At 42.5% G+C, this 279,260-nt stretch overlaps 6 protein-coding genes across 7 annotated transcripts; 3 read left to right on the top strand and 3 right to left on the bottom strand.

The window, feature by feature from the left end:
* The first annotated feature begins 14,688 nt into the window (after positions 1-14,688).
* On the top strand, positions 14,689-29,060 carry lrrc38b (leucine rich repeat containing 38b). Its single transcript, XM_041959807.1, has 2 exons — positions 14,689-15,905; positions 28,813-29,060. The coding sequence occupies exons 1-2, from the start codon at positions 15,278-15,280 to the stop codon at positions 29,058-29,060; spliced, it is 876 nt and encodes a 291-aa protein (XP_041815741.1). The 5' UTR covers positions 14,689-15,277.
* Positions 29,061-60,123: 31,063 nt separating this feature from the next.
* dhrs3b (dehydrogenase/reductase (SDR family) member 3b) lies at positions 60,124-67,955 on the bottom strand. The gene is made up of 6 exons (XM_041962145.1): positions 67,178-67,955; positions 62,860-63,003; positions 62,426-62,545; positions 61,771-62,009; positions 60,698-60,823; positions 60,124-60,598 (listed from the first exon to the last, which is right to left on the bottom strand). The coding sequence occupies exons 1-6, from the start codon at positions 67,370-67,372 to the stop codon at positions 60,514-60,516; spliced, it is 909 nt and encodes a 302-aa protein (XP_041818079.1). The 5' UTR covers positions 67,373-67,955; the 3' UTR covers positions 60,124-60,513.
* A 1,537-nt stretch (positions 67,956-69,492) lies between these two features.
* aadacl4 (arylacetamide deacetylase-like 4) lies at positions 69,493-72,930 on the top strand. The gene is made up of 4 exons (XM_041959898.1): positions 69,493-70,616; positions 71,013-71,238; positions 71,953-72,016; positions 72,123-72,930. Exons 1-4 carry the CDS (start codon positions 70,440-70,442, stop codon positions 72,904-72,906), a joined length of 1,251 nt encoding a protein of 416 aa, XP_041815832.1. The 5' UTR covers positions 69,493-70,439; the 3' UTR covers positions 72,907-72,930.
* A 480-nt stretch (positions 72,931-73,410) lies between these two features.
* c2h1orf158 (chromosome 2 C1orf158 homolog) lies at positions 73,411-76,141 on the top strand. The gene is made up of 4 exons (XM_041959913.1): positions 73,411-73,528; positions 73,984-74,094; positions 74,444-74,618; positions 74,896-76,141. Exons 1-4 carry the CDS (start codon positions 73,418-73,420, stop codon positions 75,204-75,206), a joined length of 708 nt encoding a protein of 235 aa, XP_041815847.1. The 5' UTR covers positions 73,411-73,417; the 3' UTR covers positions 75,207-76,141.
* On the bottom strand, positions 76,064-79,545 carry klhdc7a (kelch domain containing 7A). Its single transcript, XM_041959886.1, has one exon. The coding sequence runs from the start codon at positions 79,416-79,418 to the stop codon at positions 77,118-77,120; it is 2,301 nt and encodes a 766-aa protein (XP_041815820.1). The 5' UTR covers positions 79,419-79,545; the 3' UTR covers positions 76,064-77,117.
* A 3,615-nt stretch (positions 79,546-83,160) lies between these two features.
* igsf21a (immunoglobin superfamily, member 21a) lies at positions 83,161-259,511 on the bottom strand. Of its 2 annotated transcripts, none has more exons than XM_041960606.1 (10): positions 259,373-259,511; positions 207,637-207,749; positions 158,181-158,302; positions 148,088-148,206; positions 114,371-114,486; positions 102,632-103,112; positions 96,290-96,390; positions 91,367-91,559; positions 87,879-87,917; positions 83,161-83,484 (listed from the first exon to the last, which is right to left on the bottom strand). In XM_041960606.1, the coding sequence occupies exons 1-10, from the start codon at positions 259,509-259,511 to the stop codon at positions 83,408-83,410; spliced, it is 1,500 nt and encodes a 499-aa protein (XP_041816540.1). In that variant the 3' UTR covers positions 83,161-83,407. The 2 variants fall into 2 exon arrangements, with proteins under 2 accessions (XP_041816540.1, XP_041816547.1); XM_041960613.1 differs by having other exon boundaries at positions 96,305-96,390.
* Between the last annotated feature and the right edge of the window lie 19,749 nt (positions 259,512-279,260).

Raw genomic sequence — 279,260 nt, 5'->3', positions numbered from 1 at the left:
TGAAAAGTAAATTTCTCCATTGTGAGATTAATAAAGTTTTATCTAATCTAATCTAATCTAATCAAATGACAGTAAATATGTAGTTTTGAACCAGTCCCACTGCAAGAAAATCAGTGTTTTAGTCACATATTACAAAAAGTCTTTCTGTATCTGCTGCTCTGATTTAAAAGATTTCAGAACTTTTAAACTCTAATTCCACATGCTATGGTGTTAGCACTCTCTCTCATCACCGCAACACGCTTCCTCTTGACGTCTGTGACAAAGCATGAATTTACCCAATGTTTTTGACATTTTCAGCACTCGCTCGCTGGCTTCTGTCGTTTCGGTTAACGTCATCACCTGAAGCAAAAGTTTTCATCGTCTGACAGCAATCAGAGGGTTGTCCCGAGTGGCAGCGACCTCTAGTGTTCAAACTAGGAAATACAATGACCGGGCTTGCTAGGAGTTGTTCAAGACGACAGTGACACCTGAACAGGATGTGCAGTGTACATACAGAGCAGATTATTCGAAATATGCTCAAGTCATCATTAAAATTCACCACGGCCCTTTTTAAAGGCGGGCAGTGGGCTGCAGTTGGCCAGCAGACCGTGGTTTGGCCACCCCAGCTGTACTGTACGCTCACACACATTCACAAGCTGATCTCTCACTTAAATATATGAATCACTGCTCTCAATGAAAATCCCTGGTTGTATTTCGTCCCATCAGTCAAAGCAGATCTATTTTTGCATGTGCCTGAACCCCGGGGACTTCTGCCGTCACTGAGTGCACCAAATGTGTGACATTTTCACAATGGGCTCTCTGCAGTGTTATGTGGCCAGTCTAGGGAGGATTTCAGACCCACTTTCCCAGCAGATCCTCAGTAAAACTGCTGAACCTCGTGCTGAGCCACTCTCTACGCACCGACGTGAAAGGTTACCGTTCTCTCTAACAGAGATATTCTGAGCTTTCAAACGATTTAACCAGCAGACCGTTTTCAAAATGCATGTCCGTCCTGCACAGATTTAGCTCTCTCAGCTGTTTCCGTACTGTAACACACACAAAGCGGCATTTCCAGCTGCACTAGTTCACACACACAAAAATATAATCTATTTTTTGTGTGAATAAACACTCAATAAACAATAAATCCTCATACCTAAAGGAAGAAATAGGTTCTATGTCCGGAAACGACCCCTGTGTTTGAGTGTTTGGCTGCTCTGACAGAGACCAGCCCAGTTGCCATAGTTACATGTCGGCATTTTACACAAGATATGTTCAATTTATGTGTTTCATACGTGTCATATCAACATTTCTACAATACGCATCAAAGTGACGTAGTTCACATTAATGGCAAATGTTTATGAGCTGAGGAGGAGGAGGGGGTGGTGGTGGTGTGACAGCCAGGTGAGACGGATACCAAACAGCAGACCCTACCCCTAACCTCAACCCCCAACCCTACCCCTGATTCTTCCTTACACATAACCAAGTGGTTGTTTGTGTCTAAACTCAACCAGACCTCAACCATGAGATGACTGCCAAGCAGCCGAGCACTGTTCTAGCTGTGTTTGTTGCAACAAAACTGCGTTTTTTTAAGCCAAAATGTGATGATTTCCTAATCCTGACAGAGTGGAACTTGTGCCTTAACCTAACCAGACCTTAACCACATCATTGTCATGACATAGAACTGAAAACTGAAAAGTTTAACTGTATCCATGGTTTGCAGAAATTTCATTATTTATTCTGGTGATCAGGACACAAGAGGTTTAGGCAAATAAATGTCCATGGTAAAGATTAGGAAAAGGTTGAACGTAAACATCTTAAAGGTTAAGTCTGGTTAATGTCAACAAATTTAATGAAAAGACCAAAACCTCTGTGGCACAATGGAGCTCCAGGTATTAAAAACAAACTAATTTCACCATTTCACGCTGTCGAACTGACGTGAACACTCACAAGAGCATCAAGTGTGTATCAGTCCGCAGCTGAAAATAGTCCCTAACAAATTCTGTATTTACTCCTGTTTAACAGCGTTATCTTAAAACTACAGTGCTTTTTAAAGTGAAACTATATGCAGAAGCTGTGATGTGTTGGGACTTCCAGTCCTCCAAAGTCTATCCCAAATTTAGATGAACATGTTGGCTTTATGGCTACAAATATCAAACCTGCAGCCAGAAACTTGGGCGTAATGTTTGACTGCCATCCATATCATCCCGGTTGGATCGTTGTATTTCACCGGTTAAGCCAAAAAGCAAACTGACACCTTCAGCTGGTACGAAACGCAGCTGCTCGGCTTTTATCAAACACTAGAAGACATTGTCGTGTTGTTGGTTCGTTTAATTTTTGTACTCTTTCAATTGTATGATTTTATTTTCCTCATCACAGTCCTGAAATGTTAAATCCTTGTTTAACCATGTAAAGCAGTTTGTACCTTTGTTTTGAAAAGTGCTATATCAATAAAATGTATGATCATTATTATTATTGTTATTGTTATTGTAAGTCTTTAAGCCACAGACAGGCTGGGTAAGTCAGACTTTTGGTCTTTTCACAGGATTCGCTGACATTTAGAAGCCTGTTTGTTTTTCTCATGGGGTCACACAGTTCACAAGCTTGTTGCTTGCAAGGAAAAGTCAATGGACCTTACACCTACAGGGATAAAATATATATGAATAAATGAATAAGACAGTGAGAGAGTTTCAATGATGCATATTTTCCAGAAAAACAAATCATTTGTATGAAACAAATGGGGAAAAAAAGGATTATTCATGACCGATGACACAGAAGCTGCAGTTTATTGATTTATTTTTCCTTGAAGTTGATTTTACATTATTTTTACATAGTTTATCCGATCACGTTTGAGCAGCCACATGAACACAGTGCTCATGTAATATAAAACTTTACTGTAATTTGCTGATGACTCTCAGAACGTCATTGTGAGTGATTTAGTTTAGCTTGATTTAATTTGTCTGCTGTTGTAATGGCTCGATATAGAGAACGATGTACGAACAGGAAGTCTGGATGGATGTAAGACAAATGAATTAAATGCATTTCTTTTAAATCAGTCGCATTAGTGAGAAAAAAAGAGGGCTTTGTTGTATGTTCTGTGCTTGTTTGTTCTTGCTAATGCCTGTACTCCTGTAGAAAGTGCTGTCTGCATGAGGCTGGAAGGCCCGAGCCTTGCGATAAAGTGCAGTAGTCTTTTTCGTTTCTAGTCAGAGTCACTTGAGAAGCAGATGTTGTCTTAATCTCAGCCTCGTGGGTCCATCTGTGCCTCCTGTGGTATTGTCTGCCGTCATGAGCAGCACTTACATTTCTTTCTCTTTTTTTTATTTGTCTCTAACATGCTCAGAGTAGCCAGACCGAGGGCAAAGGCAGAGACTTCACTTGGAAAGCCAGTCACATTGCCCTTTCCACTAGCACCGTTCCACACAGCCCGGGGGCCGCTGGGTGTAAGAGGCTGTCCTTGGTTTCTACTGTGTGTGTGTGTGTGTGTGTGTGTGTGTCCCTGTGAGACGAGTGTGCACAGAGACAAAGACAATGAATGACTGATGATACTGTGACACGGCAGCTTGGTCACTCATCTCCGTGCCCCAAAATGAAAGGGATTGCACCAGTGATAAATAAGATTAGATGAGGCTGAGGGGAGCGTGTGTGGGTGGCGGGTTTCCAAACGCGGGTTTCGATCGCATCGTACCAAACGTAATTTTCAGTGTGATGAAGATTCATGCCGACTGCTAATATCTCGGCGACTGAGGTCTAACTACATTTGAATGGTACGTTGATTTACGATGAAACCCAACCAGGATTTATCGTTTTTTTATTGAAGTTTTCACGTTGAGTTTGTCAAATGAACTAAAGTTCGCCCATGTTGCCCTCTGATGAGTCACTTTCCCCCGGCAGAGCTGCTTTGTACAAATACTTTGTGATGTTTTATACTGTTTTGCATCCAGTTGACAACAGTTTATGGATTTAAAGTCATTATGTGTAGAATCTAAATGTCCATACTGGTTACCATCAAGTAGTGTTTTTTAAAAAAAACACTGCGACAGTGTAATGTGCACTAAATTCAACACATGGTAGCTTTTTAGCCATGCTAACCCTGTGAGGGAAGGTCAGTCTGGATGGATTGCCGTGAAAAGTTGCACAAAATGTTCCAAGACACATGGAGGTGGTGCAGACATTTATGTTTCCGTCACAATGAAATGCCTCTCTGGCGCCACCTTCAGGTTGAGAGTTCCATCCATTTTATGCAGGTTTGCGAGCAAACACTCGCAAGACTAATGCCGTTCCCATCATCCTCAGCTGCACTTTGCTGGAAATTGTCTCTGTGAGCATGTTAGCATGCTAGTGTTAGCATTTACCTCGAGGTACTGCTATGCAGATCCACTAGCTCTGCTTAGCTTTGATTGCATACATATTGTTTGCCGAAAAAGTGATATATTTTACAGCTTAACCCTGACCCTGCTTAACCCCTAACATTAACGCTAGCATTGACCTTAATTTATAGGTTAAGAAAGATTTACAAACTGATGAGAATCTTGAAGTGTAAGTCTGTATCTGTGGGTAAATCAATTCCGGTTTTCCAAATCAAAGCCGGTGGGAATGACTTGCTAGGCTGCCGCCATCAACCATGACATGGCAGAAAATGTTCATCCAGAGCTGCGGACGCCATACAGATGGCAGCTAAATCTGGTGGCGAGAGAATTACACGAATTCAGGCATCCGAGGGCATAGTTAAACCCTGATCGCCACATAAACACTTCCCTCAATAGCACAGCTGAGAGAGAGCAGTGGAGCTCCTCGGCCACATGAGCGTAATCCAAACCCTCCACGAGATCAGCGGACCATCTCATTTGCCCTGGCAGTTGGCAAGGCTGGGGAGGTGTGTGTCGGCAGTTGACAAGTCAGGGGAGAGTCCTGGGTTGACAGGGCACACTCCTCGTCAAGTGGCACACAACGTGAGCGGGAAAGCGCAAATTTGTGCTTTCGTGTTTTTGCTTTCTGTTCTATGGAGCCACGTTCAGGATTCCATCTCTCTGCAGATCTCTCATTCCCAGTCCTTTATTTTCACATGCACTCTTCTGAATTTCACCCTCTCTCCGTTTCTCTGCCTTGTTTACTCTTCTTCTCACCTGCTTTTTTCTCATGCTGGGAGATGACACAGTTAGGAGGCCATGCTTAATCAGAGCTCATCCTCGGGGGGAAAGGATGGAGCTACTTGGTTTACATCACACTATGTCGATTTCTGAAGTGCTAGCCTCGCTCCGAAACAGCCGGCTGGCCAAGAATGAGGGATCGAGGCCTTTTGATGGATTGATGGAGAGCAATAAGGCATCATGTGCGCTGCCAAGGTTGGGTTCAATTAACTTTCCGCAGATTTCATTATGAAAACAGCTTGCAATTTATACTGTAGTCACTCCTCACAATAAGAAAAAAAGATTTATAGTGCTTGAATTGTACAAGTTGAATAAGTACAAGTGAAATTCATGCAGCTTGCCTGTGCAAAGGCATCGACAGGGAGCCATGTTCTTAGATGAAGACTTTAAATGTGAATTCTTAAAGCTCCTCTCGTGTCCCAAATCACCACACTTCACTGATAACTGACAGTGGACTGGGAGTCTCTGTGTGGTTTTGTGTACGCCTGTGCATGTATGCACGTCATCCCCCTGTGCTGTTGCTCGAGGGTGTTTACAGCTGTCTTTCAATCCAGTGCACAGAGCTTTGATTCAGTTTGTGAGGCTTCAGTCATGGTTCTGTTCCCCCCTGATGCACAGAAACCACAGACAGCTGACAGGGACACAGCGGCCTAGGCAACAATGGCCACTGACAGCTTAAATAACACAGTGCCATTTCATAACATCCCTGTGAACAGGCACAAAAGGCACACACTGAAACAGCTGGTTCTCAAGGTGTGGGCTGGGGACCCACAGGGGTCATTAAACAGGCTCTGCAGGGTCTCCAGCAAAATGAGCAAGTTTTGGGATTGTTATTGATGTAGAATAAAACACTTCAGGGAAAACATGGGAAATAAAAGATAGCCTGTGGAGGGTTTTCTGTTGTAAACATCATTCAGGCTTACCAAATGTGTTGGATCGACTTCCATCCTCATAAAAAATCTGCAAAGCCGATTTGCAATACTTAAACCAAACACTAAATTAAATAATGATTTGAACTTTATCATTATCATTTACATCCATGATTGCATGCTAGGAATCTTCTTCTGTGCCTCAGCTGGTGCCATCGCTCTGTCTCTTGACATGTTGTGTGAACCAATAGCACGAAACCATCAGCAGAAATGTGAGTCGCATTGCCACAAGATCCTTCATGCTCCATAGTGGTCAAAAACTCCACTCATAAAGTAGACAGCGCTATAATTCAACACTAAATCAACAGCGTATTGGAATAAAATCACATCAAATGGGGGCTTGTGGCTGAAATGAGAGTCTACTTCTGTGAAGTTTAGCATGGTTTTACATTTTTAGAAGCTTTTGTGGGATGTAGCATACCATGAAATCTAGATTTGTTTTATTCTAGTGGCCATAAAACACTGTAAAGTAAATATTTCATAGCTGTTATAGTTTACACAGCCATGCTGCCGTGTTTTATGTGTGACCATCACCTCTATTTTTTGATGTTTTTAATGGCCCAGAAGCTCCCAGCTGTCAGGCTCTTGAAATATTGTGGACAGATCACACAGTGGATGTCGATGTTTTGTGCTTTGGACTTTGGGACAAACGCGGAGTGACATCGGACGTGATGTCAAGTGAAGGGAACATTGTTTTTGTACCTGTGCTCCCTCAGCTGCAGCTGTTTGTGAATGACTGCTCAAAGGACTTTTTTCTTTTGGGTCAACATTTCTTTTTTAAAGTTCTAAACTTTCTTTGACTACTAACTGTGCACTTGAGCACATATGAACACCGGAGGCAGAGCTTTACCGTGGGACATTAGGGCATCTGCTGCTTCACCGCCTCTCTGCAGATAATCGCTTCTATCTGAATAAGGGAATCACTTGACATGTGGCTCTGATGGATGTCACTCATATGCTGTACGGTGGCACCATATGAACCGAAGCCTGATTCCTCTTCCTGAAGGGGAATGAGATCATGCCACACTTAAGTTTAAAATATTACACATCAGACAGCAAAAATGTCAAAGTGTATCCGGCGGTCATTTGCAGCAAACAGCCGACGGTGCTCCGGCTTGAAAGTGGGAAGCGACAAGATGAAGCAGATGGTGAGCGACGCATATTCTCATTAAAGGTATCAGAAATGGTAGTGGAGAGCACATCCACCTTCTTAATGCCCACTTAGTCTGATGCACAACCATCCTTTAATCCTTCTAATAACAGCCTTAACAACCAACCACTTTGAAATGGCACTTTTGCCTTCACTGACGTAATTTTCATGTAGTTCTAATAACGATGTGGTTTGATTAAAATTCTTCAAAAATACACATAAATTATTGTTGCATATAGATTTGAACTCATATTGGCCCGGTGGATGAAATAAAATGTCGACCTTACAGGAATTAAGAAGTGCTTTGGGATCGTAGCGGGTTAGCATCGCAGCATCGATTATCCTCCTGATTCTGAAAAGGCTTTCACTTGCCCAGAGTGTCAGGTCATGGAAAATGTGCCCATAATGAACTGAGATACCCCCACACAGTCTCCATGTGGCCGGAGGCTCATGTAACCTTGAAAAGCTGATATTAAAGACTGCATGTCAGCAGTGTTTTGCACAGTGGCTGTGTAATCTAAGTGGACAGAGTGTTTTTATTGTCGGCCTGTGCAGGAAGTAACACTACCCGGTGAGTGTGGACCATTGTGGGCTTTGACTACACTCAGAGAGCTCCTAAAACAATAATAACTCTGACTCACTCTCACTCACCTCCAGCTGGTAAAATTGGCAAAAGAAGGAACCTTCCCACAGCTCTGAGAAAGCCAGTTAGTCATGCAGTAGTGATACCAATACTGTCGATTTTGCACAATCGTAAACAGAGCTAAAACACAGCTATGTGGGTGACAGAGAGCCACATCTGAGGACGTGAAATACCGTGTAAGGTGCTACTTTGCCAAATTGTTCTCAAGTGTTCTGCCCTTTCCTGTAATGCTCGTAAGTGTAGGGCATGAGAAGGTTGTGAGAGTTAAAGTCCGTCCCTGAAGTGGAAAATACTGTGTTAAGTTACAGAAGACCGTGTGGCGCTGCTGTAGCGATGTGGCCACGGAGATCGTCCTGAGCCGTCTCTTCCACTGGCGCCCTTGGCTGAGAACATGCCTGTCCCCCGCCCCACTTCCTGCGCTGGCGCAGGGGCAAGAGGCCCAGAATCCCAAATGTCAGCGGTCGGCTTAAGAGATGACAGCTGCCGCCGCATCTTGAATGTCCACCGCCACATTTCGAGAAGTGTTGAAAAGGACGAAGTGACATTTGCAGCGGGGTCCTCTTAACATCCTCTTGTCTCCTCGCTCTGTGTTTCCACCGTGCCGCCCCTTGTTTCCTGCCCTGCTGTGACCATGAATCTACGTAGGATACTAGCCTGCTTACCAGGCCAAACATCATGCTGCGTTTGACATTCATCATTTATTGATGGGCTGTTCTTTAATTGCAGCGGGAGAGTGCTTAGCTTCTCTGCTCTCACGCTGGCTAATCCATGGGGAAGGCCCTCCTACTGAGGGCCCACATTTACTTAGCGCGCTGGGAGCACCACTGTTGACTTATAATGGTTGTGACACACAAAAAATAACCTGCAGGGCTGTTTTTTTTCTCCTCTTTTCATTTTGTTAGCATTTCACTCTGCTTACTCTTCTTGCATTCTTACTGTGAGCTGAGACGGTGGGTTGGTCGGGGGCAGAAATTAAATAATTCACCGCTGAGTCGAAGTGAGACTCTTAACCTGAGACTCTTGACCTGTAATGATCAACTATAGGGATGTGTGGTGGGATGTGTAATCCCAGTTAAAGTTAAAGTGCTAAATTCTATTCATCCACATGTGTTATGCAATTAAAATGAACTTTTCACTCATCAAAAGTCCTGCGAGGATTAGTTCTCCGAACCCTGCCTTGTAAACCTAAACTAATCCTTCCACGTGTTTCTTCCTGCAGCCACGGTGCTCTTTCTCTCATTTACGACCACAAACACCGGCCTATCCCCTTTCTCATCTAATCCGTATCTGGCGTGGGATTAATTTGCCTCCATATGCAGCTGCAGTTTGACAGTTGGTTAATTGTGGCTGCAAGAGGACAGGGATTGAACTGTGATGCTCACCGCTCCGTATGAAAAATGGCACATGTATGTACAGAATGTGCATGGGTGCAATTTATCTTCAACGCTAATACATGGAAGTGTGAGGAAGTAAACAAGTCGCCATTAGTGTAACGGCATATTGCTTGCAAATCTGTAAAGCTCTACTGTATGTAAAGGTTTTAAAGCAGCTTTATCCAAGAAATACAGCAAGTCGAGTCTGTAGGAACAGCTGTGTGTCGAGTGCAGGCAGGGAATTGCTGTTTGAAGAACAGTTATATAGAAAGTGCTCCCAGCACACACAAGTTTCTGCTATTTAAAGATGTGTTGGATGGTGTATCTACAGACAGGAAACCTGGGGAGAAAGAGAAGATTAACATGTAGCAAAGGTCCTTCGCTGAAGTTGATACAGGGACAGTGTGATTATATTGAACTCATCTAAGACCAAAACTCCCTTAAAGATAAATTGACTGTTTTAAACCAAAGTCAGCCAAGCACTGATGCTTGGATGCACAATAACCATCAAACAGCAAGAAATGCTAACTAAGTAAAATGCAAATCATCTTGATTTTTCTTGTGAATGTTTTGAGATGTTTCTTAATGATTGCAACGTCGAGCATGTTGTAAGTTGAAGTAATCAATCGTGCAGCAGAGTCTCGCTTCCTTGATCGTACGCTGACCCAGATGACAACCTGAGGACACATTAGGAGGGTAAACCTGGACTGATGCTGCGTCTCCACTGACAAGGTCACTAAATCCTCCCGCAGCGGCTCGGTCCCCCCTCATGTCACATTTAGACCACTTACAACGCTGCAGTTACGTGTCATTACTGCAAAGACTAGAAAATCAATTTGTGCAAGCAGCTGTTGAGAAAGCAATAGTCTGCCCGACCCTGTCGTGGATCACTGCCACTCGATATCAAGTAGTTTTTCTCAGCCTTTCAAGGTTAGTAGAGAACAAACTGAAGAAAACAGGAGATTTTTTTTTGTTTTCCCACCTCTGGTCACTCAATATATTCATTCATTTTTTAGGTCATTAATTGACATCATATGGATTAAACTGTGCCACATTTAGCCAAGTGGCTAATTTCCCTGATCTGGTTAATGTAAACAAACAAACAGCACTGCCACAGCAGGATAAGGCCAATTACCACAATAATTATAACGAGCATACAAATCCTCCGTGATACCACAACATGTCCGTAAACCTCGTGTAGATTTGAGCCATAGTAAAATTGTGAGCTGTGTCCCAGGTGAAAGCCAGTGGAAATCAACATTAATGAGGCGTATATAGTTTTAACAGCCACCATGATCAGGCACGCATGGAAGCACACTGGACTGGCACTTTGAGAAAGATACAGAAAACAAAGTCAAAGCCATTGGGCGACTGGCCGAAAAGAAAAAAAGCTCTGCATATCAATATTCAAAGAGAGCACTGAAACAATAAAATCTGCTTTCAAGTAATGACCTTTTTTTGTCACTAACGGTCGTTTGTTCAGGCAGATAATGAACTATGTTTATGTTCGGCACCAAAACAGGAAGAAGTCTGACGTTTTATTATCCTGCTGAGAGAAGTCACAGGATGCTGGTGAATGTTTGACTTTCTCATTTTAAACATGCATATTTGTGGGATTTGGTCAGAAAGGTTGCCCAAGCTCAACTGCACCCTTTGCTAATGTATATCAGAAAATGCTCCCATGGTGGCTGGAGAAGCTTTTGGTTGCATGGCGAAGGTTTCCACCTCCGCTGCCGCTCCTTTTCTCAGACTCGAGCCTTCTCGACAGGACTGAAACAGGTGTTAGAGGTGAACTTTCTTTTCCTTTAAACACTTCGGGGGAAGAGGATTCTCCAATCAGGTCAGCTACAGACCCCCAATGTTGTGTGTGTGTGTGGGCCCACTTGCTGCATAAACAACTACAGCGAGGTATTTTGTGTACGCCAGAGATTCACTTTCAAGGTAATTTAGGTTAATTGTTTGCGTTTTAGCTAGCTGGTGTACAAAATGAAGTGGGAGGAGTAATTTTGAGTATTAAAGGAAAAATTACAAATTATTTATTTTTCTGTTTTCTTATTGCTAAAGTCACATATATTTAATTTCTTTTACTTTGCTAATGTCTCTATGTGTATATGTATTTTTGCTTTTACTGGGATCTAATTTGTATTATTTGTGTATTTTGGTAACAAGTCAGCACTAAGCCACCAGTAAAGTTTACATAATGTTTTCTGTGGTCAGTTATTTAAAAGAGGATGTTTTTATAGGTGAATAAGCCTGAGTTGAAGTTAAGTAGTTATTAAACAGGTACCCTTTATGGTGGCTGACCTGAAGATACGAACCTAAAAGCCATCAGCCATCATTTTACACCTGGTTCTATGTTATCTGTTTCTGGATATGTATTCATGGGTCTTTGCATTCAAAGCCGGTATTAAAATACATTTTATTGCACAGTCCTGTATTTTACACAGTTTCAGTTGTGCATTTTAAGTCATCAATCACCGCAAATGCTGCACAAATACACGACTAATGGGAATTAAAACCAAGCAATGCCAAAATAAGAATTAATGAGAGCTAAACTTGAGTGATTGTAAATGCAGCTCTAATATGCCTGGATGACAAACTAGCCAGCTGACTAAAAGGTCTACTGTCCTCATGCAAACACATTTCAGGGCCTTTTTATGTGGACAAATTGCTGTCAAGAGACTTTCAGGATCACATTTGGGGATTGGACATCTGCATGACTACCCTGAGCCACAGAGTGGCCATTATATCTGCCAGTGGCGGTGCTCTAGTTGCATTTCAATGTGAACCATCTCCATTTTAAGTATCTCTAAGTCCATTTCATCTGAGCTGCTTAGCAAGTAATCAGCCGACAGAGACGGGGCAGAGGAAATGTGTTGTCTTGTTTAATATGCACCTTTGCCAAGAAAAGCTTTTCCTGTCGTTACTTCCTTGCAGCTGCGAGTTAAAAATACAACAATGGAAAAAAACTCTGACTGAATGACTAATATTAGTTCAAGCATTAGTCACGTAGCAAGATCAACAATAAACTGAGCAAATGAATCTCACCGATGCACATACTGCCCCTTATCTCATTCAGGAGTCAATTATTAGGGAAATAATGATCTGCATCTACACTGATTTAAAGCCATTTGGCTCACACCTGAGCAGGCCTTTATCCGGTGCCCAAAAGTCGCCTCAGAGGCAGAACAGGTGTGATAAAACAGTCTTTACGAGGTCTGCCAGGCAGCAGTGACGGATGAGAAAGCCGTGAGAGCAGGCAAACACATCAGGGGTAATGGGGAGATGTAATGGTTGTTAGAGCAGGTACAGACAGGGAGAACACGACAAAGAGCAGCGCATGGAGGCAACATATTCCTGCACGACTGTCCTCTGCAGATATTGAGGGGTGATTGTGAAAAAAAAAAACAGCCATTGTGACTGAGGCAGATAGAGACGTTCATCTTATAAACATGTTTAGCAAATTCTAACATTATACCATCAACTCGTACTTTACTCTATCATCACATAAGGGTTCTGGGAAAACAAATGCAAATACTTTAACCTCCCTAATTAGCATTTATAAGTACTAAGTGCACATTTAACGGATAATAAGGACGTTTAAAGCATTCAGTAATGTAAAGTGTTTGCCCACTATAGATGAAGACATTTTTTAAAACACTGCTGCTTATGGACACATAGCGTGCTATAAGCCATTTATTAAATATTTATGTGCTGCTTTTACATAAAGTTTTACAAACAACAACAAAAACACAGCACTGCTGCAAATATGCTCACATCTCTGCTGCAGCACCAGCGGCATGAGGGCTGGCAGAATCTGAAGTGGGCCATAACAGTTATGAATTGTGTGTTATCCAGTGAGAGGCTCTCGTTCACAGGAGCACATCATGAAGTTTTCTCTGTTGTTCTCTTTTCGCTGTAGGAAACTGCACGAAAAGCGTTTCTTTTTAGCAAAAACACCAAAACCGTCCACACATATGGAAGCATTGTATGCTCAACTGAAAGGGCCACTTAATTGTATTATCATAGTATGATGTGAAGCAGAAATGTGTTTGCGGGAAACAGCTGAAGCCGGCGCAGCCTTTAGTGTTTTCCAGCTAATATATGCTGACTGTGATCAAAATCTCCTTTTCTGATGAAAGAGCTGCTCTGTTCCCCGCGGCACAAAGTCAACATCAGTGGTGGAGCTGCAGACTCATCTGACTTCGGCGGACGCCTGGAGCAGGGGGTGGTATTATTAGATTACCTGTGATGAAGTGACTTAGATGTTATTGCCAACTGCCTGTTTGTTATGAGGTGCAGGTGTGTGCCTGGTCAACTGCATCCGTGCGTGCGTGTGTGTGCGCGCTCGTGAATATGTGTGTAAACTTTATTAACGTTTTACATTTACTTCTTAGGAACACGCAATTACCGTCCATGACGACGCTGCTTTCACGCTGCCCTCGTCTTCGCAGGTCTAAATCGCCGTCCCCCTGCGACTACCTTGGTCTAATTGCATTTACCTGTTGAAGCAAATCCCATTTGGGAAATTCAGCACACATTCTGAATGAATCGTCTTCTCTCCGTTATGGTTTCGGACTGATGGCTCCTCTGGTTTCCTCAATTTGAGGTTTTGAAAATACATAAATGGAGAGAAAAATCAATTAATACAAAGATCATAGCATTGCAGGCATAAAATAAAGAAGTGCATTTGCAAGGATAAAGGCTAATGCTGTATATTAACAGGTGTCAGTTATCCATTTGTAGACACAACTGATGAAGATTCTCCAAAGGTCAGGCTATTCTCTAAAACTGCAACCAAGTGAGGCTCATGGTCAAAGCAGCAGCTTGTTATTATGAGAGGATTACAAAGGAGATGAAAAGATTACATACACTCTAAATGTATGGAAGGAAAGGAGGATGTAAAATTTCTTAAAATAAAAACAGCTGTTTGAGGACATCCAGCTGAATATACTTTAAAAATAAAGCGACGGCATCATAAATAAACGTCCTCTTTATTTCAGATTTTTCCAGATACAACTGATCGTCATTTCTTCCCACTATAGGAAGTGACATCACATGTTGACAGCATGGTTCAGGCACGCCTCCCTGGAAATAAGGAGAGGGGAGAGGGCATGAGAGAGACCGTGGTAGATTCGGAGGCAGACATTGGATTGGCATGGCTGTGTGCAGCTCAGCGCTGCCGTCTACGTGCGTGAGGCTGCCGCCTGGACGTTTGGATTCTCTCTGCACTGCAACGCAGCCTTGATCCGGAGCTGGACGCCGCGACGCCGAGCCTCGCTGTGTTTTTCACAGCATGTTGCAGGGCAGTGGGAGATAGACAGGGAATAATAAAGGGGGGTGGGGGGGTGGGGGCAACCTTACCACACACTTGAGCGATGGTCCGTGAGCTTCTGTCTCTCTCGTTTCACACCGTGAGGCTTTTCCACGCAGGGACCCGGGACTAATGGAGGGATGCAATGATGTTACTCTTTGCTTGTCATGCTTGAATCACAGCTTCATGCATCCTTTTGTGTCAGAGACCTTATTGTCTTTGTCTGTCACTGCCGCCAGATCAACTGTGGGGTAGCGTGGCGGACAGAGCTCCCTCCTCAGCCCCCCTCTCCCTCGTCTGTGCCCCCGGCTTCTCATCACTCCCGGCTCGCTCGTGTCTATTTACCTCTCTTAAGCTACCCTCCCCTCGCTGTTGAGCTCCGTCTTTCTCGCTCTCCCGCTCCCCGCCGCTTACTATCTCCCTCTCTTCGCTCCTTCAGAGCAGGCGGTCTGCTGCTCTGTGCATGCAGCTTGCTACATGATCTCCTGGAAACCGGTTTTCGCCGCTGCTCCGCCACCTCGCAGTTCCTCAGCCCCTCCAGATTCCCGTCTCTACCGCGGCAGGATGTTCTTTCACGAGGGCTGATCCCCGTCCGCCCCCTTTCACTTTCCCCTTTCCCTCCCTTGTCCTGATCTCCCGCCCTCTGACCCTCACCCTCTTGTTCTCTACCCCCCACCCACCCACTCCTGTTTGCCCTCATCCTGAGCCTCTTTCCCCCATAATTCATTTCACCCCCTTGACCATGTTGCCATGTGTCTGCTGGCTCCAACTTATCCTCATCTTGCTGTCCTCTGTCTTATGGACCCGGGGGGAAAATTGCCCAGCAACCTGCCTGTGCCCAGATCCTCACACTGTGGACTGCAGCGGCCGCGGGCTGACCCGTCTACCCGATGAGATCCCCCTGGATGTGCGCAGGCTTTTGCTGGCCGACAACTGGATACCCCGCATCCCCTCGGACTTCCTGGTTCTGTACAGTGACTTGGTCTACCTGGACCTCCGGAACAACTCCCTCTCCCACATAGAACCGGGGACTCTCAGCACCACTTCCAGGCTGGTCTTCCTGGACCTGGGCAGCAACAATCTGACTGAGATCCCCAAGGGGACGTTCGGGGAGTCCCGGAGCCTGATCAAACTGCGGCTGGGCAACAACCCGTACCTGAGCATGGTGAACGAGGAGGCTTTCCTGGGCCTCACCTCTCTGAGAGAACTGGAACTGGAGCGTAACGCGCTGTCCACCCTAAAGGTGGGGGCGCTGAGTCAGTTGCCCTCCCTGCGGGTGGTGAGGCTGGAGGGCAACCCCTGGGTGTGCAACTGCAACTTTGCCAACCTGTTCACATGGCTGACGGAGAACAGTCACAAGCTTCCAAACGGTAAGTAGCAACACCAGAAGCGTTTGCTCTCCATGTGTTTGACCCAAATAAAGCGTATCTGAGCTCAACATACAACAGTATCATGGCTAATCCACTGCCATAACACTGCTCTGGTCTATTTATGTTTTCCCTGTAGGAGAGGGAACCCTCCTCCCTCTCCCTTGTTCTAATTTTATCCCTTTCTTCCTCCACTCCCATCGCCTATAATGTGTGAGACTGAGCATGTAACACAACACAATGGCTCTTGTTTGGAAGTGAAAAACTACGAGGACGCTTTGTTTCTCATTTCCAAATTCAAATTAAGACGCCAACTCAAAATGCAGCGTCGTCCAGCGTGGAGAAAGAACAGAAACATACTGAGAATTTCATCTTGCAGTTTCTCTGGTTCCAAATTTCACCGTGCATATAAACTGAATTGACCTCTATCCTGCGTGGACGTCGAATCGATCAGTTTTGCTGCTTATATTTATATAATATTTATGTAATACTTGCCATTTGGTGGACACTGTAATTCAGCAATATTATCAATGATTTTTTTCCCCCCACCACCAGTGAAAATCAAACCCCTTCTCCTGTTCCTGTGCTTATCGCTCTAGCCATGTGAATTTTTAGGCCAGTACTATAGAGTCTGTCTGCCACTGTGATTCAGCCTGGGGGATTGAGTTAGATAACAGAGTTTGGAGTTTTGGTGTATTTGAGCGTGCAAGGCAGTCTGAATGTGTGCATGCATATCTGAGAAACAGCACAAGACAAAGGGGATCACCGTGTCTCTTTTGAAGCGTTTCATTGTGGGTAATATCTGCTTACAAGGAGCTGATTGGTCTCAACGTCCAGAGCTGCTGGATTCTCGGTTCTAGGTTGCGAAACACGTCCTGGATGAAACACAAACCCTCACAGTTGATCAGATCTGGGCAAATATTAACTCTCAAGTGAAAGATCTAGAGCACCTATCAAGGCCTAGACAAATCATCTTAATTATGTTTTGTTCAGAAGGAACCATACATGTTTTAGTTAGCCATGTGTATATTACTCCTGACAAAGGACACAGACAACAGTTATCTCTTCAGTGCGAGCCAGCACGTGGGAGCCGAGGAGGCAAAAATAAACAGATCTGCCATTTCATGACTGGCAACTCGTGCTGTTATCATATTCACACCAGAGTGTAGATTTGACACATTACATGATTTTGTCCACGCGTGTTCGGGGTGTATTTGAAAAAGTCTTTAAATGAAGCACATGTTCAGATGCAGGGTGTTATGCATACAGGTGTAGAGAGAGTGGGAGCATTTATTTCTGTCACTGTTCTGAGGTTGTTCGGGGTGTGAGACGTTAACCTGTTTATAAAAAGAACAGGTTTTTTTTTTATCTGAGGAAGGACTATAGGCATCAGATATGAAAAACAGAGCTGGCAACTGACGAAACCTCATGAAACGTAACCATGAAAGCCTCTACATGTGGTTATTGTGATGTTTTTTAATGTTGTAATTATGCAAACAACTTCATAACAAATACAATCATTTTTCTATTTCCAAATGAGAATGAAAGACCAGCTCAAATTCCACTTGTGACCTGGCAAAAGCTTCAACTCAGCTCCCCTAAAAAACTGTGCGGCTGTTGCAAACTGCTGACAACTCACAAAAGCACACTCCTTGTATACATTTAGGCCACGGTGTACTCTGCTATTGATGCTGCTTTCGCTTTCCTCGCCGGTCTTCCTGCATTCGCCCCAAAAACAGACAAGTTTGGACCTGTGGGGAAGCAAAGTTGATAAACTGGCCATAAAAAAACCCTAATTCCCGCTTGAAAGAGGCAGCAAATGCATTAATCACAGGTTCTAAGTGTCGTCAACTGCAAGGCATAATGAATTGCATTAGTAGAGCTGGCCAGGCAGACATCAACAACAAAGAAGGAGTCAAAGGCCCGGCCAAGCTGCTGGCATGGCTGCCAACTGGCCCCTGTGTATACACACACACTCAAATTGAGTTAGTAAAGCGTATCTCACATCATATGCAGCTCTTACATCCCCATCAGTGAGTGTTTGCTTTATGACCCCGGGGACGAGTCCACCAGCTTACAGAGATCACACACACATGCGTGCTTATTTATATGGGAAGCGTAAAGTGGTCTGCATCATGTATTATTTTCTTTTCAGCCTATAAAAGGTGTCTGGGCTTTGGAATGTGAATAATGCTGAAGGACTGAAGGACTCGTTTTTCTGCAAAGGATAATTCTCGACAGTTGAAAGTTGAAGGGACTATTTTTCATCGTCTCCTCTAAGGGGACGCAAATTAGTTCTGTAACAGGTCAGAAAGGACAAAAAGACTCTCCACTGAACTGAAAATATCCTCGGAGACACTCCTCTCGTCGCCCTCTGTGTATAATTTGTAGAAGAGTGGCTTTATTTTTCATACTGTAAGACCTCAAAGTGCAGCGCGACTGGCAAATACTCTTGAAAAGTGCATGTTTTGCTTATATTTGTAGCGATACAACATGCTAATCCCCCGCAATCTGTCACCACCAGCAGAAGTTTATACTGATTTACTGAGTTTTACACCAGATTATCAAAATCTAAGAAGTTTTAACCACACAAACCCTGAACTGCCAGTTTTCCCAAATAGATGCTCCACTGCTATGAGCTTCGGTGCTGCAGGAAAACATTCAGACTTTTGAGCACACAGTAGCACAGAGGATTATAGTGGGCTGGATTTACAAACATGGCCATTCCACACATGCAGACATCTACTGCCAGACCTAATTAACATAATGACTGAGCTCTCCATCACGGAAAAATGCGATGACCTATTCCCTGGAACGCTGTGTTGGAAGTGGCTGCACGATAACAGATGGACACTCATTAGTGAATGGGGTTGACTTGATAAGCTTTTCAATATGTATCAATTGGAACAACCGTCATCGGTGTGGGTGTTTCAGCTTAATATCTCATTCATCATCGAGGAAAATCAATTACAGAGGCAGAAATGACTCTTTAAATTGGACATCAGTGTGCTTTTTCCATCCGTGTCTGCGTTGCATCCTCACGTCTGTTTCACCATACAACAAATCTGTTTGGATTTAAGGTGAGCTTGGCCTCTCTTAAAACCAGGAGCTGCACTGATGTTCAAAAGACATAAAGGTTAAAGCCTCTACACATGTTCCCTGCATCCAGATTCCACTCTACACGCTCATTCTGATGCTTATTCTGTGTGCAGTGCGTTCAAACTGACAAAATACATGAGTGAGGGGTTTTAGTTACACTGCTGTTGAAAGAACGGCAGCAAGTGCAGAAAAAGTGTGAACAATGGTGAGAAGCTCCAGAAACTATTTAGAAAACAAGCATCAAATCTTTGCAGTAGTGGCACTGTTTGATTGATGTCAGTCAGCCCACATCCTTTATCATTTCCTGTTTGTACACAACACATTAATTTTCTCTATATTATCTGCAAGAAAGGTTTGTTAGTATAAAAGAACGTCCTGTAAATCTTATCATGCAGAGTGGATTTGGGACACCCTAACACAGGGGCACGTTTGCTCTTTCAAGCTGTTGTTTTTACCTTTAAAATCTGGGTAAAGTTCAGGAGTTGGGAATCAGCTCATCAGCTAAAAGTAGGTGTGTCTGTAGATTCCTCAGTAGCGTTAATTAGGCTGATGGCTGCGCGCGGTTTATTGATTGAACATCAGCAGTCACTACTTTCAGAAAACGTCAACGATCCGAATCTTAAACTAATCTTAAGCATTGTTCATGAAACATGACAAAACTGTCTTGCTGTTTTAGAAGTCAGATATCTGCGGTTCGCTCTGTGACGGCCTGCATAATGCAGCAGCCCGTGCTGTAAACCCAATTCCCATTCCATTTTTCACATCCTGATTTCCCCTGTGCTTTCAAGTTCACAAAGCAGCACACTTTTTTTGTTTGCATAACTTTGATTACTGCAGGTCAGCATGATGAGTGGGTGGAAGATTTTTTAAAATTCTGGGGGGGTTTTTGGGATAGAAAAAAAAAACAGATCTCCTTCCACACGGCTGTGTTTTGTCTCCTACGTGCAGCATTCAGCCAAGTGTTCATTCTGAGCTGCAAACAATCGGACAGGCGTGCATGGAACTGGCCGCATCTGTTGTTTTTTGGTGCCGTTTGTTTCAGCCACCAATCAGGTTCTTAAATGTTTTAACGGAGGGGTGAGTGTAAACATGATCCACCACTGTCTCCAGTGCTCTTGGGTTAAGGATGAACAAAGGCCATGTATAATTCAGAGTGACACAGTTCTACGGCACATTGGCCAGGGTAATTGGAGCCAGAGCTGCCTACAGGGCAGGAGAGGCCAACTCCCATGAGAGACTGAGGCTGAAGCCCTTTCGTGGCTTTGCTATCAACACTAGTCATGACCTGAACAGTTTCACTGCAAAGTAGCAGTTCATGTGACAGGGTCAACGTCTGAATTTTCCTTCGCAGCCGATCAAGTTGCTCCCAAGAGACCCGTTACCCGGCCGCACAAGCAGCTCCGAAGCCACTGACCGGCACTACATAGCACGCACATGATGCCATACCGCCCCACATGGCGTGACTTGCTATCTTTACAACCCCTGGATGTGTGATGAGAAAATATCTACTCCATTAACACAGGCTGACAGCTTCTTTTATCTTGGCCTAATTTCATGTTTATTTAAAGTTGGGATGTGAGAGGGAGAGGGGGTGCTGGCGAGAGAGCGCAGGGTGTGAAAAGGTGGACAGAATTACAGAGTGCGATGGCATCAGCTGCTGCTCGCACAGGAACGGAGAGGGATAATCTGCCAGTGTCAGAAATAAAAGGTGAAAAGCCAAAAGCTTTATTTCACCTGCAGCGTGCAGCATCGAGGATGATGGATACTTCCCTGTCTGCCCGTGTATGGTCGAGTGCGGAGCACGAATTGCTAAGAGCTGCATATTTAGCAGTTTTGGATCATAATGAACAGCGGCAGAAGACAAACTGCTTTTTATTACGACGAAAAAGCGAAAAGACGTCGACCAGTATTCATAGTATTCCCGTCTGAGCGATCTTCTCTTGTATTTGGGAATTGGCTAATTTCTGTGTCTGAATTTGTGCTTTTGTGATGAGACGTTTTGAATGTGGCACAGTGATGTCAGCGAGTCTCCATGCAGAAGGAATCCCCTCACGAATGATTCACCCTCACCCCACTGTCGCATGAATGCTTGTCATTTTGTGCATTCATAGCACACATTCTACACACTCTCCAACTCCCACTCTTCTTCTACGAATCCTCACCGTTTTTCCTCCAGGTTTCCCTCCGACTCTTCCTGTGATCACAACTGAATAATTCTGCAATTATGTCTGCCTGGTTCTTTTCACATCTATTGAGTATTGGACTTGAGAGGCACATCCATCTCATTTAATAAAGTAGAGAGGGGACCGTTTTGTGAGTCATTATCGCAACTGGATTATTTAGGCGGACTGTCTAGACGCCAGTGGTTTGGGAACGGGACTTTAGCATGAACGCCAACTCCTGCAGGAGTCTGCAGACGTAGATTGTGGCGATCTTGCCTTCGCTAGTGGTGCAGAGATCAATCTGGACAGACAGTGTGGTGTTGAGGGAGGGGGGGGGGGAACAAGCCTCCAATATCAGTCTGTCACAGCTAGGTAGATCAATCACAGCTGAGATAGCCTATCCCCTATCCCCTCGACTGGCTGTAATCCTAAATGTAATCCATCAACTGTCCGCGCCAGGAATGTAACATAGCTGTGTGGCCCGACAGCTGATAGCGTAATGGCATGATTTGTGTTAGGTTATTGTATGGTAGCCTCTTCAGCCATGCTTTTTGGGGCTATAGCTGTGTTTGGGATCATGTATGAACTCCAGAACTGTGTCACATTACTTATTCCCAAAGCTGATATTGACCGTAGCTTTCATTAAAAATGGCTTCTCGATTAGTCACCTCGTCCACTGAGATACTTGCTACAGATACTTGAACAAATAAAGTTACTGATATGAGCACCAAACCAAGATTTTCTCTCCCGCTCCCACTTATACTGTAGTTATATTGTGTACTGTCTTTATATTACTATGTCTCTTTTAATCTTGCTTGCTTTTAAGATAGTTCTGTATCATGTCAATCTACATAAAAATTCAAATCTTCATAAAAATGTTGGGAACACCTGCACTGGGTATGAAAAGATAACTCCAAAACCAGAATTTGTTTGAGAAAATGTACATTTTAGCAAGCTACGCTAGCAACTGTTATCAGTCATCGTACATTTTTTGCATTAGCTGCTTTAGATTGGTATTTTCTGAATCCTACAGCTAGCTCATGCTGAGTTCAATTTAGAATGCAAATAAATGCTCAGCAACATTAAATCTAATAAGGCAGCAAATATAAAGAGAATAAAAGGGGCCTCAAAACCGAGCCCTGTGGGACACCACAAGACGGTGGAGACATAAAGTCTACGACAGAGATGGTGAAAGTTCTGTCAGTGAGACAGGATTAAAACCAGTCTAGTTCTGTGACTGATATGGCCAGCCAATCACGTAACCTCTCGATCATGACACAACACAGATTAATCACCCTCATTAGAGGACATCAGAATATCATTAGAAAAGCTGTTTCCATGCTGTTTCCAGAACCCTGACTGAAACTTATCATTAAGACTCTCCAATGCACCAGTGGCTTGATTGGCCATAACCTTCCAAAAAATTTCTGACAAGAATGAATGTTTAGATATAGGGCTGTCGTTCTTGGCCAAAGCAGGGTGAGTAGTGAAACCAGATGCCAGCAAACAGAGAATAGCTCCTTTTTTAATCAGCTGAATTGATTTTAACCTCATAACAGATTTTGCTGCAGTTATATTGCCACTGGTTTGTTGACAGTCTGGTCCTTGGCTAAGTGGATTAGTGTCAGAAATTTCATGAGAACTTGGCATAAGCTTTCTCAAACCTGCTGGAGTTTTTAAGCTGTAGTGGGTTCGATTTTTGTTTGACATAAAGCAGCTCATAGCAAATTAGCGCTTCCATGGCAGACTCAGGTTTCAGTTTCGTGCATCTCTAATCTGAGGTCACATTGACGAGCACCGCATTTACACATGGTATTGAAACAAGGTATGTATCCGGATACCCGGATACCAAACCCTATTGTCTTGCCTCTATGTTTACATCCGGGATTTTTAACGTGTTCTCGTTATCACTGGGATCAGATCTGTCCCACCACAACAAAAAATCAGCCCCAGACTCCCTTTAAAAAACACACAATTTTGTAAGTTGGCTGGCGTGTAGGCTACTCTGCGACAAGATAAATGATAGGCTTGTTAACAGCAGATCAGCTGCACAGATAAGTGCAAGGCACACCGTCACACACGGTTATTTCTCACTGTATATCATTCATTTTCCACCCGTATTGCTGTCATTTTTCATGCAGTTCTGTTGGCTAAGGCATCTTTTGGTGTTTTAATGGTGCAGAATAGACATATAATTTAAAGTCCTTTAAATTAAACAACAATCTGCATTATATGTAAGATAAAAAACAAGATCTGAACACAGTACGAGCCAGAATATAGTCCGGCAGATTCTGATTACAGAGCATTTACAGCTTGCATTTACTTGCATTTTTCCTTATCCGGATAACACGTCTGGAGACAGATTGCATTCTTCTACCAGATGTAAATGAGGTCTCAGCCTGGATGTCCTCTGTCAGTGAAAGATTTTTGTCACACACAAGCTTGTAATGCTGACAAACTGTAATCATGGTGCTTGTTCCAGAAGATTCCACTTTTGGCCAAATACCACAGCTGTTCAGTAATTATCCCCCTTCTTCATACAGTGCAATAAATCTGCATGCCCTATTGTGTAATTTCAGTTCTTAATTGCGACAGTGTAGCTCCAGTGGAAAGCTATTACAGTATCTCTCCTTGCAAATCTTGTGTGTTTTGTTGTAGTACACACAGAGTTTGTATTTTATTAAAATAAATGACAAATATATGAATATATACATTTCAGCCACCTAAAGTGTAGCTGTTGGTATTGCGTTGTGTGCTCATATATCTAGACTGATATGAAATTTGTGTTACGATTGACAATAAAAAGATTTGAACCTTGTTTCTCTGTCTGACTGAGGCACTTGGTGCATGTGATTTGGTTGTTGTTGTTGTTATGAGCTGCAATTTTTGTATGAAAGATGCTACAAATAAAGTTCATTATATTATTATTATTACAATGAATGCACACAGAAGGTTTCACAAATGTATTTTTTTTATATAGAACTGACTCTCCACATAAATGCATTTCTTATGCACATGCAAATATTTCTTGTTTTAAATAATTGTGGTATATGTTTTTAGAAGGATTTGCAATTTCTATCAAAAACATATTTGGATGTTGTTACATCCAAGCAAGCTGCCTTTTGGGAACTTCACTGCATTTATGTGAATGCTTGCTAAGTAACTAGCTAACATGTTAGCGTTATATACTGCTCATAGGCAACCTATAGGATCATCTATTAGCTGGTCAGCTAATGCAGTCATAACTTAAACATATTTAATCATGCATGACAGGAGAGTTATCGCTTAGCTGTGGAGAGCAGCTACTGTGGAGAGAGTCATTTATATATGAATCCAGAAATACATACAGTTTGTGAATCCTTCAGCGTGCATTCATTAATGTTGAGGCTGATATGACTCCATAGCCCATCACTGGCCTGTTCTCCAGCTCTGCTTTTATCACACTAAATGTGATAATCCCATAACTCCTGCAGAGGCCATGTGTTCACCAGGATAATTTCACTCTGAGATGTTTTTAATCAGGCATCTAAGGACAGACAAGACCAGACAAAACTGTCCCAAAGGCAAAGGCCAAGTCTCTGAGGTGGTGGGCTACTTTGCCATGCAATAAGTGCACCATGAATATAAATATGATCCATTTATCTCAGGCACAAACAGACAGGACAGGCGGTCCAATATATTGGATTTTCAGATGCATTCAGAGCTTTCTTTGTCCACAGTAAGATGTGTGGCGATGACGCTAGAGGTGAAGTTTGTGTTATTTATTTAAACTGCTGTTGAACCGTTAATTACAACAAGGTCAGTGCATCCTGTCTGCGTCTGCCTGTTTTTGAATACTCTGTTTGTACGTTCTATTCCTTTCTCTACGCCTCATGATTCATCTTTTAACAGTCAGACATTTATTGGAAGGGATTTTATTTTGTATGAAATCAAAAGTACATGGCTGGGGTTGTTTTGTGGCAACCGTTAGATTAAATCATAGGTCCAGCCACTGCCATTGAAAAAACACTGTAAGAGAATTTGGAAATGATACAATAAAACAAACAAACAAACAAAAAAAACGTTTTCCATAAAAGCCCTGCTGAGTTAAACTGTCATTTGGGAACTGAAGTGGTGCTTTTAGCGTGAGCCATGCAGCTCGTTATGCAACACAATTCTTAGAATATTAGATTTAAAACAAAACAAATATTTTGAGCTTATTGCTCCGACAGATGACATGAAGCATCTCTAAATGTATTGTGCATTAGTTTGTGAGGCCAGAGGCCAGCAGGTCAGTGCTTACTCTTCAGTCACTCACTTCCACACTCATCGCGGGCGCTTCGTCTGGACCCCTTGGCGTCACTTTTGAAGGCACTGGGTCCCCCTGTAGCATCATTTTTCAACATGCAGTGTAGTCTGATGGACTTCAATAGACAGCCCGTTCTTACTACAAAATGATGTAGCATGAAGAGACCATAGCATAAAAGTCCACCTTCGGAGGAGGCTGGGTGGTTAGATGGGTCAAGCACAGGACTTTCACCCAGTATTTGTTTGCCAAGCGAGACCAAATATGAAGCTGAATTCTTCTGTAACTCCAGTAACGTACATAACATAAAGTATGTGAGTAATGTGATGAGTTGAGAGTGAGAATGTGTTCCTTCAGTATTCTTGCATGTTACTCAGACTGAGCAGTTTTCTCACATGCACGAGGCAACGAATTTGTTTTGATCTCCGGTTCCCACAACATACGGCAGACATGCCTCAGAATGAATCATGCCAGGAACCAGTGTGCTCTTCTCTGGCTCCACCGGGATTGTTGATATTGGCCCCTAATCACTTTGGAGCCTCATTCTTGATGCTGGGTTTGCTTCTGACTCACTTCATCTGATCCTGATCCAAGGCTACTTGAGTTTTCTGTGGAGCTTGTCCAGCTTGCACTTGTGCTACGGTTCTTGCAGGCCTGGTTGTGGCCTGTGTCTATGCTGTGATGGGAGCGATGCCAGCCATTTCTAAAAAAGAACACTAATTAGGTTGAAACAAGTTACATGCAGTAATGAGGTGTGAATTATACTTAGACTTGATGACATTTTCATGTAGGAACAATAACATTTAAAGGGTAAGACTGGTGGTATTCTTTTTTTTTCTTATTGAAAGGAGCAAAACATTGCAACATTGACCCAACCCCACATACACTATCCTGATGCTGTGAATGCTGTAGGGTGCTAAGTGTGTATTCATTCACAGCTGAAAATAGACCCCCGACGAATGCACAGCTGGCTTTAATTGAACTATTTGTATGTTTGAAAATTAAAGCCATTGGTCAGATGATTTGATTGTGTTAAAGGGAAATGTGTACAATGGCCCCCCAGTGACCAACACCATCCATCCATTCATTGCAGTAATTACTGTCAAAGCTTTTTGTCACACGGACCTTATTTAGAGATGCAAGACTGCAATATAGGCAGAACCTTTTGCTACTAATATTAAATACTTTTTACAGGTTAAAAAACAAAAACATGCATTTAATGTACAACCAAAACAAACTAAAGTTTGTTTGTTTGCCTGTAAGCTTGATGTGTGTGTGTATGTGTGTATATCTCGTGTCCTCTACTAATTGAATGTTAAAGGAAATGTGAGAAACTGTATCTTGTATGAAGGGATTAGCGTCACTAAGTTTTATCATGCTCTTAAAGAGTTCAGTTACAAACCTAATTAGGACTGTAGAGTCAATCGGAGGAGAATTGAAACCAATTCCATGTCATCACTAATCCATTATTTCTTTTTCCATTGTCACTTAATACGTCTGAAGCTGTTCAAGCTATTTACTTTACAAGTATTTGGACATTTACATATGTGACAGATTGAATAAGGAGTATTTTCCTTTATCTGTTATAAATACATAGCATATTTTATAGTTGACTTTGTGTTGAATTGGACTGTCAGCCATAACTATTTTATTTTGTTAATATGAAGTTCATGCATTTTATTGTGAAATCCCATAGGAAATATTCACTGTTTTATAAGAGGTGCATTGTGGGTGATCAGAAATAAAATGGAAGTGTGTACAACGTCGTGTGGCAGTCGTTGACCCTTTACACATACACAGGCTCATTGTTGCTTCGAATTTTGTACTTCAGTTTTATTATCGACTTTGCTACAAATCTAAGGTCAGACATTAAATCCTGGGTTAATTCAGAATTAAAGCAGCTTGATGAATGAACATGATTGCAGCCAATCACAAGAGAAGCTTTTGCATCTGTATTCTAACAACCGACTTTCAGGCAAAGAACCAGAATTGATGTACTGCCAAGTGTGTGCATTTGCATGTGCAGTATCGGTGGAAAGTAGCCACCCACATCGCAGGGCTTCATCTCTACCCACCTGAGCATGCATCCACATCAATGTGTCTAGTTTTTCATACAGTACATTGTCAGTATGAAGGTAGCTACTGGCTGTATGGATTGTTTGCAGTGGTATGTCAATTATGAAGTATGTATCATCCACTGATAAGATGGTAAAGTTGTCGGTGAAACAAGTTGAATAAATGAGCATGTGAACGTGAGCATCCTCTACTGTAGCTTCAGTGGGACAGTGTTCAACATATACACTGACATTGATACAAACTGACCCTAATGATCCAGTGCCGTTCTCATTTGTAATCAGGAGCTGGAGAAGAAGACTCACCCTTGAGAGCCGCAGTCCCTGTCCTCTTCCATTTAAAAGATGTCTGAACAATAAACTACGTGAAAGTGACAGAGCCACAGAGAGCGGCGCTCGCTGATTTATCATGCTATCTGGAGATGAGCTTGGTCAAGGTGCCCACGTCTCAGACGGTGCCCTTTACCGATGCATCAGTGAGTTTTTCAGATGTGACCAGGAAGTCGTATTTAATGAGGAAGTATATTCTTAGAGGTTTGCCTTGTGCAGCTGGCAGCTGAAATTAAAATGATTTAAATGGATGTTTATTACATTCTCCAAACCGAAGTACAAAAGACCCAAACAAATTTGTCTTGTTGTCAGAGGCGCAGAGATGGGCTGAAATCCAGAGCAGCTTCCACTGCACTGCAGACGCCACAGGACAAGCAAAGCCTCTCTAACAGCGCAAATGAATAATTTTAAATGTTCTGTACAGTATATAGTAGATATATAGTTAACAGTAGACAATAGTATCACTGTGCTTCACAGTTTCTTAGTATTTCGACTTTGTTCCCACGCTGAACCCGCGGTCCTGTGGGTGGGTGTACTGTATAAACAGTACAACTTCAACTCATAAGTGAAGACTGCTGATTGACCTCACAGTTATTAAATCAGCTGAAAAAATAATGCACCGCTCTCTTGAATTCAGATCTTTTGCAGCACTATCTGAATTAAATATTTGCGTAGAAGCAGGGCACCTCGACCTGTGATAACTTTAGGTGTGAGCTGGTCTTATTCACAGATCTGCATCACCATTAGTTTAAGATCTTCAGAATCAATTAAATAACGAATAAGTTTCATTTGTACGGTGTGTATCCTGCGCAGTACTGAGGCAGAGCTGTTCTGTCTGCTTGTTCTTCTCTCTGCCAAGTGCATACATTTGTCTAAATGTCCATAAATATGACATTGATCAGTGCAACTCTGGTCCAGTAGTCTAGTAAATCCGTCTAATCTTATTTCCTGTTTCAATGCAGGGGTGGAAGGCATGGAGTGCTCCCTCCCCATGGACGGCAGACGTGTATCCCTGACCCAGCTCTCAAAGGACAGCTTCCGTGAGTGCCAGGCCACCCTGACTCTAACAGACCTGCTCATCATCATTTTCTCTGGCATCTCAGTCTCTGTGGTGGCCATCATGACAAGCTTCTTCCTGGCTTCAACTGTTCACTGCTTCCAGCGCTGGAGCAAAGGCACCAAAGGGGATGATGAGGAGAGTGAGGAGTGAGGGGGATGTACTTTTAAGGGCCTGCGAGGTCCTGGCACTTCAAACAATGAGAGGACACCGCGGACAGTGTGCGCTACATGTGTACAAGTTTCACGCTGCTTCCTCCCAGGTGAATACCCAGGACTGTTCAACGGTAGGATCTAACCCCGGTACGGTCGCAGTTGTTTCCTTTGCACATGGACATCTGAATGATGGTAACGAAGGACATTCCCAAGGAATGAGCCAAAGTCCGATAAAAATTAGCGAGTGCCCTGCTCCGCTCGCAAAATGATGTTATAGAGCTTGTATTTTGGGCTGTGCGGGAGCCTGTAGTCATCTGTTAAGGCTACTGGCTCTTGGCTATGCTATAGGCCTGCACAAATAAAGCGAGGTTAACACCTTAATAATGAGTGAGAAAAAAATAGATTAAAAAAAAAGAGGTGTTGCTGCAGCGCTGTCATGTTCGTCTTAGACAAGCCGATAAATTCTCAACCTGCTATCACTTTGGACATGCGACTCTGGTCTGAAACCTGCAAAGTGACATTAAAGTTGCTGCAGACTTTTAGGTGATTTCACCGGGGCTTTATCTGTGTAGGGGGGAATACTTGATCCCATTGAGAAAAAGGATGTCATACTGACCAGTGACCTCAGTATCTAACTGCCTATAACATGATATGCTGGCATATCCTGCCATTTACCGTGTCGTTTTCGGACAGCCTCACTCAATAACATTCAAAAGTGGTTCACACGCGCCGGAGAACGCAAACACTGGTGTTTCTTCTGCATGTAAAATTAGACAGAGGTGTCAGTCGGAGGGGAAGGATCTGGACAATGGCGATATGTTATGTAGCTGACGTAGGCTGTGAGAGTTTCCAGTGGGTCTACACATCCTTTCAGAAGTATATTTATCATATAATCACAAACTTATGTACAAAAGAAAACATTGTACAGTCAAACAAACATAAATCAAGAGGATGTACTGTACTGTATGTACCTTAGATTGATACCTGTGAACTGTGTAGAATGATATAGGAAGATAATAACAGTATAATCTTGAAAATTATGGGAAATACGGTATTAAAATAGAGTCTATGTAGAACTATTGTGTCAAATAACGCACTTTATATGGTGAACCTAATTTTGGCAAGCCCCTAATTACACTATGTAGACGGATTTTGTCTTCATCTGCCAAAGATTAGGTTTAGCTGATGGAGAGATTGCGGGTAAGGACTCAGTCGTGTATGACGTGTTATTTAGTGAGGTAGGGGTAGCTCCTTAACAGAAGGCAGCGCTATAGCCAAATCACACTCTGTATACACACACTGTACTCAGTGGAACATTTATGGTCTCCAAAGATTCACATTTTCTCCCAGTCTGCCTATGACTGAACCAGCTGTCTTACTTTGCTTCACACACGGCAGTCTTTAACCTCTATTTTACTTCAGAACGAAGAGTTATTTACTGTATGAGGGTGGTGGGCCAGAGGTTGGTCTCTTGAGGTATATAAATAGATGACTTTTGATGGATATATCATGGACTCTTCTTCTGCTTTTACTAAAGATCTTCCAGTATCTTGTAGTAAAGCTGCTGGTTTGATCTCTTGGGAAAGTCTCATATTAAAACTACTGTATCAACAGCATCTGCATTCACAAGAGTGGCAGCGCAGTACAGTCTAAATGAAATAAAGCAGTGCCCTCAGTACTATGGGTTTCTGTTTGTTATTTGCATCCTGTATAGTTAAATCATCCTAAATTTGGAATGCTCAAAGCTGGACCGTTTGTATTATTTTTTTTTGTGCTCCCAAAGCTAAGGTATGTTGCATTGCTTCTCACATTCTTGTACGGCATGAATAATTCAGCGAAATTGAGATATGAAGCAGAAAGAATGTCAAGCCTCTTAATGCGAAGAAGCAGAGGATAGAAAAAGAGCCGTGAGCAAATAGAGTCATCGTTTCACCGTGGTTAACAAAAGATAAAAAGGAATTCCAAAAGCCTACGTCCCGTTAGAACAAGTCACGACCCTGAACGTGCGGCGTCGTGAGGCACATTTTGCAGAAATGACAAGAAGTAAATGTGGCCTTATTTGTTTTCGTTGCTTTTCATTAGCATCAGTAAAAGCACAAAGATCTCACAGGAAACTGAAGCGATTCGAGCAGACTCTTTTAAAGGATGTGTCACATCAGCCTGCATTGTCAAAGTGTGTTTTCATTCATGTGTATTGTCACACTCCGTCCTGTAAATGCAACATCCTCATAAACGGTGTAAAGTTTGACAACATCTACAACAGCCAATTTACCTTTCTCTTAACCCCTCCCCTGAAAAGCAACTGACCAATCATAGCTTAGTAACTGTAACTCGGTGCTTCAGCAGGCCGGTCAAGCTTTGGATTTCTCTGTGTTGACGCAGCATGCATGGAGCTGTGAGAAAAGGACGCCATCTTTTTTGTAACCTTCCAAAAACCAAAAACACATGCGCAAACATGTGAGGAATGGATTGGACTTTGTCTTTATCTACTTTAACGCTCTAAGCTGCAAACGTTAGCATGTCCGGCTGACTAGCTTACTACCTATAATGCCTCCAGCCAAACTTGCGTTAGATACACTACAATATGCCAAACTTATTCCTCATATCCTGAATTAACTTTCTCTGGTTTTAAACAGGAACAAATCTGACTCCTGTACTGCTTTCCAAATATGTTTTTCCATAGTTAGCAATTCAAGGTTAGAACGAATGATTTTTTAATGACGTTATTTTTAATACCATGCTGTGGAGCTAACTAGCCGTACAATGAAATACACTTGTATGTGTATTTCATTGTGTATTTCATGCAGCTCCCTTGTGTATTTCATGCAGCTCCCTTGTGCAAGCTACATGTTGTTAACATGGACATGTAGCTTTAGCCTAGTTCTTAGCATTATGTCATGTGGGCAGTTATCAAGTACATATTAAAGACCCTTTCACAGGTTCCTCCTTTTGTGTCAGCTGGAGACTTTTCAACAATTTGAGCTTTAGCGTTAGCTCACATTAGCACGCCACACTGCTGCTCATTATTTTAGCGGACAAAAACCACCATTGTCTGCTAAAAATGAGAGGCCTGCTTTCGTTTAATTCTGCGAGGAATCGAAGACCCTGTGTTTCAAAAATGACTGCGAAATTTGCCGATAAATATACCACCTTTGTCACTGTTAGCTAAAAAATGTGCAGTGCGAGCTTGACAGGCGTAGCAACAGTAACTAAGGAGGGCTTAGCAAAGTGTCGATGCTAACATCGGATTAAGTGCAAGTAAGGGGAATACCACTGAATTTCATATCTGGAGACTGCCATTCTTATTTCTTATGACAGTTTGGTCAATATTAATGAACAACACCTTTTATTCCTCATATTCCTTGTAGCCAGAGTGAAGGTGGAGGGGACATATAGGAACTCAGCTCCCAGCAAAAGAATTAAAGCATTTTGATGTTGTCCAGAAGGCAATTATTGGCACAGAGGAAGAGCAGGTTCTCATGTTCAGAATACAGAAATAAAGCTTAATTAAATGGATTAATTAGCATGAGAACCGATGAGAAAATGCTTTCCTAACTGATATCTGAAGGCGCAGACCTGAGTCAAGACATGAGAGGGAGAGTTTTTATACATATCATTATCATTTCCAACTACTGTGTAGTTACTGTATATTAACAAATTATTATGTTAGCTTAGCTGTTAGCTTGAAGCCTATGTTAGCATGACAATTTCCTTTCTCTTACTCATTTTATTAAGTAACAAATATCAGCACATTAGAGCATGCACTGTTGAGTTACCTACAGTATAAAGTTCAGATTCATGTCTATTTTTCTATTCAACCTTTCAGAATGAAGCATTTATTTACTCTTGTCAGTCCCCAAAGTAATTTTCTGGCATTGCGCACCCTGGAAAGCAGAGACACTGGTGGCTGCTTTCGCACAGTTTGTCTTGACATTGCTTAAAATACCAAAATCCGTGTTATGTTTTGTCAGATAAATGTCAGAATGGCTCAAATCTAAATTAAGTGACGGAGAAGAGTGTGACGTTGTTGCTGCAGCTGAATGCATTTCCAAATGTCAAACAGACACTGTCAAACAGACCGTATGTGTAGCTGTATATTGATGTTTGGTTAAAAAAAAAGAAGAAAACACTAAATAAAATCCTTTTTTTCTGTCCTCTGGTCTGCATTTGTTAAGATTTTATATGTCAGTGTGTAAATACAGATAAAAAGCAGGATGATCATTTATTATTAATGCAATAAATGTCAGTAATTGGTAATAGTTTCATTAAATCAAGCATTGCAGTGACTGGAACAACACTGGAAATGTGACAAAGCGATATCTACTGCAAAGTGTTAATAATGACAATAGGAATGGTTAATCTCTCCTCCTCATCCCCAGGAGTTGACAGATTTTGTCTTGTCACAGCAGAAAATGAGAGAGGCTCACACGCTTCAGTGTGTTATTTCACACAACACTGTTATCACGCTGCAGGTATGCAAATGGTTGCACTATTTTTGGAAAGGGTGTTAGAGAAATTAGAGACTTGAAAAAAAAATCAAATACCATCCGCTTACATAACAACTATCCAGCCTGTTCATGCACGATCTCATTCAGAGCTGTGTGCATTTGGACAATCTGCAATAAATCAGACAAAAATGAATTGACATGCAATCCCATCGCAGCACATAATTTTTTTTTTTGTTCTTGGCTGCCTCCATTGCTTTTTTTTTTTTTTTTTTGCAGTGTCAAGGTCTTTAGCTCATATGAGGTGCTGCACAGAGGAGTTTCTTCTTTGGTTGTCAGAGGTCGGTACTTCTTTCTTTCATCCCTTCATTTCATTTCTCCACATTTTTCTCAGCACGGTCCTTTGTCTTGAACTGCCGTTAGGAGATCTAAGATGATAGCATGCTCCTCTATAGAAGTCTGATGTAAAAGAATGACAGCATGAAACCAAACCTCACCCTCAGGGTATGCTATGATGGCTCGAAAGAAAGCGGAGACATGGCACACACAGAACAATGAGCAAAGAATCACTTACGGAGATATTTGCAATTCCAAACAGGAATATTGGACGGGGAATAGCATGCAACAGACTCGCACATACTACGCTAGTGCACCACTGAAAAGAGGCCTGTGAGGGTGGTGGTCGTGATGAGGATTCTCCTGCAACCATTTACCTCATTTGGTTGTCATGGCTACACAGCCGGAGGCCCGAGCTCTTGGACGCCGAGGCGGGAACAGGGAGAGGGAGGGATGCTGGGAAGCATGGCCCTCAGTGTGGCTGCCTCGCCTCTCTTTCCATGCGTCAACTAACTGGACCTGGCATTTAAAAAGAAGAAAAAAATAATGTCCATAGCACTGAAGCTCCCTGTGAACCAATCTGTGACTCTTACACCCACCCCCTCCTCCCTCCCTTTGATTTGTCTGTTATAAGGCATTGTGGTAGGTCAGATTAGGATGTCCATCATAACATCCACATCATCATTGGAGTTTAATGTAGTCCATGTATTGCCATGAAACAGGGGAGGGTCGTCAGTTTGTGTTGAGCTGCTGTGACGCAACAGTGTGTCTGTCACAAGTCTGATGGGTTCATTATGGCTGCATCTCAGTCAAAACACCTCCTTATGCTAGTATATATTTTGATCAATTATAACAATCTCTGAAGAATAAACCCCCAAAAATGAATTCCTCCAATTACTTTTTGCCATAAAATGGGGTGAATTTGCACCATATGTCAGACATTGAGCAGTGGTCATCAGGTAGCAATTTGATGAATAAAATAGGTGAACTGTGTTGAGGAAAAGATGCCTTCATTTATTTATTTAGTTCCCGACTGTCTCTTGTTACCGTCTCTTCCTGACCTACAAAGACAGGAAGCGAGCAGGACAGAGCGGGAGGTAAGCCAACCCTCAGAGAGGAAGCTCTGAATGAGTAATGGCCTGCTGGTTTACAGTGGGATTAGGGTTTGGGGAGGAGTGGGCCGTACGGGGGTCGGGTTGCGGAGTTCAAAAGGAGCCGCACCTGATGCTTCTCTCTGTCTGTGATACTGACATGCAGGACGGTCTCTGAGTTCACAGGAGTGGAGATTTTGTGGAGGCGTCGGCGTGACGTGAACAAATGGAGATGGTTTCTCACTTCTTCTCGCAATTTTAGTCTTTTCTATTCTTTTTCTCATGAAATACTCACTTATCATGATTCATTCTTGGCTTTCGATGCATTAACCATCGCTGGCTGGTTGATATTAAAGAAGCACTCTAGAGATTTACTATTGCACCAATTTGAGGACTCACAAGGGGCAGATAAAAATAAAGAATGGCCAAAATCGCAGCAGATATTCTGACTTTAATCCCCTGATGACGCCATTGGGGTTATTTTTTCAAACATTAGAAATCACCATCTTGAGCAACACTAGACATACAACTGTTTTCACAGGCTGAGTGGTGCTACTCTTGACGAACGAACTGAACATCATGCATAAAATCACTGGAGTGCCTCTTTAACATCCAGCTCCATTAAAGCCACTACTGGGATGTGTAGAATATGAAAACCATACCGGCTCAATAGCAGAACAAAAATATATATTGAGGCTGCACAATGCTGCTATATTTAGCCATGTAGGAATGATTCTAAGTCACCTGATTTCATTATTCTAACTGGTCAAAATGACCAAAATATGTCAATAAATATCCCTGATTTTGACTGAATAATTACAAATGTGCAACTGCAGAATGCGCAACCTTTGTTTCATCTTCATCCGTGTGCCTACATCGATGCAAGAGAACTCCACAGAGGAATGAAAACGTGCATTTGCCACCGCCTGGTCACAATGTTTGGCAGCAGCATTGAAATATCATTCAAAGCGGGAGAGGGCGAGAGGTGAATCGGGGACACCGCAGCCGTGGGCAGCCATGAGCATCAATGCATGCTCCTGGCAAACTGCTCACCCACTGCACCAGAACACAGGCTGGCAGGCTGGCGGAGGCACTTATCCTCAAATTGTGTTCCTTATGTACAGAAAAGAAAAAGCACATACATGTGCAGATGGACGTTGAAATACCCATTATGAAATCTCTCTTGTACATCGCTCACGTGGCACCACGGTTCAGGTCACGCCTGAGTTAACAAGAGCCCACGGGGGCCGCGTCCTCATCTGATCTGTTATTTACGATGATTTATGTCATATCACTTGGGGATAAAAGCATTTGTATCCAGTTTCAGTCCCCGTAGTGGGCAGAGATGGATGTCAGACATCACGATCGATATAGAAAGTCGTGTCAATTTAACAGCATAAAACACGATTAGATGCTGTATATTGCAGCCCATCCCTCGCACACACATTTAATAAACCGCAACATAAAAGCATCACAGCAGATGTTTATTTTATTTACGCTGGTGCTGTAAATATAATTCATTTAGTTTCAAAGGGACATAAATTGCAACAAAGGCAAGTATTTCATGTACTCATCTATGACAAAAATTATTATTATATATATATATAGAAGTGAATTCAGCAATGGGCAATATTTAAATCAATACATAAACACAAGTTTAGTAATAGCTCAGCACATATGTGCCTAAACGATAAAAGAAGCGTTTACTGTGATCACCCAGTGAGGAGTCTGATCCCCCTGTGATTGATGTGTGTTGAACTGGAGAAATTAATCCGGCACAGCAAACACATTAAAGATGAATGAGGGGAGAGCGAGCTGCTAGCAACACAGCGGCAGGAGGAGATGGATCTCAGCATCGCTTATACTGACTTACTCGAGGTCAAGAAATACTGCATTCATCAAATTCTGGGCCAAATGCTAAGTTTGTATGAAGCCACGCTGCTAAGCCAGGGAACGCACATGCAGCCGTGACCTGCGGTTGAGTTATGGCATCAGGAAACAGAGGAGGAAGTGGCGAAAATTCAATAACTGTTTAGCAAAATCCAGACGCGTCGTCGCCAACTATTTGTCATGTTCTTGTTCATCCTGGACAGGAACCACAAAGGCACCCGTGAACATCATGATTCACGAGCATTCAAAACACACTTGCTGTACAATTGTAATATATCACCAAAGTGTTGGAAATATACTTGAAATAAAATGAACTTAAAGTACACTTGAATGAAGCATGCTGATACAAAGGACTTGAAAATAAATATATTTCTCACAAGTAAACTTTATTATTATCAAAAGTATTTCTAATTTAGTTCATTTAAGCACAATTTATAATACATTTACAGTAAAGTACACTTTTTATTAGTATTTTTTTAAGTATATATCAAACATACTTTAAATTAAGCACAAAAAGTAAAAGTATACAACAAAGTACACTACTTTCTGACCTCGGAAGTGTCTCATCACTTAGATTTGTCCTCACATACTTGGCCAATAAATCCGATTCTGATTCTGGAAAAGACTATTGCGAGCCGAGCCGAGCCGAGCCGAGCCACTGATGAACCTCGGAGCTTCAAACTGTGTCATCAAAGCCAAACAGTAATATTCTTCTTGCCTTGGCTGACAACTTTTGACAAATAATTCTGCTCTTTCAATTCCAGTGTCAACAGTTGATGAAAGGTACGTCGGTTGAATACGTCAAAGTGTGATTGAATGTGACAGCTGAAGAGAAAAAACTAAGAAACTATGTATATAAATCATAGAGAGAACACCTTAATTTAAGGATATTCTATAAATAAATATAGGCTTCCATATGTCCTAGTTAGAGTTTGAAGATGGATTAGATTTAGGCAAGAGCAAGGTGCTGGAAAGTAAATGGAACAAAAGAATATTTTAGACAGGCCACATTTGTTGTACTCTGCGCTTCACTCAGTGGAACATGTATACTTCCCCTTCACAACATCATAAACGTCAAGGCACAGCCGTGACAGTGCTCAAACATACAGTCTATAGCGTTTTCCATACTGCGATGACAGGGCCGGCCGCCACGATAAATCACTTACCACGGGATGAATTGTTGCTGATGGATAAGAAGATAAATCCCTCATCCTTCAAAGTTTCCTGCAGGCCCGGGAGCTCATGCACAATGCAGCTAAAGGATAGAGGAAAAAAAAAACAGTTAGATGTAGCCACCTGGAAAAGGTCAGCCTTGTTTGTTCCCCTTCACTACGTCCTCGTGTCCGGAACAATTAATACAGGCGCGGGGAGGGGGCATGTGGGTGGAGGATGGGCAAGGCGATAAACTCAAGGACTTCCATTAGGATGTCCAAATGTTTCTGTAACGTGACGGTGATAAAATGGACGTGATGATGCAGATAAATAGCTTAATCCATAACTGGCTAAGCAGCATCTGGCAATATATTCCTGAAGATGTCAAAACAGCCTGCGACCAATTGGCAGTTTATATATCAAAGACATGAATCACTCGAGTGTGACAGTCGACGTCCCAGCTGGGTCGACTGGCTGTACATTCATCCTGCAGGGGGAGTTAAAAGGGTGTTAAGCTGACATGTATGGATAATTACACACTTACTTTTCAATAGTTAATTATAACCATGAGAGCCTCTCCTGTCAATGAACTGACAAGAGAGGCCCTTCCTCTCTTCCTCACAGCACAGAAATAATGGCTGGCCAATCAGAGCGCCTGTTCCTGCCCTGTGGGTTTAGTGCACCTCGTGTGGGTTTTCCCCACAACATTAAATATTCACAGCAACAGTCAAAAAGCACTGGTATTGATGACGAGTTGATTTCTGAGGCTTGATTGACAGTGACATGGAAACACGTTGGTGCACAAAGATATGTGATGTCACCTTTTTTCCAACTTCAAACCAGGAAGAGTAAAGGACAGGACAAAAAACAAAAATACAGTGAGGCTGAATGTGAAGTACGTGAGTGTGTTCATGCTAAACTTAAAGGTTTCATAAGATAAGAAATTTGGGCTTTACAGCAGCATTGAAAAGCAGTGAGAAGAAAAAAAATAGCAGCAGAGGTAGAGGACATTCACAAAAAACCAAATACAAAATAAAAAGTTGACTATATATGTACATATTATACAAGCAAAATGAAATTTGACTATATAAAAGAAAAATAAAATATGAGGAAAAAATATATAATAGGAAATATGTAAAAACTATGTATTGCCCCAGTAGTTGTGGAAAAAAACAATGTAAGTTGCCTTCCGATTAAAAACAACAATAAATAGTGTTACTACTATTGCACAGAAACAAGATTATTATATATAGCAGATTATGTTTTGCCAGCTGCTGTTAAGGTCCAGAATGAAACGTCAAGCTCAACTTTAAGACAACATGGATGAGAAGTCACGGAGGTGCTCAGCATCATGGAGAAGTGTGAACATCTGCGCAACATCTGCTCGCTGACAACTGAGCACACTGCTGCTGATGATGACCACGAGACCCGGTCAAAAGCTCCTGAACAATCCAGCAAATGGCACTTTGTTAACTGCTGTCTCAAAGGTGAAGAGAAATTGTGATTAAAATCGGGGGAAAAGTCAGAATTTTTAAATACTTTTCAACAGCATCAGTTGTTGATTATAATTAACCACTGAAAAATTACACACACACACACTCCAGACTCATAAAAATCAACAATGTCTGAAAGTAAATACAGTTGATGTGCTTTTGTGACATTATTTTTATGTAACTTTCGTCAGTCTGACCTTTAATTTTTAGACTCAACATCATTAGGATTTACTGAAGTGTTTCACATATAAAAAGTAGCAAAACACTTGATTCTAGATTAGTTTAACCTCCATCGCATCCCTGATTGCGACACTGATATATTAAGACTATAAAGCTGGATGGGCTGCTAAATCCTTGCTGCACTCTGTGTCGTGTCAGAGATGGAGACCGTATACAGAGGGGATAAAAAGGAGGAGCAGGAGGAGGGGCAGGCAGGGGTCCAGATGTGGAGGTCTGCCCATCTCATAGAGGGCTGGAGCAGAGCAGATGGTACTCTGTGCCATCACAGGCATGGTTGAGATTAGTTGATGTGAGAGGGGGCACAGGACTGATGGAGGGGGGGGGGGGGCACTGAGGGAAGTCCACATCTGTTTGGATTATTTAAGCAGGGAGGAAGCCGCGAGGACCGCGGGGGGGAGACCGAGCGTCTCTCACAGGAGCAGACGAAAATAACAAAACATCTCGTCATCGACACGCGGGAACAAGTGAGCTGCGGCTAACATGTAGCTCAGGTTGTGAGGTGGCGTGTTTTTGTAATCCTGCACTGAAGCCGATGGATTCAAAGCGTTTAGATACAGACTTATTTAAAAAGAAAGAAAGGAAAAAGGGTGTCCTGGGAATAAGGCTGCAGACAAAGCCAATGATAGCACAACCTGTGTGACTCATGCTGACTCATTTACCCAAACTAAAGGAAAGATGCTGTGCCAAATGTTAGCTTCCAGGTTCACGGCCTTTTCCCTTCCACACTTTTATTTAAGGAAAGATTTTGGCTCGGGGCAATCGCTCAGCTAATTGTGACCAGTTAATATGAGAGTCAGCGATCGCTGCCAGTTATCCTAAAGCAGAGAGGACATGATGTCCTCCAGGAGCAGACAGGTTGTCACTACGCACAAAGGCTGCTGTTTATGGCTGCGAGTCAGAGTTGAATTGACGTGATGCACAATTTCTGCTGTTGTAATCATAAAATACTTCAAGCACTTCCCTGTGAAAGACACCAGGGGGTGTTAATCATTCTTTTTTAATGATAAATGTAAATGATTGAGTTGGAAATTTGAATATTGTCCACTTAAAAAGGAGCAGACAGAATTATTTTCAACCCCTCTCAGTGCTGCCCCGAGTCTCACCATCTTTCTCCACTTTTTCCTCCAAAATTTCATCGTCCACCCTTCTCATGATGATGTCGCGTAATGCTTATTCCATCATTCATGCATGTGCCGTGTGGTGTGCATGCACAAGTGCGCAGCAGAGCCCCAGCCCTCAGCCTCGCTGGCCTTTAATCCAGACTCAGCTCTGCTAATTAGAGAATAAATCTGAATGTCGTGTTCCTTGTGAGCACACGGGCTTTTAATTAGAATACAATGACAGTCAGAGACTGACCGAGTTTCATTCAGTCACTGGATATTCTGCTGCGCAGAAGTGACACAATGCTGTGGCTGCTGTGGGAAGACACTCTGTTAAGATCCTTTCATGTAAATGTTCTGGGAACGTTAAAATGGGACAACAATCGTCACCTGAGAGGGTTCGCTAATGATTTCATCTTGCAGAGAAACTGATCCTGCCAGTGCAGTGCTACATGATTGCCGAGTTACTCAGATTCACTCGGCTGATGAGACGCATATGCTTGACCTTGAAGAACAAAACAAATCACTCAATGGACCTCAGTGAAACAGCTATAATAAATGTTGTGTCTGAGAGCTCGGGCGGGAGATCTTCGGGAGGAATGGCTTCTGCGCTGCTCGATCAACAGGGAGGACTCTTTGTCAAAAGTTGTTAAATCCAAAGCCTGTGTGCGGCACTGTGTGCAACACGGAGGCCAGCCACTGACTCAACTGAAGTGGTTGTCAAAACACATCATAATTATCATCTGACAAACTATAAAACTGCATTCACAACCAGCAGAGCAAGGGAAGTTTTTATGACTGCGGCTTGTTTTCATATAAATCTAAATGAGCACAATCGTATAAACCATTAAAACTAATTGAAGTCACTGTTGTTTTGTCCTTTTCGACACGTCTGCACGTTTAACTTTTACACCCAGCACATTAATAATAGTGCAAACTGCACACAGCTCAAACGACCGTGATGAAGACCGTGTTTAAAGGTGAGTCATCCTAAACAAGACACAATGATGTGTTGACAGCGAGAGAGCCTCTGCGCAGACACTGCAGTAATACAGCTTCTAATCGGAAAATCGTCTTGCTGAAAGGTTAACGACAGATAACAATCATGGAAGGTTAAGTTGCCAACTGGGCAACTGGACCCATCAGCTGCAGAAAAACAGCGACTCGTGTGCTGTGACAGGTTGCCAAAGCATGTTCATAACAGAGAAATGATTAGAGTCCTGAATTAATTATCACCTACAGCAGCATCATTACACATTTATGTGCCATAACTGCGCAGCACGTTTCATAAGAGAGAGTCTGCATGCAGCCATGTTTAAACTGTAATGATGTAACTGTGTCATGGATGTGTCACGGCCAATCAAATTTTCATGTCAGGTGTTTCACATTAATAGGTAAACAGGTTGAGTCGGTTTTACACAATGTATCCTGCAAATATCATACTGCAGTACACAAAACACAGTGAATCACATTGTCACTCTTATAAAGTTACAAATAGAAACTGTTTTTTTTTTGTTGTTGTTGTTGTTTTCCAGCATTATTTCATACCCTACAGAAAACACTAGAAACATCTGGTTCATGATTATTTCAGAAGGGGAGTGATGCTCTGCTTCTGTTGTGTTTTTGTACCATAATTCCATTCAAATTAGTTATTAGTGCATTAAAACTTGTGTCAAAAAGCCACTGATAGATAACTAGTGATAAACAACACACATATTTATTAACCTCGGTAAAAGTACTGACAGAAATAGAAAGTTCAGTTAGAATTCAAACATGATACATGAGTATATTAAAGATTTTGGATGCTAACTTATGGCTGCATGACTCAGATGAGATGTTTTGTCTGACGGACCTTTTTTCTCAAATTCACTCTAATAATGTTACATAATTAGAAATTAAGCTGAATGTGTCAACGATACAACCGTGATAATTTGTTACCTCACACCTGCATTTGAACAGCTCATAATATCAACTCATCACTGCCACTCTGATATCTGCTAATGCTCAGGGTAATCATCTGTTTAATAATCAAAAAGTGTTATTAATTAATATTGTTCCACCATGATTAATGGAGTGAGTCAGTCAAGGACTGCCATCTAGTGATGGACTTGCGTCATTGCACCTGGCCTGCAACAGAAGCACAATGTTCTTTGTGTATTAAACACAACATGCCACAGGCAAACTGAGGGTTATTTATCTGATTCCTAATTCTAAAAGCAGAATTACAAAAAACGTTGTTGCTAGAGGCCCGAGGAAGAATGTGTTCACCATTAACAAATGCATGTATATCTGCATGTTAGAATACTCAAAGGTCTTCCATTAAGGCCTGTGTTTTTGCTGTAATCCTAACAGATGGTGCCTTTAATAACTTACTTTCGCCACATCTTTTGAATATTTCGTGTCTCGCTGTAACTGAAAAAAAGCCTTCTTAATAAAAAATGGTAAAATAAATAGAATGTAAGACAAAGGCAAGTCTCAAAGTCACTGTTACGCTCCTTAAAAGCTATTTTTGTTGGACCTCTGCTTACCAAAGGAAAGGCTGTTTTACTGTTTATGTAAGGACGAGGTTACTGTGGTTCAAGCAGGCTGGAGAATTGTGTAAGATATTGTAGTTTTTTTTTAAAGTGGTTGCGAGTCCTTCAGGTCACCAGCAGAGGTCAGCAATTACTTACTGTCCATAAAAGGTCAAGATGTTTCGACGTAGACATAATAGCCTCTGGGAACGGTGGTAGCTCCCATTCAGGAGCTCGTGCTAAATGAAGTCGGCTAAACTACAGTCTGAAAATGAAAAGGGAAGTAAGAGCATTATTTCTCATTTATCTCACACAAAGGAGAAGAAAAAGAAGCCCTTTTTTGGCTGTTTTCTAAGAAAATAGCATTAAAAAAAACATTTTCTTCCTGCTTTGGAAGCATTTCAGTACTTTGTATTTTTGTCTTGCTTTTTTTGGGAAAACTTGCAAAGTGGAAAATGATAATGAATGCTGTAATATGCTGCAAATCATTCATCTAAACAACCCCAAATAAACACTTGCACATCTGCTTGGGTCTGAGCAGTTTTTTCTTGTCTGCTTCTACCATCAGAACATCAACAAAGTCATGAAGTCTGCTGTCAGAGAAGACGGTAATCCTTTTCTGTCTTCAATGTGCCCTTTAACTTTGCTGAGATCCAGCTGAGATTAAAGTATTATCCCTTTCCATCAACTCATGTTAGATCTGTGATTTATCCTTCCTTATGCCCGGACAACCTTGGAGTAAGCAGGTTTGGAAAGGTTACTCTCATTTTTTTTATTTTTTCAGGGGCCGGGATCACAAATGACTTTTTACTCCTCATATGTAATAGTTACATAATTCACAAGAACACATAATTGGTGTAATTATGTTTGATTTTAACAGTGCTTTTACCATCAATTAACAGCTTTTACAGATTTCCATGTGCACAATTCAGACTTTAAAACCATAAACCGCAGTAATTTTACATTCCTAGCATTTTCTAAGTAGTAAAATACTACTTTAATTTTGCTTGCAGACTGCACTTCCTTTTGTACATTAAGATTATTTATTGTCCACTCTATTGACAAACACAAAGGATCACTATGTCATTCAAACATCATATTTTTTGACTACAAACTGTAAAACTGCAAAAACTGCCGAAGCAGTTCTGTTAATATTCATTATTATGGACAAACCTGCTCTTAAAGTAAGAAGCCAGAGGGATGAGACTGAGCTCCTCCATAAAAACTAAATTGGAAAGAAGATTATAAAAGTATCTGTGGGAGCACACAACGACAGCAAGAGGTTTTTAAGGCGGCCTATAAGGATACATTTTCCTGTTCACTGGTGCGAACAATTGTAGAGTAAAATTCATTTCGATATAAAAGCTCAAATATGCTGTGAGTCCATAAAAACTGTCTCCCAGCTATTGTTAATGGAGCGGTGCTATATTTTACATCTCGGTGACAGCTCAATCACATGCCTGTGTCTTCTTCTTCTTTGGTTTCTGTCTTTGAATAGAAGTCACACATCTTCACAAATGGACTGTGTTTGAAACCAAAGTGTGATGTATGATGGATCTTCAGAGTGAATGATGTCTCGCTTTCATAAATCAGAAGCTGCAGAGAGTCAAGTAGAGTTAAAGGGGATTTTCCAAAAAGGCCCCCCAAAACAATACTATAATACTATAAAACAATAAATTAAAACATTAAATCGTCTCCCACAAATGTGTAACTATGTGACTGAACCACATGGGGGTGCAAAGGCATCATTTAGTAATTAAGCGGAGGCAGCAGAGGGTGCAATCAGTCAGCATGCAGGGTGGTGCTGTTCTCATTCAGATGCTTTTGTTTACCTCCCTGTGATCTGATCCTGACTGTTAAACACGGGCTGATTTGCATCAAATTTAATCTCGCAAAATAGTGAATCCAAGGTAAAAACACACTTTCAGGCTCACGCTCGCCAACATTTTCAAGAGGAAAAAACGACAAGACCCGGCCAAGAAATTAGCTTTCCTTGTTAAAATTCCTTACCATAGCGTTTAATAGAAATCCAATTTTCGGGGGGACATTTTAATACCTATAAATCCATCGGGCCCCCTCACTGGTATCATAAATGGTGGACAACTAAGGTGAGGATATTGAGTGTTATGGACTTTATTATGCAAAATTCATGGGGGAAGGCTTGCCAATGCCTCTGGAGCCCTGTCTGTCTTTAAGCCTTTATAGTACCAGCGCTGATGTCTGGTTCTGTGCCAGCCGCCTGCTCTGAGCTCAGAGCTCACAGAGGCTCAGGCTGAGTGGAAAAGTCCGCTGCTTTTAGTGCCTGAGCAGCACTGAAGAGTTCAGAGTCAGAAGGAAAGGACTTAAGTTCTTGCATACAATAACTGCAAATGACTTCATCTCGGTGACATTGACTCAAACTGGGTGACTCAATGACTTGCAGCGGCTCATGGAGCTCCTACAAATGGCGAAAAAGAGCAAGGACATATATATCTTATCTCCTGCCGTCATAAACTTAGCAGATTTAAGAGCAGATTCCCTATCTAAACAAACTGGAAGTAGATTCTGTGTGTTAAAGTGCAAACAGACAACTTTTCCCCCAAGTGTTTCCAAGTGGTTTGCTGTTGGCGCCGCCGTCGCAGAGCTACACTACCAAAAACACTGGGTACACTGGATTTTTTTTTTTCAAAATTTCCATAAAGAAATGATGAAAACTACTTTTGAAATAAGAGAGAAGAAAGAAGCATGATCACTGAAGAGGCAAAGTGAAATTGTCATAACTTAATATGGAGTAATAACAGTTTGAGTATTGCTTCGTGCAAGCAAGTAACTAGAGCAGGGGTACAGGGGGGAGTGGAAGAAAATATAAGGAGAAAAGGCATGAGTTCATTCATTCGTTTAGTCTATAACGTACAGATAGAAGTGGTGCCAGCCGGACTGGATCGCACCCGCTGTCAGATAATGTTGCACAGTGAAAGCGAGCTTATAGGGAACTAATCTAAAAACCGTGGTTTTTATGGTGTCGTTATTCTAAAGCCAGTGCAAAGAAGTAGCTGTCGGTTCATATTGTAGCAGGAAAGTACGAGCAGGGATGAGGTACATTTGATAAAAAAAGAAGTCATCCTCGGTCTTATCTATGGTGCGTTCTGCGATCATTACAACATCTTCTGAAACAATCTGCTGATGATGTAACATCAGTCATCTGTATCTCGCTTTTACGTAATTTTACAGTTGTGTTGTTTTCAAAGACACTAACTTTACACTGCACATATAGAAGTATTCAAATTCTTTACCTCTGTGAAAGAAAATACCATAATAAAATAGTCTTTTAGACATTTTGCTTAAAGGTACAATGTGTAAGAATTAGCCACCTGCCTATTTCACTCCAAACCAATAGGGGGCAGCATATCACCAGAGTAACGACTAACTGCTGATCACTACACTCTTTGCCGTAGCTATCTCTGGCTGTAGTCGCTAGCTGCCATTAGTTTGCTAGCTAGTTAGCCATGACTGAGTGAACAGAACTGGGCTCCCAGTGAAGAAGATGATGATTGCCATGACAGTGGAAAGACAAGATGGTGTTTGGTGAGTTTCTGCTGAGTTTGAATGAAGTGCGTTTTACGATGAGCTAACTTCAAATCAAATCAAATCAAACTTGGCCATGAAGCTCATCTTGGTTTGGTAAACGAGAGAAACTTGAATTCAAAAGGTGCACGGTTGTATTTTGATTGATGTAAGAATGTTTCTTTTCTTGACATTTTGTGAGTTTATTTTGTTTATTTATCAGACTAAAAAAGCTAAAAGTGTGAAATGTAGCAAACCTGCTGCTCGCATACATCAGAAACTTCAGGGTGCTAAAATATCAGACTATCACACTTTCGAGACAGGAGGCAGGGGCTAGCAGGTTAGCGTGCTAACTTCAGTAGCTATCTCTGCAACACAATACATTGTCGTCTTTGACATGATGTTAAAATATTTACTTCTTCGCATTCTGTTGATAATGTTAGCTAATTTTTTGAAAGTTTAAACTGAAATTCTGGCCATATCTTACATATTGCACCACTAAAGCTCCATTTGTTATTAGCATATTTTAGCGCATTGTTTTAGTTTTCTTGCCAGCTAACTCTGCTCTATTCAGCCTTTCCAGCAGTAGCAGCTGGCAGTTTGAAGCTCTGATAAACCCACTGTACACGACCTACAAGCTGGTGAATATAGCCGTTAGCAGCTAAAGAGCCACAGCAATTAGGTGGGAAACAAAACAGAACTAAACTTGCTAGCGTTGCATTGTGGTGGCTGGATGGGCAAATATAACTGCAAATATAATGTGGAGCATAGTTATTAATAGTAAAATATAATTTTACTTTTGACGTTTTTCTCAATTTTTAGAGCTTTATGTTGTTTATTAAATTAATGAATCATCATTGCTGATGCATAAACAACATTTTGATGTTGCAGCAGTTTGAGGTGTAACTGATACTAATTTGAAGTACATTATGTCATCGTCTGCCGTTTAATCTATGACAATGCATCATACTTTATCATATGTCCAAGATGATGCTATGATTTGTCAAGTCTAACAGCTGCAAGGCAACTAGCAACAGTTAAAAATGTAGTGGAGTAATTTAAGAAATATCAATTATAGTAAAAGTATTAGTACACCAAAATATATGTATATGCAATACGTACTTGTGTACTTAAAGTGATAAAAGTGACTTTCTTTCTTTGTAGCTCGAAGAAACACAAACACCTACAGACATGATAAGAGCACAATAAACTCTCCCAACACATTCGGATGGCAGGTGTAAAGAGGAGGAAGCATCTAAAGGGGCCATAAACATGAAAGACCTTTCCTCTTCGTGAGAGGAGTAAGAAGAGTTAACTAGGTGACTCTGTGAGATGGGGGTGTTGATGGTGTTGGTGGGGGAGGAAGGGAGGACGGGAAGCAGGAAGGGATGGGGGTGGGTGGTGGTGGGGGGCTGGGGGCGGGGGGGTGATACTCCTCTGGAAAATGTATTGGTCTAGTTGGAAAAACAGGTCCAAAAAAAAAAAAGGAAGAAAAAAGAAGGAGAGAGGAGCAGGAAAATTTAGGGGTGAGGGGAACCGGAGCTTTGGCCTGTGGATGAACCCATCGGGGACTTTGCTTGGTGGGGTCATTCCAAGTTCAGGTCTTTCCCTCGCTGACTCTGCGAGAGCGGAGGAGCTGTCCATGGCTGAAGGGGCCTGCTCTTGACGGCCTCCAGCCCCTGCTGCGAGCCCCCCAGGGGCCCTGTAACACAAACCCATTTCCAGCAGGAGTTCTGTGGGCTGTGTGGGGAACGAGGGCATGCCCTGGGTAAACGCAGGTCATTCTGGGGGTGGGAGGGTGAGGAGGGCCACCTTCACCAATAAATATTTTCCTGACAGTCAGATGAAGGTTTGTTTTTAAAGCTCTCATCCCTGTGTGTCTTTGCAAAGGCTCATATTACTATTCACTGGACACAGAAACAGCTCTGCAATGTGAAAACGAGCCTGTGTGGTCACACAGAGAAAACACTCCGTCGGTGAAAGTGAAATCGAGTAACAGAAGAGAAATTGAAAGCAGTTTATTTTTCCATTCCCATAAATTTACCATGAAAAGGCCTTTATTGCTCATTCGGCCCTTGTCGGCTTCACGACTGTTCATGAGCGAGCTTCAAATAACACAAGTACCAGGTGGATGTGCTAACCATACGGATGGAGCAGGAGCTTTTATAAAGGCTTTTGAAAAAGACAAATGAGAGACAATCTATCATTCGACACTCACAGACCAAACAGCAAGTCAGGGGTGGCCAACTAATCAGGCAGTTTGCACAGGCAGCACAGCATGGGTCCTTTGAGTGGATAAGTGGTGCCTCCCATAATGTCAAGAGTAAATCCTGTACCAGGGGTTAGGGAGAGGTTGGCAGGGAGTTAATGAGATGACTGGTGGGGTGATCAGCAATGAGAGGTTTGAGGACCTATGACACGGCACAAGACACACATTGATAGAGATGGAATACTTTCTAGATTTATGAAGTGTTTGTTTATTGCCTATCACATCAGGTGGCCGCGAGGACATACGAGGCAAACTGCGGCCTGACAGGAACAGCGCGCCTGTTTTCACTCTGCACGCTGACATTTTATTTTGAAGCTATTTTTAATGACAGATCTCGCCTTTTCACTCCTCTTACTGCACTAAACTGCCATTTTCGACTACAAGCCCAGAATAGTAAGTCATGGGTCAGCATGTGCAAAATACTGAAATACATACACGCTGAATCATCAGATTTCCTGGGCTACATGACCAAAATCACTCAGGGCTATGTTGAAATTGCCTGTGACTCATTGACAGCGGAAAAACCACTGTAATGTTATCCAGAGCAGATCAAGTCAACATCTAGACTTCTGTTCTTTGCTTGGAGACGAATAACAACCACTGCGACTCACTCACAATGACTAATGATGCATTGTTTTTTTTTTTACATTTTTGTTGACAAGAGTGAATGAAAACATCCTGTTATTTTATAGTAACACACTGATAATCTTCATCTGACTAATAATGGATCATGCCTCCATTGTATTTACTTATTTTTGCTAGAGAAACAGCTAAGGGAACTTTTCATACCAGTTCTGCAATATTCTGAAACTTGCATTATGTTTCACTCAGACTGGAAAATATCCACAGAGATAAGGAGACCGGATTTAATATATAATAACTTGAAGACCAACCTTCAAACACAGAGTCAACAACAACTACAACAAAACTTATAACCATACAGGGAGAGAGAAAGGAGAACCTATGTTAGCCATGAAACTCAAAAAAAACATGAAAAGTGCTTCCTGGAGCCGGTGTCTGGTTTGTCCCTTCTGGGCTACCGTAGAAACATGGTGGTGCAACATGGCCGACTCTGTGGTGGATATGAAGAGCTCATTCTAAGGTAAGAAAAACACAAAGATTCTTATTTTCAGGTGATTAGACACGAATGAAAACATACTTAAGAATATTATATTTAATTTCTGCCGGTTGATGCCCCGAAATCTAACACACTGTTCCTTTAACATCATGTGAATAGCCCATAACACAATCCATAATATATGTGTACATAAAAAACTTAATCTAAGAAGTAAAAGCCGATGAATAAATGTAGTGGAGTAAAAGGTGCAATATTATATAGAAGTAAAATGTAGTGTAAAATGGAAAAACTCAAGTACAAATAATTCAAAACTGTGCTTAAATGCAGTGCTCGAGCACTTTTAAAAATGTTCTGTACTCTTGGCCACTGAATTCAGTTAGTCATGAGCAAAAATATGACAAAATACACAAGTTTTTTGTCATCTGCAGTGTTTTATTTCCTTTAAATTCTCGAGAACCCATCTGAATTAATCTTGTTGTCCTGAAACCTGCCGCCTCTGTGTAAAGGAACATTTTGTTATCCACAAAAAGAACTCGCCCCACAAGCCTGATAAGGATGCTCCAGTGTCTGGGATTTAAAGACAGTTTGTCTCCATTGGCAGGTCTGCAGGACCCGTCTCTCCGAGATGCCAGCAGACAGTTTCTGTCTTGTTGACAACAGCGTGATAGAAATAGAGAGAGAAGGGAAAGCAGGAGGGGTTGTGAAAAAACACAGCGTGAAGGGAGAGATTGAGAAAAGTTGAGAGGAGAGGGAGGGTAGAGTAGAGAGGTGAAGGAGGGTGCAGGGGGAACAGAGAGGGGATGAGGGGAGAAGGGTTGGGAGAGAGGTGGGAGTGGGAGGAGGGGGTGGCTGTGCGTGAGTAGAGGACCTCCCTGTGAACTGTGCAGTCGCGAGCCGGGTCATTGGGGCGAGGTTGTCAGAGCGTGCCTGAAACAGTACACCCAGGGGTTCAGCCAGAGTTCACACACTCAGTGTGCAAGATCCATGTCCCTCAGTCAGCGCTCGCCAGCCGTACACCAGCACATACACAGCAACACGGAAACTCATGCGCATATCACACACGCATGCACGAAGACAGGATCAAAAGCAACAACAAGCAAACACAGACGCACTCGCGAAACCTACAGGATGTTTAAAATATAATCAATCTCGTCGGGCCGGGCGAAATGGGAATTTGCACATGTGAGCAAACAGTGAGGGTGTCGCACGCCGCCTCTACATGCACGGTGACATGTTGTTTTCATATCAGTGCGAGCGAAGTTTGTCCACAGGAGACGTGCGCAAAATAAACCCGCAGAGGGAAAAGTGAAAAGGCTCGCCTCCCGGTGCAAACACATTTAGTGAGCCGCTGAGACGGTAACTGATAGTGTCCATAGCCGGGAACGACACCGGCAACAGCACCAGTAACGTTGTAACACAGTGAGAAAGATTTTATTTAATTCCAGTCAGTGTGGTTTAAATAGGAGAGGCCACTAAGCCAGAATCCCCTCTGTGTGACTGAGCTCTTTGTGGGAAAGCTGTCTGCTTTACTCCCATTGAAGACTGGTTGGCCCATTGTCAAACCCAGAGCTTGACCTGGTGTTGAACCCAATTGTCAAACTTGCAGTGTAGTGTGGGACCTTGGTGGGGGAGGAGAGGCACCAGAGTGTGGTTTAGCTGACTGAGGCAAGTGTTTGTCATCTCTTGGTCCCTGAAAGAGTTCTGCACAATGATTTCATATGCCTCAGCTAATGTAGTAAAAATCTGTGAAAAGTGGAATTTCCCGTCAAAGCCTCTTTTTTTTTTTTCCTCTATAATGAATGTGGTGATTTAGGCCTAACATACAGTATGTTCTCACATTTCATCGAAGCCCCTCCAGTCATGTGGTGACCACCCCAATCTCTCTCTCTCCCAATTCTCACGCTGGGGATAACTCAGTCTTGTGTGTCACATGAGGATTTGACAGACAGGCCCAGCTGTGGCAGTCAGGCGCCAGAGCACCACGCCCTCCGAGTCCAAGGCAGACAAGGCCCAAACTCAGAACAATTCAGTCTTTGTGGATCTACTGGAAACCATCAACTGCATCCAAATGACCGTAAGCTGTAGATACAAGCCAGATGTTGGAATTCCTCGGCTCAGTTCAATCTCAGTCCAGTCTGGCTCATCCAAGCCCGGCAGCAGAGCAGTGGCAGGAAGGGGGTGGGTAGTTCTGATCATTCTGTTATATGAAACCCGGTGTGATCGAACAGGAGACGACCATTTCAGCGCCCGCTCGCCATCTACGGTAGAACTGTCTAACGGAGAGATTTTTTAGTCAGAAAACAGGCCGCTGTGCGGTTTTCACCGTTTTGATGAAATGCTTCACAAAGAACCAAAGTCGTGTCTCATGAAGGCAGCTGTGTTGCACATTACTCTATGTATAATCCCTTCTTTCAACCAAATTACCCCCAGATGCCCCCATCTAGATTAGTTATACTTTATGGAATGAGTTAAGAAAGCATTAAACCTATTTCAAGTGCTCCGCCACTCGAAGCTCGCCTGAAAAAATAACTGCTTGTCTGTGCGAGTTAGATAACTCCTTATGCAAAACAAGCGCTCCAACCACCAGATAGAATAGTCGAAGCCATGCATGGCGCTCCTTTTCCCAAACTATTTCCATCCTCATTTCAAGAGCAGCCTATCGTGTAATCAGGATCTCCAAGAGGCCGCGATATTATCTCGTAAGGTCTTCAGTGCCTGGTCCGGCTCTGACATGCTCGCAGCGATCTGGTGGGAGACTCATTTGTCCTTTTGCAGGCTAATTGCAGCAGGCTGTGCGACCACCCCCCGCATTCCCGGCCAACCTTTCACCTCCGAGGTGTTGAGCAGCCAATTACTCTTCTTGGCTCCTGTGTGAAGGGTACAAACACAAACTGGCGGTTCCTCTCCCTCGCCATCGCTCATTTCTCTCTCTTTCCTCGACTTCATCGCACTTGGACAAAGCGCAAGTGCAACATAAACATCAGTAGCGTGTCCTGTGTAGGAGGACGGCTGCTGCGTCTCTGCCTCCCACCATCCCTTCCCTCCCTTTCACCTGAACTTTGAGTGGATGTTTTTGTTAAAGATGTTTCAGTCGCAGTTTATAGTCAGTCAGCTGTGAGAGAAAAATGCGCCCGGGGAGAAGTCACACAGTAATGTGATCACTCTGATTTTCAGTCACTTGCAGATGCCTGTGTTTTTCACTCATGCCACCCTGAGATGCAGATATGAAAGCTGCACACGTGGAAAAACGTCTACAAAAACGGCATAACGAGGCACCCGTATGTGCACGACCTCTGGCGAAGGCGCGTGCTCCCCTTTAACAAAGCTAACAACGAGGGGAGAAGTGTTCTCCTGAGATGTGGAGGTTCTGAGTGCGATTTTCGCTCAAGCACATAACGAAGCCTCATGCTGACTCAATCGTTTAGAAAAGCGCGTTTCGGCTCTCCTGCGAGGCTTGATAACCCACATCCTCTCTTCAAAACCCTCAGTAACAGCTCTCCAGAGGGATGCTTTCATCCTGACGCAAACTATGTGTTTGGTCTGTTTCCATTTAGCTAAGTTCAGGTGTAGTTCACAGAGGCCGCCAACTCTGGTCATGTGACTTGCATGCAGGCTGCGGGCTTGGGAGGCCTTTTTTTTTTTTTGGGTGTAATATATCCCTGTGATAGATCAAGAGCTTCTGTGCCAAGAGAACTCTTAAAGAGGATCTTAACTGTGAGCTATTTTGCGTAAGCCAAGAAAATATTCTTGCTATTTCATCTATTTTTATTCCTGTCAGTCTTATCAGTGTGTCTGTGGTTCAGGAAGAGTCATCTCATGTCTCCCTTTGTCACGGTGAGAGCAATGGCATCTTGTAAAGGTTGTATAACCTTATCTGGTCTGGATTTCAGATGAGGGCGCTGAGAGGACTGTGCCCTCCATCTGACCCACATCTGATTCACCTTGAGCAAGGCAGGCTGCTGGCAGCACACACCGAGCCACAGAGTTTGCTCGTGCTGCGACACTGTTGCGTAATCTTTGAGGAAGCTGCTCTGTAATAAATAAATCTGGCTGAGGCGGTCCATCTGGGAACAACATTTTTCTGCAGAGATCTCCTGACGTGATGCCTAGTGGGCTTTATAAATATCCTGAGCCCATCCGCGCCATGTGAACTGTGTTTCACCCTCCCACACCCTTCCCCTTTGAGTGTTTGCCTTCTGCTCGCGGTGAAAAGCAGGCTTTACTTTGCTTTGTTTGTCCCTCAGCACTTACCTCCCACTTTCTCCCTGTTAACTGTCAGCGTTCAAAAGCAGAACACTGGAAACCACATGTGAAACAGAACTCTCTCGGCTTCACAATGTAGGTGAATGACCCGGAGGGATGTTTTTATGTCATGTGGCAGTTCGGGGAGATCAGGACTGCGACTTCTCTCCTTTTGAAATAAACAGGACCGAAGCTACACACGTGTGACATTTTTCATTTCAAAATTGCAAGCTGCCATATCGGCGATACCGAGCGAGCTCCTCCAGTGGTGCCACGCCGCTCGTAGCTCGTAGCTCTGGTCTGGTGTTGTTCCTAATCATATCTGTTGGCTTGATACGATATTCCAGAAAGAAACCTTAATGAACACCAGACGATAGCAGAGACAGATTTCTCTGTGCTGCTCCATAACCTCTTGCCCGCAAAGATCACCATATAGATATTCTGTGCCTCTCTGCTCGCCGTGGAGAAAGGACTGTGTAGATATGGCTGGCAGCCAGTGATGAATAGAATTTATGGAGAGTTATGCCCCAACTACCAAGTGTTTGACCTTGTGTTGTAGAACTACAGCCTCATCCACCTAATGCATATGCATGATGCATCTTCCTGTAAAGGCTGCATTCTTTCTGGCTGAAGTGATTGAATATTTCATGGCGGCATGAAACAAGCTGAGGAAGTTATTTGCTCCAAAACTATCTCTGCCATGTTTCTTTGTTTTATTTGCTGCCCACAACTACAGAAGTCCCACATAGTTTCTGCAAACAGAGACACTCATGCAACCTTAATTCCATTTAACATGTCCCTCTGAGTCTAATGTCTCATGCAATTTACTCATGTATTAATGGTGTGCAGCTACTTCCCTAAATTGTTCTACTGTCTATTGTGTGTGTGTGTGTGTGCGCGGGTGTTTTTGAGGACTGACACCCTCTGAGCTTGCTGCTCCCTTTGACCTTTAACACCACAGTGTATAATAACTCTTACAGTTTGACAGGTCAACTGAGGCGTCACGACTCGCCCCTTGCTGTGGGTTAGGCCCGAGCCTTTTTATCATACTACCTACCCTGTGATGGATGAACCCAGCAACAAACTGGCGAGGGGGCTAACAGCGTTGTTCAGGGAAAGCGGATAAGGCTTTGTAACAAATAACACCTCGCTGAACTCCGCTCCACTACCTTCTCGTTGCCCCTGGCTTCAGGCTCATTCAGCTATTTGCTTCAGGCGGCGTCTGCTCGTCCACGAAGCACGCAGACTTATGGAGCTTATTACAGGTGCTAGTCCACTGCTCACAAAGCCAGTTTGTGATGGCGCTTGTCTTGGGTGTGTCAGTGCAAAGAAAGAGGATATTTATTTAGAGCCTTCGTGCAAATGTGACAAATTCTGCATCATGGCTGGCTCCAGAGCTGACAGAAATGATGATGCCTTTAAAGGACAGTAGCAGACAAATGTTTTCTATGTTTTACAGATATCAAATGAATACAAAGGGAAAATTGATACGAAGTGTTTTGGAAATGCATTTATCACGTGCAGCAGAGCCATATTAAGCTTCAAAGTCACAGTGAACCATCTGCCAGGAAACTGGGAGGCACAGGATCTGTAAGTGTATGTGATGTGAATAACGACAGAATCCTGCACTGGCTGAGCTTTTACATGCGTTCAGCATCACTGCACAACAAGCCAAATGGACTCCAGATCCAGGCGCCTATAATATATTTAATGGATCATTGGAGGCCCGACTTTCCAAGCCCCTGTGTTGGGATTACAAATGCTTGGACGGCATATAGGAAAAACACACTCAGGCTTGTTGCTCTCTTTCAAAGTATAGAAGAGGGAACTTCTGGGGTGTTCAATAACAAAGGTGCAGTGAGGGGTAATGATGACTAATAAGCATTTAAGATAAACGTGCATGAAATTGTTTGTGGTCAGTATCAAAGGCGCTGATTCAATTCACTGCACAGTCTTTTCAAATTAACCACACCGAAAGAAAGAAAAACAAAGCTAGACTTCTAATCACTTGCACAGAACAATCCTAAATAAATATCCAGCAGAGACACCTGGGAATGTGGTCACAGCGGAGACGTTACACTCTCCGATTCCTCCCCGTGCGACCGAACCTTAAGTCCTCTGCTTCCACCTGCGCCTGGTCAGTCATCCTGGAGCTGAGCGCCTTCAGCAGGAAAAAGGCTTTCCAAACCCCCTTTGATTTATTCAGTATTTGGCTAACCTTGCTCTGAACCTGCCTCATGAGATTTCCAACCATTTTGGCCCTCCTCTTCCAGCGTACGTGAACTACATGCCTCCCCGACCTAGTTCCATCCCAACATGCTTCTTCTCCCACTGCTTTCGCAACAGCCCACTCCGAGAATGAGAAACAGGCCCTTGAAGGAGGCTCGGGTTCACTCTCGGCTGAGCCCGTCAGCCCTCCCCACCCAGCGTGGGTCACCTACTGATCACAATGTGCGGCCCTATCGTGAGTGCACAGGAGGGCATTTATGGTTCGCTGGGATTCAAATGAATGTTTATGAGGCTTGTCTGGCAGCCAAAGGGCAGGCACCATCCCAGCTTTTACAGCCACTCTCAAGGGTTCGCTTTTGGTTGTGTGTGCTTGCTTTGACTTGTGCTGAGATATGGGGTGTCTCTGTGTGTGTCTGGATCTGTGATCTCCATATCCCCTCATGCGTTTATTGCTAGGGTTTGAAGTATTACTCTCTAGGCAGTGAGGTTAAAGTTCTCTGTGTATGTACTCTGTGTGTGTTTGCTTTACAGAACAGAGTTCACTTGCCTTTCAATTTGACACATTTTACTTCTGCTCCTTCAGTGTTGGTGGCTTCAAACTCTTTTAGCAGAGAATCTGCATTTATTGGCACGCTGCGCGTACGACACGTCAGGAGTATCGGCTTCATGATTAACCTCACAGCGAGGGAGAAAGCCGCGTGGCCCATGGATAAGCACAAATTTGTGCTCCGTTGCATTTTCAGCGAACATTGCTCTTTGCTCTGATCTAAATATACTAGTTGCAGTCTCAGGAGGAACAATCAGAGCATCTCAGCAAGCAAACAGAAGGAATGCAAGCATGGAGTCCGTTTCAGGTGCGCAGATAAAGAGCTGCTGCGTGTGTTCTCGTGGCGAGTCGGCACATTAATCAAACCGTTTAATGCGTGAAAGCAAGCCGAGATCAACTGCTGTTTCATGTGGTTTAAAATAGAGTGGTGAGAGTTAAAGTATAGACAGATGATCATCTTACCAAGTGCAATATAGCACACAGCTGCAGCATTAGAGGCTGTGGTGATTCTGAAGGGTGCAGGGACATCGTTTCATCCTCCTTCAGCTGAAATGTTCTTCACGTCCAGACTTACAGCTGTAATTGATTTGTATATTTTCCTAATTCAAGCATGGACAGTCTATACAAAGCGATTTAGTTTCTTTTTAAAAAAAAATCCAACGCAGGCTCCACGCAAGGTTAAAAAAGGGTTGCATGTGTGGTATTTTTATTTTACCACAGCCCGTTCTTTCATTGTGATAAACCTCAGTGTGGTCACATTCTAGCCTCATCTCATTAAACATTAATGAGCTCTGATTCACTGTCTACCATCTGTGATGTGAAAGAGAGCACAAACCCTCCTTAACCAGATTAGCTATTTTACTGTGGCTCATGATCCCTGGTGGCATTGTGTATTTGTGGAGCAGTATAACCTGAACTTTGTATTCCGCTGCCATTTAGGTTCGCTGCTGATCTCTCTTGGTCTTGATTTGTCAGAAGGGCCTTCATGCATTGCACAGGTGATCATTCTGAAAAGGGCAGCCGTCACACACAACAGCAAAGGCAACAGCTTCTTCATGTCTGGCAACTATCGACATTTGGAGAAAACTAGGCGGTGCACACAGTGCGTGTCTAATCGGTCTTGTTGTGTAACAGAGGCAGAAAACAAAATAAGATTTTGTTGAAGTGTCTCAGGTCTGTCTACTGCATTAACCTGAACCCAAGTTCAAGCAGTCCTTGACAAATGAGCACATACACACCACAACAGCAGGGCACCAAAATAAAGGACAGGCACCATTACCCAAAGGTATGAAAGGTACTGACCTGTGCAACACTGATCAATGCAATAACCTTCAAAAAGTCTAACTCATTGAATCAGCAGTGTGGGCCAAACTCTGTGGAACAAAGGCTACGTTTCTGACCACCTGGAAACAGCTGCAGAAACACGCTCTTGGCTCAGGAGTGGACGTTGTGAACACATATTTTTTTTAAAGCTTGATTTCTGTATGTATTTTCCTTAAAAACAATTTCAGTTAACATGTCTAAAACATTGCACCTCTATCAAATTATGAGTGGAGTGGAAAGGAGTCAGGGTAGCGTCCCAGACAAGGACACAGTTAAGTGAGCATGGTGCTTTCTCACTTAAAGGAATAGTTCAACATTTTGGGGCAATAGTCTTATTTTGACCTATCTTGCCAAGAGATGAGCAGATTAACACCAGTCACAAGATTTGTTCACTTTTGGACAAAGCCAGGCTAGCTGTCTCCCACTTCTTTCAAGTCTTTATGCTAAGCTAGGCTAATGGCTGCTGGCTGTAACTTCATATTTATTGCATGGACATGAGCGTGGCATCGATATTCTCCTCTAATTCTGGGGAAGACAGCAAAAAAGCACATTTCCCAAAATGTAAAACTCTTCCTTTAATCCACTAAGTACTGTTACAGGGTTTCATTCAGTTTACATAAGACAAAATCACAGATCAGTTTCTCCTCTTTGGGTGAAGTTGCTCATCAGTGTTACATCAGAGGCTCCTTGCAGATTTCCCACAGGGACAGACCATTGTTCCATTTCAGCTTTAAGTTCCAAGTTTTCTGAACAGTCTTTGGTAATTATGCTACCAAGCTTGGCTCTTCCCAATTTTACGACATGCTTTCTCTAGTTCTTAAATAATATCCTCAATCACAAGGTAATTATGAGACTCTGGCATTGAAAAATCTCACCCATTGTGAATTTCCGCGGCTCCCTTCCTGTTTTGCTCTAAAGTCTTGGAACATGCTCAAATTCATATGCAATAAAGTGAAAGAGGCTCCATTTTTTTCTGGAATATCAGCCTCTGGGGTTTCGCTAATGCAAATCACATTTGTATGATCTACTGTGTTCTACGTGTCGCAGTTGCAGACACTGACTGATTGAAGATTATATGAGAATGAGCCAAGCTAACAAACCCAAACTTGACAGATTATCGTCTTACCAGACAATAAAACGACTTTCTCAGAAGTTTACTTTTAACTTTAAAGTACTGCAGGCCTTAAGATGGCTGCTGTCCTTTCAGGGCTCAATAATACAACAGTCTCTCTGCCCGTCCATGCTCACTCAACATTGGTTTCGACCACTCTGCTCGTGTGACGAGGAGGTCCTGACCGACTTGTTTTGAGTTCATTACATTTATGGAGAATTACACCATCCCCCTGCACCGTTTTCTGACAGCAGAGAACAAACAATAACACACATTCCCCCCCAAGCGTGTTTTACGTTTTGACAACATCGTCTGTCACAGTCACTGATCTCATGCTTGGAATAAATCAAAGGTGTTATCACACTGCCATGGGAGTCAAAACCCAGACACAAAACAATGTGTACCTCCCAAGTGTTCACTTTTTCTATTTTCATCATGCACAAAGAAACACGGTGCGTCTCTAAAACTCCATTTTATTATCTTGTTTTGATTCAAAGACACATTAAAAGGAGAATAAAAAAGACGTGTAAAAACAGACTAAAACAAGTGTCACAAAAAACTCCCAGAATAACTACTGGTACAGAGCTACGCATGGCTTCTGTTCAAAGTGAGAATGGCAGTCAGTTCTCCATACTATACATAAACGCACACACATACAAATGGGACCAGGGTGAATCCTGCAGTTTGTCAATTAATTCTACCTGCAGAAGCAACCACCTTCATGTCCGCTAAGTGTCTGTCTTCACACTATCATGGGGCCTCCTCCACTTCCAGATGCCTTAAGGTCCATATTCCCTTCATTAAACCGCAGAGCTGCTGAGGTCGCTCTCACGTTGTGTGCAGCCGAGTTCATGTCCTCCCTTTGAACGTGTTCATGCAGGTATAACTCCCAGAAAACTTGTGGATTTCTTCAAGTGCAACTTGTGGCATGAAGCTAAAAAGTGCATAAAGACCACAAAGAATGTTAAGCACGAAACGTTTACGGTGATGAAAACAAGACAGAACAAATGTCAGGTCAAATTAGATTTTTTACCTTTTTAGAAAGACAAGGGCATGCATAGTCCAGGGCAGGTAGAGGAAGGCCTTGTCAGCTCTGACTGCATCCACGGTCCTCTGGGCAACAACCTCAGGTTTGAGAGGTGGAAAGAGCTGGGGAAACCTGCAAAAGAAAAGATAAAATGAGGATCATTCTGATGAAATGAAGAATGAGTTTTCAAGATGAATCCACAGCTCAAAACAAGTATTTTGAAATCACAGTACAAAGAAGGTCTGCTTTAGCTAGCTTGATGTGCTTTTTTATGGCAGCGTAGCGACAAATTTTAGATAAACTGTTGGTGTGAGCTGCCAAACGGTACATTAAATGTTTGACATTTCCAAAAGTTATTACACAACAATGTGAAAGGCTGGGTTTCACAGATGCAAAGCACCTTAAACAGTTCAGCATTATCAAAGATTAAAGCATCAAAGTTCAGTCATCTGCACAGGTCTCAACACAGCCACCAGGGGGCAGACGGACTGAGAATCAATGAGTTGCTTAATGAATTTAGGATTTCCTTTTTTAGGTGATTAAGGTGCTGCCATTTTTGACCAAAGTGTTGAGGAGCGACCTGAGCAAGACTACTCTTCATCCTAACAAAACTGCGAAGAGCTGGAGGTCTGCGCAGAGTCATAAACTCACACTTCAGAGGTTCCACGCATTGTGACCGTCTTTTATTAGGGTTTACTAGGGAGTAGCTCATTAAGTCAGGGGGTCGACACAGTTTGGGAACCAAAAATATGCAACGCCTTGCTAGAATCTGTCCTCTAGATATCTTGACTATTTAAATATAGCATAGTTCACAGCAATCCATCCAATAGTTGTAGATGTTTCGCTCCAAACTACAAATGTCAACCTCATAGTAGCAAAAAAGGAAAAGTCAGGGGACCCCTGCTGGAAGTACGATTCATCCTGCGGGGACCATGAATGTCCAAAATATGGAAATCCATCAAAAAATTGTTAAGATATTTTAGTCTGGACTGACTGAGCTCAGAAGTGGTACTGCACCCCCAGAACCACTTCGCCAGCATGGCTAAAACTAAAAACCGATTCCACATATCTTTACATACCTGACTCTCATGCCCTGGAACATCTCTGTGTTGGTGTGGAAGGGAAGCACAGTGGTGCAGCCAACGCCAGGACAGTCCAGCAGGCCCAGCGTCAGACTCTCCATGAAGGCCAGCGACGAGGCCTTGGAGGTGCAGTAGTCTATGGCCCCAGGGATGGGCGACTGGGACAGGATGGAGTTTATGCACACGACGTGGCCGTGCTGCAGCTCCAGCATCCGAGGCAGGAAGGCCTTTGTGGTCTGAGATGAGCAAAGACAAAAGGGCGAATGAAGGGCCACAGTAAGTACAAGGTGGAAACAGTCGGGCAAAAAGGAGAATAGACAAGACAAACAGGCCCACAGTGTCACCACGGGATTTTCATTTAGTTGATAATTGCATTTCTGCCTGCATATGACAAAGTCTTTTGATCTCCATTCAAAATAGAAATGCCATGAGTTTCAAAACCCCTCTGATGTTGCAGGGGCTGAGAGGCAATTTGGAAATACCCTACTTAACCTGCCATAATAGCAGTCATGATTGACAAGTCTGGGGGTGCCTACTGTAAATACTGCCATGCTATAATCAAAATATGAAAACGATAAGGATAATCTGCTCGGGAGGAATTCCCCGACTTCTGCATGCAAACTGCCTGTGCTTTAATTTCTGCAAGTCTTACCCAAAACTGTCCCATGGTGTTGATGTGTTGGGATTTCAGAAGGGCGTCGTCGTCGCTGTCCATCAGACTTTTGCCGTGGACAACAGCTGCATTGTTCACTAATATCGTAACGTCTCCGACCTGAGATTAAAAAGCACAACAAAAAGGAAAGAAAACGGTCAAAAGATCTTGTGTGTTTTTCTCTCCTCTTCCATGAGATGACACAGTTGTGCTGCACCAGAGCTGTCAGCAAAATTCCCCGCTCTTATTCGGATATTTCAGATGAAGTGTAATCTATACGCCAGATGGGAGAGAGAGCAGCTCAGAGCCAATATACATATGCATAAGAGACAGATATGCATCACAGAGAAATATTTCATGAAGTGTCTCACTGAGTGCAAATGAAATTTCTTTCTGCACAGCTAGAGATGTCTGGAAGTATTAAGCTGGTGTACCTTTTCTCTAACCACCTTGGCTTGCTTGTAAACTTCCTCCCGATTGGCCACATCACACAGGAAGTAATGGCACTCTGTTCCTGAGAGGGAGATTTCTTCAGCCGTTTCTTTGAGGCACTTCTCTGTTCGGCCCCACAAGATCACCTGGCACGAAAATAACATTTTTAAAAAAGGTTAGGAGCAAACGGGGAAAAGTTCTGCACGGAAATTGTGCCGAGATCAGAAGCAAATCAAGTGAACTGTTGCTTATAAGTGGAACAAAAAAGGCTTGTTTTTACAGTCAGTCATCAACAAAACATTACGTATGTTTTGCGCAATTTTTCTGGCAGTGAGACCTGGCGTAACTGTGGAGATCTTTGAGCCGCAATGTTCTTTTCATTCAGAGAACAGAGAGGCCATTTTCACTCCAACAAATAGTTTTCGAGCAAGATTAAAGGCTGGGGGGCTGCTGTGTGAATGAACTGTCTCTTCATCCACCCGGAGACTAAATGAAGGCCGGTCATTTGAGCAGGGAACATGGGGTTGGATGGAGGTGGGGGACTAGTGATTGGGCAATTAGATCTGTCAGTCTTTGGGGTCAGGGAAAGGTAATGAAATCAGGGGGTGAGCCCTCCTCATCTCTCAAACACAAATTCTCAAAGAGATTACACGGCCTGTTGGGCAGATGAGCCCCGTCATTTCTGGTCAGGGAGTCTGAAAACAGTGCGTGTGTGAAGTGCTGAGGACGCCAGTGTGGGATTTGGCCGGTCGCCCGTGACCAAGGTTAATATTTGAGCGAAAAGTCTACTGGAAAGTGATCTTGTGTATGTGAGAGACAGAAAGACTGCGTGTGTGTATGCATACACACACGCACACACAAATGAGAGCGTGTCTCTTGCCACATGCGAGGCTTCCACGACTATACATGATCTCACGTCGTCTTTCGCATGCACCGAACCCGTCATCTCGCCGAAACGGGACACTTTCAGGCTGTGCCAGTCTTTTAAAATTTACTCAGCATTTATCTGGAGCCAAACATAGCATACCGGCGATGACGGGCGCGTTGATTTGCACAACCACAACCCATAAAAAACACCAAATTACTGCGCTGCTACTGCTTTAATGCACGTCAATAACTGTCTGATAGCAACAGTGTCAGAAGCGAATCAAACTGAGGAGCACTGACACTTTAAAAGCTCCGGGGACGTCAAAGATTACAGTCTGGAATGTTTTCTTTATTTCTTTATCAGATCCACGGCAGTAAGGGTTTGGCTTCCTCTGAGCGGGCCCTTGTTTGAGTTGCTTTTGATTGGGTTTCTTGTTTGCTTCATTTGCAAGCCCATTTGAGCAATCAGCGAAGGCAGACAGGTCTTGATAAATAACTGAAAGCTTTTAATAGGATTTGAGCCTTACAAACAAAGCTGACAGCTCTCATTAAAAGTCAGCACTCAAACCGTGCCCTCCTGTTAAAATGCTATTTAATTCATTAGTTTATCACCCGTCACAACATACAGGACCCTCAGAACAAACAAGCGCTGGCCAAATTGCATCTGGATTGAAACAGTGAGGAAACAGGTTTTAATTGGCCTTGCACGAGCCCCCTTCGCTCTCAGTGATAAACCAGTAATTGTTCTAACCAGGCATGCCTAACAAGACTTAACATCAACACAAGGCTGTGAGTAAAAGCTCTCCGATCGACAAATTAATTCTGCAAAGCTTGACACGGGATCTTGAGAGGGAGCGCGGATGCCACTCAATACCGGCTGTGGTGTACGTCTCCGTGTCCCCGGTAGCTCCAGCTGAATTACAGTGATACTCTATCTCCCAGGTCTGAATGTATGGGTGGGTATGAACCCTCCTTTTCACACCCATTGTATGGGCCAGCAGAGAGGCGGCACACAGAGGGGGCAGCAGGAGTTCAGGAGGCAGTCGCCTGCCGCTGTCTAATTACTGCGGAGACAGCAAGGTCAGTTGCAGGGCAATACCCAGCTGGGAGCGGTGTGCTTCCCGCCTCCAGCACAACACACACACACACACACACACACACACAAACCTGTTGTCAGTGCATCGGTTTGGTTCATCTGCCTTGCAGCGATCTCTTTATGTAATGCTAACAACCACATTAAAATCGATGTTTTCTGAAAACACTTTCTTCTCGAGCTGTTGTCATGGCACTGAAATGAGCTTTGAAGAAATACGCCGTTTCAAGTTGTCAAATATTTTCTGGAATTGTTCTGAAAGACCTCTCGCAGAGCTCTGAACTTGGATGCCGTTTGTGAAAATACTTCGGTCTGGTTTATTGTTTCAGAGCTTCGTTCTGCAATGCCCCCCCCCCCCCAAACAGCACACAAGAAGACCTGGCTCCCCTCCTGAGTCCCCGGCTCTCCATCTCGCCGGATTCTTTCATCAGCGCTGTAGTTAGTCTTCCTCACACCGTGAAAACACCAAAGCCGAGGAGAGGGAAAAGGAAATTCCGGCTGCCAATCACAAAGGGGCTCAAACAGGGGTGAGCAGGAGTTCGTAGGGGTTAGCCCTATTCATAATTACCGTCCTATTTCCCTTTAGCATCTCTTTGGGCAGGGAGTAATTGTCATACACATTACCACAGGTGTTGTTTTCAAAGCCTTCACACCTTGACAATGGGGTGCTGAAAACCATGGTGACATCCTTTGTTGTGCAGCTGCAAAGTAAAGCTTTTAAAACCCACCGGTTTCTTCTTGCTCGTCCCCCAAGGAGACGGCATTGAAAGACAGAGGGAGGCAGTTAGTGTTTCATTGAGCTTTTAGCAATGTTTTCCAGCTACGAAAGCTGCGCCTTAAGACAGCATCCAAGACGAGCCCATGTCACACATGTAGAGATAATTACAACCCGCAGCTTTCAGCTGGGCTGCTCGCTGCTTTCTACCAGGGAAATTACCATCGTTGTCTTCCCCGTGTAATGACGACTCCCATCTGAGGTGATCAAAAATAGAGCCGCTCCGTATTAACACATTACCGCTAAAAGGACACCGGCGGCTCATCAGGCACTCAGCTGTGTAATGTTCACCCACCGGATTGGCAGACAAAAGTGTAGCTAGAGATGATGATGATGGGAACAGAGGCTGACCCGCAGTGATGAGGAACCGTGTACGCAGCCACTGGAGCATTTCAGGCCCGAGTGACGGCTCCTTGTTAGGGGGGTGAGGGATGGTGAGGGTGGGGAGGGGTGGGAGGGTGCGCTGTGTTGATGGGTGGGGTGATTCTGCGAAATGGGCAGGACCGGATGCGTTACTTTTTTTAAACAAGATTTCCTGCAATTTCCGGGTGTGCAGACTAGGTTTAGCTCTGAGAAACACTTTAAAATCGAAAGAACGTGTTACACTGATGATCCTGTTCTGGAGAGTGATCAAAACATGAATAACGGCATGCAAAATCATCTTAACATCCAGCTGGGAAAATTTAAGAGGAGTCACAACTTCAGTCTCATAGTAAATATTACTTTTCATCACACTTCGGACTGTAACGAGTCACAATTGCCACCTTTGTGTTAGACTAATCCAAAAAAATCTAATGTGCTGGGTTCATTTGGTTTTGCAACCCCTCCACAAAAGGCATCTCAAGTCCTCATGGTAAGCTTGAAAACAAAACCAAATCTGGCTTTTATTAAAAGCATTAAGGAGCCTTTTGCTGTGTTGTGATATGCTGGCAGATTTTACAACAGCGCCGAAAAAATGGCAAGAAACTGTAACAAGGTAATAGCCCGAATGCTGTTAGGTGGATGGCTGTGAAGAAGGTTCAGAGAGGCTTTGTGCACAGAAACCTCCACCCCCCTACTACACACACACACACACAAACACAGAGTCAATGCCTTCATCACAGCCTAAATCTTTGGATAATACACTTTCCGGACACGTCAGTCACACCAGAACCACCTCAGACCTCAGCAGAATGGATGTCAGCCCAACACCGCACTTAATCACATCAATCAGCCATAAAGGCTGCCCGGACCTGCCCTCTGCTTGACCCGCGTTGTTGTGCAATACTTGAAGCAAAATTGAGGGCAAAGTCTCCAGTCTCCCTGGACCAACTTAGGCTACTTAGAGGTTATGATCCCTGCTTTCCTCCAGCAGTGGAACAATCCACTTGGGGCAGGGTGGACAGGACTGACCGGGCTACCGGAAGGAGGGGAGGTGTGAGGGGATCCAGGCTGCCCGACTAACTACTGCTGCTGGTTTGGACACAAACGAAACTCGCAGCCTCGCCAAAGCAAAGTGCTTGCAAAATAACTTCGGTGATTAGCCAATGCATTTCTGCGGAAGGAGCTATGTGGGTGCAACAAGTCGCCTGTAGAGTGAGATTACCTTTCTGGCCCCCTGCTTGGCAAACTCTTTGGCCAGGTGACGCCCGATGCCTCGTCCCCCACCGGTGATCAATACCACCTCCTTGGTCAGATCCTTCCTTCTGCCTGGCAACAGCGAGAGCAAACTCGCCCTGATTATGTAGTAGAGCATCTGAACCGGGAAAAGAAACATACGACACGCGCTCTTCAACTCCATCTCGGGAAGTGCTCGCGCTCGCGCAGCCGACAAGTCTAACTTGTGTGTGTGTTGTTGTTGTTGTTTTTTTTTTTTTTACGCGCTGCAAGTTTACGTGCGCAACAGAATCTCCTCCAGCGGCGCAGAAACGGCGACTTGTGAGCTCCTGCAAGTTTAGCCGCATGCAAACAGTCTCATGTGCAGCCTCAGAAACTGCTGCATGGGTCGTCCACCGACGAGGGCAGGTTGAACAGGAAAGAGTGCGCGACTTCGAGGAGCTCTGACATGTCAGTCGACGGGCATCACGCTCTGGAAATGTGTGAGTGATCGGTCATTACGCCTGTCAGCCGCTGCCGGAGACGCAGAGACGTGAAACGCGAGTCCGGGCGACGCTCCGTGGTGCGCGCTACTGAAGCCGCTGGGCTTTGGTGCCGCGGTCCCGTCCTGCCTTATATATTAGCGCCTCTGTCCTGGCTTCGGTGCTTCCACCAGTCAAAGGACCTGGATGAACCTATAGGGGAGGTTTGTAAGGGCATTAATCCTGATTGACATGTTAAGTGGGGATGAATATTTTGCTCCAGTGCCCGTCTGCCCTGAGTGGTTGCGTACTCGCCTCTTCCCCACCCCCTTCATGTGCCTACAGCGGTGCTTCTCAATCTGTGGTCCGGGGCCCCCCAGTGGTCGCCCCACTGCGACCCAGGTGGGTGCCCCTTCTTGTTTGGGAAAGTTTAACTTCATTATTATTGAACTTGTGCTATGATGGTGCAATCACAGGTTTCAGTGCAAATCAAACAAACAAACCATTCTTACAGTGTGGGTGTCAGATGGGGGGGACTTGGTCAACACAAGAGCCCTAATCAGCTAATCCTCATTCCAGCCCCCCTATTAATTAAATGAAACAAACAAGCAAACAAATAATTCAATAAATAAACAGCTAAGCACTAACCAAACACACAGCTGAGAAACCTGACAACTGTTACCATAACACGAAGCCCCCAACTGAGCAGTGGTGCAGGAAGGATTCAGACCCTTTAAGTAGAAGTGCTGCACTTTAAGCATACTGTACTACAAGTAAAAAGCCCTACATAGTAAAAGTATGTATTATGAGTAAAGTTTACATCCAGCATCGAAAGTAAAAGTCGTTCTGCAGTAAAAAGGTCCGTTTTTGTATCAATGTCACTGCTGCATCAATGTGCATGTCCCATTTTACTGGTTTAGTTGTTTAAGTACTAACCAAGTTATATACAGCTGAGTAGTTTAATCTACAGCAATGCAGCACATTCTATAAAACCGTCTTATGTTTGTAGCGTGAAAACCATGTATCTTTAATCTACTTTCAGAATCACAAAATTTGGAGATATGTGGTTTTCACTGGACGGGAAGAGTATGAAAAATTGCAATCCGAAAAGTAGCCAGTAGCTAAAGCTGTCAGAAAGTACAGTATCTGCCTCTAACGTGTAGTGGAGTACAAATATGAGTTAGATGCATGAAAATAAAATACTCAAGTATCTTGAATTTGTACTAAAGTACCAATGCAAATACTTAATACTTAACACCATGCAAGAACTGGAAAGTAATTGATGTGGTTTCCTTTATATTGGACACTTTGGGTTTAAATTTCATACAGACAAGCACATCTGCTGATGTGCCCTTGAAGCACTTACTGCTTTCTGCAGCCACAGTGTTGTGATGCTGACAAACCTGCAAACACATCTGCAGACTCGGAGGACATGTGAAGTCAAGTCTGGGTGATTTGTTGCATCAGTAGCTACACATAATAAATTGGAGCAAATGCTGTTTTCAGTTTTATAAGCATGGCAGCGTTTATACCCCACTGAGTGAAGGTGCTTTTTCATTTGATGGTGTCCTACATTTGCACTGGTCTCCCATGTGCAGAACCACATCAGTTGTCTGAACCCAATTTGTTGTGGTAACAGTATTTTTGAAGCAGACTATATCTTTCTGTGTGTGACAGTGCAATTTGGGAAATAGGTCAGCCCAGTCTCAGAAGCTCGGCAGGGTGACAAACAGAAAACTGCATGAATACCTCCTAAACAAATCCTATGAATTCATGGGCCTCAGACAAGATCCCAGTCTGTGATTTTTGGCCCTGGCACTGTGATTTTTACTGGGTATCGCTGAATGCAGGGCTTTTTCAGCAACTGGGATGGGTTTAAAGAGCAGCCTCACAATGGTTGCTTTGTGCTGGGCTCAGCTACTTAGGGAAGGCAGAGAGGCTCTCGGGGGCTGCTAGAAACTCCAAGACAACAACACTCCAGATGCTGTCTTCATTTTGGGAATTTCTGAGATTTACAAAATGTGAACCCAAAGTCAAGTTGAACTGGGAGATCGTACCAAACTCTTCTCAGCTGAAATGAAACTGAATTTAAGTCGGATTTGGAGAAAAACAAGAACAAAGTCTAAAGATATGCATTACAGTGAGAGGTAAATGGGTTCAGGCTGCACTCACAATGCAAAAATGTAAATAGTGTATATTTCAGAAGGCGCTGTTTATTTATACTCATGCTATCACTGCCATCTACAGATCAGCACTGAAAGTTCAGATAGGGGTGTTTCTCAGTCAGCCCTCACTGGGGAGCATCTCTGAACATTTTCTTCCCTTAGACACCAGGCAATGAAAATGCCAGTCTGCGCCGAGTGCAGCTGTAAGCAACAGAGCTTTCCTCAATAGCACGGCCGGAAAAGAAAGCAAGAAAATACATAACAATCTTAAGATATCTGTGAAAATATTCCTCGTGATTGGAAGGCAACATAATAGGCACCGTGGAAGTGTGTAATTTAAAAACTGCTCTATTAGCATTAACAATATTTTGTGCAGTACTCCGCAGTAGTAGAACACCTTGGTTTCTTTGAGAAACATGTAATTACTTTAACTACAAAGCCATAAAAAATGTTGGAGAATATAATTTATTTTCCTGGGCAACAGGCAGCCAAACATGTCATTAAGTGAAACCAAGGTCAGAATGCATGGCACGTGGCTGTGGGAGGGCTGGCAGGTGGCTGGGAGCAGGTAGATAAAGCATCTACTGCTAATGACTTACCTTTAGCAGAGCAGAGTAGCAACACCATGGACATCAGCTCGGCAATTTTAATAATTGGCTTCGCTGCGCTTGTTGCAGCCTTCCTCCTTCTGGTAATTGGACTTGTGTACTCTGAGCTGATGAATTCAGAAATTCCTCGTGGGGTTGCAAATGGTGGGAAACTGCACGTGGTTCATGGCTTGTTTGTTGGCATAGCAATCGTGGTGAGTATCTATGTTCATGCTTATTATTTTGTGTTTTCCCCATGTTATTGTATTATTCTATGATTAACTTTTTAAATATTATTAGATTAACTAGATCATTTCCTGTAAAGAGTTTCTGCTTGTGCAAGATGAAAATTTTTTTTGGCCCTTGTCAGAGATGGCTGTCCTTTCTTTGTCCTCCAGCAACTGATAAAGCTCAGATCAGAGAAACTTTAGATAAGAAATCAAGTCTAACAAAGGTGGAAAAAAGGCAAGGTCATGTGTTCCCCTTCTTTGATGTTGTCATAGTAAATATGGTCTCTCACGCAGAATAACTTTCACTTTGACTTTACCCATCAAGAACATTTTTCTTTGTTTTTCACCACTCTCTCCCACCTGCGGTTCCTCTCCTTCAAGGGCCGGATCCTACATCGTCTGGGTATCTGTCATCAGGTCAGCTTCATCCGATGGTTTGTGGCCCGCTTTCTGACCCGCTTAAATCCAGTTCCTGCAGGCCTGCGAGTGAAGGACCTGGAGTTTTCTGAGGTGCCAGTGCGAGTCTATGAGCCCACCACGGTGTGTGACGGCTTGAGAAGAGGACTTGTTTATTTCCATGGAGGAGGATGGGTGTTGGGCGGTTTAGGTATACAAAGTCCAGATAATTTACTGAAGTCATAGTAGAAATAATGAATTGCATAAAATACTCAATTATGTGTGAAATTGCATTCAAAACTACAATGAGTAATTATTTGACTATATATATATATATATATATATAAGAGACATGCATTTTCAAATACACAACTGAGTTTGACTTAAGTGATGCAGTCAAACCTTAAATGCCTTCAGAAAACATTAATGACTTTATTTTGTTGTTAGGTCCTCTATTAAAGGACCTATCAATCAATTTGTGGCTATTTTTGTTTGATTTTGGTGCTTTTTGGTTTTAATATTCTGTATTTTAATGCTGCATCATGTCCTGTGGAGCTTAAGTCTGGTGACTTTATATACTGTTGGGCAGTTGGATCAGGTTTTTTTTAAATCCTCATATTTTTGAGCATTAAGTGCAAAACAACCTGCAACTAACAGGAAACAAGTAAGAAATAGAATATTTTCCTCTGAGACACAAAATTTAGAAATATGTCAGTGTAAACTTACATATAGTACCTTCGATCTTTGTATACAAGTAATCTAATTCATTTATTAGATAATATATTGTCTTAATACACAAATGGAGAAGAGTGTAGACAGAGAGAGACACAAAAGCTGGCATGTTGTGTCTGCAGTGCTCAGCTGCTTCTTATACAGTATCATCACATGTCTTTGCTAACTGTGACGTCATGCTAATCCTGAACAGATTCTGTTGATGAAGTCTGTCGGCACGTCGCCAAGGAGTCGGACACCACTGTGGTTTCTGTTGGGTACTTAAACTTTTTCCGCAGTGCAAGTAAAAAAAAAACTTATTCTGTCTACCACAGGGCCAGATTCAACATATTGTCCCTCCGTCTTCCCTCTCACCCCTCTTAGGTACCGATTAGCCCCCGAGCACAGGTACCCTGCCCAGCTGGACGATTGTGAGACAGCGACGTGTCACTTCCTGTCTGTGGCTGAGGCAGAGTTCAGCGTGGACTCTCGCAGAGTGGCAGTCGGAGGAGACAGCACTGGGGCTAACCTGGCAGCAGCACTGTGCCAAAGGCTGGCGAGGAGAGAGGATGGACATCTGCCGTCCCCGTGCTCTCAGGTCCTCATCTACCCGGCCCTGCAGATGGCAGATTTCAACCTACCCTCATACCAGCAAAATCACGCTGTGCCCATATTGTTTCGTGGCCGGATGGCGTTCTACTTCCTACAGTACCTCAATGGGGACATGTCTGTGTGCCAAGATGTGTTGGAAGGCAACCATGTCCCCACCGAGCTCAGGCCACGTTATAAGAAGTGGCTCTCCCCTTCCAATCTACCTCCTGAGTGCCTCACACGGGGTATCTGTGAGCACCCAGCCCCAGAATACGATGGAGAGGTGTATCACGCGATCAAAGCTGGCTTAGAACCCGAGGTGTCACCGTTACTGGCTGACGACGCCGTCATTCAGAAAACCCCACCCACCTTCCTTCTCACCTGTGAGTATGATGTCCTGAGGGATGATGGGATTCTTTACAGAAAGCGGCTGCTGGACTTGGAACGGGATGTCGCATGGCAACATGTAATGGAGGGATTTCATGGCATGATCAACTTTTTTAACCAGGGGTGGCTCACCTTTCCCTCTGCAGCGCAGGTTGTGGACAGTGTTGTTGACTATATGAAAACGCTCTAAGGCTCACGAGTAGGATCATACAATGTACTGTATTCCACCTTACCATCTTCTTTTACATTTCAATAAACAAAACTGGCCTCCAGTGGTAGAGCTTTCTTCCTCATTAAAAATATGGCGTTCACAGAGGGCAAAAAAACCTGCACACGAACCTATAAACAAAACCTGTTTTATTCCCAAAATGTAAAAGTAGCCCGAGGACACAAAGTCTGGAAACAATTTCTGGCACCATTCTTTTAATACAATATAGAGTATACTGCTAAAAGGTAAATGTCATGCCCTAGCCTTAAGGGATGTATTTCTTTTTTTAACACAGATGCAAGACATCTCTCATTTGCTTCCAGGATACTCTGCTTGCCTCCTCTTTCAGTGTTTGCTGTATCCATAGCAACAGAGCTCTTCTCTTTCCCCTCCGCTGCCTATGCCATTATAGAGCCAGGTGAAACCACCTACATGCTATCTGTTTGACTAGCTAACCATGTTCTAACACGGGCTCAGATCCCCCTGGTTAGGCATGAACCAAACAGGGACGACGCAGGATAAATGGGCCCAAACCGGCTGGAGAATAGAGCAGAGGTATTCAAGCAAAGTGCTGTTGGGCAACTGGGCGGAAGAAAGACTCCAGGTAGGACATCTGTCTGCTCATTGCCTATTCCGCTTTTATGCCGGTATCAAAATATGGTGTTCTTAAATTGAATGTGAGAACACGGGCTACCTATGTCTTTTCATGCTGCAGATCCAAAACATAATGGCTGCCTGCCAAGGGTTTTGTAGCACCTCAGTTGGTAGTCAAAATCCATAGCAAAGTGATTAGGCAGCCTCAGTTCAGCTACATCAGCACAGCCTCCTGGTGGGAGAGGCTGGAGCTGGAGACTAATTGCATTGACGTGAGGTTCGGCCACGGGCTGCTGCTTCAGGATCCGAGAGGAGAAATGACTTAAGAAATACTGTACAACAGCGCGGATCGATAGTGAAGTGTGAGCTTTGCTGATCCTTGCGCCGGGCTCGTTGCTCGAGCCCCTGTATATCTCCCCCCTCCTCGCCCCTCTTTGCCATGTCTGTTTATTCTGTCCGACACAGTTCACTCGGGAGCCAAAGACGGCCAACAGCACCAATCGTGTAGACTACCGGCCCCACTGGGACTTCAAGCCAGACGTCTTTGAGAGAAGATCTGCCCTGCTGAGAGCTGAGGTCAGCCTTTAACTGCTCATTCATGGCATTAGCACCAATTGAATGCCTGTCACAGCCTTGCAAGTCAGGGCTTTCTTCTCAAGATTGTGGCCACTTCTGCATAATATTGATGGCCGAGATAAAGGCTTGTGATAAAACTCTTTATGAAAGCAAGTTTCTGGTCAGACTCAGCAGTCGTGAAAAATGTGTGAAATAATCAGCCCTACTGGGCACTTAAAGGCTAGTTAGAGCAATTTGCTGCTGTCACATACTGAGCCTTTTGAAGATTATTGTGAAAGAATAGGTCATGCCCTCTATATCTCAATCCAGTGAAAGCCAATGCATACAGGCTATGTGTATTGTCTTCCAGGGGCTTCCATCCAAACTGCTATTTGCCCACCATGCCCCACCGTCCTCTCATTACTTGGTCACGCAGTATAAAGAGAGCTACGGGCAAAAGCACACGAATGCTTTGCCCACTCTGCGACCGTGGCATCCAGACAGCTTGACATGGCAGTTTGAGAGATCTGACCGGCCAATTACTGGTAAGACCACAGTTTAAAGTGCCGTGCCACCACTGCCTGAGGGTACAGATTATACATGGGAAGTGATATATTAAACAATGCAGGCAGTAGAGCTATGAGTGTCGAGCAAACATCAGCGCATTAAATTTTGTATAGGCAAAACACATCGGCAGTTGTGCTCATGAACAATTAAATCTGGGTGGCCTAGGACGCCTTTTATTGTTCCAAATCAGTCACCAGTGTAATTAATGGCTGCAGTAGCATGGCAGTTGACTTTCTCTTCTGTGTTCCTTTTCAGGCCTTCCAACCAACTTTGGCCCGCCGCGGTCCACAAAGCACCGTTTGGAAAAGCAGCAGTCACACCTCCCGTCACTGACTGCGTACAGGTCAGCATACCAGAGGCACCCTCTTAGTACCTTCTGCCAGAGCCGCTTTGCCAGGGCTTCACGCGCGCTCTCCAGCCACCTCCACGCAGCCAATCACAACAACAAGGACCTGGATCTGAGATGGCGCTCGCTGCCACAAGTCCCAGATCCTTGTCTCAGTCTACGTCCACGATCACAGCAGGCTCAGAGGCAACGCTGCGGCTCCTCACATGCCGGTTGTTAATTTAGGAGCTGTGATCAGCTTTGTGGTTCCTGTTTTTTTAATAGTCGGCCGCATGAATTTGTCAAAAATTGCAAAAAAAGCAAAATTTAACAGAGCAGACCGTTTGGGAAATCAAAAGGAACTTAAAAAATTAAACATGATTCTCATTACGTCGCTGTGAGGACTACTGTAAGTTTACTGTGCTTCTTCAGTGTTTATATATGGATATGTGTGTGTGTCTGTGTGCAAGAAGGAGAAAGGCGGGGGCTATAAATCATGTCCGCCCTTCCAGAGGATAATTATATGCAAATTCTCTCTTCCCTCTGTACAGTTAATATCTGCAACTCATAGAATGGGCTGCTAGCGTTACCCTAGATAACAGAAAAGAGAGCAAAAAAAAAGCGTCAACGCCTGAACTAACCTGGGCATTGAGGCAAACCGGAAGCTGTGAGTCATCCAAGGCAACGTCTAAAGGGACTTGTCTAACTCCCATTTCATTAGGTGTTTAGTTACGGTGATTCAAAGTGTTTAATTAGGAAGAATCAAAGATGCTTATGTTTGATGGTCAACCATCTGCGACTGCCTCCCTTTCCCCTGCCTGCCTGCTGCCTTCCAGTGCAGCTGAAGCCCTCTGCCTCACCCTCTGTTCGCTAGTTAGTCACTCTGCTGTGCTGCTGATGCCTGCATGTCACATGACGCCTCTGTGTTGTGGGAAGTCCGGAGCTGAACATGTCTTACCCAGAGCACTGCTGTGTTTGCCTTGTGAGCCACATGATGGTGCTATAGCAGCACGTCACTCTGTGGAACCTGTCAGTGAGTCTTTGAAGTCCTCAGCATTAAAGTCTGCACAGTGAAAGACTTGATTTTAAATGAGCAAACAATGAGGGATTTAATATTTGTATCTTTCTTATGCATATTTCCATTGTTAGTTTAATTGCACAACACTTAAAAAATAAACCATGTGTTAATATTGTTCATGTGTTATTCTATTAGTGGTTACTTTTGCACAAATACTGGAATAGACATTTGACTTAATACCATTAATTGTGGATTAATAAGCAGTGAATGACAAATTCATATATTTCTTTGATGTTTATGGAACAATAGACGACAAAACAAAGAGATTTAGTCGGTACAATGAGCAAAGAATCTGCTCAGTCAAGATTAAAACAAATGGCCACCAAAGGAGAGTGACTAGCATTATAAAAATAACTGCAAGTCAGAGTGTCGGAAGAGTTTCAGAAGTACAGACAAATTCTTTCAGAAGATCACCTATTTATATTGCATGACAAAGCCATTTAGTCCTGTCATATTTAAAGAGCAACTGTAGATAATTGCATTGTATCCAGGCCACTGTGTAAGTTATTTTTGTGCCCTACACACTGGAGCAGTGATACATTATCACTATATTGCCCAATCTCTGTAATACGTTAGAGCCGAATGAACTCATTTACTTTGAGGCTTATTTGTGAATTATCTTCAAAGCTGAAGAGGTTAAGCATCTGGAATGATATAAAACTAACTTAATGGCAGGAAGGAGTGGCAAATCAAAGAAGAGAACAATTTACATGGCAGCACATCCTGCGTAAATCTAAGCAAACAGTAGTTTGACTAACATTAAGAGTCTAATACGTTACATCTATTGCCAGGGACCAAGACAGGAGAAACACACATTTCTTTGTGTAATACCCAATCCAAAATAAATAAATAAAATAAAGTGGTTTAAGTAACAGAAGCTTTGTGGAAAGGTGATTTTAGTAACACCTCAAAGAAATGACAACAGCACTTCTTACAATTTCACAATAACATTTGAGGGTTGGGCTGGGCGAAGCAAAACCCGCTCAGTCAACCAAAAACTTGATGTAAAGCATGCTCCTGTAGCGATACTCCATCACCACCTAATCTTATCATCAATGGAAAACTGAGTCCACGCTACACACGGGTCTGCCGAGGCTTCTTATCAGGGAGTGAAAGGACAAAGGGGAAAAGTATGCCCTTCGCTGCAGAGAGGACACTCAAATTCTCATCTGTGAAAGCAGGGGAGATCTCATCAGCCTCAAACCTCATGGTGAACTGGCGGCTGACACAATAGATTGTGCCGTCCGTCGTGACACACTGGAAGGCAGGGCAGCGCAGAAGCCGCTTGGAGCTGCACTCGTACCACAGCCGAGCCACCGTATGGTAGCGGTACACGCTGACGCCCAGCACCGGGTTAACATCAAACCGATAGAGAAATCTCCCCACAGCAACCATATCTGCGGTTCTGTCTTTGCTGCCGACTAACAGACTTGGCCTCCAGGTGTTGGTTTTGGGGCTGTAACGCAGTAGGATATATCTAAGAGTTCCCCCGGAAACAAAAAGCTCTCCATTGCACACTGTGGCTTGATGTGCCACAGCAAATGTATCATTAGGCAGTGGAGCCACAAATGTCCATCTGTCCAATCGCGGGTCATAGCGCTCCACTGACGAAAGGCACTCCCCTCCGATGGCGTAGATGTAGCCCTCCAGAGCGGCCAGTTTGCAGCGGGGCCTGGCTTCATTCATAGGACTGATCTCCTTCCAAATGGATGTCAAAGGATTGTAGCAAAACACTCGCTTTGAGGGTGTCATCTCTCTGTCTGTGCCTTGGCAGCCCACAGCCACAAATAAGTAGTTATCCATTGTGCACATGGCACAGGCTTTAGAGATGACCTCCTGTGGGATCGGGCAGAGTGTATGCCAGACGTCTTTGTAGTCATCATAATAGTACACTGCACTGGATGTCCTCCTCTGCTCTGTCTCTGCTGTCTGCCCTCCTGTGTTCCTCGCCCAGTCTTGAGGGTCCATATCTGCCACCATGACAAACCGTCTCCCTCTCATTCTCTGTTTCTGGATTTGTTCCCGCTCGCCAGCCATTAGCCGCCCATAAAGGTTGGGGTCCCTGAGCACCTGGAGGTAGTTGTCTGACATGACTCCCAAGGCTGCTTGCTGCACAGAGGTCTGGCCATGTTTCTTGGCCAGGTATAGCGTCTCCAAACAGTTACCCAGATCAAGTTTACTCTTCAAGCTTTCCAAATCTGTGCTGTTGAGAGTTTTTGTTGGAGAGTGTAAAAATAGAGCCCCTGCTACACTTTCTAGGTCTGTCCCTTCCCTCACATTAAGCTCCTTGTTGTCTGTTGAGCTCAAGCTCATAGGGCGAACACAGACGGACTCATCGGTGGTTGAGGCCAGCGAGTGAGTCATTGGAGTCGAGGCTCTTGATGTCAGAAAGGAGATGGAAAGCTCAGACTGCTCAGCTGCAGACAGATAGCTCCCCTTGCGTAGGAGTACAGGCCTCACAGGGTCCCTCGGCCTGAGGCCTCCCAGCGAGGAAGGATCCTCGGCAGGGCTTTGTGGTAAAACCAGATCACGAATAATGATGGGGCTCAGGGTACAAGGAGATTCTGCGAGGCTGCTGCCGCGACTTCCAAACTCAGCTGGCTGTAACTCAGAGCTCCTCTCAAACTGACCTAGCACAGTATTTGAGTCCGTAATAGAGTGAGAGGAGGACTCAACATAATAATCATAAATTTTCCCGCGCACAATCTGGTCTCCTGTTCCTTCCAGCACCACGTTAGCATCCTCCACTTTGATCTCTGCCTTGGAGAGGAAGCTGGAGTAGGCCCCCTGGCGCTCAAAGTCCTGCCTTAACTCCCTGCCCACACCCACACTGCCCTCCAGCTTTTGCAAAAAGCAAGGGGAGCGGCGCCCTGTTGTACTGACCATCCCTCTCTCTGCTGGATGAGGAAGCTTCAAAGCAGATCCAAATGAAATATTACTGGTGGCAACCTTTGCTTGCTTCTGATGAGCGAGTATCTCGTCTTTCAAACTAACGTCTCGATCACTATATGGCAATCTACGTGCATCCTCGCTCTTTTCGGCTTGGGTCGGACGAGCGTCTGCTGGTATTTCCTTGGTGCTGTCAGACGTCAGGTCTTCGGGGGCTGAGTTTGTGTGCGAGGGTCTGGGTTGCTGGCCCCCATCATCGGTGTCATGTTTTGGTGAGTTTTGACGTAGCAGTGAAGTCTTGCAGTTTCGGCATTTTGCGCTTTCTGGCTCTTTGTTGTCTTCGATGCAGGCCTGAATTTTCTTCGCATCCCTGGAGCTGTAGAGCCTGTAGGCCCAAGAAACCAGCAGCACAGCAGCCACGGAGATACTCAGTTTCAACAGCAGCTGCATGTCGAACTGGACTCCCAGAAGCTCTGCAATGGGCATAGCTGTAGCGGTGATGGCGGGGACGACTGGTTGACTGGTCCTATTGAATGTTGTAGTCAATGCGTCTCAGCTGACGGTAGCATGCTGTCTGGTTTTCATTGTAAAAGAGCTGCTGTGATCTAATGACTGCGCCTCTTGTCTAAAGGATCAAGTGTAAGATGATCCTAGCAGAGGTACTATTTGCATCCCTGGTTCTGTAGAGGCGGGGCACTAGTCATGCACCACCTGTGGCAAGCAGACTCAGTACCCATACACAGAATATGTAAATACAATAGATCAATATTTGGTTATACAATCTGCTGACTCACCCAAGCTTTTCCAGCAACTATCCAAATGTTATCTAAGAACTAAGAAAACTTTCTGACTAAACTTTATTCGAGCTATGCTGTTGCATCTTTTGCTCTGTGTTTACATGAACGGGAGGGGGTTCAGGTCATGCTTTATTACGCCAATTTCTGAAAATGTCTGTAAAAATATTATGATAGATCACAGTCTTTAACTCAAGCACACGGTTAGAGCCGCAGGAGCAAAACATGGTTTGAATAAGGGGTGGAGAGTGATGATAGGTGACATTTATCAAATACTTAATAACCAGGATGCATCTGTTTGCACAGCCATGGCACAGATCAAAGGTCCTTTTCTGTGCTCGCGCAGGTGCTTAAATTACTTGCTCTTTAAAGAGGAGCTGAAGACTGCTGTCGAACAACAAAATGGCAGGCAGTCACTTGATATCATAAACACATAGAACTGTAAATAATACGGCAAACGGTCTGAAGAATTCCGGCTGGCAAGCAAAACCTGACAGCGTCATTCATTTCCATACACCATGCTGAGATGCAAACATACATCCTGTCACATGGGAGCCGTGTCCCTCAGTCGCCGCTGTCAGGCTGTCATTTGTGCTGCTGATAACACACTTGAGCGAGGCTGCGGTCAACAACAGAACACTTTATTGTAATAGCGCTCTGTGTAGCATTTTAAAGGTGCACCACATGGAGAGGCATATAGAGGGTGTGTCAGGTGTCCCAGCTGACATGGGCGCTGTTTGGTCATCCGATACCTGAGCCTGCAGATGACATAAAGGAAACCGGATTCTGCAAGCATGGCTGACTACTGAATAATTCACAGACGGGCCAGGGAGGCAGCTTCTTATCCTCACCATTGCTCCCAGCTCAGGTGAACTATCGAGAACACTGCCGAGAAAAAAAAAAACAAAAAACATGATTGTCAGCACTGTGCATTGTCGCACGGCGGCACTTTCACCTATTCTTGTACTGTGCATGACAGGTGTGCAACATGTGACTAAACAAGAACAGAAGGCACAAAGACATTTTTTTTGAACAGGTGTTTGCCGCTGTTTGCTGTAAAAGCTATGCAGTTTAGTGACGGGTGGTAGGCAGACGAGGGGTGAAGACACAAAAAGCAAAGCTTCACATCTTGTGACCATCACATTTTTTGACTCATCAATTTTTAAAGGAAATGAAAGAAAAAAATGAGGCAATGCAAACTTTATCCATAGGGGTCATTCAACCTTCTCACATATAAACCTAAAAAGCATTGACTCATTGTAGCAAACAACGGTGCACATAAAAGCCTGTTCTTGTTTTCACATTGATGTCCCTATAATTAAAGACAATTACCACTGAAGGGGACAATTAAATGCTTCACATCCAGGCCTAAAATAGGAAATTCTTGCTTTCTGGGCAACAGAAAATGTAATAATGTAAAACCACATATTGAAAAGGGTCATATTTATTGCCTGTTGGATATATATATTTTTTTTTTTTTGGTCTAGGACAGCTTTGAATAAATTTTATTAATTTTACCAAAGTTACATGATGTCTTCATACATACTATTAAACGGATGACATTTGTATTACACACATAAGCGCACACACGCACACCCACGCACAAAGTCATGATGTACTTCTTCTATTAGCATGATGATTATATAAATACAGCTTGCACATAGCCTAAGTGTTCAGAAATGGCGACGGACCTGTTTTGTCTCTCCTGAATGTGAAATGAGTGAAAAAAAGTGTCTCACAAGTGCCTCTTGAATAAAAATTAAAACTATAGCTGAGTTATAATGCTATACAGTGGGTGGACAAGGATTCATGCCCTTCACTTCCCTCACTGGAAAAAGAAAATTAATTCAAAGCGCATATGACTGTCAGTTAAAAATGTTTGTGCTATGCAGCTCTCATCTCCAGAATCCAGGAATATGGATTGTACTTTGGCAAGGTGAGCTGATATCCCAAACGGATAGGTCTACCCTTTCTATTTGACTAAGCTTTAAAAACTGCTCCTCTTCCCTCCCACCTGGTTTAAACCTTAATCCCTTAATACATGTTGTGTCCTTAGAATAGCTTAAATTGCAATTCTTGTGAAGTCCAAAAAATGCAGGATTACTCTGCATTAAGCTACTCTTCACTGCGTGAGAGAGCACAAGCTGCAAATGGTTAACAGCCATGCCAGAATCTCCTCCAAGTCACGCTGGGGTCAGTACAATCAGAAATCTGAAACAAAGTCACTTTTGGAGCTTGAATGAATGAAATGAGCCTATTTCTCTCGGCCTACGCAGCCCGTCCTTCAGATTTCCCTTATGCGGTGAGATTATCATAAAATTAGACTCCTGCAGCAACCCAGACGTGCAGGAGTGTGCAAAACGACCCGTCCCCAGCGTCGAAGAAGCAGGAAGATGCACATGTACTACAGAACATGTCAAACACAGTGTTACAAGTAAAGCCAAGGCTTGTAAGTTTTATCATCTCTCCATTTTAATACAGGTGAAATGAAACAAATGCAACAACCCTGTTTACACACGCTGCCTCAGGTGAGCACCTCCCTGGAATGGCGGCTAAAATGATCCTACTAGTACTGTAAATGTCTGGGTAAGAGTTACGTATTGTACACAATGTAGGTCACTTAAGATAGTATGTCACAAGTAAATAACTTGATTACAGGCCAGTGACAATGAGTTGCAGTGCTGTCAATTGCAACACACCAAAAGGAGAAAGAATCTTCAAACGTCACATGCACCACAACCCCAAAACAGCAGACATATGTTAGATAATTTTTTTTTACTCCTGTCCTTGGAGACCTGCCATATAGATATAAAAAGCCCAAATGAGAAACATAAAGGCTGTTAATGTGTCTGTCCTTCCAGCCAAGAATTAACTCTGAAAACAGTGTTGAATGAAGTACAAACGAAGGTGGAGAAGTGTAAAACTCCAACTATCTCCGCAACCATCCCTCACCATAACCCATATAACCTCTTTAATTATTTTCAATATTTACAATGATGTACACAAAATACACTCAAAAAGGAGATTTCTTTTTTTTCTAGTTTCTCAACGCATTTAAATCCTCTTGTACATTCCGAGCCATCAGAAAAAAGGAATATGTGTATATTAATAAAAAAAGAATGTTCTCTTGGAGCATCTGTGTTTGTTCCCCCGTGGTTTATCAGCTTGTTGCTAATCAGGTGCATCCCAGGACATGTAACAGACGGGTGTGGTGGATGCGGTGGCACAGCCTAAGCCAGTTCCACTCCTCTCATTTTCAGTCAACACCAATGACATTTTGACTCATCACAATAAAATCCCAATGCTTTTTTCTTTTCCGTTTCAAATCAACTGATTTTATTGATCAACAGGCAGACGTGGGACAAGAAACAAAAAAAAAAAAAAAAAGGTGTAGCTGGGCGGGGGCTATATAGGAGGTGGTTATTGTCATGTTCATCACGTTCTTCTTTTGATATCATTATCTTGGTTATTATTTTGTTACAAAAAACAGTGGCGCGCCATCCCGTGGTGGTACTGTTTCCTGATCGACTGACGCATGGAGGGCCTCTTGATGACTGGAGAAGGCTTGCAGGATTTTGTGGAAAGTGTGTGTGGATGTTGTGTAAGAAGGGCAGGTATGCGTGTGTGTGTGTGTGCGTGTGTGTGTGTGTGCGTGAGTGAGAGTGTCTCGGATGAGGGGTTTCACGTCAGTTCCACGGTCACTGTGAGGACGAGCGCCATCCACGTTAGTCCGAGCATGTCCATGCGGGAGGCTCCATCTACAAACACCGAAGAAACAACCAATCAGAGGGACACGCACTTCCTCTTTTATCAATCAGAAAAGTCACATTTTTGAAACAGTGCTTCAAGACATAAATCTTTACTTTTTAGGACTTTTATGACCTCTTTATGTAAACTTATGGAGCAGACAGAAGAGATGATTCAGATCTCAGAAAACTGCAGCTTGTTTGCTTGTAAGCATGAAAAGTGAGATGTGTTGTTTCTTGTAATTTATGTATGAACATGGCTTCGAAGCATGTCTTTGAATATTTGTAAGTTTTAAATGACTTTTTGATGAATTTGCTTGGCTTGTTGCAGGTTTTGTTTTTATTGTAATGTCTGGTTTGATGCGGCTGTTCCCTCAATCAGAGACAGTTTTCTCCTGCGTGAGACAATAAACCTGACTTTAATCACATGCAAAGAATGTGATTTGGAGTGACGCTACCTGCTACTTTTGATTGGCAGTTTTAAAGTAAACCACAATGTTTAGTCCGGGATAAGCTAAATGCTATTTCCATAGAAACCAGCGCTTGAAATGTACATTAAACCTAAATGCATGAATGTATTATATTCTCACTGTATGGTAAGTCATTATGATGAGCTGGTATTGTTCTGCAGTAGTACATGGTACTTAAAATCACATTTATTCTTGGACTAGAGGTGTGATGAGTTAATGGCAGTCATGCTAATGATAATGATGCCATTGAAACCTGTCTTTCTTTCAGTACTTTCATAATTAGAAAATCTCATTCTGTTCTTTAAAGTGCACAATAATGACATACAGGCAAGTCAGTTTTGGTTATGTAGACCAATATCACAAATTGCCTTAAGAGGCTTTAAAATCTTGAATATGACACCATCTATCCTTCGACCCTTGATTTGGAAAAGGGCAAACTCCCCAAAAAAAAATTTTAAAGGGGAAAAATTCGGGGAAAGCTGCACAGAATAAGTCAACATAGATGACAAAATTATTGATATAGATACTGGAGGACATTGAAGGCTGCATACGGTATAGAACCACTGCACCAGCGCCCAAAAGTGTCCCAACGTGGCCTTTGGTGCAACAAACACAAAGCTACTCTTTCTTGTCAAATATTTGAAGAGCCCTCAGATAAAAAATGAGATATGAGGAGTGAAGCCCTTATTTTATTTGATTTTTTTTCTGTTTTGGACTTGTTGTTCCAAGGCCCACAGCGGGGACTCTCGATTACAGAGGAGAGCTCAGCAGAGACAGCAGCTTTATACAGCCATTGCTTTCTGTAGCTCCCTCATGGACATCACACGGAGAGGACTGTGGAAGTGGAGCGGCCTCGGGAGGAAAGCTGTCTTGGACAGTGGGCGTGGCTCTGCTGACATAACCAACGGTTTGTTCAGATTGTGTCAAGATTGCGAATACGCCAACAATCGCAATGTGAACCTGAACGCATCGGGGTGTGGATATATTCAACGTTTGCTCTGGTTGCGGTTTGTCTTATCAGGTAGTTCAGTGAGTCTGGATGAGAGAATATTGTCTGGGACGCTGAGAAATTTTGATTTTTAACAATTGTTTGTCAGGATTGTTTGAATTAAACTGTCAAGGTTTCTTAATAGCTGCCTAATAATTGTAAATCTCCACAGAACGATATAATCTGACATTTACAGGGTATATTCCGCTGTGTTTAAACCATACAACATTAGACAATAAAAACTGGATCTTCTCAATAAGTATCTCGTTCTGTAATGGGCTCATCCAACCGTAAGATCATCATCTGAGGTCCCCTTCTAGTCTACAATCATAGATGCAAGTCAGCCAGCCATCTGTTTGCCTTCAGATTTTGGCTCAGATCTCAGTGCATTTCTGCCAACCTGAATTTGAACTGGGACCGATTTCTGTTGCATTGTGCTCTTTTTAATAAAGGATGACTTTGCCTCAGTTGTGCTGGACCTCAAATGCCATCTGAAAACATAACCTTATTTATTTCATTTTTTTTTTTTCATATGACTTCATGACTGTTTTGACTCCAGAGAAAGTTTAAGTTAAGTTAGCTGCCTTCACAAACCTATTTGATATTTCTGACTGTGGCTATGGCACATCTGTTTGTACTCCTTCCAGTCTGTTTCCAGTCTCTGATCTAACCTCTCTTCTAAAAGAGGATTTAAATTTGAGTTTTGCGTGGTACTGTGGAAAAAGACAGATGTAGCACGTCTGCCAAAAAAAAAAAAAAAAAAGGAAAACGCAGATTACTCCGTTTTAGCTCCTGGCACTTTATGATATTGTTGTTTTTGAGTCAATGAATGCCAAGTCCATCAGTTGAGACGTTGTTAGTTGTAATGAATTCTGCTTTACGACTGCATGACCGCGTCTCAGCCCTGATGCTGCGTCGCCCGCAATGAGGTAATAACCCCAAAGTTGTGACACCTTCAGCAGCCTCGGCTGACAAGCACAGTGCTGTGAGGCAGAGAACATGTCACATTTTTGTCCTCAGTTTTACTCATCTTTTAAATTCTGCTCATTGCCACACGGCGCGGCTTGACAAGTTGTCTGGGAGACTGGAATTCTGACAAAGATAAATGAACACAACCCCTCATGGGAAGCGTAGTTTTCTCGTCTGCCGCGGCCCTGACTGACTGACGAGGGTGGTCCCTTCCCCTCGCACCAGGCGAGGAGTCGGGTATTCAGCCATTAAGCGATCGGGCACGTGTGTGGTGACCTCTTGGGGCCGTGTTGTACACCAATTTGACTTGCATGCAAGGCATGTCTGCGCGTCCATGCTGACCTGATTCTGTCCTTGCTGTGACACACCTGCTCCAGCGCTTACCATAGCATTTGCATATTCAGATTTGCATCCCTAAGATACGACTAGCAGAGCCGAGAAAGGCAGGGGAAGAGAGGAGGGGTGGGGGCGAAACAAAGAGCAGAAGGAAGAGAGACTGAGAAATTGAGAGAGGGGAAAGAGGAGAGGCAAATAATGAGATGTTTTTAAAGCAGGAAACAGGAAAAGCGAGAGAAGGAGTGAAGCCCGTGTCAGACTACGAGACTGCTCACATCTCATGTGACGGGGGCAGCTCAGCTTAAAGACAGCGCCGCCCGCCATCTGCTCGGGAATCTGTTCACACTGTACGCAGGGACAAACATGGGTGTCGCACACGTGCATAAGGGATTATACACCATGCAATTATACCATTCAAATACATTTTCCACTTCATCAACGGCAGCTCACTGTAAAAAGGAGAACTATTACAATACAGGTGTTCTATTGATTCCTGCTTCATGCTACAGAAGTTGCAATTTACGTTGAGCGCACATGCTGAATTTTACATATTAACTTTCTTTCATTAATTTCTAATTAATGCATACTTGGACTGACCAATACATGCTGCCACATTCAGCTATTTTATAGCCGTTTGTCAAGCTTGGAGGAAATGAAGCTAAAGAGCTAATCTGCATGTTAAATGGTTCATTCAGTTTTTTTTTTACCCCTGTATCTACACTCTGATTGCTATTTCCATAGGTCACACTCTGATTTCAGCCTTAGCGAGTCTTTGTAGCCCATCTGAAAAGTCTCTAAACTCTAGCTGTTTAGCCAGAATTGAATCTTTTTACACTACAGCATAATCTGCCCTGACCATAAGGCCTGAGTGGCCGCAAATCTGCATCAAAATTGTGAGCTGGGCTGAAGAGGAAAAATGGGAAATCTAAATATGATGGAAGGCGGAGAGGCAGAATCAGCGAGGGAGAGGGAAATAAGGTGATGAAAAAGGGAAAAGCGCAACCAGAAATGGATGAAACGGGAAGACAGCGCGGCATTGGGAGACAGACAGCGAGTATGAGAAGTCAGAGGGGAGGAGAGGAAAGACAGAGAGGGAGATTGAAGTAGAAAGAGCGCGAGCGGCAGAAAAACGGGAGAGATGGAAAGGTTGTTGTCACAGCCCTGCGGCTTCTCCTGACAATCCCTCATCTTTACATATGATAATCTCACAAGCCGCAAATGAGCCACCACTGCACATATGAAACACCAATAATCTCACACTCAACCAAAAGTGACAGGCTTGGTTAGTCACTGGGAGAGGCTTGTTGCTCGCTGCTACTGAACATCGGCGAAGATTAATCCTGACTGAATCACTCACGCACGCCTGTCTGGGAAAATGCATTCAGGACGGAATGAGAAACATCCACTTGTCAATACTTTGAATGTTGAAAACCGCTGTCTGATCAGAGCCAGATTTCCACACACACTTTCTGACTGAACAGACAGCGGTGCCACATTATTATTATTATTATTATTATTTTTTTGTCATATTACAGACAGCGTCTGTGGAAATATGAGGATCAAGCGATTCAGCACGAGTCATGAGACAAAATTATTATGAAAACACAGTCAAAGATAGTCATTTCTGTGACTGAAATACTTACTGTTCTGATTCTGTGTGTTTTTCATCATGCTTGGATTTTCTGTGGGAAACAAAGAAAAAAGATCAACTGTGAGATGATCAAAAATCGTAGCTGTTACTGAGAGACTGAGTGAATGAAAGAGGGAGGTAATAAGAGGATAAAGAGCGTGACGAGAAGGAAGAGAGGAAGAGAAAAATTGCAATTTCTGACAGAGGTTGTGGCTTTCTAATGAAGCTGAACTCCAAAGTTCCTGAAGCACATGTTTAAATGGCACATCCCAAGAGAGAGAGAGAGACTGGGCCTGTTAATGGAACTGGGAAACGCAGAGCACTGCACCAGAACAACCCGGACACTCAGCAGCAGCGAGACCAGGCGACTACAGCTGTGGCCAGACTGTCTGGGAAAGAGGTCTGGAGAAATTGACTCCACCTTTAATAAGCAGTGCCAATGTCTACCCTGCATAATACACTGACAATGTGTTTTCAAAGTTCTCAGCGGGATAAAGTAATTGCAAAGGAAGAAGCAGAAGGGTTTGCAGAGTATTAGCAACAACCCTGAATTCCACTTTGTGAGCTATTTTTTGTCCCCGCACACTGTCGGAGCAGGTGGAAGCTACATATACAGCACAGTGTGGAACTTTTCTGGTCTCGCTGCAGCCACATTAACATAGCAGCTCCTCGGAGAGGCGCAGGGAAATTAGTGTGTCCACGTTGCTTGTGTTTGCCCGTCCCTGCAAGATTTGCATAAGCGTAGATATATGTGTGTTTCTGCATGTGTGTGCACTTTGTCGGCGGTGTGTGTGTGTGTGTGTCACTGCCCGGCTCTTCAGTGCTGACTCACTTCACAGTAATCTCAGGGGGTATTATCACTGAGGGTGGCTAAAGATGTACATCATCAAGACGTGAGCGCTGCTCGTCGTCAGTGGAGAGTCTCTATACCAAGCCGTCATTATACTCTATTATTCCTGATGATGTACATTGAACACTTTGCCAAGCGAGCAGAGCCCCCAAATACTTCTCTCTCTTCACCTCCGGCAGGGAGAGAAGTGTCTCATCTCAAGGCCACAGGGGACGGTGCCAAGGTCACTTAATCACCATTTACTTCCTCTAAGCGCGAGGGGAAGCAATCTACAAGGAGCAGGCAGACAGATGGGCCATACTAGGCACGTAGCCGATGACACCTGAGGGTGCATCAGGGTGTTAAATAGACATTAGTGCTCTTCCTAGCAAAACGCCTCCCAAGGTAACGCCTCCCTAAAGTGGCACTTTCCCCTTAATGTTGGTTCTTATTAGGCCCGCCCAGTAATTTGTACATTTGTGACATACTTTAAAACCCTGTTCACAGGAGTGTTTCAGGAAGCGCATTCAGACAAAATGATGGATACAATATTCTTTGTTTCAAACTCGATGAAGTACAAAAATGGTGTCGACCTGATTTAAGTTAATAGGGCACTTCAGGACTGAAGTGCGTGCATGCGCGAGCCACGCTGGCTCCTGCACTTTTCAGAAATCCTTCTCCAGTTTCCCTTACGTGACTTGACTTCTGTAGAGTACAAGTGTCAACAGCTCCAACAATGTAACATTGCTGTCTTTATCTATCTGCTGTATAGAAATGTCCTCCGGGCTTTCAAACATAGGTCTCTGTAACGTAAATGTTTCATAAAGGCTCCATGCAACATGACAGAGCCATTATGGCTCAAGCTGCAATGCTGGCACGGTATTTTACATCTGGTATGCGAGATGGATTGGTAGCACACACGAAGAAGAAGGGCTCTCACTTCTCACAAGGGCTGCATCAATGATGGATTTTAAAACTTGTTTTGTAGTTGAAGCCTTAATTAATGACCATTGTGAGTGTGAGGGAGGCTCAGCCACACTTTTCACTAGCGGAGACCCCCTAATACACTTCATTATCATAATTGTTAGCTAGGATAAAGAAATCTGCTGCCTAATTTATACAAAATATGTCTGCATATTTAGTGCTGTGTGTGTTGTGGCATCTGTGTTAATGTGAAGTCTTTCAAATCAGATCAAAATCGTGTGACTTTAATGGGAAATTGTCTGGAGGGCTCATTCAGACATGAGACCCGTACGTCAAACTGGCAGCACATTTAGGTAAAGTGCGCGTCTGAAAAGGGCTAAAGAAGCCAACACTCATTTAGCAACCCTGTCTACCAGAAATTGGGTTTATATGCAACTAATTTGCATTCACAATTACGTTGACAGACGTAATCGGTGCCTGGATTGTGTACAGAGTCAAGGTTTGTTTGAGTGAATGAAAAACTACAGGGAGTTGCAGGGAGGTCATCGGGGCAGCTGGTGGACGTATAAAGTGCAGGACTGTGACAACAGAATCCAGCGTTTGAGTCCAGACTGTGGTTCGGTTTGGCCTTCAAAGGCACTTTGGTTACGATTGGAGAAAGATCGTGAGTGCTGCTGACTTTTTTTTGTATTAAAACAAACCACAATCGTTCCCTAAAATTAACCAAGTGCTGCCAGTTAAACATAAGCATAAAAAAGATGCATAATGCTGGGTATGACGTTGCAAGATTTCCCATTTTAGCAGCAAACAAATGAAATTGGTTGTCAGTAGATCTACATTCAGTATTAACATTTTTGCACCTTACCAGGTACGTTCACAACATTCCCGCATTACGCATTCAATTTCCTTCAAAACACATTTGCTGTTGCTAATTAGCTGTAAATAAATGTGACTTCCAGGAGGCAGCACTCCGTTTAGCTACGTATAGCAGAACCTATTTGAATAAAACTTCCCTCATTGATGAAGCTCTCTGATGAAGCACAGAAGTGCAGATCCCAGTTCTTCCAAGAGTGTGGAGAGTAAACAGATCCAGAGGAGCACGGCACACAGATATAATAGAGCCTGTAAGCAATCCAGCTCCCACATCAACACCAGTAAATGAACAACTTCCAGATTCGGATGAACACGTTATACCTTAGTTTGGCCGTTGAACAAAGTGCTTTTCTAACACTGTCAACAACAAAGGTCCTTTGATTTCATCACGGGCCTTTGATGCCACTGTTGGCTGTTGGGGTTGAAGTGAGAGTAGCACAAGACAAGCCTCGAATGGAACAGCCAGTAAATCCCTGCTTGAGAATAGTCATCCTCACTAAGTGCTGCCTTAAAAAGAATGTGTTGTTGAGCCAATTACGGATACAATCTCTTATTAATCACACACTTAGCTGCATTAATGATTAATACCTAAAAGCGGCCACATGAATCTCTGAAGTATTTTTCAAAGATACTGTAGACACATGAAGTGAATTTTGTAGAATTATGTAATTTTCTGTGACATTCAACTGTGTAATTGTTTAAGTGTTCCAGACAATTCTTGTGGAGCCAAGTTGTACAGTAACAAAAAAAAAATGTTTCATATTCATCGTCTTCTAAATAATTAATCAAATTTAAATGTGATTTCAGTTCAGCTGCGAGTGTAGTAGCCACTGCAGAGCGGGGCCAAGGCGTGTTGCTGAGCGGAGCGTACATACCAAAGACTATGAGGCGAGTGTGCGTATCTGTGGAGCCCAGAGGATTCTGGGCCGTGCAGCGATACATGGAGCCGTTGAGCTCGGCCGGCACTCGCTCGAGGATCAGCTCCTTCCCCTCCCGCTCGGTGCTGCCATCCAGCAGGCGGCCCCCGACTCGTGTCCAGGTGAATAGGGGCTCGGGGAACACCTCGTTCTATCAACACCCGGCGCACACATGGGATGGAGAGGGGAAAAAAAGGGAGGAAAAAGAGCAGGAAAGAGAGGAAAGGAGGGGTGAGAGGGTGGTGCAGAGAAAGTCTGTGAGTCTCAGCCAAGAGATTAAGAGCAAAGGATACATGAATAATACAAGCTCCAATTTTTTTCCCTAATGCAATGGCAAGTTAACAACATGCATTAATAATCAACACTTCACTTTACAACAGTTTTTTATCCTCACATTTTGAGCCCTCCGGAGGATACTTCCCCGGTTTAAAAATATAACCCTCTATAAAGCAGCATTTCATTCATATCAGTGGGCTGACGGGTTCGTACATAATAAGGGGACACAGAGCGAGGGTGAACCTCGTGAATGATTCCACCTCTGAGGTATGAGGTTTTGCTTCTTCATCCTCCTTCTCACACCATAATCCCTCCATGACACATCCATCACTTTTGGGGACACTACATAAAATTACATTGATTTACTGGGGACTAACCCTAACCATAACCACTACTTGCCTTCCCAAGTTTCACCATACAATTTAATGATTTACATTATGGGGACTTGCATTTTGTACCCATAAGGAAGATGAGTCCCGACTATGTGATGTGGAAACAGATTTATGTCCCCACAACGTGAGTAATACATGGCCACACATACACACACACAAATTCCTACACTACCAACGGAGGACTATCATTCTACTGATCAAGTGAGGACCACTATTTCTAATCATAAAACAAAAGCTTTATTTATTTTTCACAATGTAATTGTTTGAATTTTCTCGTAAAAATTGCAACCCTGCTGATCATCCATCACAGAGGGGACCCATTATTTTTTTAATTGAACTTAATTCCTTGAATCAGAGGAAAAACCTTTCTGCTGTCTCTGGGTTTGTTATGAATCATGCTTGGACCAGAGTTTCTTGTGGTTGTTTGAGCATATTTAGAGCATCATTTTAAACTCATTCACAGTCAGATAAAAGATGCTGATTATTCTTCCCCTAATATGAACTAGTCATATTAGGGAACTTAAATGGATATTGCTCCATGCTCTCTAAGAGGGAGCCTGTGTCATTAAATGACACAAGCTAAGAGAGAACTCCTTTCATTCTGAGCCATTCTCATGTGGACCTTCTTTTCTATCAGTGTTAAAACCTTTAAAAACAAGGTTTTTGTGACTAAGACTTCAGCTTTATCGAGAATAAATGAACAGCACCAGCTTACATATTATTGACCATCCATCCCGGGATCCCTAATTTTAAATTCGGCGAATGCTTTTAAAATATATGCACATTCAATGTCATCAATCTTGAGAAAAACAGATGCTGAGCCACAGAAAAGCTGGTTAATAGTAGCTGATTTGCTAACTACTATTTCACAATTTATTTTCACATCATTTAAATACATGTAAGACAGATTAATTACCTAAATGTCAATATTCTAAGTGTTTCCTAACATACTTGCAGTTGCTTTACTGGCTTCTATCATAATAGGCTGTCACTGTGTTTGCACACTACACCCCTTCATGCAACAATGCCAACGCTGCTGGAGCCACTTTCCAAAAAATCTAAAAACTGGCTGCAGTTTTTGAGTGAGTAAGATTCAAGCTTTACAAGTTTGCAGCCATCCAGGTACCATGTACTGACTAGGTAACACTGGTCAGGGAACAGTTTTTTTTTTTAAACTATTTTAAAGGTATATAAGAAGTCTGATATTAAATGTGTTTTGAGTGATTACTAAATGAAAAGAACTGATCTTACTGCTGACCATTTTATTTTAAAGCCTTTTCTGATTTTAAATTTTAAAATACTTTTTATTCCTCTTACCTCGGGGTAGTCCTTCATTTTATGCTATGCTGACAAACAAACTAACAAGCCATAAACATAACCTCTTTAGTGGAGGTAAAAACCATGTTAAAGAGGCCTGTATCCTTCAGTATGCAGCCTGTTAAATAGCCTGAGTTACAATAATGCTGAGGTCGATGCTGAGCTTCATTGTTGGACAGGAATGTAAGTGCACACTCTAACACGTGCACACATGCTGTATACAGACATACAATATATCTTCCCTTCCTTCCATTTGATACACTTTTGGAATAAAAGCCCCTGGAACACATTTCAGCAGATCAGGCTTTCAGTGTAGAAAGGAATGTCCAGCACTCTATGTCAAAGGAAAGCCCTTCTCAACTGGGCATCAGAGGTACTTGACACATGACAAGAGGGGAAGAAGGATGTTTCTATTCCTGCAGAAATTTATGGTTCATTCAAGAGATTAGAGGTCTGACCTCAGTCGTGTTTTTAGAGATCAACAATATGAACTCATCTTTTGTGAACACACAGCGAATGAAGGTGTAAAATAAATGTCATAACTGTCTGTATTGGAAAAGAGGTGCATGAGCTCAGAATGAGCTATTTGACAAAATCGCAGATGTGGAGTGAATCAAAACAGAGCCAACAAATTCAGCTTGTGCAACATTACCTAAACACTGTTCATATCAGATAAGAGTGCATGAAGAAACAGCCGAAAATGAGTCAAGGCTGCAGTTTGCCTTTCTTTGTGGTTTTTCAAGCACTATCAGATGTCAACATCCCCCTCCAATGACTCAAAAAAGGGCACATTTTGGAATCCTTCCCCGAAGCGAGCAGTGTTGGTGCATTTTTTTTGTCACGCAACCAAGATCAAATCATATCGTTCTCACACGTCCAAACAAACCAGACACTTCAGAGTTCAGATAAACTGCTCTAAACATGTTCGGTGCAAAGCTGCTCTGAACAATTCAAAGCGACACGCTAAAACAGTGAAGACCCTCAACCTGCTGGTTTGTAATTGTTGTGACAAAGCTGGTGTGAATCGTCTAACCTTTCAAAATAAATGGGTTCCCCAAGGTCTGTGTTCAAGTCATGACAGAGGTTAAATGAGTCAGTAGATTGAGACCGGCTCTTGAGAAAAGGTCACATTAAGAAAAAAAAAAAAAACACTAAAAGGGTTTAAGTGAGACCTTCCTGTCACATAACCCCACAAGAGGCCTGTAGAGTCCAGACTAAAAAGGTCTGTGCACTGAGCTGCTGAAACCATCAACGTTCTATTTAGTCTCATGCACAAAGCAATGAAAAATGAATAGAAAGACCACACTGTAGGATGATCATCCATAATAAATTCCTAAAACAATAAACCTGAGGGGAAACTGGCATCTTATTTTATCAGAAAGGCGGGAGTCAAAATTATCTGTCTTGACACACAATCTTATCTACTTGTGAAACCCTAAAGCCTTGGTCACTGAAGGATAAGGGAAATTTGCTTTCTGATCAGTCTGCATGCGCCAATGCCCTCGCTGCCGAAGGGCCCAACTGGCTGTACGCCACAGTCAAGCCTGTTTATAATAACCAATTTTAACACTGTTCAAAGAAAAACTTTAGCAGATTCCCGAGGTCATCGAACAGACATGAGCACATGTGCAAATCTGTGCAGCCGATAGCTCGGTGCACTAAACCAAAAGCAATACAAAACATTCATTTTCCATGAAAATGTCTCAGAACGGTGGAATAAAACCAAACAACAAATCTGACTAATGATTCCTAGAAATTCCTCAAGCAGTGACCGAGATGCAACAAAGGCGATTTGTGCTGTGTGCCATTAACAGGTCCTATATCAGGATTAGACACATCCTCTTCACCTGACTGGCACCAGCTGGCTGGCTTCAATGTGTCATTCCTGTCAAAGAGATCAGGCCCATCCACGGGCCATTCACACCAGGGACATGGTGTTTTTTTGTCAGGGGATGACAGTGACACAAAGACAGTCTCTTTGCCGTTACCTTCTTGTGGAGTATGGAGCAGAAAGTCTGAAAGCAGCAAACACTACACAGCATGGTGGCCTGTTGGCTAAGACTGATAGACATGGACATCAGATACACTTCAGTCATTCATAAACAAATTCATCACTTTTAGTTTGTTCAGTTTTGAGTTTTATTGCCTCACACCCGGGCCACACCTCCTACCTCTACCTGTGCCTGACTGCTACATCGCCAGACTGCTGCAACTCGTCCACATGTGGTGTCCACACAGATGTGTTACTGCTGCAGTGTTGCTGCTGGCGGCTCTGTCTTTCTGCACTGAGTTTGCCTTTCATAATGGCCATCAATGACAGAATGTTTCATGTCATTTGTTAACAAATGAAAGGAGTCTATCCACAGAACAGCTGATGGGCTGTTAGTTTGAAATGGTTGAGTTAAATTTTTTTTTCACATCTTTGACATGTTCTACAGACAGAGATTGAAACTATAGTAAAAGTGTTGCTGGTATGATGTCAATATGACTCCCAACAGATCGTTTTACTGCCTATTTTTGCAGAGAACTTATAAGACATGGAACCTGTTAACATGGGTGCAAAAATGATATAATGATGATAAGGATCTGCGATGCACATACTGCTCAGGTGGGCTGGGTTTCCCAGGTGTGAAGCTTTACTGAGTACAAGCATGAATCGGCCATGAAATAGCAGTTTATTATATTTAGCATTTTGCAGCCTGTATACTTAAACCAAAATGTTAAAATGCAAATGAAAACTTTGACAAAATGAATATTTTGTCTGCACACTTGAAATGACTGAGGAAAAGATGTCTATGCCCAACAGAGCGGTCACTCCAGGATAAAACTAGACATGCACACATGGACACGTTTACACGAGACTGAAGTTTTTATTCTTAACGCCCCATGCACTTACCCCAGGCGATCCTACCTGGAATCCTTGCACAGTGATGCGCACTGTGTCCCCTACCTTTGCCCGAGTGGGGGACATCAAGAGTTTAGGACCCTTTGGAGCAGCTGAAAAGAGAAAGAAAGAGAAAAAAAAGACAAAGAGACAAAGGTCATCGTACTGAGCGTGGAGAGCAAATCTTGTCGGATACCTGTTTTGTCACAGAGGGAGAGAGACAAATACAATTTCCTGTCAATTAAGGTCACGGGGCGAGAGGCGAGGGACCTGCAGATTCTTTCATCCAAAGGACTGTGCTGGATTTATTCCCCCTTGGAGAGAAAAAGAACTAAATTGGGTAGATACTCATTACTAGAGGAGAATGGGAGTGCACCGGGTGGAGTGTGGAGGCAGTGAGATAAGGGACACTCAGAGAGCTAATTCCCTTGTCTTGGTGTGGACAGCAGCCCCCAGATGGCTTTCATTTGGACCCTCTAAAACAATGGGGCGCAAACAGAAAAGAGAGCAGGCAGATTGTAATATTCTGAGATTTTGAGGGCCCAGTGATTGTCCTGTGTATGAAACGTTGAGATAAAATGAGTGATCTGCATAAGGCCCATATAAGCAGGTTCTGCATGATTTGAGATGATTAACAATTCCCCTAAAGATAAGTGGTTCACACGCTGTGCAGTTCCATATGTTAGACAAATGGGCTGAGTGGAACATGCAACAAGACTCAAGCTAAGGGCATCCTATCAATTACGCCTGTACAAGTCCACCCCAGGAGTTCTTCAATTAATTTGGTTTGAACTCTCGATATAAATCACACTGGACGCTTGTTTTCATTGATGAGTTAAACCAAAGGATAAATAAATAAACAGACAAATGACCTCAGTATTTAGCTATTAATCTGGCAACAAACTGTCCACTGTGGCTAATGAAGCATGGTCTTTTCTTCGGCAGCCATTGACTACAAGCCCGCAGCAGACTAATGGATTAGGAGTTTCACTATCATATGTGTAAATAGGATTGAGCATGTGTCATTGCCCATATACATCACATCTAGGGATCCGCTTATGGAACAGGAACAAAAGCATCTGAATTGCACAGAATGGTCAGAGAGAATTCATGCAGTACAAAGGGGTGGAAGAGCAGATATTCATTAAGATTTCAGCAGCACTGGACAACTTGTTATTCTGCATAAACTGATTCATTTATCCAGAAAATCTGCATAGCGGTCCAAACTGGTGTAAAGTCTGAGAGGCAATCTTGGAATCATTGGCTTGTTTTTTCAAGATTACAGGAAAACATCCACATATTTATATTGGCAACCCAACGAAAGACAACATGCGAGCAGTTTGACATGGCTAAGTGTGAAGATGGATTGCATTTCGCAGGCTAGTTCTGGCATGAACGTGTCAAACACTATCTTTCCACCACCCACACACTAACGGAAGGGTATTTTTAAATACTCGTGTCATGGCGTCACATAGAGCTCGCAAGGCATATGGCTGGGGAAGATGATGGCTGATTTCTGGGATTTGCTCCAACAGTGACAGTTGGCGTCCTGCGTCACCACCTTTGATTAGGGCAGCATGCAGTGTGATGGACATGACGCAGCCTCACTCTGAGGGTGAGGGCCTCACAGGGGAAATGAGCCACGGTCCCGTGAGACCGTCACCTAAGACCCAACTTTCTCCGTTTGCAAGGCGGAACTGTTATCACTTGAGGAGGGCTCAGAGAATAAACATGCCCTGCAGAAAAACAACTGCGCACCCTGCATCAGGTGTGCTTTAATACCAAGCCAAGACATCAACAGGTCTACACAGCTGCACAACAGACTTAAGCAGTTGAAGGGAACCTGTCACATTAGCTGGGTGACTGGTTTCGCTGAAAAAGAAGCTGGAGAGGCATGAAAGCGAATTTAAAAAGCTTGACTGACTGCTGGATCGCGCTATCATGGTGAATCCGGCACTGTGTAATGTCTTTCACGGATAGACGAGGTGACCCAAAGCAGGGAGATAAGACAGATTGATGAATGCGGAACTGAGCTGGCAATGAACACAGACACAAACAACATACTAGGTACACATAACAAATGTAGATTTCCATGAGCAAACAGACACAGACATTTACATACAAATAACCATACACATATATGCATACAATCACCGCTGAAAGCACACACACAGACACACACCTGCGCACACACAGATCACAGCCACCTTCCTGAAACTGAGCATCTGCTCTTTGATTATCACGGTCTGGCAAGGCAATGACTGGGAGATGTGAGGAAGCCTGGATCTCTTCTCGCCACTGCACTGTGTATGAATCAAGAATTCCACCACTTGTCGAATGATGCTGAATAATAAACAACTCGGCTCATCTAAATCCAAAGAAACGCTTTTAATTATTAAGATGCAGCATGGTCATGAATGCAATCCAGGAGGAGTAGAATAGGCCGGCCTCGTGATCTCGTAGAGGTGTCGCACTTTTTTGGACCCCCAAGGCCACAAGCCAGCTTCGGGTCCATTTGCATGGCGAGCACGGAGTCATTCATGAATATTCATAAAGTGTAATGCAACACTGGTCAATTGTCAGACTGTCGCTCCATCTCATGTGGCAATATTAAATCTCTGAAAGATTTATTACTTATGGGCACTGCAAAGACCTCCTTTTCATTTCCTGACCAAACACACCTGAGAGAACCAAGTGTGTGTGTACAGTAAGACAGCTCCTGAGCACAATTATCCAGTTGTAGCTGCATAATATAAATGAATAGGGTTTGTCAGTGATGGGAATCCTGAGGTGAGCCGTTTTACACAGTCACATTCATTTAGAGATAAAAAAAAAAACAAAACTGCTGCATACTCTAAAAACCTGTGTTCCATTTTGTCTATTATATGAGCAAAATTAGATTTCTGTTATTATGACCTCTCACCTGAATCATAGCCCTGTCTCGCACAGCCAGACCTATCTCCACACAGCGTTTTAGTGCCGTGACAGCGCTGGAGAAAGGTTTGACTGAACCTATTATCATTCTGGTGTAGTAGGAGGGGGAAAAAAACCTCTGGCTTGTTACTTTAAACCAATCGTCTTGGACGGCAATAAGCGCAGGATGCAGCAATGGCTCCCTTGCAAAACAGGGGAGATTTCTGCCTTATTGCATGATGCAAACCTTCGCCAAAACCTTTAATTTTCAGCGTTTAGGTGGAGCTCGGATGTTGTCACGATGGAGACTTCACACAGACAGCGGAAGGGGAGGAGAATGCAGACTGAAATATTTCGACCAATGGCAGGCTTGTACCAACAGCCCACTTCCTGTGAGTCAGACTATCACAACCACATTACTTGTTTTATACCATTCCAAGCTGGATCAAGTCCCCAGCAGGTCTGTGAATGCTCTGAATTTCAAGTGTGCTCCAATTAGAATCAGCAAACGCACATTCTCCTTTCTTTAGGTGGTGGTGGGGGGGAAAAGAAATGTCTGGCGATGCTTCCGTCTCTTTAAAAGAACAAAGGTAGTGATAAATTAATGACTTCAAACATAGCGGAGAGGAAGGCTTGTCAAAATATTAGCGCCTTTGACATTTAGCAAGAGTTTCGCAGGGCCCGTTCCCCTCAGGGTGTGTCATCTGTTTTATCATCAACATGTGAAAGAGCTGTTAGAATCTTTATTGCAATACTTTGTCTGGAGAAGACAGCTCATGTCGTTATACCTTCAACATCACATGAAAGCTGCCGTCTGCATCTTGCATGTGATGTACTATGTTTCTTGCCACTTGGGGAATGACGGCGAGAGTTATTGCTTTTTAAAAGACGATTTTCTGGTGTGAGATTTTCCCATTTGAAGAAAGTATAAACACCAATTGCAAAAATTAGTTTTGAATAGGGGCCAAAATGTCTTTTTTAGCCACCGGATCCTGCTTAGATATGATTAAATGGTATAAAGGGTGAGGCAGGCTTAACATGAATAAAGACGAAAAAACAACAATAAATTGATTCCACTAATAAGTTGCATGTAAAACTATTAAAAAAAAAACATTAACAAGCCACACTGCTGCACTGGATGAATTAATCCTTTAACTTTGACTGCATCAGTCCCTCGCACACTGTCCTGCTGCCATAAATACTCACATCTGCATCAAATGTGTATTAATACGCGGCTGAAAATAGTCCCTAATGATGCATATGAGTAACGTTTGCTAAGAACTACAGCTGTTTTATGAGCATCCATAAAATGAAACTACAGTATGTGTTTACCAAAGCACCATTTTCTAAAGATGTATGTTTTCAGTAGGAGAAAAGCTTGGGGCTGCGCGACACAGACTTGCTACTGTTTTGATCTTTTCACGCCATTTATTGACAAAAAGAGACATATAGAATAACACCAGCCAAGTCCTTTCAGCTGTTCTGCACAACATGTTTTATCTAATAATACACTCCTCTTGTCAGAAAACTGATTCAAGAGGTACAACAGAAAGGAGTGTCCCTTCCTCACTAATTGAGACCCTGTAGATTCACCCTATTTACCCAGATATGTATATGGATTCTGGCAGGAAGTCGTCTTGGCACGCTAAACTGAAACTGAAATTAACCCAAAATCTACAAACTTTTCTTCTCAAGTAACAATCTGTGAGTGCACCATCAAAATAACGCTGGATTGAAGGAGAGCTCAAACTTCTGCAACAAGATTATCTTGTGTTCGGATCTAAGGAGACCTCTGTGTCAAATGATGTCAATGTAGCGGTTGGCGATACGACCCTAAAATAATGTCACAATATTTCAGGGGATTTCTGCAATAATAATATTCACGAATCTTCTCCATCTTGCCACAGATTTGGCGATGCTTTGATACAGTTTGTTTGCTTGGTTTATAACTCACAATAGCTGTTGAGCTCTCCTCGTACTCAACCGGGTGTTCTGCTTAAAGTGGTGAAATAAATTTGTTCTATTGCCTCCTTTGTTGTTACACTCTTCTTGCATTTCTTACATATTTTAGCGGTTTGTGGTCCATCAAACCTTTTTTGGAAGCAACTCCTCCACCATGGAGCCGGTAGCATTGTTCAGCATGAGCAACTCAGAATATTATCGTGATATCTATTTTTCTTATAACAAATTATTATAAAATTACAAGTCTAATTCACTTTTTCAATTTAATTTACTGTGCAGTATTGACTTATGAGCCGATTGTGTTTTGGATCATGTCTGTAAGTCTTCGCAGGTTTTCCTTCCTAACAATGGAGCACAGTTTAAGTGAGAAGCCTTTAAACCCCCACTTGTCACGTCTTAAACCTATTAAACACTTTCCATTTTTTGGATGATCATGACAGTTTCTATACATCGACTCAGAGTGACCACAGCCGCTCACCAGCATACAAAGAGGGACACTTTTAATTAGAGGAAAGGTGGTGATGTGAGATAAAACACCGACAGCGAGACACAACGCAGCAAGCAAACATGCGGCAGCCGCAATCTCCTCATTCAGAGTGTCTGTCTGCCTTCAACCACTGCGAGCATCTCACGGAAGATAATGTCTCTGTTTATCATGTCAGGATTGCGTGGCTTGTTTCCAGGAGGACCATGCCAATGTGTTGCCTTTGAAGTGTTAATTGGATGCGCTGGAAGCCATCTTTGTTTTTAGATTAAAAAAAAAAAAAAAATGAGAGAGTGTGTGCGTCTCTCTTGGATCACACGCCATTAAAACTTAATGCTAACTTTTCCCTTAAAGTATGACTCTTGTTTTCAGAATCTGGGATCTACATCACTACGCCTCCTGCTTTCATAGTTTGCAAATGAGAAAACACATTTCAGAAGTTACCCTTGTGTTAAAAAACTCAAGCTTCAGACTAAAGAGCTTCAGGGAGGAGCTCACTGAATTTTGAAGAAGGGCAGTATCTCTGAGATTGTCTTCCCAGTGATACAACATTGGTCAGTGTGTCTAAATTCTCATTTGACTCCTCTAATTCAGGCTGACTTTTTCAATAACGGTACTGAGTTAACTCAATCTAGCAACAGACAGCTCGATGAATTGCCCTGTCAGTCACTTGGAGTTTTGCATTCGCCGCTAAACTCGCAATCTGCTCAGCTGTAACACAATTAAGCGGCATCAAATGAAAATCAGCGTTGTTCTGAGTACATTTGCAAAGGAGACATAAGGGGGCCCAGTCGGCTTCCAAGCGCGGCAAGGGGATGCAAGGAGACATCAGGAGATTAAAAGCGAGAAGAAATGAGAAAAGGCTGCGTGCGTGGGTCTAGGTGGAGTGTTTTGAATGGAGTGGGAGGAGGAATAGAGGACAGATGAGGGAAAAAAAGGCGGTGGAGGAATGACAATAGCATGCAAAACAACAAGCTAGTCTGCATCCTCCTCACCTAGAGTGACCTCTGTCTGCATGGGCATGGACAGCGCTGGGTGCTTGACTTCGCAGCTGAACAGGGCGTCGTTGTCCAGCTGAGGGTTGAGGGTCCAGGTGAGTCGGGCCTGCACCACCACAGAGCCGTCGCTCTGGGGGAGGTGAGTGTGGCTGAAGTAGTATAGAGGGTCCGTGCTGTGGACCCAGCGGGGGAATTCCCGGCTCACCACCGTCTCCGGGATGACCTCCGTCGCCGGGCTGGGCTCGTGGGCCTGCTGGCCCTGAGTGTGGATGCGCTGGGGGCTCTCCGTGTACAGACGCGCCGCCCGCCCTTCGGGGTCCAGGAGGGAGAGGGAGCGCTGCAGTTTAGTGTCATCCAGGTCCCTGCTGATGAGCGGCCTGGCTCCTCTCACCCCCGCCGAGCCGCCTCCCTGCTCGCTGGTGGAGGCTTGAGTGTAGGAGATCACCTCGATCAGCTCACCATCGCGCTTGAAGTACACCTTAGACGGAACAAGGAGTATTAAAATAGAGCGAGAGGCAGGAGGAGGATTAAGAAGACATGTTTTACTGCACTGTTACTGAACTGAAAAAGCAACATTGTCATCATATACCTCACATAATTCAAATGGCAAATATATTAGCAAACAGTTTCCTCTTTACACGTCCAGCACAAGTGCCGTTTCTGGCCACCTGGTGAATGCTGGATTCACCCTTATTTTAGCTCTGTTTTAGGAAAATCTCTCTCTTCAGGAGCTAATTGCTCCACTATGTTCACCAGCCTGTCGCTAACTTTGTCTGTTTGCCTTTTGGTGCAGGGTAGGTAGCGTATGCTGGGTTTAATAGACCTTTTTTTTTTTTTTTTGCTGAAAATAGCTGGAAATGGGGTTGATGGAAGCAGCGAGAGTGAACCAAAACAGCAACGTTGTGGGCCGTAAACCAAAAACAATGAACTCAAAGACTCTAAAATGCTCCGTAGAGCTGTGGGGGGCCGCAGAGTTGGGTGATACGTCTTTGTTTTATCACTGGGAGTGACGTTTTTTTGTCCGTCTGCTATGTCAGTCCTGTAGTAGCACGCCACTGAGAGGGCTTTCCCGGGATATTACAGGAGTTTTCTTCCCCTTTCATGAGTCTATTAACATCTCTGGTTGCCATATCTCCTGACAGGGAATTTATGCTCCCATTTCAGCCCATAACCTCCAGATATTAGCATTGAAATAAGGTTGTATAGTCGCTGCCTGCAGCGTTGCTATTTTGCAAACAGATACGCTTTCTTTTTTATTGGGAAAAGAAAATTTAATCCAGAGCTCTTTTGGGGACCTTTGGTCATTTGATTTCAATTTGCCAAAGATCAAAGAGTCATTATTCATTCATTGTATCGTGTGTGGTTTTTGTGAGGGGGTGGCTGAAGTGCGCTTTGATATGGTGCCACCTCGAGGGCTGATGCCTTGAGTGGGTAAACAGCAATAATGAGTGTCAACAAGTAAGGATGAGGCCACGCTCCTGAGGAATAACTCCAAAAAACATTTTCATGTTCACAGAGTAGATAGAATCTACAATCCCTGCACCACAATGCAGCTTTACAATGCACGGCCCTTTCTATGGATCATCACTCATCTTTAAAGTGACGGTATGTTTCCTCAGCACGCCGACGCACAGGTCAGATCAACAGCATACACAACTGCTGACTTTGTATTCATGAATGAATAATGATGAAGGACAGTTACACAATATTTTCTTTTATCTGCGAAGTGAAACATCGTTCAGAGTTCCTTTACAAAAGAAGAGTTTCACTTTCACAAAGCCTGAGTGAGTTTCATTCAATTCCACCTTTATTCTAGCAGCTTCATTCGAAAACGCTGATGGATGGCGGCTGTCTGTGTGGGCCCCCTTGTTGATGAGGATATGTTTGCAAAGACAGATGCAACATCATTATATTACAAGCTGTGTTGCGCTGCCGGGGCTGTATCACAATATTTACAGCCAACTCTAAAAACTTTCTAATGCTTGCCACCGGAGCCGGCTTGTGCACATCCACACGGGGCTAGGTGACCTTGCTCAAAGGCGTTCAGCAATGCTGGTAGCTATAAGTACCATGGATGAAGAAAAATTAAACTTTAACCACTTGTCCTCCTAGCCAACCTGCGGCTCCTGCCTATGAGCCTTGAGCTGCTCTGTGGCCCCACCTACCTGCACCACACTCCCAGTGCAGAGGAAGGCTTCAAACAAACTCTTCTTTTAAACTTTAACTTTTTGTTCCCAAGCTAGTTTGTTCATTTCAGGATGTGATTGCAGAGGCTGATGCACTGCGGTCCTTATTATTCATTTCAATAGATTTCCATTAAACTTAATTAGATATTTCATCAGAGGAAGATCAGATTTGAATACTTAAAGTGGATGTTTTCTTCTTCCCGTCCAGTCTATCACATCTGATAATAAATTGCCCTTGTTGGAAAAATTCTGGAATCACTACAGTGCAAGCTGTTGTTAAAAAGATGACTAATGACTACATCTATGAGTACAACCTTTAATTTTTAATTAATGCACACACACATAAAAGATACTGCTATGAAAATTTGAAAAAGCTAGTGTAGCAAGGGGTCACTGCACACACACGTGCAAAGAAACATTATTACACTCCACCTTATTAGCGACGGGGCAGGTGAGGAGCAGGCTGTGTCAGGTATTCTTATCTGTGGAAGTCTGCCCATTGGAAAGACAATACACCGGAGCTCATACATGAGCTCATGCATCTACTTGTGAACATTTTGTAGTAAACAGTACTTGAGTATATGTATTGATTAAAGCCCTGCATTGCATATGAGGCTAATTTACTAATTAAGCGGCATTAACTGATTTTCCTCGGTTGAATTTTACCACGTGGGAACATTTTAGACTCATCACCTTTTATCTGCATTCACCTGATGTGCTCTGCAGAGCCAGAGCTTAAAATCCAATAGCGCAATGGGAAGTAGAAGCATCAACCTCACTTCCACAATGACCCCATTGCTTCTGCTTGCTGCTAACTCCTACAGCTACTAGACAACTTGCAAAGAGAAGGCGCTCTTTCACTGGGTATTAAAACACCTCATTAATTATCACAGCAGGTGGAGGGAGAGCAGCGTGGATTAGAACGATCCATGCACCTGTTCTGTAGCTTTTGTTGGACAAAATGGTGTGGGTACACAATAACACCTGTGCTGGCTATGGATCGGTATAATGGGGAATTAATTCGGTAAGCCTAAATAACTGATTTGTTTCTGTAAACATTAACAGACAAGCTAATTTACTGGCATAAAAGAATTATTGATTAAACATCTACACAACTTAACATAGTGCATAGAGCCATGTGCTGCGCGTGAGTCAGAAATAATACCTTTACAGAGGTCTTACCTCCTCCAGCAAAATATCAAGCATCGGTTTACCTATTCATAAGGATCCCACCATGACTAAATAGCTTCCATCGCCACCTGTCTGCTTGAAGCATAAGAAAAGGAATCTATCAATGTTTCATCAAAGACATGAATGAATGGGATAAGAGATATGTAGCTGCAGGGAGAGAGTGTAGTGTTATTTCTGTGTCATTATCCTGCAGTTCTGCTCCTTTTTCATTTCCCCTTTCATTACTAGGAAGCAGATCACATATGGATTTGGAAATACTGCAGACACAGATATAAATAGACATGCACAGAAATGTCGGAGGAGTTGAGTGAGCTCAGTCGTTTCAGATTGTAATTTCTAATGTTGTTTAGTGGATCTCCTGTTAGGTGAATGCCAATCAGCAGACTGCGTTGGCTTCAGCAGAACTCTGACTGTTGTTAGAAATTGGTTAAATGTGAGCGCTATAAAATGCTAATCTGCAAGACAACGTTCAATTAATGCCCTCAAAAATCATGACTCGGGATTAAACAATCCGTCTGAGTGGAATGCACTTCTGCAGGGCTAACGTTTGACAGTGTGAAATGTGCTTTGAAATGATTTTTGTTGGTGTTTCTGAACACACTGGAGAGCTTACAGCAGCGAGATAAGAGGGGCAGAGAGAGAGAGATGTGAGACAAAGGTCCCTCGCTGGACTACACGTCATGTGTCCGAACAAAACGAGCCGGCAGCACCCTGTGTGCCTGTAAATATCAATATGAATCAATCCACAGTTCATCTCAAAAACTAGGCACAATTAAGGCGACATCTGCCATCACTGTAAACTTGGTCTGTGTTCAGTTAAGACGCCTACCAATTTGCTAAAATCTCATTTCCCACATTTCCTTGTCTGACAGGCAGAGATAACAGAAAACGCATCACTTCTTTCACGTCTGCTCAAATGGGAAAGCAAACACTGATTAATTTTCCACAAGTGATTATAAAGCTGCCAAAATAACACTGAGGTTGTCTCACCCTGTGCTATACATCTCCAATAAATGGTTGCATTTACCAAAGTGACATGGGAACTTTTGTTTGGGCGCTGCTTCAGAAAAGTTACATGCCGTGTGATTATCCTGCACCAAAGAACATTCTTTTGAGTCGCACAGCAAGATAAATGGTTATTGACCAGCACGTTGTCATGCAATGGACCATGTTGTTCTAAGGTGGCTTGAAATATTACATTTGGATATTGAAATTTCCAAACAGGACGTTATAATATATACAAGTTTAGTTTAGCGAGCGTGCAGCAGAATGCTCAAAATGGCTATATTGTCTTTAATCAACACATTGGGGTGTAAGGTAATACATTTTGCTGCTGTAGGACTTGGAAAGTAGTGCTTGTTCTCATGTAAAAGGGGATTTTTGAGTGTTTTTGGCATTGCTGTTGTATTGTTCTCTTACAGACAGTGTTTCTGCACGGAATAAAGTGATTATCAATCACGCCTCTGTTATAAATCCCCGAACACTTCATAGTCCAATATGCGCAGACAATGAAACCAAACACAAACCACTTACTTCATTCTGAAATGAATTAGCACGGAATAAAAAGAGATGTAATTCTTAGCAGTAGCCCATGCACAATGGCATACGGCTGTGGTAAAATTAAGCTGGGATGGCGAGAGAGGGGTTTGTGCAGTTTTCCTGTGAATAGACAGGGATGAAAGCACCTGCAGTCTGCGCACTGCCAAGCTGCCCCCACCTCACCAACATTTCGAATCCAAAAACCTTTCTCAAAACGTAACAATCATGCATCGGTCCATACACACCTTTATGGTGCTGCAATTAATCACGGCGGTGTCAAAAGGACAAGGGGGTAATTTTCATGGTGACAGAATGATTCAATGAGAGAGCAGAGGCAAGAGAAAAGGGTAGAGAAAGAGGAGAGAGGCAGAGGGAAGGATCCTGGCCATGACTTAATCAGCTTTCCTTCTTATTATTAACTGTCATTATTTCTTCTTTTCAATCAGCGCTTGCTTGTGCTCTGAGGATGCTCTAATGAGTGGCACTGGGAAGCTATTATTGATATGTCACCAGCTTGCCTCAGTGACATCAGATGCCGACAGATCTCGAAACATAATACCAGACAATTTTAACACATGCACTCCATTATATTCAGCTATTCGGCAAGCTGCAGTCGGGGAATTTGGCGTGTTGGGTGTCTCCTAAAAGTGGTGGGAAGCGACAGCTTTTGAGAGCATGTGAACTTCAAGACACACGGTTCAAGTTATGATGCAATTCAAGTCAAGTGCGTGCAGCATGATTATGTGAAAATATGGTGAATCTGCTGTATGTTAAGGTAAACTTTATCATACTACTCTGCTAGGAACAAAGTAGTGTTACGTTTTCTGATGCAAGGATGCTGAGATGAAGCATAAGACACCTTATTATTTCAGTGACATCTGCAGAGGACAGGCATGTTTAAAGAATGCAGTCCATTATGCAGCTCTCAATATGACTGTATTCACGCCAGGGCCACAGGAAGTAAACACAGCAACAGACGCACTTTGTGGATGCTTTTGCACCATTAGCCAACACATACGACATTCACGATCGCCATAGGAGCACTTATAATCTTTCACATCAATCGAAGGTATTTGATTCATGCTAGGTAGCTAGCTAGCTATGTAGGGAGGTGATGACCCCATTCTAAAACAGCTGCCAGTGAGCAAACAGCAGACCTATCTGGATCTCTTACCAAATCAGAAATGTGCGCAGTGATTCAGTGATTCAGGCTACTGCTTTAATTAAATAGCAAGCTAATTTACTTTCACTCGTTACACATCTTCTTTTGTTAGGAAAGGAAAAACAATCAAAAATAGCCCACTAACCATTTCACATTACTGGCTGTGCACATTTGCATGTTAATTTTTTATTCAATCCTAATGTGACATTTGAAGAACCAATAAAAGGAACATAATGAGCCAGAGGAAGGATGAGCAGCAGCCTTTCTGGAACTGCTTTCAATATTAGCGTAGCTAACATGCAACAGTAGCAGAGCCGAATGAACTTTCAACACTTTCAAATGTCTAAACTGAGCCAGAATGAAGTGTCTGCTGGAAAGACGTAAAAGGATGTTGCATAGCAACAGGGGAAATCTTTTTTCTTTGTGGACCAAAGTGAATGTATGAACACAAACACAAAGCTTCTGTCTGTGTTTAGGACAAAAGAAAACGGTGTGTTAAATTATGTTTAAAGCACTCGAGGTTCTTCTATATGGTGAGATAAAGTCAAGGCTGTCGTGATCTACAATATTTCTGGTTGGAACGCAGCAGCGTTAAAATATGACTGTACAGCATGTTTAGATGTTCAGTACATAAAGTGTAGAGTAAGAGGCCACATCTGAAACATCTGTTCTGTCCATGAAGCTCAGATAGAGATGGCAAGTGAGTGTGAAGCAGCTGTGAGGGCCCTACAAGTAGGTTTTTCCTCCCTCTTCCACTCTCCCCCTCTCTTCCTCTAACACACACACACACACACACACACACACAATTTTGATGCTCATTACTACAAAGAAAAAAAATTATCAGCACTTATTTTTAAATATCAAAATACAAAAGGTAAAAAAAAGAAAAAAACATCAATTATGCGAAAATCTGAGGATAAAAATAACATTTGAGGCACAAAGTGTAGCTTCACTGTTGTTTTGTTTTAATTACTTGAAGGGATTCTGGCTGATCTGCAGCATAATCAGCGGCTCTTGTGCTCGCTACCCATTTTCCTCTTCACTGTCTATTAACAGCAGCCATGTTCAAAGCAGTGCTTGCCACGACAGGCACGACGGCAGGCTTAATCGATATTTTTTATATGTGTCTTTAGCATTTAGCAGCTATGCAAGCAGATATGTCCCTCAAGAGTTGGTGAAGACCAAAAACAGAGCTAAAAGAGAGCGATTAGATTCAGGTTCTCCAGGTGGCCAGTAGCACAAATGCTAACATTGCTCCGTATGAGTCTCAGTATTAATGAATGCACACGAACGGATTCACAAACTTATATTGGGATTTATGTATAAATGTCTCTTTTAATGCAAATATTTTTCACACAAAAATTTTGCGTTTTTTTATGTAAAACAAATCCACAGAAGGTTCATAAATGTATTTCTGATGCACACACAAACATTTCTTGTTTTAAATAAATGTAGTAGAAATCCACAAAAATATGCATTTAATAATAGTGTATATTTGGATGTTTAGGCACCAAAACTACTTAGTTAGGTTTAGGAAAAGTTTGTGGGTTAAAATAAATATGTTACTGTTATGTACGTGAAGTAACGGAAGAGTGTTATGTAACTCAAAATGGGTCATCGTTGACTTTTGGTTTCACACAGAACATGAACAGCTGTCTCGTACGTGAAAGTCCTGCATCTCTTTGAGCCGTCCATCCACACCATCTTCCTCCAAATGTGGACTTTCTTTCTCTGAACACTACTTTACCTCCTAAATTCAGTGACAGATTCCGTGTTTAAATCTAAAAGGTAATATGTCAACGTTGTGTTCACCATTTGTTTCTGCTGCCTCCAAGTGGCCTAAAAAATTATTGGAGGTTCTAAAATTAATTACGACTTTGCGTAAATTAATATTAGTTTCACTGTTCACTCAGTATCCCTTGTTAACCTCATTTTAATAAAGAAAGGATGAAGATGTGACTATTTACTGCTGCAGGGCTGAAAATACAGTAGATACTGAATTTGTTTTAAATCCATGCACATGTGTACATTTCACAATATTTATATTCGGCTTATTAAGGAATACATTCGTTACAGTCTTTTAAAAACTAAGGTGAAACACACTTCAAATACTACAGAATGGTCACATTCAGCAGCTGTTAACTGGTGGCTCCATAAATCTGGTCAGTCTCTTTGTAAGTTGCGAGCCACGACTGAGACCAGGCTTGCAATGATATGACATTGGAAATAGAGCTGACAACAGCTCATTTTGCAAGCAGCCCCGGGGCAGCAGCACCGACAAAGACTAAATGAGTTTCATCAAAAGGCAAAGGGAGCCGTTTGAAGTCGCAGTCACATAACTGGGCCAAAGCAGCAACATTCAAGCAAATACTTACAAACCTAATAATGAGGTTTTGTTATGCAGCATGACCACAGACAACGACATAAATAGAACAAATGGTCACAGTTTAAATGTGATGTTTGTGCTCGTTCTTCAAACTGAATGGGGATCAAGTTGACTGAACTATTATGTAGATGATATAATAATTAAGTTGTTTTTTTTTTTTTCAACCAGTTCATATCTTTGAAAGTAGCTATGAGTTTGACTTTGATTATCTTTTATTTTGATTACTGCTCAGCATGGCAAGCTTTGAGAAATCGTTTGACAAAATTTGACTTATAGTTAACTAACCATCAGAGCTAACCTGCTCGGAAGCAGCAGCAACAATTCAGACATACATAACATATATTTGAATATACCAAAAACAAACATGAAAGCAAGTTTACTCCCCAAAACACTAAACTTTTTCCATGCAATTTAGAAATATTTCCTTCTACTGACTAAGGACCACAGCGTGAGATCTTAAAGGAGATAAAAGAGAAGTTTGCAGGACTGGGGAGCACAGTCAGACTGTACTCCTAAAACCCATCCATGAGACCTGTCAGAGGTTGTTTACTGGGTTTTGATTTAGTCCAACAGCACGACAACTTTTGACAGGCCATGATCAACTCCCCACGGACGAAATGTAATTTTCCAAGTTAAAAGCCTTTTCTTTCTCGCTTTACTTGGATAGGGCAGACTTGACTTCATATCTTGCATCATTCCGGTGTAAACACTGAATCTGTGTGCCTGTGAGGCTAAAAGGCGACCCTGAAATGAGTTTCTGTCCAGGCACAAGGTGCATGATAATCTACACCAATAGTTTTTTTGGCTCGATGACTCGCAAATGTGATTTTAGCATGTCATTCCCATGCTATGAGAGCACCAGGAGCATGCTCACTCGTGGTGCGCACACACAGGTGTTTTCACTTAAACCGGCTGATTAAGCCTCTTCTCAGGACTGTGCGGGGGTGTACGAACAGTGCTTGACTAACATCTGCTGTTAGTGTTGTTTTATCTGCCGAGGTGGAGCAACTTATACCTTCATGAATATACATACGTTGTATGAAATACATCTTTATGTGAAGTTTGGTGACCTGAGCATATGATCAGCATATTTCCGCTTCAAACACAATGACTGAGAACACCTGTGTGGGTGTGCGGGACTTGGTGTTGTTTCTGTTCTCTGATAAAGCAGAATTGGTTCAAAAAGCCACTTTGGAAACAAAATGAGCCAATCTGAAGATGTCCTGTTGTTTCTGGATTCTTTCTCTTCCCCAAAGATTGCTTGTTTTAAAACAGATGTCAGGAGGCTGCTGGATCTCAATGGCGAACTGAGAAATGTATTGTGACAAAGGTTCACCACATCGGTTTCTTACATGTCTGATACAGGAACAACACACATTGCTCCTTACTTTTAACTAATCCACGCTTTTTGTCCATTACTGCCACTTTCACTGACTTTGCAGCTGTGTGTCAACAATAATTCCGGCTCAACAGCCTCCAACAAAAGGTTGACAACTTAATTTTCCTTTTTCATGCTCGAGGTTATATTGCTTTATCTTAGGATACAGCATATCACCTCTCATATACTGACAAGCTTATGTACACTGTAAAATTTGTAATACGTCTCTTTCACGGACTATTCCACATCCTATGCTGAAGATCTCTCAACTTGGTATTTTCTCTTTGCACCTTTTCCTTCACCACATCAGTTTCAGCACACCACTGTACCTGTCTTATTCTGCTACTTCCTGCAAATAATCTGCCTTTCATGACACTTGATGGAACCAATTGTTCACGTTCTTCTGAAGCTCATTCTTTCCTACATGGGTCATTTTCTTGGAATTTGTGTGAAGAATAGGGAGAAATGTGGGAGGTTTCCATTTAAGACTGCTCTTTACGATAAAAGGATGATTATTATATGAAACAATTTTCTCTTTCAGACTACACTCTACTTGAATTTCTTGAATTATAAAACTGCTGCATTGAAGTGACCATGAATTGCCTTTGCAGCATAAAGATTGTTTGCATTTGCAAGTCAGTATCAAAACCTGTCAACATATCTTATGCCAAAGCTTTTTTTTTTCTGCAATCTGCCAATACAATGGTGAACGGAGCAGCCAAGCTGTCTTTCAATTCTTCTTTTTATCGCAAGTCAACAATTTGGACCATTTGCTTGCCAAGTGACTGGCAAAGCCAATTATCAGCAATGTGACTTGGGCACTGACACAGAGGCGGTCTGGGCTTACTGACCAGCTGAAACCTTTGAGATCTCTTTTCCTTTTTTTTCCCTCTTCCTCTTTTTAAGTGTCGAAAAAAGGATCCAGCAGTGCTGAGCTTTAATGGCTTTAGGCTCCCTGTGAAATCACAACAGGGGGAGAACCTCACTCATCACACCATCAAACCAGGAAGTACCTGAGAGACGGAAATTATATTCACCTTGTATTCACCTCTCACTGGGCTCATAATTGCTAGAGATAGGTGTGCTCAGGGCCTGGAGTCCATTACCATACACCCATGGACGATGATTAATGACCCGATGGGAACAAACAGCGAGCGGCCGCTCTCAAACAGCGTCCGTAGGCTCATATGCCACCAAACACAGGAGCACGTGCTTTGGGTATTTTCAAGACCTTGTCCTGCACTTCAAAAAGTTGACAAAAAAAGTTGCATGTAGGCGTCACACTGAAATGTTCGCACGCTCGTATCTGCTGGATTTCACGCATGTGCACATTGGCGTGTTTCTGCATGTGTGTGCATGAGGGTGTACAGTAATAATTCTGTGTGCAATCATTACTATCATGTCACTGCGATTAGATTGATTGCCCTGAGCGTGACCATCAATAACACTAATGTGTCTGTTTCCTAAACCTGGTCTACCTTTTTTAATGACTACATTGCATGACTAAATTAGTGCAAGTAATCAATCACATGTCAATCTGTGATGAATGTAACAGCGGCAGTGGAGGCAGCTCCTTTAAATGACCAGGAATACGCTGTCTGTGTGTTTATGCGTGGCCCAGTTTGTGCAGAGCTTGTATCCACCGGCGCTTTCTAGCAAACAGCGCTGGATGTCTGTGGGATGCACTGAGATCAAGGAATGTGCTGTTGTCATGCAACTTTTAAAATTCTGTTTAAAGAGCCTTTTTGCTGGAAGTGGTCTATCATTAAAAAAAAAAATGGCAGCAACTTGCAACATTTTTGTCCTTCCCCTCTTTAAACAACAGGGATCCTTGTGTGATAAAGGCAGGTCCCCAGTGGACGAGCTGCATGGCGTATCTTCAACAGCAACTCACCGATGGGGCTGGTTTCCCTCCTTTCGCAGTGCAGACGAGAGTGAAATTCTGGGCTTGGTATCGACTGAATGGGGCCGGAGTGTTCTCTGCCACCACTGATATGTTGTTTGGAGGCGCTGTGGAGGACAGAGACAAACCATGTGAAACAATATCCCGAAACATTTGAGAGGCACAAAATGCAACCTCAGATATTCTTAAACTGCTAGAAAACACCCGCTTTCACTTGCTCCGTGCATTCCAGGAGTTATTTTGAGAGGAAATGTCTTCTTAGGGTTATACATGTAGGTGGAGACGACACCGACGGCGGAGCAAGAGCAAGGAAGCGAGCGCAGAGAAAGAGCATTGTGGCCAGATGTTTAAAATAAAATGGACTGAAACAAAGCTGCAGACTTGCTTTATCTCTCTGCTGCATCGTAAGAAAGCGCGGACCTGCTGAGAGAATCTCCACTTAAAATAGTAACCGAATGGTTGGGACAACGTGTTCAAAACTCCCCGGGGCTCATGTGAGTCGGATGTGGCTGATAAGGTAGAAAATCTCATACATATCATATCACTAACACCCCCTGTCTGAACATCTCGAGGGATTCCAGCAAGTATGTCATAGCAGTGTAAAGGGAAAACATGTGAGCAAGACTTCACAGCATTATAGAGGAGCGCTGGGAGGAGAAAGAGGTAATGAATGTAAATCTCCTACATCCCCGAAGAAATCAGCTGTTCAACATGCAGTGCTCTAGTCCTTGTATGGTGGCTTAAATATGAATACTTCATAGATGATATCGTGGCTGATTCGGGGAAATATCAACAAGCGGGTTTTAACTGATGACACTGCAGCAGATGATGGCCAGCTGCACAAGGACCACTTGAATTTTGATAAGGCCTGCTGAGCAGCAGAGGCACTTTCTACAGCATTTTCTAGAGCCTTTCATCTCTTCTACATGTCCCCTCTTCACAACGTCGGACTCCTCGTTTCCTCCAGAATATTTCAACCGGCCCAAGCTCGGAACAGAGTGAGAAGCGTTCACGAAATCTGTCGGTAGTTACGATTTCTCAATCCACGAGCCACGCTTTAACGGCAGGCGGGAGCTGTGGCTTTTTTTGTGTCCCTTTATGTGCGAATCCATCAAGCGGTTTTAAACAGGCATGCCGCAAAAAAAATTAATTGATTAAAGGTGGGGTGGGGGTTGGTAGGGATCTAGCTGCTGGCCGGGGTGTCTCTGTGTTTCCACACCTCTTAATTGCTTATTGATGGGACTCATATGGTAGTAAATTAACCTCAGAACACTCCATTAGCTTACTGACAAGCCTGTCTCAACCTGGCATATGATAAGCTGTCAGAGGTGTCTGTTCCTGACCAATCATCCTCAAGTGCTCGACACAGAAGCAGTGTCAAGTGCCTCTAGTACAGCGAAGTTGCTCCAGCATGCAGAGCGAATAAGCAGACAATGTATAAAAAAAAAAAAATCCAACTTTATAGATTTATAATAATGATTGCTCTATTCCATAAAACAGCATTATACTCTCCTTTGTAAAAGCTTGCAGTATAAGTCCGGTAAGTATATTCCTAAAACCATCGTGAAGTTTTTGCTCTGCAAAGCGCTTCGAGTGCTGCTGTGCTGTGCAGTTAAAAATTATGATTCATTTTCACAATATTAGCAGCTGTAAATACCGCGAGATCAAGGGAGTTCTGGGGCAATCTGCAGGGAGTTCTAACACACCAAACCACACACATTTCATTTAGACAGAGATAATCTCATGAAATTCCATTTTATTAGATTAAAAATAATTACTGTCAAATTGCAAGTTTCCACATGACTGATAAGTATTGATAATCCCCTGACGAGCACTGCTCCAAGTCAGTAGTTAGGAGATTCTTTGTTCAGTTTGAATAAAATCACTAAAACAACCTGAGCATCGATCACGGTGCTCTGTTGTTTTCTGCCCTGTGGGTGAGGGTCCATTTTATGGGAGTCAAAGCCAAAGACAGCAATAAGCCTTAGTGAAATATTTGACATGATTAAAACCAAGACCTTCTGCGCACGGCACACTATCTGCAAACACAACAACCCTGTATGAGATTAAGATGCTTGTCTGTGATGATGGACTCTAAGCCTTTCATACCTCATTTAATTGCAGCTCTCTCTTCGCCCACTTGTCAAAGGTTGAGCTCATTTTTTTCTTGTGTTTTTTTTTTTTTTATCTTGCAGTTCTTTGTTTTAAGCTGGTTGTTGGATTCATCCCAATCATTTAAAACCAGTGGATGAATAATTCTATTTCCTTCTCGAGGAGGTTACTGTTGACGCCGATATAGTGCTCGTGCACAACAGGGAGAGAAAAAATCCAAACACAAAAAAGCCACAAGTTTGCTAAACAATATGTAGAAGTCTTGAGGGGGAAAAAAAAGCATCAAAAGCAAAGAAACTTTTAGAAAAAATAAAAAATGTCAATATCTTTGACACTCTTCTTGAGGTTTCTTTAAAGACTCAAAAGACTCAAGTACGGATATAAAAATTCGAAATCCTCTCCGCACCACCTCTCCCTTTCCTTTACATAATGAAAACTGCACAGACACACAGTGTACAGAAAAGTATTTCTGCTCTGTGTGCTCGGCATTCTGATTTCCACAAAACTTTCTCTTTTTTCCTCAGGATTGATCGAAATCTTTTTGCCAATGTGTATTTTTAGGTTTGGGTCTCCAGAGAGGGGGAAAAAGCTTTTATATCACTTACCTCAGTAGGTCAAATTATGGTGATTTTCAGGTCTGCACTTTACTTTAAAGATTACATGAGCCGAGGGAGGGTTAGGTTGGGTTATTTGCCATTTTTTCCAAAGTTACTGAATAAAGCCACATGGAGCTATATTAAAGTTTGTCACCTGACAATAACACAATTTAGTCTAAAAGAGAAGAACCTGAAAGACCTCTTCCCTCCTCTGTTAAAGATATTCTGCATATGCTGCTGGCTTTGTTCCATTACATCATATAAACACTGATCCTAAAACTTAAAAGCAGGACACTGCAAATGTGTGCAGATGTGAGGCCTGCAGTCCCACGAGCCACTCTGTCTTTTTCCATTGTTCGCAGCACATTTGCACACCGCGGCATTAAGAGCAGCATTTACTTCCTTTTGTCCCTGGTAGCACTGCTATGCCAGTTACATCAATAACGATCTCTCCCTCTATCTCTCGTTTACCACCTCCTTCTTGTTATATATCCTCAAGCACCATTACCCTGCTATCTTTTCAACAAAAAAAAAGGAAAAACAAGAAAAACAAGAAAAAAAAACTGTAAATGGGACTGGTGAATGTGCAGAACAGGAGCATGTTTAATGCTCCCAAGAGACTGCTTTCCCTGGCCTCATAATTAAAGGATTTAGAGCTCTGGAGACAGCTGGACTCACAAGACACTCCCAACATCCCCTTGTACTAAGCACCCTGGCCTCGAGTTCACATCTCTGGGGGTTTATTTATAGTGGAGGATGGTTGTGTGTGTGTGTATGTGTGTGTGTGTGTGTGTGTGTGTGTGGAGAGGATGGCAAAAAAAAGAGGCACCAAGGTCATCCTTGGCGCACTTTCACTGACAGTAATTCAGTGATAAGTATTTGATGAAGCTGTACTTTTTTTTTTATTGCGAGCCCAGGGGTCCCAAAGTAATCAGTATGAATTTTGAATGTTTAACCAAGCTAAATGCTAAAGCTAAAAGTGCAAGGCATTTCACTTCTCAGCGTAAATTTATCGAAATCACTGGAGGATTACTTTCCTGAGAGATGGTTTCTCTGACAGCTGGGGCACCATGACAACAGGAGTTATAACATTTTCCACTTTGTTACGATATACATTATTTGGAAACTCTAAATGGCCGTAAGTATGGATGTGCTTGTCCGTGTTGTGTGTTAGCCTTGTGATAGACCGGTCATCTGTGCAAGGCGTACCCTGCCTCTCACCCAATGCATGCTGGGATAGTCTCCTAAATGACATCGTAGGTTTAGTTTCAAATGACCTGATGCCTCCAGGTGAACGCTGGCATACGGAAGCAGCAGCTAATCTTTGTCCCAAAATTAAACTGAAACTCAATTTAAATCACAGTCACAAAAGGAACATTAGTGCAATCATTTAGCGAAGGTTTTCAATTCCAGACAGCTCACGATTGCCTGTTTTTTGCTGCTTTTTCCTTTGTTTACTGCATATTAGCTCTTATGCATGACTTGTGCTTGAGTCACCGACCATCCTATGTGGATGCATGCCACTGAGTCGCAAAAGAACATTGGTTCTGAATGCTCCACTGCGGAGATGTGCTTTTAATAAAGCTTTCAAATGCTAGTTTCCAGCAACATTTGCAAGGATGGTAATTTATTTGGCTTCATTATCACAATTAAAAAGGCACGAGTGGATTGGAGCTCTCTGAAGCAGGTAGAGCGAATGTGGTTCAGGTATTCTGGATACATGGTTGTGTATCAAACCGCACTGAAAGTGGGCCTTGAGGTGACACAGTGTCATCAATATGCAAAACAATTTCATGTCTGGATTTGGAGAGGTTCTTTATAGTTGAAATTGGAAATAATAGCGCAGACAGAAAGAGGCGCAAGTGGGCCCCAAAGAACATCTGAAAAATATTTCCCTCCTCTTACTGCCCGAGTGACAATATCACACTGTGTCTCTGATATGCAGATCTGTAGCAACAGCCAGAGAGAGAATACAGATGGAGGGAGAGGAGAGGCTGGCGAACACCTTGCGTTCAGGTGATGCCGTGCTGTTTGCAAGCAGCAGAGCTATTCGTTAACCCTTTAGAGAGGCCTCTCTTTTTGAATTCCCCTCCACAGAAGGGTCGGAGTTCAGGGCCAGAGCAAAAGCAGCCTTCGTTAAGCTGCCAAGGATACAATTACTATCTCAGAGACACTTGTGCAGAGCAGATGATAATGCTAGCTGACACAGATGCTCGAACCTGTTTACTGCAGCTGAAGAACACTATACCATAACAGTCACTTCATCTTGTTTCACCCTGCGTGTCTGGCACCGGCATGTGATGTCCTGTTGTCCTTTTCCTTTTCTGGTTTTGTGCAACTCATTCAGTTGACTTTACGGCTCTCCAATGCCACCAAGACAAATCCGTGTACATTGAGCGTACTGTTCCATTAAGTGTGCAAAAGATGAGCAAACCTTTTCCAAAAGGGCACTGCATATTACTCAGCTGCTCTTAATGCGATTTGTAATTGGTCCTAAACACAAAGGCATTAGTAGGAGGTTAAACGTGAGGAGTGGAAACAGAAATGCCCATGCCACATTACTGCAAATTAAGCAACTGGAAATTCAAAATGTCAATTTAATTGACTCTTTCACCTAATATGCATCCCAGTGGAGTCGGGAGTGGAAGTTAATTGGTCCATTCCTGAGCCAGTCCTATGATCTCAACTTAACTTGTCGGCTTGAGGATGCGATTCTGGCATCCGAACATCAAAACAAAATTTACACTGCCAGCTCTTGGCAATGCACGCAACATATGACCCGATGCTGCTTTTTTTTTTTTTCCCCCTCCGAGGCGAAACTGCTCCGAACAGAGAGGTGTATGCAAATTCAGATTTCTGTACACACACATGCGTGAATCAGAGTCGGAAGTAATTGGTCGCGAGGGCGAGAAACGTATGTGCATTCCTGGCCGCGCTAAGCAGAGTGAAACATAAAACACTGCCAAAGTGCTTGTATCCCTTATTTTGAGAAGTCACACAGTTGGATGGGCTATGATTGTGGCAGTGGGGGAGATAGAAGGCAGCCTGAAAAACAATCAAAGTTAAGTCCTCTCGAGAGGGAAAAGAAAGACATGTTGAAATGAGCCCTGGCACGAGTCCCCAGTACCTAAGTCTGCTCCTTCTGAAAGCCTTTATTCCCCAGCATGAGCAGCACCACAAGATAAAAGACACTGAAATGCTTTTTAATCACTTTTCTATTGTGCTTTTAGCATTTGCATTTACACCCCACCCTGTTAATTTGCATGGGTTATTACTGTGCTGTCAGCTCACATCACGTCCTCCCGCCCCAGCCAAGCAGCCGGCGACCGCCGGCTGCAAAGAGAGGGAGGCTCTGGAGGCTGTCAGGAGGAGGAAGGGGATGAAACACGGAGACAAAAGCTTGTGTCACATTGAACAAGTTCCCCAGTTCCAAAGCCCATTAATCATATCGATGGTGTTGAAAACGCGGCGAGCACATACAACACACGCCTGTGCGCTCGGTTCCGTCTGTGTGTTTAAGAGAGCGGGAAATACGCTCAAGCATTCTTGTCTGTGGCAACATATGACTTCATTGCTGGTCTACCAGTGAGATACATGCACCACCCACGTACACTCACAGTGATATACAGTGCTATTCAGAGCCATCCACTTAAAAACATCTCAGAAGGTCATATAGCGTTCATTGAAAAATGGGGAAAACTACACACATGAAAAAAAAATCTTCCACGATCTGAAGAGAATGATTTGGTAGCTTAAGCACAATTGTGCTTTTTCCTGTCGCTCTGTGCCAATATGATAGGAAATATGTCATGGCTGTATATCGCTTCCCTCCCCAGGCTGCTGTTCTCTGAGGGCAAACCGGGCTTGGACTACAGCTTTGTGCCTTTAATGAGGACGAGGGGGACAGAGGAGAGGATTTTGCCAGCGCAGTTTGAAGGTTTGGTTGATACTCTGGACAAAAGGGAAAGCCTTATTTGTTGCCCAAATAACAGACAGTGGCAGATGGGACTTACTCCGTACCCAGCCTAACATCTATTATGCTGTGACTGGCACCCTCATCCCTAAAGTCCATTTTTTTGCCTAAGGGCAGGGGTTTAAGGTTGGCAACCTGTTACAATTTGGCCCTTTTACCTCCAGGCCTTTCCAACCTCACCCATCCCCCTTCTGGCAGCTTGGTAATTCACAAGTCATTGACATGGATGCACCTTTAAGGTCCCCGGCGCTCTGGGTGTCACAGACAAATTTCTTGTGGCTGTGAGGCCTAGTTGTGAGTTTTTTTTTTTCTTTTTCTTTTTATGACACCTAATTTACAGAGCAAGGGGGTAAAATGAGGCTGTAAAGTTATATGAGGCCAAAGAGAGCCACTTGAGGTGGTGAAGTATCCATCATTCAATTCTCAGTTCTGGCCCCAGACCATACGAACAATCCCCGAAGAAGTCTTTGAGAAAATCTACATCAAGTGCCTGCGGCCGGCCGGCCACAAGCTCCACAAATGTCGATATGGTATACACAGCATTCAGGGACGGGGAGGAGAATTCATATTTCAAGCTGACATGCAAGGGTGGTTGATGGGGCGGTTATGACCAAGACGAATGGGTGACCATGCATCAAGGGTTTCTCTTTTTAAAATGGGCAAAAAAATACAACAGAATAGCTTTCATTATCTCCACATATTTAACCTGCTCTTGACAGTTTGTGTTTATTTTAAGCAAGAAACTGGACGTTATCATCAGTTATCAGATCTTCAAATAGATGAATACTGTCTATTTTGTCCATCGTGGTGCCATATGGTAATACTAATGAAATATGATAACATCTTTAACCCTCTGAGCTCATTTTGAAGCCTCCTGTACTTTGATTGCACAGTTCAGAGATCCGCTTGTTGTTTTGGTGAAAATGCATCTGATTGAATGCGACAGCTGCATTTTTAGCGAGCGTGCTCATAAACCATATCTGAGGATACTCTCGCTGTTCACAAACAGTAACAAATACTAAAATTAACATCACTCAGGCAACCAGCACAAAAGCAATATTTTTTTCCCAGCTATTAAACACATCTCCAAGCCATCAGTCACTGACATGATATATCTATTTTAGACGCTATCATATGTCTCCTTTCTCTTGCTTCTTATCACAGACCTTCAAAATAAAATCTTCTTCTGTCTGGAATAAAGTGAACTGAATGATGAATATACATATATATGGCTACACATAACTGAATTAACATAAACCTATCCCGTGCAACAGTACAAAAACACTGTATTTTACTATCCATATCTTGTCTATCTTTTTCCATTGTGAAACTGAGCCATCCTTCACAAGGCAATATTATTTTTATACTCTTTTGTATATAATTTACATATATATAGTTGATTTTGTATCCTTTTAATTGTCTATTTATTCTTTTTCTACCTCCCCTTTTTATTCTTGCTGTCTGTAACAGCTAAATTTCCCGACCGTGGAATCAATGAAGTTTTATCTTATCTTATCTTATATAATCTTATCTTATCTTATCTGAATAAAGGAGCAGATTTTTAATAGAGATTTGTTTGTTTTTTTTATAAAAACACATAGCACACAGCAGCAGTGGTGGAAGAAGTACTCAGATCCTTTATTTGAGTAAAACTAGAAAAACCTTTAAATAAAGTGCGAGTCACACATTTTAAATGAGTTCAAATACAGAAGTATTATAAGCAAAATGTACTTATATTGTCAATAGTAAAAGTATTAATTATGCAGAATGTGAAACTGTTATATTCTTATAGAGTATTATATTATTCTGTTTTTACCACTAATAAATACATAAAAGAGCATTTTAATGTTGTTTGTCAATGTGGTGACAGTTTTAAATACTTTAGTGGTAAAGTACTGCATCATATCATGTAAGCATATCATATGTTTTGTATGTAAAAAGTAATTCATAAATTCAAAGTGTCGAGTGTTTTGTAACCGGGTCTAAGCATCACTGAGATTAAAAAAATCACTTTTTCAAGAGTCTTGGCCGAAACAGGAAGCAGAACAATTTTATGGCTGCAGTTATAAAACAAACATAAATATTTAGGATGAACAAATCAAAGAATGATAAAATATTTAAAAAAAACATCATCAACATACAAAACATCTGCAACCAGATGTCCTTTGGAATCACTGTAAATGAGTCCAGTGAAACCAAATTCAGGTCATTTTGCAGCTGACTCCAAGCAGAGGGAGCAACATGCTTGGGGACAGTAAGTTGGACTAATTCCTGGAAGCAAAGACAATAACGTTTTTGAAGGACGTCCATCTGCTGGTAAGATGGAAGCAGATCGAGGAAAGCCTTATAAATCAGATTAAGTCGGCGGGTGGACAAGGCAAGTCATCCAACCTTTCAAGCCTTTGCTCTTTGTATGCTCATACAAAGAGCAAAGGCTGGAAATGTGTAATGAATCTCTCAGCTCCACGCTGGACAGTATCCAGCGTTAGTAGGCATTGTGAAGGTGTATGCATGTATACAACATCGCTATAGTCCAGCACAGACGTAAAGGTGGCAGCAATCAGCCTCCTTTTGTCCTCAAAGGAAAAACGGAGACTTGTTTCTAAAAGAAAAACTCAATTGCAACCTCATTTTTTTGACTAGTTGCTGAATGTGAGGAAATAAATGAAGTGCAGTATATGGTATAGTGATTGCAGTACAAGTATAAAGTCTATATACTTAAGTAAAAGTAAAAGTATGTCAAAAATGCTGTATTTAAGTAAATGTATTCATTTACATTCCACCGCTGCAAAATGCTACTCATAATAGCCATTTATGATGAACCCAGCTTACAGGATTAATATCAGTGGATGTAAATGTTAATATAATATCTCGAGCTCGTCGAGTGCCATTCATTTGCGTGCTGAACCGCAGCCAGTTTGCCTTAAATTTGTGGGAAGTGTTACACGTGTGACAGCTGTTCTCAAGGTGAATGTGAGGAGACTTGACAATGAGTTGCTAAAGTTTGAATTTGAAGTGTAAAAATCTCTGTGAGCATGCTTAATTATTCAGGCTGCTTTGAACGGCAGGCGATCAGCACCAAACACTGCTGCCTCTCATACTTCCAGACACTTCCAGCACATTTCGAAGCACACACTGGAGGAGGCTGGAGGTTCGCGTGTACGTGAAATGCGTGTTTCTTATGTGCGTTTACATCTTGAGAACCTTCATTTAAGTGTTTATTTGATAAATTCAAGGTCAACTCAATTCAAGATGTCCTGACAACATGTTGTCATGGCATCAGAAGAGCTGCAGCAGCCTGCTGTATGGTGCGTTTATGCACACCCGCGTGTGTTTGAGACGGCGCTCAGTACCTTCCCTTAATGATAGGTTTGTGGAATTAAATGCTGCTACACAGTGAATTCTTAAAACAGACCTCAAAAAAAGCAATTTGACTGCTGCTGCTGCTGCATTGCTATGTTCTCAGTCTATCTCACAGCACACATAAGCTGCCAAATGGTTTATTTAAAGAATAAAAGAGAGTCATTGTGTTTGTGTTTCAGCTATCTTTGTTAAACATTTTTGGAAAGGGTATAAATTAGACTTTGGCTTTCTTGGTTATTATGACTTTCTCACTTTTGTCCTGCTTTATTTTCCCTAGCTTTAGCAGCCAACACTTACTTAACAAACTTAAACAAGCTCCATCTGGTCACGAAAACTTGTTGCATACTTTTTTATTTATAAAAAATGGCAAAAACAATGGTTTAAAAAGTTCCCAGGAGCCAAGCTGCCAATCACCCACAACTCAAATTATTGCATCTGTTTCATGTATAGATTAGACAGTCATGGTGATGGGCAATCTTGGGTGTTTCTTGCAGACAAATTATTAAGTTCCTTGCATTAAATTCTATACAAAGCATCATTTGTTGTAAATACTGAACTGCCAGTAACTTAAAACTGAAACTTGAACCTAAACCTAAACCTAAGATAAGATAAGATATAACTTTATTGATCCCACGCCTGGGAAATTGCTGTTACAGACAGCAGTAATAGCAAGAATAAAGAATAAAGAAGGAGACATCAATAAGAAATAAAGACATAAATAACAACTACTTATATATACGTACATTATATACAAAAAGTGCATACAGACTTCAGAAAGATGGCTAAGTGTCTCAGTGGAAATGTATTAATTGCACATGCTAGGATTTGGATAATAAAAACACAGTGATTTGTACTATTGCACAGGACATTTGCACAGCTGTAACGGATATTAGCTCATGAATTTGGCGACACAAAGCCTCTCTAGGCTTACCAGTTTTTCAGGCCTACATGTCTGAATGCCTTGTTCTGCCACCGCTAAGTATTATATTCGCTGTATTCTCTGTGCTGACCACAAGCAAAGACAGCTCAATATAAAAGGCTTTAAACCTGGGTCATTAGTTAGATAACGGCGAGCTCTTGTTTGAAAGAAATTTGATGAAGAAAGAAAAATGCAAAGCAGCTACCAAAATGCAGTGTGCTCTCCACAGCGTCAGTCCATTCCTCAGGGACATGGGAAGAATGGGATGTTTGAAGTGTGTAACTTCCCACATTAAAGGAATAAAAAGGTTTATCAAGTGTGAATAATGTCCCTTGTGTTGCATTTGATTGATGGGTTCTTTCTGGTGAGTAATCCACTCTGAGGAGAACGGGAACTTATAGCTGATGGCATGTTTCAACAATGTTCATTAAAATGTGCAGCACATTAAAGCTCTTAATGGGGCCGGACATTTCTTGCACAATCGTGACATATGCTGAATTGAGTGAGTACTATAGAACATAATGATGTATAGAGTTCCGCAGTAGACATGTGAAAGCTGTGATAATAATAACCCTTATGGCTGCACTCTGTTTCACATAAAAGGACATGGATTGTAACCTTGAATTTGTGACTCTTCACATATGTGTGGGAAAAATGGTTCTTGATGACTGAGGCTCGAAGTACAGCAAATTGCAGAATTATTGTTTGCTAGAATCAAGTCTCCACTCAAACATCATGCATTTGGGTTTTACAAGACTCAAAGCACAAAACAAAAAAATGATTCATTTGTTAGGAAGGCTACCAGATTCATGTCTTGAAGGTTTTATGTTGTAAACGCTCTATTTTAATCGTGCAAGCCTAACAACAACTGTAAAGCCGTAGTCTTGGGTGCACGGACTGTGTGGGCGTCTGCAAGTTCGCCTACGATTTTGGTTCATGAGCAGCAGCACAAAGTGCAAAAGGGCTGTCTGAAGCAGAGTGTAAACCGGAAGGTCTGGGGATTAATAAATGCTCCATCCTCCAGTCACATAATTGTCTCATCACTCTGAAACTGCTTGAGCCAATCTCAGAGAAGCAGTTCAACAGGTGGAAAAACGCCTCCACAGGAAAATCGTATCATTGCGGCACCACGTGAACACACAGCACCACAGGTCTGCAGCTGTGATAGAATGACCGCATCATGCTATTTCCCTTTCAGTTCTGCTGTAAGCGGTCACACCGTCTCATAAAATGTGACATTTGCACCGTTGTGCATGTCAAGAACAAAAGAGGAGACGTCACTTTCGCTGAAAAGGAAAGTTGGAAAGGAGGCAAAGACAGAGGGCTGATGAGGTGCTGTAATCCATCTCCTGCATAAACAACAGGGTTATAATTGACCGGTCTGATGTGTGTGGAATTGTATGGGGTTGCTCTGCGGCAGCCTGGCGTCATTTGCATGTGATTTAATGAAGGTAAACACAGTGAGTGGCATTTCTCAAATCAGAGGTTACAGATTTGTCAACATGTCTGTCCCTCAGACGGCTGCAGGGATTTAATGAACTGAAGGAGAAGCTTTCATCCGGTAAACATCAGCTGTGGATAAAACTGCAAGAATCACTCATGTTCATTTATAGATGAATGACCCCGCGGACAGAAGCCCCACCCTCGCTACATGTTCGGGTTTACCAGGTCTGTCTGGCAGTCTGGTCCAGCATCTGATCGGACTCACGGACATGCAGTGATCAGCTGACAGCTCTGCTCCTCTCTTCACCCGAGAGTCCACATGCAGTCGATCAATCAATTAATCAATCAATCAATCAATCAATCAACCAATCAGACTCTGTCTGTGAAGCACTTTTCATACGTAGCATTATAACACGCAGAGCTTTACACAATAAGAACACACACATTCCCTGCACGCCACCCCGATCCACGCACAAACATAATGAGACACTTCTAACTGAACTTACATAAAAGCTAATGAATAAGCTTGATAATAAAATAAAGCCACTATAAATAATGTGAGTAAAACCAGCAGTGTAAGGTGGGGCACTAAGAGGAAAATAAGGATGAAAATAATAAGAGAATAAAATACTAAAACAACTAAGAGGAGATATAATGAAGCAAAATCAGACATAAAAAGTAGGTTACGAAACAATAAAAAAAAATAAAAATAGAATGAAAAGGATAGACCAGGTAGTAAACAGATGAATAGAGGAAAGAGAAAGAAGTAAAATCAATAAGGCTAAATGAAAAGCCATCTTAAAAAGGTAGGTCTTAAGTTTGCTCTTAAAAATAGCAACACCGTCAGCTGCCCTCAGGTGTTCAGGGCGGCTGCTCCACAGACGAGGACCAGAGACATGAAAGGACCCTGAGGGTTTTGTTTGGACTTTTGGTATCACTTAAAGGCCCCCACAGAAGACCTGAGGGTACTAGAAGGCTCAAAAGCAAATCTGATAAATAGGTAGAACCAAGACCATTAAGAGCTTTACAAACCAGTAAAATCAGTTCTGAAGCAAGCAGGTAGCACCGCTGCACCAGTGCTGCACTGCGTTTGGAAATGTTATTACATTTAGTACATTATCACACACGCAGACTCTTATGCGCTGTTTAAAGTCTGTGAACACTCTGATCAATATTTATTACCTGCATCAGAAACATGACGTCATTTTTTGGGCCGAGTGTGGGTGAATTCTGCACAACGGAAAGTAATGTGGCGGCGCCTGAGGACAAAGCTCCTCCTCAGCTGCCTCGTTTGAACGAACCTCCCACCTGCGCAACGTGCGCTCTGCACCCGGCACCAAACCACCGCACACCTGTGGCTAAGCTACGGTCAGAGCGCTGCCTTCGCTGGTAGCCACGAAAAATCATTCGGCGTCCAACTCTGAGTGATGCTGTTCGCTCGTGTTGCCAGACCCTTATTATCACACGCCCACACACTGCCAATGAAGCACAGTCTTGTGAGAGTGTTAAAATCTTAATGAATAACACCTCAGATATATTCTAAAATTTAATTTCATTTGATCTTTGCTGTTACGGAAAATGTAATGAATGAAAGCAAGTTCTTTGGGACTTCAACTGCTTAAAGACCTCTTCAATCCAGTCTTCAATCCGGTCTGCCAATCGTTTCTTCAGTTTGTTTTAAGCAAATATGATATTTTGTGCCATGAAATACTATGACCACACCCGAGATTGCCTATATTCTGTTAGGTCCAATGAAGGAGGCATTCTTGGTGCACCTGTATTCTCCCAACTCCATTACCGTGGTGCATCTATCAATATTTACTGGCACCAGCAAATATTATGACTGACATTCACACTCCTCTTCAGAAAAAGATAAAATCCACAAACCAAAGTTGATTTAATTTCTCAGAGGACTAAGCCTCGCCAGTTGATCCAAGCACTTTCCTCCGCTTTGTCTTGTCATACAGCTGTTTTGTTTATCTTATCTTTTAGTTTGTTTGTCTGTGTCAGAGGCGATTACATGAAGCACGGCGACGATTCAAATCGGAAGCTCAAGATAAATACGCACTATTTACAGTGTATTATACTCAGGGAAGGTTTGGTGAAAATGATTTTGTCAAACAGTCCAAGATATGAATAATCGGTTTGCATCACTGGTTGAAAGTTGTTTTGTTTCCCTCGAAACAGAAAACAAAACTTCCTTTCACACCTGACAGTCAGATAATTAAAAACAAATATGATACATACAAGTTTAAGAAATAAATAGAGAAATGCATGAATGAACACATGAATCAGTCATAAACCCACATAAGGCCTCAGCATTTTCTACATGTAATACAAATGTAAATCCACCATTAGCATGGAAATGACATTTGATTACATCACGGTGACATATTACGTCTCCACTTCCTAAATATTCATGAATGCGCCGGTTCTGATTTTGGCCGTGGAAAATATTAGACTGAAGAAGGGGCTGAAAACATGCTTCATTTTCAAAATAAATTGAACTCTCGTGGCGCAGCAGCTCTTTTCAAACTGGAGGTGATGACTAACGTCCTGGTGGTCCCGGCCTTCCTCTGTGCCGTGAAGAAAAAAGTTTTAAACTTTCCACTTCTTAACTATTTATCTTTAATCATTTGTACTGTAAAGCTTATAAAACGCTTCCAATGGCCAGTAATGAATATGTTTCAACACCAAAGCGCATATCCTTTGCCATCTTTCACTAAACTGATGAACTGCTCGCTGCTCACATTTCTCATTTTTGTATTTTGACAATTGAATCTTTGAACACGGCAGTTCGGAGAATTTGTCATAACATCCCATGGCAGTTAATTCCGTCACATAGCTGCAGCCAAAAATCCCATTTTCTACTTGAGCTGCTTCACACTTCACAACGTTCTCAATTAAATCTGAAGCTTTTGCTTCAAGACATGGTGGGTTTTGTTTCAAGGATGCCTTTAATTGCTAAACTAGTTAGAAATTTCATTGACATTCTGAGGGTGATGGCAGTCATTGGATTGACCAGCACTGTAGCACAAAGATCAGGCTGAGAAATGTGTGGAGCACTTCTGAGGGTGATGGTGACGAAATAAAAGCCTTGTTAAGAGTCTGGGCATGCCCTGTTTTATGCCTGCATGGTCTGTCCATAATAATAGTACAATTCCATGTAATATTCCATTCAGCTATATACTGTGTAGTAAAAGCAGAGTAAAACGAGGACAAAAAAATGGGATGAACTATAAAGTCATGGTCTGGTGTTGGTGATTTATATGTTGTGGCCCTTGTTAAAGGCAGGTTAAGCAATTGTGCCATGCTGCACTACACCTGCCGCTTCAGATTCGCCATATAATGATCCAGTTCCCAATATTCCCCGGCAGGTAAAGACCTCTGCGGCGTTCCTCTCAATATGAGACACACAGAGACAGAACCGGGCGACGGCTGACCTCGTGCCTGCCGTACGCTGCGTTCAAGGGTCATGAATTCGCAATTTCATGTTTCCATATTAACTGCACATGTAGAGAGCCACTTCATCGCAGCGGCCGGCTGCCTGAGGTTTTGATTACGATTACTTTCCTCAAGGACCTCGCTAGTTTCCCTTACAGCACGCCATAATTAGGATGGCCAGATTGCTCTGGATCACCCTGGAAAATTCAATGACCAGCATCTGAACTACCTTATTTCAGGTTCTGAACTTGTTCTAATCATTCATGACGTAACTTCAAGGTGTATTCACACTTGGTTCGGGGGTTTTGAAGCCTGTCATCATCAATAATTTTTACACTCAATATCTCCAAGCTTAAGCAAACTGCAGTTTCCCAAGTTGCCAGGAGACGATATTAAATAAAAGACCACTGATATAAATCAACGGTAAATATTTTACACTTATGTTCATTAATGTAATGTCATGTAATCAGTTTTTTTCATACAAATAATGAATGGCACATCAGTGTTACATCTGTTCACTTTTCATTAGTGTGCTTGAGACAGGAATAACTAAATTTACTGCCATGACCTTGTTATGAAGAGAAATATGAAGAACACAATGTTCATTAGTGCAGCGAGCAAACAGTGTTTGTGCTGCTCCTCCATCCAGTCCAATCATCTGTAGACTAGACTCAATAAATACCTCCATCTTAGGGTCATTGTTGTTCTTTTTCTCTATTCATGGTTGTTCTTAATTTAGCATTTTCATCATTATTACAGTTTCCGGCAACAAAGCAACACAATGATTAAAACCGCAGAATAAAATAAGCCTTTACAAAATATAATCTTTGTGAGCATTATTTGTAAAATGTGTTCAAAAGCTTCTTTCTGAGTCTGGACAAGGTCAGCACCGCATATTGGAGACACTCCAATAAATGAAGGCCAGCATCAAAAACAGAATACTGGAGAATTTTAGCGGAGGCAAAAATCAGCTAAATGGTAATTTCATGCAGGGAGTGCCTGTACGCTGCATAAGCCTCAATATTCTGGATTTTTTTTTTTTTTTTTTTTTTTTGCCATCCCAAAACTACAGTGGAAGAAAGCAAGAAGCAGCACTTTCAATCAGTAGAATTTTGAATAATCTATGGTCCATGATTCTTTAATTAAACTGAGATGAGGAAACGTGTCTGCTGCTGACAAACTGATCCATATTTCCAGTTGGAGCTTTTAAATGAGCTGTTTTACATGTTAAAAACATGCACAGAAACGTTGCATTTAGCGAAAGCTCAGATTCCTGGTCACCTAGATGGGATTGTGGGGATTCTTGTTCAAACCGAACGGGAGTTTAAGAAGTCGGCAGTGATGTGAGCCAAATAATGCAAAAAAAAAAAAAAAAAAAAAAAGGTCTGCCATGGTACCACAACTGGCACTGCAACATCTCCACCATTCACCATTTTCTTGACAGATGTGCATACGGAAACCATTTTTATAATGTCTATGCCAGTGAAAAACTCACTGTTTTGTTAGTATTGAGGTGATTTATTTGCAAGTCAACTCAGTGCTGAGGAGGCACAACACTTTCCAAAGTCACTCGACCGCAGAACTGATGTACAAGCATCCATATCTGTTCTTTAGAGAAAACAAAATGACACTATTGTGATCATTGAAACTGCCAAATTACACAAGTGTCAACAGAAGAGTTGATTTACAATGACTGACACGCCGACCCATCGAACTATTGCCCATGGCTGCGACAGTGTAATTTGCATGATCAACTACAATTGACTGCTCAGTAATTTGGCATTTCACTTTTCTCCTCTCGTGTGGCATTGAACACACCGCGGCTAAAACACTGAAGGAGTCATGAACTGTTAACTTCAAGGGCAAATTGTTGCAAAAAGACTAATTCACTGGGCCCCCAAACGGTTGAGATTAGCGCTGTGCAAGCTCATATTTCTTTCAAGCTTGCAGTACTATCATGTTGAAGTCACATGTTTAACAATAGTCTGCGCATTGTTAATATGGCTCTTCAAAGAGCATCGACAATTCAAGGGCAAAGTTGTCAAAAAGATGAGAGTGATTATGGTTCCCCATTTGAATGAACTCAATTCAAACACATAAGGCATAAAAGTGGTGCTGAGCTCTCTCCGCGGGTTCAGACGTTCAAGCGTGACACACCTGTGGCCACAACCCAGGCGATGATGTCACGGAAGGTGTTTCCCATGAGCTGTCATATACACAGTAACCCGCTGACCATGCACAAGTCACTCAACCAAAGAAGCAGAATATTATGTGGCAAATACGTAAAAATCTAGCGTCGATATGAATGGCAAAATAGAAAATGTGATGTTTAAGATATTCACCATATATTCAGAAAGGATTCAGGAATGTGTTTTTCTACCGACTGAAAGCTCTCAAGAGAAGACAGCAAATGGATTGTTGCAATTTTACAAAACAATTGGCTTCCTGGTACCAGAGCTGGTATATGTGGTTGCCATTTTGTGTTCGAAGTAACATATTTTTAGGTAGAATCACGCCACGGACGTTTGTGGAAAACTCAGTGGTTCCATCATGATTGCCTTTTACTGTATGACGGAGTTTTATTTTGCTGACTTTAAAATTGGACCAGGTGTCAGCTTGCGTTCAGGCTTTGTTCATTGTGCTTCCTCTGTGGCAAACACTGCACATGACAGGAAACTCAATTTTTGGCTACATTCTCTGCCCATACGCCAACGAATGTTCGCTTCATTTTAGCATCTGCTGGCCTTTATTCTGAAGGAGGGTGGAGAAATTGTTCATTTATTCCATGGTAGCACAGCTCTCCTCAATCGTAGCAGCCGTAGAGACTTTGTTTTGGCTTTAAGGTGGGCTGAAACACATGCAAAAGAGATGTCAATACAGACTCCATGACCTAAATATGAACCCACAGTAAGCTGTGCAAGAGTGTGTTGATTTAAAATTGAAGCTTACTCTTCACTGGGTAAGAGGAGACGTTTCTGTGCTGACCCTCACGCAGTCATTTTAGGAGGGAAAAGGATCATTTTAGCTGAGTTAACAAATCTATTTGCCTTCATATCAGCCAAGCGAAAACACAAGAGCCAAACTCCTGAAAGACAGAGTCCAGCTATAATTGTAAGTCAGGTTGGGAGCCTGTTTCTGTTCCACGGCCATTCAGTCACAATAGGATAGAACAAGTGAGAATACGCTCCCAGGCAAAGTCACAGCCAGCAGCAGGAGCCAGCTGAAAGAGTCTTCATTATATGGTACAAGGAATCATTTATGGAGCACTGTTCAGGGGCAATCTGACAAACATATTGACTTTGGCACACATGAGGTTGCAGATATCTCTGCACCTACTTTCCATTATGGCATAATTTGATTTAGGCGGAGCGTCAGCTCAGGAGCAAGCTTTCGTTCTGGCACCTCATAAAATGTTGGATATGCATTTCAAGAGGATGTCTGCTTTCCATGTTCCACGAAAAAAAAAAAAAAAGATTATCAATGCAGCGCAGTGTGCATCCTGGAAATGTAAAGTATGATATACATTAAGTTTGCAGCATTTCACCGCTGCTCACATAATGTGATTATGAGAGAATCCTCGAGCATGCATTTTTCAAGAAATTGCCTCAACTGATTTTGCGTCGTCTCTGTCAGTCCGGCCGCTTCGGTGAAAAAAAAATCTGCCGGCTGGTTTGTTTGGGTTGAATGACATCTTTTCCACCATTCACGAGCCCACGTCAAGATTTTGTATCAGTTTCCAGCACAAATCCGCTTTTGGCCCATGGCCACTTCAACAATTTACTCTGTTACAGATCGAATTATCCAAGATCAGAACAGAGATTGAGGCTACCTCTAGATCTTAAATCTCTTCTAATTCCTTTGACGAAAAACAGCCCACATGCCATCAATCTGTAAGTCCATGATGGCAGCAATGTTGAGAAAACCCTTCATATTACCCTTAAGATAATACAGACCCAGTTTATGAACGCTCCTAGCAAGCCAGCTCCAAACATCCCTATTAATTTAAAGATTGCATCATTTAGCGATGGAGTCTGACTCCATCAGTAGACTCCAGGCTAACTGTCTCTGGCCTGGAGGTATATGCTACCTATAACAGGCCTGTGAGTTCACGTGTTACTGAGCTATCGGTAATTCAAGGTGAGTGTGAAGCGTCCATCTGTGTATGTGGTGAGAGTGAATCTGATAATTCGGTTTTGCAAAGCTTTTATCATTAAAGAGTAAAAATAATCGCTGGAGGAGTCTCTTTGCTTTCCTACTGCAGAGCACCTCTGTGACTCCTGCATGATCCTGATCTGGTCCATTTAGACTGGGAAATATACAACTCCACATTAACAGATGAAGTACATGGAATTTGTGGACTACTTAGCAATGTGTGACTGCAGCACTTATATGCAGAACACTGACTTGCACTCTTTATTCACCATCTGCAGTGTTGGCTGTTTCCTTGTATTTCTCCTTTATGAATGCTAAGAAATAAACTGAATGTCTAAAGCATCCATTAGCTTTCAAGTTAGAGTTCAAGTATTCAGCTGATGTTCAGTGAATACGGTCTTGTGGACAAAAGCGTGTAGTGAAATGCACATCAAACGCATCTGAATGCCGACCTGCCACAGATGTGCTTCTTTGTGGAAAAGCTGCTTTGCTTAGTAATATATTTTGCTTAATAAATGCTTTAAAGCTTGCTGAGGGTATCTGTTGTCACTGTCTCTAAAAATGTTAAATATTTTCAATTTTTAATTTAATTACAAACATTGCATACGTTAGTGCTAACCATATCCCAGATTATACCTTACATTTTTATTGATTTCCTTCAGGCAGCATTTGGATGCAGTTAATTTCACTGCAACTTAGAGACGCTCGAAACTAGCTTGCAGCTTCTGCAAGTTTATTTTCAGAGAATGTCTGAAAGCAGTGAGTGGGAGCTTGAAAAACATGACAACAAACAATATGAGTACAGTATGCTTTAAAAAATGGTTAGTATTAAAGGAGTTCTGTTCTGATACGGAACTACTGAGGCGTCACTGATGCGGGTGGTGGCTAGGCTGACGCACTAGATGTTACCTGAGGCTATTTGCTAACTACAGTGTGACTTACTGTGATCTGAAATAAAACGACTGTACTTCTGAGTCAATGGTGATCCATTTATTTTACGAGTCCAACATCAGGTTACGCACCGTAGTGACAAGTCGAAATCAAGAACAGTGAGCCAACATAGCGCTTAGCTTTGCCGTAGCGTAGCGTACCGGTGTACCAGTGTAGAGGTGTAGCGCGTAGCGGTCAAAACCCTTTGCCCTTCTGGGTAGGACGCCTGACCAACAACAGACAGTTCCTACCTAAATACCTGACGGAAGGTTAATTATTATGCGCCACCCAGTGTACAAAAAAAACAAATCAAACTCATAAAGAAACCATACATTTTGGCTCCTACAGTTAGCATGTAAAAAAAAAAAGTAAAACAATTTATGGAAGTTGCAGTGAATGGGCGGAAGTATGTAAACACTGCAGCCTCTAAGGCCTAAAGACAAGAAACTCAGCACAGCACAAAAGCCTCATCAAATACTCCAAAGAATCTCAGTTGCATAGAACTGATCAGGGCCAAGTCACAGATTGGTCTCTTCGTCCATGTGTTTCTACCAGTAGTACCCTGTGCTGTCCAATACCCCAGACAAACTACACCGTTTCTACACCTGTAAATGACGATAAATGTTTCTGGATTGCATTGACAAACAGCATATCTAATGTAATAGCTAAACACACTGCACCTCTTTTAAAAATATCTCTTACAATAGTCAACATAATTGACAGTATTAATATCACATTTCGCATCTATTAATGCTTTGAGAGTCGTACACTGAGCTTTATTTTATGCTGACGACATCCAGCTCTACGTAGCTTTTAATGTTGATGTTTATGGCCCCTTTTACTTATCTTAAAAATACATATTTGATACTGATGCAACCTGAAATTTCCTCAAAATGATCTATGACAGAGGTGAGGATCACTTTTATTGGCCCAATAGAGCAAAAAGAGAAACGGTGCCCACAGCTGACTGCATCATGTCAGCACATTTCACCACTGGCTTAAGCATTTGATTTGGATTGTAAGTTGCATGAAATGACATCCTGGGGGAAATAAAAAGATGCAGGAAAACATGTCCATTCTGTTTTTACAAGTGGGCTTTACGATTTGTAAGGAATTGCTTTCAGGTTTCCTCAAATTGTCTATAAATCAGTACTACTTATCCAGTATGCTGGTGCCAGAGCCTCAACTGTAGAAGAAAAGACCCCTCATCACCCTTGTTCTAAATTCTCTGCACTTGCTTCTTGCTACAACTCCAATTAGTCTTAGCATATATTTTCAAGACCCTGTTACTTTTGTCTATTAACATATGCGTGGACTTGCCCCTGACCATAGCATTGATATGCTGCCAAGATACAGTGTCTCTTCTGGGGAAGCTGCATTCTCCACTTACAGTCCTCCCTCTGGATCTGAGGACAGATCTGCTCTAACACCAGTGAGGGTTTTTAAAGTTTTTATCTTTAAGTCTTGTCTATTATTGCTACCCAGCATGCAGCAGATTAAGCACAAGTTCATAGTACTGTAGCATCGCAACACTTAAAAGAATCTACATATCAAATCAGACCCATTTCCCTCTGTCTTTTTCTTGGTGCAATGAAGCATTTTTAAGAACAGGTAGCCCTCTTTTCAGTGGTTGGGTATCTAATTTTAGATTTTAGATCTTTATGCAGCCTCACAGGCAACACCTGCCCACTGCAGCCCATGCCAGTGCCACATGTCATGCCACCAGGACTTCAAATTAACATTCGCCAACCTGCCAAATACGGGCTAAAAATTGGCAGGTGCTGTGTCAATTCTACTGGCCACTTTGGCAGGTGAGCTTTTTTGATCTTGTTGCCGGTATGAATAGCTTCACCAACACTGAGGCGTCGACTGCTGTGTCCTCTTGCTTGCTCTCTTTTTCAAAAGAAATATTACGGAAGAGACATTTTTTAATTGACTATTGATTTGCCTCCATTACATTCCTCCCTGGTGTGCTGTGACAGTGGCTGTGAGGTCTAGTGAGGTTGAGACAGCAGTCAATTAAGTCCACTTCTCCACTGCAATGGGAGCAGCTTTCTTGGAGCCGAAGCACACACTGCAGCAGCGTGGTAAATGTGGGAATAGAGATGGATTGCGTGGCTGCATTTCCATAAACAGTCTATCCTCTTTCTGGCAAAGCTGCTAGTGTATCAGCTATAAGGAAGCTGCACCTGTGATGCAGTCAACTGTGCTTTAGAGCTCATCACATAAGATAAAAAAAATCTAATTTACTTACATGTGGTCTGTATAAGATATATATATGATAGTTCTGGAGTTAAGGTGAAAGTAGCATGATAAAACAGCATGGAGTGAGCATATTTCCCTCATTCTGTTTTGGGATTTGGTAGCAGAAATTCAATCAATACGTACAAATATGTGACACATGAGAATATGCTAGCCATCCCTATATAAAATTCTCTGGTGATTCTATGGTTTCAACCTGAGGAAATGTTTGTGGAAAGTGCTCCCAGCGGTACAATTACTGCTACTGAAACAACAGGAAGTAGAAGAAGACGGAGAGAAAGAAAGCAGAGTTAACGAGAGTGTACCAATTAGTGGTTAATTCCTAAAAGCAGAATCATCAAGCTTTGGCTCTTCTAAAGCTGTCACATTTCACAGGCTTTCACTTTCGTTTCTATATTTATCAAAACCAGTTCTGTTTTCTGCCCTTTGAAATACCTGAATATGTAAGTTCCTCAACCTCAATTAAATTATTTTTAGAACGCTTTTGTAAATTAGCAATTAATCCAACAACGGCGTACTCTCGAGAATGAAGCGAGGTCTATTTGGGACAGATTTGCCCATGTACCTATGTAGGTTATAGGGTCTAATCCATTCATTAACACCTCCTGGTGTCTAGTACACTTGAGATTGAACATCTAAAAGCAACTTTGTCGTATTCCCCCAAAAACTTTATTCCAAACCTCTTACTCTCAGCAGGGCAACTCTAGATCAGACATTTTCACAATTAATACAGGCTACCCTAGCTGCCCTTAATTTGATGGATTTTGACAGGACAAAGTAAGGGTCCCAATATAATATGAATTTCCCATTTCAATTTTCCCTTCAGCTTTCCCTCCTCTGATTCCTATTCAAGTTTAAAAAATGGGCACACTGAGGAGAAATCCATTCGATCCATGCCCACGGGCTGCTTTCAGGGGCTCCTAAACCTGTATTTCTTCTTTCCCCATAAATTTATCGCCTGTCTCACAGTCCTTTGTGCAACAGCAAAGATGAGTGTCAAATCTCAAAGAGCTAAGACCACACTGAAAGGTACTAAGCAACACTTTTGGAAATATCTGCCACTTTCCACCCTCCCAGCGTGACACTGGAAAGATCAGCCACACTAACTGACACCCACCAACCTCAGCTGCACTGGAGGTGCTTGATGAGAATAAAAAAAACGATGTTTATTAATATTTCAAAGCACAAGTTTCTTCACATAATGATACAATCATGATAAAATCTTCCATACAGGCAGTTTAAAGTCAAGGCAGCGTGATTGTGAAAGACATGGGGGCAATCTAATAGACAGCACACAAGACAATTGGCAACAAACAGCCATCAGCAGACGTATTGTCTTTCAACGCTTTCAACCACGTTGTGTATTGAATTTGTCTTCCAAATAACATAAATGCAGCCTCTGTGAGAGGAGAATGTCATCATTATCTTTCCTTGTCAATATCTTATTGTGAAAGCCTAAAAGATCCCTTCTGGTGAGCGATGCATCAGGACAGTTTTAAGAGAGTTGACGTAATGAAACATTTTGATAGAGAGCACACAGGGGAGACAGAGTGGGCGCAAATGCTCACAGAAAATTCATCATAACAACAACGTTATGAGAGGAAAGCAAACAGGCTATAAATGACAGACAGGTGAGCTCACATCTATGCGTTTACTTGCAGTTACAAAAAAAAAATAAAATAAAATCTTCCCATCACATTGGGCCGAGCTAAAAATAAATCAAATCATATACTTACTCCACAGGGCTGGAATAATATTACAAACTAGGGAGCCATTCTGGCTCTTTTCATCCTGTCTGGCTCTTTTTAGTTGACCTTTTCCAAGTTCCAGATGCCTTTGGGTTAGTCTCTTGAGAAACGAATTAAATTTAAAATACAACACATAACCTCCTTAAGTGAATGAATCGATTCATTTACAGAGAAAAAGATAACGCTGCCTGACAAGTTTTGCCAAACTTGCTCAAAAAAAAAAAAAAAACCCTGTGAAGCCAGAAACTATTTTTAGGGGGATCACTTCGTAGGAAAGGAGACTTATCAAGCAAGGTGATATTGAGGTAAAAGGTAGAGAGACAAAGAGGTTTTCTCATCCTTTGGTACAATCAGCCGCGTGTCTCTGGGGAGGCGAAGCTGTTTCTCCTCTGTCGCCTCCTCAGTCAACCACGCTCAAAAGGAGGGACCTTGGTGGGGAGCAGAGCGCAGCGAGTGATGAAGACATCTTTAGTGAGGGGGAGTGAAGGGAATGAGGGAGCCTGCGCCACGAGGAACGAAGCCTCCACTTCACAGCACACAGAGAGCCACAAGCAGACATCAGGGGAGGCACTGTGTTCGATATCAGACGTGCACGTATCAGGATGAAGGAAGCAACGCTCCCCAAGAAAACAAGAAAGGGCGGCATTGTGAAAGACATCACAAGGTTATTTAAAAGTGATGGTTTAAAGACTCTCGGAACTATTTGAAGATGTGTACTTCTGTGTTTAAGAGTGGCGCTTTGAAAAAAAATGCTGATTTGCTGAAAGTTTCTTGTCAAAAACAGTGTCTCCATGTCACTGACAAATCTACAACTTTGTGTTTATGGATATAACAACCTTGACTTGACCATTGTTTGATGCGAGTTACTGACATCAGCTGGTGTTCCGATCTCCATCAGGCATGATGGGATGTATGGAAGAGAAACACTGCTCAGCACAGAGTGATGCTTGCATGGCGTCCTCCACTGTTGCTACTGTGCCATGATTGGGATTATGTATCTGGGGAGGGGCATTCCTAAATGATTAAAGCATGACAGGCAGGAGATGCTGTGTTTTACGGGGTGTCATAAACATCCCTCGATGTCATGCAGAGCAAAGCTGTATTCGTGCATTTCAGCAGTCTAGTATACTGAGCACAGCTCTAATTTGTGCTCTTTAACAATGGTGCCATATGGTGGTGGAAGCAGCGGGGTCTACTCAGGACGTCCCTACATCGGAAATGAGAAGCCAAACTTTTAATGCGCCTGCAGGGCCGCGTGCCATTAGGTGGAGGTAGTTAGGAGAGGACAAAAATGCATAATATGCTCACCTGCAAATTCCACGAGGCACGGCAGCGCCGCGCCCCGGCCGCAATGCATTCTGGACAATTGTTTGTGACTCCGCCAGAAGCGCTGCGGTGCGTTACAGAAGCGGCTTCATGGAGAATACGTGCCTAGTCTATTTTTAAGGGAGGCCGCATCAAGCTGCACACATCAGATCGAGTGTGAAATGCAGCACTGACGCGCCATGCTAGCTTTATGCATGGTCACATCCAAGCTGGTAGTAATGCATTGCGTCCTTTCTCATGACATGTAGATCTACCTCTTTAACATAGCCTTCATCAAATGGTGTCACAACCCATGCTGAGAGTTTTTGGCCACTGTGTGCACAGTGCACATGTATATGGTGCCATGCATGCAAATGCAAACTACACGTATCATGGTGTTATAATGGAAATTAATATTTTACAAGCAAGTTGGTTGTACTGGTCCTGCATTTTCTTTCTCAATGCGCAATATGACTACTACACTCAGCTTCTGTCCCACTGCACTCCTCTACGTTTTAAACACTTTTGAGCTGAACGAGTGCTCAGCAGTCACAACAGGGATGAACAAAAACAGCAGAAAGGGAATTCACACCAATCTGAAAGTTCACGTTTCTAAATAACTGTGGAAGTCCTTTTAAAGCAGACCCAGTCTGCACCTATTAGTTAGTCGTGTGTTTGATTTGGGTTACGTACCGTGCTAGCCAGCTAGTGCATTAGATCAGTGATTAATGAAGCTAGATGCAACCTATGCTGAGGTGATGCTAATCTTGATGTTTTAGTTCACGTACAATAGGCATACTTAAAAATACTTCAGTACAAGTACATTTTCTGATTTTTACAGCTACTCAAAAAGTGCAAATGCACAAAAAAACGATTTTTTTACAGTAACAGGTGAAAATGTGATTTGTTACTCCTTTGCCATACTAATGTCGGGCTTTTGAAGAAATGTTAGAAACAAGGGCTGCATCATCATATTCTTACTGCAGTTTAAATATTTTAATAGCAAAACAGGTTGTTAGAGACATGCATTCCCATGTAGCTGTAGCAGCTACACAACATTTTGGCTTTTTGCTTCGTTGAAATGATTTTTTTTTTATTTATTGCTGACTGCAGGTGCTCAGTGTTTTTGTATCACAGTTCAGCTGAGGAAGTTGTAGCTTCCAAACAGACACTGAAGTCTGTCTCAAAAATGGTGTCAGTTCTGTTGTTTGCTCTCGTCCTCTGGGAAGTTCTGGCTGTCAGCAATTTATCTGGGACCAGCAGCCATGCAGCGTCCGATGAGACTGCTGTGGATGCTACTTTAGGTGATACTTGCATTTATCATGCATGATAATATACTAGGGTGTCACCACGCTATGTAGTTGTGATGTTGCATACAGTGAATCCAGGCTGTAGCTGATAAACAGTATCTCAGGCCTCCTGGAGCCTTTTAGTGGACAGAATGTGAGCAGACGATGTGATGCAACCATCAGATGCTTGTTTTTTGTTTGCTGTGTGAAATCGCCGGGTATGAAAACAGGCTTACTCATGAGGCTTCAGCCTTGGCGCGCATAGGCTGCCCCGCTGATGAGTGCCTGGTGAATGTCAGCTGAATGAGCCACTGAATGAGCTGGAGGGTAAAAATGGCTTGTTTTTAATTCAGCCTCAAATGAGATACAGTATGGCTGCAAACATGATTGCAGGTTTGTGCCATAACCCAGATGAAGCAAACTGTAGCACGATGGCAGCAATAGATTCCCGTGTCTGCCTGATGAAGGTTTAAAATTCTGCTGCTGACTTAATGAAAGATCCCGCACTTGTGGGTTTTGAGAGAGAGAGAGGGGAAAAAAAGTAGCATCAAGTAAAGGGAAACAGACATTTTTCTGACAAAACTCTGACAGCATGGAAAGAAGACAAAAAATCAGACAGGAATTCTTTAGCATCGTCTAAGTGATGCACAGACTACCAGTTCAATGATGGGTTGAGAAATCCTTGAGGAAGCCTATGGGTTGTTTATTTTTGCCTCAGTTATCACCCCAGGGTTTAGCTCAAAGACAGACATTTAATAATTCATCTGCTCTTTGAATTCATTTCATTCTTTTTTTTTCCTTCAATGGGCTCCACGCCAGCAGGGTTTATTGGTGCTGTGGGCTGCTCCCAGTCAAAACTGATAGTGGTAGTGGTAGTTGTACGGAGTGGGAAGCGGTCACGCAGTTTATTTAAAAGCAAGAGCTGTTCATTCCCAGATAAAATTGTCTCAGAGGCAAGCCCGTACTGTTAATTATGAACCAAATACGAAAAAAGATTCGGCTTATTCCGTGTGGACAACAGCTGATGAACTACACTGTCACAAAATGAAACGGAGAATGCTGTTGCATGAAATACGTTTGCACGCAATCAACTGAACGGGTTGTGATGCTGATAGCACACTGTGGGACATTAAGTGTGATGAGCGGGAAGGTGACACAGGAGATAAATGAGACGGTAATGGAGAATCATATCAGGGACCCTCGAACAATCCCCCGCGGTGACCCGAGACGCGCTAAAAGACGACATGGCAAACACTTCAGACTACAACTGATGAGTCTGATAAAATTGGCATCCTTTCTGAGAGCTGAGAACTAGGCAAACGTGTTCGAGCCACGCCACGTTTCGATCCTGGCCAAGATGCTCTCTTCACTTCCCAAACAAGTGCGTGGCACAAAGGGAGCAGCCCCTCCCCGGCAATCCATCAAACCCCGCCACCCAAACAAGCTTCTCCACGCGTCCAAGCGTACAGTCACACCACGCGTCCTTAAACTCTTCCTACTAGCACACTGAACTGCTGTGTCTGCAGGCGCTGCTGTCTTTGGGCTTGGCTCGTACGCCATTAATCCCACCCATTTATAAACGAGCGCCTAAATATACACAGCGCTTAATTAAAGCTGGGCATCCATTATTGAAGCGAATCCCAGTTTTATGGGATGAGAAGGTAATTAGTCCCTCTACACCTTAGCGCTCATCTCTGTTTCTAGGGGTTATAAATACCAGCCCTGCCGCCTCATGAAGGCTATCCTTTAAATTGCATCCTCACGCTTTGCAAAAGGTTAGAAGAAAGGATTTCCGGAGTTACGTGACATGGTGTTTAAACACAAGAGCCATTAACGCGTTCTTCATCCAGAGGAGGCGACGCAACCCAACGGTCATCCGATACAGACAACAACACAGCGACCTCAGCTGCCTCGGACACTGTGCACAGATCAGCTGGCTTCCCAAGGTCAGACTCCGACCTGAGGAGACAAATAACCTTTCCTTGTAATCTCTGGAATGTCGGATCGGAATCACTTTGGGTAATAACAAATAATGACCCTATCTCTACCATTGGGAAAAGAGGTATTGATTTCTTTCACCCACCAAAGCCTGAAATTATGACCTTAGCTTTACAGGGATGGATATGTCACTGTTTGCAGAATGAAATATCTATTTTATGTGATTGCTGATGGGTCTGAAGTCCATCCCCTAAGTGTTGAAATTACAATACACACACATGCATTACACATGCTCGAAAATGACTTCCTAAAGTTAAAATTAAAGATCCAAAAAGTGCCCAATACTTTCAAAATCAAGCTCTTAATTCTTTTCAGAACTTGTTTGACTGAACTAATGAACTCAGGTGCTTCACAGTGGTTTGACATTAAAACTGCTTTGATTGCAAAAACCTTAATTTAATGTGTAGGACTGTCAGGGGGTTTAGGACACTTGCAGCTCTGCAGTTAATATACTGTATGGTGGGAACACCATTCAGATGCTAATTTGCTATTATTAAGCTTTTTTCTAAACTGGAACCCCTTTTGAATATTTTAAAATATGCTAACAAGTCTTGTTTAGTATTTCTGTCAGTGAGGCAAAGAAAGGAGATGGTCTTGTTGAAAAAAAATCCATGCAACTTCGTAACACAGTCGAAGCCAATAACCTTTGCAGCCCTTGTCAGTCAGTGTTGCTCTGAGCGGGCTGATTCTGTTTGAAATCTTGCCTGTAAAAATACATTTATATGAACTTCACCATGGCGTTGCATGTGTGGTTTCTCCGCCCAACACTGGCCTGAGGGTGACGAATATAACAAACCTGCGCTTTGCAATTTCTGACACACATTTTCACAGCTTAGCCAAAGTGAAAGCACATCTTGTTGAGTGAAGTATCGCAGCCTTATATTTCCTCCTTTTACCCATAGCCAGCAGCAGTGTGTAATGACTGCTGCGAATGTGATGTACTAAGTCTTTCCTAATGAAGCACTGCCCACAGTTTTTCTGACTTTTAATGCTTTATTTCATGAAACATGATAATCACATTAAAATTTCTGGCCTTCACATCAAAGAACTGAATGTTTTGTTCTTTGATGTCATTCGGCTGAGCCCTCTTCAGCTGAACTACAACAGAGAGGAAGGAGGTCAACAGGCCAGATTGTGTTGCACTGCCAGTTCTCTCTGTGTATTTACATCTTGTTGAACGCATTGTCTGCAAGCTGAGACTGAGAATGATTTGACGGTAAATTCAATAGCCTAATAAGGTTTCTGTCCATCAGCTTATTTGGGCATTTTCTCACACCGCACCTCTCATTCCTAACCTTTCAGTTCAGATGCTGATTTTGAACTTTGATAACAACAGAGTGCCTCATCATAAATTATCATACAGCTACGTGTCAATAATTATATTTACAGGCACAGAGCACCAAAACAACTCATTCAGGTTAAGGGATAAATTTTAGCTAACACGGTGCATAATAAATCGCCCTAGTTATGGGTCCATGTTGGTGCTGCATGTACCTCATTATCAAGATAAAAGCTTGTTGGTGCAATTGTCCAGGGGATATGGTATATAGTGTACATAAAAAAACAAAAAAAAAAAACCCAAAACACTCCCAATTATTTTGATAATGCAAGCTGGTAAATGTTAAGCATAATTTGCAGGACAGTGCTCAACTCCAGAAATCATTAATTAGGAAATAGCTTGAGCTACACCGGTCATCACAGCATGATTATGACAGCCATTCGGGTGGGAGATCCTTCATCCCATCGGGTTTAATAAAGTAAACATATGCTGCTGCGGTGCAAGAAGAAAAGCGAAGACTTTTCAAACTTTACGGAGAGTGAAGGACAGTAGCGGAGGTATCGAGAGTTCAGGGTTTAGCCTTTTAAAACTGGATGATTGAATTTCTTGGCAGGGGATTCATTAAAATGATAATTCTTATTTATGAAGCCCTTTAAAAAATTAAAATACTCTCCGTGTACTGCTTCCTATTAATTAACTTTTTTTCCTCTCATTTTCTTTCTTTCTCCTCTCTACTTTTCTCCACTGAACTTGACACACTAATAGGTTATGAATAATTCTGTTTCAGTTTAGACGGCAATTAGCCACAATGCCAGAGGCCATTCTTCTTCCTCTCTTGTGGAGTGGTGATTTAGGACCCAGCTGAGTTAGGGTGCTCCAACTATCCCCGGACTACATCATTCACCGCTTCCCACCCAACGCTGAAACGAGAAACAGTTAACTGAGCAAATCCCCTCCCATTGATAAAGTCTTTGGCTGACGTCAGTGCGGGGGAGCGCTCAAACGGAGGCATGCGATTGGTCATCAGAGAGAACACAACCGAGGGGGGGTCAAGGACTTCGGTAGAAACAGAAGTTAACAGGAAGAAGAAAAAAAGGAAACACGAAAACCAAAGGCAGTTCTCAGAGGCATAAAATGTGATAATGGAGTAATATTGTCACATGGTGCCTCTCTCTGGTGCTCCACTGAAAAATTTCACCGTTGCTAATTAGCCATAGGACCACATGGAGAACAGCATGTCTTTGCTGCTGAAATTGATACATCAGAGGCAAGCGAAGCAGCTGTCGTTAGGGGGACTTAAATGCAATAATTACAGCACAGACTGAGCAATAGGCTACAGGCACATGTCCTCCTCTAGTGACTGAATGAGACATCACGGGGATAGCAGCTGTATGGCAGAGGCAATGACGTTCGTCAGAGTCCTCAGTGTTAAATCAATAGGACTGATAGGTGGACGGATATAGATATATAAAAAGTGTTTGGTCTAAAAATGTAAAATCCTGGAAACGTAGAGGTCGCAGAGACAGCGCATACCTCCTCCAGTGCTTAACACTTCTCAACACTCGCCTTGACAGCAAAAAAAAAAAAAAAAAGGATTTAATTTCTATCAACTTGAATCATCGATTTCTTGACCCTGATAACACACCCTCAGGATTTGGACGCAAGTCTATTCCTGTTAGGTTCATAGTTGAAGGAAGCAATAACCTTCTAATGGCAGACATTCCGGGTCAAGAACTGAAATTCAATCAATTGTTCTGCTTCCTACGGCCTATCAGTCCGCAAGATTTCAAGGAAATGTGTTCATTAGTTCTTGGTATAAGACAAACAGTCCTGACAGCGGGGTGAAAAAGCAGCCACCATGGATGCAAAAATAATTAATAATAACAACCGTATCAACCTGAAAGCGCACCTCTGTGTTAAGTATCTTCAGCGTTCAGTGGGCAAAGGTGATTAATCCACTTGTCCGAGCTGCGAGTGGCTTCTCGACTGTTTTCGCACGAAACCGTGACATGCAGCACGAAGAGCTGATGGGCGTCCTCAAATTTAATACCAGGCTGGTGTGAGGCAGCATGAGAATGACCAAATGAATCAAACATCAGTTCTAATCCCAACGCAAGTGAGCTCTAGTTGTTGATGCGACTGTACGTAACGTACGTAAGCACAGATTTCTTTTTTTTACACGCTCACGTGTTGTTGGTTTCGCACAGTGATAAAACAGATAAAAACATTGTGGAGATCTGACCTTTACGCAATCCCTAAACCTACAATAACTGATTTAATTGGCCACTAGGGGGCAGTGGAAACAAGTTGTGAACACAACGTGAACACATCACCACCATCACTTATCGCACATCCAGAAGTTACGGAGCAACATTGCCATTCATATGGAGGCTAAATATGTGGATCTTTAGCTGGTAAATGCTCCACTGTGTTCACCCGCTTATGGTTATAATCTGCTGTTTGGTGCTGGACAGGAAGAGCAGTGAGTTTTTAGTGGTTTTTCACTAGAAACAGGTGCCTGCTGCAGCCAAAAAACATACTATGAGAGTAGACAGAGTGAGCCAAAGGAGCAAAGTTGTGTCCTGGATAGCAAATAAATCATCAAAACCTTAATATAAAGCTCTGTGAGAGCGCCTCCTACACATTGTCATTTGACCCATGATAAAATATACTTTTTTTTTAGATTTTAGAATCAGCTAAGTACTAAAGTTGCTAGACACTGGCTTTATTTGCATTATTGAACACACTTGTTTATTTTTAAGATCAAGCTGTGCCATCCAACCCACTGATTTCAACAGGCCCTCTCCAGACATCCCAACACATCCCCACACGCTGTAAGCAAGATCCACTGAAAGCAGCTTTAAAATATAGATAAAGTGTGGTGATAGTACTCACACATAACAGTAAGAAAAACATTCCCTGAAGCCAGAACAACCTTCTCCCTCGTTGCCCGGTCATAGATGCCCACATGGCATTCATAAGGCCCATTGTCTGAGATCCGTACCTCTGGGAGCCTGTAAAACACAAACACAATCACTTAACACCTCGCATTTCAGCAATAGGGATGAAGATATGATGAATTATGAAGATAATGAAGGCTGATTTACCACAGCTCAAAGCACTGAGAACACGAGCTAAATTCAGGTCAATCAGTCATCAGACACTTAACTGCTAGCACTCGATACAGGAGAGCGGATCTATTCCTCTCAACGTGACATTGGTTAATTATGTGTTTATTCTGATATTGAAGTGCTGCAACCTCACAGTGTCCGGAGGCGCTCAGAGAATACTGACCAAACATCTGGATTCACTGGACCAGAATCCTCGACTTCCACCTTAACTAAAGCAGACTAAATAAGGCAAAAGCTCTAACTTCTGTTATTTTAATGACGTCTCCAACGAGCTTAGTGTGATGTAGAATTTTGAAGTATCTCAAATGCTGAAAGTGAAATACTTAAGAATTCGCTGGCATCTTTATTTGTTGGTGTTTCTTATTATCTGTTTGCCGTGCCTTTTGGGCCGTCGGTGGCTCAGGAGGCAGAGCAGGTCTTTCACCAAGCAGGAGGCTTGTGGTTTGATCCTCGGGTAAGATACTGAACCCTAAATTGCTCTCGAAGGCTGTGCCGTTAGTGTGTGATTGTGTGTGTGTGTGTGTGTGTGTGTGTGTGAATGGCATGTAGCATGTGTTATAGAGCTCTTTGAGTGGTCGGGAGACCTCAATTTTTAAACACTGGGAGTGTGTGTGTGTGTGTATATATATAGCACTGTATATATGTATTACCAGTGCATTCAGGTGCTTCTGCATTAAATGATGTACATAATTTGACATGACATGCCTTAAGTAGCACCAGTAGGCAATTTGAAGGGGGATGAGTGGGGATGCCATCCCCCCTCTTCTTCCTCTAGCAGAAGAGCGAGTGCAGGGGCAGCAGGGTTGTTTAGTTGAATACGTTCAGTCTAGGCTGCCTGACTCATTGATCCTTTATCTGTCTGAGGTTTGCACATGTTAGAATCCATGGCTCCGACCGTGGCTCTGAAATATCAGCAGTCTAACTGTGAGAGAGGATCATAGAGGCACACTGCTGCCTATAGTATCCCTGTGATATTCCTTTTATATTTCTATCATCATTCAGTAGCATCTGCGATGCTAAAAATATACTTCCGAACCAAACCACTGTAACAAGGGTAGAAATGACGACAGAAAAGGTTTTTACTATTAGTGTTTGGTGTAACCTGGGAGCAGAGCAGATCATGTGACTCCTACAGGTACATAACTCAAGGCCAAGTTAATACAGTCAAACACAATGTCAGCAATTGCAACAGTGTCGTCTGGGAGGTGTTGATGGGTGTGTGTGGTTGGTGGTGAGGGGGCAGCTCCCATTGGACCATAAGCTGTGTTTAAAATGAACTGACTGAGTTACACTGCAGTGTTCTTGACAATACAAAGACTTTTCTCTGAGTCTAAAGATGTTACTCACAAACTATTGATAAATTATCCTCATAAGCTCCTAGTAAACAATGATGATGAATCAGTTATTAACTCATGTGGAATTAACACCACTATTACCAATGAATTATCAATGATATCCTAATGACTAGCATTAGTACATAATATTTAATGATGATAATTATTAAGTAATGAGTTGTGGTGTTGTGTGTGTCAGACTTCCAAAATAAGTTCACCAAACAGTCATCAGTATCAGTTATTACTGATGAAGGCCTCATTTGTTCATCAGTAACATTTTATTTAACTAAACATTCAATCAGCCACAATTAATCTTTTAGAGGAGAGAGTAAAAAGTTGTTTATTAAACCTCTATCAAAGCCTCAGCAAAAAACATGCACAACTGTGTTTAATCAAAGAACTTTTGCCATAACACCGAAAAACGAAAGCTTCTCATGTCCTCTTTAAAAGAAGCCGACTGAATTCAAGCCCTAAACCTCTTTGACTCTGAACCTGCTTGTTCGCCCGGTTGAGGTATGGGACGCTTGTGAGCAGCATCAGCTCTCACACGCAGACTAAATAAATATGGAGGTGACATAAAGTGTCACTGTGTCGTACGTTTTCATTATCATCGTCTGCATGCTTAAAGTGAACAACTGAAGTATGAATGAGTTCTTCCTTTTGTCATTTTATCAGTGTGAATGTATTTCAGGGTCTAAATAAAATCTTAACTGAATGCCTTTCAAACTCCTGCTGAGTGCATTATTAATACTGTTTCTTGTCAGAGATTTATTTAGTCGATCTTTTATTTATTTTTCACTATTTGTCGGCTATTGGTAATTCTCCCAGAAGCCGCATGCTGTCTGCTGGTGAGCCGAGCTGAGCGGCTTGAAGCGCGTCCTCGCTTTGTCGTGTTCTTGGTTCAGCTGAAAAGAGAAACAGTAACATCGAGGATGCTCTCCGTCCTAATGTTCAGGCCAAAGATGTCCACAGATTTATTTAGCTACATTTCACTCCTGTCACAGATCTCTGGTTTTATATCGATGTTTCATATGAAGACTGTGAAAGAACAAAAAGATAAAGTTTACTCAAAAGCAAAAGAAAACAAAAAAGTTCCAGGAATTGTACAATATAAGAAGCTGCTGAACAACTTAATGATAATTAAACAAAAACACTCTGGAAACGGTCAAATAAGCAAATAAAAATCACTAAAAATACACCAAATCAATATTGTTTCCTGCTTCAAAGTTCAGCTTTTAGCCTGCTGACTGCTGATGATCTGAATCCAGAGCATCATCCTGCAGTGATGCATCTTTACTGCCGCAGGAATAATCTGGCCTCTGCGAACGCTGCATTCAGAAGCCGCTGCCGCTAGCTGGCGTGTTGGCCTGGTCTGCTCCACTGTTCTCTGGTGTTCAAGTCTCTCATTGACTTCCTCAATGTTTAGATCTATTCACCAACCAGCTGTTTACTGTGACGTTCCTCCGCTTGGTCTGATCGACCAATGAGCTGAAAGCTCCAGCGACACTGAGCTGCAGATTATTGTTGATTTCCAGTGGGATCAACAGTACAGCAACACTGTCATACTGCAGAAAGCCATTTGATTTATTGTTAAAAACATCAAATTATCCAAAAGTTGTTTTATGGAATAATTATTGTTTTGCATTCAGTCAGCAATTTTATTGGGTTTTTCTATTTTAGAGCTACATTGTGCAGGCGTGTGAAAGCCTATTAAAGAGTGCATGTAAATGTGGCAGGTTTTGATGAGCTATTTTGAGTAAGAGATTAACTAATTTAATGTAACTCAATTTGTAAAACAAATACTTTAACACTTAAATATGCTGAAAAACAAAAAAGTCAAAAAGTTTAAACAGCCAAAAACACTCCAAAATATATTTACAGTAAGCAGATCTAAAGTACAACTTTTAATATTGAACCCACAACTTCAATGCTGAATTTCAATTTAAGAAAACATTTGTCAAGTTTCAATTTCTAAAGAATAGTTCTGTAGGAATAAATGCATTTTTTTTTTCTTTGGCCAGCAATTATTCAGTCTGTGATCGGCGATTATCATTTTTGAAAGGGGTAGGGAGCGCAATCTGTATTCTGCACTTGGCTAATATGTCAACACTGATAATCAAAGTGAGACACCACTGGTCACATTTAGCCCCTGTGATTTATTCCCACAAAACAGGAACAATTGTCCTTGCCGCCCGGGTGTTTCAAATGGGGACCTCTGTTGGAACAGCGGCAGGTCGCTCACAGCAGCCGGGCTTTAATGAGTTCAGCTGTGTGTGTGTGTGTGTGTGTGTGTGGAGGAGAGGAGATCACTGTTTTGGAGAGCAGTCAAATCTCTGTGCCAACAAACATCTTTCTACCCTGTGTGTGTGCCTATATATATATATATATATATATATATATATATATATATATATATATATATACTGTATATTTCCTCAACAACTCAACAACTATCTTTGAACTACCCTTAAGCAAGAAACTGTCACCTGAACTGAAAAGTTGGAACCGGAATAAATTCAGCCAGTATTTCCTATGAGAATCTTAAAATCTGAAAGGTCACTTATTTTCATCTCCTAATGTGCTTTTGTCTGTTTTCTTGTATCTTTGAATGTGGATTATTTAATCGTCTACATTGTACGAGTGCTCGTCCTTGGAAGGAAAACCATAGAAATTCATGTTCAGTATCAGTACGTTCATTCGCTGTGTTTTCTCAGCTCTCTGCAGTCTTTTGAAATCTGAAAATATTTAATAAAACCTGACGAGGGGTGACAACCTCATTTGCCCATTGCTGCCCTCAGTGACCGGGACACTTGAGATCATTAATAAAAGCCAGCAGGTTTGGCCTGACCGTCGGTGCACGAACCTGGACCGAGAAAGTAAAGTTTTACTGAATGAGCATAAACAAATGTCGTGAGAACCGAGAGATATAAAGTGAGCTTGTCTCCACTTGCAGTTCCTCGAGGGATAAGAATAAAACAACTAAGTCTTTTATTCAGCGCAGTGCAAAATGATGAGAATAGCACAGTTAAACTCTCTGTGGTGGCGGGTGGGGGAGGTAATTGGCTTCGTCTTGGCTGGCTACATTATAGTAAACGCTGATGTAGCCCATTGCTTTGTTTTTACAAACAAAGCCGTAGATCTGTTATCCACAATCCTGACTGCAGCGCTCGTGGATCCCGACCAAGACAAGTGTAGAGAAAAGGAGCCCAGAGATAAGACAATTCAAGGCCTGGAAGTATTGCCGGAAGAAGAAGGGGTGAGGAGGCCACAGAGAAACCCCCAACCGCAGCATTTCTGAGCGGCTGCCTGCTTCTGAAGTCTTTCACCGATTTGGCAGCGAGACACATCCATCAGAATTAGGCGAAGGAAAAGAGGAAAGGTTGTACTCCTAACATTGAGACTTCTCTTAAATATTAAGACCGGTGGAATTAATTTTTCAGCACCCCCTCTAATCTTTGATGTCATGCTTTCCAGAGGTGCTGGTCCATTGAGAATCTGTTCACAAATCTGGAATACGTGACTCCGAGATTACTCAAGCTCTTTCATACAGCTGTCTCAGTCACTATTAACGGGTCAGCTAGTCTTTGAAATCCTAATTGGAAGGAAATCACCATTTAGGTGGAAGAAATGAAAAAAAAAAACACTCAACTTTTGTTGTAATTCTGCTGAATTAGAGTTGTGGTGTGAATTTTGTTGCTATGATTACCCCTGTAAATCAGGACTTGCGTCGACTGTGCCGCACAGTTTCCGGCTTGTAATTTCACCAGTAAAAAGCAGTTTTTCGCAGCAAACATTTGGTTAGCAAACATTTCTGAGTCCTGCCTTAACTAAAGTCCACGTGCGCTGGATTCATCCTCAGAGAAGCCGTTCATGATTTGGGTCTACCTTTGTGCAGAGTCCTGTTCACAGCTCACATTTTACCAGACAGTGTTTTCCACTTAGCCTTGTTTCTGGGTCCCCAGCTCCCTCCTGTTAAATAGCTCCTTCCTCACACCTCCCTCCTCTATCTTTTTTTATGTTTCACAGTTTCTTTTGAGACCATTTATGAATTCTTTTCGTCCTTTGTTTTGAAATGACAGCACTCATTAATCAGTGAGCTGTGATTAGCTGTGACACAAATCAAGGTAGACGCTGGGGCAAATTATTTTTAAAAAATGCACAAAATGAAAGAAGACGAGCGTTTTTCGAAGCTTTGAAAAGAAAAATTTGCATCAGCACATCTTAGATGTGGTAAATGCACAGCCAAGTGAATAAGTAATTGAATAAACAAGCGATTTCCAGCAAACCACATTAAACACACCACAAAATCTCCGCTGTACACCAAAAAAAAAACAGCACATACACGGTGGAGATCGATAGCAATGGGCCCCCATGGAGGAGCAGCAAAAACAGCACACCGCAAAGAGAGATCGATTGTCCCCTAGGAGATGCATCTGAAAGCTCTTTCCTGTTATGTAGGCCTTCCCGCTGAACCCCTCCTGCCTACAAATGCAAGCAAACGCGACTGCCGAGATGGAGGGTGAAAAAGAGCGGTCTTGACAGGGCAGCGTCTGATCGCTCATCCAGTCAATCGCTGCATCAAATTAACTAGCACATTGTCAGATACTCTTTCTGGCCCCGAGCATTACAGTCGCCAGTCCTCGACGGAGCAGGACTGGAGGACCGTAAGGCTGCATGCGCTCCGTGCAAAGGCGGAGACAAAGCGCCTGGAGGGCGGGATGCAAAGGGAGGTGAGTAATCACCCATGTTTCCACACGGAACGAGCCAGAAACAAAATGACGAGGATCATGCTGTGATTCCCTGAGTACCAAGGGAGGTGTGATTGGCTTTGTGCTGCCTGGTTACATTATAGTAATTGCTGATGTAGCTCTTCTCTCTGTTCTTACCCAGAAAGCTTCAGTTCTGTTGTTTGCCATCCTAAGAGCTGCATTCATGGATTGAAATCCACACAAATAGAGAGAGGAGAGCTCAAGGATAAAAAGGTAGAAAGCATGGAGATATTACAGGAAGAAGAGTAAAGACCCACACAGAAAGCTCACCAAAAAGACGTTTTGCTGATTACAGTAGCTTTAAAGCCCCATTCAACATGCACTGAATTGAGGTGTTAGGTAGCATTCATCACCAAAAATTGTGCTCATCATTCACTTAGAATAGTCACCGCAGTAAATACTTTAAATACTATTTTACACCTAAAAAACAAAATTGATGTGACATCCTTAAAAAGGCTTCAAAAAGTGGTCCGGCATCATTTTATTTTGACTGGAAGCGATTTGTAACCACGTTTTTGCCATCTTTTTGTTCAGCAAACTCGAAATACACCCACAGAGGTAAATTCTCTTCTTTTCATGTGGGACGCCTCAGTGGACCCATTCACCTTCAGCGCGAGATTGAGAGGGAAGATATCAGAATGAGCGTTTTTAATTTGCAACTCCAATCAAAGTAAGATTGAAAAAGACACTCTTAACATGACCTCCCACAGGAAATGTTTATCAATTACTCAAACGCCTTTCTGAGCGGCGTTGCCTCCTCAAATTGCCAGTGCAACAACAAGGCCTGTCCGTCAGACTTAGTGTGAGGGGGGGAAAATGAGCGAGTGGTCCACCGGAATCGCTCCCGTGAAATTTTATGACTGAGGAAATAATTTTTTGATCACAAAGCAGTATGAGGCAGACAAGGAATTTCAATTCACTCTTTGTGTTTGACGGCTGCTGCGAAGTCATGCATTTGTAAACTGGCATTTGGGGACACGTCTCTCCCGGCGTTAAGTCATTTTTCATTGCAAATGTTTGCAAAGCCTCAACCGACACCGTCATTTTTACTACTCGTAGGTTGAACTGCTCCCGTCCCGCATCAGATCTACTTCCACGCAGTGCCGTTTCCCCTGACGACGCCGGCGCAAAGCAAACCGCCATTTTATACGGCCAGCTGCAACCTTTAATTAGACACATTCTCAGCTTGTATCCTCAGAAAAAAGTAGACAAAGAGTCCAAATAGGGATTTAGCCAACATAACAAGGCTTCATAATCCTAGCTTCCTTAGCCAACAAATTGCCCTCTATAACTTATACAATGTTAGCTATTGTTCCTACAAGTGGATCAATACTTCATTAAGTGATCTAGTGTGCAGCTTCCACGCTTCCAAGGCGTTCCTGCAAAAGACAGGCGTCCTCTAAGTGAAACGTCTCTGAATAGCAAAAAAAAAAAGATTATATTATCAACACGTCCTTGCAGCTACAACGTGAATCATTCGTTTCTCTCCAAACTGACCAATGTGACTGTTATTCGCAGGAGGGTTTTGTGATCTTCCACCTCTTGTTTCACGGTGGAAAACGATGTGGACATGGATAAAAGAAATGCTGGCAGGAGACGGGATACGAACCGCGGTCTCCAGTGTCAACATCAGACACATTTTTTTACTGTGTGCCCAAGCATCCACCCGGACCTCCTCGCATAAGAGGCTTTGTGGTGCTATAACCTCACAAAACCTCCACTTTTGCTTTAGAGGGCGCGTAGTCATTACTGTCCCAACCTTAAGATCAGGAATGTAACCGTATGTCACATCAAACAGCCGGTTCTCTGTGTCTGCATTCAAGGCAAAGAAATCACAATTTTTCAATTTCTATTTCTTTCTTTTTAATCTCGAGATTTGATCTTGAATGCTGGAGGTCTCTCAACGTCAAGTGTCATCAGAGATATGTAAGATCTGTCATTTGTCCAATCCAATCCACCAAATGGTACTTGAATACAGAGGAGGATACAGCTGCGTCCATTCTCTGTCAACGCCAGACAAGACTGAGCGATCTTACACGAAGCCAATATTGGCGTTGCATGTAAAAAACTTTGAACTATGAACTGAAAGCAGGCACGTGAGGGGGGGGGGGGGGGGGAATCACCTCTATTACTGTTGCTCTATTATGCCAGAGTGATGACATACTGCTGTGAGAAAAAGTATTCCACAAAAGGAACAGCTAAAAATACACTTCCCTCCAAAATGCTCTGAGTTTATAAAAGATACAGCATATTGAGGCGTTCATTTTTGGTCGTACAAGTGGATTTGTCAGACTGCTGAGGCTTTGTACAGAAGATTTACCATTCTCAGGTGGAAATGGGAGATTATAGCGAGTAAAAATTCAGCTTTTTGCATTTCTTAGTCGTGTTGAGCTCCTGTGTTACACCGTGAAAGTGGGACCGTGACCAGTCAGAGGGAATTTTTTCTTGGCTGGAAGAGTGGTGTGACTGTGGCAGGGGTCCACGTTTCTCTCTGGTTGACTAACACGGGCTAAGCATCCAGATACAGATCGGGATACAGGTCAGTGCAGGTAGCGTCCAGCTGTTTCAGTTCAAACCCCTTCCCCCCTACTTGGTGCGTTATATTAGACTTTCTCACACTTCCTCCCTCTGTATGTCTGTGTGTGTGTGTGTGGGCGCCATGTTTTCAGCTGGCCTGTACATTCATGTTTCCATGTCTGTGTGCATGTAAGTGTGTACACCATTCTATTGTGATGATGCCTACTCTCCCAAAGGGATAGTAGGATTGTCCAGATAAATCATCCTCAGCTGGGCAGCCACACCACACATGAGGGGAAAAAAAAGAGGGAAGGAGGGAGGGGGGAAAAAGGAGAAATAAACACAAAGAGGTGGGAACATACATGAGCGGAATCAAAGAAACGCAACCGGGAAAAGATGAAAGGGGATGACGAAAGTGGGATCATCGGAAAAGGCTGCGAAGGGCGAAGCGTTTCAGTTTTAGCTGAAGCCGTGGGTGCGATTTACGGCCGGCTCTTCCTTTGTGTTGCTGAACATTCGAACGGGGATATCTGCAGCGGGATGAGAGCCAGAGCAGAGGGAGCAAGAAATGAGGAGATGGGCAGACAGCTGCCAGCCGTATTGTTGAAGCCTGGGGTAAAAGAAGACAGTCCCCACGACGCCTTAAACGTGTAATCAAGCCGACCGGAGCCAGATGACTCCTCGTCCGACTACCCCCTCTTCCTCCATCTCTTGCTCTCTCTGAGTAAAAACCTGTTAATGCACACACAGCGGGGCTGCGCTTGCACTGGATCGCGATTGGAGACGGGTGAGCCTGGGTTCTGCATGTTCACCTCCATGATAATACGCCTGAGCAGGGCGGCGCTACCTGGGACGAACGCACCGGCATGGCCAGATGTTAGCTAAGTCTTCCACGCTGAACTTGTTATCCCGAGCACAGTTGCTGATTAGAGTTCGTCAGTGCCTCCTGTCCTCATGTAATAATGCGCTGACCCCTTCGTGCGGTCACTCCGGTCTGGCCTGGTCTGCCCGGCAGCAGATGGCTGAGGATGAAGTTGTGTCGCGCTGAGCGGGAGTTCATCGAGGTGCATTTACTGTCACCGCACCAAGAGGCTTTTTGATTAAACAGTAAGTTCAAATGTTTCAATTCACTAGCACTGCGAAGTGAATGGAGCAGAAGCAGAGTAGTTAACACAGTGCCTACTCTACGAGTAAGCAGTCTTGTCTTAAATTAAAGTTAATTGATTTTGAGGCTCACCGGACGGTTGATTGGTACACAAGGTCTTCACGCCTGCGGTAGTCCTCCATGTGAGAGTAATTGGTATTAAACATAGCATCGTAGGTGAAGATTTTCTGCTTGATGGTTCCTCCATCTGTGACCTGTGGAGCAAAAAGAGAGAGCATTAATAAGATGATTGCTCTAATGATGGATGGGACTGGGCCTTCCTTCTCACCCCCAGAGCTCCTCCTACGCATAGACTGTTGTCCCATGGCCGAGACTGTAGATAGCACTCCTGCCTACAATTAACTCATTGATTCATTTGCAGCCATGATAGGCCCATTCCATACAACGTCTAAAAGCAAGGGATTGAGAACCTGCTGACATGATGGCATCAGCGAGACAGTCTCTTAGGTAGCTGCCAGGATGTGTTTGTGCACATGGTTAAGTCTTAATGAAGACTGACACAGTACGGTGTTCTGTATGTGTCAAGCAGTCTGCTTTCTGCAGAGGTAATGGCTTGTGACGAGATACTGCAGAGGTAGGGGGATAGGATATTCAAAACACTGGTCTCATCTTTTTTTTTCCCTGCGCATGCTAGATGATGGAGTAGTTCTTTCCTTTGTAATATTCACAGGAGTGTTAAAGTCACTTAGCATTTGAATGACTGTGATTTCTCCTCTCCTCAGAAGCCACAGACAGCCATAAAGGAAAAAGGGTGACAGGATTTTAATGGAGCCACTAATGCTGCTTTGAAGGAGGAAATTGTTGGTGGGCCAGGGATCCTTCTTCCGTTTGCCGGCGAAGATGCTATCGCTCTGATCCAATCCAATCCCTTCAGTGAGGTAAACAGCGTCAGAGCCTTTCATGATTAGCCCATATAATGTACAATGTACACATCGCCTCATGAAGAGACAAAGCTAAATTGTATTTATGCGAGCAAACAGTTGTTCCTGGTGAATGTGGTGTAACTCATTTAACCTCTTGCCTCTGGAGAAAGCAAACTGCCTCAGGCTTAGTTTGCTAAGTGGTGCTGCACAGGGAGTCGACAGTGCTGAAACAACCAAAAGCAGCAGCGTGGAAATAAATTACCTTTGTCACCTGTAACCAACAAGAAGGAGGCTTTTAGAGATTTTTACAGATTTAAAAATAAAGGTCAAGATGCTTGCTCGCAAGAATATTTTTGAAAGTGCAGTGTGTAAGAATTGGCCTCCTGTCGAGGGTTGTTTAAAGAAAACCACCAGAGTAACCACTAACTGCTGCGCACTACACTCTTGATGTGGTTATCTTTGGTTGTAGCTTCTAGCTGCCATTAGCTGTTAGCCAGACAGCTGGTGGCCTGGAACTGGGATCAGCAGCGTCCCGGTGTACACGACCGGATTGGGACCGAACACGGTCCTCCGAGGCCGACGGAGGCCAGTTTGACGGCGGGGAAACATCGCAGAGGTGGTCGTCAGTTCAGCCATCACTCTGAATCCGGGGAGCGAGACGCCGGTCAGTCATTACCAGCATGCTAGCAATTAAACTTGTTTTAGTTTGGTGAAAGAGAGAAACTTGAGTTTGAAGGTGTAGGGTTGTATTTTTCTGTTTAATAAGGACAATAGGTGTAAGATTATTTCTTTTCTTGACATTGACAGTTTATTTTGTTGATTTATTTGATCACAAAAAACCTGAGTGCTTCTGAAACGCAGCAAACTCGCCCCTCACATAGATCTCCCAGCTGAAACGGTATCACAAGACAGCACAGGCCATGAGGTCAAAAATTTCTTGACATTTCGTTGATAATCAGTTCATTTTTTGAACATTTTAAACTAAAATTCTAGCCATATCTTACATGTTGCACCTTTAAAGCATTACTCCACTTGAGCGTATGATTTTCGACCTGTGACACCATTCAGCTAAGAAAAGTTTGCCACCCATGCCAAGGACCTTCGAGCGTTTTTGGCCATTTGCTCATTTTTAATATCAGATCAGGTGTGTGATGTGGCTTTGTTTAGACCTACAGAAAAGGGAGAGCCAACAGGAAAAGGTCAGCCTCTAAAAGCAAAGCAATGTTTGAAAATTGTGCTTTCCAGCCTCCCAGTCTTGTGCCGCCACTGTAGTTACAGTAATGGACCTTTTAGAAACATCACCACAGGGAGTCAAAAGATGTTTCTATCTGACGTGGCTGTACAACACCATGTGAAAATGGCTCAACAGATCTTAAAAGGAACACCCCACCCTTAACTTTCCTGATGTATGAGACCCACAGTATATGGAAAGTTTAGAGGCAGCACATTTTTACTGGATAAATAATGAGATGTCAGGGAGACATAAGGTGATATACACTGCAGATTAGTACAGTATGAGGCAAGCATTTATAAAGACAAATTACGCAACAAAACCGTCAGTGAAATTGGAATGGTTCATTTCCAGTCACTTGCTTCTGTATTTCTCAATTTCACACAGGAATAGTGCTTGTGCAAGCACCTGTGAGACTAAATCAAATATATTTCCATTCCACAAAAGGGTTTTCCTCATTTCTGTTTGCAGTCTTTAAAACCTCATCTGCTTATGTCCCTGTCAGTCTCAGAATATTTTGCTGCCATTAAGTGCACAACAACCTGAGTAAGACAGCCAGCTAAATATTTCTTTTTATTGATGCTCATTATTTTGTTGCTTGTTCGTTTTGAACAATCCAAAGTTTTTCACTAGAACAGCCATTCGAGTCAAATTTAGTTTTAGGTTTGTGCATCAGGAAGATGTAAGCAACTGTTAAAATACTCCAACTCTCATATGTGGCATTGTATACCAGGGGTTTTTGCCAGCTGCATTAATCACTGAATACAACAAAACAACAGCAAAAATCTTTGCAAAAGGGCTGCAAAAGCTGCATTTTTTGCAACAGGAAAACCAGCAAGGCGTGTTGCATGTGTATGTGCATGCACGTGTCTTGGCTTGCACACACTGGGCACATCAACAGTCACCTTCTAGCTGACCTAAAGCAGCCATTGATGTGTTTAGCCCTCGGGCAACAGTAGCTGCGAACAACTGACTGTGTGACTTTACACATAGGACTTTCATCAGTTTTGGATTGACAACGTTTTGGCTTGCTAGCAGCTAACGGTAATATTTGCTCACTTTGTTAATACATCTCATTAACGTGCTCACTAATTGAAAAGGACAAATACGTTTTGTCTAATTTAGCCTTTAGTCACATGCAAAAAATGACACTGGGGTGGTGTGTTGAATCAGCCTGCTGTGAGTAAGGTAACAATGCAAAATAAGGAAATCTTTTTATAGCCAGGCAGCTACCTACTAGGCATTAAAGCTCACAGGCAATTCTCCAGTGGACTTTTATAAAAGCGCTAGCATTGCTTCCTCTGAGATTTGCACTAACTGCATCACTTCTGTTGGAGCTACATCTCTGAGTTGGCACTAACATGATGGCCTGGAGGTAGCTGTCCAAGGCCTCACGTGGGTGTTGGTCAGATCTGAGATGACACACACCTTCCATAGGACTGACCCGCTGTATGTGTTTGTGAGCTAAGCTTGACTAAATCCACTGACCTTGCTACTATGGCGGCTTTTCCATCATTGTAGCAGGCGTCTGTTGAAAAGTGCAGCTGACACTGTACCCTGCGTAAGCTACTGTAGGTAACATCCAGGAAAACTCTGGAAAGGCAGATATAGATCTTGTGAGTGCAAGCGGCAAAAACTAGCAGAGCTGAAAAAGACAAAGGGTTCCACAGACAGAAGCTCAAACATCATTACCGCAATCTGGGAGAAAAAGAGATCAGAGTGTCTAATTGTCAAGTGATCTCCTGGAGGTGCACTGGAAAAACACCAAAGCAATGAAGAATTGAAAAAGAAGAACTTGTGGATTATCTCTTCAAAAGGGATTGTGTGTTTGTACTTTGTTTGAAGGATTTTATTAGTTTTAATCATTAATTCAGATCAGATAAATAGGCATGCCTAAGACTGCCTGTGACATTCGCGTTATCAGTATTCCAAAGCCATTTATTTTCCATCTAACCAAGTGACAGTGAAAGATATCATTGCATCGGGGGAAAAAAAAACACATGACTGTGCTTATTTGCACATATGAGCAAGTGAAACTATTTTAAGCTACGGCTTACAAATTCCCTGCAAAACAGGCTCACTTCCACGTCCGTCCGAACACTTGAATTTAAAGCTACAAGGTTTCATAAACCGATGCAAAAGCGCTCTGCTGGCCCTGGAGTAGGGAGATGAGTTGGAGACATTTTCTAGCCGTCTCCTCTTTCACATCCATCTAATCCAACAAGCATTACAATTGCTTCCGTCCTCCGCCTGAAAAACCTGGTGGATAATGCAGGTGTCAGATTTCTGGTTGTCTGCAAGCCATAAGGACCAAAGAGGATATTTCTGCCTCAGACAGGTCATCTCGGTGGCACCCTCTCTTTATCTATCCCTCCTTAATGATTTCACCTCTTAATTAAGACTGACCCGTAAACCCCTGCGTAATAAATCTGAAAGAATCCGCACATCAGTGGATGTCTCCCTATCCCCACAAGGGGACCTGTTTGTGGTATAAATGACTGACTATGGGAGGAACAGAACAGTGAGAAGGGAGAGAGTGGGAGGGGAAGAAGAGAGCCAAACTGTGCCAAAACGGCTGTACAAGAGGGAGGGCAAGAGGGAGATGAATACTCTTTGATTGCAGAAAAGCACCGTTGGGGAAGCAAAGCTTTGCTACAACTGCTTTGTTGAATCCAGGCCATGCAATACGTATGAGGCACAGAGGCACCAAACCTCTCCAACACTCGGCCATCTGGAGATATGAAAAGGCAGGCATGGGTGGTAGAGAGTCAGCTACCCCTCCCTTGTCTGCATTGTGGCAGATAGTGGATGCTGGCTGGGGGAATAGCCAGCAGGCGAAAGACAAGTCCACGACAGGTAGCTGACAATGGGGTGAGTTCGAAGGTGCTCAAAACAGGGTCCCATGCTTTTCCTGAGACGTGATAATGCCAAGATCTCTCCAGACGCAAGGGGTCCTGTATCCTCCCTGGCCAGCCAGCTGAGCTGACTCTCTAATGATGCTGCCTATTATTGGGGTCAGATTAGGACTGGGTCTCAGGGGTTAACCAGAGCCCTCCCTCTGCCTGTCTGGGGTGGGCCTATTTATAGGCTGCAGCTGCATCAGCAGCCACTGGAGGAAATTCAGCTAACACACTGCAGGCCAACTGTGAGAGATTCAACCTGAATCCTGCTTTATAATTTCAGGCAGCAGTCATAGAATCACTACAGCAAGTCTTTTATAGTATTTTTCAAGCTGGTTAGGAAGAGAGATGAAATATGAAATGCACTGCAAGATATTCTAATCTCCGCATGGAAAGATATGAGGACCTCATGGAGTTTAATGTTATGCTAAGATAAGGCTGCAGTATGTTCTTCACATGGCGTCTTCAAAGTAGATGATAATGGTTTTAAAGAAACGTTCATTCATATTTTACCAGCATTTCTATGCGATCTGAATCTACAAGTCTATCGCTTGCATAAGATGGACAGCGGCATGGTCTCACATAATGTCTTAATGAGATTTGTTCCCATTCAGTCCCTCATTTAAAGACTTAGACAAGCAGCAACAAAAGAGATGATCAGAGCATTCATGAACCGGCTTGGCACTTTCCTTCATATCCGTGCTAATTTTCCTAAGTTAATTTAAACACAAGATACTTGTGCTCAAAAAGAGGATTCATTCTCAGTGAAGAACCTTGGAGCTCTAATCTGCCTCTATACCTGCCAAAGAGCAGTGATTCCTAACACGTCTCTGGGGGTCATCAGGTGGAAACCTCCCTTCAACAGTGTTTCGCCTACTTAGTCCCACTACACCTCCAGGAGGTTAGGCAGTGAACTCCGGCGTCCCAGAGTCACCCCCCCTAGTGCCAGTTCACACTGCTCCTACACAATCCAAACAGCACCGCCACGTTCAACTGACCCAGAGATGCTCCAGGTAGTGGCCAGTACCGATGCTACCATTTAACTATTGCTAATGCTACTGCTAACCGCTAGGAAGAACAGAAGAAGACAATACAGTTCCGATGCTACCATTTAGCTAATGTTATGTGCTAACCGCTACCTGCTAAGAGGAACAGAAGAAGACAATAACGCTAGATTCACCTATACTGTTAATGTTAATTGCTAGCTACCAATACTAACTGCTAAGATACTATCATACTCTCACCGCTTTAGCTATTGTTAGCTGCTACAATGCTACCACAGGCCTAGATGCCACATGTAACTGCCGATTGCCACACTACCATCATCTACCCCTGCCTCTCACCAACTGCACCAAGAAAAAAGCGGGGTGGGAATACAAACCCTGGTTCGGGTAGGGGATAGAAAATAAAGAGGTAGAGTCAAAAGATGAAAGTAGGGATTGGATACAGACCCTTGTTCGGGTAGGGGGTGGAAAATTTAGAAGGTGCTGAAGGTGGAGGCCTAAACCACAGACTAGATTTAACAGCCTCTTCTAACATTTCCTTCAAGAAGCAGCAAACCCTACCATTTCCTTCAAAAAGCAAACAGAGCAGGAAAACAAACCCTAACATTTCCTTCAAGAAGCAGACAAAACAGGAAAACAACCAAAAAGATCAAAAAACAAGCCAACTCTGTGTCTTACCACGCAAACTCACCTGAACAGGCCGCATGGTCCCAAAGAGAGACTCTAGCTGGCCACACCCCCCACCTTATCTAAACTTCCTGGTTCTCTTCCTATTGGCAGAGCGAGAAGATGGGGCGGGGAAAGCAGAGCAGAGGAGAGGTGTCTTGTTCAGACTTTAACCTCTTCTCTTGCCGGGTTAGGCATGCATGTCCTCTGCCTGCCCCCCCACTGTCCCTATTTCACCCCCCAACTACTATTATTTCTCCTGATCCATATCCACTGACTAGACCTAGCAGCCTCATCTGACATCTCCCTCACTGTCTTTCTTAAATTTTGCCCATGCACTCCCAGCTCCCTCAACAGTGAAACAGCTGACCCTGCAACAAAACCTCTACACCCCACTTCAACCGGACAGACCCTGGTCTTCCATCCCCTCTGCTCAGATTCTGTCTTTAAATCTGCATACTTAGTCTTCTTCCTTTCATAAGCTGCCTCCACTGAATTTTCCCAAGGGACTGTTAACTCAATAAAATACACAGTCTTTTTACTCATGGACCATAAGACAATGTCTGGCCTCAGATTACTATAAACTATTTCCTGGGGCACAACTAGCTGTCCTCCCAAGTCGACCTGCATTTGCCAATCATCAGCCCCTACCAGGCAGCCACCTCCCTGCTTTCTCCCTGACTTAGCAGCTTTATTTTTCTCCCCCTCTCGAACAAACTGCACATCTAACCTCTCCTTTCTAGAACTTCCAGAATTCACCTGCTTCCTTCTCTCCTCAATGCCTGCGGCTAAGCTTCTCAGCACCTGATTATGCCGCCATGTATACCGGCCTTGTGATAAGCTAATTCTACAACCTGACAAAATGTGCTTTAAACTTGCTGTACCTGAGCAGAGTGGGCACGATTGATCGCCCTGTACCCAGAGACTTAGGTTCTGCGGGGTTGGCAACACATCGTATGTCGCCCCTATCAGAAATTTAATACGGCCTTCCTCCATATTCCACAGGTCCCTCCAACTAAGTTTCCTCTTCTCAACACCTTCCCAATTCAACCATTGTCCCTGTTTGGCTTGACCAACTGCTTTTGCCCCTCTTAACAACTCCTCCTGCCTACGCACCTGTTCCACTACAAGCTTTCTTTTCTCCTTTAGACCTGCTTTATTCCACACTGGTTTGCCTGGGCCAAGCCCCAAGCCTCCCCGGCCAAATTGAACATTTCCTACTATTTCTGCATGCCTAAGAGCTGCCTCTGCCTCCTGCACTGCTGCCCTTGGGTTCCATTTCCTCCCCCCAGAAGGATTCGGAACCACATTGCTAACTAACATGTCCTTACTCCCAGATAATAAAAGTTCTGTCCTAACCTTAGTGCATTTAAACTCCTCTGTTAGACTGGATACTGGCAGCTGAAGCATTCCTTTCCCATACAAAGCTACATTGCTTAAGCACCTGGGAGCACCCAACCATTTTCTAATATAAGAGCTAACTAGCCTTTCCATTCTCTCTGCTACAGATAATGGGACTTCATATACTGACATTGGCCACATTAACCTAGGATACAAGCCAAACTGCAAGCACCACAACCTCAGTTTTCCTGGGAGCCCTGATTTATCTATTCTCTCCAGCCCTTCTGCAACATCCTTTCTAAATTGCACAACCTGTTCAACATCATTCAGGTCCACATTGTACCACCGTCCTAGACTCTTAACTGCTTTCTCCCTAATTGTTGGGATTTCCTCACCATCTATAGCAAACTTTCTATCACTTACTTTCCCTCTGTATATTGAAATACTCCTTGACTTACTAGGCTTAATCTTCATACTAGCCCACTTGAGATTCTGATTGACTTTATCTAACAACCTCCTTGTACATGGCACTGTTGAAGTTAGCAGTGTCATATCATCCATATAAGCCCTAATTGGTGGAAGACGCATTCCATTCTGCCGTCTCTCTCCACCTACGACCCACTTGGAAGCCCTAATAATTACCTCCATAGCCATTGTGAAAGCTAGCGGGGACACTGTACATCCTGCCATAATACCAACCTCCAATCTTTGCCAGCCTGTTGTGAGCTCTGCGATACTTGCACACAGTCTGATGTCTTGGAAATATGCTTTCACCAAGTTAACAACTATCTCCGGCACTTTAAAGTAGTCAAAGGAACTCCAAATAAGGTTATGTGGCACTGACCCAAACGCATTAGCCAGATCTAAAAATACAACATTCAAGTCTCTTTTCTCCCTCTTAGCTGTCTGAATCTGATGCCAAATCATGCTAGTATGCTCTAAGCATCCCGCAAATCCTGGTATCCCTGCTTTTTGCACTGTCGTATCTATCATACCATTCCTTTCTAAGTATTTAGCCAGCCTCTGTGCTACGATACTAAAGAAAATCTTTCCCTCAACATTTAGGAGAGAAATCATCCGAAATTGGCTAAGGTCCGATGACTCCTTCTCCTTAGGGATGAAGACACCTCCTGCCCTGCGCCATGCTCTTGGAATACTTTGTTTCTCCCAAACTATTCTCAGGTATCTCCATAGTGTCCTTAAGATGCCAGGTGCACTCTTATAGACACGGTAGGGGACTCCATTAGGCCCTGGGGCCGAAGAAGCCTTTGCACGCCTAACCACCTCCACCACTTCTCTCCACCTAGGTGGGCTCACATCCATCTCCTGCTCCACTTCCCCTAATGGTGGCATGTCAGGTGGAAGACCTATGTTCCTATTCTCCTTTGAATCTGAATACGTCGACTTCAAATACTGTTCAATCTCTGATTTCGTTGCCTTAAGTTGCCCTCCTTTTTCTTGATTAAACAAGCCTTTCACAAAATTAAAGGGGTTCCTAAAAAATGCTGACCTTGCACGTTCCTTCTTCTTTCTCTTCTCCCTAAGGTGTTCTGCCCTTCTGAGTACTGCTAACCTGCTTCTCAGTTCCTCCTGCAACACCTTAATTCCCTCCCTTTCTTCTTCTGTCGCCTTCCTCCACTGCTTTCTTAACTGCCTCCTTTCCTTTACTAACTTCTCTATTTCTCTTTGCCGCCTAGACTTGCCGACCTGCACCCTCTCGCCTTTCCTTTTGACAAGCACCCCAAATCTCTCTCGACCATAGGAGTAGATCACATCTCCAATTTTATCCAATTTCTCCACTACATCTCCTCTAAGCCTGCTTAATATGACTGATAAATCTCTATCAACTGCCTCCCACTCTTTGCTATCATTAGCCCTCGGCCACTTAACTCTAGCTTTCTGCTCCATGCTTCTCTCCTTGGCTGGCCTGTTGCCCTCAACACCAACTGCATCCCCTCTCCGTACCTCCTCCTCTCCAGGGATAGTGTTACTGATATCCTGCGAACTGTGGTTTTCTACCTGTCGCTGGACTTCATCCGACTGATTCGACTGACTTCTCAAGAAATACTGGTCGATGCGGCCACTCTGCCCTTCCACCGCTAAACACTTCCTCCTTCCCTGATGAGTTCTAAGGCCTCGGATTGATGTTATTTTCTGCCAGCCACATGGGCAAACTTGAAGCTTCTTATCCTCTGCTGCACAACTTTTGCTCTCCTTAGTTGCCTTCCCTGTCACCTGAGTACTGCTACCTCTGGCCCTAAGAGATGGGTCCGTGCCCCCATCCCTCACTGAGTCATGTATCCAAGGCATAGTCATATCCGTTATCCTGTTCGTTACCATGCAATCCACCTGTGAGTCATCTTCCACCCCTGCTCTCGCTGACTCTTGGGGTATTTTCCTTATATTGGTTGTAGCTAAGTCTGGTTGTAGCAAGGTTAAGGCTTGCCACTGCTGCCATGGGTTGCTAGCCCATACCAGCACCTGTGGGGTCTTTTCCCTCCTGTCAGCTGTCTTTCCAAGCAGTCACATGGTCTTTCCCATGTTGTCAGCTGCTCTATTCACAACAGTCACTAGCCAAGCTAGTTGTGAGTTAATTTAAACACAAGATACTTGTGCTCAAAAAGAGGATTCATTCTCAGTGAAGAACCTTGGAGCTCTAATCTGCCTCTATACCTGCCAAAGAGCAGTGATTCCTAACACGTCTCTGGGGGTCATCAGGTGGAAACCTCCCTTCAACAGTGTTTCGCCTACTTAGTCCCACTACACCTCCAGGAGGTTAGGCAGTGAACTCCGGCGTCCCAGAGTCACCCCCCCTAGTGCCAGTTCACACTGCTCCTACACAATCCAAACAGCACCGCCACGTTCAACTGACCCAGAGATGCTCCAGGTAGTGGCCAGTACCGATGCTACCATTTAACTATTGCTAATGCTACTGCTAACCGCTAGGAAGAACAGAAGAAGACAATACAGTTCCGATGCTACCATTTAGCTAATGTTATGTGCTAACCGCTACCTGCTAAGAGGAACAGAAGAAGACAATAACGCTAGATTCACCTATACTGTTAATGTTAATTGCTAGCTACCAATACTAACTGCTAAGATACTATCATACTCTCACCGCTTTAGCTATTGTTAGCTGCTACAATGCTACCACAGGCCTAGATGCCACATGTAACTGCCGATTGCCACACTACCATCATCTACCCCTGCCTCTCACCAACTGCACCAAGAAAAAAGCGGGGTGGGAATACAAACCCTGGTTCGGGTAGGGGATAGAAAATAAAGAGGTAGAGTCAAAAGATGAAAGTAGGGATTGGATACAGACCCTTGTTCGGGTAGGGGGTGGAAAATTTAGAAGGTGCTGAAGGTGGAGGCCTAAACCACAGACTAGATTTAACAGCCTCTTCTAACATTTCCTTCAAGAAGCAGCAAACCCTACCATTTCCTTCAAAAAGCAAACAGAGCAGGAAAACAAACCCTAACATTTCCTTCAAGAAGCAGACAAAACAGGAAAACAACCAAAAAGATCAAAAAACAAGCCAACTCTGTGTCTTACCACGCAAACTCACCTGAACAGGCCGCATGGTCCCAAAGAGAGACTCTAGCTGGCCACACCCCCCACCTTATCTAAACTTCCTGGTTCTCTTCCTATTGGCAGAGCGAGAAGATGGGGCGGGGAAAGCAGAGCAGAGGAGAGGTGTCTTGTTCAGACTTTAACCTCTTCTCTTGCCGGGTTAGGCATGCATGTCCTCTGCCTGCCCCCCCACTGTCCCTATTTCACCCCCCAACTACTATTATTTCTCCTGATCCATATCCACTGACTAGACCTAGCAGCCTCATCTGACATCTCCCTCACTGTCTTTCTTAAATTTTGCCCATGCACTCCCAGCTCCCTCAACAGTGAAACAGCTGACCCTGCAACAAAACCTCTACACCCCACTTCAACCGGACAGACCCTGGTCTTCCATCCCCTCTGCTCAGATTCTGTCTTTAAATCTGCATACTTAGTCTTCTTCCTTTCATAAGCTGCCTCCACTGAATTTTCCCAAGGGACTGTTAACTCAATAAAATACACAGTCTTTTTACTCATGGACCATAAGACAATGTCTGGCCTCAGATTACTATAAACTATTTCCTGGGGCACAACTAGCTGTCCTCCCAAGTCGACCTGCATTTGCCAATCATCAGCCCCTACCAGGCAGCCACCTCCCTGCTTTCTCCCTGACTTAGCAGCTTTATTTTTCTCCCCCTCTCGAACAAACTGCACATCTAACCTCTCCTTTCTAGAACTTCCAGAATTCACCTGCTTCCTTCTCTCCTCAATGCCTGCGGCTAAGCTTCTCAGCACCTGATTATGCCGCCATGTATACCGGCCTTGTGATAAGCTAATTCTACAACCTGACAAAATGTGCTTTAAACTTGCTGTACCTGAGCAGAGTGGGCACGATTGATCGCCCTGTACCCAGAGACTTAGGTTCTGCGGGGTTGGCAACACATCGTATGTCGCCCCTATCAGAAATTTAATACGGCCTTCCTCCATATTCCACAGGTCCCTCCAACTAAGTTTCCTCTTCTCAACACCTTCCCAATTCAACCATTGTCCCTGTTTGGCTTGACCAACTGCTTTTGCCCCTCTTAACAACTCCTCCTGCCTACGCACCTGTTCCACTACAAGCTTTCTTTTCTCCTTTAGACCTGCTTTATTCCACACTGGTTTGCCTGGGCCAAGCCCCAAGCCTCCCCGGCCAAATTGAACATTTCCTACTATTTCTGCATGCCTAAGAGCTGCCTCTGCCTCCTGCACTGCTGCCCTTGGGTTCCATTTCCTCCCCCCAGAAGGATTCGGAACCACATTGCTAACTAACATGTCCTTACTCCCAGATAATAAAAGTTCTGTCCTAACCTTAGTGCATTTAAACTCCTCTGTTAGACTGGATACTGGCAGCTGAAGCATTCCTTTCCCATACAAAGCTACATTGCTTAAGCACCTGGGAGCACCCAACCATTTTCTAATATAAGAGCTAACTAGCCTTTCCATTCTCTCTGCTACAGATAATGGGACTTCATATACTGACATTGGCCACATTAACCTAGGATACAAGCCAAACTGCAAGCACCACAACCTCAGTTTTCCTGGGAGCCCTGATTTATCTATTCTCTCCAGCCCTTCTGCAACATCCTTTCTAAATTGCACAACCTGTTCAACATCATTCAGGTCCACATTGTACCACCGTCCTAGACTCTTAACTGCTTTCTCCCTAATTGTTGGGATTTCCTCACCATCTATAGCAAACTTTCTATCACTTACTTTCCCTCTGTATATTGAAATACTCCTTGACTTACTAGGCTTAATCTTCATACTAGCCCACTTGAGATTCTGATTGACTTTATCTAACAACCTCCTTGTACATGGCACTGTTGAAGTTAGCAGTGTCATATCATCCATATAAGCCCTAATTGGTGGAAGACGCATTCCATTCTGCCGTCTCTCTCCACCTACGACCCACTTGGAAGCCCTAATAATTACCTCCATAGCCATTGTGAAAGCTAGCGGGGACACTGTACATCCTGCCATAATACCAACCTCCAATCTTTGCCAGCCTGTTGTGAGCTCTGCGATACTTGCACACAGTCTGATGTCTTGGAAATATGCTTTCACCAAGTTAACAACTATCTCCGGCACTTTAAAGTAGTCAAAGGAACTCCAAATAAGGTTATGTGGCACTGACCCAAACGCATTAGCCAGATCTAAAAATACAACATTCAAGTCTCTTTTCTCCCTCTTAGCTGTCTGAATCTGATGCCAAATCATGCTAGTATGCTCTAAGCATCCCGCAAATCCTGGTATCCCTGCTTTTTGCACTGTCGTATCTATCATACCATTCCTTTCTAAGTATTTAGCCAGCCTCTGTGCTACGATACTAAAGAAAATCTTTCCCTCAACATTTAGGAGAGAAATCATCCGAAATTGGCTAAGGTCCGATGACTCCTTCTCCTTAGGGATGAAGACACCTCCTGCCCTGCGCCATGCTCTTGGAATACTTTGTTTCTCCCAAACTATTCTCAGGTATCTCCATAGTGTCCTTAAGATGCCAGGTGCACTCTTATAGACACGGTAGGGGACTCCATTAGGCCCTGGGGCCGAAGAAGCCTTTGCACGCCTAACCACCTCCACCACTTCTCTCCACCTAGGTGGGCTCACATCCATCTCCTGCTCCACTTCCCCTAATGGTGGCATGTCAGGTGGAAGACCTATGTTCCTATTCTCCTTTGAATCTGAATACGTCGACTTCAAATACTGTTCAATCTCTGATTTCGTTGCCTTAAGTTGCCCTCCTTTTTCTTGATTAAACAAGCCTTTCACAAAATTAAAGGGGTTCCTAAAAAATGCTGACCTTGCACGTTCCTTCTTCTTTCTCTTCTCCCTAAGGTGTTCTGCCCTTCTGAGTACTGCTAACCTGCTTCTCAGTTCCTCCTGCAACACCTTAATTCCCTCCCTTTCTTCTTCTGTCGCCTTCCTCCACTGCTTTCTTAACTGCCTCCTTTCCTTTACTAACTTCTCTATTTCTCTTTGCCGCCTAGACTTGCCGACCTGCACCCTCTCGCCTTTCCTTTTGACAAGCACCCCAAATCTCTCTCGACCATAGGAGTAGATCACATCTCCAATTTTATCCAATTTCTCCACTACATCTCCTCTAAGCCTGCTTAATATGACTGATAAATCTCTATCAACTGCCTCCCACTCTTTGCTATCATTAGCCCTCGGCCACTTAACTCTAGCTTTCTGCTCCATGCTTCTCTCCTTGGCTGGCCTGTTGCCCTCAACACCAACTGCATCCCCTCTCCGTACCTCCTCCTCTCCAGGGATAGTGTTACTGATATCCTGCGAACTGTGGTTTTCTACCTGTCGCTGGACTTCATCCGACTGATTCGACTGACTTCTCAAGAAATACTGGTCGATGCGGCCACTCTGCCCTTCCACCGCTAAACACTTCCTCCTTCCCTGATGAGTTCTAAGGCCTCGGATTGATGTTATTTTCTGCCAGCCACATGGGCAAACTTGAAGCTTCTTATCCTCTGCTGCACAACTTTTGCTCTCCTTAGTTGCCTTCCCTGTCACCTGAGTACTGCTACCTCTGGCCCTAAGAGATGGGTCCGTGCCCCCATCCCTCACTGAGTCATGTATCCAAGGCATAGTCATAATATTATTATCTCGCAAAGTGTCTTTTTGAAAGAGGGCACAAGCACTGGAGACATTGTCTTATTTGTAAAATTGGTATAATTGCTGTACTCAAGAACAAAATTAATACAAAACCATCCTTTTATGTGTAGGAGAAGTGCAGACAGTGCAAGACCTTTTTTTTAAATTTTCAAATCAAGCTAATTTCCCTTCTAATGTTTATTTTTCTGCCTGAATGACAGGATGTTAGAACAATGCTATATTCGTGCTGTTATTTTTTTTATCATTTGAAGTGTTTTTTTTTTCCTCCATTTCCTTATGCTGCACAGAATAGTTCAGAAATTGTGAGGTCTTGTTTGCATCTGACGAGGCTTATCCTGAAAAGAGTAACGTTTGTTCAAAATCTTGATGAATATACATAGATGGTGATATAAAACATAAGCAAAGAAAACATAAAAATACAGGAACATATCAGAACGTACAGGAGAAGATTCCCGACATGTGGTTGTAAAGCACAGAGCCTTTCCCTTCTATTAAATACAGAAGAACAACAAGCTACCTCCGAGCCTTTGAGCTACTGTAACAAACAGACAGACAACTGCACTGCACACTGGGAGATATGCAGTATGCGAGGTGAGGGAGTGCTAAGGTACAACAATAAAGCATCATGCCCGAGTGAGGTAAGAGATTAAATTCGCTGTCATTGCTTTTATGGAGCACAAAGCGTTATATACAAGGGACAATACAGAAGAAAGTGTTGCAAAAGTGTTGTACCTAAAAAAAAAAAAGTGCAATAAAGTGAATAAAATACGATGCAGCAGGATAAAAGTGCAACGTGTATTAACTTTATTAGCCTGCAGCACTTGGAGCTGCCAAGTGTAACTAGGGGGAACGCTGAGGTGTTGATATGGCATGCCTGCTGACTGAGGAGGACCATAAGTGATGGCTGCTGTACGTCTGTGGATGTGCTGTGTGATGTTGATCTTCACTCTGCGAGCAGATCCAGCAGCACCGGTGGCCCTGCCTCTTAACCTGTGCGTTCACAGCCCCGCATGCTGTGCCCCCCCACCGGCAGCTGAGTGACAGAGGACTTGGTTAAAGGGATTTCATGCTTCAAATGACAGGCTGCTCTCCTCCCTCTGTCTGTCACTGCTCTCAGCGGGGAACCACGGCTAATACGGGCTGCTAGCTAACCGAGGATGCAAACACGTACGGCGCCTTCGATGCTCAGATTGGCTTATCGTGCCGTGCAGGAAAAGTGAGATTAGCAGCACCTTCATAGCAGAGCTTGTGTCGGGGATTCAACAGGTTTTTGCTCATTCAGTGTGATTTTGGGATGCCAAGAAGGTTCACTGCAACGCCGCGACCATCTCTTTTGCTACTTCTTGCAAAATATAACTAAAATCTGCAACCAGGTCATCAAGAACATCTCAAATTGTTCCCAAATTACATTATTCCACCCGCAGATTTTATCAGTGTGATCTGTTAGTTTGAAAACGTTCAGTTCAGTGGCAATGCTTACCAATCAGGAGCTTTTGTGTGACTGTGTGGGTCTTCAGTATGACAAAGTTGCCATGCTGTTTATATGCACACACAGGGTGAAGACGGACAGCATGATCAGTAGACATTTTATCTGGCACATTACCGGCGTCACATGCTCCCGCTCTGCTGTCAGGCATTTTCATTCCAATATTACAGAGTACAAACAGGTTGTGATTGGCTGCTGCTGGAACTGCAAGATTACATGCCCGGATTAGAGCCGGGCCTCATGAAAACTGTGCCACCAACAGGAACAGACCAGCTGCATTCAGCTGCGCCCTGGAGGCAGCAGGGTGAGGGTCAGGCACAGCCAGGGTATAAATTCAGGCAGTTAAGCGTTATGCAAGCGTGTTATCTAAAGCCATCTGAGACAAGGCCATCCAGAGATGGTTATTATGGCTGTCACTCGCAGGGAGACAGGCTGTCTGTGGGCTGACAGTGAGGAGGTGATGAGATCAAAGCAGGTCAGGCTTGTTGGAGTCTACTCATCTACAGTGTGTTGGTTATTATATACGCACATACAGTATATACATAAAGTAGGCAGCATTGCGTACATTGCTACATTTTATACATTAAAGAAAACGATGGCTGACTACTTCCAAATGAAATTTAAGTAGTGCTAAAGTTTAGAAAACTGACTGGCATGGCTCCTGTTCATATTCCAGGAGTGGGAAAATTAGGTCAACAAATCACTCATCTACCTATACAATTACCACTGTGGTGCCCTTAAGCAAAGCACTTCTGACCAAATTGCCCAGTCATGCTGATTAGCCAACAATAGAGAACTGTGCTTGTTTTGGGCAGCTCTCTGGAAACGCTCACAATTTCACAAGTACCACGGGTGCTAACGATGGCTCAGCTGAAAGAAAAAGAAATTTATATATAGGATTTTCTCCAAAACAACACGACCAAAAGAGAAGTGAAAAGAAAAGCCATTCACACACACTCAAACTGCAGGAAAGCAGACGCTGAACCTGAAGCTGAATAAAGCATCCAGTCACTGCAAGCTCTAAGGGCAGAAGTATAATAGAGGGTTGCATAACTTCTGCAATTAGCTGGAAATTATGTAACACGGTGACTTCAGCTACATATCGAAGAGTCCCATCAAGGACGGGCAGGTAATGAGATGCAGCACGGAGGGGAGAACATCATTGTGGGCACTTGTCCTTAATCTGTTTGATCAATGTGCATTAAGTGACTCCTCGTTCACGCCTTCCTTTGACAATGTCTTTATTAGACAGCTGGCAGGCTGAACAAGTACTGTAGGACACAGAAGGAGAGGTGAGGAGAAACTTAAAGGGACAGGTCGACCCAGAACCCGAACCGTTTTCTCCCCCCGCTTACCTGTGGTGCTTTTAATCCACCTTCATTGTTTTGGTGTGAGTTCTTGTTGTAAACAGTTTCATGTGGGAATTATTTTCTTCCTACCGAACTACACCCACCAATCGGACGTTGTTTCTGTCTATGGCAGCCAGTGATAACCAGTGCTACCTCATGTACTGTACTCCACCTTAAAAATGTGTCCTGCACAGGGGGCTGAAAGCAACTAAATGCAGCCGCCGTTGTTTCTCTCCTACGTTTGAAACTTGTAGCACACTGCGGGTTTAAATAGAGTTTTGATCGGAATCAAACACTTTTGGAAATTGACAGTTTAGAGTCGTTTGCAGAGCGATCAGCGGGAAATCCCTTTGAGATCTGCTTTCACGCTGTTTTCCTTTTATCTCAATCTGCTAAAAAAATGTTTTCTGATGAAGCAAATATGGTCGTCCCTTGCGAGAGCTTTGTCACAGGCTGGATGCCGTGTTTGGTCCTTTCGGTCATGGTGACCAAATGTATTTCAGCTGTCTGCAGAAGAGCGACACGTGACCACGTCAGCTAGCCGCATCAGTCAAGCTAGCAACGTCACTGCGGTTAGAGCAGTATATGCACGCTTGCTTCTGCGCAGTGATACGGTGGATGGGTGCAGTGTGGTGGGAAGAAAATACTTCCTACATGAATCTTGTCACAACACGGTCTGTGGATTATCTGGAGTAACCAGGTCATGTTTTCTGTACTGAGGCATGTCTGTCGAGCTTTGAGTGCCACCTTGTTCCATCATATTCGAGAGACAGGAGACATCTCTGCAGCTGATATCTCCAGAACTCTGCAGCTCACACCAAGACAAACAGTCCAGGTGGATAAATAGCACGACAGGTAAGAGAAAAAAAAATGTTTTGATTTTGGGGTAAACTATCTCTTTAAAATTGCATTCATGGGAATAAAAAAATACAATACACCTTTAAGTCCTTGTATTATTTCTAAATTTGTTTCCTTTCGTGTTTTTGATCGTAAAATTGAATCAAAAGAGGACGGCCGCACTCAACACCTATAATATATCGCGTCAAAGTCCATAAAACTTACAGGCAAGAAACGCAAGCTGTGTGGCAGCATGTAACTAAGTGGCTGCATGTGTGAGTTATGGGTATTAAACGTGGGGGTGATGGTAATTGCTGAGTGGAACTTGTCAGCGGTCATCAGTAAGTCTAATAGTAGCTTGCAGCTAATACATGTTGATGGTGTGTGTGTGTGTGTGTGTGTGTGTGTGTGTGTGTGTGTGTGTGTAACTTTGTCCGCCACAGTCCCTCAGGCAGTTTGTGCACATGTCAGTGTGTTATCAACAAGCCGGTTACAAGAACACTGCTGTTCTTCTTATGATGTGGGCGATCTGCAAAAATCCAGAAAACGATAAATACGCCACACTACAAGGGTGACCAGTGCTGGAAAGTAATTAAGTACATTTCAGAGGGAAATATTGTACTTGTTACTCCACTACATTTAAAAAAATTTGGCTACTTAAGATATTTAGATCATTAGTACCGTTATAAACAAGATAAGTGTGTGAAGTAATTAGAATTAGCTCCACATTTAGCAGCTGCAGCATTTAAGTGACACATGTTAATCTATCAGTTATTATAATACAATAATATAATATAAATGCCTGAAATTGGACTGCATAATCTGTATAATGAATATTTCTGAATGCTAATACCTTTGCGCTTGAGTAAAACTCTGAGTTGCAGGACTTTTACCTATAACAGTTTTTGTACTCTGTGTTACTTACCCTAACCCTAACCCTGCCTGTGTGAGTACTTCTTCCATTGCTGAAGCAAATTCTAGAGAAACTGAGGGAATTATTTAGTTTTTCCTTTATTATCTAACTAATGATGCAGTTTTGTCGGACAACATTTCTGCCATTTCCTTCTTTATATCACAGATGGGTTTTGGCTCACAAGGGCACACAAGTTGGAAAACAGATGGTCTTAGAAGACATCAGGGCCACTGTGGACATAACGAGTCTGCATATGTTTGCAGCTTCACAGTTCTCTTCCCCCCCTTTTTTTTTTAGTCCTTATCCTCCAGATTACTGGAGCCACCATCTGCATCTGCTGGTTGACGGATATATGGGGAGCGTTATTCAAGGCATAAATCATAAAGCAGGTCGTGAGCACACAACAGAATGCTGAATTCGGAAGAATGCTAAAATAGACAAAAGGTTTTTGTTTTCTTCATAAATTTCGCGAGTGAGTTTATTAAGATAAAGCATTCTCCGTCTTCATGCTGTGAGAAAATTTATCACTTGAGCGGCCCTCTGACAGAAATTGGTTGAAAGCAGAAATTCACATAGGGATTACGGCGCGGACAATTTTAAAAGGTTAAAGAGAGATCCCGGTGAATGATTGATTTCGCCGACAACGACGCAGGATTCCACACAGCAAATGTCAGCGCTTGCTTTCGCCGCGCGCTGTTTCTTCACATGTGTTCTGGTGCATTCATCAAGGCGACGAAGCGTTATGATGCGTTCATGTCCGTATTTGAAGCAAATTCTGTCACGTTTCATGCAAATCCACAGGATATGTATTCGGGTTGGGTCGAAACATTTATCTGTCTGTACAGCGTACAGCATGGGGCTAATTTCATGCTTAAATACAAATTTCTAATCCTTAATGTGGCATGGGCCCCTTTTTCCATTTTTAATAAGACATGCTTGAGTTAAATTGAGGAAGCAGACAGTGGCTCATATTATTTACTCCTAATGCTTGTTTCCAGGGTGACTTTGTCTCCTCATTCAACTGAGCTAAGTACTGAGGAACAAAAATTCTAATTTAATATTAAATCCTTCTATTTTTCCCATTTACTCGACAAGACTAATCTCATGTTCCACTGCTTTATCTTTTTGTCTTGATGTGTCTACAGTACAGACAGGATTTGACGGTTGCGTGATACCTTTATTGTACTCAGACTCTAAATTTATATCCTAACTTAAATGCGTATAACACAGAGGGGCCGTGATGCCACAACATTAATTAAGCAACCAAAACACTGTTTAATAGTGGTGCATTGTGGGTGCAAAGCTTCTTTCCAAACATCTGTTGTATTGCCTCCAATGACTCATGCTGATTTATGATATTTGAAACAACAAATATTTGATTAAAGTAAAACATTTGTTCTTTTTTTCTGAGTTAATTTGTGTAGTAGAGGAGAGAAGAATTAAAACATTTTTTCCCCCAAAGGGTCTTACTTGCAGATAAGAGCCTTTCGCTTCACTAATGTTGACCTGATGATCCTCAAATCAGATGCTAATTAGCAACACTGGCAGTGAGCAGACGGCAGTCAGAGCACAGAAAACATCCCTGAGATAATGATTTTACAGTGAGCCAAATAATGAAATTACTAGTAGCAGGGGAAATTTGGTAATTCACACTTTCGGTAACATTGTCAAAATGCATTGTTTACCTCGTGCCACTGTGAGACAGCCGTGTTGAAATCTCACCGCGGCCGTGTGTTTATATGATACAGCTGCGTTTGAGTTAGCGCGAGGATGTCATTAGGGAACAGTAAACATATCCTGCTATGCAAAACAACAACATGCTGATTGGAGGAAAAGAAATCCAATCTTAATATTACCTCAACGTAAACAAAAGGTCAAATGGGAGAGTAGCGAAGGGAATTATTTATAATGTGTCTATTAGCAGGGACATCATGCACTCACAGCAGAGGCCAATTATTTGTTGAAGTGCTATAAATGAATCTGTGCAACGTCAACATGCAACCCCCCCCCCAACACACACACACACTCACACACACACACACACACACGCACTTGAGCCTGGAATATATCTCAAGCCATTTAAATTAAGAGTTGTTGCTCATATCAAAATATTATTAACAGTAATAATCATCATAGAAAAATATTCCCCTGTGGGAGTGTTGACACCAGCTCTGTTGACATAAAAGGGTCTCCAATTTGAAAACAGCTCGTTCTCCGGAGCGACACATTCGTTCCGCATTTCCCAGGTGTGGTGTCAAACGGGGGGTAGTGGCCTGACTTTGAGTTGCTCTGAGGGGGAGATATCTGACCCTCATTAAAAAAAATAATAATAATAACGTGGCTTGTTGCTGGCTTCTGATGCCTTAAAACCAAGCGTCTTCTCGTACTCCATCATCAGTTATACCTGCACAAATAAATTTCACTGTATATATTGTTTATTGCCTCATCATTCTTTGTATATATTGTTTAATTTATGTTTTTGTACTACTTAACTTATTGGTCACTCTTGTGGGGGTTATTTATGCAAGTACATTGAGTACAATGTTTAAACCGGAGTCGGGTTCCTTGTATGTGCACACACTTGGCCAATAAAACCTGAATTAGTCTTTTTTTTGCTGCTTCCGCCAGTCGCTTGTTCTGTTAGTCGTCCCACAAGCCCTCTTGCGACTCCTCTGTGGCCCCGACCGCCACAGTGGAATCTGCTGTTAAAGAGGATCTCGAAGCAGCTTCCTCTCAATTAAAGAATACCCTGCCTTGTTACTTCATCACTATTATTTCTAAATATGGCTGATCCAATCAATTAAATACAGTACCTGACAAATCAAGGTACATCATGTGATGCAAAAATCCTCTAAGTCCAATACTGTCATAAAACAACAGCAGTTTACAGCCAGATCTTAAAGGGGCAGGAACACTGTTATAAGCTATATGACAAACTCTGTTCCCATGGTATAAGACTACATCGTCATTTAAAAATACACATGACGATGAACCAGTAAAAAAGCATAATTAGCTCCTCTCTAGTTGTATTTCGTACCAACACTTGTGAAACTCAACTGAAATGTGTCCATACTGCTGGCTTCCTATTAGGCCATGTGGCCAAACATCGCTCCTGCCATGATCAGCTAGTGAGATGACCTGGCTCGTGATGCGGGGTACTCACCAGACGATAAGAGCATGGGAAATGATGCCCCGGGGTGACAGCAGTGTATGTCATTGCCTTGCATCATTCTCGTTGCTGTGATGGACACGGAGGCCAGACCCCGTGTGCCCCTCAGTGTGAGGCGTCCGGACAGAACGACTAATCAGACAAGACTTGGGAGACTAGCTGCCCATTTGATCTCTGTCCTTTTCCTCCTGGGCACATTCTCCTCACAATGAGCCATCAGCTGGCCTAATGACGAGCACCAGATACATCTCAGCTCAGGCGCGCGGTACAAAGCACTTTGTAAGGTAGAGTACCTCTCACAAGCTCACTCACTTCAAGCTTTTGTACTCGCTGCCCACTCCTGTGTCTACTGAAATCTGCAGTCCAAGGAGGTGCATTCATTAGCACAGTTCATCCGAAATGGAACCAGACCTTAGAGTCACCAAAGGCAATGGTTTCCAATTAGAGAATAGAAGCTTGGGAAAAACAATGTGAACATGTCAAAGCATAAATGTTTACTTGCTTGTAGCAGCGATACAAGAAACCACAGCCTTGCCATGCAAAAGGGAAAAGAGGGCTGGTGCCAATGAGGCCTTGTTATCATCTGGGGACTAAAGCAACATAAAGCATGTTTAAAGGAGGTTTTGGTCATCTGGTGAGGGCTGAGGGGTTTCAAGGCTGTGTGATGAAGCAACACCGGCTAATGAAGCAGCAGACAACAATAACACGACAAACAGGGAGCCGGGTGCAGCAGAAAAGAATCTGTCTCCTCTTTCTTTCCCTCCCCCCCTTCCAGAAATCTCCTCTCATTAGTTTGTTTCCTTGTGTTGTGCACATCGCTTCAAGTCTGCTGCAAGCAAGAGCTGTCAAATGCATGTGTGAAAAAAAGCTATTGTTTCCTTACTGAGAAAGGCCTTGGGAAAATATTTTAGTGTACAGTGAAATCACAGGCTGCTGCTGCAAAAACCTATACAAGGCACCGGGGGGAAGGAAAACTAGGAAGTATTTTTCTCTTATCACACAGGGGTTAGGAGCTGTGGTCCTACAAGAGCAACTGATGTATGTTTCTGCGGTGGAGGTCAATGTTAATTGTGTGATGGAGGTACTTAGAGTCACTTAAAATGCTTGCGGCTAAAAGCACTGTTTGTTCCCTGCGATAAGGGAGTACTGCAAAAGCATGTAATGAAAAAATGCTACCAAAGGTCTTTGCTCTTCTGATTCCAACGACCTTGTCATGCATGTGTGCATGTCCGGATGTCTGTGAGTACAGCCTGCCTGGAGCAGCGAGTATACTCTTAATCTACGCCCAAATGTATGCCCCTAACCCTTACAGCACTGATCGAAGGTGGTTTGTAATTCTGAAAGCAATTTTTTGTTTTGTTTGTTTTTGCTTGCACAGTTTGCTTCATCTTTCCCATTAATTTCCATATTTCGCTGCATTATTATTTAAGGTACACCAACAGGGCAGGAAGGCTGCAAAATCTATATTTTTTTCTATTGGATGGCAAAGGCATGACCCAGGCTACCCTGCATCTGATTGGCTCATCCTGACATTCCTACCCTAACCTGAACCTGAATCACTCCTCATGCCTAAATCGAAAATCCTCATGCCTAAACCTAATCACCCCGACCGACAGACGCAACACGTACTGGCCAATCAGAGGCAGAGTGGGCCAGGTCATGCCTTCACCATCTAAGGAAAAAAAAAAAAAATGCATCATGTCACTGAATGATGCATATCTGGCGGGGGTCAGAAGTGGGTATCGGCAATGCTGATTGAAAAATAAATAGGTGTATGCCATAAACCTGCATATACCCTGCGCAACATCACAGCTTCGGCTGGTGAATTTGCTAAGAGCAAAGAAAACACCTTGAATTACAAGGGCTCTTTCACTCTGTATAAAATTCTGTTGGTGAGAAAATAATGCCTTTTGTTGGCAGTTGATATAGCGGAACACAGTTAGGAAAAAAAGGTAGAATAGTAAGGGAGAGCTTTCAATGGCATGCCTTTTTCTAGCATTACAGATTCCTGACCTTTGTCAGCAGAGGCAGAAATGTTTTGCTATGAAAGCAAAGAAAATAAATCTTCCGTTATACTGTGGGTTTCTGTAATAGAGGCCCTGTATTTGTTTTTGTTTTTTTATTTTTTGTCAACCACACAAGTCTTTAGGTTTGATGAGCAAATGTGAAACAAAGAAAGAGCCGCGGGATATCAGCGTGTGGAAGTGCCCACACAGTCACCTACTTTCTCTGAGCAGCGTAGCTCGTTTCACTTAGCACAGGCTTCTGCACGTGCATATCATGGGCCGCAGAGATGAGACTGACATGTGAACGCATTTTTTCAAAGCGCAGAGATGTTTCGATCAAATGCCAGGCCGCCGAGGAGCCTTGTGCGGGGTGGGAGTCGAGTCTGCATTTAAGCCACGCTGATGGATTCAATCAGATGTTTTTTATCTTTTTAAAAAGTGTCCCGGTGGAGATGTTTGCAAAGGACTGCTGGCGTCAGAGCACTCTATCAATGCATCACAGCTGCTTTACAATTCAGTTTATCTCTCTGTCACTGTTCTCAACTCAATTTATCAGGGAGTTCGTTTGAGCTGTACATTCAGTGCATGTTTCTGATACTGGGAGAAAAAGGCTTGCCTCAGAGATATCTTAACAGCTTTCAAAAGATGCATAAAGAAGCTCTGTGACAGATTTATCTAATGCCATAAATTCTAACTGGTTTTTATGTATCCCTGCCTTTTATGTGCCCATTTGAACGGTGTAATTGAACCAATAAACAACGAGACATTTTAAATACCTGATCTGCACTGGCAAGACACTCTACTGCATGTGAATCAAGTTGTCACAAGGTAATTTTAAATCAACGTGATGCATTTATTTGGACGAATTGAGTGAAGGCGTGATATACACTTTATGTGCTCAAATACGGTTTATGCACATATTTGCTTTCTCACAAGCCGCACTGTGGATGCCAATTAACTCTGGTTATGTTACTGCGTGTAAAAATTGAGCTACACAGGCAAAGTTGCACACTTTTGTCGACTTACTGCACAATAAAGACACCGCAGCGCATTTGCTGCCATGTTGCAGCTGCAGCAAAGCTATTCTGTGGCCTTGATATATGCTGTGTACGTAACCCCGAAAGTAATCTGGAGCCTGGTCTGCAGAGTCGGCCATCTATGGAAGTCTATCTGTGAGTGATTTACCGCTCGAGTGTACATGTCAGGACAGCTACGTCAGGGTTGCGTCAAACAAGATTAGAACATGTAGCTTTTAATTGAGAACGCTCCTGCGATGGTGCTCCTGCAGATGCCGGGCAAACTTCTTTCATAAGAACAACGTGTGCTTCATGGTGTCTCCAGTGATTATTTCAGTGGGGTGGAAAAAAAAATCCAAGTAAAACAGGCAGCTGATCGGGCATGCCGGGCTTATCAGGGGATCTTGTTTTCCATTAAAATGCTTCAAATTTTGGCTCTCGAAAGTTACCAGATAGCGTGACAGGATGGAGAATAATCTTACCTGAAGCACGACGTCCATGGATAGCTCACATGGAGGCCGTGGTCAGTAAATGTGCATCGCTGCCAGACATTTTTGGCTATGATTTCTGTGCTCTTTGCACTTCTGGCGGTGCTCACTCTGCTGTGACTTGGTCAACAAGGGTGAGCTTTTTTGTTAACAAATTAGGGCTGTGCTAAAACAAAAAGCAAATAATCTAAACATGTTTGGCAGACAGTGCTTTTTTTTGGGGGGGGGGCAGAAATGAAGGATTTAATTTTGCATGATGCTGCCTGGCTCAGAATGCCTCAGTCATTAGCTCTGTGAGGAAAAAGGTTTACCCAGACCATATAAAATCCCAGCTGAGATGCAGGCCTCTAAATGCAGCCCAGTATCACAGCTTTCTCAATAATTATGTGGAAGACCCTAGATGAAAGGGAGCTCTTGGACTTTTAGCATATTTCAAAGCTGATACCTCTGAAATTTAAGCGAAAAGAAGATATGAAAGCCTTTGGTTGGCCGCTATTAAGGATAAACTGTGGCAATGGCACAGTGCCCAAAAACAAAGATAATAAAAAAGGAAGCAGAAGCTTTTGTGGTTACATGGAGAGCTCATTATCTCAGTTACAATTAATGACAGCACTTGTTACAACAATATCTTATTTCTTTACGCACCGTGGCTGTTGTCACGCAAATATGCTTAATATTCAAGCATCTTGCAAAGAGCAGCGTGCTGGGCGACGGACAGACAGGCTACTTCTTCTTTGTGCATCATCCAGACTCTGGCAAGTTCATTAACATTATAAAATGCATCAGCTGGCAGTGTTCTGAAGCTTCGAACTCCCTTGAAAAAAAGCGTAGCTCAAAGGATGTACTGGCATTTAACGGAACTGTATTTTACAGTTGATTGGTGCAGTGAATTAGCAAACAAACAAAAACGTCCGCCATTCTTTAATGCCAAGGAGACTCAAGAGGTCTGTTGCACTAAGTGTGTGGTGCTGCGTGAAATGCAAGCTCAACTCTGCTCTCACAGCTGGTTTCAATACTCCACAGTTTGTGAATTGGGCTTTACTGATTTTTGACAGGGGGTAATAGCCTGTAAAATCAAACTATGAGATGGATATTTAAATATGTATACTTTAATGTGGGAAATGCAGCCTGTGCCACTTGCATCTAAAGCAGCGCTAATCTTACAGGCTATGGTTCTTTTTTCCTAACTAAACTGCTGCTGTGCGAAAAAAAGAAAAAAAAAACTTCCCACAGTTTTGTGAATCCAAAATCAAGGCCTTGAAAAAAAAAAGCTTTTATCTTAACTAGGACACCTCAAAGTAGTTTCACTCTATGGGGTGTGAATCTTACTTATCGCTAACAGCAGGAATCGTCATCCTTATCCATTTCACAGTTTCCACACCTTAAACTAGCCAAGCCTTCATGTTAAGCTATGTGCACGACTAAAACAAACACATCTATACTTTGAGATTGCTGTGCAATATGCTGTAGTTGCTCAACGCTCTCCATCTGCAAACATGTAAAATACACAAGGACCGTGAAATTCCCTTCAGACTGCTGTGTGCTGCTTGATGATGTGCCACGCTTTGATCTTGTTTTTCCCCGTTACAGGTTGGTGCAGGTTGCAGCATTGTTCAGTGTCAGGCTTTCCTCTGTTGCTTTTGTATTACCACCTCATTAGACCGTCTAGCCAGGTATGCTTGATCCCACCGTAAACTTTGTTCAGAGGTATAAAAAAGGGAGAAAAATGGGATTCGGCTCCGTTATCCAGCCATCAGTCCATCCATCTATCCATCCCTCTGCTAAGCAGCCATCCCCTCGCCACCAATGTTACAATCCACAGCAGCGTAAGCTTTTAGAGGGAGAATATGTGAGCGGTCTTGTCAATACTTCAGTTTGTTTAATGGGACCGCTGATATAACACTGTGCCTCTGCGGCTGATCGATCAGGGTCCACCACACATGTGCTGCATCAGCACGGCAGACAGAGAGCATGAAAACTTAAATTATACAGATATCTCTCTTGGCTTTTGGATTCCAAATGGTTGGATCATATCAGGATAAAGGGGGATTAAACAGTGTTAGCGTTCAATTTGTAAATCAGAGGGTATTGGAGCACAAAGTGTGTGTAAAAGGGGGTGGAGGGGTGATCTAGCCAGGTTCAAAGTTAGTGGAGTGTGCCTCAGCTGATAAAACACTATAATGCTGCAGACATAGTGTATTACAACTATGTATTATACAGTCTAAAGACTCCACCACGCTGAAGTGCCATGTTCACATTACTACTTCAAAGCATAGCCTTAATGCATTGTATATACAAATGTCTGTATAATAGCTGTGTGTCTCCGGTCTTTTTTTATATTACTATTTGCACTCGTGGTAAGTTGCAGTGTAAAAACAGGTTCTCTGGGATGTGCAGTAGCCTCCAGAACATCCAGTATTATCTGTTGCATCCCATTTGGTCCTTCAATGCAGATAAAGCCAACTGAATTACAGAAACATGTATTGAAGGGGACATCAATCATTGTAAAGACAGCTCTAGCAGATACTGTGCGTTAACAGCTAATTACTCACAGGGGACGACAGGTCAATTCAACAAAATTTCCACACCTGCAACTACATAAATTCTTGCAGGTTGGACTTTTTTTTGCAAAATGTGAACATAACAGATGGGCTTGCTCACACCAGTATATGGTTTCACATGAAATTTTCTCTGATCTTACAGGATAAAAAGTGAGTGACGCTTGATGCTGACATGCTACATTCATCATGACAGAAGATGGGACAATGGCCCCATTCATGGACAATGAACAAGATCATTGGTTCCTGATAAGACACTGAAGCTTCAGTGTCAACATAAGTAACTTCATCCAGACTGCAGCAACACAAACCTCCAGTCGTTTATATTATTGGCCACTTGACGGCAGCAGAAACAAGTTGTGCACACAACACCGACATATCGCCACCTAAGTTGCAAACTTGTTAGCAAAAAGTTGCTTATTTACACATCCAGTCGTAATGGAGCCACATTATCATTGATTTGGAGTCATTTCTCCGGCTGCCTAACAAATATTAGTCCAATAGTCAGTCTTAATTAGCTCTGTTGTACCAATTCCTGAGGGAAATATGGCTGTTTAGCTGCCTTTTAGAGCTTTTTCACAACCAACAGCTGCCCGCTGCAGCCCAAAAAAGACACTATGAAAGCAGTGAGAGTGAATCAAAACAGTTGCAGTTGCAGCCAGACAGTTAAACAATGAGCTGAAACTCGCTAACAAATCTCCGTAAAGCCGAGGGGAGCTGCAGATTTAGGTGATAACTCTCTGTTGGTTCATCAGTACGAGCTTTCCCTCTCACACTGCCACATTGTTTTCACATTGTCATATGATACATTGTTATCATAAAAGCATCTATTATAGCCACTTTAAGGTCACATTATTTCGAGCTGACATGTCGCTGTGCTCTCCCAGGAATTTGTGGCAAAGATTTATATAATCACTGATGAACGTAATGATCTCATTGATCAATTTCGTCTACATGCTCCTACATTTGCATTAAGATTGAGTGCGACCCAAGCATTCGCAGATAACATTGTGCTCTCTTAGCACTCTACTTGTCTCCTCTTCACTGTCTTTTGGATTTTATGCTAATATCATGTCTGCCTACAAGGATGCAAGCTTTGATCAAGATAAATTAGATGGGAGGTAGGGTTAAGTGCGATGGGCATTTAGTATAATGTGAGCGATCTGTAATTTCTGCAGTTAGAGAGAGGTTTTGTGCTGTAGCTGGGTGGGGGGCACAATCATTGCCAGGACCACCACTGAGTTTGTGACATCTACTAAATGTGCAACAACTTTCAATTAAAAATGAACATGCTCTGCAGGACATGTATGCAGTGCTCTTAGCACAGTGTCTTTATTTACCTGGGGTCCAATAAAAACTTATGGTATAAATCAAACATTCAGAATAAGAAACTGAATAAAAAAAAAAAAAACAGCATGTATTGACCTTTGGGTTTAAGGAAAACTAGTTGATTAAAATTCGGAATCAAGACAATAATGTGCATGTGGGCGGCTTCAGTAAATGAACTGCACTTTAACACATTAATGTGGGAATTCATAAATGTGTAGGATGTAGGTCAGCAAACCATTTATCCTCCAAGCATTCCATGTAAATAGCATAAAAACAGTATTTCAGTACTTAAAGACTGTCTTATTTAGATTGTCAGTGGTCAAATAATTGCAGACAATCACCTCAGCAGTAACATAAAAAAAGACATATTCACATTCTCATTAGTAATGTTAAATCACTAGTTAGATTACATTAATCATGTAAAAACAGTTTATAAAATCAATAATAACCAACTATGAACTAAGGTATAAAACGTAGAAACTACACTATCACTGAAATAAAAAAGCCAACTCCTCAGTTCAAAGAAAAATCGTGTGCCAATAAAGCAATATTTGTGTATTCAGTAATTTTAACTATTTTACAAATGCTTTGGTACCGAACAACAAACATTTTCACTTGTCTCCAACCTAACATAAGCAAAACCAAACTTCAGCTTGAATAGCTGGCACCATCTACATGCATGACGAGCCAGATTTCATGATGTTGGAGAGGGATAAAGTGATGGAGTTCTGACAAAGTTGGGGACATTCTAATGGTTTCATTAGATACACCATGTCAAAGACTGCCTGAAGGGAACAACGAGATCACAGTTAAAATGAGGACAGAAATTTAAAATGAACAATATCACTGAGAGGCACACTGCTAAAGATGATATGAAAGTCAAGTCGTTCACAGTTCAGCAGTCTTCTCTCACTCAGTTCAGGCTAATTTTGAATATTAGATATAAAATATTTCTGACCACATTCAGAAGGAGGAAGAAATAAAGGTTGAAGGCAATAAAAATCATTACTGAGATTCAAACACCTTCATTCTCTAATGACCCACAAGAACTTCGACAAATATATTCAATGAATATATCTGAATGCAACAAATGGTGGTGCTTGTTGTGTAAACTATACAGATAAAGAACTGGAACAAATCAAGCAGCAGCAGCAGACACAAAATATTCGAACACATTTGCAGGATATCAGCTTTTTTATAGTAGTTTCCAATTAATTCAGGAGGATTATTGACTAACAGATTTCCAGTTTATTCAATTAACGAAACCACACAAATTAAAACAAGAGATAAGAGAAACTAAAACTATTTTGCTTTTCTAAACAAGACCCACGATCCTTGAGAACTGCCTCTTCATTAATCCGTCAAGATGACGTGATTAACAACGCCAACTCGACAGCTACGCAGGGGCTGAAAGAGCCGGTGTCAATTGTTGCAGTCTCACGGCATTTAAAAAAATAACTTGATTGCACAGATGCAATCTTGACTTTCAACACCCTCAGAGACTCTCCAGCGATAACTACCACAAGGAGTAGCTGTCATGGCTCATAGTATGACTCACACCAAGTGCGAGAATGATGTCCTGGATGAATATCCTTTAGCCCCAGTGGGAGTGTGCTGTCCCGCTCTTCTGATGTCTTTGAGTGTCTTGGACCTAGAGGTCAGCATCTCATTTTACACGGACAAAAATCTATTACAAAACCTATCTCTCTCCGCTTGCATTAAACCCACAGGGGAAGAGAGGCTTTTCTCTAATTGTTTTTCCTTGGCTGCAGAGCCGGCCTGGTTATGAGTGAACCTAGTCCACATTAGCAGGTCATTCCGACCCATCATTTACGCATTGCTATGTACAGAATGGCATTATTCACATTAAGTGTCTTTTTTCATTCTGGGAGTAGTGTGCCTGGGCATTTGTATTACATACTGAAAATGAACTGTCTATTAATGAAACCGCTGCAATTTTACAAACACATTAGACTTGATACTATACAGCGATCAACTACCTACTGCAGTTTGAAGTACAAATAGCCAAATATAGTCGATATCACAGCATATTGATGTGAGGTAAGTGTTTCCCCATTTTCACAATCTTTTTCAAAGCTGCATTTTCATCTTACTAAATGGCTCTATTGTTGACTGATACAATTTAATCTAAACAGGGACTGTGAGAAAACATTTCTGTCATTCTATACATGAGCATCAGGTAGACAAATGTGTTTCCAGGGGACTTAACGCCTACCTTTTTCAAATGGCATGAGAGAGCTGAACAAACTAAAATAGAGGGTTCCACCTACAGAAACATAAACCTCATGACCCAAAAAAAAGATGACATCAATTTTTGAAAGGGTAGCTGTAATAGCTTCACAGTCATGTTGTCAGTAGCATGCAAACCAACTGATATGTATCTTTATCAATGTTAAATGTTGTTAACAACCAGAGGGCAATTTGAGGGGGGGGGCCATCCTCCTTGTGAACTTGCCCTTGCACCCTCTCCATTCCCTAATAGCAGAGAGAGTGCAGTGGCAGCGGTCTTGTTCAGGTGAATGTGTTCAAGTCAGGTCTGCCTGATTTATTGATCCTTGGCTCTGGAATATCAATATTACATAGAGACACACTGCTGCCTGTAGTATTCCTATAATAACCCTAAAATATTTCCATGATCATTCTGTAGCATTTGTGCTGCTGAAAATACACTCCTAGATCCACGGGGGTTATACTAACCCTAAACCTCCCACTGGACGATCCTCCTGTTAAAAATTAACAAATCCCTCACTGTTGACAACAATAAGTGCTCATTCAGTGCTTCTCCACCTCGTCATTTCCACAGAACGAAGAATCAGGTTCAAAGGCGTGCTGAAGTCTCTTTGAAACCGACAAAATGCTCAAACGGCCCTCATGGCTGTTCACCTGTACCTGTGAAATGGCAGGGTGCAAACGTCCATGTTGAAAAGCCTCTTCTTGCAAATTGTTGCAGAGAAACAGCAGCACCGTTTTAAAGCATCTTTCTGCCTCGCTCACAAGGTACAAAAAGGAGTCAAGTCTGACCAACTAGTGCACAATATGTTTCTCAGAATAAAAGTTCGTTTCAAAAAAGCTGTTTTAGACATCATTTCATGAGATGCTTTTGCAAGGTTTTTTTTTTTTTTTTTTGCTTCATGTGTCCCAGAATTCTCCGTCATGTCTCCTCTGTCACGTATAATATCCAGTGAAATGTGTGGGCTCTTAGCCTGGAAGATGAAAAGCTTTATTTCATACTACACTATCTCCCATGCAGTGAATGACAGCTCACTTGAAATGATACAGTATTTTCAAAACAGCAAGTATTTTTCAGTGCAAAGGGCATCTACCCCAGTTTCCCGCGAAAAAATTCCTGGATGAATGTGGGGCAAAGGAATGACCCTCACAGATAGCAAAACATACTTTTTGATTAACGCTAACCCTAACAAAAGGGTCACTATAACAATTATCAAAAATGGAAACAAATCAGAAACAGCTTTAAAATGAAGACTGCTCCAAAGAAAGAAAAAACATCTATAAAACTCAAAGAAACAAACCTGCTTCCAGTTACAAGCGGTTATACTCGATTTAAACGTTGTTCAAAAGCATTAATGCCAAGTTAACATCTCAAAGCAATTACTCATATATATCTGAAGTGGAAACCTTTCAATGCCCTAGTGGTTTCCAAGTGTATTACTGTTGGCACTGCTGCTGCAAAGACTAGGAGATCACTTTCCGTTTTCTCCATTAAAGCAAATGCCAGTTTAAGGATATACACTTTAGTCATATTACCTTCCGACATAAAATATGTGCTCACACCTCTTGGAAAACCGACGTTTATTTAAGGGACAGTATCAAGCTGCTCATGAAACTGAAAGAGGGATTGAATGAATGAATAGAAGCTCTGACAACAGCCTTAAAGCAAAGGTCAAGTCTTAAAGAAAGAAGTGGAAGAAGCTGCACTTTCAAAGTGTTTAACTCACTGACATGCTCATGTTTAAGATGAAGATCTCACAGCTGTCTGGTGTTGTTTCATCTAAATCACCTTAAACTTAATGATTAAGAAAGTAAAGCAGATGTTGCTTTTCCTAAGCAGTTGACTATATTAATGAATGAATCCTGGCAGTGGTGCATTCATAGCTATGTTTGCCACCTGCGATCACATATCTTATATGTTTGTTTTGTTTTTTTCTCAACATAATGAGGAAACCTTCAACACGTCTTCATTCTCTACAACTGAATGGAAACAGGCCATTTTCAACTCCTTTAGTGTGTCCAAGTGGCATTAAAATACTCTCCCAGATCCATGAGAGTTATCCTAACCCTATACCTCCAACTGGGCCATCCCCCCTGTTAAAAATGAACAAATCCCTCACTTTTGACAACAATAAGTTTCCAAGACAACAAGATTATGTTCTGTCTCCTCAGAGCCACAACTACACTGCATTTCACCACCACTTTAGAAATAAGATAGCCGGATGTAAAGTGAAACTGTCATAATCTTACATGTGGTAATAGCATGGTTTGAGTATTGCTTCACACAAACAAGTAACTACAGCCGAGGTTGAGTTCCAGATGGGGGGTGGAGTAGAGGAAAACTTTAGGAAAAAGGTGTGAGTTCTTTCATTCATTTAATCAATAATGTAGACATGAAAGTAGAAAGAAATGGTGCCAGTCTGGCTGGATGACAACCACCCGGCACTTTCCCAGGAGATCACACCCGGCGGCAGATGAAGATGCACAGTGAAAGCGAGGCTTATAGGCAACCAATCAAAACGCAGATGTTGTCATTATTCTACAGCCATTACAGTGTGCAATCAAAATTTAATTCATAAAGATGAGCAAAAGCCAAAAACTCTTCTGTTGTCAGTTATAAGTAAGTCAATGGTGACTTAACACTGGTCATAATTCCTACACCCACTAGAGGTCGCAGCTTAATTGAACAGAATGAACGGAAATATGCAACACTTAACGTTAATGTTATGGAAAAATCATGGTCTGGGTTTAAGACAGAAAAGCTCTGCGGTGACGTAAATTACAAAATGCAACATGTTTACTTAATGAACATTCACCAAGCCCACAGTCTTTCACTCAACCTAACCATAAGTCTGTCATGTAATGTCACTGTGAGACCACATTAGTACAATATAAATATTATTTTCTCGTCGACATGGTTAACATTTGACACCTGATACGGGCATTAGAAAATTTCACTTAATTTACAACCAACTATGAATTAATTGGGAACACTGCAGCTTGGTTTAGGGTTGAGTTACTGTCAGAATAGCTATGCCTCATGCTGTTAAATGGCCACCCGGAGAAGGGGCCAATGCCTAGACTGCAGTATCACTGTTTACTCATATTGCTGCAAGGTTGCAGAGTAGTCTTACACAATTTATTATGGATTGCCAAAGAGAATCAGGTTTTCAGACTGCGTGATTTCAGAGAAGGGCAGTTTGGCCCCAGGCGACTTTTCAATGGGGTCAAAGCCTTGTTTGAAGGGATCAGCAGCAAAAAACAATCATCTACTGACCTGATTATTTTGTGGGTACACAATAAAGAAATTAAGCCTACAGCAGTTCATAGTTTAGATGCTCTGGTAATAAAAGAAGAAAAGGAATATAAAAAATTCACAGTTATAAACATTTATTTAAATTACTCTTGGCCAAATATGATTTATTTTCAAGACATCACACATAAACACTTTATTCTGTTTTATTTTTTCAGATGTGATTGCTTATACTGTCTGTATCCAACTCAAGATGTAGTGTATGTGCCCCTAAAGTGGTCCTAATCAGCACTTATTAACGCCTGGTCTTTAAGTGCTGATAACTGGTTCCCTTATTATGTGCCATTTACTCAATGCATGCTGGGATAGCTACCTAATGACCCTGAATTGGGAAAAGAAGATACAGGAAGTCATGGAAAATGGACTTGTGGATGATAGCTGTTGTGCTAAGTGATGATGTCTAAATTTGTAGATAGCAATCGATATTTTCTGACGACTTCCCCTTCTTGGCAGAGCACGGACTAATTTAGACGGCGTCAGTCAGCGGCTAATTTCATTACGTTCTGGCCTCCCATTAGATTTTATTTTATGTTGTTGCAGCTTCTGTGAAGCTTGCATAGATAAGAAACTGCTGAAGTATTGCTGTAATGACCTATTTCTATATAATCTAAAATGTTATTCAATGGTTTCTGCTCCCACACTGATGTTACATCATAGACTATTAATGCTCTATTTGAATGCAGTCATACTGGAGGAACAGGCCAGCACGTACTACATATGTCTAGTTGTACATGTGCAAAATTTGAAATGGTTGTCACATGTCATTATGTTATTTCAAAGGCACAAGATATATCACTAGAACCATATGAACCAACTGCAGTAGTAGGCAAGGAAAAGCTGAAATATAATTACCTCTTCCTTAATAACGTTCCCAACTTATATCACCCTTCAAAACTTTTTATATCATAGTTTCTCAGCTTATGGGCCACTTTTATATAGAGTCACTAAATTCAGTGACACCTGGCAGCAACATACTATGTGTCTGATGAGGTTTAAATGAAAATTAAACAGTAAATGTATATTATAAGTCCTATTAATTTGGAGCTCTTTAAAACAGAATACAAAAGAAAGCCACACCCAATTCGCATCACGTTTCTGTCGTATTTAGCCTCCTATAGCAATGTAATATCATTGATAGAGAATCAGGGGGAAAAGTACCAACCACCCTCACGTTTAGCCTGTAAAGCTCACCACATACTGTATATTCCACCAGAACATTGAGTGTTATATTGATGTCTTTACTGCAGCCAGAGAATGTTTAACACATACACATAAAGTATTACTTCCTGTGGTATTGTGAAAGCATTACCCTATACTCAAGTCAAAAAGACTAATTGAAATACTCTCCTAGAACATTTCACTGTTTGTTTGGTTACAAAGGCTCAGCATAAAAAAAAATAAAAAATGCTAAATATTTCCTTTAAACAGGTTTTGTAGGTTTTAGTCAAACAGGAACATATAGTGCATTCGTTGGGGACTATTTTCAGCTGTGGATTAATACACATTTGATGCTCTGGTGAGCATTTGCGGCAGCATGATGGTGAGGCGAGATCAAATCAAAAATACACTACAGCGCCCATGTTCATGGTAATGAAGGGACATGTCAGCCAGTGCAACAGTGTGGCTCAGTGATGTGCTTTAATGGTTTTTGGACAAAAATGGCACAGAAGAATAATATATCAGGCTCTGGCTACACAGACAATACTAGCGAATACGATCAGTTCATTTTTGGTCTTGGTTTTTCTTTCTTCATAATAAGAAAAGCATAAATATTTCCACACACATCCTATAAAGAATCTGAGTTTCCAGATTTGCAACTTGGAATTTGATAAATAAATAAATGAATAGATTAACAAAGCAGTCAGAGATTCACATTATGTCATTTCTTTGTATGTGGGTGTTTTTCCCCCACTTTGGAAGTACATCTCATCACAGTCTATGCAAATGAACAAACAAGGAAGTAAACAAGTAAATAAATATATAAAGGCCTAAATAAGTAATTGTTTTGCTTCCCTCGTGCCCCCGGAGGACCTCACAGTGTGTTGTGTTTAGTCGGAGAAGGGGCCACTGCTAAGACTCTTCTGGCATGGAAATGACTTCTTCCTCCAATGCAAATGTCACAAAGAGGCTCTGATCCACTCCTAATCGCTAAGTAATCACTTTCTTGTTTGATCCTTCTGTGATAGTAAGAATGGATTTCAAAAATCTGGTATGATTCTGGTAGGGAGATTATGAATTTTTAAGACATGCTGAAAATTGGAAGAGCTACAATAAGTCTTCAAAAAAAAAAAGAGGGCGCAGAAGCAGAAGCAATGACTTTGCCTTCAAAATTAAAATCTTGTCCCAGATGGCCGTTGTTAATGGAATATAATGAAGCAAACATTTGAGATCTATATCATCAGCTATGATCTGTCTTCTTGAAAATCTGTGAAATTATTTAACAGTATCTGTTCCAGTAAACGCGCTGCTGTCGACATTAATGCCTTTATCTAACTCAATTCTGGATAAAAACAATCGACAAAGAGATTTAAAAATAAATGTGCCATGCAACACTTCTATGATGCGTGTATGATATATTACACCCTGATGCTCACATTTACCATAAAGATAAAAAAAAAAGGTGATCCAGCTGTTAGTATGTACTTAATCCTATTGTCATGGAGAGAAAATGAGTCAGTAGGGGGAGAACTGAATGATCTTGTGGAGAGGGTTTTTTTTTTTTTTTTTTTTGTATAATCATTTGTTGAATTACCTAATTAATTAGACACAGAGTATGCTTTTGATAGATACCTGGGGATCTCTGGGAGATGCTAACAATGAAGAGGCATTATTCACTATTAGCAGCACGGAAACAAAATGTCCCATTGTCATCACAGTCACTGCCATTAGCAGCGCGAGCTCTCAGACGGGCACAGCGACGATCGGTCCCTTTGTTGCTATTAGCATTCGTGGATAAAAGGGGACTCATCTTGTAGTTTGCTGACATGAAGTGTGTAATTATCATTCCGTGTATAACAGGCTGCTTATTTGCCCTAGTGGCATCCTCAAAGGGGAAGGTTGCGGTGCAGTGATCCATATCACCTTATCTCCCATTCCCCTTGGGGCACCACATTCGGTATGGAGCAGCAGGCTAATAAAGATGACAGAGGTTTATGCCACTGTTTAAAGGGGCAAACCACTTTTTTTCTTTACTTTTAAAGAAGGTGTACTCACCGTCTTTGAACTGAATGTAGTAAAAGTGATTTCTAATGTTCTAGCAGACAGGTAAGGCAGCGGTCCCCCGTGGAGGCAGGAAAGTCGGTCACAGACAGGGTCTTCATGTATTTTACATAGAGGAGGCACTAAGCTCTAGCTTTATCACATCTAGTTTTACTGTAATGTAACACTTCTATTATTAATTGAACATGTGAAGGAGCTCAGTTGTGAGAACTCTTCTCGATGAAATTAGATCTGGTCGAGGACACAAAACTGGAAAGACAATGACCACATCAGGAAGTAATTACTTGGGCTGTTAATTGCAAAATTTATCATTAATCATTACCCTGCATATGGCTCTAGTGGGCCTTGATATGCAAATTAAAGACACACACACACATACAACAACAAAACATCATTTTTTTTAAATGCAAAAGACAATAACAACAAACATTTTGATCCATACCAGCTGCCCCGATTGAACATTTTGCTGATTATATCAAAGCGTTTATGCTTACACGTCTATTCTATCGCAATACGAGGCTAATTTCCTTTTTCCCTGCCTGTAAGACAATTTAAAGTGTTTAGGGTTTACTGCTTTCAAAGGGCACATCAGTGTGAAGTTATTCCTTCTTAGGACTTATGATCAGGGGTTTAACCCGAGTGCAGAGGCAAGATGAAGGCAGGGGGATGCTCAATGAGTCCCTTTAATGATGCCACACAGTCAAACAAGGCGCCTACAGAGGACAGCAACAAACTCTACTGCCAAGTAGGGCACACTAACTAAATAACTCACTGGGCATAAGCCCTAATAGCAGACAAAGGGAAAACTAAACAGTTGTCACAGTAAATGTTGTCTGTCTAGAAAGAAGTTCTGTTCACATTAAAAGCCGGCAGACTTAAAAATAAATGATATAATTGTCTGTCACCATGTCAGAACACGGCAGCCTGAAGTATGAGGAAAAAAGGCAGGAAAAGAGCGTACCAGCATTTAACAAGTACGTTCATCCTCACAGGTGCTGAGATACCCCAAGGGGAGATTCAGAGGATGATGGAAGCAATGTGAACACGCCCCGGGAGCCAGAGCCCTTTGGCACAGACCTTCCAGCAGCCTTACGATCAATAGTGATCCGTCCACGGAGCTATTCTTGTTGATAAGAGGCGGCGGTAATGCAGGCAGCTATTTATGCATAAAGCTGAATAAACAAGTGTAAAAAAAAAAACTTTATGAGTAAGAGTTGCAGAAGACTGACTAATTCCCTCTCTGATAAGTCTAATAAAAGCTTTTAGCATATCCAGTAGAACTAGCAGGGCATGTGATTTCAGAGAGACCAATATTTTACAGACAGACTGGCAGCGAGGATAGTTACTCGTCTCTGAGATATCGTCTGACTCCATGGTTTCCAGACATAAGTTGGTTGCATTTGATGATGGAGCCTAAGCTAAAGGAAGATAAATAAATAAAAAAACCTTTCCCAAAGACGAACATACCAGAAGCATTTGTGAGCACTGCCAGCTGCCAAACGGAAGATGAGATTTTTCATAAATGGCACCTCTGGACAGACAGACAGACAGATAGATATAATTCTGCATCAGCCTGTACACATTATTCATGCAGGACTACAGCACAACAGAACATAAGTGCGACAATACGTTTTTGAACCTACACAATTACACTCGGGGATAAAACAGCAGGAAGTTAGACACCAAAAAACCCCACAGGAGTGTGCTGTGCGTACACGCTCAGCGAGCTCTCTTCTGTATTCACAGATTCCAGTTGCCCAGGCAACCCTGTCTTGAAGATTTTAAACTTGGATTTAACATATGACGCCTCCTGTGTCTCTCCACAGTCAAGAAACAGGATTACTGGCTGGAGGAACACTGCAATTTCCAGTCGAGTGTCCACTAACGCATCTTTGCCATTGCATGTGGAGGTAGCATATGGCAGCAGTAAATCCACTGACACACTGCCCTCAGGTAATGCACTCCTATATTTCTTGGCAGACTGTGACAAGAGATAAGTCATTTGCATAGCTGTTATATTGTGCTTTGACACTGTCAACAGCTTTAATGGGATTTGTCAAAATGTGGGCCACAAGTAAACCTGAAAAACACGACCAGAGGCAACGTAAGAGTTGGGGGTATTAGAATAAGATGCAGTGCCGAGTTTGTGTAGGCACCGAGTGTCTCACTATTATCCCCGAACAAGTTTCTTGCTGTAAGTTAGAGTGCTGCAGTCAGGTCAGTTTTTTTTTTTAATGTGCCGAGCTATTTTCATATTTCCAAATATAATCATCGTGTTCTCCTCAAAGCAACTAAGGCAGCTGGCCTGTGTCCAAACACAGCTGGCAAACGTTTAAGTACACGTGTACTGCACTTCTGCGCTGTTAAGATAATGGAAGTATGTCGAGAGGGAAGAACTGTGCATGCAGCATTTCGGATATGAGATCTCCCACAAAGGACTGCGCGCTCTGTTTATGATGCGTTGACAGGTTTGGACATAATTTTGGAACCGAAGATTTAATCATATACATCAGTCCGAGCAGAAATGTCTAAATTACGGCGCCTTCTCACTCTGGAAATATGAAAATAGCCGAATTCAGCAGAACGAGTGAATTGAAAAGGCACCACACTGACAGCCCGAGCAAACACTCCCATTTTTGTTTGAGCTTTCAGAGAGAAGGAGAACACTCGTTGGCACACTCAGGGGAGCCACTCCATGTAACCACATCAAGAAATCCCCGTCCTCAAACCAAGAAATAGGTCGTTTGTCAATGCATTACAAAATGACCCACTGAGCATTGGAAAAATTACTACTGAGTAAACTACTGCTTTATGGATAATGCATGGTCATGTTTTGGCAGCCAAAAGTATGTAGTTGAGTATCGGGAAAGATTGATGTCATGGTTGGGCTGTGTCCGAAATCACTCCCTGATTCACTCCCTCATTCCTGCGTAATAGACACTCACTTTTTGCTCTGTCGTGAGCAGTAAACTCAGGTTTTGGACATTATTGCAGTGCTGCACAGCTTTGAATGTTTGCATCTATAAAATGTGGCACAGTGTGTTGTGGGTTTGCAGAGAGTACTTCTTTCATTCCACCGTGGAACTTATTGAGGGCAATAGCAGATCATTTTAAACATTCAGAATTCAGAGCTTCACATACAATGGCAAAGAGTAAATGTAGTGCATTATGTAGAAAAAGAGAGTGATTTTGGACACAGTCGTGCAGTCAGATTCTAACCCTAACCAAAAAACCAGGGCAGACTATTATTATTATTAAACAAAACGGGACACAAACTCTGGTCTCTCAATCCGGATCTCCTAGTTGTCTCTTAAGCTTCACAACATCCCATTACCTCCTCGTTTGGTGCTGTTAAATTACTACTTTGTAGGCTGAACAGACAAACCATGCCATTGCTTTTCTGGGAAGGACAGTCTAAGCCAGGGGATTAATGTGACACTGTGGGGGCCGGACTTTCAAATAATAATTAAAAAATTATGCTTTTTTTTGGCGTAATTATCTTATTATTGCTTAATATTTTCAGTTTCTTTCTAAACGAATGTTTTTTTTTCTTTTAGCCTAAATCAGTGTGAGCAGACTTCCACAAAAAATGGAAAATTTATAATCATAACTAGATATATTAGGAGAAAAAGCTCTCAGACATCGACCAAGGAGGCAGTCAGTGTTCGATATAAAACCTTCAGTTCAACTACCAATGAATGAGTCCTTATCTCAACAAAAAACTCCTTTTCAGGGTCCCAGGAAGCAGACTCAATGCAACAGTTGGCCATCGAAAGTAAACCCAAGTGCCGCCTCCTGTGTCTAATAATCAAGCTTAGTGATTCTTTGACAATTCCAGAGTCACCTCCAGTGTGCTGCTGTCAGCTCCAGGCAACGCCCGGCCTGGGAACTGAGCGGTTTGATGGCGGGTCCACGGAGTAGAGAGGGTGAACTATGAGTTACAGGCTTTGTGGCTCGTTATCAGGGCCTGGCAAGCCAATCGCTGATCGCTCTCAGGACAGATTCGTTAGATGTGCACAGTTTCTGAATTAATATTCTGCAGGCTGGATTGGAGGCTTTGGTGGGCAGAATGTGTGTGACCAGTGGGCTGCCAGTTGATGATTACTGGGCTAAGCCGTAGCTTTTGTGCTCAAAGATCCAGCAGCTGAACAATGCAATGCCACCCTCACCTAAAAGAATGGAATAACCCCGCCTGGCTGTCAATTATCATGGAAAACTGAGAGAGCAGAAATTTTAAAAAGTATTGGATTCCAGCAGTAGCTTGGACAGTCACCTGATGCTATAAGGTGTTGCAGCACAGGTTGTAAAGCTAACTATTAGACATGTGATGCTCTGAATGTGATCTGTGGAGGCAGATGGCTTCATTAAAATCTGACAGGCTTTCAATGGTATTCAGCTGATGATTGAGATTTACGACCGTCTTTGGTTGTTGTCCTTTGTAGACATTATAAACTATTGATTTTGCTCCACACAAACACAAACGCACCCACATGAGAGGGGAAGAGAGCCAACATCAGATGCTCTTTCAAGTAAAAGCCCTAAACGGTCGCCCTAAAGCGTGACTTCTTTTCCGAGCACGGCGTATTATCAAATATTTACTGTACTCGGCTACTGTACACCTCATGGATCACAGTGATGACGTCCAGAATATGCTTAGTGACTTAATCAAAAGCTAATTATAGTTGAAACCACAATGTTGTTGTTTTTTTAATGGTATCTATTAAAAAATGGACATGCACCTATGTGTCGTGACGTGTGGCAGTCCTTTCAAAACCAAACTACTTGCAATAAAACAAGTGTGTACTTTGAGAAAAAAAAGTGATAATTAGAGAACACACGAGGACATAATTTAGAGAGCAGCTCACAGTATGTTGATTTGCGTGACATCCACCAGTTTTGCAACAGCCGCGCTCTGCTAAATTGAAGAACGATGGCTGTTTTTTCTGTGCTCCTCTGGGGATTTGAATGAGAAATCTGAGAATGAAAAGCACTCTTCTCTAACCTTCAGTCTTAACTCCATTCATTTCATTAGATAAAACGAGACAGGAACACGTCTAACAGAGAAATAAGTCCAGGATGCAGAGATTGGACAGTATTTTCTGGCTAGCTCGTCCTCACAACAACCCACACGCGAAGAAAGCAAAATGTCTCTGGGACGTAATTAATATTTTTCTCTTCGGTTGTGGATGTTGCATGTTGTCTTGTAAAGCTGTGTACTCATTCTGCGCGTGGAGCGGGGAGAGGGCTGTTTAATTCAGCTGAGAGCAGGATTATAAATACAGGTGAGGCTGAATCATAATCACGAAATGGACAGAGCTGGACGCAGCTGAATGATGAGAAGAGTATCAGAGCACCAGCTCAGCTAGCTGACGGGCCAGTGGTAAATTAGGCAAGTGTCTTAGGGAAGACAGTGGCGTTGGCGAGGGAGACGATCCCAGAAGAGTTATGTCAGGGAGGATGGAGAAATTCTGTAATGGGCAGAGTGAGGGAGGGGGGAGATCAGGAGAGCAGAGAGAGAGAGAGTTGATCCAGTGATTAAAATTAACCGGAGTGCAGAGCTGCACCCAACAGGCAAGCTAACAGGCGCCACCGCCGGCGCTGCCTACCTGGGCGCCCACCGGGGGAGGTCCCACACGTACATATTCATCGGAATGACACAGATTAGAACGAGCACAGCATGAGATGAGCCGGTGTGCGTGTCTTCGAGGGGCAGCCTCTGAGCACCGCAATGCTGACAACCTTTCCCCAAACATGCAGGCAGCACCACCATCAAATGATCCATCATGACTATTCGGCACGCTATTAAAGCATAATAGACAGCTTGATGGTATTGCCTATGCATAGTGCTTAATCCATGGCCTGCTGGTACTCACCACTCACTAAAAACATTCATGTGGCCTGTAGAGCAATATCCTACACACTCGAGAGGCTTTCATTTATTTGCTCTTGAAGCATTAGCTGCAGGGCTATACGGCATCCATTACTGAGGACTGCTCTCACTCTCATTCATTCTCTGTCTCCGTCTGTCTGCTAATTTCTCATCTTGAGTAAACTAACATGAGAGGTATAATAGGGGTTGTATCCTATGATTATTATCAGATGTTATGAGTAAAGGGGAATAAAAAGAGGTGGGTTTGTTGCTTTTTTTTCCAGGTTGAAGCATTTGGTTAACAAGAATTTTTCAACATTTACGTTTTCCTTGAATACTCCACTGCATGATTTTAATGATGCATCTCCATACACCAGAAAATCAGACACTCGATCCACAATGAAGAGATTTATTATGTTGGCCTGAACATGATAAAACTTTATGTTTGGCTCCGTTAGGTTAGAGTCAAAAATTAAGCTATAATTAATCATCAGATCGCATCAATTATATTTTACAGTTTCTGTATGGGATGCCATTAACCTCAGTGTTCTGTTAGGGGTCCTAGAGACCCCTGGGCCCTCTTCCACAGCTAAAAAAACACCATCATACTTTATAGATTTTTCCCAGTTTTAGAAAATTAATTAGAAAATGAGAAATCTTCATATATGTGATGTTGAACTCAAGACATGTTTCCAACATCTGCTGCAGGAAATGATACATGACTTCTGTTTGTGGTCTCCGAGTAACTTGACACCGCAGATGTTTCGTTACACATCTGGGAAGTCGTTGTGGAGATTGTTTGGAAAAGAGCAGGTGCTTTTAAAAAAAATACTTGGCAGGTGATTGGATAAACCATCTGTCTATCACCATCTATTGCAGGTTAGCTTCAACCAATCAGATCAACGAACCATATGACACAGTAGGGTAACTCCTGCCGAAGCCAGTCGGGAGGAGAGTGAAAATATCTTTTCATTCAGAAAAGCCTTCAGTGCTGATCTTTGCTCTCCAGGTCTGATACTTCTGATGCTACAGCAGAATCTCTGCTAACCGCTTTAGGAGCTACCATTTTTGTTTCCAAACGAACGTTCATTTCTCGCTGTCATTATCGCCATGTGGTGGTCAGAACCACTGTGCTTCAGACTCAACACATGCACTCGAAGCTTGACAAGAAGGATTCTTGCGTGACCTTGCAGGATCTTGTGAATCCGGCTGCCAGGCAAGTCTCAGAGACCCCATTCCTTAAAACGTGGATAAATCCAATGGACTTTCATATGCTCTATGTCTGTCATTGGTATTGGCAGTACCTTTTAACAGTAATACCTTCTTCCAATCCCAGATCAGGCCATTTAAATGTGTGGAGTTTTATAACAGTTTGTGCATAAGAGGTCTAACCTGGAGTTAGACTGTGGGATAACATACTGTAAGCCTTTGTCTTTAGTGGATTATCTCAATGATGACATAAAGGATGAAAAATTTGCTTCAAATTAAATGGAAAGGTCAAGTGAAAATCTTAACGAAAGGGGAAAGAGGATGGACCGTTCAAAGAAAAAATATCATGCCTTCCTCCACCACCACACACACACACACACACACACACACACAAACACACACCCTTACACTCTGAACTGATAATATCTGTACAGTCCCTAAAAAATTTAACTTGGGATAAAAGGAAGTCCAAAATGCTTTAATCTAATAGAAACTGTGAGGTAACTCATATGTATCAAATCCATTCATACGTATCAAATCCATTACTTTTATCTCGAGTTTTGAGTATAATGTTGTAGAGACTTTGAGTTAGTGTGGCTTGAAAGGCTCTCTAAAATGATCAGGTTTATCTTAAGTACATCTAAAGACATGCTAATTCTGACTGCAGTCTGGACGCGTTATGCATTAAAAAAAATAATCCTCAAACAGAATTCGTCAGGATGGAGCACCACAAATGAGCACTTGCTGAAATATTCAGTTGATTCAGCCCCCTGTCTGATTGGCCCCGTCGATTTGATGCGAGCATTCCCCAGGTGAGCATCAACCCCGGTTCCATTTGAACAGGTGGTAAAACGAGAAGTCAACAGTATTTAGTCAAATAAAAGGCAGAGATTAAAGAAACTTTGGCAGCCAAGTGTGGGTAATTGATTTATAATTTATCAACAGTTGTGCTGAGCAGTGGCCACTGGAGAGATGGGGCCGATTTCTGCTACAACCTTTTTGCATTCCTTGTGAGACACTTATTATGGGCAGCTCTATTCTCAGACCGGTTATTTAAACCACGGCTATCAATAGACACCACAGAAATCTGACATAACATAAGCAAAACAAGGCTCTCCGATCCCTGCCTGATTAAATGAAATTGTCACAGCAATGAAAGTGATCTATGATACTAACGTGAACGTGCAAAGTGCCATAAATCTCTTTTTGTCCTACCTTGAATGGTCAGCATTGGCTAAGACGAGTCCAGAGACACTGTTTTATTTTACAATAATAAAAGTGTGAAAGCAGAAGCCGCTCTGACGTCGGAGTTCCTGCCTAAGCAATAAACCGCTGCTCGCTCGTTGCATGAACAGGGTTCCAGCACAGGGTGGGAGAAACCAAGGTGAATGTCAGCATAGTGCTGGACTGCACATTCACAATTAATACTGTTTAAATAATTACTAATAAGATGCACAATTCACCAGTGAGAGATGAGGAGCTCAACCGTGAAAACAGTGAGTGTTAAAATTGTACAACGGCCAATTTGCACATATTTGCAGGTTTATTAGGGACATATGTGCATTCTGATGCAGCTCAGCACATCAGGACTCATGTGAATCCTTCCTTTGGAGGTCTTGATTTTCACTTTGTACACAGAGGTCTGTTGTTCTGGTAGCAAACCGGTGCAAGTAGTTGATCATGTCTCAGAGAAAAACACTATACAGCCAGTAATGTGAATTGCGGTCCTGATTGTGTCTTCTTGACAGGACCTTTTTTTTTAATTTCCCTCCGTCACCGCTTCAACCAATAAGTGAGGGCTTTATCTGATATTGTGTGTTGTTGTTGTTGCTGCAACATCATAATTAATGTCACTGCAGGACCACGGCTGCAACTGACCAAGAAGCAGCAAACATACACACAGGGAGCAGGTTATGGTAGATGGGATGGATCAAGAACAGGACTTTCACCTTGGAGTCTGCAGTTCATATGTCTCATAAGTTGCCAGTTTCTTCGTTTTTAATGATTGGTCAGTTACAATGATGGTCCTCGAGCAACATATTTATGATGTTGTAGGAACAACAGCAACAAGGCGATACCAGATGGTTACTTACTAATTTGCTACTTGATGATTAGTTATTGCACTTCCATAAAATTGGAACCTGCGCAACCTGAGACACTGGTTAAAATCAATGCAGCACAGGTGGAGATAGCCTGACTGCATCCTGCACATCCCATAATGCACCTCAATACTGCTTCCTGTCTTATAACATCATCAGCGTTATTTTTCAGGTGCGGACTCAAAAATACATACGCAAACACACGCCAGTTTTCAGCTGAATAGGAGTCCTCGTGAGTAATCTGTACATCAGGTGTGAAATTCCTCTACGCCACATCTATTGCACTGGAAGTCAGATCTGCACATTGCAGCACATTCACACCAGAAACAGCGCTCTTGCAGCACACCTGCCCGCGTGCTGCTCACTCGTTTGCTTTGGAAGCCCATCATTTTTTAGATTATATCACAGGCTTAATGAACGACACAAGACTGAGCAAGAATGCCTTTTACAGAATACCCAGAGGCTCGGCTGATGACATTTCAGGCTCTGCAATTTGTCTATACCACATTATACAAATCCAATCAGCACTCGGCAACTTCACTAACAACTTGGTGAAGAATCAGCCGCTTTCACAAAGCAAATCTGTACAGCTCTCAAGAATTATGGTCAAGCGAGGGTGTGATAGCAGCAGCTGCTACTGCTTTTCCAATTCAAGTGCTTATCAGTGGCTCTCTTGAAGTGAAACAAATGCGTCCTCTGCTAAGCGTCACGTTCGTTGTACGGATCTTTCATACGAAACTTTAAAACATGCTGCTTTTATGGGCCCAATAAACTTCATCGAGGACATGCAAAGACTGTTTGGTTGTTGATTTGATTGTTTTTTCTCCTTCAGCAGCAATCTAATTATTGGCAGCACTTAGACAGTGTAGTACACCAACTGGGATTTTAATAACTGTTGAGTCGCCAGCTGTGAACTATTAAGAAATGATGGTGATGACCAACGGATTGAGAAATCAAATTCCCAAGCAACAGCCAGTGATGCCTCCCATACAGCTGGCCTAAATAATAGCTCGTTTCCTGACAATTGCAGTTTGATAGTGCACGGTTGTTCTCCTAACACAGCCATAATCCTGTGATATGACTATTGGCACTGACCTCGTCTGATGCCGGATGGCTAGAAATGGAAGAAATAGATGGGCTAGAGAGCATCTTGCGCTTCAAGGCATTGAAAGTGTGAACGGGCTTACTCACCCTGTACCAGACAATCTCTCGAAGCCTTCCGTCGGTTTTGAAGTTACACTTGAGAGTAACAGTCTCTCCCACAACGACAGGAGGCAGGGGCTCTATGGTAACTGTCAAATATCCTGTAAAACAGAAAGGAAAAAAAGAAGTGGAAATGAGTTTTATTACAGTCATAAAGCAGAAAAACTGTTTGCCTGAACAAGATACTTGGTTTTGTGTTGTATTTTCTTTCGTGCTGAGGAAAATGTTGGACAACAGCAATAAAGAAGCCGTGAATTGTGTTAAAAAGCTCAAGATTGACTGAGCCGACGCTCTGTTTTGGAAAAATGCCATGATTCATCCTTATGCAATTATACAACAAGCACTCTCCCACATGAGGGTTAAGTACCTTGGTAAATAGCATTTCAGTGGTAGTTACTTAAGCATTTATTTTTCAGTGACCTTGCACTCTTTCTTCATCTGGTTTGGATATTCAAACAAACTTGAGCTACAGTGCAACCGCTTCTCTCCTTAAAACCACTGTGAGCTATGAGACATGCACCGTGCAGCTGTTACAGCAGCCATTTCTTAGCAATAAGTAGAATTATCTCTTCACTTTCCTCAAATTCAAATTTTGTCTTGCTTGAAACAGAAAAATGTGTGAAATCTGCATGACTGGCTCCGAGACTTAATTGCTTCTCACATTACATTATTGGCAGGAAAGTTATTCTGCATGTTCGAAGCTTCTCGCCAGTTATTTATCTGAAGTTGTTTGACCGTGAATGAACGTGCGCAATCAATAAACCTCTGAAAAGGAGCGTTTGAATGCCATCACAGCTCTTATAATTGCAGAGAATAATTTTTTGTCAGCACCAACACAGCAGAAGTCTCTGGGTTATCGTGAAAATGTATTTTAAAGGGTAATTCCGCCATCGCTTTTGACAGTGCAAGCTGTATACAATAACATGTTTTTGCTTATACTAAAAAAATCAGACAATAAGCTGCTTAATTAATGCCATGTTGAACACAGCCTGGAGCATCCCAACTGTCAAGTAATTGAAAATACTTGACTTTTCATTAAGACTTAACTGAGGCTTTTGTGATAACGGGCATCAATAGGCAACAGCAACGCACATGAAAGCATCACACAGATACACTCGCCAATCAAGACAACAAAGCAAAGGAAAAATAAGAAAGAACTGTAAATGCATGGACAAACTACTATGTTTGCACAAAATTGAAGTTTGTCTTCTCAGACACAAAAGCCCAGGCGGAGTCTCGACCTTGCTATATTATCCCTGAACATCAGCTGCTTGCGCAACCGTCGACACAATGCTTCACACAGACCTGCAGGTGTGGTTCCGCTGTTCCACAATCACAAACATTCACAAGGTGGTAATAGCATCAGCATACGCACGAGATTATATCTCGCAGATAAAAATGGGTAGATACAAAGGCAATCACCTGGTGATAATGAGAAGACCTGGGAGAAAAGAAATGCATCCGAAAGCTAGAAGGATTAAATGAAATCAGCTGAAGGCTGCATGGAGGACGCTTTCAAGCAAAGGTAGCGCATGAACTCGAATGTGGGGCAGCTCGATGCAGTGTCCAAAAATGCTTCTATTACATCTGTCTGAAATATATCTTGTTTCTGTATAAGTGAAAAGGACAGCTCTTTATACGCCACCAGTCTGGTAGCGGTGTGAGCCAGCGATGGAGCGTGGGCTGACTTCCACTGACAGACAGCGACCTTCTGCCCAGCATAATAGCAGCTTCAACACATTCAGTATTTAATGAGGAAATTGTATCCTGTAAAGCAGATGGATAGCACAGTAAAAATATAAAACAGGGTACAATTGGACCTCATGACTAATAATTGTGTTGGTAAAACAGCACAAACCGCTATGAGGGCATCGGCGTCTCACAGAACTCTACAGGTGATCACTGCAAAGGAAGAGAGGAAGACTAGAGATAAAGAGAGGTGAACCCTCGGTTTGCAATATCAGAAATGGAAATCTAGGTAACACTTAAACAGTCGAGTATTAGAATATCTAAGAAATTCATGATCACAATGCACTCACAGCATGCACCTTCATTGTTATCTAATAAGCATCTCTCTAACTCTGTAACCCTTTGAACACCCAAAGTGCCTCCTCAGCTCCACTGCTGAGTTTGCTAACGCTTCTTTCACCAAAGTTTTTTCTCATATACAATTAAACAAATTGCATTTTTCTTATTGATGCATTCAGCGCAGGCATGCACGGTTGGACGACCAGAGGAGTGCGGCTTAACTACGATGCAGTGACAGTCGGGAGCGTGAGACGGGTCAGTATTTTAGTTTTCCGTATGTGCCTCACAGGGCTTCTTTTAAAAAGAAACTGATCTCTTTGTCCAGCAAGTGCTGAAATGTGATGAATAAATATATGGCATCTTAAATCGTATCAGTTGTTTTCATGAATATGTGCATTAAGATGAGTCTGGACGGATCATCTAAGCGTGTTCATACGCTCATTTCCAAGTGCAGGAAATGGTTTAGTTGTATGGGGCAAAAGTATGACTTGGTTGCTCATTTTTCAACAGCCAATACTGGCAATACTGTAATTAATATTGCATTGTAAGTGTAGTTTTGAGTGAGGTTATGCTCCAGCCATAAATAAGTTTCAGTTAATTAGTTATATGTGTTTAAAGCATGTAAAAAGGTCCAACAATCTGAAGGACTGATATATTTCACTTAAAATAAGCATAAAGGACATAATATTAAATGATATTTGGGGCGAGCCAGCTTTTTGAAACTTCCACTAAACAAGTGGCTGTGTGTGCCATCAAAGAAGATGCAGCATAGGTGCCATCATCTCCGATGTCCTTTCATTAAAAAGAGCCTTTAATATCACTACCTCACTCTCATACTCATTGACTTGGTCATTCACTGTCAGACTGCTCGGCCCTTTGTGTCCATTAGAAAATATCTCCAGACTTTACGCTGAACATCGGGATTATTCAGTCGCCTCTCTGCAAAACTGCTGAAGTGTGCATGTTTCTTCCTTGTTAGGTTACAGCGAGAACGTTGCACAGGCTGTTTGTCCTTTGAGAGACCTTATCCACAAGAATATGTGTCTACACAGTTTACTCCACATTTTGTTTCTTTCCCACAAAATGCTGCATCAGGTAAACAGTGCGGATTTCCAGAATTACCTGGGTCTACATAATATTTAGGACAGAGTCAAAGAGACTTTACTGAATAATTCAAAAGTATGCATAGTAGAAACTCGCGATGTAACTAAGAGACAAAGACATTACACTGCAGAAATTCAGGGTTACTTGCCTTTAAAACAGATGGTCTCGGGTATCTGCATTGGTAGACACAGATCGCGCCGTCTCTCATGTCAGTGCACCTTGATATGCTTATTAAAGAATCTTAATTTAATCAGCAGGCTGAAGAGATCGTCCCTCTAGAGTCAAATTGAATGGATAAACCTTTCCGGAGACTGCATGTCATTAACACGGAGCTGAAGCTCTTGGAGAAAATCCTAACCACTTACTACGAAGCCACAAGAGGAGCAGCATGGCCTTGTAAATGTCTCTCTGTGAGTTTCCCACAGAGGTGGTGGGAATTCACATTACACGGAGAGAAAAGTCAGCTGACTGTGTGCAACACGGTGTTAGCAACTCACCAGGGGATAAACATGTGTCTTGTCAAGTGAAGGACAGTTATAGGTTGTACAATATTCAAGCTGTTTATCTACTGTATGTATGCAACTAATAGAATAGCAAGTCACTATGACACATTATTCCCACAATATAAAGAATACAATGCAAGAAGCTAGGTGGTCTCCTTGTGTGGCTGCAGCGCTTAATTGAGAACAATTCATTGACAATGTGGCACAGAGGGAAATATAGCATGGCCAATGACAGAAAAATGCTCCGGAGCGTGTGGGGAGGGATGAGGAATTTTTAAAAGAGCAAATTACATGGGTTATGCACTCGTGCCAGGGAAGTTCACATTTCAAATAATCCCTACGAGAAACTGGAGCAGTTGCAGGCTGCACATACCAAGACATGAGGGCATAATTCCCACGCAATTCAATATCCGTCCAATGCCATCCAAATGACTTCATAAATTAGACACATTTTATTTGCCAATTCCCTGTTGAAAGTGTTCCAACGAAGCAATATCTCTTGTTATGCTCGATGCCCTTGTTAAAACGCAGGCTAATATGGGCCGTACTCACGCAGCAAAAACCCCAGTGTTAATTCAACTCTGAGCGTAAAAATCAACACTGCGCGAGTGTTTATGTAAGCCATCGGCCATCGGGGATAATTCAACACTTGTGATGGTTTAGACAGCTGCTGCAGAGCTGCATCAGCTCGCAGTGGACACAAGTCTCCAATTGGCCGATGTCAGCTCGAGACTGAAAAATCAACACTGAATCTACTGCGCAGGCTCTCACAGACACGATGGCAGGTTATTAGTTTCCTCAACCAGCAGAGGTGCAGTGAACAGTTTGTCAAGTTGCTGCGATTCCGACGTATTTCAATTTTGATCACAGCCGACAAAGACAACGCTGCTGCTTTTGTTACCCTCCGTGGTGCGAGCTTTGCTGAAACAAACAAAACCAGCAGCTTCGAGTTAGTCAGACACCTTTAATTTACTGTGTCGCACAGAGTGTGTGAAAGCCTTACTGCTTTTATTCTAATTCTCCTTTGATTCTGCTCTGAATGAACAAGAAGACAAATCCATTAATTATATAGCAGTGTTTTGAGTTTCTGGAAAGATTATAAAACAAATTCTCCCAGTATTAGTTTGAATTCACAATATGCGTATATTGTTTGGATAGATTATACTTTGAGTCTTTTAAGGAAATGCGTTTTAAGTGTCAGGCTGGATTTATCCAGCAACGCTCTAACAAAAACACGCCTGGCCGCGTGAACACCTTCGCTTTAGCTGAGCTTAATTCAGCAGACAGAGAGACTTGGATTCTGTTTTCGAGCTAGCGCTGCACAGTATCGATCCTTCCTGTGTTATAAGCCCTGCATTCGAAGGAAGCCTCAGGTATATTTATATAGTGCTCACAGCATCCTGCCCATAAGTTTCCTCTGCATGAACCAGACTCTCTGCCAGGATGACGCTACCTTGAAATCTAACGCTTCCAAACACGTCTGCGCCTCTCACATCTCAGCTAGAACCTACAGAGCTCGTGTCACAAAGCTCCAATTACTGAGAAGAGAGATTAAAAAAAACGTGGCTGAAGATTTAAAATGCGCTTGATCAAAGGAAAATGTGCAGCATCCTCAGAGAAACCAACTGCTTTAACAGGACATTATTTATTATCATGGAATGTGAGGGTAAGCATGCAGTTCTGCAGAAAATCTTTAAAATAAATCTGCTTGTCTTGAAACTATAATCCATTTGGCCATGAAGCGGAATGCTTGGATATCGCTGTAAGAGCACACGAGCAAGCGTGGAGTGGCCAGAGAGTGCACGGCATTTAATTGGCTCATATTAGCTGGTTGTAGAGGCAGACAAGGCCTCCAGCTTGTCTTAATCCATCAGAGGCGCTGTTGGAACAACATCTAATGAGGGCTGCAAACTATGCTTTCTCCCATTAATAACAGCAATTTGCCAAGATGCAATGAGAAAACAAAACACAGCCAATGACGGACCGGCCCAAAATGTGCCTGTTATTGTGCTCTGTGATTTATGGCTATGGCCTACCTTTGCTTAGATGTCAGTGCAACTAAATGTATGAGAAAAATGGATGGCTGAGTTCCTCAGCTCTCTTCCTCATCTGTGCCTCTAAGCAGTGTAAACAAACAGGGCTGATTCGTAGAGTCACATTTAAACGTCATCACTTCCAGAAAAGGAAAGTATGTGTGGAAAAATATGCTTTTTTGAAGTGATTGCAAGAACATGGGATGAATGCAGTACCCTATGTTTGCTCTAACACATACAGGATATCATGACTGCAGCATACAGCATCAGTATGTTGGTTCATGTCTTTTAGTGAGAACAGACTTTTGCCACCTGAATTAAACACATGTAATATTACCAGAGTAAAAGTTTATCCACAACCATATGAAAATCCAGCAACGTAGATGTGGAAATCAATAACTTCAGTACGTAGCTGCGCTGCTGAAGCCATGTAGCTGATTTGAAGGCAGGTGCTTAAGGCAAGTGAGCGATGCTAATAGGACTGGAGGCTCAAGGACATCATATTAATGCTTTAGATGTTTTACAAGTGATAACATCTCCATTTGTACTTTTTGCATTCGACCAATGTTCCGCAGGTCCCCTCTGAAAATGTTTAAGTCCAGAGCCTAAGGCAAACAGGTGTATAGATTATGTAAATGGAGCATGTTATAAATCATATTCACATTATTCACGATAAAAAATATTGTCTAAGCGAGGAACTTAGTGGCTGTTAAAGCTGTTGAGGGAGCCAGACAGACGTCATACCTTCACTGCCTCGTCCTTTTATTCTTAGAACATGAATAAAGGTTATAAAAATGATGGAAGCAAAAAAAAAAAAAAAAAGTCTCTCATGAAATTCTTGAGGTACTTTGTGTCCCATCACTAAATTTGGTAAAACGGTTAAAGAATGTTAGAGACAGATTTCTCAGCAGGTAGCTTCTTGTGAATTTACCTGCATTTCTTAACCAACCGGAAAAACAGCCAAGGCCTTGTTGTTGTGCAGCATTAATGTTTTTAATGTGTTTCCTCATAAAAAAAAAACTACCTACATTGGTCTGAACTTCACCAGATTTCATTTATTTGTTGATTCATGAAGTCATAGTGCAAAAGTTTTTCGTCGAACAAAAATAAAAACTTTTGCACTTTTATGCATTATTTGTAAATGCTGGAATACATGACATATTTATTTATTCGGTTTTGTTATGGTTTTGCCTCATGGTTGAGATGCACCTTGGCATCTCTCCGGTTATGTAGTCAGGACTGCACGATGAGGGCGCTCAGAGGATGCTGCGCTGCTGTATTGGTCTCTATTAGAAAGCTGTATCCACCTGTGTTGCTGCAGCTCTCACAGCTGTCATGGTGTCGTAACCAAAACGGTGGTCTAAACTACCAAAACAGGGCTGTAAAGAAATGCACATTTCCTTTAAATGTATCAAAATCAAATGTGCAGAATCAATCAATATCTTATTCTGAATTATCTGATCTCGTCCTATAAACTGTTAATACTCCAGACAGTGTTGGCAGTCACTGTGGACGGCTGAACACTGTGGTGGAGACTGTTCAACGAGGCCAACGCCCACATCTCAGGTATTTGCAGCTGCACATGCAAGCCGAGCTCGGGAAGCGTTACATGGAAGGAGAACCTGGATGACTGGCTGTTGATTTATTCTGGCCATGAGCACAGTCTGCACCCGCGGAGAAGGTCCTCTTTTGTAAACAGAAAGCCGGGAGCTGATGCGTTTTTCAATCAGAGTGATTTACCGTTTAATGACATGCTTCAGCTTCAGGAGTGTCAGAACCCGTCCGTTGTGATCCGCCGCCCTCCTGTACTGCTATAGCAGATGGCAATCACGAGGAACCCTATCAGTGGGTCCTCATTCTGAAAGGCCTTCAGGCATGTGGCATTAGCATGTCATTGGTGAGAAGCGCTGGAGCCAAGGAGGAAATGCAGCCAGTCGTCCCACATGGAGTTAGTCAGATGCAATGGTGTGTATGTCATTGCTGGCCGGCTAGAGAGCAATATATCTCCGCTCGCTCTGCATTGTTCTCCTCTGTCATCAGGTAGAAATTCCAGTTATAACTGCTGCTTTTTCTTATTTTCTTTGCTTGTATTGAAGCTTTTCATTGACTCGCTGAGTGACTTTCATGACTCCCAGGACCATGAATGCTGATGAAAGCCTGTCATGTAATTTCCAAAAATAAATAATCACCAACTGGGAAAGAAGCCTTGTTTTCTTTTTTTTTTTTCTTTTTTTTTTACCCCACTCAATACCTAAAACCTACTTTTCGTGGATACAAAGTTTTAGTTAAACAGCAGGGAGTCGGAGCAACAGACCCTCCACGGTCACACCGTCAGGAAAAATGACACACACAGCCATGTCTGGTGTAGGTTATCCAAGCGGGAACTTGCATGTGCAGGGATAAATGTTCCATTAGCTCGCGTGTTTCCTCCTGAGATTTGTAATGTCTCCGATAATCAGCGTGGGGAGTTTACCATGCACTTGTTGTTTATTCATATTCCTGGAGCATATGACAGACAGGGGAGGGTGGAAACGGGTAGCTTAAAAAAGTACCAGTGCAGCACTCTGCTCTCGGCACCAGTGCTAAACACTTGGCAACGATGCTCCGCAGTCCACCGAGTGCTGCATTTTATCACTGAGCCAAGATTACAACGGGCATATTTGATGGCGTGACAGCATGCAAAAGTTTCACTTTGTGGCCGTGAGATGTCAGAGGAGGCATGAAAACGCCAAACCCACGAGGTGACAGGTAGGATTTTTACTACGGCGGATGAAAAGAAAATTGTGAGAGTATGGTTTGTGACATGACAGCCATCTGAAAGCAACTTTACATGCTGAACAATGAGCTCTGACAACCACGGAATCAAAAACAAACTCTGCCGGCATGCAAGTAAAACAAATAACAAAAAAAAAAAAAAACACTGCATGCACTGATTTTATAAGCTACAGAAAAAAAGTATTTTTTTTTGTTAGAGAGGGTCCAACAACTGGGTCTGTCTTATGTCTATGTGCTTTTGGATCAGTGCACACAAAGCCAATGATGCTGAAAATGGCACTGAAGTGATGCTGTACTCTAATAGCAATCTCCCTCTCCTTATAGCTAAGGAGATTCATTATAATGACATATCTGGTAGATTGTATGAGAATAGAGCTAACGGTATGATGTCAGTAGAATAAAATGCATTTTCAGTTTTGGAGAGAATATTGCAAACCTGCATCGCTCCTGCTGGCTAAATATAGATCCATCTGCCTTCTAGCTTCATTATTGCAGCTGGAAATAATTTGTTATCATTGTTCTGTGGCTGCCAATCTCAATAATTTAGGGAGAAATCAACCGACTTCTGCTCACGGAGGGCTGTATCTCTGCTTTTGGAAAACAGCTGCACTCAAAAAGTCATGCATCCGCAAGTATGTGAAAGATATTATTCGGTGAAGTAGCGAAAATGTGTTCGGACACGATAAGAAGTTTTAGTAGCAGCACCCCCCCCTCAACTTCTGGGCTCCTCTGTAGCCTTTAGAGGAACACTTTTTGGAAATGCAAATGATGTACTCATGAAGCAAGATTGTAGTGTCAGCCATTGTCTGCCTGCCCCACTCATGTTCCTTTCACCAGAAAGAGTGACTTGGCCTCCAGAGCCGCGTCTCAGCTCTCTCCCAAACGGTTGTGGTCAACAGAAACCATTTGTTTGAAGAACACTTGCATGTCTCGACCCTTTAACTTGGGAGACTCTGCATGGTGCACGCAGCACACTGAGCAAGCAGCGCCTTCTGGCACAGTGCTGCAGGGTGAGACACCCGGCAGTGGATCTGTCCAAGCTTTCAAAAACAAGGAACAGTCAGCGGGGTAAATATAGGAGGTAATGAGGTGAACGTGGCTCTTTTGAGCTGCCGGTATACTTGTTTTTCCATGAATATATTTGGATTTTGTAGCATTATTGAAATTTTATTACTTTGAATTTGGAAGGGCAACTGCAGGAACCGATTCACTGTGTTCCTGGAGGTTGTTGCAAGGAGTAGGGAGAAAATGGCATGTGCTTGTAAAACGCGTTCCTCAAATTGCAGGGAGCAACACATTAAGTCACAGGTGACGGGTACGGGGAGAGAAATCACTTAAAATGTTCTATCCAGCGAAATCTGGAGTAAGTAAAACAGCAGCAGACATGAACTGAAGCGGGAAGTGACCGAGGTGCCTGTTCTGCTCACACGTTTATTTTGCCTGCAAAATTAAGGGGACACCTGCTGTAGAAACAGAAAATGTGTTCCCAAACGCTGCCTCAACCCCTCCAAAAAGTCATTTTTCAAATGGCATTTTATGATTCTATTTACTATTCTCTTCCCATTTCAGTAAAAGGCCCCAGTACAATGACTGTGGGTGTTCTACATGAAGTAAACACATTTAGAGCTGAGCGGGAGTCACAGTCCAATTTTCGCCGACACACGCTCTCACACAAAAACACACACACACACAAAGAAACACATGATAATAGATGTATGCAGATGGATAAACACAAGATTACTTAAATATCCATAATATTCTGTATAAAATGCCATGAATGGGCTACACGAACCTGCAACAATGCTCCAACCTCCATTCACGTGCATATCTGCCTTTTTGGGAATTAATACCACTGAGATATGAAACAAAGACGAAAAAAAAAAGATGTTTGTTAATTTAAAATCATTAAAAACAGAATAATCTTGACTGCATCACCGTCTGTATAAACAATCTACAATCTGCAAAATGATGTGAAGGTTTTCCTAAATGCTGCCCGAGCAGTTTGTTTGTGTGTTTCCATTACTTGGTAATAAAAAAACAACAAACACATCTAGAGCTCAGAGGAATGAAATGTCACAGAGCCTTGGAAATAGATATTCCAATCTGTTTTTAATAAGGTAAACAGGACCTGGACGCCATATTAATGGAGGCCTCAAAGAAGTCATGATACTGTTACCACAGAAGCAAGTTGTCCCGGTAACCCAGAGACAAACTCACTGGGTTATCAATCACTGTTTGTGCATTCAATCTGTAGACCCCTGCATCACCACAGGTCATGAGCAATGGCAGGAAACGAGGGAGGAGACGAGGGCAGCGTGGAGAAATGGCCGTTCTGAATGTCAAACGGCTGGATTTGAGGAACGCGTCCAGCATGCAGGGAGCATAAACTGCAGAGTCAATTTATCTTCTGTTACAAGAAGGCCATTTCATGTTATTTCAGAGACTATTCACAACGTCTTTGCACTGGTTTGTTCTTGTTTTCTCCACTTTGAAGCATCACTCCACCACCTCAGAAACAATCTCTCACAAGCAGTGTTTTTTTTCTTCTTCTTCTTCTTTTTTTTGTTTATTTTGTTGTTACTCGAACCGTTTTAGTGTTGAGGCTAAAAAGAGGAGATCCAGTTTCCCTTGATGTTCCAAAAAAAAAAAAGGGACGAACTATTGGAAAAGTGACCTCAATTAAGATGTCTTCGATTGAGAGTATTGAGTTTGCCTGAGAAACGCATCGTGCTGTGTCGTGCCGGTGGATCAGCTGATTTCTGGCGTTGTATTATACATTTCTATTAACTCCAGTGGCCCTCAAAAAGGAGCCTCCCTGCTGCTGCATCCTCATGTTTTTTTGCTTATAGCAAAGTATTTCCCCCCCCTTAAAATCAGACAATGGCACATTAGAGCGAGATTCTGTCATCTAGCTAACTTCCTTTAAGGGCAGAGCATGTTGAGCATGATGCAATGGAAAACTGGAGTGCATAATCTTCAATCTATGCTTACACAATCATCATACAGCTTAGAGGCAAGAGGATCAGTTTGGAAATGTTGTAAATGAAAGTACGAGTGAGTGATGGGAAAGCGACTGACAAAACCCTGAGGAAAAAAAGACTTTTTTTTGTTAGGTTGGGCTCAAAAAGAGGATTCATCCGACTTTTTGAGATATCAAATTCGTAATGTGCAAGATGTGACTGTAACACAAACGTGCAACGGGACAACCGCAGAGAAGGCTGAGGGCTGCGGAGATTCATCACTGCACGTATCGCTGCAAGTTCAAAGACTGGCACATAAGCACGTAATAGTTTTGGGAGATTCACGGCCAGGTATCGTGTTCACGAGACACAGAGAGTGATCGAAGTCATAATGGAAAGAAAACCGCTGCCTCTACTAGCTTCTTCTCCGCCTTTGTGGGATGTATCAAGCTCAAGAAAGTTCACGTTATATGCGCTTTCATCCATTGTAGTCCAATTACAAGTAGAGAACCTTGATACATAGCAGCTTTCTGACTCGACCACCGTGCTCTCCCCAGTGATCTGGCTACTCTGTCCGTCTGCCCGAAAGCTAACTGGACTCTGAGTCCATCCACCTGTTAGCGAGCTGGCCCGGTGCAGAGGGCGTACGCCATGGTTGGATATTACATCAAAAGGCCTCAAAGGCAAGTGGGGGTTTGTTCATCACTTGAGAGCCAAGCAAACTGCTAAGGGGGATAAAAATGAAACTCGCACGCCGATTTATCAGCACTGCAGCGAGGATTAAAGGACTGCCAGCCCCCTGCCTGCATCACCAACCTACTGCCTGCATGCTTTGTTTCAGCAGCTTTTAAACCCCCTCTGTCTCTCAAGATGTGCTTCATCACTTCAATAGCCTCATGCCTTCGTCCGACCAGCGTGGCCGGATCTAAAGTGCTGCAAAGGAGACGACGCATTCCTGTACTCGCTGATAGCGTTCGCCACCGTAAAGGCGCACGGGCATGTAGCAGGTGAGCTAAGCAGAGCTTTTTTTTCCCTCCCTTTCCAATTCAACCTTTACTGTCAAACAAAGGAGAGAGGGGACACACCCAAACCCAATTACAAGCTTGGTTTTGTGTAGAGGGCTGAGGAGGAGGAGGCCACATGACTGCTGATAAAGAAAAAAAACAAAAACAACACACATCTCCACCCCCACCCACTTTCATTTTCTACTTTTTTTTTTTCTGTTCAAATACGGCTGTGCTGGCTCCGTCATGCCTTTGTACTATGTGGAATTGCATCCTTTTTTTTTTTTTTTTTTTTTTTTTACTAAAATCCACATAAAGTAACTACTCAGCTCAGCACCAAAATTATTCATTGCAGGGTGGGGCGGGGTGGAGTGGTGAGCAGACCTGTATTAAAAACCGCCAGAAGAGGAGACAGCTGTCCCAACCCACGTTCTTATGTGATCTCTGCTTAGGGAGCAGGCTGGTATTCCAAAGCCCCATCTGAAAACAAATTAAAGAGGATTAGAGGCTGCCACTGCAGCTCCTCTCCTCTCTGTTCTGGGGAATAGAGTGTCCTGCTGGCCAAAATGCTGACCTTCACTTCCTGTCCTGTGCACAGGTGCACCGCTGCAAACATGAAGGTCATTGTATGGATTCAGCAAAAATGTCACAGCATATACCTTGAAGGCAGAAGGGTCAAAAAAGAAAAAAACAACATGACTAGTTGAGTAAACGGGTGAGCATGCACACAGCGCAGACTGTACATGCTTGGACATTAGCACATTTCTTTGTTGGCTCTGTCCTCCAGCACATTCGAGTTGAGTCACGATGTGGTTTAAGTGCTGACTCGCAGCGCTCATTCGAGGCTGTTTGCATCAGACGGATCGTGTGGGATCCTCTGGTGATGCTTCGCCAGGCCCGCTCTGCAGCCGTCTTCGTTTGGCGCTCGTTTGTGAGGTTATCTGCTCAGCTGGAGAGAAGTCATGTGACTGACAAGAAGATTCCGCTAACTTGTGCAATCAGATGGGTCTCCATATTGATGAATGTGCACAAAAGTATTCACAAATGTATTTTGTGATTATTAAACTGTATATACATGAGTCTCTAAAGATATTTGTACTCATAAAAATGGGAATGTTCACAAATGTGTTTCTGATGCACAAAGAAATATTTCTTGTTTTGAATAAACGCAATAAAAATGCACAAATGCATTTAAACGTGCATCCTTTGCTGTGCTTTACTTTGCTAGTTAGAAAATGTCAGCATGCTAACACAAAGCATAAGAAATACATATCATGGTAAGCCATATACCTGCTAAGATCAACATGTTTGCCATTATGAGCATGTTAGCATCCTGATGTTAGCATTTAGCACAAAGTAAGTGCAGCCTCACAGAGCTGCTAGCATGGCTGCAGACCATCCTGCAGAGTTGGCTTACAGTAACAGGCTGCAGACTCTGAGTCCTGTTACTGTATCGGCTCTGGAAACATTAAAACGTCACGCGAGCAGAGACAGCAAAGCCGTGACCGACGTGAACGGAGCTTCGTCAGGCTGATGAAATGGCTTCAGATCTGCTGCGCTGTTCTCATCCTGTACTCTATGACTTTACCTTCTGTTTGAAGCTGAGTTTTTTTCTTTCTTTTTTTTTTTGGCATAGGCCAATGTCACTCTCTTCAAGGCTGCCCGCTGTCGTCTTTGACTGAACCAAGGGCGTTTTCACTGATTAGACAGACACTGGTTTGATCATCTTTCAGCGCCGTTCCCCCGTGGCTGTAGTTACACCTAGCATTAATCAGTCTTCATTAGCTCCGGTGTCACATGTATAATTCTGCTGTCATTTTACCCGCCTATATGTCCCCTCCCACTGCTTGCCAGTGGCAGGTAGGACAGTCAAAGGAGCCACGTTGTCTGTCCCGCGGCTATTTCCCTTTAGTCATTTTCAGATCTCACTGGAAATGTGGAGGCATGAAATCAGCTGGAGGGCGAGGGTGGGGTGGGGGCACTGCCAGTGAGACGGATGTCAGGATCTACAGATCAGACTAGGCATATTTTGGATTTATATAGCACTGGATGAAGCGATAAAAGCTCCAGAAGATCAGTGTGATTCCATCCATTCATTGCAATGACAAGCAGGGGTATTTTTGGGCAAGGCCCAGCAATATACAGCTCCCTGATTATTACCACACTGCTGTTGCCCTGATGTCAAGCACTTTTGAAGTTCTCGTGCCTGTAGGCGTGGCTCCTGCGGCGGACATGTCGCTATGAACTGGAATGACCCAACCACCCCTCAGGACATCTATTCTTGTTCAAGAGCCTTCAGGGGAAGAACAATAGCTGATGACGGGGAGAAAATGGCAGAGAATTACATTTATTGTCTCTCTGAAAGTGCACAAGACTGACTGGGAGATTTTAGAAAATTACACATATTCATCTAATCTCACTACCTCCATTATGCCTCTCAATTATTCCTCTAATCGTGCACTCGTGCATGCCTTAATGGGTTAGTTTTTCTCATCTCCTTCTTCTGAGCTGATGTATTTCTATAGTGAAATGAAAGAAACATGGCAGCCCGAGGAAAAGAAAGCAAGAGAGAGAGAGGAGAGAGAGAGAGCACAACCTATCACTCGTCTTGAGTGAGGGGAAGTAGGAAGCATTGGTATTCACAGCAGTCCCTCCATTTTGGATCTCGTTCGGTACTTGGCCGCAGCCAACTGCAGCTCTGACACATGCACATCTCCCCCTCGCACTGTTAGTAAAAGAGCTACTGTGTTAATTGGGCTAAACTGTGTTAGGGACGGGAGGGGAAATTAATGCATGGCTGTAAACAGGCATGGATGAATCACATCTGTCAGGTTTATCAGATCAAAGAAGACGTACGGCGTTCGTGCCCCGCGCCTCTTATTTCCTGCGCACATCTGGCGAACTGGGCAGCACGCTCCACTAAGTGAAAAGCTAGTAAATGAAAATCGCTTTTTCACTATCTTTACTGCGAATCACTCTTTTACTCGCATCCGTGTTGCCAGTGAGGTGTCTCTCCGCCAACGTGTCGTCTCCATGGTCGAATTCCACGCGGCCCCGTCGATTAACTGCACATAATCAGCTTCGAAGAGAGCCAAGCTGAATGACAGGAAAGTCGGGTCGTATAATTCTAACCAGCTTGGGCACAAATAGTGTTTTTGAGCATTCTCGGCATTCGTGGCATGTTCGGAGTTCAAATGAACACCTAATGTGAATTTAGCAGCTTGCCTGAGATCAGCAGGTGAGTTCAATCAAACACAGAAAGAAACACAGTTATGAAACAGTAATAGTTGTCAAAACTCTGCAGACTTGTGCCTGAACCATACATCTAAGCCTATATTACCTTTTTTTTTTCCTCATTGCTGACTGATCCTCAGAAAAGCCAAGGTAAAGTCCTCTGTCAACCACTTCAGAAGACAGATAAATAAGATATATAAAAGCCTTCCTGACATCTTTACTTCCTCTGTATCCACGCAACCATCGCACACAGCTATAACCTTATAGCATCATCATTTTTGTCCTCTGCTTCTGCTTTACAAATGCACACACACACACACACACACAGGTAGAAACCAAATGAATGTTTTGTTAACTCTCACAACACAGGTGGTGTCGTGAAGCCAATCAATCTTAACTAGTGACAATTCATGTTCATCAGTATTTTCCAGTGAGCCTGGTGCAGCCAATTATTATTTTGATTCTATTAATTAATTAACAGGACTTTTTTTGTTGATTGCAAAAGAGCTGCATTACCCCCCCTCTCTCTCTGTCTCCCTCTCTCGCTCCAAGCTTAAAAAATGCAGAGCCAGTGCTGAAAAGGTTGAGCTTGGCAATACACCATATGTCTGGTACAGTAATGCTCTACAAGAAACAAGGTGTCCTTCGGGGGGCTGAGCAGAAATGATGAGCGAAGTGATGCCTGCAAAGTGTCAAACTGTGAGGTGTGAAATGTTTTCTGCTCTGGCCTCTATGAGCGGTACTTCTGTGCAGCAAATAGCATCATACAGAGTTCTACTGCATCATAATCACATTCATATATTTAAAAAACAAGGCTGTTTTATATGCAATATATAGATCCAGTGTCGTCTGCTTTTTCACAGTGCAGGTTAGTCTTACTGTAAAAGCCGGTTGCTGCGAGACTCAGCCGATGCAGCTCGGACCCAATAATTGCGTGATGGTGTGATAAAAATGAAAATCATCACAATCCGGACAGCTCAAACTGCGACTGTCCCATACTTGGGTGAGTATAGGTGGAAACTGGTCAATAGAAAATAGCTTAAAAGCTTTCTTTACAACAACTTCAATAGACAATATTATCCCTGACAGCTCCTTTCACGCCTCCGAGAAGGCAATAATTGTGTGTAGCGAGTGCGATGAGGGAATTTCAGCCACAGAAGACAGGTACATGTGTCACACAGATAGAGGCTGCTCAACGCTTGGTTACTTTTTCTGGTGACTGTCCCACTATTTTATTTGACTTGTGTTTGTGCATGCAATTATTTTATCCTTTTTTTGTTTGTTTTTTTTTTTTTTTTTGTTCTTGTGCGTCAAAAATAATTGAATTCGTTTCAAACGGTATGTGTATCTGCCAGGCAAACACAGTCCCTCTGAATAACCAGCGACACTCACACAAGCAATTCCGCGGCCGCGCTAATTGCTGGGAAGGTGAAGACGGTGGCTTCCCGCTCGGCTCGCTGCGTTCCAGCGTGTGTGTATCACTCACTGCTGTGACGGACAGCCGCGATCCCCCGGCGCACTAGAGGGTGCAACAACACTCGCATCTTCTTCAGCTCATTATTCACGCAGCTTCATTTATAACACACTACTGTAGATGTGACTGGAAAGAAGCAGCCAGTATAGATGCATTCATTCATTCATGCACTACTGCGTATTAATTCACAGGCACAGTACAGCTGCTAAGTGTTTAATGGCTTGTGTCCTTCTGTCATATTACAGTATGCGCCGTTGAGGATTCACCCAGGAGACCGCTGTTCGTGTCCTGTGTGAGATTGAAAGTCAAAGCTGACCCATTTAAGTTACATAACGTTCGTACTTTACATCATGTGCATAAGAGCAACATACTTGACTACTTTGATCTTTTCCTATACCTTACAAGGTAGTTTTGTTGGCTAAACCTAATAAGCATGTAGTTTTGGTGCCTATATCTGAGTAAACCATTTTACAACATTACCAACATGAGGACCAAAGTCCAGTATGACTAAGGACAACCTTCATAGCAACGGCTTGTCCTGCTGCTCTCCAATAGTGATATATGCTGTTTTGGGAGTCACTTGCAATCGACCTATTCAGTCGTTTAGGTACGAGGGTGTGTTGTATACGTGTATATTTACTGTAGATGCATTGTCACTGTAAATCTTATGTTAACAGTAAGTGTGATTGTTTAATCACGAGGCAGCAGGGGTGGGAAGGATGGGTGTAGGGGAGGCAGAGTTGTGAAGGCATAAAGCTAAATGATGGAAGTCCCTGCTGTCACCCAGGGTCCCTGCAGCATGTTCGCTCAGGATGCTCATCCGTCTCAGCCTCCCACTTTAGCAAAGCGGTCTAAATAAGGAACACGAGAGGCATCCTTGGCAAAACCCTGAACCTGTCCACAAGGTCAGCTACACCACCAGGCCCCTGGGTTGCCGTCACAGGGGGACGGGAGCAATCAGGTGTTAACATCTGCACCGAGCGAGCCTCCACTTCTGTGAGGCTCCAGCGCGGGAGGAAGTGATTGCACTGAGACTTGAAAGTCTGAGAAAGCGACGCTTGTTAAGACCTTCATGAGAGAAACAGATGTATTACAACAGATTCAAAACAGTTCTCCAAATTGAACATTGACCTTCCCTGCGTAAAGAACCCACATACATCATGTCACCAAGCAGATCCGACAAAATAAATTATTAAAGCCACGAAGCTGCAAAAAGGAAAGATTTTTATGTAAATGAACACCTTGCCGAGACCACAAAGACAGGCTGTAATAGAGCTGTCTCATTCCTCTAATTTAGATGCTGAAGATGCATCACATGTGCACAAATAAAGCGCAGCGACGCACATTCCTCTCTCTGAAAAAAGGACAAATAGAACTTCGACTCAAACTTAAACGTCTTCTAAACACCGGAGTGTGAAATGCAGAGAGAGCTGGATTATCATTTCATAAACAGTTCCACAGACACTGACATCGTCAAACAATGACTTCCTGAAGCTGCAAATGCTTGTATTTAAAACTGACTTTGCATATGTTTAGGCTGGGATATGCCGGTTTGCAAAAATATCTATCAAGTTGGTCTTTTTCTCGCATAAAAATGCTCACATGTGATTATTTTCACTTCAGATTTAAGTGGGAACTTCAGGCTCTGCGAGGACGGTGCGAGCCAGGTGACGGCTGCTGGGGAAGACAGAGGCGCTATCATACACTGCCTTTGTTCTCAGACTGCTTCTTCGCCAAGTTCTTCAGCTTGTCGGCAAAGTCACAGCTCGCATGCGGCTGCCTGAATAAAAAATGGCGGCGGATTTTCAAGTCTCCTCTCATTTCACTTATTTATTTGATTCTCCAGCTAATTATTATTCAATGATGGCCCCGCTCTCCCAATGACAGGTGATTTCCTGTGTCCCAAATATCAATTTTAATGTTGTGCTCTAGCTGCAAACACATCACAGTGACTCATGGGTTTTAATAGATTATTTTGTGAGCTGTCAAGTCCAGGGCCTGTAATAATGTGACAACGGCTCATTGACTTTTAATAGGATGCAATTTGAGCTGAAACTCAGTGTTTAGAGCGGCAAAGTGGAGGAAGACAGTAGAGTGATGCCCCCGATTCCCTTAACTTGTGATGTTTCCTTGGGTTTTAACGCGGCGGAAGGAGGGGAGAAAAGCGAAAGAGTCAATGGAGCTGTAAATCTCAAGAAGATACCGAGGGGGGCCGACGCAAAGAGGAAAGCGAACCTCGACTTTGTAATGCAGGAGAGAGGCATCAAAGTCGTTCAATGACAAGAAGACAGATGCAATAAATATTAGCTTTGAGCGGCATGTGATGTTGGATGATGACACAAAGCTGTCCGATATGGCTGTCGCTCAATCACAGATTGAGTTTGTAAATGCTGTACATGGACGTGTGACCTATGGATGAACTGGGGGGGGGCGGTTTCTGCTTGGATGAAGACAAAAATGACAAAGAGATTGTTGGTGGAGGGAGCTGCAGAGGGGTGGGATGAAAACAGGATCATTTTGACATTGCCTTTTCTGACATTCATAATGCTTAAAGGACACAGCGAGCATCCAGCGTCCTCCTCCCCTGTCGTTTTATGACAAGCTCAGACACTCCACAATCTGGTGGCGCCCAGGTACCATCACTCCAGTCATTATCTCGCAAAACCCATTCCATTTGACCTCTGCAGTTGATGCGCATTATTCACGATAGGGAGAGCTCCAACATGCACCTCGGCTCTGGTGAAGGAGACACAGGGGCAGAAGAGAGCGCAAGTGAGTGACAGAAAGAAGGGGGGGCAAGCCAGAGCCAAAGACCAGAGACAAGGAGACAATAAGTTTAAAGAGACAAAGCGATGAAGAGTTTAACAACTCAGGGGAGACAGATCACATGCATGCGGTGCACCTCCATTAAATCCCATGGTCACCTTCAAACAAAAATAAAATGACCGCTGCGCGTCTCCACCCCATGGCCAACACCCCTCCTGCTTCCTCATTAGAGCATAAGTATAGCTCTAATGAGCAGGAAAAAGCCTCTGTGTTGTGGGCAAGATGAATGAATGCAAGAGGATGCTCCGCACCTCTCCGCCTGACGCTGGGGCCGTGCGTCTACCTCTGCGCTCTATAGGGGGGAGCCTTCTGGTGAGTCCTTCAGGACCAAAGGGCCCTACGAGGCCCTAATTGCATCATTCACATAATTATCCACAAAGCTGTTGTCATGGATAGCTATTTTGTTTGCTTCAGTGGAGAGGAGGGAGCAACCTTAAGGAAAGCTATCTGGCCTAGAATGAAAGCCTTACAGAGGGTTTTTGGACACAGAAACAGGATGGACATCCTGGACTATGAGATGAAGCAGTCATCTTATCTCTTTGTGCCATATAGACTTCTGTTTCTAAGATGTTTTGGCACAGCTTTGTAGTGCAGTGCAGTGAGCAATACTGTTCATCCAGTACACTGTGAGAAAGGTCTAAAAGACCTCTGGCAGCTTGTGATATTTAGACCCGTCACTCCGCAAAACCATACGTGATATCTGCCTGTTTTTTGTTTTTTTTCTTAGGCTGGCATAATAAATGGGCCCTTAAATGGGCCCTTAGCCAAAGCATGGAAAGTTACCAGCTTTACATAATTCTACATCTAACTTTGAAGAGGGAGGGACACAGCACAGCCCTGCTGATGAATTTCTTTTAGCAGTATTACCAAGTGGTACATCATTTCATCTGGTATGTTGGTGCCATCTCTTCTAGCTGTCCATACCTCCATCTGCTCTCTAAAACCCACTTATTCTGTGCAGGGATTGTGCAGGAGTCGAGCTCGCTTTCCAACAGCAGACAAACATTCATAGCTACATAGCTGCATGAGCAGTTTAGCGTCTGCAGTCAAGCTAACCTGCATGTGTTCAGACTGTGGGGGCGAACTGAAGAATGCAGGTGGAACAGATGCATGTTAACATATGCAAACCCTGCATGGGAAAATATTAATGTTGAGGTGTGAACACAGGACATTTTTTCCTGAATTGCAGCTGCACTGTGCATTCTGCACTAAAAATTTAATACATGACACGTGTAATACACTTGCAACTTGTGTCTGCAAAAGAAGCCTTTTTTTGGTTCTATATATCCATCCACCTATTCATCCGTAGAGTATTTGACAGCAACAGTGTATGACAATGATTATTACACAACAAGATTATTATACAAGTTTACAGATTGCATAACAGTTGGATTGGATGGGATTCTGGCACGAAAAATGATGGAGTGGTAAAAGTAATTGTCTCGCATGAGCTGCGAATCTGTGCAGTGAGGAACAGCCCGAGCGTCCACAATATCCAAAGCAATGACTTATTGCTGCTGAATGCTCTGTCTTTAAGAGTACATTCTTTACATCAAAGGCTATGAAAATAAAAGGAATAAGGCTCGAGAAGTGAGAACTGAACATTAAAGGCAGTAAGTTATGAGGCTCCGAGAAAAGGTGGTATAGATTCATCAAGGCCAGCAGAAACCAGAGGAAGAGAGTGGTTGCTTGAGCTCGGTGATGGATTAAGCTGTCTGACGCTGCTCATGACTCATATAGAATAATCATTGTTTAGAGCAGGAGTCCATAGTGTATTACAGTTGCATGCTGAAATATTACTAATACAATAAGCCACTTCGGCAGAAGATTATTGAATTTATCTGTAACCATCTTACGTTGTGGCTGTGCGATATATTCTGCAAAAAGAGGATGCAAAAAATTAATGAATTTAAAGAGAGAATATTCAAGAGAGCAGGCTGGCGTTTCATCCTGAATGATCAATAATCTGATGCTGAGTACTTCCAAGGCACACTCCCAAACTATTATAGTAAAAAAATACTCTGGAAGTGTATTCTGCTGTTTAAAATGTCAGAATGTGAAACATTTTGCTTTAAACTGCAACAGTTTTTCTTTCTGGTACAGTTAAAATGCCATCAGGCCTCCTCTGGTGCGCGCGAAGTTAACGTCGAAATGAACAAGTGACTATAACGACGGGATAAAGATCACTGAAGCTCGCTATCCAAAATAGCATCTGCAGATCTCATGCTTGCAGGGCAGTCAGTCAGAAAGGATGACGCAATACACTACTGGCCACTTCGAATCCGATGAAAGGGCTTTTTCAACGTGCATCCTGAGGTATATTATAATGGGCTGTTTGAGATAGCACAGAACATGGAGCGAGGATTCTGATAACTCTGGACTTCTGCTGGCAGAGACTAATGGACCCCCAGTGCATGCAAACAATCATTTCTTCCCAGAATTGGGATTCAAGTTGCATTTCAAGGTGTGAAAGTAAATGTAATGAGAAACAGCAGGAGAGCTATGATAAAACAACATACCCTAAATGGTGTCAATTTGGCGCTGGAATTGATTATTTGAGTCATTTGACATGCCTGCTCACTTGCCAAAAAACTGCTTTTCCACCGCGTCTCCAAGGAAATCACTCTTAACTAAAGCTAATTGGCTGGAACACTTTGGGAGCTCGTGGTGTGAGAACAGACATAAATATCTGCCAGTCAATCACGCTGTATCCGAGGCTGAGGAGTTCGCTGTACGGGCGCTGACGCGCCGCCGACGTGACTGACAAGCCTCGGTGAAGATGTGATCATCTCCTCAGGGTCAGCATGGCACTCTCATGCCTTCCAACCCCACCCCGTGACAGTCGGAGTGAAGACAGGGTGCCAACACGAGGACAAATTCTGCCCCGGCGTGCACTTCATACCTTCGTCAGCCATGACAGCCGCCGCACTTATACGGCCTAATGAGGTGGCTCAACAGCCGCGTGTGACACATGCTGGGAAAAGTGAGCGCAGGCGAATGCACGGCCTTTACTGGCTTGACTTTTTTTTTTTTTTTTTAGATTGTGCGTGTTAATAAATCGCCGGGCTGTTTCAGAGCGGAGGTGCAAACTTGGATGAAAAATAAGTTTGTGTTCATGGATAATACTTTAACTATGTTTCCTGCTCCGCGGGTCCCATTATTCCTGAGAGATTAATCACTTTTACAAGGCAGATTTATAACAAAGTGATCGGTGTGGACCCGAGTGGAGACGCCTCCCTGGCAGCTCTGCGTATCATTTTCTGTTTTCTTCCGAGGACAATAGGTTTTTTTTTTTTCTTGTTTGGCCTGGGGTCAAATACTGCAACTAGTAGCTTGTTTTCATGTGCAAACATCTCGTGCCAGCAAATGTCATTTTATTAGCACAAATTTAGCAAAAAATAATTTGACCTCAAAACAATAAAGTAGCATTCTATACTTCAACCTCTCAATCATACACGTGTTTAGCAAAATTTCCATATCTTCCCACTTATAACCTACATGGAAAAAGAATACAAGGCAACAAGGAAAATACTATGCATATATGAATTGCGTGTTTGTGTGTGTTTAAAACTGTGTGTTTGTTTTCAGATAGCATGTTCCAAGCGAATGAAATATCTTCAAATCTCTGGGTTTTAAGGGTGTCTCAGAAAACCTTTTCAATTCTTTAAACAACAAACCATTGAACAGGTAATAGTGGATGGTCTTGTTAACGGTACAGTTTTCCATACAGCCTGCTTGGTTTTCAACAGGTCTTAACTCGGTTATCTAGAATGAAGCAATTGAGTTCCTGCAGCTCCATTGGCTGGTGGTTAGTAAGGTCATTTTCCTCGCAAGGGGCCCGAGCACGACCACCATGCATCCGTAAATGAGGAAATATTCTTCAGCAAGACACTTAACCCCTACCTGCTCCACTAACTGGCAGGCCCTGCAGGCATCGGCAGAAAAAGGATTTTATCCTCAGGCGATGAAGAGAGCGTGAAAAAAATCCCACCACACACGAAAAATATATGTGCAATAAAACAGGGCCTGTTTAATTTCTGAACAGCAACATAATCTGAAATTTGTTTCTATTATCAAAACATGCTGAATCTGATTTTACATTTAATATTTTAATGTCTTGCAGACTGTAGCGTTGGTGTCTGTGAGTTACTTGTAATGCGCTTCCACTGAACAGACCCAACCTTGATTAAGTGCTGGACTTAACGAGCGTTTCTTTCTCCTTTCTCTTCATGTAATGGCTTGAAATTCTTGCCTCGGTCGGCCATTTCCCTGCCCCAAAAACTGATATCTGTACATACTGCCCCCCTGCATTTGATGTTAAAGTATCTTAAGCTTCTAAACTTTCTTATAGCCATCAGACTTCACTGAACAATCCAATAATAAGAGTTTCCGGTGCCTATTTGTTCCCTTACAGATGTTATTGACATGACAATTTATCATTATTATTAGAATTTAAATAATGTCATGTTTTGTAAGCTTTTTGTAAACTGTATCAGTGCGTGTAAGGACGGCAGTAACGAAGATGAACAAGAAGAAGAGCAAAAATTTCATCGTTAGCAGCATGCTAGCATTTTAAATGTAATAGCAATGCAGCTGCTTCACAGAAAAAATCACAACAAGAGCTTTTGGTTTGATATCGCATTCACGGTACTGTAGCTTAACATCATGTCTAAAAATGTTTAGTGAATGTGGTTGTATGCTTTCAAAATTCTGTATTTGTCAATTTAAAAAAATGTTTCCAGGAAAAGTCTTCTATTGACTTTGTATAGCCAAGAGCAATTACAGTAGTGTTTCTAAAATGCATTCTATATCCAACCAACCATTAAAAAGAGCTGTCAAAATGGATTATTCCTGTCTATAAATTACTTAAATCAAGTGCATTTAATGACTGTTAAGGGCAGCTATGGCACATTATTTCACAGGATACAGCTCATCATTGGGGGCAGGAAGCGTTAATCAAGCCAATTATCAAAGGACATGGTCCTTTTAAAAATAGAAATAATTCCTCTGTGGGAAAAAAGTGAATTTTATCTATTAACGTCTCGCAAATTGTAGCACTTAATCCTGAAATTATACCTTGTTTTCACTTAATTCACCTGCTCTCTAAGAACTGTGAATTAGTGATGTATCTTTAGGCTGAATCTGAAGCACACGGACGTCATCAGAATTACAGCATATCAGAGCCTGAGGTTAGCAGGAAAGTGCTTCATTTCGCAATCAGCGTTCAAAGCACTACAAAATGACGCTATTTATAGATACTTTAGCCCACGGAGTAAAAGAATCAGTTCATTTCCTGAAATTCAACGACCCCCAAGACCAGTGACGGTGACAGAGCTGCTCGCTCCATCCTTCTCTCTGTTTGGCAGCAGTTTCAGCATGATTGACTCGGTCGTTAATGAGACAACATATTGACATCAAGCATCATTAAATTAATACAGACATGCAAATATTCAAAGTGCGAAATCATTTAATAAGCTGCAGCGCTGCTAAAGTGAACAACATACTTGTTACCAAATTAATCAGATATTAATACTATAATAATATATTCTCTATTTTTTTTATTTTTGAGAAAACAGAAGTCATCATTATTTGACGGCGATGTCACCCATGACAACGACTTTTTATCTTATCTCTCTGAAGTAATGAGTGAAAAAGTCAAATAAACAAGAAAGTAATAAATGAACAGTGAAACTGGGCTGAATCAAAACATCATCTAAATGTTAGTCATTTTAGGCTATTCTTTCTTATGTTATTATGAATTAAACATAGAAATATGGAGAAAAAAATTGATGGCTGTGAGGCAAACTGTCATTGGATGATGTTATGAATGATATGACGCGTTATTTCAATGCACGCTCAGTGTATGCAGGAGAAGTGTTGTTGTAAAAGCTAAGCTAAGGTGATTCCAGCAGTGTGAATGACACCTGTGCATTAAAGCGCAGCTGATATATGACAGTCATTAGAAAGACGTGTTCCTCGGGTGAAATAGCTCATAGCAAATTGTACGTCTTTCTGTGGAGGGAAGAAGCATCTACTTTCTGTGTTATTCCGTCTATAAGTGAGGTGAAATGAGTGCTTCACCCAGCCAACAGGTATTTTTCCGAGCCTTTAATACATCTGTGTCATGACAAGCTTAATTTCTGATCCGAGCACAGGTACTTGAGAGACGGATGGGCGCTGGCTCCATTAGCTCCATTAGTTCCGTCTTACAACCGATGCATCTGCAGTGCTGAACTTCGTCGTGGACTGACGTGATGGCTCTGTTTCAAACGTGGGTACTGAACAACTCGCTGTCCCCGTCCGTAAATCTGAGTGCGGCATTTCAGCCCATAAGTCCGTCTCTCCGTAACACATACATCATTATACAATTAACGGAGGCATTTTGAATTTCGTCGAGCGGTACAGTTCTAAGAGTTGCAGCGGAGTTGGGAGCGGACGACAAACTAATATTTAATAAGATGCTAAAATAAAACTCGCTCAGAGATATACAGTATAAATATTTGTCGGCTGTCTTTGGCACATAATTCTGAAGCGCACACATGCATATTTGCTGACAAGCATTCACACCTGAAAACCAGCGTTCACACCAATGTACAGTGCACACACACACACACACACACACCTTCCCCTTGCTGCCTGCATAATAAATTATGTTTATGCCTTCAGCACTGGGTTGATAACACTTTAGTAAATATAGATTGTTTATGGGTAGTACATTATTGAGTCTCAGCTGTGTCTGTGCCTCTACTGAGACACGAGGGTAGGAACCTCAAACAATGTCTGCTTGTGTGCCAGAGTTAGTAAAAAAAATACATCTATATTTTTTTGCAAATGGAAAACTTTATCTCGGGGATGAACTTTTGGGGGATGAATGATGAATTTCACCGAGTTATTGGCTTCTGCTGTCAAGGTTGCCCGCTTGTCTCAGACAATTTTATTCAACTGGCAACAGCCACCAAGAGAGTTCATATCAAATATCTGCTCTCCTTATTATTCTAATGATCATTGTCAATCTTGATGGATTAGTGTATGCATTATCGACCTGAAAATATGAGAGGGAGAGACAGACTCAGCATGCATCACTGAAGGAACAGTTTGGTTTTATGGGCAAGCCCATTAGGCACGTTAATCAGGATAAAATGTCTATCTCATCTATTTTCAGTGGCTGACCGCAATAATGAGTCATTAAACATTGTGTTTCAGAGAAATCCATCTCCATCTTGGCCCAAAGATATTCTGAGATTATTCGCATTATCTCCTATTCTCCACCAAAGTATAGCATCAGATCAAATTGTAAAGATATCTGCAGCTGAAGATGGACAAAGATTAAATTAATCAAATACAATTAGAATCAGGAGGTAAGTATTCATGCTCAACCTCGATGCTTATTGAATCATCTTTTGCAGGGGACATACTTTTCGCTTTCTGCCTGTTGAGAAGACACTCTGCAGGTTATTTTATGTGAAGTTCAATGATATTTGCAGTCATCTCTTATAGCATTGGCTGTGATTGCATGCACACTGTATCCTGGAGACCATCACATTTCCTGTTTGAAGTCATCTCTGGAGGACAGCGCTGCCATGAACATTTTCTAACGCCCGTGTCTCCAAAAAGGCCTGCGAATGATGAGACTGCTGCACTTATTGTGGGCTGAATAGACATCAGGTCAAGCAAAGGTACAAATCTGGTGATTTTGTGTCACCATGCCTCTGTTCTGCATACCAGTAATCCAAGAACAGAACTCCCCTAAATATGTGATTACTTTGCTGAAACGATGATAGTTTGAAATGTTTTGCATGTTTTGTAACTGTGTGCTACAAAAAATTGAAAAATTCAACAACAGCAACAAGACAAAGTGAGGCCAACTGTGGGAGGCAAGCTTGAAACAAGACCTTCATAAAAATATAATCTGAATGATAGCAGTGCCTCCGACAGGCAGTGACAAGGGCGAATAAGAAAACAGAACATTAACCGCAAAGTAGAGGAAAAAGACAGCCATCTCCTAGTATGCAAAATAAAGTAAAAGTAAGAGTATACAGTGTGTGACCACACACAACCTGGGGAGCTTATTGATTTAGTTAATGAAAGGATTTCCTGTTGGTTTAGCGGCACCGGGGGGAGCTGAGCTCATCACATTTCCATGTCCTTACATACAATCGCTGAAGACGGCACAATGAGAGGTAAGGATTCTCCAAAGATTCTCCACGAGAGTGATGCCGTGAGGCTCTAACTGGTTTCATGACAGCAGGTGGCTTAAAGCGTGTAGAGGAAAAAGGAACAGCAAGCGCCGACAGGAAAACAGCCAATCAGAGCACTTTCTGTGAGGATGGACAGAATGGAAATCAAACACACTCACGAATCCATGCCCACTTGCTGTGTATCAGAGGGCTCATTCAAATCACCACTTGTGGATCTCATGAAAGCTTTTGTAGTGTTTCACGTTTATTGTGGGAGAAGAGCTCCTGAATGAGCTGAGAAACGGTGTCTCCATTCAAAGGTTCCCAGACGAAAAAATAATACACTTGAATGAACTTTTTGAAGTAAGTATTAAGTACACGTTGTGCTATCTTTGTGGTCTCATATTTATATATATTACAATTCGTCCACTTGAGTAATACCTGAGTATACTTGAAGCGTAAATAGTTGCTATATTGACAAAACACTTCACAAACTTTAAGTGCATTAAAGTGGACTGGTGAAAATCAGGATTCATGAGCATTCAAACACACAGTCCAATCGTGTTATATCACCAGTGTGTTGGAAATATACTTAAATATACTTAAAGTAAAGTGAAATCAAAGTACTATTTAATGAAGCATGCTAATAGTGTTTTACAAATGACTTAAAAATAAGTATGCTTTATTACAATTAAAAGTAATTCAGTACACTTTTTAAAGTACACTCAAGCACAATTTATAATACACTTAAAGTATTGCAGAATTAGTATATTAATTTTTTATACATTTAAGTAGAACTTAATCACATCTATTTAGAAGGACACTTTTTAAAAGTATATGTCAAACATACTGTAAATTAAGCACATGAAGTATATATATATACCCTGTTTGACCCGGGTGAGACGGTTATTCATAGTCTAAGTGGACATTTACAGAAATGCATGTACGTATGTTAAGATATATATTTGGGAATGCGAGGACACTAACGTTGCCTGTAGTTTGTAAAATGAACTCTACAATCCAGAAGTTTTTAAAATGAAAACTTGTGCTCTGTAAGCCTCGTGGCTTTTAGCTAAAATTGTTCAATACATCCTGCTGAATATCATCATATCTGAGTATTCACATATTATTCTTTTGGAAAACAGCAAAGGATTATCCCACCTCAGGTACGCGACACTGCGTCTGCACGCCGTGACCCAGCGTGTGATGCTTTGTGACATATTTGCGGGTAACGGGACAGCAGTGAGCGCCGCTGTCTTTTGAACAAAGAGTGTGCCATGGTAGAAAAAGGTTGGCAAACACTGCCTCGGGCTGCGTACTTGCTCAAACTCTCAAAACTGTAATCCTCGACGAAATATGCTGCGGCCTGTTGCAAAGCAATTTCTGTGTGAGCCTGTGTGGATAATATGAATGCTAGCTGATTTGCTTAAATTGCGTGTGCGTGTGGATACATATCTTTACTGTGAAATGAAATTGCTTAATTTTGTGTCTGCCTATGTGCGCACTGGGATATTTATATGCTTTATGTGCACTTCGTTTGTTCGGCCTTTGTGTGTATGAACGTGCATTAGCAAGATAGCACAGGTGTGTGTGTGTGTGTGTGTGTGCATGCGCGTGTGAAAGGATGCATAAAAGGCAATAATCTATGAAACAAGATTATTTGCATATGCTTTTGAATTAGGGTGCCACACTCGTCTGCCTAGTGTTTAATCAAGCATTTAATCAATTCACCACAAACTGTACAGCTGTGGAGAAACCCTTATTTCACCCTCACCAATGTTCTAATCCTGCAACCTTTCAAGAGGCCTGCGAGACGTCTCAAAAGCCACGCACCAAGCGTTTAAAGCAACAACAGAATTCATTCAATATATTATTGTTTAGCTGCTCGCCACAATAATGGCTCAACCTACAACCAGTTCATGAAATACAAGGAAGTTTATAATAAAAGAGCAAACCCAGAAGAGCATAATAACAAGAGCGACATAATAAAGCAGCATGAAATATATCCACTACATTAAGAGCTCGCCCTACTGCTCTGCACAGAGCCATCCCTGCTCCTTTTATGCACAGCCTTGTTAACTAAGCTGATACGGATAGTCAGAGGTGGCGCACAGGCTCGCCGTCTAGCCCAGTTAAGACATCTGAACTCAGGACGCCCCACAGAAGTGACAGCAGCCCTACAGTTGAACTTTGCCGTTTGTACAGTCAGGTGACGGTGAAGATGTCACGCACTGATGGCCGGGGAAAGTTCTCCTGTAAATCTCTATTGATTACCTATTGCTGACTCTAAGCTGCAGAGCACTTGCCAAGAGGTTGATTTTGTCTGGTGCTGTTCAAAGCAGAAATACATCTGGTGATGGAGGAGCATTTCGGGGTGGGGTGTGGGGGGGCAAACCTAAGATGGCATTTTGCAGTGAGGACAGACTACAGAGCCAAGCAGGAGCGCTTTGGCTGGAGACCAGAGTGTCCCCTGTACTCAAACCACATCATTCCAAGCAACACTTGCTCTAAAGAACACCCAGCACTAAGAGTGCGTCCAGATTTCAGAGTGTAAATGCGACCTGCTTTTCAGATAGCACAACCGATCGGCCAGTCTCTTCTCTGTGGTCCAGCGACACAGTATTATTATTATGGTATATTACCTTGTTCTCAGGCACAGAGGTCCTGCCAAGGTCAGTGAATAACCAGAGATAAAATTGCAAGAAAGAACACTTTACTGCAGAAAAATCTGGAGTCCTGGATGGATTAACATCATTTTTAAGTTATTTCCGTGCTGCTACAAACACTTCCGGTTGACTAAAATCTAATCTTCTAAAGGTAGAAGACAAATAATATTAGTCCTCAGTTCATAAATTGTCAGATAATTCGGACATTGCTGCAAGCAGAGGCTGTTTTCTCTGAATATCGTCGCCTCAGAGACTGAACTGCAAGCGCCTTTACTACTCACTCAGGACAGTGTGAGGAAGCTCACCCTTCTGAATATCAAACAGCTTCGTCACCTGCCCTTTCCTCTGCCAGCGACTTCATACATCACAGCGTTGTCTGAGCAGAACCCTCGGAACATGGAATTTATATGAGCTTACGGTTTCACGGTCTCACATCGGAGCACTGAAGACACTAACGCCTGTGGACCCGACGGCAAAGGTGCGTTCAATGCGCTTATGCTTTAAACAGCTATTAGCCTGAAACATAAATCACCGTTTTGGTGAAAGCAAATAATGATAGTAGTGCCATATTCTCAGATGAAGCATGTTGTAGAAAGCCGTAATAATGATAATAATAGAATTTAATAAAAAATAAGTCAATAACTACATTCTGTTCTCCTTAATAGGGCCATTTAGCAGGATTGCTTCACTGCTGCCATTCAGTATGGAAGCCGTACAGTAAATTAACTACTTTGTAGCTTGCATCATGCTGAGTGAACTGTGTGAGGAGCTTTAGAAGAGACTGAGATGAAAGAGCAGTGGGTTTTGGACTAATTATTTCTGCTTACTTGATAAGGATAACTCGCCGTGACCACAGGGCTAGCCCAAAGTCTGGCTGTGTGACAACAGCGATCACTAATGGAAGCAGCAGCGCACACATCCAGACAAATCCAGAACAGGTGCCGCATCAAGAGGGACTGCAAATTCAAGTACAGTTCTTTTTCATTAATCCAGAGAAGGGTAGCACGTGTGCTCGTTTTGGGCGCCATGCGTCCTTTCACACATGGTCACCCATCAGAATCTGTTTTTCTGCTTCTTATTGGCTGGGCTAACGCTTTCATTCGATTTGCCAGCACCACACTGCATGGCATTTGGTTTATGGCGCTCATAAGTACCAAAAATGACTCGCCACTTGTGGCACGTTCCAAAAATGACATTTGGAAATTCTAATATCATAGATGGAGGCAGAGGGAGGGAGGCGTTCAAGCGCTCATGGATAAAGCGTGTGCAGCAGTGACGACACTGTGGATAGAGGATAAAGGGTATGGATTATCCTGCGTAGAAGATGCGACCATACTGAACAGTCCTCAGGGCATTTGTGCACAATGTGTGTGTGCGTGAGAGTGAGTGAGTGTGTGCGTGCGTGCATGCGTGTGTGAAATTAGCATCTAATTTACCAAAGCAGAAGCTAATTAAGCAAAAAGGCTGCATTTAGTGCAAAGTCGGAGCTCAAACATGCCATGCAGTGGTGGAATCTAGCAAAGGTGGAGGAATTAACAAAAGAAAGAAAACAAAAGAAAATGAGCTCAGCCACACAGAAATAGAAATCCTCATCAGTGACGTAACGAGCTGCTCAAACTTTTTACAAGGCACAATTCCAACTTACCTGAGCATAAAATCAATGCAGTGGAAGTTACTACAGAGTGTTCTGCGGAAATGAAAAGGGAAGAGGAATGACATGAATGCACAAAGGAAAGGTTGCACAAAGGTTGCTTATGGGGAAAAGAATGGAACAGCTGGCTCTGAAGACACGCACTCCACAGCCTCTGGAGGAGGCAGATAGCACTGATACAGGTGGTGTCACTCAGAATCTCGAGTTTATAAGACACACTGGCAGCGTGGGAGTCTTTTTAAAAAATGGAACAGCCATAGAGATCATTGGACGTCCTCTCTGCGGCGAAGAAAATTGATTCCATGGTTACAATACCAATACTACTACTACTATTAATCATAATAATAACAATAAGAAGTAGAAGAAGATCATGATGATGATTACATGCTACACGCTATCGTGCAGTGCACCCTGCACACTTGTGTACAAGTGTATTGTGTGTTCTTATGACTAGTGCTCTCCATGCTGGACTGACCCGTTTTTCCCGACCCTGTGTTAACCTACATATGACCAATAAAACTGAAACTGAACTATTACAGAGCAAAACTTGTTCACATACAAAACTGGCCCTTACAAATTGAGAGTGCTAATAAATCCAAGGGCGTAGGTTTGGTCTCAACACTGGGACATCTAAGGCAACCCACCCAATAACATGACCTCACTCCAAACATAATGAGAATAATAAGAAGAACGAAATACTGGTAGGGACACGTCCCTACTGTCAGTATGCAAACCTTGAGTAAATCATTTGCACAATCCCTCCTTTAATGCATGCGCAAAACAGAAGGAGGCGCATTTCACTAAATGGCGAGGCCAAGGTGCAAATCAGGGGATGAGCGCAATGCTCCTCTGGCTGATAAGTGAAATAATTGCAGCTACTTGCACGAGTGAATCAGTCGTCTCTTCAGAACACGTGAAGCTGAGCTGAATGACAGACACCTGTCTGTATAACGTAACAGAAAACTACATCCTGTCCACATCCACCTCAGCAAACCGGACTGAACATTAAGACCTACTGCAGGACTGCTGTGTTAGACTGCATTAGCTTCAGCTAGCTGTACCTAATAAACTGGCAACTGAGTGTCTGCCAGCTTGACCTCCTACTGCATGTGTAGTTTGAGGCTCTGTGGCGGCGTCACACTGCTTCCGCCTTTGATGGACAGGAGCCTCATGTCACATGACCTCTACAGGCAAGTTAAATGCGCTATTCTCAGGCATTTTCACAAATGAGTGATTGTTTTTCTTGGGAGAACAGACTCGTGATAAACACAAAACTGAGACGATGCCTCCTACATATCAATGAGGAGTTAAGATAAAGATTCAATCCTATTTGCACTGAATGTCTCGAGATAACTAATGATGCCAAACATGGAAAATCCGCCACATATACTGATCTAAAAAAAAAAATGAATGAATGCTGTTTTAAAAAGATGTGACACTTTGCAGCGTATAGTTGGTCTGATGTTCCTCCCTTCGCTTCAGTTCCTCATTGACTGGGCCATGTCATTTCCCCAACCCTTTGTTGAGAAGCATGCAAAAATGTGGAAAAACAATTACGCCTAAGCTTCTTTTCCATAATGAATCCAGCCCCAACATTTGAGGTAATTGCTGTCATTATTATGGGGCGCCGTTCGTGTCATAATGAATGAGCAGCGGCTGCTTCGGCGCAGTCAAAAGAGGATGACAGGCGAGATTTTGTTGAAAAATTGCGCTTCGAGATCGCAGCGATTTCTGAACACTGACGACGTGCACACAAGAGGACTTCCAATCTCAACACATCCTTAAGATTTAACGCATCACATTATCGGTCGAGTCTGCAACACGCTCCCAGTGTTTCTGCTCCTCCTTCGTTTTCTGAATGTACGTTTGATTAGTTCTCCAGCTATTTGCTTTTACATATTTCCATATGAATACATGAATTTAATGAGAATTTTAATTTTAAAAAAGCAAATTTGCAGACGCAGATGTAAATGCAGAAATGCACTGGAAGTATGCATCATAATCATTCACGGTTATGGAATGCATTTATTTTATCATGTATTTTCTCATGCTGTTTGGGTTCTTGGGACAGTACAAATACTTATTAACCTTGGTGCAAAATAACCTTGCTACTTTAAAGGTGGCAGTTGAGAGGAGTCTCATCACATGTGAAGGAACTCGAAGCTCTCTTTGTTTCATTAACACATGGGACAGCAGAGATGAAGTCACAACCTTCACTGCTCTCTTCATAATTACTTCCACTTTTTATTTTTTATTTTACTTTATATCCTTGACAACCTTTCAGTTTTTAATCTACTGTAGGATTTGTTCTTTACGGGGCCGTGAGTGCATGCTGCGGTCACATGTTGTAATCTTGTCCCTCACCTTCTTCTTCTCCTCCATACTTACACTGAGGCGCCTTCTTCTGGAATATCACATCATACTGAATTGGAAATGTCCCTCTAAATGTTAACATTAAAGGAGCCTTCAGCTGGACACATGTTGGGACACTGCCAGAGATTCCTGGGATGTTCACTGAACCCAGAATATGCCGCTCAAACTGTCCAAAATCATGCATTTAAATAAATAAACTTATAATAAGAATAATAATACATTCTTCAACAACCTCACTATCACACCCCTCTGGGGAATTTGCAGCTAAATCAATGATATATTGATCTTTTTAAAAGCATTTAATAAAAGACATTATTAAAATCATTATAATTAGTATAACTGATGGACTAATTAGTACCACATTAATAGAAATACGTTGGTGGTGTATATATCTTACTGGAGATTTATGCAAATGCAGGATCTCTTTTTTCTGTTAAACAATATCCTTGATTTTGCCTTGTTATAAAAACAACTACTTGCAATAAATATCCTGCTGGTTATGCTCTTTCCACATAAGTGGACTCTGCTGATGAGGATTTTTTTTTTTTTTTTTTTTACCAACTATGCGTCTATTGGCTCAGACCGAAATACTGGAAAGCAGCGAGTCAAGAGCTCAAGAAAAGCTATTTAAAGATACCATTCTTCCTTCTGAGAAACCCATCTGGACAGCACTTACATCATAAGATGACAGATGGGTGTGACAGGTACTCTCATACTACTTGAGTCATTTGCTCTTTGAAACGTAAGTCTTGTAGGCCATAGCGGAGTATTTTGGTAGAAATCCTGCTGTTTCGCTCCATTCATCAGGATGTAACTTTGATACTGTGAGACAGGATTGAAGCCAGAACGCTGACTGCATTGCGTGTATTATGCGTTCACGCCTTTAATGGTGCTTTATCTATATTTATCCATGTATATTTCTAAACTTATCGACACCATGTAAAGCAGGGGTCACCAACCTTTTTGAAACTAAGAGCTGCTTCAAGGGCACTGAGTAATGCAAAGGGCTACCACTTTGATAATACACTTATAATAAATATATAAATAACAAAGTTACACAGTGTACCTTTAATTTTATATTCTTATTAATGATATTCTATGTGAAGACACTAGTAGTGCGCTGCCTGGTGGGTAGTTAGCATGGTAGCTTTTGTGACATGTACTGAAGTGTCTCTCTACGTTGTGCCGCTTAGCCGTCGCCACAGTCGCACCGCAAATGAGACACACAGAGTTTTCTTTCACGTTAGTAAAAAAGAACTCTTCCTCCCATTCACTGTGAAAATGATAAGTTTTCTTCCTTTTTTCTGCCATGTTTTTGTGGGTAGAAAACGCGTTCGTCTCCTCATCTTTGCAGCGCTCACGAGCTCATCTCAGCAAAGCTGGTTTGTCATGCGCACTAGACTGACCTCCGACCCAGACTATGTCAGAGTTCGTATATTAAACTTTTTTTATGATATACATTTTTTTTACGTTTTTATGTATTCGTTTTTAAATTTACATCACTGTAAATGTAATTCAAAAAGAATAGCAACACAATTAAATAAAATTTTAGACAGAGCTAATTCGTGATTAGTGCTATTTTTAGAACTGGCTTACGGGCGACTGATGTGGATGCTGCGGGCGACCTGGTGCCGGGGGCACCGGGTTGGTGACCCCTGATGTAAAGGGATGGAAATCCTCAGGGATCATCTGAATCTTAACGAGTCTTTTAGTTCTGTCTTAATTTTGACTGCACAATGAAAACATCATGGACTCACAAACATCAGACAGCAACAGTATGTAGACCTGAAATAAATGAATTCATATTGTGTTACATTATATTGTGATTTCTGGTTCATTTTTAATGAAGGAGAGCTGCTGTAAATGTTATGAACAACAACATCCAAAGTAATAAATCAAATGTTTGAAAAGAGAGGCAGTGTGTCGTCATCGTGGGGTGTTTTTCTTCTCTCTTTAAGATATTTTCCTGCAGCAGTCTAACGGCAGGTAAAGCTGCAGGTTGCCTCCTTTCTTCTTTAACAGCCTTTAAGTTTACATAATTGAATGAGATTTGCCTGAACGTTGCTTGCATTACTGCAATAAGTGATTCAAACTGTGTTTACAGCAGCTTTTGTCATAAAGCTCTGGTTTGTATTTTAAACTGAGACTGAACATCGTGCCGGAACGTGGATTAAAACCTGAGCAGGTGTCGCTGGAATCTCCGGTGGGCGTATCATTATCATCCAGAGTTATTTTAACTTTCCGCCCCAAGAGCGCACGATCGTAAACAAAAGAACAAATGTGTTGTTTCAGCCGGATCTTTTTCCGGCTCATTGTGGTATAATCCTTCCGTCAGCTGATGTTTTGGGTGGAGCTTCAACAATAGATTAATATTAAGCACTGCATAGCCTCGGATGGAACAGTTAAAGAGAAGGAATTATGACCAGTCCGGCCATACGACTGACAGGATTCATCTTCCTCTTTATTCTCAGATTACCATCCTGAACACTGATAGCGGCCAGTGTGGTCCCATCAGGAGAGTGGCGGAATGGGATGGAACAGAGGGATAGAAGGGATGAGACATATATCACCCGGATCTGTCTCTGCCGGGTGACAGATGTCGACCCCACAATACACTTTAATTCTAGAGAGAGAAAAAAAAAAAACATTCATCCCCCAATCTCACAGACTCTATCACGCCAGAAAGAGATGATTTACATACTCTGACGCCGCTAATAGCACTTATTTGCGCGTTTTAGCTCAACCGTGATGACAGTGATACTGTAGGAATCTAAAGCACTGACCTTCGTTCCTTCCCTCAAACCAAATGACGGAGAGAGTGTCAGTCCAACGCCATAATCTCCCAGTGATTCGTGCTCAGCTGTCCGACATATACGCCACTGCACTCGACGATTTTAAATAAAGAATGAAGATGCAGCACGGGGTCGCTTTTAATTGCATATCATCTGTTTTGCTGTTGTGGCATCAGATGTCCAACATCTGATATCAAGGACGTTTCACTGAATTTCTATGAAGTCAAAGTGCGCTGACTTTTTTTTTTTTTTTTTCATTTTCAGTGCTGCTTTTGTGCAAAAATTGAGGCTGGGCATACATATTCATTGGCTTTGGATGGGGAAAGGGGGTTAGATGAAATGGCAAACAAAAACTGATAATACACTCCATTGAATGTACAATCTGACTGCATCCTGAAACTGGCGCTTCCCGTCCCTCAGTGTTGCTGTGACGCGATGGAGGTCTCGCCATTCGGCAGAACGTAGCCTAATGTTCAGTCAGCTGTGACGAGGACTAATGTGAGCTTTCTCTTACATTCAACTCCCCTTGGAAGAGGCAGCCGCATGAGGTATCTGAGCAGCTGAGTGGGTTTGTAAATCAAACTGCTGAGATGACAGGAACGAAATTCAATTCAACTTTGTCGCCGCCTTTGCCAAACAGGTGCATAACAAGCATTTTTAGACTTATAGTTAAAATATTATGCAGGCTTGGAGAGCTAAAAACACAGAAATGTAGTGAAACAAGGTCATTAATGTGAATTGCTTGATGAAGATTAGATAGTTATTCCATTAATTCCAATTCAGATTCATCTAATACAGAGAATCTGACTGGTTGAATCCTCTATTTTTCCTGACAGCTGCACAGCCGAGGTAAGCCTGTATAATATAGTTTTCTATGGTGTTTTGTGTAATATTTATGGAAACAGAAGTGTCAGTCTAAGGCAGGAAGGTTTGGACAGCCTTCTTCCTCCCCAGCATGAATAAAAAGTCCAGAACTGAGGTTCAAAAAGAATCCACAATCATCAGCAGCACTTTTTGTATTAAAAACCCTCATAAAACGATGTTTACATGACTTGCTTTGTGTATTTCATTGGGAAAATCTTGCACATGCATTCATAATGCATGGCTTGATCTGCACCACTCTGGATCGCGTGGATGGGGCAATCAACCTTGACTCACTCACAGGAGTTTAGTTTTAGTGCATGATGAAAGCTCGGAACGCGAAATTCCCAGAGTTTAGTTTTAGTTCGTGACGAAAGCTCGCAACGAGAGATTCCCAGTCTGCCAATCTACTTATTACACAGCTAAAGTGCAAAGCTCTCCAGGCCGTTTTCCACCTACATCCCTTCCCTTATTACCATTGCTTCCCCATGCTGCGCTCTAAGTTTGATTAAGTACAATCCAGTGGGGTTGTTTCAGCACAAACTTGATCCATGGCCGAGGGCTGACTTTACTCTGCTGCGTCAGAGCCAAAGACTCTGCACAAGTGCTCCTTTTCCCTATTCCCACCTCATATTCATCACTTTCATTACGGTCTGGATACACAGAATCTCAATCTAGCGAGAGGTCCAGTAACACAGGGGAGCCTGTTGGGCTCAGCCACCTGTTGTTTAAGGACAATCAGCACGAGGGATATAAGATTATGAGACAACACGCAACACTGGGATTTCACAACACTTCATGAAAGGTTTCTCTAAAATCTGCTATTGCCAACCATTTTCTCAAAATCTGTCCTTAACCAAAACAGAAAACCAAAGAGAAGATTTGACTGTAACATCATGCTGCTGCACCAAATAGGCTATGGACCAATTTGACTGATGCACAAGACTATAGATAGCTTTAAATACTGTTTCTTATATTCAACAATCCAAGTAAATTACTGTCTGGGTATGTCACAGTGTCAATAAAGCTTCTGCATTAAAGATGGTACAATCGATGAGCAATAAGCTTCAGAATGTTCAGAACAAACTGCCTGCAGATGACACATGAGCACAGCCTTACCTGCTGAAATGCCACCAAAGACAGACCTGCTTCATATTCACTCATCATAAAGTTGCGAGAACAACAGCATCATTGGTAGTGTGTGTACCCTGCTAGTAACGCACAGCCTGCATTGTGCTGAGTGATTGTAAATACAATGGCAACAACAGCAGCAGTGAGGCTAATGGAATTTTAACAGCTAAGTCTGGCAGTTTCACGTCTGGACTGTCACGATTGAGCAGAAATGATTTTTTCAGATTCTGTGACTTTGTTCAGCGAGAGGTCTTCTGTTCACATAAAACTTGTTCTGAGGTAAACGGAGGTGACATCTGATGTGCTGTGAATGGCTTGGATTCATATTGACAGACCCTTCGACTATGGGATCTAGGGAATGCAAAAAAGAAAAAGGCTGCCGGACAGTATAAGATATTGTTGTGCTGTTGGGCAAACAGATAAACTTGGGGTGATGGCACGTATTAGATGAGCAAGAATGAACCAAATTCTGTGATTTAGATAAAACGACATCTGGAGGTAGCAAAGTATCTGTCTGTGTTTACAGAGAATTGGACATCTGTCAGATAAACCGTTTGAGGATTATTATCCAAGAATTAAAAAATAAAACTTTCCAGACATGATAAATGAGAGGCCCATCTCCCTGAAATTACACTTATATACAACCAATTAGCAACAGCGAATATGTTTTGAAGGCAAGGAAATGCTGACTGAATCAGGGTTTGTATTAGTATAATGAGGAAATGTTGTTAATTAGCAAACCTAGCAAGTTGCAGGGATGTTAAAACTGCCACAACAGGAAATCTTGCGATGTGCTATTTTTTTATGGTTACGTTTCGGCACTAGCAGCACTTGGTTAATGTTAGGGAAAGATCGTGGTGTATGTTTATGCAGAAACAGCAATTACAGCCTTTCTCTCGTCTTTCTCGGCCTGGATGCAAACCCTGGATTCTGGTGTCACAGTCCTGCATTTTATACATCCAGCAGCCACCCCCGACCACCTTCCTTCAACTCCAGCGCGGCGCATAAATGTAGTGTTTCATTCACTCAAACGAACGTTGACCCTGAACACAATCCAGGCAGCCATTACGTTTGTCAGCACAATTATGAATGCAAATTAGTTGTGTTTAAATGTAATTTCTAGGAGGCAGGCAGATCTGCTGAGGTGCTGAGGCAGCCCTCTTTAGCAGCGCCTCCTCCCAGGCTCTGAACAAATATATCTCAGGATTAGAGCAGGCTGACATACCACACATGACAGAAATTGATATGGACATTCACCATATCATCAGTCAACCTAATTTTGCTCACGGTGATGCGTTCAAGAGGCACTGTTCCCTAGAAAAATACCCCCGTCGTCCTCCACTCATACGCCTCTCTCTTGTCTTGCCTTTGTTCTAAGCAGCATGATGAGGTATAATGCTAATGCGTCACAGTTTTGTGCTATTTTGACACATTTGGGGATGCAATTTGCGAGCTCTGGCGCAGCCTGCAAACCTCTGCGCGAGCTAAAGCTCAGAAGTGATGCAGCAGACGGTCTCTACATATATGTCCGCAATGGTGCACGCACAGTAAGATTTGATGTAAAAAGAAAAATTTGACATGGTAACAAATTGTGCAACTTGTACCGGCTGATAGCTACGGCTAAAGGAAAAGAGGAGCACAAGAGCTTGTTCTCTTACCAGCAGCTGCACGAAAGCAAAGACGCGGCCAGAAGGTTTGACAAACAGTTGCTCCACAGTTCAATTACAAAACTATCCCAGCTGGAGGAAAATAATCTTTAAAAAAATATATATAATGGAGAGTTAGTGCCTGAGCATAGGCTCAAGTTACAAGCAAGTGGCCACAGTAAAGGAAAATAATGTCAGATAAGTGCGTGTTATTCTTCACAAAGACAGCTATATGAAGGTAAAGCACTGCTGTTTGTAAGTGTAAACACCTTGAAATTTTCATGTTTGTATGCCTCAAGAGATTGCAGTCATGAACCCACATTATATACGTTTATACTACAGGTTAGCAACAGCAAAACAAGCAAACAGCAGCGAGGATTCATTACAGCTGGCCCCTGACAATGTTTTATTCTGTCCTGAGAACACTGCAATGTGCCAAAGTGTTACCAGGTAAAAGGCGTAAGCCACGCTCACCTTCAGAATTAAATGAATGCTGACAGTTTTATTGGGCAAGAATAAATTAGATCATCTGAGCTTTATATGAAAATTCAGAATGGAGGAGCAAGCAGCGAAAAGTTAAGTGTAATCACCCCAGAAGATGAAGCAACCTCGCGATATTAAGATTCGTCATGAAAAACAGGGAGGCGAAATAATCATATCTAATGCCGGCTGTGATCCACGTGCGACCGCAGCTTCTGTTATTGTGTGCTTCGCGTCACGTGTTCGGGAGATTAATTCTCTGAACTTGCAAGACAAGTTCTGTGGTGGATCAAAGGTTTGCTGATAAATGTTATCATGAATGGCAGATGTTATAGGATGAACACAGAGACTCGTCATATCACAGACTGACTCCGTCTGTGAAACTTCACTGAAACCTGCTTCCCGTGCCTGGAGATTGATGTCTTCGTGATTTTTTTTGGCGATAGGGAACGTAGGGATGCTGTCCCGAGGGAAGAAAGTCTCTCTGTGGCTCATATGGAGGAAGTCAGCATGCATAAAAGGAAATAATCTGTTGTCATAAGATGCATAGCCCACACAATCCTCCCTCACTCCCATCTGCACAGCTTCAGCCCATCCAGAGTGACGTCAATGTGCAGATTAGAGCTTTTCCCTCTCCTATCCCATCTCTTCCCTTTTTTTTTCACGCCTAATCTCGACTTTTCATGAAACCTCTGCGATGCTGCATTCACTGCCTGGAAGATGCCTTTGAATAGCTAAATAGCGGGAGAATCAAGTTAAAAAGGCAAAGGAGTGATATGGGATATTCACAGTTACTACACCGTGAGAGTATAGTGAAGTGCAAAAGGGGGGTTTTAAATTAAAATATTAGCATTTCTAGCCTGCTAAAGTATTGTTGTTTGTATAAAGGTAATGAAAGTAATCTGCCATAAAAAAAAGATACATATTTGTGTTATTTTGAGGATATGTCAGTAATTGAAATAAAAGGTTGATTTTTGTGGATTTCTCATTAAAGCGACACATTCATTATACTCATTCAGTGTTTTGTCCACATTTATCTTACATGAACTGAACAGTCCTGTTTTCCCGCTATCGCCAAATCTGACCTCAGATTTTACTGCTAACGCAAGTCATGCAGACCCCTCCATGTTTCTTTATGGCATAACCTTGATAAAGTGTACGTCGTGTTTGCTAACACAGGAAAAACACAAGGGCGGCGAGTGTTTTGTCTTTCCGAACTGAGGTCGCGGCGACGATGAGTAATTCCTCCCGCTCAGGTTCTCTGAAAACGCTCCTCGCTAGCAAAAAGAGAGCAAACTGCAAAGAATCACAATGTCTGCGTATGAAAAATCATCTGTGCACGGCGGCGTTACTCCTGGAAGCTTAAGCCCCCCGTGATGAAACATGAATGCAGAGATAAGTGTCATGTATATTATACAAGGCACTTCTCAAAGTCTTTAAATAAGGAGGCTAATGTTGGGACGCAGTGGCACGGCAATTGTTATTGCTCAGCAGCCATGTTTGAACACGATAAGCAAAATCACATAATCCACATTAGCATGTAGGAAACAGCGAGGGGAGAAAACTGCTGATAAAGCCAGTCAAGACGTCCCTGCTTGTTCTGGCTGCTAATTTCAGATGAATACAGTTCTGGTATCAAAATTTTAGCCATGAAAAAAAAAAAAAACAGAATTTACAGATGAGATTTCTGGCGAGGGAGGCGCGCGACACTATCTGACAACACTGTTTGCTGTCGATCACAAACTGGAGTTACGTGTTCTCTATGTAGGCCGTCATGGGAGACCTCTCTGAGCAAAGCCTCTCGACTGTGGTTTTTTTTTTCCTATCTCTGCAAACCACCAGCTGCTGAGGGAATCAGAGTTGCTTCAAACTCCCACGCAAGCCAAAGACATCAGCAAGCCAGCCTACATCTGCGTATGAAGGACTTCAGGGGTAGAGAGGAAAGTTACTGCGCTGTTTGAACTTCCTTGCCCAAAGCGTTCGCTTGTCTCTGCTAATCACGGGCTTCATCATTGATCATTTGGAGCATCACTGCTCGAGAATGCAAATGTATTGCAGCCATATGTGGTGAAGGAGAGCGCATGCTTTCAGGGCATTTTCCCTGATTCTCCCCTTCGCCGCTTTCCGTGCACGAGGCTGTTGCGGTGGCAGTGGGGGAGGACAGATTTGTCATGATGGTTACAGATTCGTTGCATTATTTGCATTGCGGGAGACATATAGCCTGTGGTTAAAACTCCTGGGTTTGAGGCTTCCAGGCAACAGGTCCGCAAACCCCACACGAGGATGCTAGCTGTTAATAAAATATGCTAATGGATTTCCAATGACTGCTCCACACACAAACAAAACAATTTAGCTCATCCGAAATGTCAAAGAGATGACTTGGTTTCACACATTTTACCTGAAAAGCGGTTAGTTGGCATGTATGCTAATGCTGAGAATATGTTATTCTCTCACATGTGGCTTATCACTGTCTCAGACATTTCAGGGTGTCACGCTATTGGGATGGATGCCTTTGAAGAAACTAAAAGCCAGAATTTCTTTCAAGATCAACAGCGGTACCTCAATGTGAAAAGCAAATGAGTGCACGGCTGAGGAGTGTAAAACCATTTCAGGCCTGCTGTTAGAAAATTTGTAGCATTAAGTGTCTGAGTTTTGTTTAAAAAAAAAAAAAAGCATAACAAGTTGATTCCGCCCCACTGTGAAATAGCACAATGTGATTTTCACATAAAAGGTTTAAAGCAAAGTTAAAGGATTATCTCACCCTTTGAGATCTCCACCGCTGAGACACCTATCAACACGACGGTGGAGGCGAATGGAACGTTGTTAGCGATGCTCAAAACATTCAACCATTTTATCTGGAAAACTCAACAATACCAGGAAACAAGGAGGTGGTTAGTCACGATAATTGGCCCGCACTGTGGACGGCTTTCACTATTCTCTTCCTTTGCTGTGAAATATTACTTTCAGCTGAAAAACGATCAGTGAAAATGAGTTTTCTATGGAAAAGAAATGCTGCTGTTCAGCTTTTAAATGTGATTTAGGTGGACTGACCCTTTAAAAACACAGCAAATCTAAATCATGTGTTAGTTGTTCTGTCATCTCTAGGTTTCTGTCAAATACATGTCAACTTTTTTTTGGAATATGCGCCAAAATCCCTCTTTTCCTAAAAAAACATGACATACTTCAACATTTCCCTGAACGCAGGGGCATTAGCAGAAGTTTATCTAATGATACGATTTGTGTTTGTTTTTGTAAAAGCGTGTGGTTGCGCTCCAGTGTATATGCTCCACCCTTGTTGTCCTGCTCCCAATATAACAACCCAGGTGAGGGAGGTGAAGCCAACAGTCCTCTGCAGCAGCTCTGTATTGCTTTGTACCCCCTAAGCCAAACCCACTTTTGGATGATCCAATCAAATCAAGTTTTAATCAAATCCCTCTCATAATTACATCCCACAAACATATTAAGTTTTAGTTGGAAATAGGCCATATAACGGAAGCTAGAGACGCTCTTTACTCACAGAAGCTAAAGCTCCTCTACTTCGGATAATCAGATAATAAAGTCCAAATAGTCACTGAAGTCCTGCAGGGAGTGCGTGACACCACAAAGACCTTTTACGGTCATTTTTTTTTTTTTTTTCAGTAAAAGCCATTTAATTTTTAGCACAGTGGTCTGCATGCACAAAGCTGGCTGAAGCCCTTCAACAAAAGCTGTCATTTCTGGGTCGCCAACCTGTTTCAAGTTTTAATATGGCTCTTTCATAGCATTAAATGGGATTTCAAGTTACAAAAGATATAGACTAAAAGGTGAGTATAACAAAAATCGGACTTTGATTGAGGGTGATCACTGAACGGGACAATTGGTCGTCACACAAATGACATCTTCAGTGGCTGCAGAGTGATGTTTTTTTTCTTCTTCTTCAGTGAAGCTATTACACGCAGTCCAGCTACCTTTTGTGGGGTTTTTCTGCCCTGATGTCACTTCTCTCAACTAGTGCACGAGGTCAACCAGAGAGCAGCGATGTGCCGCTGTGTCATTCAGTCATAGTGAGCTCCACTTGCTATATTTTTCTCATTATTTGAACTCACTGTTGCATCGGAGATATCAATAGAATTCTTAATAGAGTTTTAAGACAAATGAGATCCCATCAGCTGCAGAGGATGGTGCGTTATTAAATTATACTCTGTCTCAAAAGTACTGCATATTGAGTGCAGGTTGGTCCCAGTGAATCAAAAATAATCAAGAAATGAGTGGTGAGCAATAAATCAATAAGTAAGTCAAACTGCTGAATTGTACTTTTGCAGCAATCTTCAATTGAAGGGAAAACAGCATATATAGATGTAAACAGTGACAATGACTGACCAAGCAAACAACAGGCGAGCCAAACAATGAAGACGGCCTCTAATCTGTGTATAATCATTTTATATAACTGCTGAAAGCTGCAGTGCTGATGCAAAGCCTGGTGATTGGTAGATAGCGGCATAACCACAGCCCATTTTCCAGCTAATATCTCTTCTCACTTCCTGCGAGTCAAGACCCGCCATCAGCGGCAGACAGTCACAGCACACAGGAAACCATCAGCTCTACCAGAGATCCAGCGCCTGTTGAATCTGTCAACACTGCTATGATCCACGATCTGCACAGCCCCACCTCCAGCGCTGTGGTGTGAGGCGACGCGGTTTCTTACTTGCTTTATTCAGCAGGTGGAAGAGGAAGGTTTAAAATACACTAGCGCTGACAGGATTTATTACATGAAATACTGTTTTTTAACCGATCGCAGGTTCCAACAGGCACGCATGTCCTGCCTCGCTGATTGGCAATCTATAATTTAACAGCCACCTGTAGCTATAATACCATTTCTATGTTTCTATACTGACTCATTTCCTGCTTTTTAAACCGCAGTGGCTCGCACAGCCACAGCGGTGGATTGGACTGTTTTCCATAATACTCAGTATCCCTTTGACCTTTGACACAGTCAACATGAGTCCATGAACGCTGATTATTTTGCTCCTTATCCCTGCAATATTCTGACCAGATTCTACTGGGAGCAAATCACTAGCGCTTGCCTGTCCCACTTCCTGATCTACATGAAATCAGAGCGCCTTGTACTTTACTGCATTGCTCTTTGAACTCATATGTAGCTGCCCAGGCCTGAACCTAAAGCAGCTCCCACTCGCCCTTTGTGTCGAGCCGAGGGTATGCAAGGGCCGCACGTAAAAATGTGTTCTTGCATTCACCGCGACTCTAACTGGGAAAACATTAAAACAAAATATCTCAATATGAGCGTCGCAGGAAAGACACATAATTGATTGCACCGGATAGCAAACTGTCACTTGGTGTGAAAGTAAACAAGCAGAAGTATTATTAATTTTCAAGAAAAGCATTGTGCTCAGTAAGAGTTATGCAGGAGGATCTAATAGTATCTAATACTACATGTAAGACACTTCACCCACAGATTGCTGTAAAAAGTGAAAAGGAAATGAGATTCAGACTTTGATTTCTTGGGAAGTCTGATCTCAGAAAATGTTCCAGGCCAGAGGATGAATGAGTGAAAATACCAATCTAACGGCTCCTGCCACAGAAAAAAGCATCAGATGGCTGCCATTTGCTATAATTTCAAACCAAATTCTGAACAATCTTATCAAGTTCTTAATCTCTTAGAGAAATGTCTGAAGTCCATTGAGGCAATCCGTTTTTCTCTGAATGGTATTGTAATGCAGACGGCATTACCACCTTATGCCAACTGCTCAGGTTTCTTTCTCTGTTTGGAGGTTGGTGGAGTTCTGTGAGGACTGAAAACTTTTCATCAAGCTAGCCTACACAACGCTTAAATGCAAAAACGCAAACCTTTCAGATCCACCAAAATCACAAATGAGACTGCAGAGTAAATCTGGAACCCAGAGGAACCCAGAAGAACACTCTTTGCCCAATTAAACTCCAGAGGGTTGGGTATATTAATTTCTCCCAACAAGAGGTCATAAATCAAAACTTAACAGTGAACTATAAACTATCTCCTGAACAGCTGCAAGTGATCTCAGAGCGGCAATGAGGATTGGTTAGTCTAGATGAAGCCGGTCCAATAAATCATCCGCCTCGCACATTTTTTGATCTACTTTAGCGTGGAGACATCAGGTCACCACCGTGTTTAATGTGAGAGCACCTTACTGTAAATCTGTGAACGTGTGATGTTGCTTAAAAAAAACAACGCGCTGCGACGAGGCAGCACTGACCTCCTGCAAATAAAAATGCAGCTTTTATCTTACTTTGCATCGAAGTGGAACACCTGGGCAAACTAAAGGCAGCAGGCGATTTGAAGGGGGATGAGGGAGGATGCCATCCCCCTTGTTAACCTGCCGTCCACCCTCTCCAGCCTGTAGTAGCAGAGAGAGTGCAGGGGCAGACGGGTTGTTTAGTTGGATACGTTAGTCTGGTCTGACTCATTGATCCTTTATCTGACGTTACAATCTATGACCATGGCTCTGAAATATCAGCAGCCTCACTGTGTTGTGTAATGATAAATCCATGCTGCTGTCCGTGGTGCTGAAGTAGCAGACGGGTTTGTAATGGTGCATTTTTCTCTTTCCCGCTTTCCTGTCAGTTCCGTCTTGGATCAATAAGATTGTCTAAACTGCACACTAAATACTCCATTAAATTAATATATTGTAGCCAAGATACTCTATAAAGTAGTGTTGCCTCATGATCGAAGTGGCAAGTAGTAACGTGTAGGATCATAGAGGCACACTGCTGCTGTAGTGTGCCTATAATGTGTTTATGATCATTCAGTAGCATTAAGTACTCACTGACCAAGCTGCCCCTGTAACAAAATAAGATGAGGCTTAACCCCGACCATGAGGCCATGTTAAAAATGAACAAATCACTGACCAACTGAAGGAACTTCCACACTTGCTCCTACCTGGTTAGCACTTCTTTACTTTAAAGCAATAGTTTTAACTGATGGGAAATATGCTACTGTGCTCTTTTTGTTCAAATAAAGGCAACAGCCAGCAGAAAGCTAGCCTAGTTTTGCATAAAAGCTTGGAAACAGCACGTGTGGCTCTGTCCTAAGGCGACAAAAACCACCAAGCAGCACCTCCAAAGCTCACTTATTAATGTTATATCTTGAGTGCTTAACAAAAACCCATGTGTAAAAATGACAAGTTGTAGTTGTCTACACTGCTCCACCATGTTAAACCGCTACTTATGGGTTTTACACTATTGGTAATGAATAAGCAAATGAGATATAATGTGTGGATTAATTATGGTTTCCTTCAGGAAAAAGCCAGGCTAGCTGTTTGCCCCATTTCCTCCAGTCTTTATTGCTAAGCTAAGTGTCTGCAGGCTGTGGCTTCATGTTCGCCTGACAGATATCGTGGGAGAGTGGTATCGATCTGCTCCTTCAACTCCTGGCACGACGGTGAATAAGTGTATTTCGCAAAATGTCGAACAATTTATTTGACCAACGGGAATGGTTTTCCAGAGTCTTCGCGATGTTAGGCGTTTGTAAAGTTCACAGTATGACATAATCCATGTCAACTCAGGGGCCAACGCTGCTGAACTCTCTTTGGATTTGATTTCTGCATGAATATTTGAGCTACGGGGTCTGATCACTCGTCATGGCGTGTCTGCACTGACGCTGCAGAAGTCAGTCAGGTGCAACAGGTGCACTGGAGGCTGAAGACACAGCCACATGTTGTGAATATGGACATGTGGCAAGGCTTTAGAGAAGACGAGAAGTACAATTCTACACATTTACGGTATGTTGTGCTATTTTATGCATGTTGGCGTTTACATTGAATGTCTGGGGAGAGGCACTTACTCTACCCTGCTGGATACACACATATACAGTAGATATATATACATGTGCATGCATAATATGTATAAAAAATAGAACTCCTGGAGAAACGCTAAGTACAGCCAGCTCTTCATGACTTAGACATGCTCAACAGGCAGACATAAATCCTGAACGACTAAATCTCACTAGCTGAGGCTAGTTCATAGGCACAGATGCATCAAGTTTCTAAAAGAAGAACACATCTGGCAAGCGGCGACGGGCTGCGAGTTTAAAGAGTTTCATTCTAAAATGACAAGCTGCACGTCTCACTCCTCCACTTTTTTGTTTTGTTTTGTTTTAGCGACATGAAAGAAACTGTTGGGGGGAAATAAAAATGTATGACATTTGAAGAAAGAGATGAGAGTGGAGTCGCTGACCACAGGCCCCGTCTTTGGGGAGCGAAATCTATCTTAATACACTGGTGCACACATTGAAACAGAGAAACCTTGATGCTGTTAAAACACACACACACACACACACACACAGAGGGAAATTGTACACTGGAATCTAAAGCGATTTCCTGAAGACAGCAGACATCAGTTTCTATAAAGAACACCACTTGGGGAAAAAAGGGGACAGAGGTGAAATTGTAAGGTGTAGCCACAGTTGAAATCTATTTCGCTACAACAAACAAACATGCAGGCTGACTGTAAGTCACTGCAGCTGACATCCTGTCAATTGATTGCTCAAATTCCACCTTTCACTGCTTGTTTACGTGCCGATCAATGTTCACTCGGTCGTGGAAAATCTCACACAACTGTATTAAAGCGATGAAACCAAAGTAATCCAACACTTCAAATGTTTGCATTATTGAGGCAGCCCTAAGTGCTTTACATGGTGCAGAGCTCGTGTGTAGTGCAGCATCATCTGAGCAAGGCAGACCCAGAGGCATTTTATCACTTAACATTATGTTGAGCACAACTGACAATGATTTCCTATATGGGTCAGCGAAGGTCAGAAACACTTCAAAACAGCAAAACCCTCGGCTAACGGCACAGGTTAACAGGTTAGTTCGTGAGGCGTGCTGCTCTGATCTCGTAGCCAGGAGTCAATCCTCCTCTGAAGTCCTTCAAACACTACAGTGTTACCACCACTGCACTGAGCGTGAGCCTAACTCCAGCAGAATGAAAAGAAGCCTCACTCTTTCCTCTGGAGGGGAAGCAACTGATTGCAACGCAGTCATGTAATGCGAGCTCTTGATATATGGCAGCACGTAGAGAACAACATGCATGTGACCACAGAGCTATATGAGAGGGAAGGAACATGCCAGCAGTGAGGGAACATGCTTAAATGACTGCCAGCAGGTCCTTATCTGTTGCAAATATTTGAATACTGGCTCCCCCTAAATTGCAGTATGACATCGCCGGTGCCATCACTGCTTCCTCCCCCCAAAAAGAGAACATCATCCCGCAGAAAACAGCCCAATTATTCTTTAGCAGGCACACATATTATTTCAAATCCAAATGCGCTTTCACCAAAAATGATCAATGTTGTGTTCGCATCCTCCAGCATCCAAACACGTCAACGCAGGATGGAGAGAAAACACGCGACAGCGATGCCACCGCTGCGCAGAGCACATCGCACTGAGAGCAGACACGTATGGAGGGGAGGAGGGGGGGGGAGAGAAAAGAAAGACGCACTTTAATGTTTTTCAAGGCAGCAACTTTAATATCTGTTGAGCCCAGGCGCTACCTGGTGTGCAAAAGCCGCGATGGCCAGACCGCCGAGGAGTGCGCTCCGCCATGCGCTCGTTGTGCGGTGCTCAGAAGTAGCTGCTGCCATGCGTGCTGCTCGTGATCGTGCAGGGGAATTAAGACTTAATACATAACCAGGCCTCCTGCCACCCCTCTTTTTGCATCTCCTTTTTCCGACACCACCGCTGAATCCCACCGTTATTCACTGTTTTCTCGTCTTCCACGACTTGCCCGCCGCGATAGGAGGGGGGGGGGGGAAAGTTGGCATGAGGCGAGAATGGCACCGATCGCCTTCATCCGGCTGTCCTGATAATTGCCCAGTTAGTATTTCACTGTCACATATGAATCACTCAACTCATTAACACTTGGGCTATTGTTAGACCCCCGCGCATGGGTCGCAGGGCTGCGCGAGAGGTTCGACTGCGTGAAAATAACATGACGGAAGAGCGAGAGAGAGAGAGAAGGGGGGGGGGGTCAGACTTACCGACGGCGAAATCCAGTAGATCCGCGCACAAGAGCAAGCACAATGAGAACACGGTCATCTTTCCCTTATTTTGCAATAAATCCCAAACTCCATTTGCGTTTACATGCTCTCCGGGTTTCGGCTGCGTAATCCCCGCCATTCCAGAGGTATGCGATTGAAAGGTGCCCCCAAACTATTCATGATGCAGCTCAAGTCTGAGTGGAGAAATCGGAGAAGTTGACAATGAATACGGCATTCAGAGCGGCGAAAATCGAGCATCAGATCTCCAAAAAAAAAATAAAATAAAATATGACTCACTGGCTGATTATAGAAGAAGCGAAGTCGTGTTTTTTCCTTTTTTTTATCTCCCAGTTTAAACAATAGGGAGCTGCGGTGAGGCGCGGAGCAAAGATAGGCTCTGGAAAAAACGGAGGTTTGGATGGAAATGTGTTTCTCCCCTCTCTCTCTCTCTCTCTCTCTCTCTCTCTCTCCCCTCCCGCCCTCCAGACAGACGCACAGTCATTCCTGATCACTCGCTCTTTTATTTCACACAATTTTCCTTAATCCTACCCTGGATTCAGACCACTCTAATTCTGTCCATTAAGCCGATTTATTTCTGTCGGATTTTTTCATTCCTTGTAAAGAAAAAACAAAAACGGGTTTTAAAGATCCTTATGCTGCGGTGTATGATACAGCCTTGACTACATTACAACTGCAAGACATGCACATGGAGCAGCCGCGTCCAGTTTATCGCATGAATTCATAAATCAGGAGCAGAAGATGCTTCACCAGTGTCTTGCATTGCTGACCTTATTTTGTGCAGCCGACAAAGGCTCTGTTCTTGCAAATGAAAAGGTGCTTCAGCTCAGTTTATGTCTCATGTTGCACTAAATCAAGATTCATTCAGCCCCTCTTCTTAAAAAAATGCACCTGCAGAAGACAAACACGTGAAATTTATTTTGTTAGAACAACATTCGAACCTATAAAGGCTTAATTGAACTTCATGAGTGGCTGTGTAATGGACCTAATCGGGCAGGTTAAAGTCACTCTTCTGCTTCAAATTGGCTGCAATCATTTGTCTCATTAAGGATCATCTGTCATGCAGGCAGGCAAGTGTGGATTCAAGTGTCAGGGAGGATTTCGTCTGAGACCAGGTGGCCATTTCTTACTTGAGGAGCGATGCCTGGATGTTACAGTTTGTTATGAATGGCTGCAGCGTTACCTTTTTTTTTCATACTATAATGTCCCTCAGCTCAAAAAGCCTGTTTGTAAATGTCACTTTCATTAAAATTATGCCCCCGTGCGTACTTTCTATGACATTTTCTACAAGTTCCAATTAGCACATCCCTGCCATCACAAAGATGAGCCGGTTTTTACATCAGTCACATTTGATTAATAGATGTAGACTTCAATAGGGAGTTCAATTCTGTATTTCCTGCCTTTATGCAACTCTCCAAAAGCACAAGAAGAGTGAGTGATGGGGCAACAAATATTGTCAAGACTTTCCAAACTTTGACAGGAGCCTCAGGCTATGTCATTCTAATCAGCATCACCTTAGCAAGGTTAGCCCTGGCTCGCTACACTCTTTTGCTCTGTTGCACGACAACGAGCCCTTTGTGAAATGGTCCTCAGGGTTCTCTTTCAAAGTCTAGGCAATAAGTTATTCAGGAAGACAGCCACCGGCATGCCTAACCCATTCCCCCCAAAAATATGAATTCAGGTGAATGAAGCCATTGGTTTCCCATTTTCAGCAAAGCCACTCAATAGATCATGGCCGTAAACCCGTATTGATCTGAGCATCATTCACTTTTACCTATGCAGGGACCTCAGGAAAGCGGTTTTCTTGCAGGTAGCTATTCGGCGGTCCTTGCACTCTGCTCATTATTAAAACCTTATCATGTAGCGCAACTACACCGACTGAATGAGATGAACAAGCTGCTCCTCAAGAGACAACGGCGTGAAAAGGAAAAAGGTGCCACAAATATATAAATTCGACGAAGAGCATTTAAATGCAGTAGCAGAGACTCTCCCGCGCTCCCTCCCCTCGCAGCAGACAGGGAGAGAGGACGCTCCCTTGGTTAAGGTCTGCAGTACTAATGCACTATCACACATCTCTAGAGGGCAGTGTCAACAACAATTTATTGGGGTAACATAGCTGAACGTGTTGCTGTCCGTATGTCATCCGACCCACTAACAAAGAGAGGTCTTCAGTCTTGTGAGTGTCCACATACTGTTGCTTACTTCTCTCATTGTATCATAGGCGCAAATCAATAAGCCTTAAACTGCTTCTTTGCTTTTTATTTAGGATCTGAGCAATTGCGAGGAAGAGGAAACCTGACAAGCAGATAGGACTGACTCCATCTTGGTGAGGATTACACTGTCTCCTCTCATTCTTCTTGTCTCTCAAGTAATCATTAAGTACTTGTCCCTTTGAATTATTTGTTGTGATGCCTGTATCATTCCCACTAATCCAGTAACGTTTTTGTGAGTGCATGTAGTGTTGCTGAGGGCCATTCTGCAGTCACAGATGGCACTTGATCATGGCTACTGGGTGGTCTCTGTTCTGTTTCTGATTGTGTGGTAGCATTCACTTAAGTTTACTTTCTTGTCTAAGTGCATGATTTTAGCTGAAAAGAGGGTGAACAAGCCTAATAACAGTCAACCACCGAACGCAGAGGTAAGAACACGCAACTGCTGGCTATGTTTAAATTGATGATATGGGATAAATACATAGAGTAAAGAATAGGGTACACCACGAGACTGCACAACCTGGTATCAAATACACATACAGGTTCATGCAGGTTCACCGTGTGTCATGTTTTGCATCACCTAGGCACCTCCACTCTAAGCCAAACCCCACCCATTGATAGATTTTGTTGTCTTTTATTCTACATTCGCCCCCTGCTGGTCCTGCACCATCATACTCACACGTACTTTTCACGCATAGTTGAGGCAGACCATCATGCTGATGCGAGGGTCTGCCGCAGGCTTTGGCGTGAGACTGTACAGGATTTACACTTAAGTATATACTTAAATTCAAAGCTGCCATTTCAGGGGAATCATGTCTCCTCCTGGCAGCTGTGGCTCAGGAGGTAGAGCAGTTCGTCCACCGATCACAGGGTTGACAGTTCGATCTCCTGTCCACGTGTCAAAGTGTCCTTGGGCAAGACACTGAGGCCCAAACTGCTCCCATTGGACAGGCCAGCACCTGGCAAGGCTTGCCACCATCAGAGTGTGTGAATGGGTGAGTTAGAGGCAACATTGTAAAGTGGTTTTTGGATAAAAGCTTTATATAAATACAGTCATTTATTTACAATACAATAGCCTATTTTGTCTGCCTAGCAATGAAAAAATATTTCATTTGTAATGGTGTAAAACAGAGAAAAGCAGGCAAATCCACAACTTTGAAAGCTTGTAACTAACAGTATTGGTATTTCTGTGGATATGTGATACTTAAATCAGCAGGCAACAAGCAGAAATGTCACTGATACATTTACTGACACTTCACTGAGCAATTCTTTGACATCAAAATACAGGACAGGATCTAATGAGTCCTCTGTAGGTGTTGCCATTACTGTGTGGCACTTGAAATCATTTCATTGAAGGATGCAGCTGCAGGCTTTTTTTTTTTTTTTTACTCAAGGTATGTTTTCTAAGTCTACTTGAACAAGCTCACAGAGTACACACCACATGTTTTATTTTTCAAGCTGCAGGTCTGACCAGACTTACACGCTGATATTGCACCGTGTTGCCATTGCTGAACTGCCTAAGTAACACTTAGATTCCATTTCATGCACACTCACAGACCCTATATGCATGAATATTTAATCAATTTGCACATATTTGCTTCGCTAATCAGGCTGAACCTCTTAGCGTGTTTCCTGCCTTTTTATCCATTTGTGAAAAGTTAATTGTTACTGATGTTGTATTTTGATTTAAGGCTTCAGTTTGTATTTGGTAATGATGTCCAACCTCTCTCTTAGGTGTCTTCTCAGGCCGAGCACTACGCTGACATTAAAACGGTTTTATTATGCATCACATGATCTATGAGAACTGCTGCATGAACAGCGAGTTTACAGATTAAAAATCTTACTGCAGTAACATAACTGAACAGAAAATAAAGATGCTATGACGACGCCGTTTGAATGATGAATGATGAACATGGCAGTATTATCCGCGAGTAATTGCTATGCACTGAAAACTCAGGCGCATATGTGCTGCCTCAAATGTGGTAAATCACTACATATGTCCTTAGGCTCTGTGCTGTGCTTTAATGCTACACAGAGTGAATATGCAACACTTTGACAAGTTTGCCTTCTAATGTCTTTGGTTTCAATGACAAACATAAAACTGATAAATCAAAAAAAGTCAACTAGCTTTTTTCCAAAAGAAAAAGGAAATTTGGCTTGAAACCAGAATGCAGGTGTGTAAAATGGTTATTCAGATAGTTTGGGACAGGCTTACACATGTATCATGGTCTAAGAAATGTAAGCTGCTCTATGCTTTCCCCCGGCCACACAAATTTACTACCAGGCTGTCAACAAAATCAGTGCTTAAAATAGCAAATACCAGGATGTTCAGTTAAGAGCGTATCCTTCATTGTTGGCAGTGAGAATCCTGACTGTCAGCACACGAACGATTGTGAGCGCCCCAGACAGTTCCTGCATCCCTGGCAGCACGAGGATCAGCACCTCGGACGGCGGCCGTGACATACTCTGGTGCAGGCTGTTCTAGGTGATCCACCTGAGCTTTACAGGGAAGCAGGAGGATGCTGACCTGATTTATTGATAGCTTTGAACTTTTATAACAGCTGTTTTGGCACAATAAAGTTTGCTTTATTAATCCAAATCCGGTGATCCAGAAACCTATAGACAGATAAAATCACATTAAACTGAACCCCTGACCGTCTTTTATTGGAAAAATAAAAACTGCCAGAAAAAAATAGGTCCATATCAGCTTTAAAAATACACACATCTACATTACAGGCTATAAAAGACAATTACGCGTGTGTGTAAGTGTGGAATTCCCTTGTACTAAATTGTTGTGTTAAAGTGGCTGGCATGTGCCAATTGGTTAATTTTCCCAGCTAGTGCAGCATCCCTATTTGTTTAAGAATCAACAAAAAGGGCTAATTATAATTATAACAATAATAACACAATTTATATAAGACCTTTCAAAACAACATTACAATGTGCTTTACAGTACAAATAAAAGCAGATAATAAAATCCAAAATATAGGCTATAACGTAAGGTAAAATAATGTAAATAATTACAACAAATACCACCAATTAAGACAAAGCCGTAAGATAAAGTGAGTCTGGACATTTCTAAAGACTCACCTATAGGACTGATCCCTGCCTGAGATCCACGGCTGAGGGACCCGGACAGCAAGGCCCAGTCATCTTTAGTAACAAGTCAAGATTTTTGTCTCACTTGTAGGGTCCTGCCAGAGGATGTCAAGCAGCGATCAGGCTCATAGGGAGTTCGACGACAGATACAGGCAGGAGCCTGACTGTTCTTGCTTAAAAAAACGTGCTGTAAAATCTTCAAACCCTTTCCAAAAAAGGTAACCAGTGAATGACAGCGCGGATTGCTGTCTTTTGTTGGCTTCTCTTCATACGTGTTCAAAGCCTGGCAGCATTGTTTGGTGTTAGCAGGTGAGACATCCAAATACTCCAATTTATACAAGAGTAAAGTACTTGCAACAGTCAAGTCTGGGAGGATATGAAAGCATGGATGACCTTTTATAGATCTACAGATGAAAGGGACGACCTGACCTTGGTTAAATGCTCAGTCGGAGAAAGCAGGACCGCGCCTGAGCATCAAAAGATAACCAAGTCAAAAAGTACATCTAGGTTTTGGGCCTCCTCTTAACATTGTTATATAAGGCATCCAAACTAGAAGAGAGATTCTTAATGCTGCTAGTGCTGGAGCCAGAGGGGGTAATCATAGAGCCATTCAAATTTTGGATATCCAATTCTTAATTTCCTTGAGGTGAGACATGGAAAATATACAGTGTAACCAGGCTTTAATGGGAGATACGATTGTGTATCAAATCCACGTAGCAATGAAAATCAATGTTACAGAATGTCTACACATGATTTGCCCCAGGGTCAGCATGCGTATAGTATATAAGAGGGGGCCCAGAATAGATCCTTGGGGGACACCACAGAAGAAAGGAGCATGAGAGGAGGAGGAGGCATCTCCAAGCATAACAGGACAGGTAGCCCATCAGAAAAGCCAGTTCAACCTCTGCTATTATCAATGATGAGTATGATTTATTTACACAGCACATGCCTCGTGCATACTATCAGTAAGATGATTAGAAAGTCTAAATATAAGCAAACCCACGACTGGTGAACAATGACTGGAATTCCTTCTCCCTTTCTCCTCGGGGCACACCGCCAATGCCACATTATCCATGCAATGGAAAACACAGCTAAATAATTCTATAACAAAATGTTTAACAGCATTCGTGATGCTGGCTTAAGAGCAGCCCAAATACAGTATCGACCTGATTCTGCAAACCCTTGAAAATGTCTCCCTTAGGACAGATATGTACATGTCATTTACAGCATACGTAGCTCTACGCTTGTTGTGTGGAACAGCACACAAGGGCTATATTGATGGTCAATGGTACGCCTAGCAAAATGACATCAATCAATTGGCTAAAGCGAGTTGTGCACACAAATCATTGAGCCGCTCTTTTTGTGTCTCAGTCGCATACCTGCAAACAGCAGTGGTGCAACCACAAGGGAATTCATGAGGGAACTGTTGCGAAAGACGACTTCTGAGCATTAAGAACAGCTGCCAAGAGGACATCTGTGAGAACCCTCAGCGTTTTGTTGTGGATGTGAGATTGAAAACAAAAAAAGATCTTGTCCACCTTTGGCTGAATGCACACTGAGCTCCATAATGACTAATATCTCTATGTGTTGCAGTTTTTAACGCCGCACTGGCATCAGCTAAGACAACAGATTTGTTTGTCTTAGTCACTTAGAAATCAATTGTAGCATTAAGAGAAGAGTGAAAACGTGTGTAACGTAGTCGTCCCTAATACGAGTTGATATTCAAGAATGGAAAAGCGTTTCCTTGCTGTCCGGATCTGCTGGTGACAATTCCTGCATCTTCCAGCAGTGTTGTCATTCTGAATGTCCACTTTTTTGTCACCTGCCAAAGAATATTATACGTTCTACTGTGATTTGAAAAAAATGATGTTGGGAAGTGTCAGACATGGAAGAAAAGTTATTACCAATACAAAACTATTCTGTGATGACAATAAAGACTGGAGCAAATAATTCTGTATACCACAAGAGGTGCAGAGAAGCTTTATCAGACTAGTGTTAGACATTTTCTTGTACTCATTGCACATGGGTAATGAATAGTAATGCATTCTGATTTTTTCATTTGGGTGATTCAACGCATAGTATGCATTTAAAAATAAGTGATGTAACTGTCAGTCTTGAATGCAGGATTTCTCTCGCTATTTGCATCCAGCTCACTGAATGCAAGCAGTGAAGGGCCAACCACAGCTGACGTTGCTGGAAACACCACAAAAACTACATCCGAGGGTCAGCCACACACAGCCCAATGACATCCAACAGCTGTACTGTCAGCTTGTTGTGTAAGGGCCCTGACATTGTAATTCTAGTGCAATGGACTTGTGCATCTGTGATCCACTCTCTCTTAGGCCATCAAAGTCATTAACTGGGGGAGGGGTCCCTTTAAAGACACCGTGTCTATGATTGAACATCAGAAATCACATCTTCACAATGCTTGTCTGTTTCAATGGTCTCAATGTATGACTCAAATTATTACTCAGGGTACATTACTATCCAAATGTGTGGCAATGGAATTGCTTCTTATCGTCTGAAACCTCGATCTGAATATAAACTCATCTTGTCATCGATGTAAATGCCCTGCAAGCTATTATTAACCACCTTTCAATTTTGACCAATTTAATTGCTCAGGTACATTAGGATTGAGTTTAATTATCTCCATTACTCAATCCAAATGGCTTTCATGTTTAGAGTCTCATGTGAGGAGAATTTAATAAGACAGTCACATCTGAAAAAGCTTTTACCCTTCCATTCTTGAATTGGGACGGGCAGATCACTTCAACATACTGAGGGAGAACGATTACGATCACTATTGCTTTGTTAATTGTTAGCAAAAATTGTCGTCACTCTATTAGATCATTTTGCATGCAAGCATTCAATGCATATCCACAGTGAAGAGAGTGAAAACATGGGCAGAGATTAAATATTGAGAAGGCAGGTTTAGCTCCCTTTACATGGCCTTCAATTGTGTTCTCTAAATGCAAGGGTGAGTTGATATGGGGATTAAAACAGATTTTATCTCTCAGACTTAGAGCTGCAGAGTCAGAAGGAACAGATATACGTACATTTGTTGTACAGTGGCTTTACAGTTACCTTCCAGATGTGAGATACACATTTGTTTATGTTAGTTTCCACCAGGTGATGGTGTTAAAATCATTTTCTAATTGTCACTTGAGCAAGGCCACTTTCACTTTACAAATCATTTGAAGTTAAAAATGTTTAAATAAATAAATTACAGTTACTGCTTTCAAAGAAATTAATACCAAACTCTGTATGAAAACATGGATAAAAGGCCAGGCTCAAGGCAGGGATTTTTTTTTTTTTTTTTTACATCGCAGTATTTCTATGTCATTTTCTCCCTCACACTTCTCAGACCCACAGCTTTGAGGCTCTTACATGTTGCAAATGCTCATTTTCAAAGAGATTACAACACATATCTGTCAGAAGCAGAATTGCATGGATATTATGCATGGGGACGACTCAGAAGTCTGCCAGTGGGGAACACATTGCAGTGTGCCTGAACCATCACCAGAGATTACGGGTGACTTCTTAAAATGGGACAAGACCAGGCTTGCGGGGTTGACCAGGTTGAAACCAGCTGTAGACGTGCTTTAGCTGCACAATTTCGCTTTATTTGCAGCACACGTAGATAGGGAGAAATAAAACATCTATGTCAGCTACAAGTGTTTCCTGAAGCAATTGGCCTCATATATGACTCACTGAAAAGAGTGATACCCTGTAGTGGTTCTGCAGAATACTCGTGACCCATGATACAGTAATCACCCACGCACAAAAAAGAGGAAAGGTCCCTTACAGTAGCTTCATTATGCATATTTTCAAATAAAGTCAAGAAAAAGTACATTTCAGTTCTATATATAGGTTATAAGTTAAATATCTGTTGATCTGTAATTGAAAAATGTTCAATTTCTTGCTTAGTCTTTCTAGCACCAAGGCATTAATATTAATGTGATTTATATTTATTTTGAAGAAAAAGAAGAGCCTTTGTGCTCAGGACTGAAATTAGACCTCATGATAGCATAGCCAGACCTCTCTCCACAGTGCTGTGTCAGCGCCGGAGGAAGGTCTGGCTGCACCATCATCATTCTGGTACAGGAGGAAAAACATGCTCTGGCTTGTTTATATTTCTTTAAACCAATCAATCAGCAGGATGGTGTCCTTGAAAAATAGTGTTGGGGGAACTTGTTTTGGTGGAACACTTGCATGGGGGGGCAAGGCCTTGCATTAAAATAGCACTGCAAAGGAAAAGCTAACAGCTACTAGCTCATTCATGTTCATACCATTAGCAACCATTTTAGGGTTAGCTTAACTTGCAAATTTCAGCATAGATCAGCGTGTAGGTTGCCAGGTTGGAGGTGGTTGTTTCCTGTAGCAATGTGGATTTTGAAAACGGTACCATGCGGATAGCAGAAAGGCTGCTATTGGCCGCCTGAAATAAGCAGCCAATGGCAGGCCTATAGCCACAGTCAACATCTGGTGAGGCTACTCACAAAGTGGATGCAACCCAAAAAATGAAAAATAGTTAACAAGCCTATGATTATGATGATACAGCTGGATTAGCAACACGTATTAGCAAACACAGGCTAATGAAGAGAGCCTGGCTATGCCTGCTTGCTATCATTTTTCAATCTAGCCATGCTAGCTAACACGCTAGGTACCAGCACAATCCTGCCATTGGTCCAACTGTTGGATATTTACCCTTGTTATCACAACAAAGCTTTAGTTACATGTCTGGTCCTTGGTACAAAACAGCCAAATCAGGGCACAACAAGAAGACATGCAGGCTGTCTCTTGCTAACATGCTATTTGTGTGTAGCATTATAAAGTTACTCACCTGCTTCCTGGTCCACTGGCAAAAGGGTCTCCATAAGATTTCATGTGTATTTATACTTCCTGGTTCTACCATGTTTCAGCAGCTTGGGGGGGTGTCTGTTGTGAAAAAGGTGTTCGCCTGAGGTTAATGGTCACATAGATTTTTGGTTTTGTAATCACTTATTGGATTGTGAGCATAAATTGTAAATACTTATTTGGCCAAATTGTGTGTTTATATAAATGTAGAGTGTACAGTGGACCCCTCCTGCAGGTGGTTTAGTCCACTGATAAGTTACTGAAAGGGGTGGCTGTGTGAGGTGTTGGTTATTGCTGCAAATGGTGACACACTAAACGCCCACACAAGCGCAAAATTAATTTTTTCCTGAGCCTCCTCGCTTTTCCTCGTGTACTGTTTAAATGTTTAGAGCAGATGCTTTTGCATGTTTATATAGAAATTGTACAGTATTGTCCTCTAACATGGCATGACACCATATTTCTTGGCCGCCTGACAAGTGAGTCTATCCAGTACTTTTCTTCAATAAAAACATTGGTAGATTCTTTCCAGTCTTTTCTCCTTTATTTATTTCCTCCATGACGTGTGGTGTGGCTATCATGAGCCAGGTGTGGGTTTAACTGGGCTTACTGGGCTCCTACTAACCTAGCAACATACAGTGTAAGCGTCCAATAATACAACACTTTTAATGTAACAGACTCAACACCTGCTTTTCTGCTGCTTCTGGTTCAACTCCTTGGTCATTTTTGGAGGACGTAGGGTTTTGGCGCTGTCAAACCATATCCTGACAGGTGTTTCTGTTATTTTGTCCACCCCATTTACATCAATGCAAGTAGGCTAAATAATAGAAATGCCTCTCTAAAACAGTTTCAACAAACTGCACATCATAACCCTCATGAAGGTGGGATTTATTAGAGCGCTGTTGTATTAGCCTGCATTAGTTCAGGTGTGGTGTAGATTATTAGATGCATGACTTTCTGCATGCCTCTGGATGTTGTGTTCCACAGCTTAAAGGTACCCCAGCTGTTTTATTTTAGTGGCTAACTCCACCAGCTCTGCCTACATCTAGTGACTAATGAGCTCAACCTGTAATATGACCCCCGCTTTTTGAACTAGAATATACAGAAAGAAATCATATTAAGGTGAGTAGTGAGAAGAGTATTAACATTAAATTACTGTATCAAAATTACCTGAGGACAGGTAGGTCCAAACCTAATTAGTCTTGGTTCACATCATGTCTTCATCACGTCTGCACACGTGCCGTCAATGCGCGCTGGCGTGCTTCCCTCTGTGTGGCGACAGACAGTTGGCAGGCACACTTTGATGAAAATAACTGTTCCCAGTGAGTTCTGTGGATTATCATGAGTAACTGTGTCATGAGTTAAATTGTCCTTATATCAACACTTGCTCACAGAAACATACTGTAACAAGTCATGCTTGAGCACATTTTCACCATGCTCTGTCTACCGGAGAGAAAACAGCCATCCATCCATCCATTAATTAAGAAATTGATTAAGTTTAGAGCATTCTGATTGAAGCCCACACCCTGACTGCTCCGCTACACATCAAAGCACCAGAAATAATCCGCTTTAAGGACGTCATCCGTTTTGAATGTGAACATACTGTTGCGCATAAATGCAGTTCTGTTTGTGGACCCACTGACATGTGAACACAGCATAATAGCTATGACTAAAATTTGATAATTGTCCAGTGGCAGTCATCCCAGACCCAGACATCACCAAAATCTGATCAACTGAACCTTGGGCCCGCATCCATCTGCCACCAAATTTCATCCAAATCCGCTGATTAACTTCTGGGATATCTTGCTAACAGACAGACGACAACAAATGAGAGAAAATATAACCTTGTTTGTTGACGGAGGCGAATGTCTTTAGCGCGATATTTTAGCCACATCGCGCTGGCTGACAGCCGTCCAGTCCGAGTGTCCTCTGAATCATTTTACCAACAACAGCAGTGCCGCAGCATCTGGGTCACTACACGTCTTAAAAGAAAATATCATTTTGTGTGTGTGTCAAGTTGGTGATGGGGGGATAAAGAGAGAATTTTAATTCAGCTCCACCAAAGCAACACTTAAACCACTTTGCTTCCTTATGCCTGAAAGCATGTAATTATGCTCCCACCCCCATCTCTTTATCTCTCTCTCTCTCACACACACACACACACACACACATGTTGTTATGTACTGTATACACACAATTTTGCATCCGGCCAGAATCAACGTTTCCTCATGATGTTGTTTACCTCTACAACATATTTACTGTTGCAAACTACAAGCATATAAATGTAATTTCTGCAGGGCTGAGACAGGATGTGTATAGTCAAGGACCGTTCCACCACATTCAAACGTTGATTCCTTGACCCTGAAAACCTGAGTATGTTAATGACAAATATAATGTTTTCTTGCTGGTTTCAGCCTCAGAAGCAAATTATGGACATAAAAACAGAGGCTCGTGCCCTTTACTTTACCATTTTGAAATTCGTATGTTATTTAGATTAGTCCTCCCGCATATATATAAAGAAAAAAATCACCATTTAAATTTGACATATTCCCTTCAAAACAACATAATCAAATGTCATGTCAAGAAAGTCCATTATTTTGTTTTTCGCAATTTGGCTTGAACCACCACCGCACATCCTTTCATTTGCTCTAATGGATAAGCTGACTTTTATGCGTCGCTACAAAGGGAATTTGGATAAGGCAAACTGCCGTCCCCTCTCTGCGTTTAGAAGCCATTCAAGTTCATGCTTGAAATACACGCTTATAGTTTTTCTGCAGTAAACTTATTTTCTCCTCAATAAACTCCCACTTTGAGGATTAGAAGTTACACAAACAGTCCTCATCCAGTAACTCTAGATGGGGGAAGATCTCCCACCCACTGACTCATTACTTGGTAATGCCTTTAGTCAGCTTTGATTGCTTGCCTCCATCTCAGATCATCATTGCAGACGGGCCCCTTCGTCTCACCGTGCATTCAGGGATGGCATCTCTGACCACAGTTCACTCTCAGTGTATTTGACAGTGCTAAATGTATGGAAGCAATGACGCAATCTGAATGCCTGCAGCTTCTTCTTGATTGTAAACAGGAGATAAGGAAACCAACAAACACTGGAAACACATCTTTTTAATTTTGGAGCACTGACAAAATTAGATAATATTACGCCATAGGATAAAAAGCCCAAGGCTTATTTTCATATGAAATGGACACATACTGTGCTCATGCTGTGCCAGAATACATGAAATTTCAATCACAGAATAAATTAAACTCATATCACACACTTAACATGTGGCCATATTAATGTAATCATTATACTTTAATAGCATAATAAGGCTGACTGGTATCTTGAATTGCATTAATAGAAACAGACAAGACCCTCATGAACTATGTATAAAGAAAAACCACAGAATACACAATATTTCCCTGGTAGAAATCTTGCAAACACTGGATTACATAATTTTTTTGCTGTCTTGTATTTTTGTCATTGAACAGAATTACAACTAAACCCAGTCGTGGCTGAAAGTCAGGCCTGTCAGTCACTTTGGAACGCCGAATAAGATTGACTGGGATTCGTTTTCAGATCTACATTTTAACACAGCTATTCCCTAATGACGGCACAACAGGCAACAATCGTCACCAGGCTGCATGAATACTTTTCTGTCTTTTTAATCTCATGTTAATGCTCGTTAATGAAGTGATTTTGATGCATCAGCCATTAAAATGTCCAACTGTTTGTTTACTATATCATAAGGAAACTGTGAGAGTAAGCAGATATTAAGCATCAGTGATTTGCCATATCTGATAATGCTGAATATTAAAAAATCTGAAAAAACAAATGTAAAATAAAAGGTAGCATGAGTGAAATATATACAAATATGAAAAAGTAGCAGTCAAATGTCATGGCTATAAGGTTGTCTAAATGGCTGCTCTATGAATGCATAAATTCCACTCCACTGCAATGATGAGCATATGGTGAAACATGCTCACTCCTCATAATTAGAGCCTTTAGAATATAAATGAAACGCCTATTTCAGATTCTAATTGTGTGCGTCGTGACCTGCGAGGTAAACTCGACTGCGCCTGCAAAGCCTGTTTTCCAAAATTAGGAGATGGGCACGTTGACCTGGCTGCAGGTGATGTGAACTCATACTTTTTCCACGCAGCTGTGCCAAACTGGCTGTAACGTGTAGGAGAGCGTTCCCTCAGCCGGTGAGGCTTCTGATAATCAGCTGAATTTCAATGCTGCACCAAGAACCCAGCTGTTTCAGTCTGGTCTCTGTATTTCCACTCCATGTGAAATATTTCAGGAAAAATGTGGAAAGACAGCAAAACTAGGAACTATTAGGTTACAGTCTTGCTCCTATTTCAAATTATGTCTGTTTCTTGAGAGGTTCACACACAGTTTGTCTTTGATCACAACACTGTTACCAAAGATGAAGCCTATTAGAAAAGAATAAATCCATTTCCCTGTAGCTTATTTATTGTTTATTCTACTTCCCTATCTGTGTCCTGAGTTTAAGACATTCTAATTTAAAGTGCACTGACCACAGCTGCAGAAGTGGACACATCACTTCCTAAGGAAGATGGATTGCTCCTTCCTCGGGAACTAATTAGCCAGTGTCTTCCAGGGCCCATGTTCAAATGCCAAGTCCTGAAGCTCCATGACTGTGGGGGAGACAGCCAGCGAAAAGACACAAAACAGGCAGACACAAACAAAGCTAATTGTTCATTATGAAAGCTTTTTGGAGGTCATTTTGAGGTCAGTTGTTGAAATCACTCCCAGTACTTTTCAGCAAGCTTTTAAGATACAATTTCATGATGTAACGTCATGAAATTGTTGATGACCAAATTAGAGTCTGTCTTTTCTTCAAGGTATGGATATAAAAAGTTTATATTTTTTTCATTCTTCATCAAGCAGTAAGCCTGAAAGACACAGATGATCCAGAATGATAAAACCTGACATTCAAAAACACTGAGTTTCCTGCACGTCTGTAAAGTCGACGCATTTATTTTCCTCTACAGGTATGTGGGTTTTGAAATAATACTATTTAATTGGATTGCCTACAGCAGTTTGGAAGAAATGTCACTTTTTTTTTTTCCACCATGCTTCTCTTTATGAACGTCGTTCATTCACATATAACCTCCATTTTGCCTCCCTTCATCGCGCAGCAGACGATGTGTGATGATCCATGCGCTATAAGTGGATTTACCGCTTTGAGCAATAGTGAGGTAGGCTGCAGCAATAAATGATATGTTTTCTGACACACTCCGTTTTGATTTCTCTCTGGTGAATTTGAATAGCACGCTGTGAGATACAATGGCTAATTGGCTGATCCATCTCAACATTAAAGGCATTTCATAGCACACTTAGTGTCTTTTCAATGACATTCAATGTGCCATTACAAGAATTCAATTGAAGGTAGAAAAGGTAATGGAATTGCAGAGAAATGAATACTCATCAAGTACTTAAAATCATTCACAAGCTCTCTCTGGAAATTGTCTGTGTGACAATAAGCATAATTTGTCTCTAAATCGTCCACTTCCTATTGTACAATGCATGTGATGATGCTTCTGTGTAAAAACCCACGTCGCTTGAAGTGAGAAGCCAATGAACATATATTTAAGTCTATATTTATATATATGATAGACAGCTTTGGAGGACAGCATTTCATGATCTAAAAGTGGATACATGGCAAACACCAACATGGGCATGCATGCAGGATGGCGGTTTCATGGAGTTAATAATATACTACTGGCGTACAATGCATTGCTGTGATAGTGGTCAGAAGAGGACTTAAGCAGCACATCTGCACTCACTCCATATTCACGGGGACTATATGTTTAAGGGATGAGATGAAACCTAACCTTGAGTATTTACTGAGTGCCTCTTAGCTTCCTTTGCACTCCTCAAGTCTGCAGCTCTCGCTCGTTTTGCCCTGAGGCCATGTTGATGCTGAAGGTGGGGGTATAGAGCCCTAGAGACAGTCACGCTACTCTTTCATTCATTTGTGTCTCATGTACAGATTCTTATCCACCTGTGCTCCCGCTCACAGAAGACACCTCTAATACCCGACTGCTGAATATTCATGAGGGGAAAATAGAAAGAGGACAGAAATAATCTTTGTTGATGTGTTTTAATGTAAGTATGTCCAGGAGAGGACTATCAGACTGTGTGTGCAGGGCCATATAGGGAGGATATGTTTATTACATATGTCTGACCCAAGATTATCACCAGTACTGTATGTGTTAGTGACTATGATAAGCGATTGTCCAGAGATATCTTTTTTCTTGCAGATGAACTGTAATAACTATTAAAGCAAGGTAGCCATTTGTATTTTACATTTTTTATTCATAGGAGGAGCTTTTGTGTCTTGGTTGCATAAGAGAAATTACACCTGCGAGTGTGTGTTTCCCTCTGAGTGTACATGTGGATGTGACAGCCTATGCATGTGTATCTGCATGCATGCACACAAGCCTCAGTGTGCAAAAGTACGTGGGTGTGATATGGATTAGTTTGAGTGAATGCTGCTGTGCACAGTGTAGCTAAACCCTTAAATGGGATTAATTCAAGGTGGGCTCATGAAATGAAAGATGCCATTTACCTTGGGTTTGTGTTTCCACCTAGATTTTGCTACCTTCAGTCAGCTCCTCTGCTGAAAGTAATGCATGCGTGCTTCCTACAGTGTGATTGTTTACGTTGTACAGTAGCGCACGGGTGTGTGTTTGCATCATTCATGGAGGTTAAAATGTGAATCTGAATAAAGAGCAAGGTAATTTAGTTTTGACAGAATGCTCAGTATTCAGGTGCACGCACTGCCTAGACAATGCAAGGCAATGAAGCTGCTTAGTGCTGGTGTTTTATAACAGTGTCACAAAGAATGTAAATTCATACATACTTTAGAAATGACCTCCAGGGTCCATATTTTAAAATATTTATTGCCAGACAGAGGGGTCAGCTAAAGTCAGAGGATTTTACAGCCCCACTTACTATGGATATACTCCACTGCTCTGAGCGACTGGCGGCAGAATATTACAATAATCTTTGCGTATCCGTCCACTCTTTTACTTTACCATCACTTCAGCTGCATGAAACCAGGGAAACCCTCAAAACTGACATAAATGGCTCTCAGGAAGGAAACTTGAAAGCTGAGCCAACACTGGGATGACGTGAACCAGCTGCATTCAAGGGTCACTGCTCCCAGTTACGCCACCACTCATTCGCACAGCACATTGCTAGCAAGCAGTGCAAGTATCTGCATGGTCTGACGTGTTTGTTTTTCTTTCTTTCACACGATTGTTGAGTCAGCAGCGATGTTCAGAGCTGCAGAGATGAAGCGTCTTGCAGTATCAAAGTGAATATGCCTCAAATGGCTTTAAAAGAGAGAATTCCAGCAAAGTGGGATGTTTTATTTGTCATTTCTTCTGTTATTCTTTCCCTCGTCTGAAATGATGCCATAATTTGGATAAGCAACCATACAGCTACAGTATACTAGCTGAGTAAATTGCAAACAATTTCATTGCGTCTTTTGTCAAAGAGTCAATGTATGGATGTTCCCACTGCAGGGACTAATATTAGTGCTACAGCTGCAGTGCACTTGAACACACAGCTGCATGCTGTAGCCTTGCTGCACTTGATTGCATTCTTCCCACAAAGTTGCGCATATCTCTGAACTCTCTGTTTAGGTATGACAGACCAGCCTCTGGTGATATGAACACAGTGTATGTGATCAGTCATTTCCCCGTGTAATTTACTGGCAGCTGATTTTGCAGAGGTTAAGCAATTAATTTCATCCACTGAAGTCTGACTTCCTCTCTGGTGACTGACTTGGCTGTACGGAGGAATTTAGATGAAGTGACACGTACGGTGTTGCTGCTCACAGAGCAATCTGAGTCAACATCAGCAACCTGAGTTTAAGATCACAAGAGCTGAGAAAGATGAGTGTCTCTCACTGCACCATCTGGAACAGATGAAGAAGTGCTTAAACGTCCAGGAGGTATTTACAGGAATAAATGCAGCTGTATAAATGTAGTTGTGAATGGGCGGAGGAACCTAGAAAGCAGCAAGACAGCTAGACGTCTCTGCTGAAGCCTATGCACTCTGCATGTGTGGACACAATAGGGAGAGGTGAGGCATGCGAGCACCACCTCTTCTGAGGCAGTTCAACACAGAGGCAGGGCCGGTTGCAGACGAGTGGCTCATGCTGGTGTGTCGTGCCCCCTGCACGGATACTTTGACATTCACATAAAGGACAGGCTCGGTAAAGCCAGTTATCTCTCAGTCCAGTGACAGCAACGGTCGTGTGGCTGGGAGGAGATGGGGATGCGTCCTTCAGCTGTGTTTGTGATTCGCTCTTAGACACGACAGGAAAGATGGAAGCTCCTCGGGGGATGAGTGTCTTCATTACCAGGGCCTGCCGCTGGTGAGGGATGGTTTAAAGTCTACTCCATATGGCCGACAGATAGATATCACAAAAGAGCATATGTGCCCTTCCCCCTTCGTGTGATTTTTGAATATAATGAAAGCCAGTGATTGCCTTGATATTTGGCCCCGACTGGCCTTCAGAAACAGAGACACAGCAGGCCTGTGATTATGACGGTGAAAGTTGATGGATCGCACATCAGATGCGCTGAAACCACACAGCAGAGACAGTTACATGTTTATGTATTTATTCATATACACAGGTCCTTTTCTCTGACGCACTGTGACACATACCTTCAAATTCTAAGTTGAAAAGTGGGATGTAAGGCACGCATTTTTAAAAAGAAAACAGACAACACAGCCATCAGTTAAATTGGTATCAACTTTTTTCTTGTCCTGCCTCCGTAAACAAGACTCATAATTGAAGTCATATTCGCAGAGATTGGAAATAGAATGAGATTTGCTGTTTTGATGACAATGAGGACTTATTTATGAATCCAATATTTGCAATATTTTTAAAAACGAGGCAAAAAACTGCTTCATCTTTGGTTTTCTTTTAGCAAGTTTCGCTACTAAATAAGTTCTTGCAAAGACTTTTCATTTATTTTAGAATAACCTGAGAAGGAAAAAATGTCAGCACGGCAGTTTTAATGTTTAAATGTTTTAATTAATTAACCTATGCAATGTTTCCTAAAACTTGTTTACTCTAATCCTGAATCTTTGATGAGTTGTTTGACAACTTAGGAAACTAAATAAGAATCAGACTCTATGACAAAATGCTATGATGATCCCTGCATCATAAATCCGACTGTATATTGTGACCTTTACATTGTTTACCAGAACTATGAAAATTGCTCTCATATAGACGTACAAATGTTTGGAATATCTTGAGCATCATATTCAGTGAGCTCTTCGTGGCGCTGCATGCATAATCAAGAAAAGAGTAATGAAAAAAAAAAGAAAAACACTTTGCCTGTGCCTCATCCAGAAATGATGCAAATGCAAATGCTACGGCGTGGGAAGGTGTGAAAGCAATTCTCGTCAATTCAGATGCTGCAGACCATTCTCTGTCGTGAAAATAGGCTTTTTAGTTGATATGATCCTGTTAGCAACAAAATCCTGTGATAAAGTAGCAGTGATGCAAATGGAAATGGTCAAGAATTTGTCCTGATGTGCTGGTCTACAAAATACATGTTTATCCACCTGACAATAGGTACATTTATGATTGTATTCAAGCCCACTGTGCAATCAGTGTCTCACATTCAATGAATGTGACACCCTGCTGCTACTG

Source organism: Chelmon rostratus, chromosome 2, assembly GCF_017976325.1.
Source record: "Chelmon rostratus isolate fCheRos1 chromosome 2, fCheRos1.pri, whole genome shotgun sequence".
Taxonomy (NCBI): domain Eukaryota; kingdom Metazoa; phylum Chordata; class Actinopteri; order Chaetodontiformes; family Chaetodontidae; genus Chelmon; species Chelmon rostratus.
The sequence above is the reverse complement of the archived record's forward strand: the minus strand, read 5'-3'. Positions and strand labels throughout refer to the sequence as shown.

Bases quoted from the DNA above. Each gene is read 5' to 3' on its own strand.
- klhdc7a (XM_041959886.1), bottom strand. From the start codon at position 79,418: ATGCCCATTGCAGAGCTTCTGGGAGTCCAGTTCGACATGCAGCTGCTG.
- lrrc38b (XM_041959807.1), top strand. From the start codon at position 15,278: ATGTTGCCATGTGTCTGCTGGCTCCAACTTATCCTCATCTTGCTGTCC. The intron at 15,906-28,812 runs GTAAGTAGCAAC...GTTTCAATGCAG, and splicing joins CAGTCACAAGCTTCCAAACG to GGGTGGAAGGCATGGAGTGC.
- aadacl4 (XM_041959898.1), top strand. From the start codon at position 70,440: ATGGACATCAGCTCGGCAATTTTAATAATTGGCTTCGCTGCGCTTGTT. The intron at 71,239-71,952 runs GTATACAAAGTC...AATCCTGAACAG, and splicing joins ATGGGTGTTGGGCGGTTTAG to ATTCTGTTGATGAAGTCTGT. The intron at 72,017-72,122 runs GTACTTAAACTT...CACCCCTCTTAG, and splicing joins ACCACTGTGGTTTCTGTTGG to GTACCGATTAGCCCCCGAGC.
- c2h1orf158 (XM_041959913.1), top strand. From the start codon at position 73,418: ATGAACCAAACAGGGACGACGCAGGATAAATGGGCCCAAACCGGCTGG. The intron at 74,095-74,443 runs GTCAGCCTTTAA...ATTGTCTTCCAG, and splicing joins CTGCCCTGCTGAGAGCTGAG to GGGCTTCCATCCAAACTGCT. The intron at 74,619-74,895 runs GTAAGACCACAG...GTTCCTTTTCAG, and splicing joins ATCTGACCGGCCAATTACTG to GCCTTCCAACCAACTTTGGC.
- dhrs3b (XM_041962145.1), bottom strand. From the start codon at position 67,372: ATGGAGTTGAAGAGCGCGTGTCGTATGTTTCTTTTCCCGGTTCAGATG. The intron at 63,004-67,177 runs GTAATCTCACTC...TTTTCGTGCCAG, and splicing joins CCAAGCAGGGGGCCAGAAAG to GTGATCTTGTGGGGCCGAAC. The intron at 62,546-62,859 runs GTACACCAGCTT...TTTTAATCTCAG, and splicing joins CCAAGGTGGTTAGAGAAAAG to GTCGGAGACGTTACGATATT.
- igsf21a (XM_041960606.1), bottom strand. From the start codon at position 259,511: ATGGCGGGGATTACGCAGCCGAAACCCGGAGAGCATGTAAACGCAAAT. The intron at 114,487-148,087 runs GTGAGTACTATC...TGTCCTCCACAG, and splicing joins TGTTTTTCTTACTGTTATGT to CGCCTCCAAACAACATATCA. The intron at 83,485-87,878 runs GTAAGTATTTCA...CGGTGTTTGTAG, and splicing joins AAACACACAGAATCAGAACA to ATGGAGCCTCCCGCATGGAC.